The following is a 245,327-nucleotide window of genomic DNA, read 5'->3' as shown; positions in this document are numbered from 1 at the left end:
AACATTTCAGGCAAAGAATAACTGCAGAAGCCTGGAGACTGGAGAAAGAGTCCCACAGTTTAAAGGATGTAGGGGAAGGAGGTTGGTGGGAACCCCCCCCCCCCCCCCCAAAAAAAAAGAAGAAACACAAGACAAAAATAGAGAGAAAAGAAATCCTTTCCGTTTGGGCTGGAGAGAGATGAGGGCCAGACTTTGCAGGGCTTGTGGCCATAGCATAGATTTTTTTATTTCTGTGAGATGGGGGATCATCCAAAGGCTGTGAGCAGGTAAAATTAAAACACACACACACACACACACACACACACAAATGAAACATAAAGCCCCCCACGGTGACTCTGGAATAGAAACCAAATTCACTATGAACAGAAGAGTTTCAGTATCACCTCAAACTCAAAGCAAGGTGATCAGAATCAGTCCAAGAGCAATTGTAATTTGACAACCTGAAAATAAACTGGTTTGTATCCTTGTGCTTATATATTTTTTTTTACCTTTTTGAGACAATAAAAGGGAGCTCGGATAGACTGGCCAGGGAGGCCACCTAGGATTATTTCTAAAGAACAATAATAGCAGTTCTTGGGTGGATTTGGCATTTCCATGTGTGGGTGAGGTGCCCTTAACCGAACCCTTCATTCCTAACTTCCAAAAGGACCCCTTTAATTTGCAGTTTCCAGAAATATGAGGAAGAGTCCTGCCTTTTATCTTTCAGGATTTATTCTCTTGAGCATAAACCATAGGCTTTCAAACCTCGGTATTTGGCTCACAACGTTAAAAAGCATCTTTACATCCACAGTTCTCCTTGTTTGCGTTCTGACCCGGCCCTGAGGACTCCTCTTCTTTGTCACCAGGATAGCTGCCTTTTCTGAACTGAGCGCGGGGAGGACTGGAAGCAGGATAGGGGGATGGGCTCCGAAGATCGAGGTGACCGGACGGACTGGAGAGATTGTTAAGAGACAGGTTTCATAGTATGTGGCCGCACCAGTGAGAAGACTGAGTAGGCTGAACACAGAATTCTGTGAACTTTGCAAGTCTAGTTTGTAAAACGAGTCAGGAGATTGGGATGATTGTATTCTTAAAAAAAAAAAATCTAATGACGAAAGCCTCTTTAAAATCCAGGAGGAAGAGAAAATTAAAAAAAAGATAACTATTGTTCCCTTACTGGAGAGTTGCCGCCACCAAACATGTAAAGAATCTTAGATAAAACTAGAAAGCCCTAGGCAAAGGGCTAGGGGTAGGCGAGAGGGAGTAAAAGGAATTAGTAGGAGTAGTGAAAGTCAGTCGTGTCCGACTCTTGCGACCCTATGGGCTGTAGCCCGCAAGGTTCCTCCGTCCATGGGATTCTCCATGCAAGAATATTGGAGTGGGTTGCTATTTCCTTCTCCAGGGGATCTTCCCGATCCAGGAATCGAACCAATGTCTTCTGCATTGCAGGCAGATTCTTTACCGACTGAACTAGGAGGGAAGCTCTGGATCCACACAAAAGAACCTGGGTGGAGACCCGCAACGTCATACTTACGAAGTTCCGGTTTTAGAGAGCGGGATTTTCAAACCTAAATGTTGCCTGTAGAATTCGGCAGGGTGACGGTTTAGATATAACCAAGATCAGAGATTCATAAAGTGCCTGTAGTAGCCAACGGATCACCCTATACAAATTTCATTAAGATAACCTGGAGCTCCAAGAATTGGGGGTCAGATTATTTCAGCCGACGTTCAGTTAGGCTGCTGGGGACCTTTGTAAGCGGAACCATTGGTAGAAAGTAGTGCTTTGGTAAATACGTGTTATCCTAAACACTGATTGAACGGCTCGTATTCACAGCAGTACGCAGCTCTGATGGTGAAAACATGAGATGGCTCTGAAAAGAGCCTTTGGGTTTTATAGTTACTACAAATATATCTACTTGGAGCTGGTGTACTTGGTGACAGCCTTGGTGCCCTCGGATACGGCGTGCTTGGCCAGCTCCCCGGGCAACAGCAGGCGAACTGCGGTCTGGATCTCCCTGGATGTGATGGTTGAACGCTTGTTGTAATGGGCCAGGCGCGATGCCTCGCCAGCGATGCGCTCGAAAATATCATTCACGAACGAATTCATGATTCCCATGGCCTTGGACGAGATGCCCGTGTCGGGGTGGACCTGCTTCAGCACCTTGTACACGTACACGGAGTAGCTCTCCTTGCGGCTGCGCTTGCGCTTCTTGCCATCCTTCTTCTGAGCCTTGGTAACCGCCTTTTTAGAGCCCTTCTTAGGGGCCGGTGCGGACTTTGCTGGTTCTGGCATTAGGGCTTCACTGTCTTATGAGAGAAAATAAAATGGCGGCGGCGCCAACATATTTGTAGGCAACGTTATGCAAATGAAGGCCTACTTTCACAATTGCTCATTGGTTCACTTGCATGCAAATAAATAATTCCAGATCTACTTTCTCATACCTGTGACAGTTTTCCAGCAATCAGGCCAATTTTTAAAAATCTAGTTAACCTTTTAAAAATAAATTCTGTTTCGTTTATAACAATTCAGCCTAGTTTGTTTTAAAAACTAGAAGTCACTCTCGGCAGTGCTTTGAAATTACCAAAGAAGCAAAGCTCGAGGCACAGTTCTGTCTCCTATTTGCTAGGCTTGTTTATACCTCCTTGAAAGCAGTATCATTACATCTGAATCTAGATTTTAGACCAGGGAGAGGAAACGAACTGTGGTCATCCAGACAATTCCAAGTACAATGTTTCCTGTTGTACACAAGATGCAGAAATAGAGTGTGAAAATAAAGAGTAGGGGGAAAAAGTACATCACTTGAAGGGAGATAAGGAATTTCGTAGCCCATATGGATATGATCCTTCGAACTGGAAAGGATTAAATCACATCTAGCCACAAAGGAAGGTCAGAAATAGGTTCTTCAGTCTAACCAGTGAAAAGATTAAACACACACAGAAATGGAAGAACCCGTTGTTTAACGCCTATATTTTAAAGTTTTTATTACCATCATCATCATCTTCGACTGAAACTAGTTCTTAGCTAATTCTTCCAATAGCCTCTATCTTTTCTGCAGAGAGGTGTGCTCCCTGAATTTGCCTTTTTCCCCTAACATTCCCCAGGCTCCTTGACCTTCCGCAGACAACCCCTAACCCTTAAAGTTTTAAATTTGTGACCTAGGTTCGTAGCGCCCCCTAGTGCCCTATGAAGGCAAACACAAACACCTTCAAGCGGGAAGCCTCTTCACCACCCACTTTCCTAGATATAATGTGAACAGGTTGATTGTGATTTATTTATTCAACAATTATTTATTTAGCATCTATCACGTTAGGAACATTCTACTAGGAATTTATAATGTCCAAATATAAGATTATAACAAATAGTATCAAATCGAAGAGGAAAAGAGACACTATATAGTTTGGGCTTCCAAAGAAACAACAGCCTTAGATTCCCTCTTTCCCTCAGACAATGATTTGCAGATACTGAAATTATCAGATACTATAACATAACAATTTACTGAAAGTTTAAAGAAATAAAAATCTATTAATGCAATGAGGGAACAAGGGACAATCAAAATCAACCTAATTTTAAAAATTAAAAAAACATAGAAACTCTAGAAATCAAAAAGACCTATATTCCATAAAGATAAAATTAAAATCTACTGATAAGATGAAACATTCGGGACCTCATATGTTCATGATTAAGGTAACAGCTGACAGAATTAGCAGGAGAAGTTCAAATTTAGAGCTGTTTGTCAAGTTTTCATTATATTAAGCTTAAAAATTCTCTTAGCTAGCAAACAAACAAACAAAAAATATGTATGCTTATAGAAAATTTGGGCAACACAGTCAACGAACTTGATCTATCTGTGTGTGATTCCTGTATTTCACACATAGACAATGTCCAACTTTTAAAGCACACATTTAATAATCTCAAAAATTCAACACTGGCTTCAGAAAATGTCACAGTGGATACAAAAGAATCAGTTTCATATATATGACACTTTTTAATCATAATCTAATTAAAGAGCAATAGAAAAGACTTTTTTTAGGATAATGAAAATAAACGATGTATGATTGGAAACTAAAAGCACACTTCTAAATACAATGAATTAGAATATTATATGGGAAACTATGAAATATTATAAGATAAATAGAAATGGAAATAATACACATGAACATTGTTGGATGTATCTAAAGGTGTACTAAAAGGGACATAGTGTTAGTGTTAGTTGCTCAGTCGTACCCGACTCTTTGCAACCCCCTGGACCACAGCCTATCAGGTTCCTGTGTCCATGAGATTTTCCAGGCAAAGATACTGGAGTGGGTTGCCATACATAATATTAAAAGCATACTTTAAGGAACAAAAATCACTAAAGATATACAAAATAGGTGTTCAACAAGAACAACAAAAAGCTAGAAAAAGAACAAGAAAGTAAATCAAAATTAAGTTGAAAGAATTGGTCTTAAAATTCTTAGAATGTGTTGTACTGTGGTGAATTATGCTCTGTTTCAATTCCACATAGGCCATTGCTAATGTATAGAAAGGCCATATATTTTCACATGGTGCATATATTTACCAACCCTACTGAGTTCTTATTTGATTTCATTGTGTGTTTATACGTTCTCATGGATTTTCACGTTGACATATTATTTTAAGTATGTCAACCTTAAAATTTAAAAAAAAATTTTTTTTAATGGAGATAATCCATAGACAACAACCTTGTTCTTTGAAAAGTCTTACAACAAGAGACAAACATCTTTAAAAATTAATGAGGTAAAAAATATTGTGTGTGTGAAAAAATTATACAAATAGAAAAAAAAGACAGTTGCTACCAAAAGAGAGATATTAAGCTTAACAGAAAACAATAATTTTCAAGAAAAACTTAAGTAATGGGCTGAATAAACAAGTTATGATTATGGAAATAGGACAGGCAGTTAAAAAAAATTTCTTGTACTCTTCAGTCTAAATGATACCACACTTGGCTGGGTTTTACAGGTACTAGTGAAATTTAAGTAATTGATAATCCCTATTTTGCAGATGTTTCAATAGAAAAATAGCTATCTTTTTTTTTTTTTGGCAAATTGTTTACCCTTATCTAAATTGGACAGGAACAACACAGAATGAAATAGAGAAAGAGATGAGAAAAAATTACAGTCTCATTCTATGAAATTCCTTTTCTTTTTTTTAAAGCTATATTTAGGAAGCAAGCAAATGGAAACCAAGAGATAACATTATTTAAAAAACAATAGTATATTGAAGTGAAGTGAAGTGAAGTGAGGTCACTTAGTCGTGCCCGACTCTTTGCGACCCATGGACAGTAGCCTGCACTAGGCTGCTCCGTCCATGGGATTTTTCTAGGCAAGAGTACTGGAGTGGGTTGCCATTTCCTTCTCCAAATAGTATAGTATGTTTGGTTTATTATAAGAATGGAAGAAAAGTTTAAAATTCAAAATCTGCCACGTAATAAATTAATAGAGAAAAGCTGTTATCATTTGCATAGATACTAGGAAAGTATTTGTTAGATATCACATGCCTTCATTATCAATATTTTCAACGAACTAGAAGGATAAGGAGTAGCGACTCACTTCATAAGAAGTAGCTACAGTGAGCACAATATTTAATAGTGTAATTTTAGAAGGATTCCAAAATGGTAAAAAGACAAAAGCTTTGTGGTACTACTCTTATGCAACATAACACCGAGGGCCTGGCTAATATCATAAGTACAAGAAACAAGAAGGATAAGTATTCAACAAGAAAAGACATTATCCTTATTGTTTGAAAATAATATGTCATTGTAAAAATTAACAAGATTCTATAAACAATTAGATCTTCCTGAGCATAAGAGGGCTGCTGAATATATGAGTACCACATAAAAATTCATGGCCTTTCTGGATTTGAAATAGAAAATTCAGACATTATTTACAAGAGTATAATACATTCTAAGGATTCTAAATCCAAGAAAAAATGTTCCAGATCTGTATATATAAAACCGTGAAATCCTGAAATAAAAAACAAGATTCACTCAAATTGAGAGACAGATATACATTAGACTTCCTTCCTCAGTGATCAATGCAAAGAAATAGAAGAAAACAATAGAATGGGAAAGACTAGAGATCTCTTCAAGAAAATTAGAGATACCAAGGGATCATTTCATGTAAAGATGGGCACAATAAAGGTCAGAAATGGTATGGACCTAACAGAAGCAGAAGATATTAAGAAGAAGTGGCAAGAATACACAGAACTATACAAAAAAGATCTTCATGACCCAGATAACCACGATGGTGTGATTACTCACCTAGAGCCAGACATCCTGGAATTTGAAGTCAAGTGGGCCTTAGAAAGCATCACTACGAACAAAGCTAGTGAAGGTGATGGAACTCCAGTGGAGATATTTCAAATCTTAAAAGATGATGCTGTGGAAGTGCTGCACTCAGCCAGCAAATTTGGAAAATTCGGCAGTGGCCACAGGAATGGAAAAGGTCAGTAATACTAATCCCAAAGAAAGACAATGCTAAGCTATGTTCAAACAACCACAGAATTGCACTCATCTCACACACTAGTAAAGTAGTGCTCAAAATTCTCCAAGCCAGGCTTCAGCAATATGTGAACTGTGAACTTCCAGATGTTCAAGCTGGATTTAGAAAAGGCAGAGAAACCAGAGATCAAATTGCTAACATCCTCTGGATCATCAAAAAACCAACAGAGTTCCAGAAAAACATCTACTTCTGCTTTATTAACTATGCCAAAGCCTTTGACTGTGTGGATCATATCAAACTGGAAAATTCTTAAAGAGATGGAAATGCCAGACCACCTGACCTGCTTCCTGAGAAATCTGTATGCAAGTCAAGAAGCAACAGTTAGAACTGTACATGGAACAACAGACTGGTTCCAAATATTGAAAGGAGCATGTCAAGGCTGTATATTGTTACCCTGCTTATTTAACTTATATGCAGTGTACATCATGAGAAATGGTGGATGGGATGAAGCACAAAATGGAATCAAGATTGCTGGAAGACATATCAACAACCTCAGATATGCAGATAACACAACCCTTATGGCAGAAAGTGAAGAGGACCACCCTCATGGCATCTGGTCCCATCACTTCATGGCAAATAAATGGGGAAACAATGGAAACAGTGACAGACTTTAATTTTGGGAGCTCCAAAATAGTTGCAGATGGTGACTGCAGCCATGAAATTAAAAGACGCTTGCTCCTTGGAAGAAAAGTTATGACCAACCTAGACAGCATGTTAAAAAGCAGAGACATTACTTTGCCAACAAAGGTCCATCTGTCTAGTCAAAGCTTTGGTTTTTCCAGGAGTCGTGTATGGATGTGAGAGTTGGACTATGAAGAAAGCTGAGCGACTAAGAACTGATGCTTTTGAACTGTGGTGTTGGAGAAGACTCTTGAGAGTCCCTTGGACTGCAAGGAGATCCAACCAGTCCATCCTAAAGGAGATCAGTCCTGAATATTCATTGGAAGGACTGATGCTGAAGCTGAAACGCCAATACTTTGGCCACCTGATGGGAAGAACTGACTCATTGGCAAAGACCCTGATGCTGGGAATTATTGAAGGCAGGAGGAGAAGAGATTGTCAGAGGATGAGATGGTTGGATGGTATCACTGGCTCAATGGACATGAGTTTGAGCAAGGTCTGTGATTTGGTGATGGACAGGGAGGCCTGGTATGCTGCAGTCCATGGGGTCACAAAGAGTTGGACACAAGTGAGTGACTGAACTGAACTGATGCACTAGACTATGTTTAATTTTTTTATGACTCAATATGGTAAAATGTTCTTAAACTCCAAAATAACCTAAAAATTCAATGTTATGTGACAAAACTTCACTATGGTATAGCACTGTAAAATTAACATTAAGTAGCAAAAATAGGATGATTCTCCAAAACAAAAACAGAGTGAAATGGAAGAAAAACAATGGATTTTTATTTAGGACAGGCAACCTAAGGCTAGCTAGGGTTATCCTAGGCCTTGAGCTGTCAGAAACTACATTAATCATTTGTTTTAGTCTTTGTAGGCCAAGTCAAAAAGAAAGCTCAAGAGTAGCTGGGTTCAGTGTAAGTCGATGAAGCTGTGTGTCTCTTTGACCCTATGGACTGTAGCCTGCCAGGCTTCTCTCTCCATGGGATTTTCCAGGCAAGAATACTGGAATGAGTTGCCATTTCCTTCTCTAGGTAGCCTGGTTCGTTCGTTCTAAAGTGACAATGTCTCATGCAATGGTTTAGAACGTGGTGATACAGAGGCTATGACTCCCGGCTTCCACTGCAGTTGGTGCCAGTTTAATCCCTGGTGGGGATGGGTTTCCATTTCCTTCTCCAGGCAGATTGGTTAGTTTGTTCTAAAGAGAGAGTGTCTCTATGCAATGGTTTAGAGCAAGGACTCTGGATCTAAACTTCTTAGGTCAGAATGCCTTTTGCCATTTATTAATAAGATGATATTGGACACATTATTTTAAGCTCTGAGCAACTCAATCAGTTCAGTTCAGTTGCTCGGTTGTGTCCGACTCTTTGCGGCCCCATGGACTACAGCGTGTGAAGCCTCCCTGTCCGTCACCAACCTCCGGAGCTTATTTAAACTCATGTCCATTGAGTTGGTGATGCTATCCAACCATCTCATCCTCTGTCATCCCCTTCTCCTCCTGCCCTCAATCTTTCCCAGCATCAGTGTCTTTTCAAATGAGTCAACTCTTCACATCAGGTGGCCAAAGTATTGGCGTTTCAGCTTCAGCATCAGTCCTTCCAATGAATATTCAGGACTGATCTCCTTTAGGATGGACTGGTTGGATCTCCTTGCAGTCCAAGGGACTCTCAAGAGTCTTCTCCAACACCACAGTTCAAAAGCATCAGTTCTTAGTCGCTCAGCTTTCTTCATAGTCCAACTCTCACATCCATACACGACTCCTGGAAAAACCAAAGCTTTGACTAGACAGATGGACCTTTGTTGGCAAAGTAATGTCTCTGCTTTTTAACATGCTGTCTAGGTTGGTCATAACTTTTCTTCCAAGGAGCAAGCGTCTTTTAATTTCATGGCTGCAGTCACCATCTGCAACTATTTTGGAGCTCCCAAAAATAAGGTCTGTCATTGTTTCCACTATTTCCCCATCTATATGCCATGAAGTGATGGGACCAGATGTCATGATCTTGGTTTTCTGAATGTTAAGCTTTAAGCCAACTTTCCTCTTTCACTTTCATCGAGTGAAACAACTCTCCTCTTTCACTTTCATCAAGAGGCTCTTTAGTTCTTCTTAGCCTTATGCCGTAAGTGTGGTGTCATCTGCATTTCTGAGGTTATTGATATTTCTGCTGGCAATCAATACATATGGCTAAAATAGCGATAATATTAGTTCACAGGTGTGTTAAGAAGATTAAAGGTGTTAACATCTGGAAAGCACTAGGAAATGTGTACACCAAAAAAACCAAAAGCAATTAAAAAAAAGTAAATAAAGTAACTGGAGATGGTTGGGTGTTACCTGCACCCAAGGTTGCACTGCGTTTTGCCGGCCCCACTCTCTTTTACCTCTCTTTTCCCTGGGCCCTCTCCTCCATAAAACCAACAAAAACAGTAACATTATTAAAATTACATAAAGTATTAGAACCTTTAGTAGAACGGTTTCTTCGTTCTAGTTATATGGTATATTAGAACGTTTTCGTCGACCTAAAAATTCATTTTTAATTCTGATTGAAGGGTTAATAGCGTAGCAGAGATGTGCCTGCAAACGGGTCTCTCTGCTCAGGCTGAGCGTCCTTGCATATGAGGCGTTCTACCAAAGAGTCTGGATACAGCCTTGAGTTTAATGGTCCCTTGCAAACGAGGGAGCATTCCCTTCTTGAGATAAGAGGGAGATGAGGGCTTTGTGCAGACTCTGCAGTAGACAGAGATTTCACTCCCCTTTGCTGTACGATAACATGTATGCACCTGCACTGTACTGAAAAGGCTTAATCTTACAGTCTGGAATTCTGCCTAAGGAGGGCTTTATAATAATAAACGGCAATTAGTTTGCCCAGTTCTGTTCCTCTGGCCAGAGTGGTGTCCTGTCTGTCTCTTGTGTGTCTTGTATGTTCTGTGTCATTTCACTCGTAGTAACCAACACTGATTTTAGAAGAAATTAAAATACATTCGTGAGCCTCTAAAAACACTGTGGGCTGTATGCTCCATGTCTACTCTAGCCTAATGGATGTAGGTCCTTCATGCATCTGAAGATGAAACTTAAAATACATAGTTATTCAAGTAGGAAATAATAATAATCCACACATACATACACATACACCCACTTAATCCTCAAGGTGCCCTAGAAATATGAGAGCGAATAAACGGGTGGCGCAAGGAAAGTGTTTTGGGGGACTAGTTATGAGGGAAAGTGCCTCTTCAGAACAGGTTTTGAGAGGAGGAAAAAAAAAATTTAACAGAGGGTGATGTCTTGTTTCTCGGTCTTCAAACAACTCGGTTCTCCGCTTCAATAAGTGAATGCCCCCTTAAACTGTTAGGGTCTTTCGTTTCCACTGGCAGATGCGAGAGAGGCTGGGGGTCGGCTGCGCCTGCGCACCAGTAGCGGGTGGTCACGAGAATCCTCGCGGGGCGAGAGTGGTGGGCGGAAGCCTATAACTTACTGGCGACTTCCTAGGGGAGCCGAAGGTGATGTACGCATAACGTGGGGCTCCAGGAAAAACAGCGGAGCGTGAAGTGGGTTGGGAAGACCCAGGGAGATGGTGTGGCTGGCCGTGGCTATGGGAGGTGGGGCAGACAGAGGTGAGGAATGGAAGGCCCACGCTATTTTGTATGGCCACACCGGAAGCGGGTGCTAATTTTCAGGACTTGACACTTAGTTGAAACTCAAGGTGATTTTCCAGTTTTGTGTGACTGGGAGAAGGCAATGGCACCCCACTCCAGTACTCTTGCCTGGAGAATCCCATGGATGGAGGAGCCTGGTGGGCTGCAGTCCTTGGGGTCGCGAAGAGTCGGACACGACTGAGCGACTTCCCTTTTCACTTTTCACTTTCATGCATTGGAGAAGGAAATGGCAGCGCACTCCAGTGTTCTTGCCTGGAGAATCCCAGGGACGGGGGAGCCTGGTGGGCTGCCGTCTATGGGGTCGCACAGAGTCGGACGCGACTGAAGCGACTTAGCAGCAGCAGCAGTATCATCCCGGGTTGCGCAGTGGTAAAGAATTCACCTGCAATGCAGGTAGACCCCGGTTAGATCCCTGCGTTGGGATCCCAGGAGAAACTGGATGGCTGCTGTTGGGTTGCAGAGTCCGACACAACTGAGGGGGGTTTCCACTTTTTTTCTTTTTCCCTTCAAGTGTGATCCCCGGATGCGTTAGCATCACTTTGATAATTTAGAAATGCAAATTATTGGCCCCTAATCCAGGTCTAGTCAATCTAGTGAAACTGAGGTGGGGCCTAGCAATCTGTTAAAAGTCCTTCAAGTAGCCCACACTTAACTCTGAGAGTGCTTCAAAGTAATGTCTTCCTGTTAATTCAGGTGTTGAAGGTGACTTACCATTTGTCAGCTTAGATAAACTAAGTTGTTTACCTTCGAGATTGTTACCAAAGCCAAAACAGTTCTTAGGCCTTACCCACTCAAAACTTAATGGCAGAAAATAAACTGAAAAATGAATAAATTGTTTGTATAGAAAAGGGATATCTAAGAAGAAGGATTTGAATTAATAAAAGGTGAATTCCAGTTATCCACAGGTTTTATTAAATGTGGAATCTCACAGATGTTTTGCCATTCTCTCCTTTTGACTCCCCCCACCTAAGTGAGTAAATAATAAATTTCTAGTAATTAGGCCTAAGATAGAAATAAATTCTATCTTCATGATTTAAATAAAATGAGAAAGCTAAAACACCTTGTTTAGGCTTTTCCACCCAGGTAATGATCTCCTTCCCCTTTGCAGGTACATCAATGTGCAATAAATCAGGATGGGTAGGATTTTATTGGGATATACACACTAATCAATTATTTCAGGCAGATCAGACATCATACTTCATAACTTCTATGGCCAGATTTTCATTTTCAGTTACTGTTTGCATTCATTTCTTTTCCATACTCTTATCTCACCCCTGATTGAAGAAACAAAAATAGTTTATATGTTAGGTGCCATTTTACCATCAGTATTAATATTTGCTATACAAAAAAGAGGGTTCTGTTTACATATGCTTCTATAATGTGCTATGAGGAATCTCTACTCCAATGTTACCTATACTTTATTAGCATTAATAGATAATAGTCATTATTAGCATTAATAGATAATGACTCAAAACATAGGGCTTTCCAGGTGGCTCTGCAGTAAACAATCTGCCTGTCAATGCAGGAGAAGCAGGAGATAAGTGTTCGATCCCTGGGTTGGGAAGATCTTCTGGAGGAGAAAATGGCAACCCACTCCATTATTCTTGCTGGAAGTGTTTGGAGAGCAGTTGGTATAAGTCAACTGCTTATAGTTGGGGAAGACAGCTGAAGTTGCTCATCTGAATAAACTACAAAAAATAGTATTCCATGAGACATAATTTCTGGATTCATAGTTGATTTAAACATGCAAAAGTATGTGACAGAACAGACATAAGAAGCAAATAGTTGTAGAACTCAAGTTATAGTCAGTGGTAGATGAAGTGAAGGGAAAGTCGCTCAGTTGTGTCCACCTCTTTGAGACCCCATTCTCTAGGCCAGAATACTGCAGTTGGTAGCCTTTCCCTTCTCCAGGGGATCCTTCCCAACACAGGGATTGAACCCAGGTCTCTGGAATTGTGGGTGGATTCTTTACCAACTGAGCCACAAGGGAAGCCCAAGTATACAGGAGTGGGTAGCCTATCCCTTTCTCCGGGGGATCTTCCTGACCCAGGAATTGAACTGGTGTTTCCTGCATTGCAGGTGGTCTTTACCAACTGAGTTATCAATTCAAAATTGTAAAAATGTAATTTTTCTTGTGACTATGTGCAGAATTAGCCTTATTTGAAGAGATATGGCCTTTTGCCTTTGCTGAAATGTGATCTGTAGGCTTTTGGAATGTATTGCTTATGTCTGTGCTGGATAAAAGATAAGAATATCTTTGTGTACCACGAGGCCTTGAGCTACACTGGGTAGTCTAATAGAATACCCAGTGTGTTGGGTTCTTTGGGTCATGCTATATCTATACTAGATCCAGAGGGACTGGGTAAAGATCCAGTCTGGACACCAAGGCTTGACTGAGTTTCCCTAGTTAGCAATACATATTGTGTTTCACACATCATTGCAGGAAGGTATTGTTAACAGTTGGTGACTCCGCTGGAAGAGTACTATTGAAAGCTCTCAGTTTGGAACGCCCTTAGACTCTGATCCATGTGTCTCTTCACTATATATATATATATATATAATGAACCCTAATTATATACGTAATATATTATATATAATATATATAATATTATATATATAATGAACCCTAGTCTTGTTTATAATAACTTTCAGTGAGTTCTGTGAGTCATTCTAATAAATTATATCATCTGAGGGTAGTTTTGGTGAGAACTCTGAACCTTGCAGTTGGTGTCAGATGGACCATCCCTTAGCTTTGCCACTATATTACAGTGGTATTAATATTACTTACCACTAAAAAATTGGGATAGTCTTTTTTTGCCTTAATTTAATGAGTTTGGTAGTTCTCATGTGAATCTAAGTCTATTCACCTGCACATTTCCAAAGAGTGATAAACACTTGTTCAGGCTTTGGTAAAACATACAGGGAGATGAAAGCAGTTAACTGTAAGCATTCTTGACAGTCTTACAAAACTAAGAACTCCTTTAAGTCAAGGACCACCTTATTTCTCTTTGTATCTCCAGTACCCATGTCAATGACTAGCCTAGAGACATTCAATGACTATCTCTTAAATAAGTTGATGTATAAATAACTTTTACAATTTACTAGGATATTTTGACATACATCAAAATCTCCTTATAAACCTTCAGAACTTAATTCTTCTTTAGTTTCTTCTTTTACCGAGCTTCTGCTAACCCTTAGTTTGTTACCTTACATTTTTTAAACATTGTATTTTCTTTCAGTCAGTCATCAGTCTTCACTCCTGTATTTTAAATAAATTTTTAACTTCTTAAACTTCTTATCAATTTTAAATTTCATTAATTTTTTTAGTGTTATTTTTTTCTCTTTTCAAATGCCAAAGTATTTCCTGGGATTATAATTTTTTATTATATTTATTTTCTTTAATTTCTTTTGTTTCAAAAAGATCAAACCTATCATCCATTCCAAAACAATCGTGCATCAGAGGTTTGCTTTACTGGTTGCAGTTGAGGATGTCTCAGCTGAATTAATTCAATTCATTCAATATTTTTTTAAAGTATAGACTACTATCTGAGATAATGTTTTATTTAACATAAAAGGCTACTATTTTGTCCTTTACGACTTCAGAAAAAGGAACTGTCAGCATATCGTGGGAGTTTTATTGACTTTGTAGAAAATGGTCTATTATAGTCTATGTTGCTGGAATTCCTAAAAATCTACCAAGTGGAAAGGTATTAAGTTTGGGTGATTTTAGAGTTTATTTCTTTGGAAGGAATGATGCTAAAGCTGAAACTCCAGTACTTTGGCCACCTCATGCAAAGAGTTGACTCATTGGAAAAGACTGATGCTGGGAGGGATTGGGGGCAGGAGGAGAAGGGGACGACAGAGGATGAGATGGCTGGATGGCATCACTGACTCGATGGACGTGAGTCTGAGTGAACTCTGGGAGTTGGTGATGGACAGGGAGGCCTGGCGTGCTGCGATTCATGGGGTCACAAAGAGTCAGACACGACTGAGCGACTGAACTGAACTGACCTGAACTGAGAGCTTATTTCTATGTAATCTTTAAAGCACAGATACTTTTACATTCAAGATTTAAAGCATAAAAAGAATCATGTGGTGGTTTTAAAATACATACACAAATTCTTTTAATATCCTTACCTCAAAAGATGGATCCTAATTCCCCTTCTAAATAAATGCCAAATTTAAGTGACTTGCTTCTATTGAATAGAAAGTAGCAGAAGTGTCAGTGTGTCAAAATTAGGTCACAGAGGCATTCTTGCTGTTCTGTCTCTGATTTCTCTTTCTATGGGATAACAGCTACTGTGCTTTGAAGCAGTCTCTTCCATCCTCTGGAGGAACTGAGTTCTTGCCAGCAGACACTTGTCTGGGGAATCCTCCAGCTACAGTCAAGCTTTCAGTTGACTGCAGCGTTCGCTTACTTCTTGACTTCAAACTCCCCAGAGACCCTGAGTCATAACTACCTGATTAAGTCATTTAAGTGAAGGACAGGAAAGCCTAGCATGCTGCAGTCCATGGGGTAGCAAAAAGTAGGACACAACTGAGAGAATGAACAACAACAAAGTCATTTCTGGATTCCTGATCTCAGAAGTTGAATGAGATAATAAATATTCATTGACTTAGGCTGCTCAGTTTGGAGATAATTTATTATACAGCAGTAAGTAATAAAAGAGAACCCCCACAATGAAGTTTATGAAGCTACCATAACTTTAAGGACAAAATCTGATGAAGGCAAACCCAAAAGAGAAAAATCATAGAATGATTTCATGTATGAATAGTAGAGGATTTTAAATATCCATGTAAAATATTAAAATTTATCCAGGCACTATTTAAGATAAAGATATAACATGACCAAATAAGGGACTTCCCTGGTGGTCCAGTGGTTAAGAGTCTGCTTGCCACTGTGGGCAAGGCGGGTTGCATCCCTGGTCCAGGAAGATCCCACATGCCGAGATACAACTAAGCCCATGTGCCGCGACTACTGAAGCTCGTGAGCCTAGACCCTATACTCTGCAACAACAGAAGCCACTGCGATGAGAAGCCAACCTGCCACAATGAAGAATGGCCTCCACTTGCTGCAACTAGAGAAAGCCTTTGAGCAGCAATAAAGACCCAGCACAGCCAAAAGAAAAAAAGAAAAGAAATGACCAAATAAGATTTGGCCTAGAACTAGAAATATGGATTAACATTAGAATATCTATGTGTCCTTCATTGCAACAGCTTTAAGGAGAAAAAGCACATTATTTCATCAGATGCCAAAAATCCATAAATCACTCCTAATAACTCAGAATTAAAAGGAAATTACATCAATACGATAAAGACTACTCACACACACATGCACATGTATTATTATAAATCACACACTACCAAAGTTAGTTCCGTGAAAAGGAGGAAGAAATGGTGACATCTGTTAGCATGTCTAATATGGGATAGTTTGTGATTTTAGCTAACACAATAATTTGATAAAAGATAAAGAGAAATTGTTATTGGAAAGGATATCAAACTTTTTTTTCTGTGCTAATGATAGTATTATATGAAATGAAAGTCAAGATAATCCATTAGATATTAACATTAACAGAAGTTAGTAATTAGCAAGATACAAAATGCATGTAAATAATCACTCCCCTCCACCCCATGTTAGAATTTCAAACAGTGCTTTTTGATCTGATGCCATATGTCCACCCAGAAAATCAGCATTAAATTTGTAAGAATGTATAGGGTTTAGTTCAGTGTCACACAGTAACCCTTTTTTGTTATATCATTTCACTACATTTTATGAGTAATCCATCAATTCTAAAAAATTACGGCCCTGATCATTTAAATCTCACATCTGCATCATTTTCTGTTTGTCCTGCCACTATGGTTAGATGCATGCCACACAATTTTATTACCCATTCCAGATCTCCTAAACTCATTTTTACATCCCTCTCTCTGCATTTTGGATAATTCCTTGAGATCTGGCTTGCTATTCATGAAAATTCTTCAATTGGGTCTAATTTACTATTAAGCTCATCCAGTAAGCTTTTCATTCTATTCTCTATATAGAAAACAAATAGTTCTAGAAATATTTGTTTTCTTCAAAACCATGTGATCGTTTTTTGTATTCTCTTAATCCTTCACATAGTTCAGGTTTTGTTTGGAAATATATTAGTCACTTGAAGTTTGTATCTGTTAATGTGTGCTTTGGTTTCCATTGTCTGTTGTTCTTGGTCATGGCGTCTTTGGCTAATTTTGGTTGTGAAGCTGCTCTTTCATTTTCTTGGCTATGTATCTGTGGGATTTATTAAGGCCTAAAATGAAGCTTACCCTTTCAGAGAGGATTTGTATTTGCTTTTACCAGGTGCCCAAGGGGCACCAAAACAGTTTGGGATATTTCTAAATTAAATTCTCAGCCTAGGTGTTTTGAATCCCTATTTTATTCTATTCACGCTGAAACAAAAAAAGTGTGAAGCCTGGCTTGTATTCCAGATTCTCAGCAGTGGAGTTTACTTGCTCAGCACCAAGTTTCAGGACAGATTCTTTGCCCTCCATTATCCACTGTGAATGAATGTGTGTATTTATCTCTAGTTCCTTTTGGTCTGGTGTCTCAGCTTCACTGGGAAAGTTCTTATCATGCTCCCCACCATGGCCAGGCTTCACATAACACCCTAAAAAACAAAGCTCAGGTTTGGGTAAAAATCAGCAGAGGTGCTTGGGGTTTCACATGGGCCAAGCCCCTCGGACTGAGTGTTCCTTACTTTCATACTGGGTCTTCATTGCTTCATCCTCAGCCCATGCTCATCTACCTGGCAATTTTCTTGGTTACCTCTACTGATTCCTTTCCTCCCGGCCACTCCCTCCTAGCGTGCCCCTCCCCCGTCACCCCCCCCCCCCCCCCACCCCGCCTCGTCCCAGCCTCTTCAGATTTATCTTCTTGACAAAATGTTATTTCCCACAAGGGAAAGCGCTTATTTCTATCCTACCTAGTACACATTCTATCAGGAAGGGTTTTCCTTTCCTTTCTACTTCCTCCCTGCCCTTGATGCTTGGGGACACCCGGGAAAGCAGGAGTGCTCAAAATGGGGCCTGAGCGGAGTAGACAGACTCCTTTACCGATGGAGAGAATGATAACCGGACATCTGAGACCCAGAATACTTTAAAGCTGAATGCTGCCCCCAGAGGACTACAAATTAAATAGGACTTTCTGGGAAAGAAATTATAGCAGCTGACAGGATTTGAAGGCTTCGTTTTGCTTTTCTTTTCCGCCTTTAGGATAGAGCGTAGGCTCCTCCTCACCGCAGAAACTGCACCAATTCCAAAGCAAGGAAACCAGAAAAAAACATTTGTAACATTTTTGTGAAAATTCAGTCCCCACCCCCCGAAATATATGTATCTGTGGTTTAAAAATGAAAAAAAAAAAAAAAGAAAAATGCAAAGCTCTGAGCAGAATGAAGTTGATAAGAGCATGCTCTTTCGTATTCTGGGTAAGGGTTCATCGCCAAAGTCCGGCTCACCGTCAGGATCAACTTGAAGACCTAAGTACGGAAAAGAAAGCTGTACCTTAAAGGGCATTTTCAGGGCAAATTAATAAATGGTTTCGTGGTATCATGGTTCTATGTAACTACTTACCTGTAGTGGGCATGCAATGAGTAGTAGCACGTATTGTCTAGCTTGCCCATAGTAATTCTTACGCAGATGCAATAGAACCGTAAAGAATGCTAGTGAAGATTTAAATTTGGTAGAAATAGGAATATAGTATAGCCTTTGTAATGAAAGGATTACAACTCATTTGCTGAAAACATGCGTGGCTCTTAAAAGAGCCTTTGGGGTTAGGTGTAAAGACGCTTACTTGGCAAGTTTACTTGGAGCTGGTGTACTTGGTGACGGCCTTGGTGCCCTCGGACACGGCGTGTTTGGCCAACTCCCCGGGCAACAGCAGGCGTACGGCCGTCTGGATCTCCCTGGATGTGATAGTCGAGCGCTTGTTGTAATGCGCCAGACGCGACGCCTCACCCGCGATGCGCTCAAAGATGTCGTTGACAAATGAATTCATGATGCCCATGGCCTTGGACGAGATGCCGGTGTCCGGGTGGACCTGCTTCAGCACCTTGTACACGTACACAGAGTAGCTCTCCTTCCGGCTGCGCTTGCGCTTCTTGCCATCTTTCTTCTGCGCCTTGGTCACCGCCTTCTTCGAGCCTTTCTTTGGGGCAGGAGCTGACTTGGTGGGTTCAGGCATCTTAGCGATATAAATCGGAATAGTTACAGTAACAGCAGGGAAAATAGTTGCCTCGAGTGAGGCCACATTTATTTATAGACGCGGTATTCAAATGAGGTTCGTAAGATCTCGCTCAGGATTGGATTAATTTTATTGTGGCGTCATAAATACGAATGTAAATGAGTCTAACAGATCTACCTTTTCATTGGCTGCTTTGTTACTTTGCTTTGACCCAATCACAGGGCCTAGACTAGACTCACCCATAGCTAGTATAAATAGCCTCTTCAGAAACCTGTATTGTGTATTTCACAGCAAGCAGATGCAAGTAGTTGGGAACATGCTAGTTTTAGGTTTGTAACTAAAGGCAACTTCTCTGTTCCCTTGTGTAACGCTGATTCTGGCTCGGGCCCCGCACCTAGTGGCCATCTTAATGTCCTCGGGGCTGGTGGGCAAGCTCGATAAAAACATTATCCTGCGCCTCGGGGCAGGTAACTAATGGACAGCTAACTACCCATCGTAGCCACCACCATGCGGACTGGGTCACCCTGTAATAAAATTCACAACCCCTTTTCTTCGTCCCCTACCAGAAGCCCTGAATTATTACAAAATCCATGGTGGTTAAGATACTGAGGCTAATATACCTGCAAATGTCCAATATGTCCTCGTTAAAGAAAATGTGCAAGTAACCCATTCAATGACTAACCATCTCTTGTAAAACCCTATAGAACATAGCGCCTGTTAAATATGGAAAATTACTTTCCCCCCAAACTTGGGCTCTATTTTATCGTGCCATTTGAGGCAGTGTTGGGAACTTACGTCCATCCAGCCCACTGTTCTGTGAACCTTCTACATGCTCAACTAGGTTAGGCGCAAACCGATTACCTGTGCAATTCCAGGGTTCCCTAGAACTCCCACGTTTTACGAAACTCCGCTAAGACCCACCTCCCACCCCAGCGAGGCCCGCCCTCCACTTGCTGCCTCTTCCGCCCGACCACGCCCCCTTAAGTGCAACAGCTCTTTTCCCGAGATCTTTGGGTGGCTCTGAAAAGAGCCTTTGGGTTGTGTCGAGCTTCGAAGCCGGAGGCCAAAGGAACTTCCTATTTTTTCTTGGCCGCCGCCTTCTTTGGCTTGGCTGCCTTGGGCTTGGCGGTCTTTGGTTTAGCCGCCTTGGGCTTCACCGCTTTGGCCTTCGCTGGACTCTTGGGCGCCTTCTTCGGCTTGGCTGCTTTCGCTTTTTTCGGACTCTTTGCCTTTTTGGCTCCTGCAGCCGCAGCAGGCTTCTTCGCCTTCTTTGGGGTCTTCTTGGCGCTCTTCTTGGGGGTTGCCGCCCCAGTGGCCTTCTTCGGCTTCTTTGCTGCTCCTGCGGGCTTCTTGGGCTTGGCCGCGCCCGCCTTCTTGGCTTTGGGCTTGGCTTCTCCGGTGGCCGCTTTCTTGTTGAGCTTGAAAGAGCCGGAAGCCCCGGTGCCCTTGGTCTGCACTAGGGTGCCCTTGCTCACCAAGCTCTTGAGACCCAGCTTGATGCGGCTGTTGTTTTTTTCCACATCGTAGCCAGCGGCCGCCAGTGCCTTTTTGAGCGCAGCCAAAGACACGCCGCTGCGCTCCTTGGAGGCGGCGACAGCCTTGGTGATGAGCTCGGACACCGGGGGACCAGACGCCTTGCGCTTCGTGGCACCTGCGGCCTTGCGAGCCTTCTTTTTCACAGGCGTCTTTTCGGCGGGGGCCGGAGCAGCGGGCGCGGCGGGCGCAGTCTCGGACATGTTGAAGGCGGGCGTGGGTAGAGCAATTCGAGCCGGAAGCAGAGGTACTGGCCGGGACTCGGGCCGCGCCGCTGCGCCCGCCCGTTTATATAGGGCGGAGCTGCGCCGTGATTGGTGCGCTGTCCAGCCCGCCTCGCTGGCAGCCGCAGAGTGTCCTCTCGGATCCCGAGTTGTGTTTGTTACACCTCAAAAAATGCCAAAAATATCAAAATTCTGTGCATCGAATTGCCCGATTTTTCTCAGAAAGTGATCCCCGAAGCCTCAGGCTTCACGTAGGTCTCAAATTATGAGTAAAGCACAAAACCTTATGCCAAAAACCTGCAATATTTCCCGCCGTGCTCGTCAAATTTCGACTCAGAGAAACAAAACTTTCTATTTTCTTAGTAAATTATACACCGATCTGTAACTCTGGAGTTTTCTGACCTCTCAAATATGATTCTCCAAGTGCTTAGGTTCTTATGTGTCCAAAAACCATGTCACTGGCATTAAGATTTTTATTATAAATCTGCGCTTAAGTGAGGGAAGTAACACAGGCTCCTCGGAGAGTCCTGCCTATTGAGCCGAGGGCATTTGAGTTCATCAAACTGGTTTAGTTTAATGCTAAACAAATTATTGCACATGTGACGTTAAATTTTGGACCCCTGGGACATCAACCTATGCAGCCATGGTTTTATTTGTGTCTGCCGCGTCTGGATTTTTAAATAATTCCTTAGGATAATTCTCTTCCTTTCTGCTCCCAAGGGTTGGGGGCGGGGCTGTTGCTTCTCTTCCTCCGGACAACTGCTCCAGGACTTTAGATACCTTGAATTCAGGATATTTGTGAAGGAAAGGGAATCCAAAACATACTCAGGGTACACAGATGGAAAAGGATTAATTTTCAAATAACACACAGATGTCGTCCATAAAGTCACTGGAAGTGGCAGTGCACTTGGACGATATGTCTGCAGTCCTGCTGGATTATTTTGGCATGTGCTTCAGAATCAAATAGTAATATACTCTTAGGATTGAAATTCAGGCATTGATCATAAGGGGAACTAAATGGAAAGTATAGATTGTAACATATCTATTCCCATTACTAGAGAAACTCAGATCCTGTTGTCACTGTGTAACTGATGAGTGACTAGTCCACACACCAAATATGGCTTCAGTCATGAAGATTAAGGCCCTTCTGCTTCACAGCGCTCCATAAAAAAGAAAATAAGTTACATATAGAATTGAATGGTCTTGGAGGAGGGCATGCAACCCATTCTAGTATCCTTGCCTGGAGAATCTCATGGACAAAGAAGCCTGGCAGGCTACCGTCCATAGGGTTGCACAGAGTTGGACATGACTGAAGCGACTAATCATGTAAGCAGAATTGAATGACAAGTTCAGATTTCCAGCTCAGACACAGAGCTTTGAGGAATCATCCAAGGTAAGTCTTTGTCCTCTGAAGACATTCTTTGCAAGGTCTTCAAAAAAGTGGTTTTGTTTAGGTAGCACATGTTGGCAATCCCTAAAGCAGTACATGTTGGCAATGAAAAACTCAACTAAAGGAATTATTCCTGGAAAATGGTCTGCCTGGAATTGTCTTCAAAATCTGCGGGTCATGTACTTGAAAGACATGAAATTTTGTCCAGTGCTATAAGGGGATATGATACAATTCTGTGGGTGTGGCTGGTTGTAACATAGCACTAGACATCAAATTAATTTTTAGTTCCATTGCCCCCAATTTCCTCCACACACAACAGATTCTACCACTGTAATAAGAGGATACAGATATTTGATACATTAATGAAATATCTCAAAACAGTCTAGTTTAATTTTTAATGCTGAATCTGATATAAAAGACATATAAATTATCGATATTTTGAATGACTTACCGTATAAAAATTTTCAATGTAATTGGTGCATGGTAGTGAAAAATAAATTTATGATTTCTTATATATTAAAATGGAATGAATAAGGTTCTAAAATAGATCAATTGATGGTTACTACAGAAACTGATTCTATGGACATTTTATCTCAGAACAGTGGGGTTCTACTCATTTTCAATGACAAACAAAAACACTCCCCTAAATAGTTGAAATCAGCAAAACCGACTAAAATTAAAATTCTCTCAAATGCCTCACTTTATTATATGTATCCCTAACTAAATCAGACTTTGAGGCACTTAAATCCTTCATATTCTGTGATCTTTTAAGTCACCTGTACTCATATCCTGTGGTGCAGTTTGTTTTCTAAAAAACATAAAACTATTTGACAGAGTTAAGGAAGACATCAAGGATCTGCCACTATCACATCCAACGTTTATTTGAAATAAAAGTAACACCAAAATGTTCCATTTTCCAATTGATCTATCAGTTAAATCAGAATTACATAGGGTGTTGGTATAAGTGTGTGCGTGTGTGTGTGTTGTAAATGTGTTTTAAATATAGATTCCAGAGTCTTGCCCCAGATAATTCTGGATTCTCCTGAGAAGACTCCTGTTAAGAAGTTCATCCAGTATTCCAGCTTACAGCTATCTGACTTCAAAGCATTTGCTCTCAACACATGTGTTTTTCAGGCTACAGGTCTGAATAATCATTAAAGGTTGTGAAATCAAGTTATCAAGTTTGTAGCTCAAGGTCAAAATGTTTCCCTTTTAATGAGCTAGAATAGAATACAAAATATAAGAGCCCAGTGCATGTAGTTTCACTTGTCTACACAGCTGTTTTTTTTTTTTTTTTTTCCCCTGCACTTCAAGGCATGCAGGTTTTTATCTTCCTGACCAAGGATCAAACCATCACCCCTGCAGGGGAAGCACAGAGTCTTAACCACTGGACTACCAATGAAGTGCCATCTACACAGCTTTTTGACTGTGTGCTGGGTGCCCCCATGTAAAATGTATTTTCTACAGTACAAGTTCACATGGTTGGATTTGGAGAAGTCTTCCTGAAGCAATTTCTTAAAACTTTATAGCGATTAAATATTCTCAAGTGTACTAATCTCTGACGAACTAAAAAAAGTAACTTCCTATTATTGGCTTTTTAAAGTCTAAGAAACCCCGAGTCATAAAAAATGGGAGCACTCTACACATTTCCATTTTGAACAAGACAGTGTGCTAAGAGGAACTTTGTGATTTGTAGAAAAGCTGAAAGGAAAGGGAGGCTTATACTTGGTTCCTTTACTCCAAAATTCTGGGCTTTTCTACATCAGTAGTTTACCGTGATTGTATTATTGAAGACAGGGTTTGGGGAAGAAGTGGTTTTTTTGGATAAACAAATTTTCCCTTCTCCAGCTTCCTCATAGGAGTGTTGTTGTATGAGCACAACCAAGATAACTGTGTGAAGACCACCTGTAAATCACTGTCTGATGGAGAAGACTCCCCTTTGTGGACTCTTGCCTCTTGAGAAATCTGTATGCAGGTCAGGAAGCAACAGTTAGAACTGGACATGGAACAACAGACTTGTTCCAAATAGGAAAAGGAGTACGTAAAGGCTGTATATTGTCACCCTGCTTATTTAACTTCTATGCAGAGTACATCATGAGAAACGCTGGACTGGAAGAAACACAAGCTGGAATCAAGATTGCTGGGGGAAATATCAGGAACCTCAGATATGCAGATGACACCACCCTTATGGCAGAAAGTAAAGAGGAACTAAAAAGCCTCTCGATGAAAGTGCAAGGGGAGAGTGAAAAAGTTGGCTTAAAGCTCAACATTCAGAAAACGAAGATCATGGCATCTGGTCCCATCACTTCATGGGAATTAGATGGGGAAACAGTGGAAACAGTGTCAGACTTTTGGGGGGGGGCTCCAAAATCACCACAGATGGTGACTGCAGCCATGAAATTAAAAGATGCTTACTCCTTGGAAGAAAAGTTATGACTAACCTAGGTAGCATATTCAAAAGCAGAGACATTACTTTGCCAACTAAGGTCCGTCTAGTCAAGGCTATGGTTTCTCCTGTGGTCATGTATGGATGTGAGAGTTGGACTGTGAAGAAGGCTGAATGGCGAAGAATTGATGCTTTTGAACTGTGGTGTTGGAGAAGACTCTTGAGAGTCCCTTGGACTGCAAGGAGATCCAACCAGTCCATTCTGAAGGAGATCAGCCCTGGGATTTCTTTGGAAGGAATGATGCTAAAGCTGAAACTCTAGTACTTTGGCCACCTCATGCGAAGAGTTGACTCATTGGAAAAGACTCTGATGCTGGGAGGGATTAGGGGCAGGAGGAGAAGGGGACGACGGAGGATGAGATGGCTGGATGGCATCACTGACTCGATGGATGTGAGTCTGAGTGAACTCTGGGAGTTGGTGATGGACAGGGAGGCCTGGTGTGCTGCGATTCATGGGGTCGCAAAGAGTCGGACAGGACTGAGCGACTGAACTGAACTGAACTGAAGAGTCACATTATCTTGGCTTTTGCTACAGAGCTTTTCTGGAAAACTTTTCTTAAAGTGGGCTATATATTATAAATTGTTATTCTTTTTATTTAATTCAACAAAATACGGGGAGAGGGCATACCCAAGTTTGCGGCATTGTTTGGAACTGTAAAATATTGGAATTAATATTCACATAAAAATGTGAATAAATTAGGACACATATGCACAGTTGGGTAATATGCACCTACAAAAATGAATGACAATCTCTGTGAGCTATTAAGGAATGAATTCCAGGATAGATGGTTAAGTGAAAAGTCAAATGCAAGAGTATCCATAGTATGATTCCCTCTGTAAGGGAATGATGAAGGCACAAGAAAATACATTTTTTTGTTCGTTTGTACAAAAGATATACAGGAAGAAAAAACAAAAAATAAAAGAGAATTGTTATCTCTGGGAGTGGGGATTAGAAGGGAATGGGGAAAAGGGAGGAATGGGAGCAGAGTCATAGTGATGAAGAGGCAGTGACAGTTTGCTGAGTATGTCTTTTTGTATAACAGTGAGTCTTACAACAATAGTAATATTTCATATACCAGCAAAACAATCACATTATTAAAAGTAATAGGAATGGGGGAACTCAGAATGGAATATAAGCACTAACAAATGAACCAAAATGTATTAATAACACTAAAGGGATTTGGAAGGATTAAAATTAACTTAAGTAACTATAGAAAACAGAATCTTGATTGGATACTACAAGGATAAGACAAAAGTAGGTAGATATAAAGGTTGCAATGCAATAGTGTTAGCACAAAGATAGGGATTAGCAATTCTGAAATTACTATGTGTCTACTAGAATTGAATAAAGAAGTAAATACAATATAGAAAGTGAGATCCAGTGTTCTCACTAGTGGAAAAAGACATATTTGGCTAAAATGACACTTGTACTAGACTAAGATCAGAAGTAGTAGTATAAAGTTATATTTTAAAATACATCTACAGTTTTATAGATACAGAAACCTAGAAGAATGTGTATGTGCATGGGTTAACATACACATATACTTCCTTGCTCTGTCAGTGGAGAGGACCTAAAAGCAGTTATAGCCTAGTAGGAATTAGCACACTTGGCACATGATCTTTGGTTTTTAAGCATCATTCTTCAATTAAAGAACCCAGGGGCCCCTGGAGAAGGGATTGGCTCCAAGACTGGAGTATGAAAAATACAGGGTGGACTAGGAATATTTTGTGGTGCCAGAAAATAGGAAGTTGCTTAAAATAAAATGAAAAATTGTTGAAAAACGTTGCAAGCCAGTCTAAAGCTGGTATGATTTGAGAAATAAAATACAAATAGATTATATTGGATTTTAACTCACAGGTTAAAATATATATGCATAGATAACATACATACATAAGTAAAACAGACAACTTTTCCTTGTTGCAGTTAAGTTAAAATCAAGAGGTGGAAGCTAAAGTTGAATGAAATTTGAAGGAGAAATCAGGATTTGTATAGTCTCAAAGTATCTTCCTCAAGATGTCTCTCTAGTACAAGAGAGAGGAAATAAATTTATAGTAGAGAAACCTGGATGCCACCTTAATTGAGTAAGGTAAACCTCACAAGTAGTAGACACATCAACACCATGAACTCCTTGCATTGAAAAGGATACTTCATTGTTTTTGTGATATTTCCTGGCAAAATGCAGGATGAGAAAAGCAGACAAATTCGAACCAAGGAACGTTTTAAGAAATAACTGATCAGGGCTTCCTTGGTGGTTTATTAGCTGGCCAGTTACTTATTTTTTAAGAACTCTTTTTGACTATAACCTACATTAAAAACCACATTTTTCATTATACAGTCACACTCATGTGTACTCATGCTTGCCCTAACTGAGCTTTTGAGGAAGTAATAGATATTCCTTTTAAATGAAATTTGCTCTGCTGTTTATTCTTCTCATCTATTCCCTCTCCTCTCTTCTCTATTTAAGTTCAGTAAAGATGATCACAACCAAAGAAGTTGATTTCATAAATAATAGGTCTCAGTCAGCAGATTGAAGGTGTAGTGTAAAAGGTGATCTTAATCTCTTTCTATCTTGTAGAATATGTATATGTTTCAATTCTTATATATATTTTACATTATACAACAACCCACACACATTTTACACTTTAAACTCAGTTAAATTGTTCTACACTGGCCTAAGGCTGATTAAATCAATAAAACCAAAACAAAAAATATGGAAAGAGTCAATCTAATAAATGCTTCTAAACTTAATTTGGATGTTGAAGCATATGGAAACTCCAGGAACCCATCATTGTTTCAAAATGAAAGCCTGAGAGAGGTTAGTGACTCATCCCTGGACTGCCAGAAAGGGAATTCTATGATAACCTGGAGAGAAAATGTCCCTGCAGAAGGTGCAGGTGAAGAGTAGTTTGGATTTGGGGATGGGATGGAGGATTTGTATCCTTTCTTGGCCCAGAGGAGCTTAAGAATATTAAACAGAAGTGTCTACATATATACTCTTGAATCAAAACACAGATCTCTTAATCCTGGCAAGCTCTTCGTGTCTAGAAACTGGACCCTTTGAGAAAGAATGACTTCAGTGATATTAACTACCTTTCCATTAACCTTAATAGTGGACTCAAAATCACTTTCCTAATTAATCCCTTCACTATCTGTTTATTCAAAGATGCTGCTGATGTTTTCAAAAGAGATGGTTCAATGAACAAGAACAGATTGCATTTAGGCTGGTGTATGTTTTCTCCGTTCTTTAGTTTTCTGTCTTTATCTGTACTACTTCCTATTATTTCCTCACCATCCTTTTACATTTCCCTCCCCATTCTCCCTAAACTTCATGCACTTGCTGGCTTGTAAATGTAAGGTTTATCCATTTACAGAGGATTGTTGATTCATAAATAGCTGCAGTTTGGCATGACAATTAGACACACTCTTGTATAGTTCTCTATTGCTGCATGATATGCTATCCCAGAATTTAATAGTTTAAAATAATAACAAGCATGTATTATCTCACACAGTTTCCATGGGTCAAGAATTTGGGGGTGACTTAACCGGTTGGTTTTGATGTGAGATCTCTGATAAGACTGGAGTCATATTTACTTTGGAGGAGTCACCTGAAAACTTGGTTGAGAATAAGAGAGCCAGTTCTCACATGGCTTACATGGCGAGCAAGTCAGTTTTGGCTGTTGGCTAAAGGCCTCAGTTCCTGGGCACATGTACCTGTTTACTGAGCTGCTGCAGGGCTCAATCCATCACAGCTGGCTTCCACAGGAATGAGTGATCCAAGAGAGGGCAAAATTGAAGTCATAGTATCTTTTGTGACAGAAGTTCAGGAATCACAATATTCTCTTAGTTCCATAGTTCAGTCCTATTTAATTTAGTTGTATGCACAAGTGGTTGCATATCAGATGAGAATTTCCAGGGCCACATTGGACTCTCTGGCTATCACTGTCCTGGAGACAAACAACTTCATTTCAGACCCCAATTCTAGCACTTACTCGGCTTGCAACTTTAAGACATTTACTAAATTCTGTTTCTTATGTTTAAAATCTGGATGAGGATAGATTTCAATAGATTTCACTTTTACTCCCGATATTTTGCTACCCTTTGGGGAGGATGTGATGGCACCACCACCACCACCACCCTGCCCCCAACTCCAGTACTCTTGCCTAGAAAATCCCATGGACGGAGGAACCTGGTAGGCTGCAGTCCATGGGGTCACGAAGAGTCAGACACAACTGAGCGACTTCACTTTCACTTCACTTTGGGGAGGATTATACATCCTTGCTCATTGATATGGATTTATAATATGCCTGCCCCTATCAGTCATCACCATGGGAGTTGCTTTGGTTGATAAAATGTGAGTAGAAGTGAGGTGATAAAATGTGAGTAGAAGTGAGGTGGATACCAGCAGAATCTTTACAAGCAGTGAGATCTCTTTATGTCATCTTCCTTAAGTCTGGGTCCCTCCATGAAGAAAAAGTGGAGCAGAGCCACAGCTGATCTATTAAAAAAAATACAATGTGAACCTGAAATAACCCTTGCTGTTGTTATCCACCATGTTTTGCGGGTTGTTTGTTATCTAATCTAGCAGAATCTAACTGACACAACAATTATCTAATCAGTAGGAGTACCTTAAGATTTGATAAAGTGTTTTTAAAGTGTTTATAACACTGAGACATAGTAAACAACCCTATGTATTACCTTTTATCTATTAACCAACCTAAGTTCCTGTGAACTGAGTTTGTAAGCCATGACGTTAATTAGTTTATCAGAGGTGTATTTACTTTCTGGTCTGTGCTGTGTGCTGTCCTTAGTCATTCAGTCATGTCCGACTCTTTGCGACCCCATGGACTGTAGCTCACCAGGCTCCTCTATCCATGGGGATTCTTCAGGCAAGAATACTGAGTGAGTTGCCATGCCCTCCTTCAGGGGATATTGCTAACCCTGGGATTGAACCCAGGTCTCCCGCATCACAGGCAGATTCTTTACCACAGATCAGAGGATGTTTTTTGAGTATAGAGTTAGAGTAAGGGATATTTTCATCCAGCAGTAGTCTCCCAGTCAGGTCCACCACCCTGAGGACACTTGTGTACAGTGTTCTGTGGAAAAGAAACACTGAACAAGTTACCCTTCTACAAACTCTTCTTTTTCTAGGGAATCACCAATCTTCTTTTTCTCATACTTGCTTTTATGTAAATTTTCCAGACTTACAGTAATCATGATATTCCAGTATAATTTATAACAGTTATAATATCAGTATAGTCAGTTACAATTTAGAATATTGCAATATACTTATAAAGTTTACCGTAGAGTAAATACAACGTGGTAGGCACTGTTCTAAGCACTTTACAAATGCTTAGTCACTTAATTCTTATGATAACCTTATGTGCTTTTATTATCACCATTTTCCAAAAGACAAAATTGCATCCAAAGACATTAAGCAACTTGCCCAGGAACTTAAACTAAGAAATGATACCTGTGCTGTCTCTTCTCTTGATAAGATAATTCCGTTGACTAATTCCACCATCCTTTAGAAATTGTTTTTATAGCACATACAGTGAAATTTTATTTTTATATTTTAAAGCTTTATTTCTAAGCACTATTCTTTAGTGCTTCAGGTTTGGGGTGGGATAGAAAGAAACATGAGAAATAGAATTTGGTAAATTTCTTAAAGTTGCAGACCGAGTATTCTTGAGGTTTGGGGTAGGGTAGAAAGAAAGGGGGATGCAGTAGGAAACGGAACAATTTGTAGGACAACATAATTTATGAAGTCCTAGCATAATCCACAGTAGCTTTGAGAGTCAATTCCTAGGCAGGTTGACAAGAAGTCCAGGGTCCCCGAGGAGGAACAAGTGGTCTGGGGCTCTCGAGGAGGAGTAAGGGGTCTGGAGTTCTCAAGGAGGAGAGAAGGACAAAGTTTTTTTTTCTTTAAGCCGGGAGCTGATGATTACCCAACAAAACAACTCAGTTTAAACTCTGTACTAAGGATTATATAGGGCTTCCCTTCTAGCTCAGTCGGTAAAGAATCTGCCTGCAATGCAGAAGACATGGGTTTGATTCCTGGATCGGGAAGATCCCCATGGAGAAGGAAATGGCAACCCACTCCAGTATTCTTGCCTGGAGAATCCCATGGACAGAGGAACCTTGCGGGCTACAGTCCATTGGATCCATGGGGTCACAAGAGTCAGACACAACTGAGTGACTTTCACTAAGGATTATGTAACAACAATGTATCCTGCTTGAGGACATGTTTCTCTTTGAGAACCTTCTGACTAATCCTGTTAAAATGTATATTATGGGAGTGGGTCTGGTGAAAGTGAAAATGAAGTTGCTCAGTGGTGTCTGACTCTGTGACACTATGGGCTGTAGCCTACCAGGCTCTTCCATCCATGGAATTTTCCAGGCAAGAGTACTGAAGTGGGTTGCCATTTCCTTCTCCAGGTGATTTTCCTGACCCAGGGATTGAACCCGGGTCTCTGGCATTGCAGGCAGTCACTTTACCATCTGAGCCACCTGGGAAGCCCAATCTTTCTATTAGTTCTAATCCTGTCATCTTAAAATGTAAATTATGGGAGTGTGTCCTAGTAAGATCTTTACAACCTTGAGACTTTTTCTGGTTTATTGTAATAACCAATTTAAAAAGTATGTAACTCCCTTGCCAAGACTAGTGAGGGGGCACTCTCTGTCCCCCTTCTGATGTCTATGTCAGAAGCTTTCTCTGTCCCTTTTTATACTTTAATAAAACTCTGCTATACAAAAGCTCTTGAGTGATTAAGCCTGGTCCCTGGTCCTGAAGCTAAATCTTCTTCGGAGATCGTGAATCCAACATCATTCACCATAAGCCATCAGCTTTCCCTTTATTTCATCAATTACCCACTTTTTCTGTGATGTGGACAATTCACGCTTTTAGATTTTTTTCCTTTTCTACTTCTAGCACCCAATACTGGTCTCACATAAAGTGTCTCCATACACTTCTCACCCAAAATGTGGTTCCTAAACTTTCCCTGTGGAGAAATTCTGGAGCTCTTAATATTCAGGGGTTTAAGAGACCACAGATGTCATAAAGGTTCTTCCTTTGTAAAACATGAATCTTGAACCTACAGTGGTGAAGCTGCATCCTGAAAAAAACCACCCTCCATACAGCCAGTAGTGTGAGTGCTAGGGCAGATAATTTTTGTTCTTGTCTGGTTACTCAGTCATGTTCAACTCTTTCCAACCACATGGACTATAGCACATCAGGCTTTCTTGTCAACCATCTCCTGGAGTTTGCTCAAACTCATGTCCATTGAGTCGGTGATGCCATCCAACCATCTCGTCCTCTGTTGTCCCCTTCTCCTCCTGCTTTCTATCTTTCCCAGATAGATATCCCAGGGCAGATACTGGGTACCACAAACATTTTAGAAAAGGCTGCAAACACAGCTCTGTATATGAGTTGCTCAGGAAAGACCAATGTTTATCAGTTGGGTTCAGCCCCACTGTCTGTCACTCTATTAGTACAGTCTAGTTAAAAAATTGTTCTAGGGGTTCACATAGGAGGAATCTAATAGCAGTAATTAGATAAACAGATCATGGAAGAGTTAAGAAACCAAAAGAAAGATGCTGCTGCTGCTGCTGCTGCTAAGTCGCTTCAGTCGTGTCCGACTCTGTGCGACCCCCATAGACGACAGCCCACCAGGCTCCCCTGTCCCTGAAATTCTCCAGGCAAGAACACTGGAGTGGGTTGCCATTTCCTTCTCCAATGCATGAAAGTGAAAAGTGAAAGTGAAGTTGCCCAGTCGTGTCCGACTCTTTGCGACCCCATGGACTGCAGCCTACCAGGCTCCTCCATCCATGGAATTTTCCAGGCAAGAGTACTGGAGTGGGTTGCCATTGCCTTCTCTGAAAGAAAGATGAAGAGTAACCAAAAATAAGCAGCAGCAAGAAGTTGCCACTTCTCCAAGAGCTAGAGGGACAAAGAGAAGGAGGTGCCACCATCATCCAGAGGTTGGGATGGGCTCCCCAGTGAAGCTGAAATGACACAGGCTGGTGAGATAGGAGCTGAGACCACCAAGAGATCAGCTCTCTAGTGGAGAGCTATACACTCTAGCAGCCATACAGGATCAGGAGGCTGGATCTCAGGAAGGAGAAATTCCAGGGTTTTCCCAGGAACCAAAACAAGAAGGGGAGAAATATCTTGGTCTCACCAACATGTTCTAGCGCTTCCCATTGGTCAAGTCTACTGGAAACCAGTGAGCAATAAAGAAAGTGAAGTCACTCACTCGTGTCTGAGTCTTTGTGACCCCATGAACTGTATAACCTACCAGGCTCCTCTGTCCATGGGATTTTCCAGACACAGGTACTGGAGTGGATTGCCATTTCCTTCTCCAAGAGATTTTCCCAACCCAGGGACTGAACCGGGGTCCTCCGCATTGCAAGCAGACGCTCTACCGTCTGAGCCACCAGGGAAACCAATAATGTCACCTGTGGGCTCTTCACATATGGCCATTGTGCTTGTGTGTGTTAGTTGCTCAGTCGTGTCCAACTCTTTGTGATCCCACAGACTGTGGCCCGCCAGACTTCTCTGTCTATGGGAGTCTCCAGGCAAGAATAGTGGGGTGGATTACCATTCCGTTTGCCAGAGGAACTTTCCAACTCAGGGATTGAACCCTGGTCTTCTGCATCGCAGGCAGGTTCTTAATCGTTTGAGCCACAGGGAAGTTCTAAAAATTTTGGCAGTGGTGGGATTTGAACCCACGCCCCCGCAGAGACTGGAGCCTTAATCCAGCGCCTTAGACCGCTCGGCCACACTACCACTTTTGAGTGAGTGTGGGAGCCTGGGCAATGTAGTTTCCCGTGACATACAGCCGACTTGGAGGGAAAACAGGCAAATGATGGAAAACAGTCCGAAATTCAAACCAGTATTTCTGCAAATCTGATGTCTGAGCAAGAGACACTGCATCTGCGCTCAACCACAGGTACACTTCCATTTTTAAACACTCTGGATCAAGAAGACAGTTTCACCTTCTTTTAATTAGGTGTGATACCCAGATCTTCTGACAGAATCCCAATGATCCTTGCTTTGGAGGATTCATACTCCTGGGTTATCCCCTGTTCGTGAGTGTGTGCTGATCTGGTGACTTGCTTCTGACAAATAGAACATGTCAAAAGCTATGATGTGTCATTTTTGAGATTAGTTTCCAAAGGGTTGTGGCTTCTATCTTGGGCTCCCACTTGCACTCTCTCACTTGCACATTTCCTCGGAGGAAAGTCAGTTGCCAAGTAATGAGCTGCCACACGACAAGAAACAACCAACAAAGGACTTGAGGACTTCTAAGAGCCCTTGAGGAACTGAGTCCAGCCAACACCCATGTGCATGGGTTTGCAAGTGTATCAATACCACACTGAGCTTTGAGATGACTGTAGGCCTGGCCACATCCTAAATGAGAGATGTGAGAGATCCAGAGAACCCAGCTTAGCTGAGCTCACGTCCTGAAGCTGCTAAATCTGGATGCAGCAATAGGTAACAGATAATCCAGATGAAACAGATGGGTGTCTTTTCAGGGGCTCCAAAGAGCTCCAGTACTACAGTCCTTTCTGTATTCGTGCAGAAAAGAATTCAGTGAGAGGCAAAGTGATAGGTAAGAATTGATTTACTTGCGAGGCTGGTGGCCCAAGCGGGTGGGCAAGGAAGTGCTGTGCCTCAAAGCCTTCCTAGGCTACAGTATTATAATCAAAGGAGACATGGGACAGAGAGGGAGGGAGAAGAACTTCTTTGTCTTTCTTGAGTAGATGTCACGATTCCATCATCAGCTCTTGCTCCAGGTTGAGCAGGGGAGTTTGTTGGGTTTTTTCCCCTTTGTCCATACATGGTCAAACTCTGTCTAAAAATTATTATTATTTTTTAATGTGTTCAGAGGGCATGTCCTAGGGGTCATTAACTTACTGAGCTCACTGGGCAGGATGTGGGTCTCATGGCACCATTGTTTTATTGTTTGGGACATATCCCATGCTTCTGTTGCCTGGTTTTGTTCCTAAGCAAGCCTGCTTGGTTTTGTGGTTAAGAAAACCTGCTTTGCTGAGTAATCATTAAGTTGCAGGGGTCTCCTATATTTCCTCTATTTATAGTCCAATAGTGAGAAGGCAATGGCACCCCACTCCAGTACTCTTGCCTGGAGAATCCCTTGAATGGAAGAGCCTGGTAGGCTGCAGTCCATGGGGTCGCGAAAAGTCGGGCACGAATGAGCAACTTCACTTTCACTTTTCACCATCATGCATTGGAGAAGGAAATGGCAACCCACTCCAGTGTTCTTGCCTGGAGAATCCCAGGGATGGGGGAGCCTTGTGGGCTGCCATCTATGGGGTCGCACAGAGTTGGACATGACTGAAGCGACTTACCAGCAGCAGCAGCAGTGGGATCAACTATTTAATCACCTACTTTGTCCATTTAGTCTGCCCCCATCACAGGGATAAACCAAAGACATAAAAGGGGACATAAAGGAAAGAGAAGGCATCATTTTTAGTGTCTGTTATATACCAGGAAGATCCCCTGGAGTAGGAAATAGAAACTCGCTCCAGTATTCTTGCCTGGAAAATTTCATGGATAAAGAAGTCCATGGGGTCACAAGGAGTCAGGCACGACTGAGTGACTGAGCATGCATAGCACCAACATATGTACCAAGCCCATTGTTCCCACTTAACCTTCACTTCTGTCCTCTGAGTTGGGTGATCATCATTGGTTCTCTTTTCCAAACAAGGAAGCTGAAGATGAAAAGGGACAATAATTTGCTCAAGGTTGCACAGTGTTGAAAAGCTGAGACTTTATGGATAGCCAAATCGATGTTTTTATTCTTATTATTTCACACTGTTCTGGAACTCAAAACAACCAGTCTTCAAAGTTGCAGTCATTTCATTTGTGTTGAGTACAAAAAAAAGAGAAAATTGTTTAAAATCAAATGCTTTCTTGCTTTCTTAAAGTTGTATCCCCCACTTCTTTCTTTCCCAGAATATCATAACTCACCTAAAATGTTTAAAATAAAATTTTAAATAAAATTTTTTATATTTCTGATCCTTTCTGCACTTAAAGATGGAAGTGGGCCTATGGTTGAGTACAGATACAAAGTCTCATGTACAGGCATCAGATTTGCAGAAATATTTGTTTGAATTTCTTCTTGTCTCTGTCATTCTCCTGTTTAACCTCTGAAGCTGCTGTATGTCACTAGAAACTACATTTCCTAGGCTCCGTTGCTCTTTAGGCTTCCTCTAAATGTGACCAATGGGAGACACTAAATGTTGGTGAGACAAGGGCATTTTTTAGTTAAAGACCAAAGGACAATATAAAATTGGAGTAATAAGTAACCAAATGAAATCAGAGCCTTCAAAAGACAGTTTTTAGCTCTTTGGGCTACTAGAGCACTGGTTTCATTGCGTAATTAGATAATTGTTGTTATGACAATAGCAGCAAACAACAACTATCTCTTTTAGCGATGTCTTTGTGTTGGGCACTCTTCTGAGGTCTTTACCTGTATTCTCTCATTTGCCTTCTCAGTAACACTATGAAGCTGATTCAGCTCTGTGTGTCTTATTCTCATTGGCACACGTCCCCCATCCGTGCATTTTACCAGATACATGTATGTACTGAGCAAGTTAGGTAATCTGAATTAAATACAGTTAGTGCCTATTTTATTTATAGAGTGAGCATTATAATCTAATGAAATGAGGTAGAAACCACATTCCAACCAATCCAACTCTAGTATAGATAGCTAGCAGTAAATTTGGATAACAATGAATAGCTGTCTGATTCTGAGGCGTAGCTTCTGTGTCACAGGTGCCATCTAAGCAGGATGGTTCCTACTGATGGAGCCAGAGAACTGCTCTGAGACAACAAAACACAGATGCCACGACTGGAAACCCCAGATGAGCTTGTATTTCCTTCGTGACTGGGTCCCACTGGGGCATTCGTGGAGAGTGGCCGTGGGAGAGTCTCTACATATTTCAGCACAGACCACTTAGTGTGAAAACAAGGTACTTTAAAAAAGTGCTCCTTAGAAAGTCATTAATGCTATATAGAGAGGAAAGAGACAGGGAAAAGATCAGACAAAAGAAAGGATGTGGGGAAATACAAAGGGTTAAATGAAAAATTTCAGAAAGAGCTGATGGTGTGTAGTTTTCATGGAGAGCGTTTGGGAAGATGAGACTCAAGTGGTTAGAATAGTGAATAAAAAGTGCAACCTTAGCTGTTAATGTAAGCTGTGCAGATACACTCCTTTCCACTGACCCCCACCCCTAGAGGTCATTAACTCCTCCTAACAGGTCTTCCTACTTCTGGTCGGTAGGCACAGTGTGGCTTGTGTCTGCTGGAACTCATGGACAGAAGTCAGCCGATGTATGGTGCCTGCTTCCCTGCAGCTCTGAGTCACACGTCAGGGAAGGGAACAGCCTGATGCACAGAGCGGCTGTGCTCCAGAAGGGGCCCCAGTGTCTGTGCTGTTCCTGTTCATAGAGGGAGCATGAGAACAGACTTACATGAGGAGAAGAAACATTTTCTGTGTGGGTGTCAGCTGGGAACGCCAGCCTCCTAGCACCTGGGAACACTGGCTGATTCTCCCACGGGGAGAGAAGCAACCATTGTTCCCAATTCATTGCCAGGCAACCAGAGGCAGCCCCTGGGGTCATTGGTTAAACAGCCCTGCCTTTGCTCACGGTATTCCTAGCTAGGCTGTACTGACAGTCCACCCTCCCAGCATCACCATCTGCCAGAAGATAGTTGCCCTCCCAGCAGGCATCTCTCCCATCTGAGAGTAGGAGGAAACTTAAGGAGGGTCTCACTGAGAAGGTGACATTTGAGCAAAAGCCTGAAGGAAGTGAGGGGTGAGGCTGGGGGAAAAGAGTTTTCCAGGCTTTCCCATAAAACTTGGAAAGTCAATATATGAAGTCAACAGATGGGAAGCAGTGCAGGAATATTCATGGTAGCTGTGGATCATATGACTGAGGGAATTAAATCAGCCTGAGGACATGGGGCTCATTTGGGAGGTGACACAGAACTCTGGGGGTTTCCCAGGTGGCTCAGTGGTAAAGAACTCACCTGCCAATGCAGGAGATGTGGGTTCGATCCCTGGGTTGGGAAGATCACCTGGAGAAGGAAATGGCAACCCACTCCAGTGTTCTTACCTGGAAAATCCCATGGACAGAGAAGCCTGGCGGGTTGGACATGACCTAATGACTGAACAACAGCAACAACAAACAGAACCCTTTTAGGTAGGAAAACAGAACAGTGTGAGCCAATGTGTGTGGATGAGACAGAGACATAGACAAAGAGAGGGGTGAGAAGTATGAAAGTACACTTACTGGGTAGAAATGAAGGATGTTTAAGGCAGTGATGTGCTGGTAAATGTTTAACAACTGGTACTCCAGGAAAACTCCCCCAATATTTATTTGTTCAGTTCAGTTCAGTTCAGTTGCTCAGTCCTGTCCGACTCTTTGCGACCCCATGAATCGCAGCACGCCAGGCCTCCCTGTCCATCACCAACTCCCAGAGTTTACTCAGACTCACGTCCATCGAGTCAGTGATGCCATCCAGCCATCTCATCCTCTGTCGTCCCCTTCTCCTCCTGCCCCCAATCCCTCCCGGCATCAGTCTTTTCCAATGAGTCAACTCTTCACATGAGGTAGCCAAAGTACTGGAGTTTCAGCTTTAGCATCCTTCCTTCCAAAGAAACCCCAGGGCTGATCTCCTTCAGAATGGACTGGTTGGATCTCCTTGCAGTCCAAGGGACTCTCAAGAGTCTTCTCCAGCACTACAGTTCAAAAGCATCAATTCTTCAGCACTCAGCTTTCTTCACAGTCCAACTCTCACATCCATACATGACCACTGGAAAAACCATAGCCTTGACTAGAAGCTAAATGTTGGTATATAAATACTCCCACTAGGGCCAATTCCAGGTTACCGAGGTTACACTGAACACTGAATAGAAAGCAAGGAAAGTTCAAAATGACTTGTAGATTTTCCACTGGAGACCTGAGAGTTGAAGATGTTGAGGGCAGTGAGTGGATGTCGACAAACCACTGATATGTTTTGTGGCTGCACAGAGACCAAGGGCCCCAATCTCTAAATTCACAGCCTGAAGGACTGAATTAAGGGAAACTTGAAGTTTCCTTTTGTGCTCTTCTCAACCTCAGGTATGCAGATGACACCACCCTTATGGCAGAAAGTGAAGAAGAACTAAAGAGCCTCTTGATGAAGGTGAAAGAGGAGAGTTAAGAAGTTGGCTTAAAGCTCAACATTCAGAAAACTAAGATCATGGCATCTGGTCCCATCACTTCATGGCAAATAGATGGGGAAACAATGGAAACAGTGGCTGACTTTATTTTTCTGGGCTCCAAAATCACTGCAGATGGTGATTGCAACCATGAAATTAAAAGACGCTTACTCCTTGGAAGGAAAGTTATGACCAACCTAGACAGCATATTGAAAAGCAGAGACATTACTTTGTCAACAAAGGTCCATCTAGTCAAGGCTATGGTTTTTCCAGTGGTCATGTATGGATGTGAGAGTTGGACTGTAAAGAAAGCTGAGCGCGGAAGCATTGATGCTTTTGAACTGTGGTGTTGGAGAAGACTCTTGAGAGTCCCTTGGACTGCAAGGACATCCAACCAGTCCATCCAAAAGAGATCAGTCCTGGGTGTTCATTGGAAGGACTAATACTTTGGCCACCTGATGCGAAGAGCTGACTCATTGGAAAAGACCCTAATGCTGGGAAAGATTAAGGGCAGGAGGAAAAGGGGACCACAGAGGATGAGATGGTTGGATGGCATCACTGACTCAATGGACATGGGTTTGGGTGGACTCCGGGATTTGGTGATGGACAGGGAGGCCTGGAGTGCTGTGGTTCACGGGGTCGCAAAGTGTTGGACACGAATGAGCGACTGAACTGAACTGAACTTCATTTATTTTTTCCTTTCACAGAGCCAGTGTGTCAAGGGCCCCTTTTCCTTAATGGATTTCCACATGTTCTTTTCTCTGCCAAAGTTTCTCAGGTACCCATAAGGGGTGATTCTCCATATCCAGGGAGTTAAGTTGAGCCAAAAAATGGAGCAAGCAGTTTGAAGCATCCTTGTTTTAGGAGTCTCTACTCTTGCAAAGGTGGCTCAGCTGAGTTTGAAATGCCCACCCAATCCACTGGGGCTGCTTCTGCACCTGAAATAGACCTGGTGGGAGGTGAGAAGGTGCATTTACCACCATTTCAAAACCATGTCTGCCAGGTCCACTCCTCTGGAAGCTTCCTCCGACCATGGGACCATGGGGTAGTGGCTGCCAGAACCAAGTAGCACTCTAGTTTATCACAACCGCAGTCACTTTAATCTCTGCAGGTGGAAGCCAGCATATGCAGACTTGGAAATCCCGACATCCTCTCTGACTTCCCACCCTGTGAATAGATCAACAGGTGAAGGTGGTAGATTATTTCTATACGTACTTCTATCTTTACGTAAGTTTTCACGTTTATATGAGGTTTTACAAGGAACAAAGTGATTTCTCATGTGCGCTCCTTTTGATTGGCTTTTCAAAACCCTGGGAGGTGCTATTATCCCACTGTACAGATGAAAAGCCTGATTTTTCAGGGATGGCAGATGACACACCCCCCAGTCAGACACTTGAGAAACAATGGAGCTACAATACAGACAGAGATATTTTTTCTTCCAAACTCCCATTTCTTTTCAGAATATCTCACTGCAGGTCTGTGTTATGTGTACATACATGTGGTTACGTATGTATGCACAGACATACCACTTTGTACAGGCTTATTATATAGGATTTTTTAAAAGATGAAGGCTGTGGTCTTCTATTAATCCAGCCTTATGAATTCATCAGCTATTTCTTGAGTGACTAGAACATGCTAGGCAATGTCAGACTACAGCTTGCAATACAGCATGGACCATCCAGGCCTCCAGCCCCAAATGCACAGACTTTAGAGTAGCAGAGATATGGTTAAAACCAGACCTTGACTGCAGAGGAAAGAGAAGAAGGGGCAAAGGAGAAGGCAGATTGGGAAGGTGTGCCTTCTAACTCCTGTGTAAGGAAATGGCCATTGAACCAGGTAGTTAATGAAACTCTTCTTCCATCTTGGTATCATATTTCATTTCTTCATGCCAGGTTGGAATTTGGGGAGACTGTTCCTATTCCAATATTTTACATACAGCTCTCACAAAATAAGTGGTGTTGAAAAATTAAATAATTTTATTTGTGCTCTTCTTTAGAGTTCCAAACAATTTTTTCATTCTCATAGTTACTTAAGGTACATATTACCTCCATTTTACAGATGAAGAAACTGGGGTTCAAAATGAACTTGACAAGGCCACAGTTTTTAAAGATAAGAACCTTAAGTCCTTGAATTTATGTTCACTTTCCACCATCCCAGCAGAATATTAGAACAATTTCCATTTTGCTGGAAAGCAGGGTTTGTTATTCCAGTATTGTTTCGTGTGCCTACCAACAGAGGACAGGTTACATAAATGGTGAGGCATCCCCACAGTACAAAAACATTAGACAATGCACAGTACCCGCTGTGTTCACATTTGGAAAGCTTTCCAAGATAGACTGTTAAAGAGCAACTGTATACAGTCAGCTATGTTTTAAGAACGAAAGTTGGAGATGGGGGAAAGAAAAAAATACATTCACGCTTGACTCACATTGGCATGAATTAACAACAGGCAAATATACAAGGAAAATAACGTTACTTAGGGGGCAGTGGGACAATCCAGTAAAATTCTCAACATATGCCTGGTTATTTCGATTCCTTTGAACCCTCTCAATGTATCCTTGGTGATCCATTGGCTAAGACTGTGGGCTCACATTGCAGGGGCCGTGGGTTTAATCCCTGATAAGGGAACAAGATCCCACATGAAAGAAAGAATGAAAATGAAGTCGCTAAGTTGTGTCCCATTCTTTGCTACCCTACAGACTGTAGCCTGTCAGGTTCCTCCATCCATGGGATTTTCCAGGCAAGAATACTAGAGTGCATTGCTATTTCCTTCTCCAGAGGATCTTCCTGATCCAGGGATCAAACCCTGGTCTCCTGCATTGCAGGCAGATTCTTTCTCATCTGAGCCACTTTAAAGAGCCCAGTTCCCACATGCTGCAACTAAATATCCTGTGTTCTGCAACTAAGAGCTGGAAAAGCCAAATAAATAGATATTTTAAAAAATGTATTACTTATTCAAGAAATTAGACACATTTTTACCAATGAAAGCTTCACAATAATAGTTCCCATCCCTCCCCTTTCACTCTCCTTATCCCCAAGACACACAGTACACACAATGAAAGAAACCCAGAGTAAGTTTTTAATAGAAAAAATTTTGCACATGCAGGATCAATCAGTGATATCAGAACACTGACACCAATCCATTTATTTCTGAGCATTGATGAGTTTGACAGACACTCTGGATCCAGGCATCTCTTTGTAATGAGAAGCTTTTGAAACCTAAGGGAAGAGAAGAAACCAAAGTAAATGTATTGGGGAACTTCTTTCTTATCCTTCCTCAACATATGCAGAAAAATATACCAACCCGTTTGCTCGTAACTGGTTTGCTTCTTTCTGAGTATTGTGCATGCCAAGTCACCTCTGTCTTATTCCACTTTTTGTGACCCTATGGACTGTAGCCCTCCAGTCTCCTCTGTCCATGGGATTCTCCAGGCAAGAATACTGGAGTTGGTTGTCAAGCCATCCACCAGGGGATCTTCCGAAACCAGGGATCAAACCCATGTCTCTTATGTCTCATGCATTGGCAGGCGGGTTCTTTACAACTAGCGCCACCTCATTTCCTCACAAACACATTCCCTGTGGTAAGAGGACACAACATCCCTGGAAAGATGCTCTAATTTTGCTCTTCAGATAGAGTTGCCAGATTTGGCTAATCAGTTCAGTTCAGTTGAGTTCAGTCGCTCAGTCGTGTCCGACTCTTTGCAACCCCATGAGCTGCAGCACGCCAGGTCTCCTTGTCTATTACGAACTCCCAGAGCCTGCCCAAACTCATGTCCATTGAGTTGGTGATGCCATCCAATCATCTCATCCTCTGTCTTCCCCTTTTCCTCCTGCCCTCAATCTTTCCCGGCATCAGGGTCTTTTCAAATGAGTCAGCTTTTCACATCATGTGGCCAAAGTATTGGAGTTTCAGCTTTAACATCAGTCCTTCCACCCAGGCCTGATCTCCTTTCGGATGGACTGGTTGGATCTCCTTGCAGTCCAAGGGACTCTCAAGAGTCTTCTCCAACACCACAGTTCAAAAGCATCAATTCTTTGGTGCTCAGCTTTCTTTATAGTCCAACTCTCACATCCATACGTGACTACTGGAAAAACCATAGCTTTGACTAGATGGACCTTTGTTGGCAAAGTGATGTCTCTGCTTTTTAATATGCTGTCTAGATTGGCTAATAAAAATACAGTATGCCCAGTGAAATCTGAATTGAAGATAAACAGTTTTTGTTGTACTATAATATGTGTGGTGGTTGTTGTTTAGTCTGTAAGTGGTGTCTAACTCTTTGTGACCCCAAGGACTGTAAGCCTCTAGATGATTCTGTCCATGGGATTTTCCAAGGAAGAATACTTCAGTGGGTTGCCATTTCCTTCTCCAGGGGATATTCCTGACCTAGGGATTGAACCCGCACCTCCTGCATTGGCAAGTAGATTCTTTACCACTGAACCACCCAGGAATCCAGCATAGTGTGTCCCATACAATATTTGGGGGCATACTTATATTAAAACAATTATTTGTTGATTAACTGATATTCAAATTTAACTGAATATCCTATATTTTATCTGGTAACCATATCCCTAGATGCTACTAGGAGGAAACTGGTTAAGTGCACTTGAGCACATCAGCCCAGAGGGACAAGAAGTCCCTAGCCTGGTGTTACAAACAGAACTTTCTGCACTGACAGACATGTTCTATATCTTTGCTATCCAAAGCAGAAACCACCAGCAACTTGAAATATGCTTAGTGCAATTGAGGACCTGAATTTTTTAAAATTTCATTTAATTTAAATTTAAAATGTCACATGTGGCCTGTGGCCTATAATGGACAGAGTAGCTCAAGAATCAGTCATGTATCTCCCTCCAAATGTAGCAAATGGGATTTAAAACCGTTGGTGGTTAAAAAGTTTCATCACTTAGGAATAAACTCACAAATCCCTGCATATTAATGATCTGTTTTTGTGCAGATAGAAGTTCTGTTGCCAACACATTAATCTGGAGTATTCACTCCGAGTATTTCCTGAGTATCTATTATATGGGATGATGTGCTAGGATATGGAGATATATGACAGAATTTTTCAACCAACTCTCTCCATAGAAAATCATGTTAACTGCATAATCCCAGTATTAGAATGTAAAAGGCTCTGAGGTGCCCCATGTGCTGAGCAGGCATCGTAAGGAATGAAACAGCACTGACTTGGTCACATACGCCAGCTGGGTGCTCCTTTTCTTTCCATTATTGTAAACAAACATTTAGTAACCACAGACCCAATAAGGCATTAGAGAAGATTCTTTTATAAATCATATCAGCCAGCAGAGAAAACGAACCAGTGGCTCAGACAATAAAGCATCTGCCTGCAATGGGGGAGACTTGGGTTGGGTCCCTGGGTTGGGAAGATCCCCTGGAGGAGGGCATGGCAACCCACTCCAGTGTTCTTGCCTGGAGAATCCCATGGACAGGGAAGCCTGGCAGGCTACAGTCCATGGCGTCGCAAAGAGTCGGACACAACAGAGCAACTAAGCACAGGGCCACTGAGAGTTATCAGAAGACACTGTCTGATGAGGTTAGTGCAGAAACCTTTTGGCAGAAGGTAGAGTGTGGAAAACAAATGCAGTATACGGTGATTCCAAGTTTCACTGCAGCCCTAGTAGCTGTGTAGGGCAGTGGGAAATGTATCAACAATGGTTCATTTCAGTTCAGTTGCTCAGTCATGTCTGACTCAGTCATGTCTGCGAGCTCGTGGACTGTAGCACACCAGGCCTCCCTTTCTGTCACCAACTCCCGGAGCTTACTCAAACTCTCGTCCATTGAGTCAGTGATGCCACCCAGCCATCTGATCCTGTCGTCCCCTTCTCCTCCCACCTTCAATCTTTCCCAGCATCAGGGACTTTTCAAATGAGTCAGTTCTATGCATCAGGTGGCCAAAGGATTTGGAGTTTCAGCTTCTGCATCAGTCCTTCTAATGAATATTCAGGACTAGTTTCCTTTAGGATGGACTGGTTGGATCTCGTTGCAGTCCAAGGGACTCTCAACAGTCTTCTCCAACACCACAGTTCAAAAGCATCAATTGTTCAGCTCTCAGCTGGCTTCCCTGGTAGCTTGAATGGTAAAGCGTCTGCCTATAATGTGGGAGACTCGGGTTCGATCCCTGGGTCGGGAAGATCCCCTGGAGAAGGAAATGGCGACCCACTCCAGTGTTCATGCCTGGAAAATCCCATGGGCCGAAGAGCCTGGTGGGCTACAGTCCATTAGTCCAACTCTGACATCCATACATGACTACTGGAGAAACCATATCTTTGGCTAGACGAACCTTTATTGGCAAAGTAAGGTCTCTGCTTTTTAATATGCTATCTAGGTTGGTCATAACTTTTCTTCCAAGGAGTAAGCGTCTTTTAATTTCATGGCTGCAGTCACCATCTGCAGTGATTTTGGAGCCCAGAAAAATAAAGTCAGCCACTGTTTCCACTGTTTCCCCATCTATTTGCCATGAAGTGATGGGACCAGATGCCATGATCTTAGTTTTATGAATGTTTTAAGCCAACTTTTTCACTCTCACGTTCATCAAGTATCTCTTTAGTTCTTCTTCACTTTTTGCCATAAGGGTGGTGTCGCCCTTATATAACAATGGTTACTGGGCAGATATTTTTATATAGAAACAGAAATAACCATGTCCTTTCTGGGCTCTAAGTGTGCTTTCTGGGCTGCAGCATCCATTCCCTGGTTCACTCACCAGAATGTTGAGTCCCAGCCCCTCTGTGGGAAGCTGGGATGTCTACATACCATGCTCCCCTTCATGGAACTGTCTAATGGGGAAAGGCAAACAACATGGGATCTGATAAAGACAATCTTAGACTATATTTTAAAGGCTCTCAACAGGATAATTCAAAGAAAGTAGCTTGGAGTGAGAAATAAACAGAGAGAGGTTACTTTGTTTATTTTACTTTTTATATTTGAGGTTACTCTACACATGCTTCTTTTAACACTTGACACACAGATGTTTACAGAAGGTAACAGTCTCTCATATAAGCTCACATAATGGGGCTTTTATTTCTAAATGGTAGACACCCTCTCTTCCGTAGTTTCTCTCTCTCTTTTTTTTTTCTTATTTATTTACTTATCTATCTAGTACTGTTTTGCTTTGCAAAGGGTTGAGTGTCTCTTAATAAATTTTAATGTATATTGCCAGGAAATTTTCTCGAGAGATTATACAACTGTGGCAATCCTTTCTCATCCTTATCATCCTAAGTCTTACTAGTTTTAGGGCTTGTCTATCCATAGGTGAAGGGCTTCCCTCATCGTTTCAGCAGTGAAGAATCCACTTGCAAATATAGGAGACTCATGTTCAGTCCCTGAGTCAGAAAGATCCTCTGGAGAAGGAAATAGCAACCCATTCCAATATTCTTGCCTGGGAAATCCCATGGACTGAGAAGCTTGGCAGGGTACAGTCCACAGAGTCACAAAGAGCTGGACACAGCTTAACAACTAAAGAATAACAACAACATCCATAGGTGAGAAATGCTATTCCTTTGTTGCTGTGATATGCATAACCTAACTTCTAGGAAAGTGAACACTTGTATATATTTTGGTTTGTTTTTTCTCATATGCATTTTCTATTTGAATTTGATAAAATGTATACAATATCCTGTTTAATATTTTTTCTATTATTGTTTGCCCTTTTCTTAGCAGTTTGCAGCTGTTCCTTGTAAATTAAGGTCATTAACCTTTTGTGTATAATGTTTTGCAAATCCTTTATTTTGATGTACTGCTTGTTTCCTACTCTCTTCATGGTATATTGCATCTTTATTTTTATCCTGTGTGGTCTGTGTACCTTCCTATATGGTATTTGTGTTTCCTGGATGGCTTAATAATGACACCTCCCCCTCAAAATATGCACATACAAACTGAGGTTATAAAAAATCTTCCCTAAAATTTCATTTAGCATTTCTATTTTACATTAGATCGTTAATCCATCTGGCTAGATCAATTTTAGATAGGTCTGTCTGGAGAAGAGCTGAGAACGAGCTCACCAAAAAAAGTCAGAGGATGGGTATTGCAGAGAATGAGATCAACAGTGCAAATGTTTTGAAGTACAAAGGAACCTGGCAGGTGGAAGAGAGACCAGTGTACCTGGACAAAGAGATGTAATGACGTCAGGTAGGTAGACTGAGGCTAGAGGTGGTCACGGATGACTCTTCAGGACATGGAAAGGAGTATGGTGAATAAATTAAGATATGTATTAAAGGTATGAGTAATGTGACTTACCAATTTCTTTTGGTGCTATACTGATATTGCTTATTAAGTTTTTTCATAAATTTGTCTACTTATTAATGATACAGTTTTCTGGGTGTAAATATAGACTGTATCTGCCTTTTGGTAGATCTCCTGATGATGCTAATGTTGGTTTGTTACAAGATCAAGGTGCTGAAATAAAAAAGAGAGGGAAGAATTCTGGAGCTACATATATGAGCCCGGATTCTTAATTTTAGTATGTATGGGAAACCCTCAATTAAATTTCTAATGTCTTCTAATAGCACACATGCATTATGCTTAACAGGAATATTTATAATTGAGTTCAACAAATGACAAACCCTTAAAAGATAACCTGCTTCTAATTTTAAAATACATACAATTATTTTTTACAACTGATTATAAGATGTACCACACTTGTAAAAAAAAGAACTCACATGATACATTTAAAAAATAGGAAGTGAATGGCTGACAGATGGATTAAAGGGAGGATATTGCGGTACAGATTATTTGGAAATTTTAAATGAGATTTTGTAACTGATTGTGTTGTGTTAAACTGATCTGTAGTGTTCAGAATATCCTATATAACTGAATGATGATTCTATCTCAGTCTCACGTCTCAATAAATCTCTGAGATAAACTTTTGTCCCTAGTTCCCAGATGTCTTCAGTCATTGGAAGGCCTAGGTTTACCATTCTCATCAACTTGCCCCATTTTAAATGGTCCTCTCCAGGACCCTTGAGGCATGGTGGATGGAAACCTACTCAAGGGCTGGAAACCAAAGAAAGCTACTGAGAGTTTATTGCCCACTAGAGAATTTTCCCAAGTGGTAACTAGGGCTTTTGGATATAAACAGTGACATTTCAAAGTAGGAGGCAAAAAACTATGTTGGAGAGGACAAGCTAGCCCTGAGCAGTGTGGAATGTTCTCTGGTTGGGGAGTGGTCTCTTAGCAGTGTCTTGTAGGTAACAGCTTGTCAAACGACACCTTCTCTGTTTCTTTGAAGCTCTCAAAATAAGTTGCCAATGCAAACTGAATTTTTCAGAATGGATTTTCTACTGGTAAAAGAAGATGTTATTACCAGCCGTTAGTCTGTGTGTGATTAATGTCACCTCTGGTAATAAACTGACCCTCTAGTATTCTAGCACTTTATTAAGTGCTTGCTAATGGCTCAGCCACTGATCCAGCTCAACATTTTCTGAGCATCATTATCAAGTGTTTTTGTATGCTGGGATCTATCCTATCAACAATTTAACAAGATGGGATCCTTGACCTAAAGGATGTTTTGATGAAATACAGAAAATTAATACACTGTATCATTCACTCTTTAATAGTCCAATAAAAATTTTGTTATTGGAACCCAGAGGGGAGAATTCAAGTCTTCTCTAATTCCTTTCTTCATTTACCACAATAAATTACCTTATCAAGTCCTATGGTTCTTTACCAAACCATCTTTCCACTTATCCCCTTTTTTCACTTGTCACATACTAAATGTGTATTGGCTAACACAGAAATGTGTGGCTTTGTAAAGCAATCATCCTCCAATTAAAAATAAATTTGAAAAAATGTAGGAAAAAATAAAATTAAAGTGCTGTGTGAAAAATAACATGTGTGGGTCACACATTCTGAAGATTAACCTCACTTCCTGAATGTATATTCCAGGATGATCACCTCTCCTCTTTCTCTTAAAATTCTCAAGAAATTAGGATGAAATTAGTAATACTCGGTATGTGGGCAAAGTTAAATCCTTTATGTATTATTGAGTTTTACTCTTTTCATAATTCTGATAATCTCCTAGAGAACCGTTGGTTATAAAATAGCCAGTGATTACAAGTACTGGCTTCCTGACTTTGGGGCTTAGACAAGTTGTTTACGCCGTCTTCCGTTTCCTTTATCTTTAAAATTGGGATAGGAATAGTACTTATCTCTAGGATTGTTGGTTAAATTAATATGCTGGACCAACATTGACACACATAAGTGCTTAGTAAGTTTTGGGTATTACTCTTGAGCCACCTGCATACTCATACTGCTGAGCCCATCTTTTCATCACAAGAAAAGCCATCCAGGAAAAAATGGACGCAGGAAGTTGAGGTCACACACCTAGTTAAGTGTTGGAGCTGGCAAGCTGGCAAGTCAATGAAAAGTATCGCAAGTCTTATATAAAGCAGTTCCAACCTAAGAATCCAAGTTCTCCAACATAAAGATATTGTTAGGCAGAAAGAACATGGTCCTCTTAGGGTACCCCTACCTGAGATTGGACTTTCCCCAAACGGATTTTCAGTCTGGCTATCATTAAAAACCTGGGAGATTCTAATGTGTGGCCGTCAAGATGCTCATTTCTTTTTCCGCCACTTTGCCTTCACCAAACACCCATACACTAGCCAGGTTCTTTGGCTAGTGGTTTCAAGGCCAGGCTGGAGGTGGGGCTGAGAGGCAGGCGAGTAGCTCAGGAGGAGGGGAAGAGTGGGATTGAGGCTCCAAGACTGCAGGATGTCTGTCAAAGTTAAGAGGAAGGTGTGTCCAGGGGACCAGCTACTGTTTAGATGATCTCTTCCTGCACATCTGGATTTGAATGCTCCAAACCAACTGATTTCCGTGCAAAAAGCCCCAGCAGTGTTTGTGGGTGCGTTTCCCTGGGCTGCCTAGGTCCCACACTCTGGCTTACTCAGCCTCCTTGTCTACTCCTTTAAGTACAAACTGAGTCATCCAAAATACTCGATGAGACTCAATCCTGGAAAACAGGATCCTAGGGATTTTTGTACAGAGCTAGGTCCCCTGGTGGCTCAGACAGTAAAGCGTCTATCAATGTGGGACCTGGGTTCGAGTCCTGGGTCGGTAAGATTCCCTGGAAAAAGAAATGGCAACCCACTCTTGCCTAGCAAGTCCTATGGACAGAGGATCCTGGTGCAGGCTACTGTCCATGGGGTCGCAAAGAGTCAGACATGACTGAGCAATTTCACTTCAGGTCCTCTTTTGGGTTGGAGCAGCTGATTTACTAGATCTCCAGTAGTAAACTACTTTGGGGAGAACTACAGTCCTGCTCTAACCCTTTAAGGGCTGCGTTGGGAAGCTAGAAACTTGAACCTTTTCATTCAGGCACTAATCTAGGGTTCCTGGAGAAGGCAATGGCAAACCCACTCCAGGGTTGCCTGGAGAATCCCTTGGACAGAGGAGCCTGGCACACAAGTCCATGGGGTCGCAAGAGTCGGACACGACTGAAGAATAGCACACAACCCACCTTACATACAAAACTACTAGGTTAGAAATTAGCCCCAAATATCAATCTGTAAATGGGGGAGAAGACACAATTCTAGTCTAGATTGTTCTGAGCTGCTGCTGCTGCTAAGTCGCTTCAGTCGTGTCCGACTCTGCGACCCCATAGACGGCAGCCCACTAGGCTCCCCCGTCCCTGGGACTCTCCAGGCAAGAATACTGAAGTGGGTTGCCATTTCCTTCTATGCATGAAAGTGGAAAGTGAAAATGAAGTTACTCAGTAGTGCGGAACTCTTAACGACCCCATGGATTGTAGCCAACCAGGCTCCTCCGTCCATGCGATTTTCCAGGCAAGAGTACTGGAGTGGGGTGCCATTGCCTTCTCCTACCACATGTTAACTCCAGGCAGCTTTTCAGAAGCCCCTTTCTAAACACGTGCTGTTTCAAACAGCACTTCGAAAGTTAACTGGAGACCCTGATTTCCTTACCTAAAGAAATGAGGGTTCATTGCAGAGCAAGGCGTCTGAGAGGGTCTCGCCGTCTTGCTCAACATGTTTGCTCTCATCATCCAAGTAATATGTCAAAACAAGTTTATTGAGGCGAGTTAAACCCTTAGGTCTTACCTTCCAAGGCCACATCACCTTACTATAAGAAATACATAACCACTTTGTGAATCAATCCTTAATCGATTTCACTTTATACTTCGAACCTTTTGTTAAGAGTCGAAGGGAGTTTTCCTGCAATGCTTTAGTTTTCGTAAAAATTTAACTTACCTTTTGTTGTTTTACAAATACAGTGATACTAGCTCTTCTTTTGAAAGAGTGGGGGCTCTGAAAAGAGCCTTTGGGTTTAAAAGCACTTCCGGAAACTCAAGTCTCAGTCCAATTACTTGCCCTTGGCCTTGTGGTGGCTCTCGGTTTTCTTGGGCAGCAGCACCGCCTGGATGTTGGGCAGAACACCACCCTGAGCGATGGTCACACGGCCCAGCAGCTTGTTGAGCTCTTCGTCGTTGCGGATGGCCAGCTGCAAGTGACGCGGGATGATACGAGTCTTCTTGTTGTCGCGCGCCGCGTTACCCGCCAGCTCCAAAATCTCGGCCGTCAGATACTCCAGCACCGCCGCCAGGTACACCGGGGCCCCAGCGCCTACCCGCTCGGCGTAATTGCCTTTGCGTAGTAGACGATGGACTCGCCCAACGGGGAACTGGAGCCCCGCCCGCGAAGAACGAGACTTGGCCTTTGCTCGCGCCTTACCGCCTTGCTTGCCACGTCCAGACATAGCAAATACAAAAAAACAGCAAAAAAAAAAAAGACTGCCTGTCAAAACACACCAAGTCTAAAACTAAGTAGAACACTGCTGCTTTTATAGGCATTTCCTGGGGAGTAAATCCGGTTGTTTGATTGGTTATTAGCGAGACTCAGCGAAATAGCCAATAGAATAGCTAAATTTCCATACCTCATTTGCATAGTTCTGCCCATAGATGACAACCTTGCTGTTTATCTTCCAATTAACTAAGACGCGCTCTGCATCCCTCATTAGCATAAAGGCCCTATAAGTAGCAGAAATCCGCTTCCTATTTTTCATTTATCTTTCGTGTTTTCAGGTTTTAAAATGCCTGAGCCAGCCAAGTCCGCTCCTGCTCCGAAGAAGGGCTCCAAGAAGGCGGTGACCAAAGCCCAGAAGAAAGATGGGAAGAAGCGCAAGCGCAGCCGGAAGGAGAGCTACTCTGTGTATGTGTACAAGGTGCTGAAGCAGGTCCACCCGGACACCGGCATCTCGTCCAAGGCCATGGGCATCATGAACTCCTTCGTCAACGACATCTTCGAGCGTATTGCGGGCGAGGCATCGCGCCTTGCGCATTACAACAAGCGCTCGACCATCACATCCAGGGAGATCCAGACGGCCGTGCGCCTGCTGTTGCCCGGGGAGTTGGCCAAACATGCCGTGTCCGAGGGTACCAAGGCCGTCACCAAGTATACCAGCTCCAAGTAAACTTGCCAAGTAAGCGTCTTTACACCTAACCCCAAAGGCTCTTTTAAGAGCCACCCACGTGTGCACAGAGAGAGCTGTAATCTATGTACGTTGGACTTTCATTAATGGGCCTAAGGACTGACGGAACTAGTAGGCTAATCTGGATGAGAAATTATAAAAAAAAAAAACAAAACAAAACATAAAAAGCTGAATAAGAGGCTTGTGTCTTGTAATATTTGTTTAAGAGGCTTGCAACTAGACAAGTCTCCATCACGGCTGAACTGTGGGCTAGTAACGGAAGGCAGGGATACTAGGCGGGCGGAGGAAAAGTGTCGCAATTGTATTTAGCATACAGTGTGTAGCACACAAAATTCCCAAACCGGGGAGTCGCTGGGCGGGATGGGTTAAGGGAGGGGAAAAGCGCACCTAGGAGTAACGTTTCCTTCCTCTAAAAAAGGTGAGTAGATTAAAGGCATAAAATCTGTGCTACAAGGGAAACAAAGAATTTAACGATTTGGGGTAAGATGCAATGTTATTTGATTACTTAACGTTAAAACCCTGTGATCTTCAGTGTTCAGTTTTCTTTGACACCTGCGAAAAATGCAGAGGCCTGTCTGGCGCTCGCTAGTCAGGGCTCCATTGGAACAGCTCCACAATCACCGGCTGCCTAACCTGGAAGTTATGCTAAAAAATGATGTGCAGCCCCGGCCTAAGTAAGGTAGAAGTGTAAATATAGGTCAATGGCATATGCTTTTCACATCAGCTCTTCAAACTGTTTCCAAGTCCCTTAACAGCTGTCATAGGATTTTCCTATACCTCTAATGAGCCTGCCCCATGCTTGAGGATCCAAATCAGACGAACTTCTCCTCTGCCTAATCTGTTTACCCAAAATAGGTTCAAACAAGGGTTTGAAAATTAGGTTCAAACATAGGTTTAAAAAACCCAGGCTGCCTACAAGGTTTTTATTTCGTTCTTTTCCTGTTTTCCTCACATATAAATTCTGGTTTGTCTTTATTGGATGAAGTAATTCTTGCTTGATTTCTCTTCAGTACAGGAGCAGGCTGACTAATCATTGACACTTGACAGTTTATTTCTGAAGAGTCCACCGAGATATTGTTTACCTGAGTCTTACCTTAATCAGTAGAAATGTGACCTGAATATACAGTTCGTCTAGCCCTGGGCACTTTTGAGTTTTCTGTTTCTCTTCCCTCGGCTCATGCATGCTAAAATTTTTGCCCAATTTGCTTCTTGATTTGGTGTTTGGATACACATTAGTGGTTTTACGATTAGATCATTAAGTGATTGGCGCAGTGGTAAAGAATTCAACCCACCTGCCTGTGGAGGAGATGCAACCATCCCTGGATCAAGAAAATCCCCTCGATCTTGTAGACCTTCTTGGAGTAGGAAATGGCAACCTACTCCAGTATTCTTGCCTGGAAAATTGACTGAACGACTGAGCGCCCACGCACAGTAAGAGATTTTGTTTCTGTTGGGTCGCCAAGTTGTGTCCGACTCTTCTGTGACCTCATGGGCTGTAGACTGCCAGAGTCCTTTCTCCATGGGATTTCCAGGCAAGAATACTGGAGTGGGTTGCCATCTGCTTTTCCAAGGAATCTTCCAGACCCAGATATTGAACCTGAGGCTCCCGCCAAGTCTCTTGCATTACAGGTGGACTCTTCACCCCTGAGTCACCTAATTGGTGGCAAAGGACAGGGTCGAATTTGGTTCACTTCTTAATCTTTTGGGGGTTGTTTGAGGATTCTGATATTCTCTGGCAATTGAGAACACAGGATCGGGAAGCTGGTGTTTATCTTTCTAGCCTTTGATGGGATCAACTGTATTTGGTGTTTTGTGTCTATATACTGTGTGTTCTTTTAACTAAAAATCAGAGTTTCTTTCAAAATTGTTTCTGTGATTACTCAGTATGAGTCCAAATAATTGTTACTATCAGCAAAAGCAATATTCCTGCCTCAAAAATAATGTGAATATAAAATGGCCACCTAAAACTTTTTACCTTAATAAAATTGTAGACTTAACAGTAAACTGAAGGAAAAAAACAAGGAAATAGAATCTTCTTCATGGAATTGGCCTGTCTTGGTATCCCGAAGCCTCAAAAGTTTATGATTCAGTAATTCAAAAAAAAAAAAAAATTGTCTCTTCTTTAAGTAAAGTCAGGAGAGAGAAGAAATATGCCATTATAAATAGAGCTATTGAATCACATTAAAAAAAAGAGAGAGAGCACTTCCAATACCTGTATTAAAACAAACATTTAATAGTTTACAATACTTAAAGAGTTCATTGTGAGGGATATGGCACTGGAAACTAGAACTTCCTACCAACCTTTGAAGGATATGAAAGACTTAACTCATATTCTCAGCGATGGTGTTCCTCAAGGCATCTCTAATCATAATCACATTTGTTTGTTTAACCGATTACCATACTTAAATCTCTGTGCTGTTTTTAAATTAAACCTTTAATTTTTGTTACATTTCACAATTAGCTCCTCTAAAAATTGTACGGTGATTGAGAATCTTAAAGCTTTATGAATACAAATAATTTTAATTACTTCAGCAGGAAATTTTAAAAATTATAATGTAAACTCAAATTTTAAATAGCTTATATAAAGGCTAAATACATCAATTTAAAATAAGAGGAAAATCAAATTCTCCTGATTCTTTAAATGTGGCTACGTCTTAAGTGGTAACTCAGGCAAAAAAAGAGAAAGTTTCACGGAATTTAATTAGTAGTGATTGTTAACAAGTTATGAGATAAGAAACAGAACTTCTCCACTATCTTCAAACAACTTAAATATTTTAATACATGGCATGTAATTCTATAGGAAAAAAATCAAACATTTCTAATATAACTTTTTGGATAAATTTACTGGCTTTAAAAATGGATCTATGTCTTTTTATTTATTATTGACATAATGTAAAAGTAATGTTACCATAATATTCTAGTTTACCCAAGCTTAGGGATTATTTTCTTTCAAAAAAAAAGAGCTAATTTGAATTTGCTAAGTTACTTCAACTTGGTTTAGTGATTAGATGAGTTAACATCTATTTATTTAAAATTCTACATTGTGTTAACTATGCATTGAACTAAATTATCACAAAATAGTGATAAAGTGGATAGGTAATGTCACTTTTAAAATGCTATTAATTTTTATAAGATTACAAATCATATTGACTCTGTGTCAACTTAAATCGTGAATTCAAAGTTTATAGATACTACAAAATTTAGGTGGTATTAAGTTGAGTAAATGAATGTGTAATCTTTGGATACCTGAGCAATTTCTAAATTGGAGAATACAAAATACACATCACTAAAAACAATTAGAACTGTGCAAGCCTTTTATTTTTACACAGTTGTGAATGATCATAGATTAATAGGTTAGAGAGCATATAGATGCCTTCGGAGAATGGGAATAGGTATGCTTGTTTTTGCCACTTTAAATCTGTAAAGGGTGTAAGTAAAGGATACATGTGAGCCCAGAGAACAAGGAAGGTTTTGGACGGCCTCCCAGTTTCTTTATGCCTGTGAAGGAATACAGTTGCCTGCTTCCTAAAAGGGCTATTGTTAATACAAACAGCTCTGACTCTACCAAGTACTATAGCTACAGAGAAACACAAATCTATACACAGACAATGGCTATGTTTCGTTTGTTCATTTAATGGGAAGTTGTTCATTAATGCGACATGTGTGTGTAAGTCAGTCAGTTGTGTCTGACTCCTTATGACCCCATGGCTCCTCTGTCCATGGAATTCCCTAGGCAAGAATACTGGAATGGGTTGCCATTCCCTTCTCCAGGGTATCATCCTTACCCAGGGATCAAACCTGGGTCTCCTGCATTGCAGGCATATTTTTACCATCTGAACCACTGGGGAAGCATGCATTAACGCAGCAATTTCAATTTAATATGTGCTGTCTTATTTATGCTGATAAAGTAAATGCACTTTAGAGCTGCTGTTAAAACTTTGAATTTATAATTATATTTATCAACCATCCCCTCAATAAAAATTGACTATCCAAATCTCTCATACTGTTGGTAAAACCACCCACAGACTTTATAGTCATGTAACCAAAAATAACTCCGACAGCAAGCACAAACTAGTTCAGATTTTACAAAAATGTTGATTAGCTCAAAGACGTAACAGGTGATTGAATCTTGCCTTATCTCCAATTAGTATAACTTGAAAAACCATAAAGGTGGGACAGTGAACATTAACAAGTCAATTTCATGTTATTGTTTCAAAATATATGGATTTTTTTTTACAACCTGGGAATATATGTAATCCTTTTAAATAATAAAAAAGGAGATCATAGATAAAATATTCTTATTAGAACATATCAATCTATATCACTCACTAACTGCTAAGAGGATAATACAAATAATTTAAAGTATAAGTACCTAAAAGATTTTAATTTTTACTATAAAAATAAAACTTTATTTTTACTATACCAAAATTTTATTTCTAACCATAATAATAATGATATAATCTACATCTGAGTAGTCTCAAACTCTTATCATTTGAAATTGTACTGAAAAATCCATGTGACTTGTCTTTTCTTCACTTGTGGCATGTTTCAATTATCAGATGTTTCCTGAAACTAATGTTAGCTACACTTATCATATATAAAATAAATGCAATCTACATGTCAAACAAAGACTTTAACAGACACACCTCTAACTAATATAAAATTAAAAGTTGTATTAAAAGAGACATTTTTAAAAATGTCAACTTTTAACAATGCTGTGCTGTGCTTAGTCATGTCTGACTCTTTGCACCCCCATGGACTATAGCCCACCAGGCTCCTCTGTTCATGGCGATTCTCGAGGCAAGAATACTGGCGTGGGTTGCCATGCCCTCCTCCAAGGGATTTTCCCAACCCAGGTATCCCGAGTTGCAGGCAGATTCTTTTTACCACCTGAGCCACCACGGAAAGTGAAAGTGAAAGTGAAGTTGCTCAGTCCTGTCCGACTCTTTGTGACCCCATAGACTGTAGCCTACCAGGCTCCTCTGTCCATGGAATTTTCCAGGCAATAGTACTGGAATGGATTGCCATTTCCTTCTCCAGGGGATCTTCCCAACCCAGGGCTGGAACCCAGGTCTCCCACATTGTAGACAGAGGCTTTAGCATCTGAGCCACCAGGGGAAGCCCTTAATAATGCTAAAGTGAAGTCACTCAGTCGTGCCCGACTCTTTGCGACCCCATGGGCAGTAGCCTGCACCAAGCTCCTCCATCCATGAGATTTTCAAGGCAAGAGTACTGGAGTGGGTTGCCATTTCCTTCTCCAGGGAATCTTCCCAACCCAGGGATCGAACCCAGGTCTCCCACATTGTAGACAGACACTTCACCGTCTGTGCCACCAGGGAAGTCGTAACAATGCTAGGAAAGGCCATTTCCAGTATTTTAAACTATGAGTGTTTTTAAAGCTTCAGGACTAATGGATTATTTTTTTCACATAGTAAACACATTTAGAATTCTACCACTTGGATATACACTCTCATTGAAAAGTGAATCTGGATACTTACCAAAAGATTTTCAGAATTTGGGAAGTAGGAAGTCTTCCTCTTAAGATTCTACAGATCCAGATGAGATCTAGAACAGATCGCTTTTTCCTTCTTCTTCCTTTTGTGTTACTCTTTGACCTTTTCTCCATTATCTGTTTTTCCAATGATTAGATTTCAGATTTATTCTTCCCAAGTATTAGAAGACTCTCTGTGTTTGGCTTTCCCAGGTGGTGCAGTGCCTGCCAATGTGGGAGTCACATGAGACATGGATTTGAGTCATGAATTGGGAAGATCTCTTGAAGGAGGAAATGGTAACTCAAGTATTCCTGCCTGGAAAATTCCATGGACAGAGGAGCCTGGCCAGCTACAGTACACAGGATCATTACTGAGAGAAGGAGGACTCACGAGTATTTAAAAATAATTTAAAATCCTTGGAATGTAGTCCTCTGTACCTTGACTAAAAGTTTTTGAACAAAAGACTGTGTACTTCATAATGTATTTCTGAGTATGGCTCAAGTAGTTAAAACTGCAATTAGAAAAAATGACACTTATTTAATTTAATTCCATGAAGATGATCTTTGAGAACTGTTCTATTTTCAGTTCAGTTCAGTTCAGTCGGTCAGTTGTGTCCAACTCTCTGTGACCCCATGGACTGCAGCACACCAGGCCTCCCTGTCCATCACCAACTCCCGGAGCTTACTCAAACTGATGTCCATTGAGTCAGTGATGCCACCCAACCATCTCATCCTCGTCATCCCCTTCTCCTCCTGCCTTCAATCTTTCCCAGCATCAGGGTCTTTTCAAATGAGTCAGTTCTTTGCATCAGGTGGCCAAAGTACTGGAGTTTCAGCTTCAGCATCAGTCCTTCCAGTGAATATTCAGGACTGCTTCCCTTTAGAATGGACTGGCTGGATCTCCTTGTAGAGTCCAAGGGACTCTCAAGAGTCTTCAGCACCACAGTTCAAAAGCATCAATTCTTCGGTGCTCAGCTTTCTTTATAGTCCAACTCTTACATCCATACATGACTACTGGAAAAACCATAGCTTTGACCAGATGGACCTTTGTTGGCAAAGTAATATCTCTGCTTTTTAATATGCTGTCTAGGTTGGTCATAACTTTTCTTCCAAGGAGCAAATATCTTTCAGTTTCATGGCTGCAGTCACCATCTGCCGTGATTTTGGAGCTCAAAAAATAAAGTCTGTCACTGTTTCCATTGTTTCCCCATCTATTTGCCATGAAGTGATGGGAGTGGATGCCACGATCTTAGTTTTTTGAATGCTGAGTTTTAAGCCTACTTATTCACTCTCCTCTTTCATCAAGAGGCTCTTTAGTTCTTCTTCACTTTCTACCATAAGGGTAGTATCATCTGCATATCTGAGGTTACTGATATTTCTCCTGGCAATCTTGATTCCAGCTTGTGCTTCTTCCAGCCCAGCGTTTCTCATGATGTACTCTGCATAGAAGTTAAATAAGCAGGGTGACAATATACAGCCTTGATGTACACCTTTTTCTATTTGGAACAAGTCTGTTGTTCCATGTCCAGTTCTAACTGTTGCTTCCTGATCTGCATACAGATTTCTCAAGAGGCAGGTCAGGTGGTTTGGTATTTCCATCTCTCAGAATTTTCCACAGTTTATTGTGATCCACACAGTCAAAGGCTTTGGCATAGTCAATAAAGCAGAAGTAGATGTTTTTCTGGAACTCTCTTGCTTTTTTGATGAACCAGCAGTGTTGGCAATTTGATCTCTGGTTCCTCTGCCTTTTCTAAATCCAACTTGAACATCTGGAAGTTCATGGTTGACGTACTGTTGAAGCCTGGCTTCAGAATTTTGAGCATTACTTTGCTAGCATGTGAGATGAGTGCAATTGTGCAGTAGTTTGAGCATTCTTTGGTATTGCCTTTCTTTGGGATTGGAATGAAAACTGACCTTTCCCAGTCCTGTGGCCTCTGCTGAGTTTTCCAAATTTGCTGGCATATTGAATGCAGCACTTTCACAGCATCATCTTTTAGGATTTGAAATAGCTCAACTGGAATTCCATTACCTCCACTAGCTTTGTTTGAAATAGCTCAACTGGAATTCTATCACCTCCACTAGCTTTGTTCAAAGAGTTCTCTAGTCTTTCCCATTCTATTGTTTATCTGTATTTCTATTTCTTCTATTTAAGACATATCAATTAAGTACTTGAAGATAAAGGAGATTTCAAATATTTTTTTATTATATATGTGATTGCCCTCATGAACTTTTTGTTCTCCTTCTTTGTTTAATATGCAGATAACAAAATGTTCCAAAGAGGAGACTAAAACCCACTACAGCTTTGTAAGAGTCTTGATCAAAGTGGGGAAGTTGAGAGACTTTGATGCTGGAAATGGTGAAGATATAGCCTAAATGAAAATGAAAATACTGATTGAGAGTTGGTGGAATATATTACACAGAGGCAGCCTGTCACATTATCCTTCACAGCCAATCGTGAGAGTTTATAGAGAATCATCATCGTTATTATTTTTAAATCCTCTTTGGTCTATGTAAGAACAGATTGTCCACAGTGAACTCTTTCCTACTGAAAATAATGTACAAACATGATATCCTGTTCATGGACAGTCTACAGGCATTTTCTCCCTTCTTTATATTATATAGACATCTTTTTTGACCTTTTTGGATGAAACAGTCTATTGCTTGACATACCTTATACACAAATAAACAGTGTGCTAATAATTAGAACAACTTTGAGTTACTGTTTGACAGACCTACTATTCTGAGCCTGTGGTGTGATAATAATTACCTACTTATGAAGATGGGCTGAGGATTAAATGAAATGACAAATATAAAATATTTGTCCTAGAAATGATATGATGCCAGTAAACTGACGGCACAGCATTGCTCCCTGATGACTAAAGTGTAGCCCCTGGAGACAGAACCTCCAAATTTAACTCCAGCTTGCCAATTATTAGCTGTGAGACTGATGCAAGCCATAAATCTCTCTGTGCTTCTTCTCTATCTTGAGGATGATAGTAATAGCACATACCTTCTAGATGTTTGTGATGATCAAAGACCTTTAATGAAAAAAAAAATAAAGATCTTTAATGCATAGAACACATTTTGAAGAGTGCCTGGCCCATAGTAGGTACTCACTTTTTGTGTGATGTTTGACAAGTTTCACTTATATCCTTTACATCCTAAAGGGTACTAAGGCAGCTTATGATTGAAGACCTTGATAGGAATTTCAAAAGCAATATGAAAAGATTGCCAGTGGATTCCAGTGAATTTACATTGGCCCAACAAGTCAAACGAACATGCATTTTCTTTCTCCATTTATACTTGATTAGGTCCCTAAGCATATACCTAAGGACATAAAGAATGATAGCTATAATTTGTCTTGAAACTTCCAGATTTGTAAAGATGTATAGATTCAGTACTTTGCAGTCCAACAGACCTAAATTCAAAAGCATTAAAAATGAGTAGGCTTTTCCAAACTTTCACCTTGTGCAATCCTGGATGACTAAGCATGAAAATAAATTGGGCCAAATACACAGTTGCCTGTGAAATTGTCAGCAAATCTAGACTCTGATTAAACTTTTTGGACTCTGAAAATTAGCTTGACATATCCTCAAGTACTATATGTTTATTATAAATTAGGAAAAAGAAAGTAAATTTGGAGAATCAGCCACTTTCTTATTGTCTCACATCAGTTCTGAGAGAGGAAAATGAGGCTTTGATTTGCTTATTTAAAAACTCACATAACCTTATCATCTAATAAGCAATTTGTATTATAATTAATAGAAAGAGCTAGTTTTGTCTTTCTATGGGTATTCATGGTGTTAGATGTCCCAGCTGCAGGCTCAGAGGGATGAAGGAACAAAAATGCCAAGGCTTGTCTCATTCTGTGAGGAAACTGACATAGATAGAGGAGGAGATACTGGGGTAAAACCTTGATCTTATCACTTTCAGCCCAAGTTCTCGAACAGTAAAAGAATTGGCTTCAAAAGCAATAAAGATAAAACCTTATTCCCATTTTCTTTTTTCTCTCCTCTACTTCTCTTCTTCTTTGTTTTTATTTTCTTTTCACTTTTTTCCCTAATATAATTGACCTTATCTCTGTTGTAGGACAGGATATAAAAATAACAACGATTTAAATGTGCCCTTTTCATTGCTGGATTTGCATGAACAATTCAGATGATAGATGTTACTCACTAGATTTTTAAACACATGCATTTTGGCTTTAGTGCACTGAAATACATATATTTTTTTAATTGAAATGAATAAATACATATTTAAGAATTCTACAGAGATGATGCAAGTTCTGAGATCTTGAAAGGAAGAATGCCTGCTAGCTTCCAAGGTGGGTCAAGGATACCAGCAAGCATCAGGGTGAAAGTTTTTTGGAGGTTCTGGAAAATGCTCAGCATGCTTGACTCTAAGCATCTGAGTCTGAGCCTGACTCCATCAATTCTAGACATAAATAGTGTGAGTGGATTGGATTTTTTTTTTCCCTACATATATATTTTTAAAGATATTTTTAGATCAGTTTTGGTTTACAACAAAATTGAGAGGGAGGTACAGAGATTTCTAAAATATCCCTAACCTCCCCCACCACACACACGCACAAACACGTGTAGCCTTTTCCATTATCAACATCACTCATCAGAATGGTATATATATATATATATATATTTTTTTTTTTTTAGCCGACCAAGGATGAACTTATATTGACACAACAGCATGATCACCCACAGTCTGTAGTTGACCTTACGATTCATTCTTGATGTTGTATGTTCTATGGGTTTGGTCAAATGTCTAATGACTTACATTTACTGACATGAAACACAATTTGATGGGCTCTTCCCCCTGCCCTCTGTCTCGTGTTCTACACTGCAGTCAGAGTTGCACATGCTTTGCTTTTCTTAGTTTTTAGCCTCCCACATATGCTAGAACTCCATCTTTGTTATTTCTACCACAGAAGGAATGTAGACAGAGTTGCAGAATGGTCTAAGGAAGGGTTTCTTCCCTTTCTCCTTTGGCCCTATGGACCATCCTCTGGTTCTTGTTTGTTTAAAGGCCAAGGAGCCATCTTCAGTTGCCGGGGTCCAGCCCCGGTGGATCCAGGGAATTCGAAGGGTGGACGGCGTTGGCATGGAAAGACTTGTTTATTTATTAATATAAGATTAGATTAAGAAACTATAGTGTAGTAAGAAGATTAAGTGGAGGAAGAGGGCTGAATAGCTTGGTTTACGCGGAAGACCAATAAAATTCCAGACAAGGAATTTGCACCATCTACGTTGGGCCACCGGCGCTCGCTTGAATATCTAAGGGTGCCTCACCTTAGGCTCCCTTTCGCGAGGGTCTTAACAGCCAGGGCAAAGTAAGTAGACCTGGCGAGCCTCCGCGCCCCAGATGGAAATTCAGCCTGAAATTAAAGTAAAGAGCAGAGAGAGGGAAGGGGAGAGAAGAAGAGAGAGAGAGACACGGGGGGAGCCAGATTCTCAAGAAACCAGGCCGAGAGACTAGTTCGAGAAACTGGTCCGAGAAGCTGGTCCCCTCCTTTATTGTTCAGGAGGCCTTTTATACTTTTGATAAAACATGGAGATCAATGGGTAACACAAAATTATGTAGCGTTCGCAGCCCAGACTCTTTCTGTATATCATTTTGTATACAAAAGGTCTCAGGTGATTTACATTATCTCCTGGCAAAGAGGCTTGTTAACACCTTTTGGCTCTCTTCCTTAATGAATGTAAATTTTGTTTCTCCTGAAGTGTTTTTCTTTAATCTACATCTCCTTAAAGCGCTAAAGTTACATCTCTATAGAACAAAGGCGCAGTGGGTTATAACAAAGAAGGTATTTAACTCAAAGATCTAATGTTGCTAATACAAGGTCTACTACTTGTTTTTCTATATACCAACTAATCTAAAAATAAAGGATATGAAAATTTGGCAGCAAGCATTGACTCAACAAATGAAACTTTTAATCAGTCCTATTCTAAAGATTTTGACTCCTCCGAAGCTCCTACATTCCTAGGATGTTTTAAGCTTCCTGTGCCTCCTGCGGTCAGGAGGCCTCAAACAATCACATGCGCAGCTGTACGAGTCCTGCAGGCAGGCTAGAAAGCCATCAGAGGGGTATTTGGATTGGAACACTCTTTCAAATGCAGAAGACTAAAGCCCTAAATTGACTTTTTCCAGAAAATGTCAGAAGAGTGGAAAAGCAGAGCATAAAAGCTGGCAGATTTTTGTTGGGGTACATGCTTAGGAATTTCCAGAGGGGCCCCTGAAGTCTGAGCACGCCTTGCGTATGTCAGCTTCCTTCCTCATGACCTTGTCACGGGCGGGATTCCTCACACTGGCTCCCGGCATTCAGTGATGATCTCTTGGAAAAAGACAAAGTCACTGTCCTCTTGGAGCTTACATCTCAGCCAGGGAAGATAGGCAACAAGCAATAGTTAAAATAAGTAATTATATAGAATATGAGAAAGGAATTAGTGCTATGGAAAGGGAAAATATAAAACAGGGGAATCAAGAGGATCGGTAGATATAATTTGCACAGTAGCACTCATTAAAATGTTCAATATAACAAGAGTAGCTAATACTAGTGTAGCACTTAGTATGAGCCAGCTACTAGTCTTAAGTGCTTTCCTCTGTTAACTCAGTTTATTCTCAAACAGTAAAATGTTGGTTGCAAAGTGCTTACCCAGCTCTTGGAGGAAGACCCAGGAATGAGAAAAAGAAGAGAAACCAAAGCCCTATACATTCTACTTTTGAAGTGTCTTGAGTACTTGTCTCTTCTTCTAGCACCCAAAGAGGGGTTGGAAAATACACTTTGTAACAACCCAAGAAAGAGACTAAGCATTTGGGTATATTTCCATTAGATGTGTGATTTGGCTTATTTAAAAGTGGGGAATGACTGCATCTGCCAGCAGCCCAGAGGGATGAGCATCTGAGAGAAGGGAGGCTTCTGGGAACTGTTAAAACTGCTTAATGTGGGAATAACAAGCTAGAACTCATCAACATGTCGTCATGCAAGCGCCTTCCTCATTCCTCACAAGCGGTTCCACAAGGCTCACCACAAAGCACCTCACCCTAGAAAATCCCCATCACCTGGCCTTTGTCACTATGTCTCCTTTGTGAAAGCCCTAACACTCTTTCCTCACCTGATAAATGACTACCCGCCCTTCAAGACTTAACTCAAACCTGACTTGCTGGACACTAACTAGTTCATGCTCATCTTTTATTTACAAGTGCACACAGACTCAAGCACTGGAGGGTTTGGGTTTACTGTAGAGGGTGGCACACCATCCAACCGCTGCCCCACCTGGGAAACTCAATCTCTCCAAGCCTTAATTTCCTCAACTATAAACCACGGAGTACCATTATAGGTACCTCAGAAGCTTGTGCAAGAATAAATGAATTGGTACCTATAAAGAGGTTAGAGCACTGCCCAGCACAGAACAAACATCCAAAGAACATTAGCCATTGTGATTATTGTTGTTCTGAGTCAGTATCAGATATTTGATGAATTATAGAAGTGAATTAATCAATCAATCTCTCTTTTTACAGGAGGAGCAAATGGGCTTTAGAAAAGTATTTTCCCACTACTGGTCACCGCTGAACTTTATTATATCTCAAAAATAAGTCAATGAAAATGACTGATACCAGAAGCAGATAAAAAATATTTTCAACCATCATGGAAAAATCAATGAGAACCTGGCTAAAGCATTTATTTTGAGTATAAAAATATTAAATGGTCATTTGAGAAATTTGCAAGAAGAAAAATACATAACAGAAAATTAAAACAAATCTTAGTATCTCTTTTCTATATGTATATAAGACCTATGAATATATGAATATGAACATATATGAGATTCACCTATAAAAATATATGTCATTTAAAAACCAAATTTAAGTATCATGCTATATATGTACACATATTGAGTTTTCTAAGTAATATGCCTAGAAACATTATTTAATGGGTATATTATTACTGATACAAGTAGTCCTCTGTTACTGGCTATTTAGATTGAGTTCCATTTTTATGCATTATAAGTCATATAGGTCACACTTCTTTGTATGTAAATCTTTGTTTAAATATTTATTTCCTTAGAATAGACTTCTAGAAGTAGAATACTAAATCCCAAGGTAAAATCATTTTTTAATATTCTTAATATATACATTGTCAAATTACCTTTCAGAAGGACTATGCCAGTTTATAATCCCAGTATAATTTAAAAATTCTTGTTTTCATAGCTGTCATTTTTACTGAGAACACTTTTAAAGCATTGTTAAACAGATAGATTAAAAAAAAATTGAACTGTAATTTCCTTTATTATGAGTAGAGGTAGTATTTTTCCCCATACTTTTATTTGCCATGAACCCATAAAAAATAAACTGCTGTAAAATAGTGGACGTAACTGCAATCATTCCATGGGAAAGCACCATGTAAAGAATAAGTAGGTAGGATCTTAGGTTAAGATCAAGAAACAACTATTTATCAGGTGCCTCCTCTGCCCAGGACAATGCTGGAATAGTGAACCATGTGTGGCCCTGTGTAACTAAAACTACTTTTACCTACATTGTCTCATACAAGCCTCCTAACCAGTACATGAGAAAAGTGTCGCTATGGATTGACTTATGCACTGCCCCTCTCCAAATTCATTTGCTGAGACCCTAATCCCCTTTGTAACTATATTTGGAGACAGAGCTTTTAGGAGGTAATTTAGGTTAAAGAGGTCATAAAGATGGGTCCCTAATCCAATAGGATTCCAGGTCTCACAAGAAAAGAAAGAGGGAGCCATCATGCTTCTGGTGCCCATGAACTAAAGAAAGACGATATAAGGACACAGCAAGAAGGCAGCCCTCTATAGGACAGGAAAAGAGGTGTCACCGGTACCTGACCATGCTGGCACCCTGGCCTTTTGTAGCCTCCAAAGTTGTGAAGAAATAAATTTTTATTGTTTAAGCCACCAGTCTATTTTGTTTGAGAAGACTAAGAGTGAGATGGGAGAAGCAGAGCCTTTTGAAGATAGACTTCTTGAAATAAAGTCCCAGCTTTCCTGCTCACTAGCTTTAAGACTAGTGACTAGCAAGTTATGTGACTTTTCTGTGACTCAGGTTCCTCATATATAAAATAAATTCCTACCTTTTTTTTATTTTTTCAAGGAAAAATACTTGGGACAACGATTCTCACATATATACTGTATATATGTGTGAGCTTATTTTTATGGTGCATTTTAGATTTATAATGCAAAATATGAATCTTTTTTCTATGAATATTAAATTATGGAATCTAAGAATTTTTTTAAATTCCATTCTTTGTTATTTTTACAGCAATGATATATTCTGTCCATTCCATAATCCAACCCTAAATCACTGACATTTAATGGCACAACCTCTAAGGGATCACCAAAGTTCAGGGAAACCAAATACACGTTAAAAGAGAGTCCTCAGTAAAATGTAACCTAAGGGGAAAAAATTTTCAAAGGGTCAGAATGTATTAGTAGGCTGTGAAATCAATCTCATGATTTACAACCAGCATTTTTTTTAAATAAAATAAACTAGATTAAAATATATCAGAGAGCCCTTAAGGTAGCATTGTTTTCAGAGTTTTTGTTTCAGATGTTTGTCTGTAGGTGCACATGTGAGCACATGGATGTGAAGCAAAGAGAGTGAAAGAGATTTTTCTATTTTAAAAAATAGAAAAAAATTTTCTATTTCTTGCAATCAGAAGTTTGCAAGTCTCATCATCTGATTTCCTCTGAAGTATTTCAGAAGAAGAAGTATTACATTATCGTAATCATTCTTTCCCCACAGCTCTATAGACACACCTGCCAGGCCAGTCCTTTTAGAGATCTGGGTCTGTGGTTTCCAATGAGCTCTTCATATCAGGGTTCCTGCCTCACATTTTATATTAAGAGGAGGGATTGTATCTGTTTCGTTGAGGTTTTTTTTTTTTTTTTACAGTGAAGTGTCAAGGAGATGGGGGTGGGCATAGGGGGTGAGGTTTCAACTAATGAAACCAGAAACAAAACCCAGTTTAGGACACTCACCACAAGAGAACCTGATTTTGGCCAAGCAGATATCATGTGTGAGACCTGTATTATTTACTTCATGCTTGAGGGTCTGCTATCAAGCTGTAGAGACTGAGAAGTTGTTTTAGTCACAAACAATCCATATGCCTGTAGATCATGGTTTATTAGATTGTGTTTGCCCAAATAAGGTGGAACCCTGAAGTTTTTTCAACAATTCTAAAAGCATCTTTCAAGTCTGCAGTGAGACTTCTAAGATATGTTACTTCCTTCATGTACATAAATAATTTTCAACTAGAATAAAGGTGTGAGTAATTTATTTTTTCCACCAACTGGAAGCCAACCATTTGGAAGACCACTCAGGAAACATGAGATAAGTCTTTCCTTTAAAGTTACTTTTATATTTACAAGGAAAAGATGAGGTTTTGTTCTTCACTTTAAGTTTTGGTGACAATTGAGAGCTTTATTGAATAGCTTTGGCATGCAGAGTGATTTTTCATTAAAAATTGAAAAGGCATCTGAAATCTGTCTCTCTATGGATTATTCGACAGTAGAATCTGGGCAATTCCATGCAAGAGATTTTTGAGGTATTCAATTTTTGGAAGTGAAACAAACACAAATGCTCCTCCTCCAAGGGGCGGGGCGGTGCCTGAGCGATGAACCAATCACAGCGCGTCCTGCCCTATATAAAGCTCTGAGGGCCTCCTCCCGTCCCCCAACCCGCGACACTTTAGCGTAGTTGCTGAATGATATGTTCTGTTTTTCTTTGGTGTTATGTCTGAGACGGCGCCTGCCGCTCCAGCCGACCAGGTTCTGGCTTCTATGGACAAACCTCAAGTGAGAAAGCGGGTAAAGAAGCCAGTTGGCTTGACGGGTGTGAATCGGAAAACAGCAAGCGCATCAGTGTCCAAGTTGATTACTGAGGCACTTTCGGTCTCCCAGGAGAGAGCTGGCATGTCCTTGGCTGTGCTGAAAAAAGCACTATCAGTTGCAGGTTACGACGTGGAGAGAAACAATAGTCGCATCAAGCTGGGTCTCAAAGGCTTGGTGAGCAAGGGAATCCTGGTACAGACTAGGGGTACCGGTGCGTCCGGCTCTTTCAAGCTCAGCAAGAAGGCTGCTCCTGAACTTAGTAAGGGAAAAGTCAAAAAACCTTCTGCGAAGAGTAGGAAGCTGGTCTTATCCAGAGATTCAAAGTCTCCGAAGAATGGTAAAGCCAACAAAAGAGCTAAGAAGCCGAGGACCACGGCGGCTCAGATAGCTGCTAGGAACGGGGGGAAAACCAAAAGAACCAAATGCAAACAACGGAAGAGTCCAGCGCAGGCCAGGGCAGGAAACCCCAAAACTGGGAAGCCTAAGCTGACCCAGCAGGAAATTAATACTAGGAAAGCAACAGCCAAGAAGTAATACTTCTTCACCAGTTTTCATAGAACCCAAAGGCTCTTTTCAGAGCCACCCAAGTGATTTTAGGAGGGTGTAACATCGTTTCCAGAAGTCTCTGGAAGATTACTGGTTCTAAGTATTTGATAAATGAACGTGTGACGCGGTGAAATTTATCTTGTTGGACATAGAGTACAGATACTTTAGCGTGGGTAGTGTCCAATTCCAGAGAATTGTCCATCCTAACAAAATCAAGGCACATTCCTTAAGTTTTTAAATGCTCTTAGAATACTGGAAGGGGCAGCCATTCTCTTCTCTAGGAGCATCTTCCCGATCCAGGGATCAAACCCAGGTATCTTGCATTAGCAGGCATATTCTTTACCATCTGCACCACTAGAGAATCCCTCTTCGAGAGCTACTACGTTTAGTTTAGGCCTAGTTTCTGAGTGGAGATCTGTCCCATGCCTCAACTATGTTTTACCATGTTTTGTTTCTTTTCTTCACCTAATTCTACTCCAGTATGTACTTTTATGTATCATTCTGTACAAAGGTTCTGAACTCCATATCCATGGACTTAACAGGGGTTAATGTAGGGAAACCAAGGTCTCAATTTGGGTTAGTGGGAAGTTTTTTTTTTTACTTATTTAAACATCTTTCCACTGTGATTTTTTTGTAAATCAAACGTTTTCGTTTTACAATTTGCAAGAATATTGAAAATTTTGTCTTCGTTACTATGAGAGCAATTATTTTCTATATGTTAAGCACATGTATTAAAATTTGATTTTGTAATATAGTCAATATAATTGTGGTTGTCAGTGAAGAGAGTGAGTGTTGTTCATACTGCCCTACACAGGCTGAAAAATGTTAAACGATGTATAGAGATGTTGGAGGCTCAGTGTAACCTTTATGCTTGTATTAGGAAAAGCATCTTTTTCACTTTGAACAATTTAGTTTGTTTTTACTTAATTTGTAATTTAGCCTTATTTAAAGATCCTCGTAAATAACACATTTATAGTGTTCATCTTGTTTTGGGCCTTGGTATTTGGGGCGACTTCGAACAAAGTCAATTTAAAACTATGTAATTTTAGCAGTTTCGCACACAGCCATGTTCTACAGATGATTCACTAGGACATATACTGTCTGAATTCATTTGTATAATCGGACCTCTTAAGAATTATTTCCTGTATGGAAAGTAACTAAACACAATAGTTTCGATTTGTATTCAATCAGCCACAGCTCAGAACTTTGGGTAAATTGGCCACTGTTTTACGGAGTTGGGATAGTGAAGGAAAATTCTTCACTTGCCAAAAAAGGCAGTTGCGCCCATTTTCTGTACCCGAGACAAAGGAGGCTGGCTTCATCCCACCCAGCAGTGGGCCGGCTGCCAAGCACTACACAAACCTGTGCAGAACCGGTTAGACCAGTCTGTGCCTTTGTTCCAGCGCCCTTCAGAGCCGGGCATAAATCGGATTGTTCCAGATACCCTTATGAAGCTCTATGCCTTAGCTAACAGGAAACCAGTTTTGTAACGCAGCGGATTTTTTTTCCACCACAGTGATAATCGGCCAATGAAAGCTTGTCCGCAAAGAGCCCTCATTTACATAGCTATGTGTTGTGTGGGCGATAATGCGAAGCTTTGTGCTATTAAAACCGCTAGCCGACCAGTTTGAAGGCTGGATATCGAAAAGCACAAAACTTAAGGGCAAGTATTTTTATTGCTGTTTTAACGCGCCTAAAATCCTATTTCCATTATGGGGAGGGAGGTGGGAGGGGGGTTCATGTTTGGGAACACATATAAGAATTAAAGATCTTAAAACTAAAAAAAATTTCCTATTTCCATTATGAAAAAGTCATACTTCCCAACCCCTAGAAGTATGATATGAAACTGCATTAACCCTTTCACACTTAAAATACTTCCTTACTCACATCTCAGTAACGTCCAACAGCTCTTTAGCGAACATTTGGGCGGCCCTGAAAAGGGCCTTTTAGTTTTTCTAAACGTTCCAAGTAGATGCTTTGCTCAACCACCAAAACCGTAAAGGGTACGGCCCTGACGTTTGAGCGCGTAGACCACGTCCATGGCGGTAACAGTCTTGCGCTTGGCGTGCTCTGTGTAGGTGACCGCGTCCCGGATCACGTTTTCCAGAAACACTTTCAGCACCCCACGAGTCTCTTCATAGATAAGACCGGAGATACGTTTGACGCCTCCACGACGAGCCAGACGTCGGATAGCTGGCTTAGTAATACCCTGGATATTGTCCCGCAAGACTTTCCGATGGCGCTTAGCGCCCCCCTTACCAAGGCCTTTACCGCCCTTCCCACGCCCAGACATGACTGCTGTCGCAATAACTGCGGCTTTGACACTGCCCTTTAAATAGGATTCTAGCGGACCTGATTGAAAACAACATGCTCAGGCGGCTTTTCCAAATTAGTCATCAGGGGGTGGGGCAAGGAGGGGGTCATTAACATTTCAGTGTTTTCATTGGTCAGGAAACCTCGGTCTTCAGTGAGCTCCTGGCAGGGGAGGTGGCCTTCAATCGAATGAAAGCTTTAGTTTCTCTTTTGTCTTGCACTTTTTTCCTGTGCCTATTTGCAAGTTGAGTGTTTTCTTATCAGCTCAAGGACATGGAGCAAAGAGCTCCACTTCAAATTTCTTTTTCATAACGTTTTGTTGCTGTTGTTCATTCACTCAGTCGTATCCGACTCTGCGACCTTCACCATCTCCCTGAACTTGCTGGAATTCATGTCCATTGAATATGTGATCCCATCCAGCCATCTCGTCCTCCCCTTCTGCCTTCAATCATAGCTCGGTAACTAACAAATTAGGGCTTCCCAGGTGGCTCGGTGGTAAAGAATCCGTCTGCCAATGCAGGAGACGCGGGTTCCATCCCTGAATGGAGAAGATCCCCTGGAGGAGCAAGTGGCAACGCACTCCAGCATTCTTGCCTGGGAAATCCCATGGACATAGGAACCTGGCAGACTACAGTCCATGAGGTCGCAGAGTCGGACACGACTGAGCATGAGCAAGCAAAACTAATAAATTAGATAATGGCCCCTTTGGGAACGTGAAAGTAATATGTAAAGGAACATAGAATTATAGGTGACGGGACTTTCCCTTTCAATTCTTTTAATGTTTCAATTTTAAAGGCCGCATTTTAATAAGACAAACTATAAGCCTGGCCATGAAGAGGCTCTGGTACTAAAACGCCTGTGTATGAAAAGACTAAAAAAATAGAAAAACAATTGCAAATTTCTCCATTCAAATATGTACTGCGTGACTCGTTTTTCGGCAAATACATGGGAGAGAAGGAACTTAAAGGTAAGCTTCAGTAATAGTTGCCCCTGGACCCTCTTCCTGGCCTTCTGCACCTGTCTAATTGGGCTTCAATTCTTAAAAGTTCCTTTCTCTTTTCCATTAATCCTTTCTCAATCTTCTTCAGTTTTAGAGACAAGAACACACGTTCTGTAGCTACTGCTACTGCTAAGTCGCTTCAGTCGTGTCCGACTCTGTGCGACCCCATTGACGGCAGCCTACCAGGCTCCGCCGTCCTTGGGATTCTCCAGGCAAGAACACTGGAGTGGGTTGCCATTTCCTTCTCCAATGCATGAAAGTGAAAAGTGAAGTGAAGTCGCTCAGTCATGTCCGACTCTTAGCGACCCCCTGGACTGCAGCCTACCAGGCTCCTCCGTCCATGGGATTTTCCAGGCAAGAGTACTGGAGTGGGGTGCCTTCTCCCGATGTTTTGTAGAGTTGGGGATTAATAGGAGGATGGGGCTAATACTTGATTAAGGTCATTTCTAAGCCTACAGGGCCCTCACCTGGGAGGCTTTTGACTAGATTACAGAGGGTTATGGACAGGCTAGTCCCTGGGTGTTGTTTTTGTTTTTAAGCAAAATAGAACAGAATTGGATCTGAGTATGGTTTGAGAAGGACTTCTCAATCAAAAAGTTTCTCTTTAGTTTCCAGTTGCAGCTTTTGAAAATTTTCACAGTAAGAGTCACTCTATTTAAATTGAAAAAGACTTCTCTCCCCCATCCCCACCCCAATCCTGGTTAATAGATAAATGTCTATTGGTGAGACTTAGAATGAGAATATGGCCTTACACTATAACATCAGACTTAGGCAAAAAGGGAGAAGAGACCCAGTAATGGAGAGGAAAGACTCAGGAGAGGGCAGGAAAGCTCTGCATGGTACAGGGTTTATATCACTTCTAAAATAATTAGATGAGGTTGCATTTTTTGCCCCAAATTGAGAGTTTTTGGACTCCTGCCTTTCAACACCTTCTCCCACTATGAACCTGCACCTTATAAAGGAGACTTAGCTAGGAAGAAATGTCAAACATTACAGAGGAAAAGTATGAGGTCAGAGTTCATATGTAAACATGAAATCTGCACATGCTTTTTAATTCATGAAGGTACAATATAGTTCCTTTTTTCTTATTTTCTTTTCCCAATTTCTTCTTTTCTAAACTTTTCTCAATGAACATTGACTCAAAAAGCCATGACTGTCAGAACAGAAATATTTATGTTGTAGCCACTCATTCCAGAAAACAAACTCACTGAGAAGGACAATGCAGATAGTGAAGTGCAGTTTGTTACACCAGCGGGCCGAAGGCAGAGTCTCCCCTTAGCCAAGGACCCCAACCAGCATTTGTGAAAATCTTTTATACCCCACGTGTATGTGTCTGAACCCACCACTCCAAATTCCTTGAGACTTACGTAAACCAAGGAAAATACAATCCCAATAACCCCATCATTCACGTGCTATGTGCTCATGTGCTCAAACAGTCAAACAGTTAGCCAATAATCAATAAACCTGAGGTTACACTTCGATAGATACAGAAAAATTTATGGCCTGTCTGGAGGAAGGGGTGATTAGTGTATGTTTTCTCTTAGCCGATGAGTAACCTAGATATGATCTTCAAGGTTCCGCTGTCTGGAGGGGGTCTTATCCTTCTGATGTTGTTTTCATAGGTACTAAATACAGAGTTCAGAGTCATTGGAAAGGTGGCTGAGCATGATCAGCATGAACAGGCCTAAGATGGAGTCCAGGCCTATGAATTCCTTCTTCATTTAAAAGGTATACACATATAGATTTATGTTAAAAATGTATCCTGCTCTAGGAGCCAAGTGTTACTTGGTCCTGTGGCTTGGAAGAGAGTGGGTCACCTGGAACTCATCCTCCAAGTGAACCTAGCATCACAGAACCCCATTTATGTGACCAAGACCCTACAAATCAAAACCTTGCAAGCAAGTTGTGGCTAAGTGGATACATTAAATATTTCAACAAACAAAAGTGATGTTAATCAAACATCTTCTGAAAAGGTAAAATGCTCAGAACCACCTATCACAAACTCAGTCAAAATACTAGAGTTCAGGAATATATATATTTATATTTATGCATATCATTCCATAATGATAATGGACTTCCATGGTGGCTCAGATGGTAAAATGTCTGCCTACCATGCAGGAGACCCAGGTTCAACCCCCGGGTCCAGAAGATCTCCTGGAGAAGGAAATGGCAACCCACTACAGTATTCTTGCCTGGAAAATCCCATGGACGGAAGAGCCTGGTTGGTTACAGTCCACGGGGTCCCAAAGAGTCGGACACGACTGAGCGACTTTCTTTCACTTTCACTGCTCATATCATTCCATGGAATATATAAATTCAACAGACAATTCTGATACTTGGCCAGGGTTGAAAACTACCAGCATATATCAACACTTTTCGGGGTATAATTGCACTTTAGTAAAAAGGAATCCCTTGTTAGAGATAGTTTTGAGCAATGTTATAGTTCAGGAAATGTGTAAGTACAATCTCACCTCATTTCGCCTGCCTGCCAGGGATTTATAACTTGACAGTAGTGAGATGCAGGCATTTGGGAACACCACTCCTGGTCTGGGGCTTCTCTCGCCGCTGGCTGATTTATCTCCTTCCCATTTAAGTCTTCAATGGATTTCTCTTTTTCAGTCAACTAATTTTTACTTTGGTATGACCTATTTTCTAATTATTCACTTTTCCTGTCATTCCCATTGGTGTGTTTTTGGTTCCATAATATACATCTACTGTGTCTCTCCCTATATTCCTCATTTCCTCTCCTTACCATTTTAAGAAAATGTTCTTACCTTTCCCTCTTTATTTGATTTTATTTTTTCCATTTTGGCTGCACCGCATGTCTTGCAGGATCTCAGTTTCCCATCTAGGGATTCAACCTGGGTGATGGCAGTCAAAGCCCCAAGTCCTAACCACCCTGCATTTTCTCTTTAGTTCAAACTCTTTTTTAAAAGTTGTTGCCCTTTGCACTTTTTAGGCCTGCTGTCCTGTGTGGGCTTTCTCCTCTAAATATTCTTAACACGTTTTGACCTACTGAAGAAAATGCTATTTGGACAAGCAAGTTTCTAATATTATCCTGTCTTAAACAATTGTTTCAAAATTTTTATAAACACATTTGTAGTTAAATTTGATTTTTAAAATTCCATGGAATACTTTCTTAATCACACACGCAAAGCACAAAGAAAGGATTTTGCATTTGTTTAGCAGTGGAAACTGTGAACCCAAAAGTACACAAAGGAAAGATCTTTGTTACACCTATGTTTAAAATAGATGTTTTCCTACACACAGAGTGAAACTCCATTGGCATTATCCAAGTTTCTTGCTGACTGTTTTACGAAAATGTCATGTGGTCACTCTGTTTATAGAATAAAATCTGGGCTAGTTCATGCACTTGCAGAGTAAGGTTAGCTGACAAGACTTTCATTGAAGTTTATACAAGTATTGGTATTATGCTCAGCGCCCCACCAAATGCACTGAAAACAGCAAAATTCTATTTTAGAATCTTTGGGTCAAAAGCCAGAATTTGATTTTTTTTTAAAAAATAACAATACTTTCTACCCAAATCTGGTGAAGAAATGATTCACATGTGCTTCAGGGCTACCCAAACTGTGATACTCCCTGAATGATAAAGAGAATAAACAGAAATGTGAATTGATAGTTAGAATTTTGTATGTGAAAAGAAAATAAAGGTCCCAAATATTTATGAAAAATTATATAAAATTGAGATTTTATAAGTGGTTATTTAAAAAATTAACAGGCCAGAGTTAATAAATATGTTAATGTGAAGAGTAGAATATTTCTTGAAATTTTGGCCTGTGTGAAAAAAAACATTCTGAAATGTTAAAACTGGTCCTCTTCTCATTCAGGAAATATCCAAAGTATGGTCTCTAGGCATTAGAATGGTTACTTAAAGGAGTATCATAAAAAGATGCAGTGGCATCAACCACATGTTTTCTTGACTCAGAGAGAGATATTGTGTATTGGTTAGGAATTTGACTCTGAGCCAGGCTAGCTGGAAAAAAAAAATCAGCATGATCATTTTCCAGCTGTGTAACCTTCAGCAAGTTAACTAACCTCTCTGTGCCTTGGTTTCTACACAACAAAATAAGGGTAACAGAATAACAAGAGCATACATGTCACAGGATTCTTCAGAGGAATTAAATTAACATTTAGAATAAGGCCTGGCATCTAGTAAGAACTCAATAACTATTAGCTAAAAAAAAAAAAAAAAAAATTACTTTCAGGAAATATTCATGCTAAAGAAGACTTTACTGAGAATACAATTTCATCCAGCCAAGAAATAGAAGCTACAGAAGCATCTGCTTAAGGCAGACTATATGTACCCCTCATATATATGAGTAAACAGCTTAGAAAATTATTCAGAAACCGAATATGTGAGATACAAGTATGCATTCTAGGCCAAGTAATAAATGCATGCATGATGTCAGGGCAACCAAAGATTTTTAGTAAAATAGTCAATGAGATAATTTAATACTGTATTAAAATCTACATATTAATCACTTATTCAAAAATGGGGAAGAAACAAATGACTCAAAGTCCATAGAAATTAAAATTAGAGATATCTGTAAATATCTTCAATGCTTAAAGTCATGCATTTTAAAATTCTAGTCATGATTAGAGTGTGTGGCTTATAAGAACTCTGCAGCATTTGAGAGAAAGGTTTTTGTTTTTAAGTATGGGTGTGTACATGAAGAATGAATCAAGTATACAGCACACTAAGGCTATATTATTATAACACAAGACCAAGTTTTGCCTGTACGTCCCAGCAGGCCTTAACCAACTGCTGGCAGGTGGCCTCACCAGATTTGTTTGTTTTCCTTCTGTTCTTTTCCCAGTTAAGGCAGCTCAACAGTGCCCTGTGATTGCAGCAATTCAAATACCTGGTGAATAGTTTCATCTTTGTCCTCTCACAATTTCAGGGGCTTTTCTCCAAAGGTGATCCTAAGCGGCCCACTCTTGTCTTTTGTGTTTTCCTTTCCTTCTTTCCCCTGAGGACTTTGCCCTACCCCCTCCCCCTCCCCACCCCCACTCACTATTGTCATAAAACCACTGTGACATTTTTGGCGTTGGCCACCAGATGACGCCCTTCTCCTTACTACCAAACTTGTAAGTGGTTTTTGCCAGAGGTAAAATAAAATAGGTAATTTAAATGTTGATATCTGATTTAGAAAGGCAGAGGAACCAGAAGTCAAATTGCCAACGTCTGCTGGATCATAGAAAAAGCAAGAGAATTCCAGAAAAACATCCACTTCTGCATCATTGACTATGCTAAAGCCTTTGACTATGTGAATCACAACAAACTGGAAAATTTTTAAAGAGATGGGATACTAGACCACCACACCTGCCTCTTGAGAAAACTGTATGCAGGTCAAGAAGCAACAGTTAGAACCAGACATGGAACAGCAGACTGGTTCCAAGTTGGGAAAGGAGTATGTCAAGGCTGTATATTGTCACCCTGCTTCTAACTTATATGCAGAGTACATCATGCTAAAGGCCGGGCTGGATGAAGCACAAGCTGCAATCAAGATTGCCATTGCCAGGAAACACATCAATAACCTCAGATATGCAGATGACACCACCCTTCTGGGGAAACCGAAGAGGAACTAAAGAGCCTTTTGATGAAAGTGAAAGAGGAGAGTGAAAAAGCTGGCTTAAAACTCAATATTAAAAAAACTAAGATCATGGCATCCAGTCCCATCACTTCATGGCAAATAGATGGGGAAACAATGGAAACAGTGACACTTTCATCTCTTGGATTCCAAAAGCACTGCAGATAGTGACTACAGTTATGAAATAAAAGACGATTGCTGCCTGAAAGAAAAGCTATAACCAACCAAGACAGCAAAATAAAAAGCAGAGACATTACTTTGCAGACCAAAGCCCATCTAGTCAAACATATGGTTTTCCAGTAGTCATGTATGGATGTGAGAGTTGGACCATAAAGAAAGCTGAGCGCCGAAGAATTGATGTCTTTGAACTGTGGTGTTGGAGAAGACTCTTCAGAGTCCCTTGGACTGCAAGGAGATCCAAACAGGCAATCCTAAAGGAAATCAGTTCTGAATATTCATTGGAAGTGCTGATGCTGAAGCTGAAACTCCAATACTTTGGTCACGGGATGTGAAGAACTGACTCATTGGACAAGACCCTGATGCTGGGAAAGATTAAAGGCAGGAGAAGGGGACGACAGAGGATGAGATGGTTGTATGGCATCACCGACTCAGTGGACACGAATCTGAGCAAGCTTGCAGAGTTGGTGATGGACAGGAAAACCTGGTGTGCTGCAGTCCATAGGGTCAAAAAGAGTCGGACACAATTGAGCAACTGAGCTGAACTGAACTGATCTGACTTTTCAAATGTAGCTGATCTTAAGAACTGATGAACAAGGCCAGAAAAATTAAGCTAAAAAACACTGAGAGAAAATGGAAATTTTATAATTGTGGTTATTTTTAAAAAATTAACAGGCTACAGTTAATAAATGTGTTACTGTGAAGAGTAGAATGTTTCTTGAAATTTTGTCCTATGTGAAACAAAAAGAACATAAAATAAACTGCTGCCTAATTAATTTTAGTATATCCTTAGTGAGGTAGGAAACAGTATGAGCAAGGAAGAGTTTTGGCAGTGTGCTTTGAGTATGGGAGGATATTTAAGGAGAAACAATTTGTGCTTCCACCGTGGTCTGGAGGCAAAATGACCAATGTGTTACACTTTAGGTGATAATGTCTCTAGGGTAAAGAAAAATAATTAATTCAGCTACTATAGTTTAATGAAAATAAAATGCTAAAAAAATTAGAAGCAGTACAGTGATGGTGGTGGTTTAGTTGCTAAGTCTAAAGTTGCTAAGTCTAAGTCTGCTAAGTTGCAGACTCTTTTGACCCCATGGACTCGAGCCTCCCAAGCTCCTCTGTCCATGGGGTTCTCCAGGCAAGAATACTGGAGTAGGTTGCCATTTCCTTCTCCAGAGGATCTTCCCAACCCAGGAATCAAACCCAGGTCTCCTGCCTTGCAGGCAGATTCTTTACCTACTGAGCTATGAGGGAAGATACATGACCCCTTAGAAGCAGTATGCTGCTGCTAAGTCGCTTCAGTCGTGTCTGACTCTGTGCAACCCCATAGACAGCAGCCCACCAGGCTCCTCTGTCTGTGGGATTCTCCAGACAAGAATACTGGAGTGGGTTGCCATTTCCTTCTCCAATGCATGAAAGTGAAAAGCAAAAGTGAAGTCGCTCAGTTGTGCCCTACTCTTAGCAACCCCCTGGACTGCACCCTACCAGGCTCCTCCGTCCATGGGATTTTCCAGGCAAGGGTACTGGAGTGGGGTGCCATTGCCTACTCCGTAGAAGCAGTATAAATGTCCCCAAAATAATGTAATGATGAAGTTGATTAAGTACATACATAAGATGGACAAATGCATCAGGAAAATCATGTACAATGAATTATGTATTTATTAAAATCTATGCATGTGATAAATTTATGTATTTTAATATAGCAGTAATACTGAGAAGAAATACACTGTTAATAGAGTTAGTTCTGGCTAATGGAAGGATAGTTTCAATTCAACTTATTTTAAACTTTTCTGTAGTAAGCACAAATTATATGTACTTTTATCCACTTAACTTTCATAACCAGAAAAAAAGAAAAGTTTAAAATAGTTGAGATATTTGTGCTCAAATTTAGTACCTACCAAACAAACTTTTGTGCTGTATTTGGTCTGAGGCACTTGCCCTCCAACCTCCAAGACAGAGTCTTGAACATAGGTATGCCACCAGTTGTACATAGCAGCATGAAATAAACATGAGTTATTCAGTGTGTATATATACATGTATATATACATGTGTATATATATTTTCTATTTTTCCAGCTTTAATATGAGAGTAGTTGCTCCAGTTTATGGAGGGAAATGCCTATGCCCTAGTGGCCCTGATTGGAGCAGGACTCTGTGAGGTCCAACACAGTAACTAACTGATCCTCCCAATCTCAGTCCCTTGAGTGCTGCCAGATAGAGCTGGCCAGTGTGGCAATGGAGACGTTAGTGGTCACATTCCAGGGTTCTTCCCTCAGGAACTTTGAAAGGAAACATGGCCGAGATTGTTTTCTGCTGTTTCTCCCTTCATTTGAATCAAAGTCACTAAGCATACAGACAATGAGACAAGAGAAGAGCCATCTCCACAGCTATCTCCTTCTTTCCCTAGTTAGTCCAAGTATCTAATCATCTGAATGTAGGAGCAAGGAGCTGGATCAAAGAGCCAGCCTGACTGAGTTTGACACCTATCTCTGTCCCTGGCAAGCTGTGAGATACTCTATATTAAACTTCACTTTCTTCATCTTTAAAAAAAAAGGGGGGGGGATAATAGTACTGATGTCAAAGAACTATTGTAAAAACTATGTGAGATAATGCATGTAAATGGGCACTCAGAGAACTAAGTCTGGCACCACATAAGAGCTTTTAAAATGTCAGCCACCTTATCCTTATCATCATCATCTTAATTATCATTTTCATTATCAGAACAAGGAGATGGTGTGAGCAGAGATCAAATCCTGTGCTACTTCAAGTCTGGCATACAGAAGAGGTATTGCAAAAGTACAGGTGTCATTAATCTAAGGAATTTGCTCAAATTAGAAAAAGATATCCTTCCCCAAGACACTTTCCACCCATTTTAGAGAAGACTGTCCTAACAGGCACAAACATCCAGGAAAGGATGCCTCTTCTAGAAAAGGGGTCTCCTCGGGTTGTGCAGGGCACAGCCTTCACAGCTGTACAACAGTCCAGATCTCCTTCTGATGGAAGAGACCACAGGGCTTGATGACAAATGAGTTCTCAATAACAGAGGAAGGGTTAAAAGGAAACTTGAATGGGTCTAGGAATTTCCTGGATGTGTGTGCCAAATTCTGATGGGGCATTAGAGTGTATGACCTAAGGAGAAGGTTCAAAGCTATTCTCAGAGGTTTAAAGGAATCACAAGCAACCACCACCCCCTCCGCCCCCAGATTTAAGGAACCTTGTTCCACAGTTAGGAGATGAGATGATGTAGGTGTATGAGGTCTGAGGTGATGCAAGAAATCTACGTAGGTTCTAAATGTAACCTGGGATTCAGGAAAGCCGCTTCTGGGGCAGAAGTCACAGCTGGGGCCCTTTAACAAGCAGGAACTCAGAAACCTAGATGGTGAACTTTTCGAGAGTAAACAAGGAAGGCTAAGAGCAGATAGTTCCTGAGACAGTTCCCATTTCTTAGTTCCAATTGTCCTGAGCATGAAGAATGCCATAAGGGCACGTGCTCCCTGAGTCTTGAGTTCTGTCTCCGCCCCACAAGGGTCTGCAGGCTGCCCTTCATTCACATTCGGCTAAGGCATAGTTGACAGCGGCTCCTCCTGCAAAGACATGTCCAGGAAACAGGCGTCACAGACTTTGGATCCTCCCCTGCCCCCTGATCCACTCATTTCAATTCTGACCATCCTCTTTCCAAGGAACCCCTGGATTTCAGGCACCATAATCTCTCATCTGCAAATGCTGAGTCTCCTTGCCTAACTGGTCTCCTTGCCTCCCATCTCACTTCCTAACAACTCACTCTCCAGTTAGGTCTAACTCCTAACTGGTCTCCGTGCCTCCCATCTCACTTCCTAAGAACTCACTCTCCATACCGTGGAGATTAGGTCCCCCTTTGCTGATTTAAGGCCCTGCATTGACCCTGTCCGCCCCCATCCCCATAACAACCCAAAGGCCCCCAAGGCTCTGCAGGAGCTGGCTTCTGTCTACCCTTTTTCCCCCTGCATCACAGATGTTCAGGACGTAGAAATGCAGACTGATAAGTATGTAAAGTCAAGGGTCAAATTGATGATAATTTCTCACTCCCCAGCATGTGTCACTCTCTCCCACGTGCACAGGTGCTTCACCTGCACAGAGCTCCCCTCAGCCTCAACATTACCTAAAGAAATCTTACTTCTTCAAGATCCAGAAGCTGTGGTTGATCCCCAGATGAATGGGGTCCTCCCTTCCCTTGACCCCACCAAGAACATTTGCTTCATAGGACCTTCAGGGGTCTTTAACTGCATTTACCTGTTTCATGGATTTCATTTCCTACTAGACTTCGGCTCTGAGAATAGCAGTGGTGACTTAACCTCAGAGAACCTGCACTGCCTTACACAGCCCCTTGCCAAATAATAGGCGCTCAACAGATATCTGTCGAATTAGGAGCTTTCATTCTGAGGGAAATCAGATTGGGAAATCAGCAAGAAATTCCTGCTCCCAGGGAGGTGCCAGGGTTCCCAAAGAAAAAAGAAGAGAGGGCTTCTCATGGATGCCAAATCCTCTTTGCCTCCACCTGCCACACTTCCTGCAAGAAGATGAGAGTGTCCTGGGTGCCGTGGTGCTAAGAGGCTTCCTCCTTCTTTCTACTCACTCGAAGACTGCCGTCTCTTTAAGATTCTGAACAAAATTCCAATAAGGAAGATGATGACGCAAACAGCAATCCCACTGAGGATTCCAGTGACCAGGGTGCCAGACAGTGAGGGCTCTAAAACAGCAAAAGCAAATGAAAGCCCATGACGCTGCCCCCAGCGCAGAGCAGATGCTCCCCTGGCTGCCCTATTGACCAACTCCAGCCTGCCCACACCAGGATTTTTCAGCCCCTGCTTCTTATCCTTACCCCAGGTGGCAGTGAGGGGCTGATCCAGGCCTGGGTGCTCCACGTGGCAGCTGTATCTCTGCTCTTCCCCAGGGAGCACGGCCAAGGCCACCCAGGCCTGGTAGGTCCCGTCCCCATTGGGCAACACATCCGTTGGCTTAACGTCCTTGGCATCCAGGAACTGATTGTCCTTCAGCCACTTTATGGTGATGTTCTGGGGGTAGAAGTTCAGAGCCCGACACCGAAGAGTGGTCAGTGAAGAGGTCACGTGATGAGTCACCTTCACCAAAGGAGGCACTGGACAGGAAGAAGGGAGGATCTGGAGAGGGACCCTTCCTACCCATGCCAGGAAGACCAGAACGTCCACTTCCTTTCTTTACCACTTTCACTTCCCTTTCTTTACAACTTTCACTTCCCTTTCCCTACAGATTGGAGGAAGGAGTCACCCTGTGCAGGCAGAGCAAGCTGTAGGAAAGACACACCACCATTTTGTGCCCTAAAATACGTTACATGATTCAGTTCTGATGTGGGTCAGTCAGTCAGAGCAGCCTGTTCTCCAGCCCCACTTGGAAATATGCATACCTGTTGCCCATGTGCTATGTTCTTTATTAATACTTTAAGTTGAATCAAATGAAACTGCCCCTTGTGTGTGTGCATGTTAAGTCACTTCAGTCTTGTCTGACTCTTTGGACCCTATGGACTGTAGCCCACCAGGCTCCTCTGTCCATGGGATTCTCCAGGCAAGAATACTGGAGTGTGTAGCCATGCCCTCCTTCAGGGGATCTTCCCAACCCAGGGATTGAACCCGTGTCTCTTATATCTCCTGCACTGGCAAGTGGATTCTTTACCACCAGCACCATTTGGGAAGCCTGAAATTGCCCCTTATGAGGATCAAAAATGATTGAATATGTACTCTCGGTAATTTCACCTGGTTCAACCTGATAAATATTCTTGTAGGAAGGGGTCTTGTCAGATAGTCAGCCTTCATGACTACTAGAATGTTCTGTGAAAGTAGCTTTGACCCCTCCAGATTATGCTACTCTGACCGGTTGCCTCATTAGGTAATTTCTTGCCTTGGTATTCATTCATATGAAAACTGGCATCTCTGAATCACTAAAGGTTATAGGACATAGGGTTCTTGGTTAAATCGAGAGAAAAATCACAGTTACTTCTTCAGCTAGGTACATGGAAAAAACTTAAAATCGTGACTCACAGCTAGATGATACATCTCAACTGTAAGGGGGAAACCTCAGAGCTGGAGACCTCGAGGTGGAAAACTCAGACCTCAGTTCCTTCCCAGGGAGTCACACAACATCAGCCATCTCTGAAACCCCAGCGGGGGATCCTGTACCCTGTACCCCTCCTCCACTCCATCATGAGAAGGCCAGAGAGTGCTCCCGCCGTACCTTGCTGCTCCAGAGGCCCTCTCCCCAGCTCCAGCAAATGCAGCAGTTGCTCGGGGCAATCCCGATCCAGGTAGGCCCTGTTCTGCTTGGCCCGAATCTTGTTCACTTCCCACTCCAGCTTGGTGACCTGGGCCCTGGGCTCTGCTGCTCTCCAATCCAGTGTCTCAGGCCGGAATTCTAGATGGTCCTGCCCATCGTACCCGTACTTCCAGAACCCTCTGGTGCTGTTGTCCTCTTGCAACTCACAGCCCAGGATCACCTGCAGGGTGTGGGACTCTGGCAACGCCCCCAGCTTCGTTACTGAAACCAAAGGAGCAGGTCCCTGTTTCCGCCATTGTGTCTGACTCTTCGAGACGACCCTATGGGCTGTAGCCTGCCAGGCTCCTGTGTCCGTGGGATTCTCCAGGCAAGAATACTGGAGTGGGTTGCCATTTCCTTCTCCAGGAGATCTTCCCAGCCCAGGAATCAAACCCAGGTCTTCCACATTGTAGGTGGATTCTTTACCATCTGGGCCACTAGGGAAGCCCTTACAGGATTACAGGAACCATTAGAGGGACTGAACAACCTCAGGAAGCAAACACTCGCCCTTTTCTCTGCCCCCCAGGACCTCAAATAGCCAGGATCTCAAACCTCCCTCAAGATGCATCTGTGAAGCAGGGACACACCCTGCCCACCTTGGGAAGGTGAGGCCCGCTCTTCACGCACCCTTGCTCTGGTTGTGGTTGTCCATGATCGTCCAGAAGTCCACGATGAACATGTGGTCCCAGCCTTTCAGGTTCTGACTCAGCTGCAGCCACAGCTGGCTGGTGGCCCTGCCCCAGAGCCATGGGGCGCGCCGCTCTGCACGGCGACTCTCATGATCATAGGACACAAACAGCTGGTCATCCACGTAGCCCAAAGCCTCAAACAGGGGCAGCCCAAGGTCTGGCTTGGAGGCGCCCATGAAGAGGAAGCGCAGGGAGTGTGACCCTGGGGAGAGAGAGCAACAAGCCGCGTAGGAGACTGGGAGTCCACACACGGTCTGAATCTACTCGAACCAGCTGTATCTGGTCCTACCCTGTGAAAGTGGGTGGTACCCTCCCTCCCCATGAACCTTTTTCCCCTAGACTCTCCTTGTGCCATGTGGGCTGCCACCCACTTGCAGCCCCCAGCCTCTGATCCAGAACTCACAATTCCAGCAGCCTCCCCTTGGGGACAACAGATTTTAGAAAATCCCAAGATGTGTCTAACTAGAGCAGTTGAGCTCAGGAGTTGATGCTCAGACCCAATCATATCCAAGTCCAGAGGAATTATTGTCCAGTTTTTATCACTACTTCCATCTCTAAACCCTTTCCTGTGTACAGACAGACTTCTTTTTTTTTTTTTTTTGCCCTTTGAAGCTAAAGTGTCTTTTTTACAAATTGGTTTTTGGCAACCCCACATCAAGCAGGTCTATCGGTAACACTTTTCCAACAGCCTGTGCTCACTTTTATATCTCTGTGTCACATTTTGGTAATTCTCACAAGATTTCCCACATTTTCATTATTGTTCTATTCGTTACGTGATCTGTGATCAGTGATCTTTGGCGTTACTATTATAAAAAGATTTTGACTCTCTGAAGGTTCAGGTGATGGATAACACTTTTTAGCAATACCTTTTTTAAAGTTAAGGTACGTATGTTTTTTAAGACAATACAGTTGTACACTTAACAGCATACAGTGTAGTAAACACAACTTGGGCATGTACTGGGAAACCAAAAACTTTGTCTGAGTTGTTTTCTTATGATATTCCCTTTTATTGTGGTTGTCTGAAACTGAACCTACAATATCTCTGAGGTCTGCCTATAAATGTTTGCTGTTAAATGCTGGAAGATGCGCTGATAAATAGCTCAGGGTATCTTTCAGCATCAAAACAGTTCCAAATCAAATGCAAATGTGAAAAAACACCCAGAAAGCCCAAGGGGACAGGCCTCAGGCAGGTGTGAGTTTTCTTATGCATTCCCTTAATTCTAGATGTGGGAGTTCAGTGTGTATCTGCGATGCCTAGAACAGTGTCTGGCATGTAGTCGATGCTTAATACATACTTGTTGGATGACTAAATGCTGACTTCTAGATTTCGATCTCTGACCCTGAACTCTGGATTCTTACTCTCCAACTCTGCCTATATGATACCACCAGTTGGATGACTCACTGGAATTTCAAACTTGAACAAGTCTGAAATCAGGCTCTTGGTTGCCTCCAAACTACCTTCACCACCTTGGAAATGACACCACCGATCCCCCTGTTGCTGAGGCTGATAAAATAAAGATAAAATAGTAATAGAGCCACCTTGACTTTTCTCTATCATATGAACCTTCATAGATCCCTCAGCAACTTCCTTTAAAAGAAATCCAGAACAGAATTATTTCTCACCACCACCTCTGCTCCCACCTGGCCCAGTCCATCATCTCTTGCCTATCTGCTTCGCCCTGTTTTTTTTTTTTTTTAATCACTGCCCCCTTCATTCTGCTTTCCATAGAGCAGCCAGAGCGATCTTTTCAACAGGTATTCTTGATTACGTCACTCCTGGTTTGGAGTCCACACTGCAACCTGTGAGGCCCTACGGGACTCGCCCATGGCTCCTTTGCTGAACCCATCACCTGTTCTGGGCCTCCGGAGCCCTTGCTCTTTCTTCAATCAGGACATTTATTTTCTTAGGGACATCTGGCAATGCCTGGGGACGTTTTTGGTTGTCACGACTGGGGAGTGTGCTAACATCCAGTGAGTAAAGGACAGTGACCTGCTAAATGTCCTACAGTACACATGACAGTCCCCACAGCAAAAAATGTCAATGAGTGCTGACGTTGCAAATCCTTGCCAGGTCCCCCTAGCCTATCCGGGAAGCGCTGTTCCCAGTGAGCATCACCCTTACTTACTTCAGGTCTCTGCTCAAACCCAGCTGGGGACAGTGGCCTACCCTGACCTCCTTGCTTCACAGGTTACCCTGATGCTCTCTATCCCTTTGTGTATTGTCATCCCCATCAACTCGAAGGCAAAGCATCAGAGGACTCGGCTCCCTGCTCTTGATATACTTGTAGTCAGTGAAGACTTTCCTTCATCAGACTTTATGATTTAACCTCTAATGCAGAGTAACTTTTTAAGAATCAACTATGAAGAGCCCTGGGTAACACTGACAAAGTTACTGGTGAGCAGGTCTTATTTTGTTCTCATCATCTATAAAGTGTGGATACATATACGACCTACCCTCCAAGTGTGGTTCTGTCAATGTATAAAGCATCCAGAGCTGTGCCAGACAACAGTGAGGTCAAACACTGTCAGCCAAGATTACAACCAGTGGTACTTCATGTCAGAAAACCAGACTGTCTAAATTCTTTGTAACCTGGGGAAAGGATTTAACCTGAAGTTGTTAACCACTAGTAAAATCAAAACACCTACCGCCCAAAGGCTGAGTAGAGTCAAACCAGATCACAGATAGGAAGGTGATTTAAAACTTACATGCTAACTATCATCTCTTTGGCATCCTTTATAACAATACTATTAACATTGCAAATTAACAATCCCGGGCTGAAAAGAACTGTGAGATTCAGTTCAAAAGTTCAAAAATATCAGGCAGGTTATTTTTTCAAGCAAAAGAACAATCCCCAAGAGTAAGGCCTCTGGCCGAACTCTCAAGAACCTCCTATCCTCAGTCTGTGCCAGTGGTTCGGAAATGGAAACTGGAGGCCTTCACTGTGTGTTTACTCAGCCCTGTCTCCCAGCCCTTAGAGCCCCCGGGTGTGGATACACCGGAGGGGGCACTCCGGCCAAGGTTGCCCTTAGTGAGAAGAACTTCCTGTTTGGGGCGTGATCTGGGGTGAAAGGACACAGTCGACAGTGCGTGCGTGCTAAGTCTCTTCGGTTAACAGCAGCAGAAACAAGAAAACCGAGATCGGAGGCCAAGGACCCCTAATCCTAGCTCGACCTCAATGAGAGATTTCTATTCTAAAAGCGTCCAAGCTGGGAGGAAGTAGGTGGTTCCGAGCGCCACACCGTGGCAGCAAGGACGGGGAGTGGGAAGTGAGGGGTCAAGGTCCTGGGACGGGAGGTCCCCTAACCCCATCTGCAGCCGCTGTGGCCCCCATGCCCCCCGGGAAAAACTGGGGGAGGGCACCGCACACAGGGCTGAGCAGTCGTTCGGAGCTTAGCGAACTCCCAAGCGCTAAGAAAAGCTAGTTTCGATTTTGCCTCCCCCGCCGCGCCCCTCTCCAGCCCGCAGCCCCCGGACTCACGCGGCGGTCGGCCCTGCGTGGCCGCCGTCCGCAGGAGGATCAAGAGGAGAAGCGCCGGCCGGGCTCGCGGGCCCATTTTCCCGACTCGGACCGCGCGTCCCGGCGCTTTTCAGCCGCTTGGGTAGGGCGGGGAAACGGGGATGATCCAAGAAGTCACCCTGGAGCCATTGCCGAGGCTCCGGGGATCCCAGATGAAACTTCCTGGCCAGTGGGAACCTTTTCCGGGGCTGCTGCTGAAAAGAAATGGGTCTCCTGCGCTTGAACTCTCTCTCCTGAAACCCAGAGTACCTGCTTGGGAAACACTCGGTCACACAACTGTCTCTTTGGTTTTTTAAATCCCGAGAGGATGCTGATTGAGGAAAATATATTTAATGATTTTATGATCTAAATATTTACAATTTAAATATTGAATAACTTGAATATTCAGGTGCACATTTTCAAAATTTTTAAGTTCAACTTGCCAATCTTGATATTCAGCTTACGAATATTTTTTGCATAAAAACTTCATTTTATTCTTTGATCAGAATTTAGTTAAATCATAAGCTTAACAGATTAGATCCTATCTATTGCCGTATCTTTCATAGCTTTTATAGTTACATTTCATGAACTACTGCTCATTGAAATCATCTGGAGAATCGTAAAACCTGTAGATGTTCTCCTATAGCCCCCGGACACCCATTTAATTACTGTGCAATGCCACCAGGGCACTGGGATTTTAATCAACCCTCTCCCCCACCCCGACACAACAAAGTTTGAGAACTACTTAGACTTCTCAAAAGGATATTAAAAAATATTTAGGAAAAAGGATTTTCCTAAAACCTTTAAATACCTAGTAAATACAGTGATACCTTTAAAAGCACATATGCACATTTTTGCCATCCAAGAAAAAATTCAAACTTGGAAATTTTAGAAAGTATGGGAATATGAAATAGGGTGGAGAAAATGTTGAACATTGATGATGAGTACATGGGGGTTGACTGTACAATTACTTTTTTTTCCTAAGTGACAGCTTTACAGACATAAAATTCACTAACATACAATTCATTCTGTTAAGTTTAAAATTCCAAGGCTTTGGTATATTCATAAAGTTGAGCAACCATACCACAATCAATTTAGGACATTTTTCATCCCCTCCACAAAGAAACCTTTCAGTACCTTTTAGTCATCATCTCCAAATTCCACCCCACCCCCTCCCCCCCACCAACCAGTCCCTAATCTACTGTTAAACAAAATTCAGCACAGTAAATTTTAAAAATTGAATTGACTTTATTGAATGATTCATGAGTCAGGCAGTATACCATTTAGTAAATTGAGGAGAGCTCCAAAGAGCTACAGAAAAGGAAAAATGTGTCTTTACTATGGCCTTATTCTGGCTTCTCTGAACCTCAAACTGCTCATCTGTGAAATGGGGATAATAGACTCTGATCACCAAATACTCTACATGAATGAAACTTTACAGCTTTTAATAGATAATGACACTCCTAGTGGGTAATAATAACAGACCTGACAGATTAGGAACAAACTATTCTGGTTTAGAGTGCCATCAGAACGAATGACATAGCATAATGAAGTGTCTCATTTGCAGAGAGTTTGAGGTCAATGCAATGCCTATTTTTGTCAATTGTTATCTTTCAGCTCTTCCAAGAGACTTAGATACTTCAAGGGAGAAAATGTCTTCTATATTTAATATCTACCAATGAAAACTGTCCATATATATTGTTTTCATTACCGATGAGAAAAACAGCAAAGTCTACTCTTGCTCACTTTAGTACAGTTTTTGTAAACTACCCTATTATATCTTATTTCTGATGAGTATATGTGTGTGCCTTAGGGGCACATAACTTATAATCAATCTGTAAGGCAAAGTTATATTGCAAGCCACTTAAACTCTCTATCTCAATTTTCTTGTTTTGTAAAGAGGTGATAATAATAGCTACTTCACAAAATGATACTTAGAATTAAGTTTAAGAAACCCCCAAGTTGATAAATGAAGCCCTCAACAAAGTTCCTGGCAAATAATCAGGGCTAAATTATATTTATTATTATTACCTGTCCAAATATAATATTAATATCATCAATGACATTTTTTTTAACCTGACGATGCTGCTCCCTACCAGGTGACAGATCAGTATCCTCTTGCAGATTGTCTATATTGTGGTTAATGGTTATTTCACAATTAATAATAATTTTAGAAGATAAAACATATGCAGTCTCTTTTGATCTCTGGATTCTAGGGACTTTTCTTAGGCCATGCTACACAGCATGTGGAATCTTAAGTCCCCGACCTGGGATGCAACTCATGCCACTTGCATTGCAAGTGTGGAGTCTTAACCACTGGACAGACTGGAAGACCCTGGGGTTCTTATGCCTAGTTTGCTGCTCACATTTAAGACACAATTAAAGTGACTTCTCCCCAAGGTTTTTACTCCCATGATAGGGTAAAATGGCCATTTCCTCCATTTGTCTCTACACTATACCAACAGATGTAAAACATTTCTGTCCATTCTCTTCTCCTATATTTTCCCCTTTATTCTAAACTGTATGCACTATGGGGGTAGTTATGGGGAACTTCCCTGGTGGCTCAGATGGTAAAGCGTCTGCCTGCAATGCGGGAGACCTGGGTTCAATCCCTGGGTCAGGAAGATCCCCTGGAGAAGGAAATGGCAACCCACTACAGTACTCTTGCCTGGAAAATTCCATGGATGGAGAAGCCTGGTAGGCTACAATCCATGGGGTCTCAAAGGGTCGGACACCACTGGGCGACTTCACTTCACTTATGTGTGCTTTTCCTCCTTATTGTTGGAAAAGTGAATGAATCAAGCACTTGTTTCTAGTCCATTTGATAATGTATTCCTCTTTATAGAGTATTGACTCCAAAGGTCCTATTGGCCAACCTAGTGCTTGACTACTCTGGGCACTTAGTCCACTCTCACCACCTCTCAATACTGTCACATCATTTGTAGGTAATAATAATTTCTGTCCATCAAAAGACTGTATAAGAATGAGTTTGAAATTTTCTAAGTAATATGTCAACCCAAAATTAGTGATTCATGGCTTAGCCAGGCAGCCGGGAGCATCAGCTGTCCATCAAGGGCAGTGTGAATTTGGAGCGTCATCTAGTGTCTATTGGAGTCAATGACATCCTACATTGTAAGTGCCTTTGGGCAAAGAAGGGTTGAGGAGAGCAAATTCATTTATTAAAGTTTTAATTGGACTTTTATACAACTTACACTTTAGTGCAGTCCACTTCTTGAGGCTTTGTTTGGGGCATGTGTGTTACACTGAAGGTGCTGGATTTTTCTTAAGCACGTTGCTAAGTCACAAGCCCTCTACATCATTTTATCCTTTAGTACATAGTATAATAAATTTGTTACTACAATTATTATTATAACCATCATTGTCATAATTGATACACTTTAACCGGGAGAGTTCCAGTGTTAATGTCTTTGCACAATAGTATTTTTTTTTTCTGTCATCCTCCCCACTGGTCATTTTTACTTTAAAAAGAGAGAGGAAAGTAATTTAGCATTTTAAAAATTGCATTTATAAGAGTCTATGTTTAACTTCCAGCCTCAAGTAAAATTGACTGTTTCCTCCTTTTCATGTTCACTCTGACCTTTACCACATTTAACATATTCTATATCATTTCTTGGGTCTCCAGCATCCAAATTCCAATCTAAAGGTAGAGCCTGTCTTGTTTATTTTCTTATTCCCAAAATCCACATGGGATTATTGATTCCTTCCTTATTCTTGCCTGCCTGTAGACCTGCTGAAGTCTTGGGACTAACCAGTGGTATCAGGATGATCATTTGTCAAGAAAAAGAGGAATAAAAATTTCTGTTCACTGAAAGAGACAGAAAGCTGTTATCACTGACTGATTGACTTCTCTTGCTCAATCTTGTCTGATTTTTTGTGACCCCCATGGACTAGCCCACCTTCCATGGACGGAGAATTTTCCAGGCAAGAATACTGGAGTGGGTTGCCATTTCCATCTCCAAGGGTTCTTTCCTACCTAGGGATTGAACCTTGGTCTCCTGACAGGTGTATTCTTTACTACTGTCATCTGGAAAACCCAAATTTATCAGGAGAAGTTAATAATTACATAAGGGACTGGGGGAAGTATAACATACCAGTAACCAAATTAAGCTTTGATTGGTTTGGATTGCCATCTAGTGTCCATCAGAACAGACAGCATGATGTATCGTAAACACTTGATTCTGCCCAAAAGGTATGATATTCACACAGAATTAGTTGCAGGGTGAAAATGTTTTCTACCTAAAACTCATTAAACAGACTAGTAAGTAATTAATAGTTGTGAGTGTATTTTAATTTTATGCACTTTGTAATAGAAAAGCAAAGGTCTTTGACTTTAGTTCAATCGATATTTGTTTGTGTGAGTGTGTGTGTGTGTGTGTTCAGGGTACATGAGTTATAATCAGTCTGCAGGGCTGTCCTAGGAGAAATCTGAATTCTCAATTTCTATCTCCTTATTGGTAAAGCAATAGCAATTGTAATGGTAGTCATAGGATGGTGGTGAAGACAGAATGAAAATAGTGCATATAATGCTTGATGCATAGAAAGTGTTCAGTTAACTGTTATCTTTATTAGTATTATTGACACTTTTGAACAAACAGTGAAGAATGGTGCTATGCTGGATTTATAAGAAAGTATGTATAAATTTTAAAAGAATTTTAAAATATATATATATATAAATTTTTGTACTCATAAGGCAGCACTCTTCTTATAACTATATAAACATTAACTCATCAATTCTCATAGCAATTCTCATAAAACAGGTACTATTATTGCCACTTTATAGATGAAAACTGAGAAAACTGAAGGATAGAGGAGTTAATAAACTTATCGAATGGCAATATTGAATTTGAACTCTGGCATTCCCGTATTGAGCTAGTACTTTTGATAAATATATTATGCTACCTCTGTATTTTTCCTGAAATATTTTATAAAATTAAAAGGAAAATATAAAAGTGCTACTACGTTAACCATGAGAACCATAAGAAATTTATGTCTTAACTGAAACATTCGCTCAGTCGTGTCTGACGCGTTGTGACCCCATGGACAGTAACCCACCAGGCTCCTCTGTCCATGGGATTCTCCAGGCAAGAATACTGGAGTGGGTAGCCATTCCCTTCTCCAGGGAATCTTCCTGACATAGGAATCAAACCTGGATCTTCTGCATCCCAGGCAGATTTTTTACTCTCTGAGCCATCAGGGAAGCCCAACAAATTATTTGATAACGTAATTCTGTAAGAATTTGGTTCCATCCAGAAGTCTTAAGAAGGTTTAGGTGAGTTCGGTAGTAAAAACTGAAGGGTGTTGATACCTTGGTCCCTCTTCAGTACTGACAATATGCAGTTCTCCCTGACAGCTCTGCCTGCCTGCTTGACCTTGAAAGTGTGCACACAATTAAGATGGGAAATGCAGGGAGGAGTGACTGTGTGTGTCATCATAACTTTTCCTCTTGAGTTCTGGGCAAGGAATGAGCTCCAAGAACAGCAACTCAGTGGGGTAGATTCTGAGTGGCTGTGTTGATCCTGCTTTATGTTCTTCCCTATCACTCCCCAACACACATCTCCCTTCTCTGATGGGCAAGCTAGCTTCTCTTCTTATTACAGTTTCTTCTTGAGGTATTCTTTGGGCAAGTTCCTAGGTCCAGTGACCTTTCAGAAGCTACCCGGGAAGTTTACATAACTGGAAAGACAGAACCAACTTGTTGGACTTGATCTACTCTTATCCACTCGTCCAAATTAAGGTGCATTATCAACTATCTTAAGGTCAATTCAAAACAGGAGGCTCCCATGTGATAAGGATGTAATGGAAATAAAGATCAAGTAAGAGGCTACTATGTGCTCAGCCCAGGCCCAGGAGTTGTATGTGCATTATCTCACTACATTCCTGGGACAAGGGGGTGGTGGAGGGGTGTTACAGAGGACGAAATGAAAGTGGGGAAAACCTGAGGACTTGGCAGGATCACCAAGTTCGTGAATGGGGGAACTAGTATTGAAAAGAAGTGTGTGGGCCCCAAAGCTGCTGTCTTTCCCTCTGCTCTCTTGCATTAACTGACTGTGTTCTCCACCTTCAGGCAGCCTTACAAGTCTCAGGTTAGCCTGGGGCTGCCAGGATTTTGAATGAAGTAGAGAATGAGGAACTCTTTTTGAGTTGACCTACTACACATATTACATATACGTTTATAACACATTTATATTTACAACATACTATATATATATATATAGCAATACATATTATAACACATAACATATACATTTATAATACAATGTTATATATATATATAGCATTACATATTATAAATTTCATATACAAACCCGTATATATGAATTATATGTACTATATAGAGATTTATATACGAAATACATAGTAGTATATATTTAGTGGGCTTCCCTGGTGGCTCAAATGGGAAACCCACTAAATACATATCATTTATATATACTATATATGGATTTGTATATGAAATTTATAATGTGCAATGCTATATATATGTAACATTGTGTTGTAAATGTATATTTTTGTTGTCGTTTGGTCACTAAGTTGTGTCCAGCTCTTTGCAATGCCATGGACTACAGCACACTTCCCTGTGCTTCACTATTTCCCGGAGTTTGCTCAAACTCATACCCATCGAGTCAGTAATGCTATCCAGCCATCTTATTCTTTGTCACCCCCTTCTCATTCTGCCCTCAATCTTTCCTGAGTCTTTCCCAATGAGTTGGCTCTTTGCATCAGGTGGTCAAAGTATAGGAATGTCAGCTTCAGCATCAGTCCTTCCAGTGAATATTCAGTTAATTTTCTTTAGAATTAACTGGTTTGATCTCCTTGAAGTCCAAGGGACTCTCAAGAGTCTTCTCCAACACCACAGTTCAAAAGCATCAATCCTTTGGCTCTCAGCCTTCTTTGTAGTCCAACTTTCTATTATGTATTTAGTATTATATATTTATACTATTATGTATTTTGTATATAAATCTCTATTATGTATTTTGTATATAAATCTCTATATATGTGAGCGAGTGAGTGAAAGTTGCTCAGTTGGGTCTGACTCTTTGCGACTCCCTGGACAGTAAGTAGCCTGCTAGGCTCCTCTGTCCATGGAATTCTCCAGGCAAAAATACTGGAGTAGGTTAACATTTCCTTCTCCAGGGGGTCTTCCTGACCCAGAGATCAAACCCAGGTCTCCTGCATTGCAAGTAGACTTTTTACCATCTGAGCCACGAGGGTCTCCTCTCATAATATTATGTAAATGAAAAGATTATATGATGTTTGCTAATTATATATAATTTTTCATACATATAATTAATTTTATAGGTAGTAAACATCATATAAATGTGAATTATTAAGTTTAATACTCAGTTTTAATTTTTAAGTAGCAAATATCTACATATATATATGTAACTTACATTAACAAAACATGGGAGGTGGGTTACTAATTTTTAGGAATGTGAAGCGGTCCTGAATTCTAAATGTTTGAGAACCATTGTTCTAACCTGTTCTCTGATGTCTTAATTTCCCAGTTGGATTGGTAAGTACTTTAAGGCAAAGGTATAACTGGCACAAGAACACTTTTTGGTTTTATTCTTTTTTCTCACAGTGGTTTGTGTCTTTTATCAGACTTATCAAACTGTATGATAATATGCTTGTCTGTGTCAGTCTCACCACATATAATTCCTTAAGACAGACACTTTGCTTGGCTGATCTCTGCCTTTATCATCTCTTCTTGTGTCCTTTGCTTAACAAGTGCTTAGTAAGTATATGAGAAAAGCTCATACATGGCATAGTGATGAGCTGGGAAATAAAAACCAAAAGTATGTCCTAATAAACCTATCAAAATTTGTATGTCCTTGTGTCCTCCAAAATAGTCATTGTATAAGGCCCTATGTTTATTCTGATTAAGGCTACTTCCCCATATGTATTTTCATCTTGGGCTTTATAACTGCCTTCATTAGAGGCCTAAACTGAGGTATATCTGCTATTGATAAATCATTTTGAGTGTAGTTCTGACTTTTTGAAATCATTAAAAGTTATTTGAAAACAAGCTTGAAGAATAAGGTGCCTATTAATGCCCTAGTTTCTTGTGTCACTTTATGTGATTCTAACAGCATTTCTAAAATGTTAGGTAAATATATTTTCCCATGCAGTGTTCCTTTTATAATAATCTCCATTTATTTATTGAGCTTCCACTATGTGCTTTACTATTATGGTTCTCTGTGGAGTGTATTTTGACAATGTGCCAGGGAAAAAGATACAGAATCTTTAGTCTCAGCCCAAAGTTTCCTTGGTGAGTTAGGAAAAAGCACGTTTAATCACTCCCAGTTGGGGCTTACAACAAGCAGTCAGAACTCTATTCTGACAAAGTAGAAGGAGGAAGTGAAAGAAAAATCGATTGTCAGTCCCTGACCCATACACCTGTCCCAACCACTCCTTTCACTCTCCTTTGAATGCATCTTGCTGTTTGAGCCTCTCTCTCCAGCTCCATTTGCACTTGACAGTCTGTTTTGCATCTTTAACTTTGTCCATCAGCTTTCCAGATCTGAAGAAGATGAAACAAAATTAGCCAACTCATAATATTCAGGATGTGTGTAAATACAATTTATTGCAAGGCAGATATTTAACTCTGTCCTCAGTTTATGGCTGGCTATTTTGAAACCATCAATTTTGAGTGGAATGACCACACCCTTAATCTGAATTTTCCCTAGAGCTAATTTTAGTAGGACTTCTTTTTGCTCACGGGCTTGTTCAATCTTATTTCAAAGCCTGAAACTTCCTGGAACATCTATAGGCTCTAAGGTCACTTTAAAGCAAATGGTCAAAAAATTTTGTATATTCCCATCTTTTAGAATAGTTTCTAAAGATTCTGATTCAGAGCCTGTAGGACAAACTAACCAAATGTCAAAGTATAATTTTCAAAACATGACTCTCATACAAAGACTGTGCATAGTGAGCTTGTACATGGGTCAAAGAATGATTTAAGTATTAATGACAGAACTAGCAGAATGACAAAGGTAGGTCAAAGCAGGATACAGGAGAATGAAATATGTTCAGGGCAAGAAAGAATGCTGGAAAGCTGAAAGATCAGATACAAAATTGGTTAAGGTCCTATTAGGCAATACAATCATAACTTTGGGGGTTATCTTTTCTACTAGAAAGAACTCATTTGCATCTCCACTGTACAAAACCCTTATTAGTGTATCAATCTTCTGCAAGGAAAGGTCTAATTTTATATAGTTTGAGCCTAGTCAAAAAGTAAATATTAAGTTAATGTTACCTTTTCTAAAGCCATGCTGTTCCATATGAAAGTTGTCAGTCATATGTGGTCATTGAGCACTTGTAATGTGGCTAGTCTGCAAATTTACAAATGTAAAATACACACCAGAGTTTGAAGATTTGCCCTATAAAAAAATAGAAATGGTCATATTTGTTGAAATATCAATTACATATTGAAGTGATACTAGTTTGGATACACTGAGTTAAGTAATATACATTATTAAAGTTAAATCTACCTGTTTCTTCTTACTTTTTTCATTGTGACTGTTAGAAGGTTTAAAATTATGTGTGTGACTTACATATCCACATTTTATTTTATCATATAACATGGCCTTGGAACCAGAAGTGGACTTGTGGAGAATTCTCTAATACAGCTTGAAAAGACAAGAAGAAATATCTTGTTTTTTTACTTTTCTCAGTACTAGTTGCAGGGATCTAGAGAAAGTCTATGTGTTTTTCTGCCTCTGATCTGCTCTATATGGCTAGGAGGTTAGGAGCAAGAATTTGAGTGGCTGGTGTCTGATTCTGGACTTTAGATTTGCATACAGAGATGTGATTTGATTGATTAAACCTGAGTAGTCATATCAGAAAACTGAATCACAGTAATCAAATTTACAGGTTGCTGATTTGCAAAAGCGAAGTGAAAGTAGCTCAATCCTGTCCAACTCTTTGCGATCCCATGGACTATACAGTCCATGGAATTCTCTAGGCCAGAATACTGGAGTGGGTAGACAGTCCCTTCTCCAGGGGATTTTCCCAGCCCAGGGATCAAACTCAGGTTTCTGGCAGTGCAGGTGGATTATTTACCAGCTGAGCCACCAGGGAAGCCCGATTTGCAAAAAGGGACACCAATTTCTACTGAAGGGAAGTTCAGTGACATGGTAATGAAGACTACATAGCTCTTTTCCTGCTGGTTATGCACCCTTAGCTGAGTTTCAGATGAACAGGCGGTTCACTGCACATAGAATCAGAACAAATTGCATGTTCTTGTTTTATTTTTTTGCCAAAATATATTTGTATGATGAAGGTGCTTTAGTTGGTCATACACTTTCAGTGAGTTCTTACAATTCCTATGCCCAAAGTCACACTGATGGATGGCAGGTCTAAAGTGATTTTCTATGGCTGCTAATTCACCCATCACTAATCTTATTAGGTTGCTAATTCCCAGAGGACATGACCAGTAGTAGACATAGTTTCCAAATGTTGAAAGAATGTTATCCAGTGAAATCATGGGGTTATCCTTAGTCTAAAAGAAGATGCCTCATGTTTCATTTATCATTGAACTTAATTTATCACATTTTTTGATTATCACATCTAAGACTGATGTCTTTAGTACATACTTCCTTCTAGATGTAGTAGTATAGTGAACTTCAGAATAGAATACATACAGTCAGTTTTAGAGGGGATAAAAGGTGAGCTTATCAGCAAAAAGTGGCATAATAATTTATTCGTTCTAATTACTTTTCCTCTATGTCTGTTTAAAATTTTGTCATTTCACGATTTCTATTTAAAATCTCTAGTTTATCTTAAAAGTCAAAAGTGTGTCTTGTCAGTTGCTTTATTTCCATCTATATCTTTGAGTTCCCAGTTAGAAAGTGTCCTGTGCCATGGCATATGTTTAGATATTGTTACTGGAAGTAATCTAGAATTTTCATGTGCTGAAATTCATTTCTTTATTACAGCATACAAAACTAAATAAATGCTTGCTTTCTTTGAAAACCGATCATCTAAATGTCCCTCACTGTTAAGTCTATTGAGGGTTATTTGTAGGCTTAAGAGGGTCTTCTTTCTTCCCTCATTATCCCTATTCTTGCGGGCCAGACCCCCCGCCTTGCACAACCCAGAGGGGAACCTGAAAGCTTTTAAAAAACAGCCCAATTTCTCGCCTTTGGAGAAGTGAAAAGAGTGCCCCGCCCCCATCTATGAAAAGAGGGATTTGATAGAGTTTCAACGTCTTCAAATCAAAGATTTAAGTCTCTAACCCCCCATCACTCAGGACCCCCCAAGGCTTACGAACCCCCTCCCATCCCGCTTTAACTGCTTTGGACTGGCCCCAGAATCCTGGTCCCAGTCCACAGTTCCTGTGGGTCTGTACGCAGAATTCACAGAGGACCTGTGTTACTTCCCTTGCGAAGAAATAGAATTATGGTGAAAATTTTGGTGGAAACCATTTCGTTTTTGGTCCCAAAAGAAGAGAAGCATGTGCCCAGCCACCCCTGAGAAAAAGAACTTTCAGGGGCAAAGGAGCGAACAGGTAATTTAGAAGAAAAACAGAAAGTGGTCTCCGACTGCCCAGGACTTCCCTAGGAGTTGGGGGAGTTGGGGACGCCTGGACGCGTAGTATTTGTAATTGTGAACAAAATAAATGGAGAGCACGAAGCCTGAGGCTTCTCGGATCCTTTCCTGACCAAATTCAGGTGATTTGGTATAGGGTATTTTAATATTTTCCCCCTTTTGTGAAGTAGAACAAACACAACTTGGGCGCATCGCGGCGGCTCAGAGCCTGCCAGCCAGGCGGGCGACCGGAGCACCAATCAGCGCGCGCCTGCGCTCTATATATACGGCGGCCCGGCCCAAGCGTAGCTTCATCGGCGCTTTGCCACTTGTACCCGAGTCCTAGATCTTCACCATGTCGGAGACTGCTCCTGTTGCTCCCGCTGTCGCACCTCCTGCGGAGAAGACCCCAGTTAAGAAGAAGGCTGCCAAAAAGCCGGCTGGGGCGCGCCGCAAGGCCTCCGGGCCCCCGGTGTCCGAGCTCATCACCAAGGCTGTCGCCGCCTCCAAGGAGCGAAGCGGCGTGTCTCTAGCTGCGCTCAAAAAGGCACTGGCGGCTGCCGGCTATGATGTGGAGAAGAACAACAGCCGCATCAAGCTGGGTCTTAAGAGCCTGGTGAGCAAGGGTACCCTGGTGCAGACCAAGGGCACCGGGGCTTCCGGCTCTTTCAAGCTCAACAAGAAGGCGGCCACCGGGGAGGCCAAGCCCAAGGCAAAGAAGGCGGGTGCGGCCAAACCTAAGAAGGCTGCTGGGGCGGCTAAGAAGCCCAAGAAAGCTACGGGCGCGGCCACCCCAAAGAAAACTGCTAAGAAGACCCCGAAGAAAGCGAAGAAGCCGGCCGCAGCTGCTGTGACCAAGAAAGTGGCCAAGAGCCCCAAGAAAGCTAAGGCTGCCAAGCCTAAGAAGGCCGCTAAAAGCGCAGCGAAAGCGGTTAAGCCAAAGGCCGCCAAGCCCAAGGTTGCCAAGCCCAAGAAGGCTGCACCCAAGAAGAAGTAGGTTGTTAAATCATCTGCTTCTAAAACCCAAAAAGGCTCTTTTCAGAGCCACCACTGATCTCAAAAAAAAGAGCTGTATACTCGTTCTTGTGCTGTGTATTCTATGCTCTCTAGACTTTATTCAAGGGTAGGTTTGCGCGGGAGTTGTTGCAGATGGCTGGCACTTCCCAAGGGAGCACGGCAGAGTGGTTGCTGTGAGTTTGCAGAGTTTGAACCCATTCCTCTGGGTTGCCCCTTGCCCTGCGGTGTTTTCTGTCAGCCTCCTGGGCAGCAATTGCAAGCGCTTTCCGCAGGCTTGCGTACTTGGGATTTCCGCCGGCCCCGCCCCACTCCTGTGAAGAGCAAAAACAACCACCACTAAACCCAGCCAGTTTCAGTCTTACGGGATATTCCGATTGGGCTAAAAACTCATTCAAAAGTCCCGCCTTGCTCGCCGGTTGGCTCATTCCTCCAGCCTGTGATTTTTCATCCTGTTTTTAATTGGACGGTGACTGTCTTCCATCTGTGGTCTCCTAATGTTTTTTTTTTCGGTTGGGTTAGCCCTACTTGCTTGATTGATAGAGAAATGTGTCGTATTTCGGACGTTTTCCACTTTCTCAAAAGTCAACTTGCTCTCGTGGGGGCGTTGGTATTCAACCCAGGGCAAGAGAGTGGGTCCTGACGCCGTCGCCTCGCATTCTTAATTCCTGTTTACTCTGGCAGCAAAGAAACGTTTGAAAAATGCTATAGCGGTGGCAGTGATTCTTTCACCAGAAGCAAAGCTGGACCAGGGATCTTTCTGTTCCTTGCACCTTTTAACTTTATAAGCAAATGTGTGATGATTTGACAGCATAAAAAACAGCTTTTAGTCGGCCATTTTGTCCTGGCCGGCCAGTCAAGGACCCTCCTTTTCGGGAACCTCGACATCTGAAAATCGTAGATGCTTTAAACGCTTTTTTGTGCAATCCAAATGCTTCTACGCTAAGTAGAAAAAAAAATGTAGACTGGTAAAGTTTTGAAACGTGTGTATATGGGACTGGGTGGCCTTTTTAATAAAGGGCTTTTTTTTTTTTTTTTTTAGTAACAACGTTGTAAGTGGATTCTTTCATTTTCATGGCATTTCCCCTGGGTAGAGAATTTCTCAAGACCGTTTACCAGGGAAGGGGCTTCTGCAGACCTGCAGCTCCAGTTTTTCAACCACAAGGACGAATCTGTGAGTTAATGTTAATTCCTACATTAGTGGTAGGGGCCACGGAGTTCATTCCTAGTCTTAGTCACTGTATGGAGGAACCGAAAGGTCTAGTGGATAAAATGCGTAGAATGGTAACCAAAGTGCAAAGAAAAGCAGAGATGAGAGATGTATAGAAAAGGTTGCAATGTCTGTATTAAAGACACCTCCTGAGTTCCTGGTTCTTTGAGCTGCCTGAACTCCTGCCACAGGGGACCTTTCCACTGAGCTCAGGTTGGGTCAAGTTGCAATAGCAGAAGACCTAATAAAGACACTCCAAATCAAATCACAGTTATGGCTTGTAGTAATAGCACCATGTTCTTTTATGTTCCTATTTTCTGTCAAATAATTTCATTTTCACATCCACTCTAAGAGACAGGGGGTGAACCAACCTAAGCGAAAGTTGATTCTCTTTTCTCTAAACCTCTTGTGAATGCCCTTTTGTGGTGTAAATTTATTGGGTTTATATAGTTGATCCTAACACCGAAGGTTTCCTGCAACTGTATTTGCATAAATGAAAGATGTTCTTTACTTTCAAATAAAACATATTCATCAAAAACAAATACAACTATTCTCTAATAAGGCTGGAGGGAAAGTTCATTCACAGAGAGCTCCTTTCAGTTCAGTTCAGTTCAGTCGCTCAGTGGTGTCCAACTGTTTTCGACCCCATGAATCACAGCACACCAGGCCTCCCTGTCCATCACCAACTCCCGGAGTTCACTCAGACTCACGACCATCGAGTCAGTGATGCCATACAGCCATCTCATCCTCTGTTGTCCCCTTCTCCTCCTGCCCCCAATCCCTCCCAGCATCAGAGTCTTTTCCAATGAGTCAACTCTTCGCATGAAGTGGCCAAAGTACTGGAGTTTCAGCTTCAGCATCATTCCCTCCAAAGAAATCCCAGGGCTGATCTTCAGAATGGACTGGTTGGATCTCCTTGCAGTCCAACGGACTCTCAAATCTCTCATTTCACCTAGTCTTTAGATAATCTTCAACAGTTTCCTCAGTTTTATCCAAGTTCTTAAATTATGTTCCCTTCCCTCACTGTGAGGGAAGTTTACATAGTTGACTGACTGGGGTCTAATAACCCATTCATTTGAATCTAAAAATTAGCTAGTTTAACAAAAAGTCCCTTGTCACAATTTGGTTTATAAAACCTAAACTTTAACATTATTAATATCATTTTCAATATTCACTTATTATAAAATATTGAGAACAGCATTAATATACTTTAATTGGCCAAAATGGCTGACTAGCCAGAAATGGCAATGAATACTGCATAAACTGCTGACTGATAATGAAAATTCATGAAATTTTCATGTATGATAGAAACGTAACAGAAATTAAAGTCTCCTTGTAAATCATTATTCTACTTCTTTCTGTACATACTCAGTGCTTTCATGCTGAAAAAGTAAATATCTTATTACTTCCCCTAGGCAATGCTCTAGGTATCATATTTTCTGTGCTTGAGGGAGATATAAAAGGTAACTTTGTGTTTCAAATCCATGCCAAAGAGAAACAGGCCCAGTACTAGATATGATTACATCATTAAAGAATTTCAGAAGGGAACAGGGATTTAGAGCACAGTGGTAACAGCAATAGTGTTTTGAAGTAGCTTTTTTTTTTTTTTCTCTTTTGGACGTGTCATAAGGCAAGTGGAATCTTATTTCGCTAACCCGGAATCAAACCCATGCCACCCTGTAGAGAGTACAGAGTCTTAACCACAAGACTGCCAGGGAAGTATCAACATCTGGCATGTCTTGAGCACTAATTTACAAGGTGTCAAGCACTGTTGCTGAGCACTCTTCATTTATTTTCAAACACATTCTTGTCACAGTGCTTTGAGGTAGGTCCCATTATTACTGAGGCTTGGTCACATTAAGGACATAACTATTTACTTTCTGATCAGTAAACCAGTATAATAACCCTCCATGAGGAGTGCTATTCCTCCAAAACATGGTAAAGAACCACATATGTCTTAAAATTTTTTCTAGTAGCCACATTTTTAAAAAGTAAAGCAAGTAAAATCATTTCAATAATATTTAACCCACTAAAATAAAAATATTATTTCAATATGTTAGGTAAAAATATTAGATTTTTAAATTCTATTTTTCATACTCTTTGAAATGTGGCATGTATTTTACACTTCAGCTCATCTCAATTTAGACTAGCCAGTTTCATGTGCTTAATAGACACAAATGGGTAGTGGTTACTGTTTTGAACAATATAGTTCTATAGTGGGAGAAAGCAATGGCACCCCACTCCAGTACTCTTGCCTGGAAAATCCCATGGATGGAGGAGCCTGGTAGGCTGCAGTCCATGAGGTTGCTAAGAGTGGGACAGGACTCAGTGACTTCACTTTCACTTTTCACTTTCATGCATTGGAGAAGGAAATGGCAACCCACTCCAGTGTTCTTGCCTGGAGAATCCTAGAGGTGGGGGAGCCTGGTGGGCTGCCATCTATGGGGTCGTACAGAGTCGGACACGACTGAAGCGACTTAGCAGCAGCAGCTCTATAGTAAATACTGAAAGGAAGACACAGGAAAATATTTACCCTGAAGTAGAATTTAGACGTTTCCAAGGAAATAACTATGATGACCTGGTCCTGAAGTCTAAGACTAAAGATCATAAAGTACACTTGGTTATCCCTAGCATCTGACGTTTCTTCTGGCCACCCTGCCCACCTCACCTCATACCAGGCTTCTGACCACAGGAATCTGATAACAGATTTTAGCAAAAGCCAGGCCACTGCAGGCCCTCCCTGTTCATCCGGAGGCAGCCCATTCTCCAAGAGAGAGTTTCTGTTGAGGAAGAAACTAGGTCTGATCATCCATTTCTGGATAACCTATTTTATTGATCAAAAATATTTAGTTTGGGTTTGGCGTGAGACTTGCTGGCAACGATAACTTCCTCCTCTATTCAATAGAGACAGTGAGAGAACTTGCCTTTCAGGGTTGTAGCAAGTGTTATATACAATAATTTAGATCAATTAGATCATGCAGTACTTGATCCATGGAAAACTCAGTGTTAGTTATTAGACTGACTCTTCCAAGGAATCCATGGTTTTATTTTCTTCCTTGCATAAGGACCTCTCTAAAGGTGGTGATATTCAGTACAGAGTGGATCAGTAACACCTGTAAAGTTGTCCCAGAGAATTTACCTGGACTGAAAGTGTTCCCATTGCTCGGAGTTGACTTTATGTCCTCTCAATGAAGTTTCTTCTCCTGGTATATCTTTTTGAAAATGGTGCCATCATCCAAAGCATCATGCAAAGCAGTGCTCTATCCCAGATTACTGAGAGTCATCCAAGACCAGTGATTCTCAACAGGGTACTCTGCTGAAGTATGGTAGAACCGAGAAGTAGGAGGGCAGGGAAGGCCATATGTAATTTGGAAAAGCATAGCCAGTGCTGAGACGCAGATTTACCCTGAAGATATGAAACTCAAGTGTCAGACTCTGTACTTCCAAGGCCCTGGAAGGGGCCCCTGGGAGTATAGTCTGTTCATGTGCTCTTATTTAAAAGAAATTCTTTTAAAAGTTGGCATGTTTTAATTAAGGCTGGTTAAAACCTTTATTTCCACTCAATGTTCTCTTCTGTTACAATTCACCTTTGTCTGATTATGTTGGGATATTGATGCGAATATTTAGGACTTGAGAACATTTACTGAATCTAAATTTTGTTTGGGGTTAATGAAATATATAAAGTGATGTGTAGATTTGTTCATATATAGTTCACTTGTTGCTAGCCAGTCTGATCTAAGAATGTCTTCAGGGAATACTACTTATCACTGACAAAAAGTGAAATTGAAAAGTCTTGTCTGACTGTTTGCAACCCATGGACTTTAGTCCCCCAGTTTCCTCTGTCCTTGGAGATTCTCCAGAAAAAGCGTACTGGAGTGGGTTGCCATGCCCTTCTCCAGGGGAATCTTCCTGACCCAAGGATAGAACCCGGGTCTCCTGCATTATAGGTAGATTCATATATCCGTGTGCCCAGTCATCGGAGTAAGTACATAGTGGAGAACTGAGATGTGAAATGTATAAAGCAGAAGCTAGTCTTTGAAGAATTCTTCCAAATTTTAAAACTCACATATGAAAATTTGACAGGGGATTTTCCAAATTTGAAAGCAAGCCTTAAAGCGTTACTTGACATTACTTGTAGTGCTTTAAAGCTGACATTCTTCTCTTAAGTTATCAAGAGGATAAAACAAATTCTGATCGATCATCTTAAGTGAATACTGAATTCTCTCCCCACTGTTGACCTAATATACTCTAAGGAAAATATTACTGAACATTTTCCTTTAAAGATGGAACCAGAGTATGCCATCAAAAATATAGGCAAATAAAGCATTATAGTTTTGTATTCAAGTTAGTAACTGTGGCATTGTCCTGAGTTATGTCAGATACGGTTCTTTAAGAAAACGTAATGTTCTCTCACCTACCTGGTAACTTTGTAGTTATAGTTACCACGTCTTATCACCTGTAGGCCTCAGGAATCGGCCTATTCCATCGGGTACGTTATACCTCTAGACGTGAATATTTAAGACCCTCTCTAGATTATTCAATAGCTTTTATGAACTACCTGTGCTTTCCACCTTTCCGTAATTTGTAATGTCTCACTGACAGTGTTACAGTTACTTTAGATGAAATTGTAGGTGGCTCTAAAAAGAGCCTTTTTTAAGTACAGAGGAAACAAGTTTATGCCCTCTCCCCGCGGATGCGGCGGGCAAGCTGGATGTCCTTGGGCATGATGGTGACGCGCTTGGCGTGGATGGCACACAGATTGGTGTCCTCGAAGAGCCCCACAAGGTAGGCCTCGCACGCCTCTTGCAGCGCCATCACAGCCGAACTCTGGAAGCGCAGGTCGGTCTTGAAATCCTGCGCGATCTCGCGCACCAGCCGCTGAAATGGCAGCTTACGGATCAACAGCTCCGTGGACTTCTGGTAGCGGCGGATCTCTCGCAGAGCTACCGTGCCGGGCCGGTAGCGGTGCGGCTTCTTCACGCCGCCGGTGGCTGGCGCGCTCTTGCGGGCCGCTTTAGTGGCCAGCTGTTTGCGCGGCGCCTTGCCGCCGGTGGACTTGCGGGCGGTCTGCTTAGTACGAGCCATCACAAATGGGTGATCACAAACCAGAGGTCTGGTACAAGTGCAGGTAGTTGCCTTTAAATATAGTTGGAAACATTCTGATTGGTTTCGGAATTTTTCAAAAGTACCGCGCGATAAAACCATTGGCTAAAAAGTGACCGGGAGAGACCGGTTAATTAAGAGAGAATCTGATTGGATGAATTACTTCTACACCTATTTTCAGAAGCCTTTTTTTAAATCTAGGCGACCTGAAGGAATTTTCCTAAATTGTTTCATCTTATTGCCAACTTCAATGTACATAACGAGCCATTTACCCACCATGTTAACTTTTGACTCAGTATACGGGTGGGACCTGATATTCTTAATTCTTGACACGTTCTCAAGATTGTCAGTATTTCTGCTCCAATCCTAAATTGAGTACAATTGTTCTTTCTCCCCTACAGTTGGGTCAGCTTTAAGTAAATCTCGAACTACCAGGACTACCACTTTCTAACTTTGGTCATCAGATCTCCCCTAATTCTGAGTTTATCTTCTGTAAAACTACATGCCAGGGTCCCTGGGTGGATGATTTTAAAAAATCACATGCATGCAAAGGTGGAATTGATGACATATATACACTGGATCCTGATAAACTTCCATCGGGGGCGGGGGGGGGGGGGGGCGGGGGGAATTGTTTTAAAATTTTGAAAGCAAAGGCAAGAGAAAACTAATCTTGGCAAGAGTAACTGGTTCTTATTATCCTCAAGACTAAGTACTGCTCTAGTTTCCCTTTCTCTTTATAAAGGCCCTTGTGGATTACAAAGGTTTCGCCAGCTATGCACTAAAACAATGCTTGTGAGAACATTTCCAGAGTCTTTATTTTAATGTCATTAGTCTTTTTACAAACAATTAACCACCTACGCAGCATAACCTGGCTACCAGCTTTTTTTTTTTTTTATGAAAATGTGGATGGCTGTGAAAAGAGTCTTTAAATAGTAAAGTTTCTTCTTTTGTCTAGGCTTTACTTCCCCTTCGCCTTGTGGTGACTCTCGGTCTTCTTGGGCAGCAGCACCGCCTGGATGTTGGGCAGGACGCCGCCCTGAGCGATGGTGACTTTGCCCAGCAGCTTGTTCAGCTCCTCGTCGTTGCGGTTAGCCAACTGCAGGTGACGCGGGATGATGCGGGTCTTCTTGTCCCGGGCCGCGTTGCCGCCAGCTTCAGAATATCAGGCGTCAGGTACTCCAGCACCGCCGCCAAGTACACCGGAGCGCCGGCTCCAACCCGCTCGGTATAGTTGCCCTTGCGAAGCAGGCGGTGCACTCGCCCTACTAGAAATTGTAAACCAGCCCGGGAAGACCGAGTTTTGGCTTTAGCTCGAGTTTTACCTCCTTGTTTACCACGTCCAGACATAGTTACTTTGTAAAACTCAACAGCAAAACTTGTGAGCAGGAAAAAAACCCTGGATGACCAAGGCGGGAAAAAAATATTTTTTTAATAGACAGTAGAGGGATGCGCCAGTTAGGTCTCCTACTGGTCAAAAGTATGATGGTTTTCTATCCAATAGAAAGAGAAAATTGTGTATCCCTTATTTGCATAAACCCCTCCCTCCAGGCCTTAGTGAACCTGTACTGATCCTACCCAATCAAAAGTGAGAATTCTTCATTCCTCATTTACATCGAAGCGCTATAAATACCTGGTTTTTTGAACTCATACTGCTAATCTTAATCGCCGAGGCTACTGTCTAACGTTTCTACGGCAAAACAATGCCTGAGCCGTCTAAATCTGCTCCGGCTCCTAAAAAAGGCTCTAAGAAAGCCATCACTAAGGCACAGAAAAAAGATGGCAAAAAACGCAAGCGCAGTCGTAAAGAGAGCTATTCTATTTATGTGTACAAAGTTCTGAAGCAGGTCCATCCAGATACTGGTATCTCATCTAAGGCCATGGGTATCATGAACTCCTTTGTGAACGACATTTTCGAGCGCATCGCGGGCGAGGCGTCACGCCTGGCGCATTACAACAAGCGCTCGACCATCACATCCAGGGAGATCCAGACGGCCGTGCGTCTGTTGCTGCCCGGGGAGCTGGCCAAGCATGCTGTGTCTGAGGGTACCAAGGCCGTCACTAAATACACCAGCTCCAAATGAGTGCCTGCATAGGCAGTTAATCCAAAGGCTCTTTTCAGAGCCACCCACTTTATCGAAGAAAGACTATGACTGCCTTTTTCTCGCGCGGTAAATGCAATTCTGTCCTATTGATTTAAGCATCTACATCTACTCTAGTGGGGTTAATAGTTGAAGCAATTTTGGAGCCAGAACCTCTAACTACTTGAAAAGTATCTTGGCATTAAAGAGACATTCCCCAAAAGACACATCTTCCCGTATCCCATGGACTAAGCATCCAGATGCTTGGAAATGCTCACTCTTCAAGAGGCCTGTTAAAATTTTTGATGGTGATTACAATTTTCCTCCCGGGTAAGGAAGTGGTTGGGGGGATTTCAGCGTCTCGATCCTCAGGGCATCTTTATGCAGGTTGTCTTTTCAGGGTAGGTTGCGGGGAAGGCAAATCAGTGGGGTTTTCTCCCTGTTATTGGGGAAACTAAGCAAAATCACCTGTCGTTCCTTTAGCAAACCGCGGACACTTTTATAAGTATTAACTCAAACTCTGCACATGGTTGAAAGAGATTTTCTAATTTCTCATTATAATTGCATAGTGATGGAAACAGCCCATGTAAAGCCGTTTCCATTTTTCTTGCATTCCTGATATCTGGGTTCCAGTTTCCTGGGTCATTTACCTTCCTGGGATGGCACTAGAAGGGGTTGAAAGTGTGGCACTCCCAATTCGAGGAGGGGAAATGGTTTGAATTTTCTGACCTCTCCATCTGGTGTCACCTCATTTGCAGACTAGGAGGGCCCCAGGTGGAGAGGAAGGTGTGCTAATTTTTCTTGGGAAATTTTTTTAAAAGAACATACTACTCCCAAAATAATCCTGATAGGAAGGGCCTTGGTTGTGGAAAAGGAGTCAGTGGGGCTGGATGAGGGGAAGAGCCATGAAAAGTCAGCGGTTGACTGCATATTAAAAAGGTAGGGGAAAGTCTTTGGTTTATGAGCACCATATTTAGGTGACATACATGAATGTGTTTGGATAAGGAAATAAAAACTCGAAGTAGAATTTCTCAAAAAGACCACTTTTAAATTTTGAAGTTAAATGAACTTTTCCCAGATCCCAGACAAATTAGGTGACTGCTATATGAGAAGACTTCCCTGTCTCAGCATACATAAAACATAGTTGTGAAAGAGAAGCTTGTCTTAGAAGTTAAAATTCTTGGTTTTTAGATTGTAACCCCCTCCACTCATCTCTGGGGGAAAAAGAAAGAAAAATTGAACTCAAGCTGCAGTTTCAGAATTGCTCTCTGGAGGGATGAGATCTTGGTGGTAATATAATCTCAGCCTCTTCAAAATTATCTCCTGGGATAGAACTTATTATTTGCCTGCTTGCTTGCTTCTATCTTCCTTCTCCTTGCCCGTTCCTTTCTTCCTAATAGTTGATATTTTACAGAACTATATACAGTCAGCAAAAACAAGACCAGGAGCTGATTGTGGCTCAGATCATGAACTTCTTATTGCCAAATTCAGACTTAAATTTAAGAAAGTAGGGAAAACCACTAGACCATTCAGGTATGACCTAAATCAAATCTTTTATGATTATGCAGTGGAAGTAAGAAATAGATTTAAGGGACTAGATCTGATAGAGTGCCTGATGAACTATGGATGCAGGTTCATGACACTGTAGGAGCAAGACCATCCCAAAGAAAAAGAAATGCAAAAAAGCAAAATGGCTGTCTGAGGAGGGCTTACAAATAGCTGTGAAAAGAAGAGAAGTGAAAAGCAAAGGAGAAAAGAAAAGATATACCCATTTGAATGCAGAGTTCCAAAGAATAGCAAGGAGAGATAAGAAAGCCTTCCTCAGTGATCAGTGCAAAGAAATAGAGGAATATAATAGAATGGGAAAGACTAAAGAGCTCTTCAAGATCATTAGAGATATTAAGGAAACATTTCATGCAAAGATGGGCTCAATAAAGGACAGAAATGGTATGGACCTAACAGAAGCAGAAGATATTAAGAAGAGGTGGCAAGAATACACAGAAGAACTGTACAAAAAAGATCTTCACGACCCAGATAATCACGATGGTGTGATCACTCACCTAGAGCCAGACATCCTGGAATGTGAAGTCAAATGGGCCTTAGGAAGCATCACTATGAACAATGCTAGTGGAGGTGATGGAATTTCAGATGAACTATTTCAAATCCGAAAAGATGATGCTGTGAAAGTGCCACACTCAATAGGCCAGTAAATTTGGAAGACTCAGCAGTGGCCACAGGACTGGAAAGGTCAGTTTTCATTCCAAGCCCAAAAAAAGGCAATGTCAAAGAATGCTCAAACTACTGCACAATTGCACTCATCTCACACACTAGCAAAGTAATGCTCAGCATTCTCCAAGCCAGGCTTCAGAAATACGTGAACCGTGAACTTGCAGATATTCAAGCTGGATTCAGAAAAGGCAGAGAACCAGAGATCAAATTGCCAACACCCGCTGGATCATGGAAAAAGCAAGAGAGTTCCAGAAAAACATCTATTTCTGCTTTATTGACTATGCCAAAGCCTTTGACTGTGTGGATCACAGTAAACTGTGGAAAATTCTGAGAGAGAGGGGAGTACCAGACCACCTGACCTGCCTCTTGAGAAACCTGTATGCAGATCAGGAAGCAACAGTTAGAACTGGACATGGAACAACAGATTGGTTCCCAATAGGAAAAGGAGTACATCAAGGCTGTATATTGTCACCCTGCTTATTTAACTTCTATGCAGAGTACATCATGAGAAACGCTGGGCTGGAAGAAGCACAAGCTGGAATCAAGATTGCCGGGAGAAATATCAATAACCTCAGATATGCAGATGACACCACCCTTATGGCAGAAAGTCAAGAAAAACTAAAAAGCATCTTGATGAATGTGAAAGAGGAGAGTGAAAAAGTTGGCTTAAAATTCAACATTCAGAAAACTAAGATCATGGCATCCATTCCCATCACTTCATGGCAAATAGATGGGGAAACAGTGGAACAATGGCTGACTTTATTTTTGGGGGCTTCAAAATCACTGCAGATGGTGACTGCCACCAGGAAATTAAAAGACTCTTAGTCCTTGGAAGGAAAGTTATAACCAACCTAGACAGCATATTGAAAAGCAGAGATATTACTTTGCCAACCAAGGTCCGTCTAGTCAAGGCTATGGTTTTTCCAGCAGTCATGTATGGATGTGAGACTTGGACTGTAAAGAAAGCTGAGCACCAAAGAACTGATGCTTTTGAACTGTGGTGTTGGAGAAGACTCTTGAGAGTCCCTTGGACTGCAAGGAGAACCAACCAGTCCATCCTAAAGGAGATTGGTCCTGGGTGTTCACTGGAAGGACTGATGTTGAAGCTGAAACTCCAATACATTGGCCACATGTTGCGAAGAGCTAACTCATTTGAAAAAACCCTGATGCTGGGAAAGATTGAGGGCAGGAGGAGAAGGGGATGACAGAGGATGAGATGGTTGAGTGCGTCACTGACTCAATGGACATGAGTTTGTGTAAACTCTGGGAGTTAGTGATGGACAGGGAGGCCTGGTGTGCTTTTGTCCATTGGGTCACAAAGAGTCAGACACAACTGAGCCACTGAACTGAACTGATACCCTTAAATGCAAGCCCAAACCAAAACCTGGGCCTCCTAATCTCAAAGGTAGGCCCTTCTGACTTCTGTACAAATAAATACATGGCTGATCTTTAACAAGCCAAAAAAAAAAAAAAAAGTTATATGACTAGACTTCAGGCTAGCCTTCAAAACTATAGTAGAGGAATGATGAGAAGCCTAAAGTAAAATTCATACATCTCCCCAGTTAATTCTAATGAGCTACCAACTTTACTCATTAAAATGTGACAGGGAAGAGGCAAAGTCTTCCACCATGTTGGAACTGTGACTTTAACCTTTGCTTTTGTGGCTTTTGTTATCATAATCACTAAAAGCATGCTGTCTATAGCTGTAAGCAGACCTGTTTGAGGAAAGTAGCTATCACCCTAGGTAACTACAGTATAATTTGAACTAGGACTGTAGACATGGCAGTTTATAATTAAGATTCTTTTCTGAGTCTCACTCTTTCTATTTGGCCCAGCAAACATTTGTTTACAAAACATTTGTCTTTTTTCATTTTACAGTGAATTGCCTGTGGACTGCCCTTTGAAGTCCCAAGCCCCTAACCCCTAATCTGAGATGGCATAACAAGTGTCAACTGTGTAACTTGTCCTTGGGTCTAATTTTTATTTCATCCAACCCCCAAATGAAACTAAATTTGACTTTTCCCTGTAAATCAGTCTCATACCAGTTTAATTCTTAGATCAGGTTGAAGAACCTAGAAGGGTAGAGGATTCTTTTTTCCTCTCCAAGACCACAAGGGCACAAGATGTCATCATCTAGAACAAAGGCACTTAACACTGCTCACCAAATATATGTGAATAAATGCTGAAGGTACACTTCTCTTAAGTTCTCTTCATCCTTCTGATTCACAGTGATTTTTCTTCTCCCTGGGCTCTTATATTTATTGTTTGAAACCTTCCGTTTCTGATGCCGACTATGCTCTACTACTTAAAACTTCAGGTATACAACCCCCTGCCTCCTCTCCCCCGTCCTTTTCAAAACAGTATGAAGTCTTTGAGGTAGCATCTATCTTTTTACAACTCCCTTATGGGTTTTGAAACATTTCAGACACCGGGCCAGTGTTACGAATGTGTATTGCTGTTGTCCATGGTGAAGATAATAATAAAAAGGAACTGAATATTGCTAAGAAAAAGTCATAGTAGTCATAAGACTTGAGAGAAGGTAAAAAAGAAACTCTTCTTGGTTGCCTGAATCAAAACATAGTTCTCTGACAGAATTGGTTTAAGGGCAATTTTTTCCTAACCAGGTTCCTGTTCCTTTTACCATCTTGCTTAGGAGTTAGTAGACTTAGAGGCTCGAGTCCTCAAAAATTCCTGAAATGATAGTCCACATCCTTCTGGGCCCCATCTATTTCTATTTCATGGACCATTATAAGAAAAAAATGTCAAGATTTCACTTGGCAACTTCTCAATTTTAGGTTCTTCGACATGAGAGCTTAAGACCAAACACTCTGTACTAATATTAATATAGTGTATTACAGTATATACTGTAATCTCATTTTGAGTATTTATATGCTATGGGGGTGGTTTGTTCTCTCATTTCTTAGGAACCCGGAGACTTATGTGCTGCAGTTTTCAGTTCTCTAACAGCAAGAAGTCCAGTACGATATGCATGATGATGGGGTTTTCTGAAGTAATTAGTGTCATGCGGGTGGGAGCCAAGTGAGAAAAAAAGGGAAGGTGGGAAGGTTGGGAGTGGGACTGGAAAATGATGACCGTTTTCCAGTGAGGAGTTTGGAATCCTTGGTCCCATTCAACTCAGTGTTATTTAGCCAAGGCAAATAAACTGCGTCTGTTTCGCGTTCTCTAAAATGAGGACAGGTCTCTACATGCCTCCCCAGGTGATCCTGGAAGGCCTCATAGGTAAGTTGAATGAAATGGAACTTTTTACTGTTCAGACAGGTTAAGTCTTGGGCCAAGAAAAAAAACTATTATTTCTTCTCTTCGTTTTCCCTGTTAAAGAATTAGAAGAGATAAACACTGAGCATACTAATATTTACCTCTTAAATATTATCTTTACGAGTTATTTTGAATTTATTCCTTTCTAAAAATTGAGTCACAATTCCAATAGCTAAAAATTCAGAACAATAAAAATAGCCACTCCTGCTTCTTTTAAGAACAGTCGTTTTCAGAAAACCAAATCACTCCATTATTAATAGTATTAAAAGTCCATCGGACTGGATGAGAAAGCCTTGTATGCAAATAAGGGATGCAGGTTGCGACTTCCCATAGGTTCAAATAGCAACCAATGGGAAGAATGTACAACTACCTTCTATTTACTACAGACTTTTATTAGTACTTTTTTCAGAAAGTTTTTGTTATAGACAGAAGTCTTGTATGCAAATTAAGGATGCAGGTTCTAGTCTCCCATTGGTTTATTAATGTTAGCCAATGGGAGAATAGCACAAGCCTACCTTCAGTTAGTATAAATACTTCTCTCGCTTTCATTTTACTTATCCTCTGTTTGCTTTTTCTTGTGAGACTGTTTTTTTCGTGATTTAGGGGATATGTCAGGCCGTGGTAAACAGGGTGGCAAGGCTCGCGCTAAAGCCAAGACTCGCTCCTCGCGGGCGGGGCTCCAGTTTCCCGTGGGCCGCGTGCACCGCCTGCTCCGGAAGGGCAACTACTCCGAGCGAGTCGGGGCCGGCGCGCCTGTGTACCTGGCGGCGGTGCTGGAGTACCTAACGGCCGAGATTCTGGAGCTGGCGGGAAACGCGGCCCGGGATAACAAGAAGACGCGCATCATCCCGCGCCACTTGCAGCTGGCTATCCGCAACGACGAAGAGCTCAACAAGCTGCTGGGCCGTGTGACCATCGCTCAGGGTGGTGTGCTGCCCAACATCCAGGCTGTGCTGCTGCCTAAGAAGACTGAGAGCCACCACAAGGCCAAGGGCAAGTAAAGTGTTCACGTTCCCACGGCACTTTTACTTTCAGTTACCCAGAAAAGTCGATATATATATACAAAGGCTCTTTTCAGAGCCACCTACGTCCTCCATTTACAGAGCTGTTATGCTTTTTAATTGTGTCCATATGAAGGTTGTAACATAAGGCCAAAAATAACAAGTAGGAAGTGAGTTTTCCTCATTACCCGAGGAAAACTTAACTCCAGTCAAAATGTTTGCGAGGAATTTTTAACAGAAAAATGACATGAGTTTAAATTGGCCGGTTAAACAGTTGAGTCTAGTCAAGCTGTATTTCCTTAATTACAGCGGTGACGTAGGACATGTTTTCCCCACTGGCGAGTGAGTTTACTAGTGAAAGGTGCTGAACTCTTAATTAAACATTTTTTGTTAATGCAATGGAACACCCAAACACTCTGCATCTAGATTCCACTTTATGAAAACATGTTATGCTGAAACAGTTGAGAGTAAGTTACAGATCATTGACACGTCAAAAACATCTTGATTGTCCACAATGTTCGTGTTGCACCCGAGAAAACAGTGTCATTTTAGATGTAGCCCACCTACTCTTTCTAAGCACTTCCAAGATAATTTTTGGTGACTGTACTTAAATATATAATCCATCGGTAGTGTCCGTGTTGCTTTGTAATTACTTACCAGTATATTTTAGAAGTGAAAGGGTAAGTAAACTGTCGTCAGGCCATTGGAGTTGGTATAGTAAAAGGGCAGGTTCATTCACCAACCGGAAAGCAGCTCTTGATTCTTCCGGGCAGCCAGGCAGAGAAATGGACCAATCAGGGAAAGGCGCGGGTATTTTTGAATGTTCTCGGGTCCAATAGATGTTCGCCTGGCTGTATAAAAGGAGGGCGTGCTGCCTGCCTCTTGCTGGCGTTTGGAGAAAGAGTAGTTACCCGTTCGTCGTTTGTCATGGCTCGCACTAAGCAGACTGCTCGTAAGTCCACTGGCGGCAAGGCGCCGCGCAAGCAGCTGGCCACTAAAGCGGCCCGCAAGAGCGCTCCCGCCACAGGCGGCGTGAAGAAGCCGCACCGCTACCGGCCCGGCACCGTGGCCCTGCGCGAGATCCGCCGCTATCAGAAGTCCACGGAGCTGCTGATCCGCAAGCTGCCGTTCCAGCGGCTGGTGCGCGAGATCGCGCAAGATTTCAAGACCGACCTGCGCTTCCAGAGTTCGGCCGTGATGGCGCTGCAGGAAGCGTGCGAGGCCTACCTTGTGGGGCTCTTCGAGGACACCAATCTGTGCGCCATCCACGCCAAGCGCGTCACCATCATGCCCAAGGACATCCAGCTTGCCCGCCGCATCCGCGGGGAGAGGGCGTAAATTTGTTTTCCATTTGAGTGCCAACTTTAAACCCAAAGGCTCTTTTCAGAGCCACCCACATCATCAAATAAGGGTTGTACCACAAAGGATTAGGATTACCCCTACTCTCAACAAAGCTGGAGCAGAGCGGAAGTCCATCCCACCGTCCTCTGCCTACTCCCGCAGCCAAGTAAACCCTGGCCTTGTGTGAGAGATGAGGTTCTAACTGTATTCGCCTTCCAGTTAGCACTCCATGCCTAGTTTTATGTAATTTTATGAATCTGAAAAGCAATTAGCAAATCCCCCATGTAATGCTCGGTTTAGCACCTTGGCTGCTGTAACCCAGCTTGTTTGTGCGTTAACCAACTGCCAGAGATGGCGCTGAAAGAAGATAGCTTAAGCTGCAGACATGACTGAGAACACGACACATGACGCATGTTCTTCCTTGCCTAGCTCCCCTTAAGAAACACCTCATTTATATGAAAGCTCTGCGCCGAACCCCCGCCCCCACCCCGCCCCTGGCACAGCTTGTATAGAAGACGGGCAAACATTGAGTCCTGAGTTGGGTGCTCTGCATTTGGATATGACTCCGCTAGGTCCTCACTGCTGTGAAATAAACAGTCTTTTCTGATCCTTTGGGGTTTCCCTGGTAGCTCAGTTGGTAAAGAATCCGCGTGTAATGCAGGCGACCCCGGTTCGATTCCTGGGTCCGGAAGGTCTCTGGAGCAGGTGTAGGCTACCCCCTCCAGTATTCTTGGGCTTCCCTGGTGGTTCAGCTGGTAAAGAATCCACCTGCAATGCAGGTAGACCTGGGTTGGAAAGATTCTCCTGGAAAAGTGAACGATGACCTAATTCCAATATTCTGGCCTGGAGAATTCTGGCCCTGATCCTACACAGTCCATGGGGCCGCAAATAATCGGACATGACTTGGGTGATTTTCACTTTTCTTGGGCTTCCCTTGTGGCTCAGCTGGTAATGCGGGCGACCTGGGTTCGATCCCTGGGCTGGAAAGATACCCCAGAGAAGGGAAAGGCTACTCACTCCAGTATTCTGGCCTAGAGAATTCCATAGACTGTATAGTCTGTGGGGTCGCAAAGAGTCCGACACGACTGAGCGGCTTACACTTTGATTCTCCGAGTGCGTGTTGCTTGTCTTCCTGTGAGCCAAATATCTGCTATAACACTGCTGTAGCATTTTGGTGCATTGGCCGGGAAACCGACAGCCGCGCTGGCCCCTTGTGCCACCGTTGTCGAGAACTGACAGAAGCTCGGCTATCTCGGGCCCCCGCGACGGGAAGGATGGCGTGCCACCAGTGATGTCACTGCACCCTGACCCTCGTCGGGCCGGTGGTAGCAGGCCGCTGCCGCGTTTAAGCAGACTCTTGGGGAGGATTCAGAAAATTTTTGCCAGGACCAGGGCCAGACGTCTGATGTGGTGAGTGTCTCCGGGGACCCAGGACTGAGTTCGGGCCCACCTTGAAGGCGGAAGGGGAGACTGATCGCCTGCCGCAGCATGGAGTGCTGCCCAGGATAGGGAAGTCTCCGTATCAGGTGTCTGGTGTCCTTGCACTGTGTGTCTATCTGTGTGAGTGTCCGTTCTCCACGGGAACAGCTACGGAGGCTGAATGGGTCCTGACCTGCGGTTTCTTGGTGACCTCACACGGCTCAGGGTAGCGTCAGGTCCTACCGGACATTGTACCTCAGTGCGGGCCTGTGAGGGGTTTATTATACTGACAAGAGGAGGAGGATAAACAGGGGTTTATATAGTGACCTGCTACAGCTAAGAGGCACCCAATGTCCCCATAAAGGGAGCCACCAGCTTGGCGAAAGCATTTTTGTTTGTTGTGGGACACCATTCCAGGGTGGGAACTCACATAATGGGTAGTTCCAATTCAAACTAGAGTGTATGGTTAAAAATAGTAAGGAAGGATTCTCTGGGGATTATGGTGTAATATTGAGTTCTGTAAAATTGTGCATTTTGTGCACCCTAGAGTAGCCCTCCTTTGGGGTCGGATGGCCCTCAGAGGGCACCTTAGATATGCCCACTGACCAAGCAGTGTATTGAGTCATAACTGGAGACCCTGGCCAGCCAGACCAGTTCCCATATATTGACCAATGGTTGGTTGAAAATTGCTCACTTGAGGCCTCCTTGGGTTTGGTTCTGCGCCACAAGTAAGGGAAAGTGTAAGGTCCTAGTAGCCCAACCAGAAGAAAGGCCCCACGCCAGAAGAAAGAGCCACCCATTTTCCAAGGAGAGGCTGAAGACTCACCACCAATAGTGCCACCACCCTATGTATGTGCCAACAGCTCCCCCTCAAGTGGCCGAAGGTCCACATTTGCCAGATAGCCCACCACCATCTGTTTCACCTCCTTCTGATGATCCTGAGGTTATCATGTCCCCATGACCAGGCACCCCGGAACTGATGAGCAGGCACCTCCAATCAGCTCAGGGACCAGCTACCCCAGTGCTAGAAATGCACTTAGGAGAGACTTGGGCACCACAGCACCTTGCTGCTGATGGAACCCTCAAAGAGGGGGGACCTGTCTTCTACTACCAGCCTTTCTGCATGACTGATCTTCTTAACTGGAAGCTTTTCACCCCCTCATACTCTGAAAAGCCTCAAGTGCTGATCAATCTCCTAGAGTCCATTTTACAGACCCACCACCCCACTTGGGTAGACTGCCGGCAGCTGCTCCTCACCTTGTTCAATACGGAGGAGCGCCGACATATCATAACAGAGGCTAGAAAATGGTTCCAGGCCAATGTCCCAGGGGGCCAAGTGGACGAAGAAACCTTCCCGGAAGACAAGCTCTGCTGGGACACTGAAGGAGAAAGAAATAGACTGGAGAGGTATCAACTGGCCATCTTACAGGAAGTAAAAGCAGGGGCTAAAAAGCCCACCAACATGGCTTAAGCCACAGAGGTAATACAAAAGCCAGATGAAAGCCCAGCAGACTTCTATGAGAGACTATGTGAGGCCTTCTGGATTTTCATCCCTTTCGATGCTGAGGCCCCAGAAAACCAATGGATGGTAAACCCCACTTTCATGGGACAGGCCCAGTTAGACATCTGGAGAAAATTACAAAGCTTTGAAGGGTTCATGGACAAAAACGCCACAAAATCGCTGGAGATCGCCAATAAAGTCTTTGTTAACCACGACCAAGCAGGCTGTCATGAAGCAGAAAAGAGGATGGAATGGAAAGCTGCATTCCTGGCAGCTGCTCTGTCAAAGCTCGCACCCCTGACAGGACCACCTCATAGAGCAAGGGGCCCAGATCTGAAGAGGAGAAGCCCTCTCAGCTGTGATCAGTGGGCCTATTGTAAAGAAAAAGGACACTGGAAGAATGAATATCCTGACTGCCCTAAAAAGAGAACCAAAGCGGCAGCCCCACCGAGCTGATACCAACCTGAGCCACCCAGCACTAATCTGATCACCCTAGCAGGAGCAGAATCCCATTAGAGGGAACCAGGCTCTCTTCAATTGGGCCCCTGAGAGTCCATGGTCAGAGTTCAACTAGTGGGCCATCCAGTGGACTTTATGGTAGACACAGGTGCTGAGCATTCACTGGTCATTCGTTGAGCAGATAGCCCCCTTCTCAGGAAGAGAAGTCACTATCATCAGGGCTACAGGCACTCAGACCTGCAGGCCCTTCTGTGGTCCTCAGAGATGCTGATTAGGGGGCCATGAGATGATCCATGAATTCCTCTACCTGCCAGACTGCTCCGTTCCTTTGATGGGAAGGGATGTCCTTGCATAAATGGGAGCCCAAGTTTCCATTTCTGCCACAGGTCAGCCCAGCTAAAGTTACCAGAGTGACTCTCCTCTTGGGCTCTCACTGAAAAGAAGGAAGAGGAATGGTGCCTGTACTCTTTGCTTTCAAAGGAGCAGACCATTCCTCCTGAATTAGAGACTGAGTACCCACTGGTCTGGGCCAAAAAGAATCCTCCGGGTCTGGGAAGACATCATGCCCCCATCCTGATTGATCTGAAACCAGGAATCCAGCCTGTAAAACTGCAACAGTACCCGATTCCTCAAGAGGCTCGTCTAGGAATCCAGGTCCATTTGGACAGGCTGCTCCATCACTCCAGGGTGAAGGCAGCACAGCTACCAAAGAGCAACCATGTTGGGAGGTGACCCCCGATAAAACAACCCACTGCTTGTCACCCTCAGGAGGAGAAAGGACAAGCACTGTTCTTTTGAGTCCTGCTAATCCACCCAAGGATTGGAAGAGTCACTCGCTGGAAAAGATAATTATGCTGTTCCTATCCCCTATATTAGTTCTTTCACTGTGATGCTCCGGCACAGTCACCCTCTGCTCCTCTCTGGCTGTGCGCTCTTAGCTTTCATTTTCACCATAGGGTTAACGGCAGTGGTTCCAGTCAATTGGCATTGGGATAAAGGGCTTTTACTGGCAGTTTTCTTTCTCTTTTTGGTAAGCTGCTTCATCAACATCGACTGCATATAGACCCTAAATAAGTGGTAAATCCTAATACGAATTTTTGCAACTCACCAGAGTGATGGAAAACTCTTTACCCTTGGGTCCCAGTGGTGACCCAGATGGAGCTCTTAGCAAATTGCACCTAATGTCGGGCTTGTTTACTAGAGGACATACAATACAAACAGCCGACAGTTGCCCTCCTGGCATATCCAGCCTCCATGGAAGACATCATTAATCTGTCTCCTTCCCTAAGCAGATTTCCCCTCCATTTTGTGTAACAAGAGGACGAGGGTAGGAGGTGAGCCTCGCCCTCATTGGAAACAAGGAGAGACTAGGAGAGCTTTCCACCCACGGGGCTGTACTGAAGGGGAACTTATCTCTATGTTTTCAAAACAAATACTTAAAAGAAGTTGAAGAAGTAGGTTTTCTGAACCCAATAAAAATAACACCTTATCCTTCGACCAAACAGATTTACAATGGGAACCCTTTGGTGATGAAGATTACGAGGTATATTTATTATACACCTGACTTTAGGGGACATAATTTTACATAGGGAGGCTTAGCCAAAAATGCAACTAAATGGTACAATGAGACTTTTGTACTTGTTAACAGTTCTGTACCAGGATCAGGAGAATGTATTGCTATTGGCCAAGACCCAGGATCCTTACTATTACCAACAGGACCTTAGTCGAGGGCCCCCTTCACTGATTCAATTGATATTTCAAAACATAGCGTGTCAAAGCCCATCCCATACCCATGATAGCTCTGAGACCAAATATAATGCACTCTGTGCAGATGAATTTTTCTCCAGCAACAGACCAAAGGGCCATAGTGCATATGACAGTTGGGACCCATTCATAAAATCCCGAGACCTGTTTATACAAATTACCTATACTAAGGCCTGGATCCAAGGGCCCACTACCGGTGTCTTGCTAGTAGGAACTGGGTTTAATTTGCTTTGTGGAAACTGGTTGTGGGGAATCCTTCCCTGCCGATGGAAAGGTATTTGCCATCCCAAGTTTACAGTTCTAAAATTCGCAAGAAATGGCAGTCTCTGGAAACATTATGAACCTAGGATCCTTTCTAGAGCAAGCATTATCACCTGCAAACCCTCAGCCCAGGGTAAAACAGAATGACTGGGAAGGGTGTGCCCATGATAACCCCATCCTGGAAAGACCTGGTGTTGGACCTTGTATTTCGAGGATTTTTCTGGTTTGCAGGAATACCCCTGCTAGAAAGATCAGCACTCCAGCTAGCCATGCTAATACAAGAATCTTGGAAGTCTACAGTGGCAGCGATAGAAGAACAAAAAAGCCTAGATTCCTTAGCTCAGGTAGTACTACAAAACTGCTGGCTACTAGATATGATTACAGCACAACAAGGGGGATTGTGCCCCATGCTCAACGAGTCCTGTGGCTTTTATGTAAATACCTCAGCTAAGGAAGAAAGCCTGTGGGTCCTCAAAAGAAATATTAAGTTGATTGATGACCTAAAGGCTCAGGTAGGGAAAGGAAGTTGGTTATCCAACTTGCTGTCCTCAACCTTCAGTTCACTCTGGACTTAGATATGCCTCTTAATGGGTCCCAGTTCTGATGCTCCTTTTAGCCCTCTTGCTATGTCCTTGTATTCTCAATGTAATAACCCATTTTATTTCTTCTCACTTAGAAACCATAAAGCTCCAAATGATGATGAGGACTTACCACTATACAACAGTAGAGGATTCCAGCGGAGAACTTTGAGGAGAGTCTACATCCCTGTTCCAACAGGAAGTAGCCAGAGCGGTTCACCCCTGTTCACCCCTGTTCCCTTAAGGTTCCCTGTTGAGTAGTTAAGGCAGATGATCCCTAAGTCGGCTAAAGCAGCTTGAGGATCAACAGGAGGGAATGAGAAGGAAAATTCAGCAAATCTTCCATGTAACACTCTGTTTAGCATTTTAATGCTTTTGTAACTGGGCCTGTTTATTGCATCAATCAACCGCCAGAGATGGCACCAAAAGAAGATAAACTGCAGACCTGCCTGAGAACACAAGACACCTTATGCATTCTCATCCTTGATTGGCACCCCTTAAGAAACACCTCAGTTTCATGGAAGTTCTGTCCTGCCCCATAGCTTGTGTGTATAGAAGACAAGCAAACCCTGAGTCGGATGCTCAGCCTTTGGAGGTGACTCCGCTGGGCCTTGTCTGCCTGTTAATTGCTCAGTCTTGTCCGACTCTTTGCGACCCCATGGACTGTAGCCCACCAGGCTCCTCAGTCCACAGAATTTTCTAGGCAAGAATACTGGAGTGGGTTGCCATTTCCTTCAAAGGTAGATCTTCCCGACCTAGGGGTTGAACCTGGGCCTCCTGTACTGCAGGCAGATTCTTTACCATCTGAGCCACCAGGGAAGCCCCAGGTCAGTGTAAAATAAAGTCTTTTCTGATACTCCAGGTGCACGTTGCTTTCTCTTGCCGTGAGCCAAATATCTACTGTAACGCTGCTGTAACAAACCTACTTGTAAGTATTCCACGTAATTGCACTTTTTCCTGCCCCATTGCTTTTGTGTCTTCTAGCAATTACTTGCTGTAGTTGTTCAGGATTTTAACCACTTGACCTAAGGATTTTAAATGTGTCCATTACTGTCTTAGTATCTGATAGAGAGTGGACAATGGCTGTTCTTTCTCCTCCCCAGCCAAGGAACACGAATTTGGCTTTAAGTCTTTAATTTACTTGAGCCCCTCAAGAAAACAACTGCAGTATCTAGGAAAAAAAGGTTAGTGCCATTTTAGAATTCATAACCTTGTTAATCTTTTTAGGGTATACTCTGCAAGTCGGCAGCATTTCAATGCTAGTTTACCTGAGTTCAAATGCTAGGTTTACTACTTTTTCATTTGGCATTACTTGCACAGATTCTGCTCATTTTAGAAGTTAAAATTCAGCAGACATTTAAAAATTAAAGAAGAAAATCAAATATGTGGAAGAAAATTTACTGAACACTTTGGACGGGGGTGTGTGGTGGTGCCAGCATTTTAATATCATTGCTTTAAGCATCTTTTATATTAGGGGAGTGACTAAGGTGGGGCTGGAGACAAATGGGGATATTTAATGTATAGATTGTATCTTTTGAATGACTGTTGCAAGGTCTTCAGTCAAAAAGAGTTTTTCTTTCCCAGGTGCACAGAGTGATGTTACACCATAAGCTGAAGTTTAAGCTAATGCTGTTGGAGTCTAAAATTTGGGTTTGTTATAAAGACTATCAAAGAAGAGGAAGAGTAAGTCAAGGTCAGGGTGAATTTTTCAGACTTCAAATTTAGTGGTAGCCTTTTCAGTTGTCCTAGTAGATGTGAGTCACTGCTTAATGAGTGTTTTCAGGAGATTTAACACAACAGTGGGAAGCTGGTATGGAGATTTGAAAGGCACCCCAGGCTTGGCTGCAGGAAAGCTAGAAGCCTAAGACTGTCCATGTACCTTAGGAGAGGGCACAAATGAACATATTTGGACCATCATATTTAACATGTCACATATGCCAAAACAGAATGAGCTGATGTCTTGTATTTTGTTAGATGCCATCAGTCAGTTCAGTTCACTCAGTCGTGTCTGACTTTTTGCAACCCCATGGACTGCAGCAGGCCTGCTTCCCTGTCCATAACCAATTCCTGGAGCTTTTGTGCTTTTTTAAAAAAAAAGTCCTCACTAATAAATACATATGGTTGTGGCTGATACTGTGTTGGAAGGAAAAATGAGACTTCAGGGCAATATTTCAAGTCTCAGTTCAGCTCAGTGGCTCAGTTGTGTCTGACTCTTTGCAACCCCATGGACTGGAGCACACCAGGCTTCCCTGTCCATCACCAGTTCCCGGACCCTACTCAAACTCATGTCCATTGCGTCAGTGATGCCATCCAACCATCTAACCCTCTGTTGTCCCCTTCTCCTCCTGCCTTCAATCTTTCCCAGCATCATGGTCTTTTCCAATGAGTCAGTTCTTTCCATCAGCTGGCCAAGTCTAGATAGGTTCTTTAAGAAGTAATACCAATTGAAAACAATCACATACACAACTTCTCTCAGCCTATCTCTAACACTTTGTTTACAATGGCTAAATTAAATTCTTATTAGAGTTCCATCATTACTATCATTACCCAGTTTTACAGATATAGAAAACAAAGGTAAGGTTATATGGTCACACAGCTCATAACCTGTAGGGAAAGTTAAATAATTTTCCCTCTACCCTTCTGAGTTCTTACCTGAGAACCCCTGAAATAAAAGATTAACAAGAGAAAAACAAGCAGAAGTAACATGTAGCCCTTATGTATACATGGGAGTTATCTGGGGAAAAATGAGTAACTCCTAAAGATAGCTTAGAATTCCAACTTAAATACCATCTTAATAGGAAAAATGAGTGAGAGGTGGTGTGTAAGCCTAATAGGGGTGAGTAAATGATTTTTAGGAAAGATGAATGGATCCTTAAGAGAATAGATGGGGAGAAACAATAGTGATAAAATAAATTATGTTTAAAGCAGGATAATAAAATTGATAGACATAAAATTATCTCTGTTCATTGGGGCCACACCCCTCTTTAGTGTACGTTGTGCACATTATAGCAGTACACTGAACAAATCTCCTTACAAGACATATGAATACCTGCTTGACTGAAAAGAGCAATTTTCTCCTGGTGCCAGCAAGGTACCTTCTTAGAAGATAACACTCCTTTCTCAATCCTGGAAGGGACGGCAATGCCCCACTACTCACCTTATACATTCGGGTCTGGACTATGTAGTCTGTCAATAGTAACTTTAAGATATAACTCTTTGTCTTAAGAATATACTATGTTTTGAACGCTAACAAGCAGAACAGTCCTCAGAGCTTTCTGAAAGACTGTCTCCCAGGTGATATTCCTCAGGTTGGCTCTAATGAAGTCCTAGTTTCTTTCTCAGATTGATCGTTTTCATGGACAATAGTTTGTGACAAGGTTTGTGTGGGCGTGGTAAAAGTGTCCTTTTCTCTAATAAGTGTCACTCTTCCCTAGTTAGTGAAACTCTTTGGGGAAGGATTTATTGAGTTCTTTTTGTCTGTCTTTAGGTAGATAATGGGAGTTCAGAGAAATCCTCTATGCATTTGCTGTTTTTCTGCTACAGCTCAAAATAATCAACATACTTATAGGAGAGGGACAGTAACTTTCCTTCTACCCTTCTAAATTCTTGGCTGAAAGGGTAGGTTAACATGAGAAAAACAATTTAACAACATTTAAACCTCACATATGCATAAGAGATACCTAGAAAAACTGAGTAAAATTCTGCAAGTTTGTCCAAGATCCCACTTTAAATATCTTCAACTAAAAAGAAGTAGGAGGGAGCTAGTTATGAGAGGTTACCAGGAAAGCAAAGAAGAGTAAGGTTATTACACAGAATTAAGTCCAGGGTCTTCTCATTGATGAGATTCTCTGGTGATCCAGTTATCCTATCTTCCTGGTACAGAGAGAAAGACATTCAATGAAATTCCCTTTATAAATGTAAGTGTCCCTCACAAAAGAATAAATTCTCACACACACAAAAAGTAAATTCTACTCTATGTCTGGTATAAAAAAAAAAAGAAAGAAACCCAGCTCAAAAGTAGCATATGAAGGGTGAGAGTCATATTCTGCTACCATTCACAACTAACAGTCACCTTCTCGTGAATGAGAAAGTACAGTACTTGCCAAATAATAATAATAAGCCCTTACTAAAGTTCTCAGTCGAAAATATAAATAGACTCAGATTCAAAGACCAAAGGGAGCAAAACAATCCAGAGTAAAATTTAACATATGCATTATACTAGGTTCTCTCCCTTTCACAGTCACTGGATCCAGAGAGGGGCGGAGCCAAGGGAGTGGTTTCAGAGCGTCTTTTCCCGCCCGCGCGTTCAGTTCTCAATGAGGTCCGACTACAGATTATAATTACTCTCAACCAAGCGGTAATACCACTGCTGTGTCGCACACGCTTGCAACAGTTCAGGTAGCATGTCTGGACGTGGTAAAGGCGGCAAGGGCCTTGGGAAAGGAGGCGCTAAGCGCCACCGCAAGGTTTTGCGCGACAATATCCAGGGTATCACCAAGCCCGCCATCCGTCGCCTGGCTCGTCGTGGTGGTGTGAAGCGCATCTCCGGGCTCATCTACGAGGAGACCCGTGGGGTGCTGAAGGTATTTCTGGAAAATGTAATCCGGGACGCGGTCACCTACACCGAGCACGCCAAACGCAAGACTGTCACCGCCATGGACGTGGTCTACGCGCTCAAACGCCAGGGCCGCACCCTCTATGGTTTCGGCGGCTAAAGCTTCATCCAGTACTTTTATTTTAAAGGCCCTTTTCAGGGCCGCCCACTCCCTCTCGGAAAGGGCTGTGCTCAGTGTCTATTTGGATTAGAAATGTATTCTCCAATGCTAAAGTAGTTTTTCTGTGCGGTTCTCTACCATAACACTTAAGTTCATCCAATCCTTGTTCATATGCGAAGAGTAGCGGTGCCTTAGGTCAAGAGGGCAGTAAAATTGTTTGGCTTAGTATGCGGCGGAAGTCCCGGTGCCCTGTTTGAGAACTTCAAGGCCCAGCGTCACCCGCTCTCGTGGGAGGGATCCTGTCTACCCCCAAATCGTCTGTAAAAGGACTATCAACTACAGGCCAAAATTTTCGTCGAAGAGGCAAAACTGGGTGTACGTGTGTGTGTTAAGTCGCGGCCGACTCAGAGCTCGCCAGGCTCCTCTGTCTTTGAATTTTCCAGGCAAGAAAACTGGAGTGGGTTGCCATTTCCTACTCCAGGGGATCTTCTCGACTCAGGGATCGAACCCGCGTCTTTTGCGTCTCCGGCATTGGCAGGCGGCTTCTTTCCCACTGCGCCACCTGGGAAGCCCAAAGTATTTAATAAATGTTTGTGCAAATTGCCGGAAACTGCCGGGGTGCTGCTGGTAGCTGACAAGCCAGATGAATTAAATACATTGCCGGAAAGAGCCTGGGTGTTACTTCTTAGTGTTTGCAGTGAGCGACGCCAGGATCTGCGCTCTGATCTCTGCAGCCCCACCACCTCCTTGTCCTCCGGGTCGCGCCCCAAACCTCCGCCTCCGGTACTTCTAGAGCCATCCATCAAGCTGAGTGCCGTGACCCCTCGTAAACCCAGTGGTCTTCGTTTTTGAAGTGCCTTGGCATTGCTGATTTTCATCGTCAGGCTGGAGGCGTCTGGCTAAGCAGTTTGTAAATTTCCATTTACTATATTAAGCGATTCTGTTCTGAACCCTTAGGCCTCTAGCAGGGCCTTTGAGATTGTAGGCAGACCCTCCCTCCTTTGTGGTAAAGTAACTCTTAAGTGGCCCTCTTGCACTTTCAGCTTCATTCCAGTTCGTCTCTCGCTGTACTCTGCTGTAAATTATACTTTAAAATGAAACTTTCAAAAATGACAGTATGGTCACAAAAATTTTTTTGACGTGTGTCTTCAAATTGATAAACCAGTCGACTGACTGAATAATCAGCCTCCTTGATTTTTTGTTTGAGACATGCGTATTGATGACTGCTCTAGGAAACACTGCTGCCTCGTTATTCTGTCTCCTGACCCCTAGAGTAGATACTGACTAGGCAGTTGAGAGAGTGAGATTCTTAATTTCAGGTGAGACTTCTGGACTAGAGAAAAAAATTGGAGACTCATCAACATATAAATGGTCAAACTGGATGACAGTACTAAGAAGTTAAATGTTTTATAGCAGCACGTTGTTTGTAAATGAGTGGAAGCAATATAAATTGTCACCTAAATGGACCAGATAAAATATCTATATCCATAAAATGGTGTCTTGGTTCAGGCTGATACAATGAAAATACTGTGGACCGTGTGCTTTAACAACAAATATTTCTCAGAGTTCTGGAGACTGAAGTCCAGCATCAAGGTGTTAGGCAGATTCAGGCAGATCGGGTGTGTGATGAGGACCTACTTCATAGTCTGCTGTCTTCCTACTGTCTTCACGTGGCAGAGTTCGGTGAAAGCAGGCATGAATGTTCTACACAAGGACACAGGCCCTCTCCCAACCTCAGGCCCACCATAGTGCTGCCATGATTGATTTCCTATCTATAATTCTTTGACTTGTCACTGCCTGAATCAATCAGCATGACAGGTTTTCTCTGGCTCTTAGGAATGATGCAGGAGTGGTATATCAGGCAGCATTATCTTTGTTCTGAACAAGGACTTCAGGAGTGTTAGGTCTGAGAAAGGTTCATACCTTTTTACCCAGGTAGTGGATATGACTAAAATGAGTATAATACAATCTACAAGTCTTATGAACTAAAAAAACATAAAAGAAGGTGTTCTATGGAGCAGCCACACTTCCCTTCAGTGAAGGAAATCTGTATCCACATATTTTATTACATATCTGAATGGAGGACAGGAAATTCTAATTTGCTTGCTGGTGTACCCCAATGCCTAAACAATATCTGGCACATTACACAAAATCAACACATATGTCCTGAAGGGCACCAGGATTATATTACTCTCCCAACCAGGCCCATTTTAGCTCCTCAGATATGCTTATGGCACCACCCTTATGGCAGAAAATGAAGAGGAGCTAAAAAGCCTCTTGATGAAAGTGAAAGAGGAGAGGGAAAAAGTTGGCTTAAAGCTCAACATTCAGAAAATGAAGATCATGGCATCCGGTCCCATCACTTCATGGGAAATAGATGGGGAAACAGTAGAAACAGTGTCAGACTTTATTTTTGGGGGCTCCAAAATCACTGCAGATGGTGACTGCCGCCATGAAATTAAAAGACGCTTACTCCTTGGAAGAAAAGTTATGACCAACCTAGATAGTATATTCAAAAGCAGAGACATTACTTTGCCAACTAAGGTCCGTCTAGTCAAGGCTATGGTTTTTCCAGTGGTCATGTATGGATGTGAGAGTTGGACTGTGAAGAAGGCTGAGCGCCAAAGAATTGATGCTTTTGAACTGTGGTGTTGGAGAAGACTCTTGAGAGTCCCTTGAACTGCAAGGAGATCCAACCAGTCCATTCTGAAGGAGATCAGCCCTGGGATTTCTTTGGAACGAAGGATGCTAAAGCTGAACTTTGGCCACCTCATGCGAAGAGTTGACTCATTGGAAAAGACTGATGCTGGGAAGGATTGGGGGCAGAAGGGGACGACAGAGGATGAGATGGCTGGATGGTATCACAGACTCGATGGACGTGAGTCTGAGTGAACTCTGGGAGATGGTGATGGACAGGGAGGCCTGGCGTGCTGCTATTCATGGGGTCACAAAGAGTCGGACACGACTGAGCGACTGAACTGAACTGAACTGAGTCATCCAAAAGGCAGCTGTGAACCCTCCCCACTGTCAGTTTAAATTAAGGCAGGTTAGGTAATTATATCATTCCCCTCCAAGTCTTGAAGGACAGTTATCAGGTGGGAAACAGACTGAAAAAGACTAGGAGAAACACTAGAACATACTGAGGCTGAAATCAGCCAACCCTCTAAAAAAATGATACAAAAAAGAACCCAGTGATAGAGGCATTTGTGAATACCTTTTAGATGGGAATACTTCTCCCTACTAGCCAACCTTGAGTGAATTCACGTTCCTTCAGCTGATATGCTACTGGAACATATAATTGTAGGAGAGATTTTCTTGCTTAAAAACTTTCTGTGACTACAACTACAGACCAAGCATAGACCAAGGAGGCCAAACTTTAGCAAGAGAACATCTTCACGGACCAACAGGCCTACCCTACAAACTTCATCTCCTGTTACCCTGCCTGGAGATTATATATATATAAGCTTTTCTGATATAAACTACATACCATAAAATTTCATCCACTTTTTTTGTGTATAAACAATAAATTTTAGTATATTTACTTAGTTGTACTACCATCAATAGTCTATTTGAGACTATTTCAATTACCCTAATTTCCATTTCTCTGTGATGGGAGGCAAAAAAGTATGGTTTACTGCTGAGCGCTGTGTTGACACCTAGAGGGAAGGGCGTTTTCTTCTTAACTTCTGAACTAAATGCCTGGGTTTCCCGGCGGTCTGAATCAGGCTTCTTTTGCACGCCATTTCAGATTATTTTTTTAATCGAGACAAATCACCCTATTAGTGGTGGTAATTTCAGTACTGTTCTCAGGACATGACAGGCTGATGTCTCCGTCTCATAACCCGTAAAAAAAATTTACCAAACCCGGGCTTTGCCTTTTCTCGCCCGTTTTCCCACCCCCTATTTAGGTCGCCGCGGGAAAGCACAGATCACCAGTTGTGACAGGTTGACACTCATGGATGGGTGAGGCTTAGCGACATAAGTTTTTCTTAGTTCAAAAGTTTTTCTTAGTTCTTTTCCACTTTTAATAATTAAATCTTCGCCGCTGTCCAGTGCATGACAGCAAGTGATTCCGTACATATATACAGAGTACTAAACCCCGCAATGTCTTCTGGTTCAGGGCTAGTGTTCAACTGTAGCACTTGCCTGTTTCTCGGCTAATAGTTACAGCTCTTTTAAGAGTAGTTGGGTGGCCCTGAAAAGGGCCTTTGGTTGAAGTCGAACTCCTGAGAGCTAATTGGAAAGCTTAACCACCAAAACCGTAGAGGGTACGGCCCTGGCGCTTGAGAGCGTAGACCACGTCCATAGCGGTGACAGTCTTCCGCTTGGCGTGCTCGGTGTAGGTGACCGCGTCCCGGATCACGTTCTCCAGAAACACTTTCAGGACCCCGCGGGTCTCTTCGTAGATGAGCCCGGAGATGCGCTTCACACCGCCACGACGAGCCAGGCGGCGGATAGCAGGTTTGGTGATACCCTGGATATTATCGCGCAGAACCTTGCGATGGCGCTTAGCGCCGCCTTTCCCCAGACCTTTGCCGCCTTTGCCGCGTCCAGACATGGCTTTGCAAGAAGTAAACCAACCGCAACTGACGAATACGCCGAGAACCGAGTCTTATATACCTACTCCCTCCGCCCCTCCCCCCACAGAGGGCACGGAAAGCGTGCAAGCCGGAAGCGTGACGCCATCAATCCCCGCCCTTAATCCCTCCTCCAAGCCCCGGGAACTGGCGCCAAAGGAACTGAAGGACCGGAAGGGAGAGGCGGATCGGGTTGACTAGGCGGGCTGAGCTCAGTTTGACCAATAGTCTTTGGTTGCTTGGCTGGGGGGCTACACTGTTTTAACTAAAGTACTTAGAGGAAGCAGGCTTAGAGCAGACATATTCCAAATATCCTAGGTAGAACAAATACTATAAAAGGCGAAAATTTGTTATCAGTAATTTTTCATAATCGTAAAAATGTCAAGATCAGAGATAGAAATGTAAAAATGGTTATACTATTCTGACGTTCAAAAGGCCCTATTATAAAAACGTTCTGCAAATGTCAATCACTCTGCGTGCCTCCGAAACCCTGGCTGTTAATTAAGATATGAGATAACAGTACCAAACACAAAGGGTCAGTTTGTTCGCATATGCAGGAAATATTGAAAAAAAAAAAAAAAAGCACCCATGACCCTAGTGTTACTGATGCATGTTCTTCCATCCCAAAGCAGTATGTTCAGTTACTGTAGTTGGTTCGTCTTACAGCCGTTTTACTTGAAAACGTGGGTGGCTCTGAAAAGAGCCTTTGCTTGAAATCTCAGTGGAATTTATGCTCTCTCCCCGCGGATCCGACGGGCTAGCTGGATGTCCTTGGGCATGATGGTAACGCGCTTGGCGTGAATAGCGCACAAATTGGTGTCCTCGAAAAGACCCACCAGGTAGGCTTCACATGCCTCCTGCAGTGCCATCACCGCCGAACTCTGAAAGCGCAAGTCGGTCTTGAAGTCCTGGGCAATCTCACGCACAAGGCGTTGAAAAGGCAATTTACGGATAAGAAGCTCTGTGGACTTTTGGTAGCGGCGGATCTCGCGCAGGGCTACCGTGCCAGGACGGTAGCGGTGAGGCTTTTTTACGCCGCCGGTGGCTGGTGCACTCTTGCGAGCCGCTTTGGTGGCTAGCTGCTTGCGTGGCGCCTTGCCGCCAGTGGATTTACGGGCAGTTTGCTTTGTACGGGCCATGATAAGTAATTACGAAGCAGATATGCCTAACACTAGCTCAAATTAGTCGTCCAGCGGTTTTCCTGGTATTTATAGTACCTAAGGGGCAGTGATTGGGCAGGAGAAAAGTTTGAATATTACCTTACAGGTTCTGATTAGTCTAGCTTTAAACTTTCCAAAAAGCGTGCAGTTTAATTGGCCGCTTCCTTCTATCTTCGGCTCTTTTCAAATTTTTTTAACTTTTGTTCTTTTCCACACACGATTTTCCTGTAAATGCAATGCTTTGGTCGTTATCTTTTCGGAAAAATAGACATTCACTTCATTGATATTGTAGTAATGTAGGTTTTCTTAGTCCCCTGAGTGGTGTGGGAATTGAGAGATGTACGTTCCCTTGTCCGTAACCCGATATCGGGTTAGAAATTTCTAAAGCCATTTTACAAAAAAAGAGAGATCCCTCTGTAAAGCTTAAACTGACCGAGGAACTTCTTTGAAACCTACAAGATGTAACCACAAAAACAGTTAAAAAAAAAAAAAAGAACAATCACACTAGCTTTTCCAGAAGTATTTTCTGTAATAAGGCACTTTTTTCTTATACTCTGACTTTACATTTGGAGCTTTCTGAAACTAGTATTTTCTAAAGTCTAGAATACACTAAGCCTGGTGCAATGCCGGGTAGACAACGGCAGGACAGCCACAAGGGATCAGAGGAATTTCCCCATGGAAGCAGGCGATGGACTAAACTAAGTAAATAGATTATGGACCAAAACGAAGACAATTTACTACTGCCAGTGACTGATTTTATTTTTTAAAAAGCCAAATGTGAACCGTTTATGAAAGCGGTAATCCAGATTCTACCTTTTGATTGGTAGAGTCCATTTTACTTGTTAGCCAGTAACAATGCATATATAGCATCCCTCATTTGCATGGAGCATTTCCCTTTCGGTAGACACAGGCGGCACAAATCATTCTTTAAATAAGAAATTGTTGCGTGCAGCAGTTCCCTTTTAAAAACTTTTGATTAGATGCCACATTTATTACTATAGGAAAAGCCTGTTTATGTCTTTCCAGAAATGCTTACTTATGAAACCTTCCTCTTGGAGGAAGATTGTATACCTGTGTTATAATTGTCCTTTAAGACGCCTAGCTCCAATTGTTATCTCTTGCAAGTTATTAGAAATTACATAATGGGTTTTGTAAATACAGACTCAAGAAAACGACAATTAAGAAAGGGTAAAGATGGGCGACTCTCATGTCTGGACGAACCAATGAGCGCTCAGTCGTGTTCGACTATGCGACCCCACGGACTGTAGCCTGCCAGGGTCCTCTGTGCCAGGGATTCTCCAGACAAGATTACTGGAGTGGGTTGCCATTCCCTGTGTCTGGAACCATTTTATTATTGGCCACAAGGCGGAAACGAGCTCTTAGATTTTTTGAGGGTTACTGGGGAAAATTCGGGTTAGTGAGACCAGTGCGGACTTGTTTGAAAACCGCAGGCGCTGGCGCGGGAATGACTTGACACTGCACTGCTTCATTCTCCCTACTGCTAGGAGATTGCCCAGAACAGTATTGTGAAAGGGGAGTTTTATTCTCTCAGCAGTTAGTCTGATTCGCATTATGAAGTCGTTTTACCATTGTTGCTGCTTTTACAGCCACAAACAAGTTAAAGGGAGAGTGCCCTAAAATATTATCTTGGGGTTGTGTTCTCTCATTTTCATACTAAAGCAACTTTTCCCCCTGCTCCCACATCCTCCCTGTGTGCAATGCCAATTTAGTCCACCCAGAGCTCACTTGATGTCTTTCGTGTGCTAGGTTTGCGGCTTGGTAGATGTTATGAGGATGAAAGCTGATCCAAAATTTGTTACGTGCATTGGGCTGTGGATATAAGTCGCAGTTACAGAAATTGCGGGCTAAGCTTCCCACAGGTGCAGCTTGTCAATTGCAGTGTTAACCAATTCTTTTGTGTTCTACAATTCTTTGTCCCAAATAAACGCACCCTGGTTCAGACCAAGGCACCCGGGTCTCAGGTCTTTGCCACACATACTCAGCGTTGCCAGGAAAGGAAGTGGCATTAATGAGAACTTTTCCCAAACCTGCAGACCAGGCCTACATACTCTCGCTTTCCTCTCTCCCTTTCATTCATTCAAGATATAACCTTTTGAATTGACTGCAGATTAGAAACTGATATCCCTTGGCAGTGCTTCCTAGAGGCGAGGTTTCAGGTGAAACTCCTTGGATTCTTACGCAATTGCCTTATTTGCAGCTCTTCCTTCCACTCCCAAAAGAAAAAAATACCAAACCAAAAAAAACCCCCTGCTTTAAAAAAAAAAAGTCGTACCCTCTGGTGCACCCTCATTTAAAAATGGCCCGGACCCTTCCCTGCGGAGTGGATTATTTCCGTCTCCACTGGGCGTGAGGGGTGAGGGGTGGAAAAGGATGCTGTCTGGGTGCCTCGGTGTGAGCGGTAGGAAAGCTGGACCATAGGGCCCAGCCGCTGGAGGCTGCGTTGCGAGACCCACTCGTGAGTGCAGGGGTGGCTAGGGTGCCGAGGGCGGGCGCCAGCGCTCACCAATCACAGCGCGGCCCCGCCCTATAAATATCGCGCGCTGGCGCAACCCGCGTCTTACTGCCTAGTTGGGTCTAGCGGTTTAGTTATTTTTTCCTTACTTCCGCCATGTCCGAAGTCGCGCTCCCTGCTCCAGCTGCTTCCACTGCCCCCGAGAAACCTTTAGCTGGTAAGAAGGCGAAGAAGCCTGCGAAGGCTGCAGCGGCCGCCAAGAAAAAACCAGCAGGCCCTTCAGTTTCGGAGCTGATTGTGCAAGCCGTTTCCTCCTCCAAGGAGCGCAGCGGTGTATCCCTGGCCGCGCTGAAGAAGGCGCTGGCGGCCGCTGGCTACGATGTAGAAAAGAAGAACAGCCGCATCAAGCTGGGTCTTAAGAGCCTAGTGAGCAAAGGCACCCTGGTACAGACCAAGGGCACGGGCGCTTCGGGTTCTTTCAAGCTCAACAAGAAAGTAGCCTCCGTGGATGCCAAGCCCAGCGCCACAAAGGTGGCAACGAAGACCAAGATAACAAGCGCTTCTAAGAAGCCCAAGAAGGCCACTGGGGCGGCTGCTGCCAAGAAAGGTGTCAAGACTCCAAAAAAGGCTAAAAAGCCTGTGTTGACAAAGAAGTCCTCAAAGAGTCCTAAGAAGCCTAAGGCTGTGAAGCCTAAAAAAGTAGCCAAGAGCCCTGCCAAAGCCAAGGCTGTGAAATCCAAAGGGGCCAAAGTGAAGGTAACCAAGCCAAAGACCGCTGCCAAGCCCAAGAAGGCAGCACCCAAGAAGAAGTAAGAGTTCTGGTTGGAAGCTGCTTCCAATAAACCAACGGCTCTTTTAAGAGCCACCAACTTATTTCAGGGAAAGAGCTTTATTACCACACAACTTTTTTTTTTTCTTGCCCTCATGCAAATACAATGTGTGCAAGGCACTCTTAGCTCTACATCAGAATCTTTTTGAGGCTAAGTTAAACTCACGCTGTGGGGTTAGAAGCTGGTGTTTTGGGCCTCAAACTATCTCCCTTAGTCCCGTTTTAACCTGAAGCTTCCATTTGTAGTTGTATGTCAGAAACAAGCTGGGACATAGGTTCTTGGGCCATACTGCTCTCGCTAAGTTGGCTTTGGCTCTGAAATGCTTTTAAGGTGACCTTGGGAACGACGGTGATCTGCCGGCTGACCGGCGCTCAGATTGGTGTCTTCGAGTTCACCGGGTAGGCCTCGCAAGCCTCAAGCTGCGCCATCGAGGCTCAGCCGACTTACCCGGGGACCATTTGTAGGTTGTCAGCTAGTTTCCCGCCAGGCTCAGGAGAACTTCGCTGACCTGGAATTTGAGAGCTAAAGCCCAAAAGCTCTTAGGGATTTCTCTGTTCCTGGAGTCGGAACTGCCCAGATTGGATAATATTTGAAATTTCCACTCTGTGCCTGCTGCTGCTAAATCGCTTCAGTCGTGTCCGATTCTGCGACCCCATAGACGGCAGCCCACCAGGCTCTCCAGTCCCTGGGATTCTCCAGGCAAGAACACTGGAGTAGGTTGTCATTTCCTTCTCCAATGCATGAAGGTGAAGTTAAAGTGAAGACGCTCAGTCATGTCTGATTCTTCATGACCCTGGTGGCTCAGAGGTTAAAGCGTCTGCCTGGAATGCGGGAAACCCGGGTTCGATCCCTGGATCGGGAAGATCCCCTGGAGAAGGAAATGGCACCCCACTCCAGTACTCTTGCCTGGAGAATCCCACGGAGGGAGGAGCCTGGTAGGCTACAGTCCATGGGGTTGCAAAGAGTCGGACACGACTGAGCGACTTCACTTCACTTTAGAAAGAGATTTGCAGCTAAAGGGGGCCTTCCTAAAGACAACAAGCTGATACTTCTAGAATTCAAGTGAAACAAAGGTGATATTAAAATGTCAGGGTGCAGGACTTCAAGAGCACCTTCAAGAGGACGCCCAAAGGAATGGATTCACCTAGAACAAGGAGAGAAGAAATTATGGAATGAGGATCTTGTGTGTTCCCAGAGTTGTCCAGCAGAGGGAGGCCTCTGGCTGATGGCAGGCTGACAACAGAGAAGGTGGAAATTGGAGGCCTTTAATAACCATCATGTTCCCTACTTCTAAGTGACTAGAAACAGGGTTACCCATTAAAAAAAATTTTTTTTACTAGGACAAAAAGAACTATATTTACTTTTTTATCAAATTTATTTAACATTTTCTATCAAATCCTAATTTTAAAAAACTTTAAATGTGTTATTACATTTGTTATCAGATAGGACACATTTAAGTTTCAACTGATTTGAAGGTTTGTAACTTAGCATATTAAAAAGCAGAGACATCACTTTGCCTAGAATGGTCCATCTAGTCAAGGCTATGGTTTTTCCAGTAGTCATTTATGGATGTGAAAGTTGGACTATAAAGAAAGCTGAGCACCGAAGAATTGATGCTTTTGAACTGCGGTGTTGGAGAAGACTCTTGAGAGTTCCTTGGAATGCAAGGAGATACGACCAGTCCATCCTAAAGGAAATCAGTCCTGAATATACATTGGAAGGACTGATGTTGAAGCTGAAACTCCAATACTTTGGCCACCTGATGCGAAGAGTTGACTCATTTGAAAAGCCCCTGATGCTGGGAAAGATTGAAGGCAGAAGGAGAAAGGGACGACAGAGGATGAGACAGTTGTATGACATTACCAACTCAATGGACATGAGTGTGAGTAAACTCCAGGAGTTGGTGATGGACAGGGAGGCCTGGCGTGCTGCAGTCCATGGGGTCACAGAGGTGGACATGACTAAGCAACTGAACTGAACATATAGTTTGGATTATTGCATGAATTACAAAGGTGATGGCTAGTAGAAAGCTTACTAATCATGTTTCTCTGTCTTCCAGCTATAAAACAAAACCCAGTTAAGGCCAAAACTTCATTATTTTATCTCCCATATTTCAGCAAGACATAATACATAAATCTCACTGCATGTTGGAGGAGTTCCTACCCATGGCTTTGGTTTTCTCTATAAAAAGGGCAAAAGTCCTGGGTAAAAGCAAGGTCTGATATGGTGGCAAAACAGAAATGAGGAGGGAGGAGAAATCTGTTTGCCAAGGCGGAGCATGGGGAGGGGATTGGCTCCCAAACCCAGCAGAAATTCCAGGAGAGACCTCCTCAAAAAGCAACCTTCATCGGAGAAGGCCTGAGCCCTGCAGGAAGGGATGCAGACAGAATTTCCTTCCCACACCTCATGGACCCACAGGCACATGTGTATGTACTGTGACGTATGTATCAGGGATGTCATCCTTTGACCCTGGGGTCCCAGTGGAGAGGATAACAAGCAGACTGTGGGGAGGATCATAACCACGAGGTGACAATTTGGAAAGTAACCAGAAAGGAATAGGATGGGGATGTAAAGCTTCATCCAATTATCTGGTCTCAAGATTTCCAGAGAAATGGGTCTCAGTGGTCCCAGATGTTTCTGGGAGAACTCTGCCCAGTCATCACGCAACTTTCACCCTGCAACTGTATCACTCCCTACTTCCCTTGCTTTAGCTTTTATCTGTCCAAATAGTAATCATACAGTCACAGAGCTTTGGATATGGACGTTTAAAGCTCCTTAAAGACAATGCCTTCCAACCCTTCCTGCAGGAGATAAAAAAATACAATAAAATTAACTCATACAAGATGCCCAGATAGTTAATAGCAGCTAGTAAACACAGAATAACTATAAAATTTGACATGTTTATAAGGTTTACATTATAATTTTTAAGCACTGCTTATTGTGTTTGCCTAATAACCACAGGGTACAATAATATTTGATGTGATCTGTTGCTCGCTCAATCATGTCCAACTCTTTGCAATCCCATGAATTGTAGCCCACCAGGCTCCTCTGTCCATTGGTATTCTCCAGGCAATAATACTGGAGTAGGTTGCAATTCCCTTCTCTGGGGGATCTTCTCGATCCAGGGATTGAACCTGAGTCTCCTGTACTTCAGGTAGATTCTTTACCATCTGAGCCACAGGGGCCCTTACAATATTTATATATCTTATTATGTGTAACATAGACTTGTAGAAGGTGTATCTGTCACAACTCCGTTCTTTGCTTAGGGCTCCAGGTGCATCATATTATGCACAGCTGCCTAAGGATTTATGCTTATAACATTAAAAAAAAAATACAGAAGACATATGTGGATAGATATGGCAGGATGGGAGGGAGAGGTGGGAAAGGCAATGGGAAGGAGATGGGAGAGGGCAAACTGATAGGGGTGGGGACAACTCCAGAAGTATAGGAAGAGATTCCACACAACTAAAGCCCATGGGAGTCTGATGACAATGTGTAAATGGAATGAGTCCTAAGGCAATGGGGAGTGGTAGGGCCAAGGGGACACCAGAGAGCACATACATTCTGTACCCAACTACAAGGTATCTGTCCTCCTTCCCAGTCCCCTACCCCTCTATATACCACCAACTAGGCAAGTTCTCAATTCTTGGTAGAAGGCATAACCATTAAAGGTCTTAGACTAGAGAATCATTCACTCATTCAACAAATATTTATCTATTTATTTACCTATTTATTTATTGGCTTGCTGGATCTTAGTTCTCTGACCAGGGATCTAACCCAGGCCCAAGGTAGTGAAAGCATAGAGTCCTAACCACTGGATCACTAGGGAATTCCCTCAACAAATATTTACTGTATATCTACTATGAACTAAGTACTGGAACAGGTACAAAAACAAACACTCTTATTCTCTATAAAACTTAATTTCTTCATTAGTAAAATGTAGATGTTAATGCCTGATTTACCCATCATTCTAAGCCCAACCCTTTGCGACAGGAATAAGTAACCTAAAGTTTTTTTTTATCAATTTCTCTAAATAGTCCCTCCGGTCTCTGGCGGATGCTGGTATGCCCCAAAGACCCATCCTGATGCCAATGCTCACCTCTGCACCACTGCTCTGCATTTCTACAAGGTCTCCCTTACCCTGTGGAGTCTTACAGCTCTCAGCCTGCTCTCCTGGTCCTGATCTGCTTTGCCTTGCATATACATAAAGACCTTTTCCCTGGTGGCTCAGGCAATAAAGAATCTGCCTGCAATGCAGGAGACCCAGGTTTGATCCCTGGATCAGGAAGATCCACCAGAGAAGAGAATGGCTATCCACTCCAGTATTCTTGCCTGGAGAATTCCAATGGACAGAGGAGCCTGGCTGGCTACACTCCACGGGGTCACAAAGAGTCAGACATGACAGAGTAACTTTCATTTCACTTTCATGACCAAGATATTATGGGAAATCTAGAATTTTTCCTCAACTACACTGAGTGCTGGGAGAATAAAAGAAGATACAACTGGGACTTAAAAGTGGGTATTAGAGAAGACTTCTCTCCAGATCCCTTGGGGGGGGACTGTTCTCCAGTGGTGATGCAAAGGTAGCTCCTTCCAGTCTGTGGCTTGTCTCTCTTCAGGTCATGGCTCCAAGGATGCGCTGGGGATAGTCTCTGACCCATGGACTCTAAAGAGAAAAAAGATGGAGAACCGTAACTGGCAGTTCTGAAGGCGTACACACCACTTTTGCCTACCTTCTACAAACTAGTATTCAGTCATTTGACGAGAAGGGCCTAGCAGGAGTCTAACTTTAAATCCAGGAAGAAGAGGAGAGGGACTGTGCTTAACAAAAATTTAAAAAATCTCTGACACAGGTGCTTTGCTGATTCTCATTGTCTGGCTGTGACCCTTCTCCTCATCCTGCCACATCACAGAGACAAGCATCAATTGGTTGGTTTTGAGATATTAAGAAAGTAATGAACCAGTGCAGCACCTCAAACACAGAGTCTACTGATAAAAAGATGTACAAGCCAAATGATTCTGATGATTATGAATCAGGTCAATAATAAGAGGTAGTAGCTGAGGTAGTTTTTATTTTGATCTTTATTTTTGATTTCATTGAAATCCTTTTTATACAGTAAACTACACAGAATTTAAATGTACAGCTTGATGAGTTTTGACAAATGTACATTTGCATTTACCACCACCCTAATCAAGGCTTAAAATCGTCAAGATGTTAATTCTTTCCAAGTTGATATATAGCCCAGGGAATTGCCTACAAAGAGGCACAGGGGAACTATCTAAGTTGATGGAAATGTTCTGTGTCTTGATTAAGGTGGTAACTACACATACTGGTCTATAAAACTCATTGACATATAATTAATACAGGTGCATTTTATTGTGTATAAGTTATCCTTCAATAAAGTTGATTTTTTATATTATTGGCTGGAATGGGGGTGACAATTATTTTTAGGATAATTAAGCACAATACAACATTAAGAATTGTATAATCAACTCATTATTATATATTTAAAAAGGGGATAAACAGTGGCATGATCAATTAAAATTAAAAACAACCTCTAAATTTTATTTTAGCCTATGGTTTTAAAAGCTGCCCTCCTTGAATGGCATTGAAACATGTATACTATCATGTAAGAATCGAATCACCAGTCTATGTCTGATGCAGGATACAGCATGCTTGGGGCTGGTGCATGGGGATGACCCAGAGGGATGTTGTGGGGAGGGAGGTGGGAGGGGGGTTCATGTTGGGATTGCATGTACACCCGTGGTGGATTCAGGTCAATGTATGTCGAAACCAATACAGTATTGTAAAGTAAAATAAAGTAAAAATTAAAATAAATAAATAAATAAATAAAAGCTGCCCTCCTTAACAAAAGCTACCCTTCAACTTTCCAAGTTCCATTATTCTGGTTGTTTCACATTGTCCTCATTTATCAGCTTATCTATCAAGGAAAAGCTATCAGATAAACTCATTCATGACTATGGGGATATAAACATGTTAAACTTTAGTGAACACTTTAATTTCAAAAGAAAATACTGGCTAGACAAAACTAAAAAGATCAATACTTAATGGTAAGACTACACTTACTGAAACAAGTAAATCGGAAGAGCTAGAGAACAGGCCCTTTCTAGATTCTCCCTTCTCTCCCTCCCCACCCCAGCACATACCCTGGGCCTTCATACAAATAGGATCTCCAACTCGAACCACCTGGTCTAAATTAGGGTTCCTGATGAGCAGCTAGAGTTAGCTCTCTCTAGAGTTAGTTGATCATTGTATCTGATTCTTTGCAACCCCACGGACTGTAGCCCACCAGGCTCCTCTATCCATGGGATACTCCAGGCAAGAATACTGGAGTGGAGTGGGTTGACATTCCCTTCTCCAGAGGATCTTCCTGACTCAGGGATTAAACCCAGGTCTCCTGTATTGCAGGCAGATTCTTTACCATCTGAGTCACCAGGGAAACCCTGAGGTTAAGGACTATGCTACTTGAATCCTAGGTGACATCATATTGATATATCCTATATATATCAATAGTACCTGGCAGAGTACCTGGCAGCACTTATTAAGAGTAACTGTTGGAATCTGAAAGTCTACCACTGGGCGTACTTTGGCCACCTCATGCGAAGAGTTGACTCATTGGAAAAGACTTTGATGCTGGGAGGGATTGGGGGCAGGAGAAGAAGGGGACTACCGAGGATGAGATGGCTGGATAGCATCACTGACTCGATGAACGCGAGCCTGAGTGAACTCCGGGAGTTGGTGATGGACAGGGAGGCTTGGCGTGCTGCGATTCATGGGGTCGCAAAGAGTCGGACACGACTGAGCGACTGAACTGAACTGAAGTGAACCACTGGGAGGGTGAAAAGGTAAACTGGATGGGAGGGAGGAGAGGAAGAGATGCACACACCTGAGGGAGGAGCACTAGGATTAGATAGGATTTAGAAAAATTAGACATACAGCAACAAGAAAAGGTCTTACTACACATATGTTGAAAGGTCTTTGGGAAACATCTTAGAAATAGCATGAGATCACTGTAGCAGAGTCTGCCAGTTCTCCACACTGTGGAAGTATACAACCTAAATGTTCTTCAACAGAGGGACACGGGAGCACATTATGATTTATTCTTTCAATGGGGTGGACTACACTGTGTGCGTCTACATAGATAAAATCAATACCACGTGGGGAAAAAAAGCAAGGGACAGAATTTAAGGTCAGTGCAGCAAGACAGCATTTAATATTGCTTTAGTGAAAGTGAAAGTCACTCAATCGTGTGACTCTTTGCGACCCCATGGACTTCCGTGGAATTCTCCAGGCCAGAATACTGGAGTGGGCAGCCTTGTCCTTCTCGAGAGGATCTTCACAACCCAGGGATCGAACCCAGGTCTCCCGAATTGTAGGCAGATTCTTTACCAGCTGAGTCACAAGGGAACACCCAAGGACACCAGGGAGTGCTGGATATTGCTTTGCTTGACCTTAAAAATTCATGGAAATTATGTCATATCCATCTAATCTTAGGGAAAATACTTTTTGATATTTTTAACAAAAGCAGTTACTGGGAGAATAGAACCTATCTTCAGAAACATGGATACCCCTAAGAGAGATAGGTGGTGTTCTTCCCTCAGCGTGTCACCTTTTTATTTCTCTAAAAACAATCTGAAGCAGTAAGTCAAATGATAGCTTTTAAAAATCTGGGGGTTGGATACTCAGATTTCCACTACTTATTTTTTGTACTTTTCTATTTGAAGTCTTTCACAGGAAAACAAAACAAAACAGTAACTACAAAGCGCGGCTAGAAGGAACTGCAGGTTCATGGACTCCACACCAGCCTCACCCTCGCCCTCCTGCCACCCCACCCTAGGACTGTCTTTACTCACCCTGCCTCTTTTCTTGCTGGCAGACCTGGGGTTTCCATCTTCGTCACCTGAAGAGTCCACCTGGATCAGCTCCTTTCCTAGAGTTCTCGCTCTCAGAGAGAAATGAAAAAAGAATCAGCAGAGATCCCCAAGATGCTTGCTGCATTCCAGCCTCAGACCCTCACTTGGACCAGGGACGCGGAGTGAACTCTCAGGTGAAAGGATACTGGGTCTGCGCCAAGAATGCTGGCCAATCAGAGAAGCCGAGAAACAAGTTATGCATGGGGTACACGTAGGGCTTGTAAAGGCAGTAGCAGGGGGAGCGGGGGCGGTAACGGTACTCGCGGCGGCAGGGGCGGGGCCAGCTTTGTGGGCGGGGCTTCTGCGGTGAGCGAAGGTCGGGACCCCACGCGGCGCGCGGGCCCTGGCTCTGAGCTGCGTTGCTTACAGCTGGTGACGCTGGAATCCGGCCTCGCGAGATTTCCTCGCCTTAGGTCTGTGGCGGACGCGACTCGATGGATTTGTCTTCACAGCGGCGGCTTACTTGCTGCTCTCTGCGCGCGCGTCTCGTGAACAACCGAATTTCGGGTGTAAGAATCACAAATGAGGAAAGACGAGTCTCGTCCTTACCAACAAACAAAACATGAAAAACAGCTTTTTAAGAAATAAACTCGTGACCTGTCCTTTCAGAACTTACCTGAAATACGTCACGGACAATGGCAGGGAAAGGATATGCAACTTAAACCCCCCTCCTCTCCTCATCCTCATAGAACAGCCCCCACCAGTTCGCGGAATTCGCGGAGTCCTGGACTCCATACAGCGCCGGCCACCAGAAAATGAAACGGAGGCCGCAGCGAAAGGGCAACCCCCACGGGTCCTGCTGCCCGCCCTGCTTTAGCTGTGGGGGGAGGACACACATGGCCCGAGTTGGGGGCGAGACCTTGAACCCCTCCTTCCTCCCAGGACCCGCATCTGGAGAGAAATGACAGTGATCCGTGGATTTGGGGGATGTGGTGAAGTCATCTGTGGCTCATCTGGGGGTATGGTGGGCCTGCGTAAGGCCAAAGAAGTGATGCCTGACCACACCCCCAGGGGAGAAGACTCTTCCGTGTTACCCGCAGAATCTCAAGAATGTCAGACCTCTGCCTGAGCTCCCCTCCGTTATATCTACATCCCTTTTTAATTTGGGGCACACCAGGCTTCCCTAAATTATTTAAAATATCTCTAGGAATTTGCTTCAATGGTTGAGAACCACATAAGTGGGCTGAGTCCCACACAGTAGTGAATGTTCTTTGTCGATCTCTCGAGTTAATATTTTTGAAGCAGCGGAAGGCCCAGAGAAATAATTGAATTACCCAGGATGCCACAAAGATTAAGTGATGGTGGCCCAAGAATTCCTCTTCAGCAAGTCTTAAAAGTATGAAAGGGCTTTGCAATCATTATATAAAAAACAAAAACGCCTGTCTATTTTGTTGTATAGCTAGTGCTTTGTGCCTGAGCATTTCTCACTACAACCTGGGATTATTGCCCACTATTACACTTGAGGAGGTGGAGACCCAGAGAGGTAGTGTCACTTGTTCATTAAAATCAGAAATTGGACTGGACCTTAGGAAACTGGATCATTTTATTTTTAAACTTTACCTAATATCTTTAATGGATCCAGGATGTCCAGCAAACTAAAGCAGAGATTCAGGAGTGGCATCAAGATTGAAAAAAAAAAGAAAAAATTCAGTCCCATCCTCAGAGAATTTAGGTCTTGGAGAAAAGGGACAGATGGCTAAAATAAAAGACATGGGAAGGAGAGGGAGCTTTGAAGATTGGAGGCCCTGCCTGTGGACTACAGTGTTGAGGCAACACCTAGTTCTTGGAACATCACAGATTGGATCGTTTTTACTTGGAAAAAAATGGGGAAATCAGGATAAACTCAAAGAGAGGAGATTAGCATAGTCTATGGTCCACAAGCTCATTAATATTCTAATCAAGCACCTTCTTGAACAACAATCACTTCGTCTCCCTTATTCCTGGTGAAGAAGGGACGATTGGGGTGAAGTGCCTAGGTGTGGAGCTTCCTGCGTTTTCAATCCCTGCTGCTGCATAAACACTTGTTCCCTGCCTGCAGCTGCTGCTGCTGCTAAGTCGCTTCAGTCGTGTCCGACTCTGTGTGACCCCATAGACGGCAGCCTCCCAGGCTCCCCTGTCCCTGGGATTCTTCAGGCAAGAACACTGGAGTGGGTTGCCATTTCCTTCTCCAATGCATGAAAGTGAAAAGTGAAAGTGAAGTCGCTCAGTCGTGTCTGACTCTTTGCGACCCCATGGACTGCAGCCTACCAGGCTCCTCCATCCATGGGATTTTCCAGGCAAGAGTACTGGAGTGGGGTGCCATCGCCTTCTCCGTGTTCCCTCCCTGAGAGTCCCAAAAAACTAGTGCAGAGATTCCACTTCAGGCTGGTAGTGTGCATGTGCAAGTTTGAGAGAGAAGGATGTGAGGATCAGTTCTCACAGAATCCGAGGCACTGAGGCTGTTTGTGTGGATGAAGAAAGTGTAATTACTGACAGCACTGAGAGCTCTAATAAATCTTGTTTGTGGAAAGAAACAGGCACTGGGTCTGTTGAGGGTTAGGGACTCAGAATGTCTCTGTATCTCTGTCCATCCTTAATTTAGATTTTGAGACTATGCATCAAGTTTCTTAGGATAAATTGCAAAAATTTCCTAAATTTATCTTATCCGCTTGCTCTTTGCAATGTGACTTTGTAGCTTCTCCTTCCATCAAGAACTGGAGTTTAACTTTTTCTCTGTCTCTTGAATCTGGGTTTGACCAAGTGATTTAACAAATGTGACCCAAGCAGATGGTTGAAAATAGCCTGGCATAGTGCAGCTTGTACACATCTTGATTCTCTCACAACCCTGAAACTCCCACGTTATGAAAGACATTGAGCTCATTGTTGGAGGTTAAAGCACCCAAGTCAATAGCCTTCCAATTGCCAGACTTGCAGGTGAGGCTATCCCATATCAACCGATACCAGTCAACATTCCAGCTGATGGAAACACCTGAGAAGGCCCAGCAGAATTTAACCCTGACTACGAGAACCACTGGCTGAGCTACAGAATTGTAAGTGAACAAATGGTAGTGGTTTGTTCAGGTGGTTTGATACTCATCAAAAATTGGCACATGCTTAGTGAATGGCCATGAATTAGTCTTCTAGAACAGTGTCAATTCTGCCTGTCCTTCAAGAGAAGCAACCCATGCTCTATACCAAATCCTAGATATATCCAGATCCTTGTTCTCTCCCCCTCTCCCCTCCATTTTGTCCATTTTTATATCCTTCCCTTTCCTACATTAGGAAACAGAAATGAGGATTAATGAAGCGGTCTAGGCTCCAGTGATGTTTTCACTTAGCAGTCTCGATTCCCATCTCCTCAGAAAGATTCTCCAGTCTGATTCCCCAGCCCATGGTTTTCCACATTATCAAAGTCCCTCCAGGTTCCCAGCTCTTAGAGGGTTTGACTGATGACAGTGAGAGTTGTGGAAACATAGAGGCAGGTCCGGGAAGAGGAAGAAAGGGAAGGAGGGAGATAAGAATATATCAGTAGTATTTTAAACAAATGTTCATATACTGTGACTCGGAAATTCTTTTTCAAAAACTCACCCGAGAAAAACAAGATAAGTGAAAACCTACTTACATACATTGACGTTCATTTCAATATTAGTTAAATTGAAACAGACAACTGAGTGTATGTGCGATTATAAGATCACTAGTCATTTAAAACCACATCTTAACATAATGTTTAATGCCATGGGGAAAAGCTGAGGGAAAAAAAAATCAAGATCAAACATACATATGGGGAAGGTGATTTGGAGTGTGCATTGCTTAGAACTTAGAGTATTATTACTGTATTTTACAGTATTCCATAAAATATATGTTAATTTAATCATTTCATATCTAAAGCTATTTCCATATTTATATATTGAAAAAGGAAAAGAGAGGGGGAGATAGCAGTAGTTGCTGTCTCTGAAAATTTATTTTTTAAAATATTTATTTATTTATTTGGCCGCACCAGGTCTTAATTGTGGCACATGGGATCTTTGTTGTAGCATGTGGAATCTTTAGTTGCAGCATTCTTCATTGTCGCATATGGGATCTGGTTCCCTAAACAGGGATCAATTCTGGGTTCCCTGAATGGTAAGCATGGAGTCTTAGCCACTGGACCACAGGGAAGTCCCATGTCACTGAAACGTTGAGCTGAGACCTGGATGTAAGAGAAGGTGGTAACTAGGATGCAGGGTGCTGGAATAGAGGGGCTCTATCACAAAAGGTGGAAAAGGCAGTCTCAAGTGCATTACTGACCTGTTTCCCACTTTGAGCACTTGCTGCCATTTCCTGGATGTCCATGGAGTCTCAGAATTGTTTGTCTGAAGCTCATTTGGTGAAGTTTTATCCACCCACACCATTCCCTCTTCAGTTGAAGTTTTCCTCCTGGGATGTTAATTCCCTAATACTTCCTATCTGCCAAGCTGGTGATTGAAATGAGCTCACCCAGCTTCAGAAAAGGCAGATATGGAAAAGACTACTCTGATCCTAGAACATATGCTCAAAGGCTCTTGGGTCAGAATGACCTTCGCATTATCTAAGACCAAAGAGAAGGCTACTGTATATGAAAGGTGAGAAGCGGAAGAGCAGACTATTACTCCAGGAAGGCAAGGTCTGTGGGCCAGAATCTGCCTTCTAGGCCACTGTGAGGAATTTGAACTTTACATGAGAACAGACACTGCGTCATCTGGACTGTTTCTGTGTCTCTGCTTCTCTCAGTTGCTGTCCTGTTACTCCTCTCTTTCCTGTGTCTCTGGTCTGCTGCTGTAGCACCACATACCCTTCACATACCTAACACCTCATGCAATCACAGGGCATGGGGTATCAAAAAGGTATGAGGAAGGGGCACCAGAGGACATTTCTTCTTTTGTTTCTTGGCTAAATATGTACCAAATGCTGCCCAGATTCTGCCTGCTATGAGAGGGTTTTCCAGACTGACGTGAGACATTGGGTTGGGTGGGTGTGGGAGTCACATTCCCTGTAGCTCTCTGATGAATCTTGCTCAGAATTCTAACAAGGTGGAGCTAAGCTGCCCAAGTTCATTACTGCCTCATCAAGGTGGACAAGGAGGAATGTGGCTTTGGACAAGTTCTGGCTAATCACATTAAAGCAGAAGGTTGTAGGGTAGGTAGTAAAAGATAGCTCTTGAATGCATGCCCTTTCCTCTAGTTCCGTGTCTCTCTTTCCATCTTAAAGCTTGGAATGCAGGTGTAATGGCTGGAGCTTTAAAAACTGCCTTGGATCCTAGGGATAGTGCGAGGGTTGCTGGAAGGCTTGGCAATTTCATGGAGTTGCCATACCAGCCCTAGACCGGATTTCCTGTACTTCGACATCTGGACTGCTTCTTCATGAGAGAGAGAACTTGTTTCAGTCACTGTCCATTTGGGTTTTCTATTCTACAGAACTTAACTGAATCTTCAGGGGCACAGTGAGTTGCTGTCTTTAGAAAAAATGCAACCATAAAACCATCTGCTCTTTGTTTTCCTTGTTTCCCTAAATATTAATAGGCATTCTGTAACTTTCTGAATTACATTTTTATGTATTAGTCTGTTTAGCTTTTCTTTCTGCTTCTTGAGTCAGTTAGGTCATTTAGTTTCTTTTGAAAAAGGCATTTAATTAAGATTTTCAATTTTATTTGCACATAATTCTTTAAATTGCTCTCAAAATTATTATTCCAGTTTGTGCTCTTTCATGTTTCTATTTTTTTATGTGTTCTCCTTTTTATTAGAGCAGCCAGTGGTTTATCTAATATAGTATCATTCTTAACCTGAAAGGACTAGTAGGACTTATTTTTCTTTCTATAACTTGCCAGCATCAAAATCAACTTCTAATTTTATCTTTATTATCCTTACAGTTTCCAAATATTTATTTTGTTAATTAAATTTATTTACTTGAATTTTTATTTTCATCATCATTTTTTCTTGTTTAGCAATATAAGTGTTTAAGGATATAGAATTTTCTCTGAAAAAAACCACTCTACTCTAGAAATCAAAGCTCTAAATCCATTGAAGAGGGATGGAGAGGACCAAGCAAAATCATTGCTATTATCTTGCTTTCCCCTAGTTCAGTGTGACCCTTTGGGGTATTTTTATAGTCATTATAGCCATTTATTCAATGCAAAGTTATTAACTATGCACTAAAAGCCCAGCACTGTTCTAGGTACAAGGAAATAGCAGTGAAGAAAAGAGACCACATTTCTGTGCTCATGAGATTTAGATTATACTTGTATACTAGTTAAACCAAGGAGGAGACTTTGGTCTGTCCCTTACTCATCTGGGGGAGGCAGGAACAAAGGAGAATACAGATAGACCTGGAAATAGGGCCGGAGAGTGTCAGAGAAGGAGGCCTTCGGGAAGGTGAAGATGTGAGAGCCAGTGGTCATATTATAAAAGGACACAACTCCAGCCTCAAAGTCCAGAAAAATCCCCACAACCAGGGGCTTCTCTGTCAGTTGAATGGAAGTTAGGGGAGAGGTAAGCGCTACATAGCCTTCCTTGCACCGTCTGATGGCCCAGAATCCAGACTGAGGCGTCTGCGGCATGACAGTGTCCCTCTGGACATTTTCCATACAGACTCCTAAATCCCACCCAGTTCCTTCTCCCACATCTACTTCAAAGTAATGTTTCCCTGAAGTGAAGGCTTCACAGCCCAGGATACAGGGCAAGGCACTAAATCTCCTAGAAGAATTATCAAGCTTCTCCTGAGGGCATCCACGAATCACTTGTCTCCGATCCTCAGACAGAATTAGTTCATAATGAGCTGTATCTGGATCCAGAGTCACGCTGACTGCAAACAAAAATAAGGACATGATTTTTGTAGCTGAGAGCACAGTTTATTTTAAATAATACCAGTCTGTGTTCAGATCCAAGCATTGTTTCTTACTAGGTGTCATGAGCTTAGCCTTAGTTCATTCTCTAAGCCTCAGTTTTGTTAAATATAAAGTGGAAATCATCGTATCTGTCACCAAGATAAGTGCCCAATAATAATGATAACATCATCATCTACAACATCATCACCATCTTAGTCACTCAGAGAAGCCAAGGGGCAGGACTAACCATAGTTAACATGATTAACTGTCCTCTCCAAAGTCCCTCCTCTCTCTTGGAGGACTTCTAGGAATCATGGAATATTGAAGCGTAAATGAGCCCTTCCTCATCTCTACTTAATTACCATTTATACTGAGGATCAGACAAGGAAAATGATACAACTGATGTCATAGCTTGTTATTGGAAATCCCAGAATTTTACCCAGGCTTCAGGACATACGCCTCAGCTCTTCTTTCTTGTTTCAGGTAATATCCTATAGGGATTATACAGAATAATATACCTGACTAGAGTCAAGTAAGACAGAAAAAGGTATGATAAACTAAATTGTGATACTGACCAGCAGTGCAATTTTAAAAATGAAAAGTGGTAGTAGGGTGTTCCAGCAAGAGAGTTAAGAAACTACTCTGTTACTGGGTTAAACACTGATCAGTTGGATTGTGGTAATAAGGGAAATCAAGTGTTAGGAAACACTTCCTGTGCTGGATGTTCTCCCTTTGCTCCTCCAGATCACTCTCTACCCTTCTCCAGCCTGCTCCATGTCCAGGAAGGGTAACCCCTCTGGACCTCAACAAGGCTCCCTTCCCTCTGACTGCTGTTTGGTTAAGCCAATGGGAAGGACTAGAGGAGACCGTAGGGCAAAAAGAAGCAGAATTAGAAGTATTTAGTGCCCCAAGTCCCTCCCCACTGGCTGTGATTTGGAGAGTCTGTGTTTGCTCACACTCTCCTTTAGCTACAGCTCCCTCCATCTGCTACTGAAACCCTGGGAAGGTGATGACTTCCTACCTATTCCTAGCCTTGGGTTGCTTCACGGTTTCTTGTTAGCAGTAAAATCCTCATCTTTGTAAATATCCCTTTATTAACTCTGTTCAGTGAGTCTTTATTATGAGCCAGACTCACAAAGTTTAGGGCTTCAGTTAATATTCCCGGGATGATCCAGGAAAATCAAGCCGAGAAAATCGAATTTCTACAGGTTAGTAATATCACCTGAAAGATGGTTGACTACTGAGCTCTTTGGAAATCAGTCACAGACCTTGGTAGTGGTTGTTACTGTTATTTGTCATGGATAAATTGAGGGGGAACTGAATAAGGGTTCATTATCCTTATCGGAAACCCCTGGGGCCAAATGGGTTTTGAAATTCAGAATATTTTTGATGTTATAAAGGCAAGAAATATAAATGTTCTAATTAGACCCCTGGTAGACTCTAAGGTGGGCTTCCCTCATAGCTCAGTTGGTAAAGAATCCGCCTGCACTGCAGGAGACTCCGGTGCGGTTTCTGGGTTGGGAAGATCTCCTGGAGAAGGGATAGGCTATCCACTCCAGTATTCTTGGGCTTTCCTATGGCTCAGCTGGTACAGAATGCTCCTGCAATGCAGGAGACCTTGGTTCGATCCCCAGGTTGGGAAGATCCTCTGAAGAAGGGAAAGGCTACCCACTCCAGTATTCTGGCCTGAAGAATTCCATGGACTGTATAGTCTACGGGGTCTCCAGAGTCGGACATGACTGAGTGAACTTCACTTTCACTTTCACTTTTCAAAGTCTAAGGCAGTGTCTTGTAATCTAATGCATCAATATATCTGCGGTAAAGCAGAAATTCAAACTAAGCAGGACAAATAAAGAGTTTAAATTGCCCCATTTCAGTTCAGTTCAGGTTTCGTCATGATGTCACTCAGACAAAAAGGTAGCCTTCCATGATTCTGCCTCTTGGTGTTCATCTGTTCAGTTCAGTTCAATTGCTCAGTTGTGTCCAACTCTTTTTGACCCCATGGACTGCAGCATGCCAGGCCTCCCTGTCCATTACCAACTCATGTCCATTGAGTCGGTGATGCTATCCAACTATCTCATCCTCTTTCGTGCTCTTCTCCTCCTGCCTTCGATTTTTCCTAGCATCGGGGTTTTTTCCAAGGAGTCAGTTCTTTGCATCAGGTGGCCAAAGTATTGGAGTTTCAGCTTCAGCATCAGTCCTTCCAATGAATTTTCAGGACTAATTTCCTTTAGGATGGACTGGCTGGACCTCCTTGCAGTCTAAGGGACTCTCAATATTCTCTAACACCACAGTTTAAAAGCATCAATTCTTCGGCGCTCAGCTTTCTTTATAGTTGAACTCTCACATCCATAAATGACTACTGGAAAAACCATAGCTTTGACTAGACAGACCTTTGTTGGCAAAGTAATATCTCTGCTTTTTAATATGCTGTCTAACTTTTCTGCCAAGGAGCAAGTGTCTTTCAATTTCATGGTTGTAGTCACCATCTGCAGTGATTTTGGTGCCCCAAAAATAGTCTGTCACTATTTCCACTGTTTCCCCATCTATTTGCCATGAAGTGATGGGACCAGATGCCATGATCTTAGTTTTCTGAATGTTGAGTTTTAAGCCAACTTTTTCACTCTCATCTTTCACTTTCATCAAGAGGCTCCTTAGTTCTTCACTTTCTGCCATAAGGGTTATGTTATCTGCATATCTGAGGTTACTGATATTTTTCCCAGCAATCTTGATTCCAGCTTGTGCTTCATCCAGTCCAGCATTTCTCATGATGTACTCTGCATATAAGTTAAATAAACAGGGTGACAATATAGAGCCTTGAAATACCCCTTTCCTGATTTGGAACCAGTCTGTTGTTCAATGTCCAGTTCTAACTGTTCTTCTTGACCTGCATACAGATTTCTCAGGAGGCAGGTAATGAGGTCTAGTATTCTCATCTCTATTTTCCACAGTTTGTTGTGACCCACACAAAGTCTTTGGCATAGTCAATAAAGCAGAAGTAGATGCTTTTCTGGAACTCTCTTGCTTTTTCAATGATCCAGAGGATGTTGGCAATTTGACCTCTGGTTCCTCTGCCTTTGCTAAATCCAGCTTGAATATCTGGAAGTCCACAGTTCATGTATTGTTGAAGCCTGGCTTGGAGAATTTTGAGCATTATTTTGCTAGTGTGTGAGATGAGTGCAGTTGTGCAGTAGTTTGAACATTCTTTGGCATTGCCTTTCTTTGGGCTTGGAATGAAAACTGACCTTTTCTGGCCCTGTGGCCACTGCTGAGTTTTCCAAATTTGCTGGCATATTGAGTGCAGCACTTTCACAGTATCATCTTTTAGGATTTGAAATAGCTCTACTGGAATTCCATCACCTCCACTAGCTTTGTTCGTAGTGATGCTTCCTAAGGCCCACTTGACTTCACATTCTAGGATGTCTGGCTCTAGGTGAGTGATCACACCATCTTGATTATCTGGGTCATGAAGATCTTTTTTGTATAGTTCTTCTGTGTATTCTTGCCACCTCCTCTTAATATCTTCTGTTTCTGTTAGGTCCATGTCATGTCTGTCCTTTATTATGCCCATCTTTGCATGAAATGTTCCCTTGGTATTTCTAGTTTTCTTGAAGAGTCTGGTCTTTCCTGTTCTGTTGTTTTCCTGTATTGCTTTGCATTGATCACTGAGGAAGGCTTTCTTATCTCTCCTGCTATTCTTTGGAACTCTGCATTCAGACTGGTATATTTTTCCTATTCTCCTTTGCCTTTCCCTTCTCTTCTTTTCACAACTATTTGTAAGGCCTCCTGAGACAACCATTTTGCCTTTTTACCTTTCCTTTTCATGGGGATGGCCTTGATCAATGCCTCCTATACAATATCATGAAACTCCATCCATAGTTCTTCAGGCACTCTGTCTATCAGATCTAATCCCTTGAATCTATTTGTCACTTCCACTGTATAATCATTAGGGATTTGATTTAGGTCATAGCTAAATTGTCTAGTGGTTTTCCCTACTTTCTTCAATTTAAGTCTGAATTTGGCAATAAGGAGTTCATGATTTTTGCCACAGCCAGCTCCCGGTCTTATTTTCGCTGACTGTATAGAGCTTCTCCATCTTTGGCTGCAAAGAATATAATCAATCTGATTTCTATATTCATCCATGTGTAGAGTCTTCTGTTGTGTTGTTGGAAGAGGATATTTGCCATGACCAGTGTATTCTTTCGGCAGAACTCTATTAGCCTTTGCCCTGCTTCATTCTGTACTCCAAGGCCAAATTTGCCTGTTACTCCAGGTATTTATTGACTTCCTACTCTTGCATTCCAATCCCCTGTAATGAAAAGGACATCTTTTTTGGGTTTTAGTTCTAGACGGTCTTGTAGGTCTTCATAGAACCATTCAACTTCAGTTTCTTCAGCATTACTGGTCGGGGTATAGATTTGGATTACTGTGATATTGAATGGTTTGCCTTGGAAACGAACAGAGATCATTCTGTCGTTTTTGAGATTGCATCCAAGTACTGCAATTCAGACTCTTTTGTTAACTATGATGGCTACTCCATTTCTTCTAAGAGATTCTTGCCCATGGTAGTAGATATAATGGTCATCTGAGTTAAATTCACCCATTCCAGTCCATTTTAGTTTGCTGATTCCTAAAATGTCAGTGTTCACTCTTGCCATCTCCTGTTTGACCACTTCCAATTTGCCTTGATTCACGGACCTAACATTCCAGGTTCCTATGCCATATTGCTCTTTACAGCATCGGACTTTACTTCCATCACCAGTCACATCCACAGCTGGGTGTTGTTTTTGCTTTGACTCCATCTCTTCATTCTTTCTGGAGTTTTTTTCTCCACTGATCTGCAGTAGCATATTGGGCACCTACCAACCTGGGGAGTTCATCTTTCAGTGTCCTACCTTTTTGCTTTTTCATACTGTCCATGAGGTTCTCAAGGCAAGAATACTGAAGTGGTTTGCCATTCTCTTCTCCAGTGGACCACGTTTTGTCAGAACTCTCCACCATGACCCATCCATCTTCGGTGGCCCTAGATGACATGGCTCATAGTTTCATTACCCTCATTAGTGTTCATACTCTTATGGAATTCCTTCCCTTTGATTGTGGGCAGGACCTGTGAATTGTTTCCAACCTGTAGGCTGTGGCAATAATCATGAGATGTGACTATATTTCACTCTATAAGCCTCTCTCTTTCTGGCAGACTTGCTCTAGGGACTCTCTCTCTCTGTAGCTTACTTTGCAGAAATAACTGGCCGAGGTGGGAGGCCCAAGTGCAAGCAGCTGAAGGGTGGCTTCTAGAATCCAAGGCAGCCTCCAGCCAGCAGTCAGCAACAAGCCAGGGCCCTAAATGCCAAACCCAAAAGAAATAAATTCTGCCAACAACCTGAGTGAGCTTATAAGAGGATTCTTTCCCAGTCTCGCTTCCAGATAAGAACACAGCCAGGCCAACACCTTAGCTGCAGCCTTGTGAGACCCTAAGCAAAGGACCCAACTGGGTCTGCACAGATAACCAGTATCCCATGTCCCTGTCTAAGCACTGGAGAAAACTAACAAGGGAGAATGACAGCTACACTAAAGATACCTGAATAACCTCTCTGGCTGTGAGCCTGCCTGGGGACAGGTGATGAACTTCGTTACCACTTAAGGGCCCGTCTATCTGTAGCATTTAGGGCTTCTTCACATACCTTGATGTTTCCTTAACATTTTCTTTACATCAAAGTAAAGCTCAGAAACATTGCACACAGTATGAAGGTCCAAAGAGAGGGCCTCTGGTTGTTCTAGCTTCACAGCCCAACTCCTAGAATAAGCAGAAACCAAGACTTCTTCAGTGTAAATTCCATTTAGCTCTGTATACCCACACCTCTTTCCCTCCTGAACTCATATAGGACTCACCTGCTCAAAGTATCTTTCACATCCTATGAAGAGACAAAGACAAAAGATAAGTGTGGGAACATCAATATTTCATGGGACTTGGCATGTGAGGCTGTTCTCTCTAATACTCCTTCCAAAGAAGTAAAAAAGACTAATCCTGGACTTAGATATTGATGAATACCTAGAGATGATGATTTCCATCCTGGCCCCATGGAATAGTCAGCGTATCAGGGTGTTTACTTTCCTTGCTATGTGGAAGAAGGCCAGGAGCTTTGTCCCATGCTCCCTCTGGAAAGACTTGCTTTCAGTGACCTCATTTCCTTCAGAGTGAGCCCATATTAGAGACACTTATTGCAAAGGTCCAAAGTGGTGAACCCAGGCTTAAGCCCTGAGACTGGGCCACTATGGTTGTAGCAGCAGGTTATCACATGGTGGTGGGGCATCAAACTACATTCTCCTCCTTACAGGGTGACCCCTAGTTCTAATAGTAAGAACAGGAAAAAACAGCTACAGTCATAGTTTAGTTTATTGTAATGGGCTGGATCCAAAAGAGCTCTGGAGGGCTCTACAAGCAAATCAAGGAAAAAATAATCACTCACTTTGACTGTCCCACTTTGTCACCCATCAGTCATCTGAAGGGGTATTTCAGAAGACACTTTCACAGTCAGAGTTTTGTAAACATGATACAGAAATAAATGGTAGCCAAAGTTGTCCCATGGTTCCATTTAGCCAAGGAGCCCACCATAGCCGTATTATTTCTAATTCACCTAAAGGCACTCTATAGACTGGTGGGGTCCACCTTGCAAACACTGATGTGTATCTAAAAGGAACATTAAATTTAAATTCCCTACACTAATGTGCCATTTTTGAGTGAAACAGGCAAGCCTCACCAAGCTTCCCATGGTTCCTCACCATTCTCCTGCTGAAAGGTCAAGAACAAATACCTTCCCTCCTTACTCCAAGTGCATGGTCTTACCTGAAGCAATTTCTGGGCTGAGCACTGACATTTATTCTCTAGCTCCAGGATGTGGCTCTGGAGTTCATGGTTCTTCTGTTCAAGATTGGCCTCATTGTCCCTCAGTCTCCTCAGAGTTTGCTCTTTTTCTTTCTCCAGTTTCCATAGATAAGACTTCTCTTCCTCATGAAGGAAGCTCTGGAGAGTCTTAAAGTCAGACTGGATTTTTTGTTTCCGAACTTCTATCTTCTCCTTGAGTCAGGAAAAGTGGAAACAAACCAAATGCCCATTGATGGATGAACTGATATGCAATCTATAGATACAGTGGAATACTATTCAGTGTTAAAAAGGAATGGCATTCTGATACATGCTACAATATGGATGAATCTTAAAGATATTATACTAAGTGAAATAAACCAGAAAAAAAGAGCAAATATTTTATGATTCCAGTTATATGAGGTACCTAAAATTGTCAAATTCATAGAGACAGAAAGTAGAGGTTACCAGGAGCTGGGAGGAGGAAGGAATGGAACTGTACACATACAAATAGTTAAACAGGACATTTTGGTATGTATATTTTAATACATACACACACAAAAGTAAGTTTGCTCAGCTACCATAAGATTATTTTCCCATGACTCATTCAAGCTGGAAAATTGTCCCACTGTAGAGTCATGCCTGGAAGGCAGATATTCAGATGTGGGAGAGGTTATCACAATTCTCTAGAGTCACTCGGTTTCCTTATTCAGCCAACATGCAAAAGAGATGGGCAGGAGTGATAAACAATTTAATCATGGGACTAGAACCAAGGTCAAAAATTTTATCAGTTAAAAGGATAAAAATGAGTTTTTATTTGAGATGTAAGAAGGTAGCTCTGAGTCTGAGAGGATTTCTTGAAACAAAAGCTTATAGTGAACATCACCAAGGCTGGACTTTAAGGCACCCAAGCTAACAGGAGAGTCCATTATTCTCAGCAGCAGGAGGTCTGGGTAGCACACTTTTGTCATAGTTAACTATGAAATAGTCATCCACCAACCCGGGTCCATGTACTCAACCTTACGTGTAAGAGTAACAGAAACCACATGATACAGCTTGTCAGACTCAGCTTTCATTTGGGGTGAGAGAAGAATTGCAATCTCCGTGGATGATTTCTCAGTTCATACAGTGTTTCAATGGCTGTGATGTGGTTGAAGGGTCACTGATGGTCAAGATCCTTCCCACTGCCTAAGATCCCAGAAATGAGAGAGGTAAGAGTGTCCTCTGAGAGCTTAAGTTTAACAACCATACCTAAAGGATCGGAGCAGAGAGGTTGGAAGTTTGGAAGAGGCCTCTGAAAGAGGCAAAATGCCTAACTGGCCTATGGGATTTGTCTGCAAGTTGATGAATTACATAAATATTCTGTAAAGAAATGCATCTCTGATCAGGGGGAGGCTGGTCAGCCGTGAAAATAGTCTTATAGACCTGAGAGTCTGCGGTACTAAGTGTGTAGGTTCTTGAAGCACTTGGATCTTCCTTATAATCCAAGTAGCTTTCCTTCATCAGCTTCATGAGCTTCAGTAATATGAATCTCAACCTGGAGTGATTCTATTTTCTTAGCAGTCACAAGGGTTGATTTCTGAACTCGTGAGGCGTGAGCCACACGCTGTACTGTGGTACATGTGCCCTGTACTGCAGTACGCATGCCACAGCAATAAGGTTAATAAGGCCTTCAAATCAGGAAGGTACTTTGAGATATTAAGAACTGAAACTCAGTGAAGAATGACTCTAGGTAAAGGAGCATACCAGTTCTGCTTCGCCTGACTGAGGTTTCAGAATCCTAGCCAACTACTACTGAAAGGTTGAAGGGGTTGGAGATAAATTCTCATAGATTTTAGACAACGAGGGGCATAAAAACAGTAGTTTCTTCTTTGGATTTTGTCTATTTGGTCTGATTTAGTGACAATAAGCTTTCACTATGCTTTGCCCAATCACCCCCTATATCTAAGCTCTAGGATGGAAAATAGCCTGAGATCAATAAGCCCAAATTCTTACATTCCATTTGGTTATTTGCTCTGCTGTGAACACCTTCAGGTTCATACATTCCTCTTCCAGTTGCCTCAAATTTGTCACAGCTTGCTGGAGCTTTTCCTGAAGGAAAAATTGAGTGAATAAAGTCTATTCAACAGTTCTTCATTAGCCACCTAAGGGGCAGCCCAGCCCTCCAAGACTGTTAGAATAAAACTGAATATGCATTGAGTCCTCACACTTTGCCAGGAAGCATGCCAAGGACTGTGTTTTGCTGTTGTTGTTCAGTCACTAAGTCGTGTCCCACTCTTTGCGACCCCATGGACTATAGGCTGCCAGGCTCCTCTGGAAATCCAAGGGGTTTCCCAGGTGAGATTACTGGAGTTGGTTACCATTTGCTTCTCCAGGGGAACTTCCCAGCCCAAAGATCGAACTGCATCTCCTGCATTGGCACTTTACCACTTTACCACTTTACCACTGAGCCATCAGGGAAGCCCAAGGGCTGTATATGCAGTAACATATTTGATTCCCTTGGCAACCCTGAGCAGTTAGTAGGATTTTTAACATCATTTCTGTGCTGCAGAAACAGGCTTAGAAAGGGAATAAATAACTTGCCCAAAGGGCTGTAACTGGTGGGTGGTTGGACTGTGATTCCATTTCATCTGCTGACCCAGAGTCTGAGCTACATCCACCACCACTAACAGTCTTGCCAAGGAAATGCTGCACATAAAACAAGATAATAATCACCTAAAAATATTTTATTTAATAATGTACTGATCCAAACAGAACCAATGCCAAAGTGTTTGGCACACAGGGAAATTTGTACGTATTATGGTGAGTCAAGAAGGAAAGATTAGGCTGCCAGCCAGAGTTATTAGAAACAGTTAATGGAGGAGGGCGGCTCTGAGGCCTTTTGAAAAATGGTATCATGAAACTAAATGGTTTCAAGTGACTTAGTATCCATATCAAGCTTTTAGGTTATTTTTCAAGACAGTGTCTCACATTTTTATGGAAAGCAAGTTTAAGCTAAATCAAATTGCTAGCTGTGATCAATACTAAAAGAATCAGCTCCTGTCCTAAACCCAGTAAGTATACTCATTAATTCTTGCATGCTGTCAAGAAAGGGCTCTGCAGAACTTGTTAGCAAGTCAGTACTGCAGTTGCTATGTGCTAAATGCAATTCTAAGCTTTACATGTATTATGTCCTTAAGCCTTATAACAACCTGCTGAGCATATATGTTGGGGAGGAAGGGAACTACTCTTATCCCCATTCACAGTTAGGGAAACCAGGGCATGAAGACATTAAATAACTTGCTCAAAGCCACCCATCTAATGGGTAGCTGAATTAAGATTTCAAACTAAGCAGTCTAATTCTCTAGGCTTAGAATCATCACCCCAAGGTGCTTCTTTTACTACTTGGTGGGAAAATAATTCCAATGGGAATATCCCCATTACAGCAATTAACTGCTCCATGGAGTTTAAGGAAGAGCTGCCATGTGCTGAGTGGTGGTCAGTATTGGCATACACTGATGGAGGACTCAACCTTAATAGAAGATCACCTCCAGTTCATGGAATGGGGGGACAAGGAGCTCACACTGGGGACAACAATTTTCTCAAATCTAGAAAGAGAAGGAATAGGTAGCAAGACTATGCCCACTAGGTTCCATGATTGCAAAGGTCAGTCTTCCCTTACATGATTTTTAAAAAATGGTTTTGTCTTTTTATTGGAATATAATTGCTTTACAATGTTGTCAGTTTCTGCTGTACAAAACCATGAATCAGCCATTTGTATATATATATATATCCCCTCCTTCTCGGGCATCCCTTCCACCGCCACCGCCCCCTCCATTCCATCTGTCTAGGTCATCATCACAGAGCACAGAGCTGAGCTCCCTGTGCTATATAGCACCTTCTCACTAGCTTTCTGTTTTACACATTAGTACTGTACTCACTCAAAATGTGAGTACATGCTTTGAGTGAGAAACTCAGGAGTTGCTCAAAACCTCACTCTCTGCTTTATCCTTGACGACCAATCACTTCCAAATCCTTCCACTCACACTCTTTCCTGAATCTGGCTTAGAACTGATCTCTTTCCACTTCTCATAGGAATAATCTGAATTTTACTACTTAGTATTCCTTTCATTGTATCAGTACCAGAATGTTCTTTTCATTGTTAGCCCGATCTTTCACTCTGCAAATGAAAATCCCCCCATGGCCAGGACTACTCTGGGCTAGGATGCAGACCTGATTTTCATTCCCGTAACATCACCTGCCTCCCTTGCCTACCCCCCGGCCTAGTCATAGCAAGTCAGGTATGCTCCCATGGCTGTGCTTTTGCACATGTGGTCCCCTCTGTCTGGAATGTCCTCTCCCTTCTCCATACTTCTATTAATATATTTGGTTAATTTTTATATATTCTTCAAGAGTCATTCTTGGAAAGATTCCTTAGTTACTACTCCACACCCCTTAGTGCTCTGCTCCACCATCCAAATCAGGGGACTCCAGGCAGCCTGTTTGCTGATTGTCTTTCCTATTAGACTGTAAGACATCTAAGGTGGTGTGTCTTTGACGCCTGTGTTTTCAGATTCTTTCCCGTGGTCTTGCATATTGTTGTTTCTCAAATTACACACACGGTATGAAGCAATAAAACATGCAGGTGTGCACATGGCATTCTAAAGCAGGGAGGAGTTCATCAGAGCCAGAAAGGATAGGGACAAAAGTAACCTTTGGGACTTGATTTAGTGAGGACCCATCATTCTACTTTTCAGATGAATGACAGGATATAGGATTTCAGGATCCTAATCTTGGGTTTCAGGCCAAAGAATCTCAGGTCTCAGGGGCAATATGAGGCCAAGTACTCGCCGAAGCCCTGTGGGCCACCACTCACCTTGTAGCCTTGGCATGCTTCTTCCACCAGAGCTGTGGCATGCCCTTTGTGCTGGGCTCCACGATCACAGAGCCAGCAGATAAGCTGGCCCTCGTCTTCACAGAACAGGTGGAGCTTCTCTCCATGTTCCTCACATGACATTTCCTGGTCCATCTCCTTGATGACTTCGATGAGATTTCCCAGCTGCTTGTTGGGCCGGAGGCTCTCCATGTTAAATGGTGCTCGACACTGGGGACAGGAGAATGTCTTCAGCCATGGTTGCATCCGGTAGAGGTTCTCAAAGAAGCTCACTATGCACGCATGGCAGTAGCTGTGTCCACAGCTGATGCTCACTGCGTTAGTCATCAGGTGCAGGCAGATGGAGCAGGTGGCTTCCTCCCTCATCTTCTTTGAGGCCATGGTTTCTCCTGTAAAGCTCCAATATTGAATCTAGACACAGAGATGAAGTAATCAGAATTTTCCCACAGTGATGGAACTTTACCTCTCCTGAGTCTCTGTGCAATGCACTGGTTGCCACTGGTTTCAACAGGTCATGGAGTCTGCTCTAGAGAGAGAAGAAATAGGTTGGAATTTAGACGATGCATTGAATGTAGCTGTGTTGTGGAATATGATCGTGACTATTACATGTGGCCACTTTAATTACAATTAAATAGAATTTAAAATTCTGTTTCTTGCACCTCTTAGCCATATTTAAATTGCTTAATAGCTGCAGATGATTGGTAGCTATATGAAAGCCCAGATAGAGAACATTCCATCATTGTGAAAAGTTTTCACTGAGAGAGGGAGAGAAACCAAGCTGACTTCCTCAACCAAAGCTGCAGCAAGAGAGAGAACTCAGTGAGGGACTGTTAAAGTCTTTCTCCCTCTAATGAACATCAAGAATAATTAGTACCAGAATTGTTTCTTTGTAAGTGGTAGTAACACTTAGGTAAAGGGGTGGTCTATTAAGGATTTGATTGAGACAATCAAATTTGACTCTAATTAAACCCTCACTCCTGCCCCACAAACAACAAAAGACACCATAATAAAGTCCCTTGTGGAAACCTAACTGGATGGTAATGAAAGCAAAAAAGACAACCTGAAGAACAAGTAAAGAAATCAAGTTCTTTTCCCCGCTCCCTGACCTGAGGAAAAAAGAGCTGGGAAGAGAAGGGGAGCAGAACTCCTTGACAGCTAGGGAAGTGACTGTCTCTTCTCCAAGCAGGACCTGTGTCTCAGGAGAAGTTCAGAGTGACTGGAACACAGTGAGTTTGCAGAATCCAGGATAGGGGAAGGTGAGAAGCAGATGGGAAAGCAGGGCCTCTCAATCCTGAGGGCTTAACCCCTAGGGACCTGACAACCAATAGACAAAGGAGTCAACCCTCTCACCCACAGCTTAGACTGCTTTGGGAACCTGGCTCAGTTCCCTGCTTCCCCATTCCTGGGAGTTTGTCAGGGAGGGCAGCAGAGGATGAAGGAAGTTGAGAGTGGCCTTTCCTTTGAACTGACAGGGCCAGAATCAAAAGCAAGGATTCAACTAAAGTTACTGGATAGGCTATGTCCCTCTAATAACCAGGACCAGTCTCTTGGATCCAAAGAGAATTTCTTCTGGAGATTTCTGTTCTTTGGCAGGTTTTCTCCCCCAAGCGATACACTAGGCTCCTCTCTGCCACTGGTGCTATGCTCCTAGGGAAGAAGGACCTCCCCTCCTCTGAGCCCCCAGGGTGCCTGTCCTGGACCTTCACTCACCTCACCTTCTGTACTTCAGAGATTTAACATGGAGTCTGGCGAAAAAGAAAGCAGACCCTGTGTGAGAGCCATGAAACAAAGACCCGGCTACCCCATCCCCTCCTCCAACACACATCTCCTGTCCCTCCATGGAGAAAACAAGAGAAAACATGGGTCTGACCTTTTCCACTCCCTTCTCCACACAGCAGACAGTCACATACTCGCGCTAGTTCCCTCCGTAGCTGCTGGTTCCTGAGGTCTGGGTGAGGAAGTTAACTACAAACAAAAGTGAAACTACTTCAGAAGGCGGGGCCCTATAAGATCCGGGGAGGAAACTGGTGAAATGGCCCGTATCTTTGGCACTCAGCTTGTGCTGAAAGGGAGGGGAGATGGTAGGAAAAATATTTTTCTTTTACAGCAATAAAAAGAAGGAACAAACTAATAATTTTGTTTTGATAACCCAAGTGATATGAAATTTCACCCCAAATATGTATAAAAATTGGCCTCTGGTTACAACTTACCAGGGTCTATTTCTCTCTTTTTCTTTTCTTTGCACCCTCCTCAGCACCCGAGTTCTCAGAGCTCTTTCAGATTCCAGGAGGTGAAATGGGTTTACTTCTAGTTCACCTTTATCACCCTTTGGGATCTCAGTTTTATTGGTGGTAGTGGAGGTGTCTTCTTTTAGACATATCACCTTTGCAGGATCTGGGCTTTGATTTTAGACTATCTTTATTTTCTAATGTAAACAGTTTAAGCTATACATTTCCCTGTAGGCACTGTTTAGTTGCCTCTCACAAAGTTATATATGCCTTATTCTATAGTTCAAATATATTATAATTTTTATTATGATTTTTACATGGCAGATTAGTTTAGAAGTATTTTGCTTAATTTCCACAAATTGGGGGCTTATGTGATCTTAGTTTCCTGACCAGGGTTGGAACCCAGGCCCTGGCAGTGAAAGCACTGGAATCCTAACTGCTGGACTGCCAGGGAATTCCCAAGGCAACATATGCTATCTGATTTAAGTTCCTCTAACTTTATTGACTTGTATAGTGGCCTAGAATATGTCTATCATTATGACTATAACCATATGTACTTGAAAAGAATGTGGATGCAGATATTCAGTATAATTCAGTATAATGTTCTTTAAATACCAATTTGTTCAAGGTGATAGATAGGGTTTCTCAGTGTTATGTGACTTTTTAGATGTTTTATCTAGTTATTATATCACTACTGAAAGAAAGGTATTAAAATCTCCAACTGGGATTATAGAATTGCTTATTTTTTCCCTTTAATTCTTTCCATTTTTGCATCATGTATTTTGAGGGCTTGTCATTAAGCGCATACACATTTATGATTATGTTTTCTTGATGAAAAAACGGACCCTTTTATCAGTACAGAATGGTACTCTTTATCTCTGGAAATGCTCTCTGTCTTAAACTCTATTTTTTATTAATATAGACACTCCAATCTTTTTATGCTTACTGTTTGCATAAGTGTGACGTGTTAGTCGTTCGTCAGTCGTGTCCTACTCTTTGAGAACCTGTGGACTGTAGCCCATCAGGCTCCTCTGTCCATGGAATTCTCCAGGCCAAGAATACTGGAGTGGGCAGCCATTCCCTTCTCCAGGGAATCTTTCCAACCCAAGGATTGAACCCTGGTCTCTGCATTGCAAGCAGATTCTTTACCATCTGAGCCACCAGTGATGCCCTTACTGCTTGCATAATACCTGTTTTTCTATACATTTATTTAAGACTTATTTGTGTTTTTGTATTTCAGGTGTTTTTCTTCTAGCTAATATATGTTCAGTTCTGGCATTTTTTAAATCCATTCTACTAATCTTTGCCTTTTAATTGGAGTATTTAAACAATTAACATTTAACATTAACCTTTATTCTTCTTCCCTTACTGTACTGGCTAGGACCTCCCAATAGTGAATATAAACTGAAATAGTTGGCATCCTAGTTTTATTTCTAATCTGGGGGGAAGGACAGAGGTGGAAAAAACTTTTGATAATTTGTCATTTCATATATTTATTGTTATTACTGTTTTCTTTTACATTTAAAAATATCATTACATTTTGCATGTATTAATAGGATAAGAATAGTTTCCAGGAAAATATCACACAGCATCTGTCAATTTTGCTTCTATCTTTCTTTCACATTTTATATAAGCTACATAAGGAAGACATTATTTAAAGTAGACATTGGTTCAATTCCTGAGTCAGGAAGATCTCCTGTAAAAGGACATGCCAACCCACTCCAGTATTCTTGCCTGGAGAATCCCATGGACAGAGGAGCCTGGTGGGCTACGGTCCATGGGATCACAAAGAGTCAGACACAACTGAAGTGACTTAGCACACACACTCCTTAAATATTTTACCAGTCTTATTAGTGCCTTACCTGTTTATATGTTTACCAGTAGATGGCACTCTCACATTTATGTCCCCATGGCTTTGCCTTTATGAAAGCATAACTACTCCTTTGATGTTACATTTAAAAAAATGTAAATTTAATTTGGCCCTTATAAATGATTTTAAATGATTCATGCTAACAATGACAATTAAATCCTGTCATTTAAAATGTAAGCATTTGTTAACATAATGAGCATTTATTGAACAGCTTTTTTAGTACTCTTGCCTGGAAAATCCCACGGATGGAGGAGCATGGTAGGCTACAGTCCATGGGGTTGCAAAGAGTCACACACGACTGAGCAACTTCACTTTCATTTTCTTTTTTATGGCAGACACTAGCCTGAATCCTAGGAATATATCAACTAAAAAAAATTTATTTCCTTTAAAAATTTCCAGAAAGTCAAAATATTTTTTTTAATTAATTATGTTCTAAATGTTATACAAGGTGAAAAAAAGTATTGAGGCTGAGGAAGAAAAACAAAGAAGCAAAAACTCCTGGTAGAACCTGGATACTTCTGCAGAGGTGCTAACCTTTGAGCTATGTTCTGAAGAAGAAGTGAAAGTTCACCAAGAGAAGGGAGTTCAGGATTACAGAATGACTCTTCTAGAAAGATCAGGGTCATTAAAAATATTCCTTATTATGTAAATACAGTGAAGTTCCAGGACTGAGAGCATGGGCTTCATCAGGAGGGTTGGTTTCAAAGAAATCTGGGGATCTAGCAGAACTCATATCTGCTTCCTCCTCTCTCCTGTGCATATTTCCCTTAGGCAGTGATTATATGGCTGGAAAAATTCAATACCTCCATTGATCCAGAGTGCTGGGGGAAGGTGAAGAATGAACCTGTTTGTTTGTTTTTTTCTGAGCTAGGCTCTTCCTCTTTTTCACCCAATCCCCTTCCCTTGAAGGGGCCCAGACAACCTAAGTCCAGATCCCAAGGACCTCTTAACTGCAGACAGAACCTGATTCCTTCCAGAGATGAACTAAAACCCTTCGCTAACTCTTAGCCACAGTCAAACTCAATCTCAGCGTCCCTTCCTGTAAGTCTCCACCCCTGGGAAAACGCCTCTACATTCTAACACCTTTCAGGGTCACAGAGGTGCCTAAAACAGTACAAGAGATAAAGGACAGAGATAAAGAGTGGTCTCCATAAGGACATGAGACCAGAGACAGGCTCACTGCTGGACATCTGGAGCTGATATTAGACTATATGGCTCATGGGTATTTAGTTATTGCTGCAAAATGAATTGCTAGCAACTTAGTGGCTTCAAACAATGCATATTTATTCTTATCCAGTGTCTGTAAGTGAGTTCAGGCATGGCTTAGCTGGGTTCTCTGCTTCAGGGTCTCACCTGGCTACAGTTCAGGTGTTGGATAAACCTAAACTCTCATCAGAAGTATAATGGGGGAGATATCTACTTCCAAGCTCCCTTGAGTTGTTGGCAAAAATCCAACAAAAATCCTTGTAGATGAAGAATTGAAGGTTTAAATTTCTTTGTGGAGGCTGCCTCAGCTCCAATAGTCTCCTAGTTTCTGCCTTTGTAGGGGTTTCCTAATACAACCACCTGCTTCCTCTAAGCCGACAAAAGAGAAAGAGAGCAAACATGTTACAAGATGGAGGATAATATAGCATATAACATAATACACTCATGGAAATGACATCCCGTCACCTATGCCATATTCTGTTGGAAGCAAATCCCAGGTCACTCACACTCACACTCAAGGAACACGAGGAGACAGGGATCACCGAGGTCATCTTAGAATCTAACACATGATGAAATAGGCGGCAGATCAATCTTTGACTGATGACATTCAGGGCTATAGCCCTTAGAAAGATAGAGTCCTGAGGGGGCAGGGGTGCAAACACAGACTAAGGCTGATGACTGGGACCTCAGTCAAGCTGCCCACAGGATCAGAGACCAGATTTGAGATAATCAGAATACTGTCATAGGGCAGGAAACTTAGAATGCTAGGGCAAGACCTGGAGTGGTTCTGGAACAGGAACCTTAAAATGCAGATGAAGGCAACATAGCTTAAGCTTAGCCCTGAGGGAGACGCAGGAGGGAAGAGAGAGATTGAGAAGGAGACATAAATAAAAACACTGTCTTTTGATTTGCACACCAAAATTTCAAAATTTAAGATTATAGACCTAAAAGAGAGGAGTCAGACTCAACAAATGGAACATGAATTTACTTTAAGAGAAAATAATTTCAAAGTCAGACAACGGTAACTATGTTTGGACTGCTTAAGGAAATAAATGAAATATTAACTTTTAATTAAAATCACCAGGAAATTATGAAACTGAAATACATAGAAATTAAATAAGAAAGGTTGACTATTTTAAAAATTTAGGATTCCTAGGGAAACTATGGGTATTGAAAAAAGAAACTTTACTGCTAATAAATTTTTGACTATTATTCTTGCAATGAATTATAGATGAAATACAGTGGAAGAGTATAAGAGCATTTCTTTCTACATAAAGAAGTCTAGTGGGCAACAGTCCATGAGCTCACAAAGAATCAGACATGACTGAGCGACTGACAAAGTAGCAATGGGCCAGCATGGGAACTGGTATCATCTGGAAGCCTGATGTAAATGCTAAACCTCAGGCCCACTCCAGACTCACTGAGGTATTTAACAGTTTAGTAAGTTCCCTGTGTAATTCATATGCATGTTAAATTTAAGAAGTGCTATTTTAGGACAGTGGAAGAAAATTTTTTAAGAGATTTGTTCAGAACACAGAACAGAAAGAGAAAGAAAACCATACATATTGAACACATATATGTGTGTACATGTACATACACACAGACAAATGTGTGCATATATATATTCACACACACACAGTTCTATATGCATCGACTATAACTGTTGCTTTTTTTTTTAGTCACCTTTTTGTTTAGTGTTACAGGTTTCTTTTAGCATCTCACTAGTTACCCAAACCAGATAACCGAAGTTAACAGTCTGGTCTGGCTCATAGAATCTCATACAAAAATACTCAGAGTTTTCTTGGGTAAATAAATTAGAAATTGGATAAATAAAAAATTTAGAAAAAGTGAATCCCTTTCTATGTATTCTACATTTGCTTTACTCATTTAAAATTGCATGACATTGTTCAAAAGCTTCCAGGTCAAATGATACAGATGCAACTCATTCTTTTAAGCTGTTGCTTAATTTTCTATAAGGCTGCATCACAGTGTATTCTGTTAGTCCCACTGATATGCATTTAGGCTATTTCCAGTTTGTCCTTCCATCTTTTCTTCTTCTAGTTGGATTTTTACTGAAATCTGTCTATTAATTCACGGAGGATTAATATATTTATGATATTAAGTTCTCCTACCCAATCATATAGTATATAGTGCCATTTAGCCAGATCTTGTTTTATGTCTTTTAGTACAATTTTATTGTTTTCCTCCTTTGAATCATACTGTCCTTGTTCAAATAATTCCTTAAAAATTTAGAGTTTTTATTACTGTGGAATATTAAAAGTCTCTTTCAATTTCTGTTCTTGGCTAGTTATTTCTGCTGCTGCTGCTGCTACAGAGAAGGCAATGGCACCCCACTCCAGTACTCTTGCCTGGAAAATCCCATGGACGGAGGAGCCTAGTAGGCTGCAGTCCGTGGGGTCGAAAGCAATTGATTTTTTTTTAATGTTTGTCATGTTTCCAGTTAGTTGACCAAATTTCCTTCATGCCTGTGTACTTTAATCCCCAGTGATGTTAAACAATTCTAATTCAGCTCACCACATCTCTATGACCTTGTTCTTTCTGGAAGATCCTTCCTCTATATTATTCCTGGATCTTTCACACCACTCATGAGGACGAACCACAGACTGCCTCCTCCAGGAGGCCTCCCTCTGACACCCTTGTGTTGACAGGGGTCCTTATTTGTTGTCTTCTAGTGCTTTGTGCACACTTTTTAAAAAAATAATTTTATTTATTTATTTTTATTTTGGGCTGTGCTGGGTCTTCGGGGCCACTTGGGTTTTCTCTGGTTGTAGAGAGTGGGGGCTACTCTCTAGTTGTGGCGCGCAGGCTTACTGTGGTGGCTTCCCTTGTTGCGGAGCATGAGCTCTAGAGCAAGAGGGCTCCAGTAGTTTCCGCATACGGGCTTCAGTGGTTGCGGTTTCCCAGCCCTGCAGCACAGGCTCAGTAGTTGTGCTCGGGCTTATTTGTTCCACGGCCTGTAGGATCTTCTCTGGTCAGGGATCAAACCTGTGTCTCTTGCATTCCCTAAGTCACCAGGGAAGCCCTTTGTGGACGCATGTATTGGTTTTTATTACTTTTCATCCCGGTTGTCTGTCTTTGTGTGTAGTCTGATTCTGGATCCCAAACTCTGTGGAGTCATGGGTCAAGTCTTAAACAAACTGATATTCTTGGAAGCTAGCATCCTGTCCGGAACATATAAATTCTCAAAAAACAGTGTGGAATTGAACTTCTCTGACTAGAAACAGTCGGTAATGCCAGGCCAAAGAGACTTAACTTTTTAAGATTCTGATATTTTCTGCTACGCTACTCTTGATATTTATAAATAAGTTGTAGGTACTTATTATGGTGCTCACTGAGCTGATTTACACTTTGTTATGTAAAAATCAAGATGGGGGCTAAGGAGTTTGAACCAGCTGCAGAAGTCTTGATTTTTAATGGCAAATGTGACTCAAGAATTCATCTGTTCAGTGAATTCAGTTCAGTTCAGTTCAGTCGCTCAGTCGTGTCCAACTCTTTGCGACCCCATGAATTGCAGCATACCAGGCCTCCCTGTCCATCACCAACTCCCGGAGTTCACTCAAACTCACGTCCATCAAGTTGGTGATGCCATCCAGCCATCTCATCCTCTGTCATCCCCTTTTCCTCCTCCCCATAATCCCTCCCAGCATCAGAGTCTTTTCGAATGAGTCAACTCTTCGCATGAGGTGAAGAGTACTGGAGGCCAAAGTACTAGAGTTTCATTCAGCTTTAGCATCATTCCTTCCAAAGAACACCCAGGGATGATCTCCTTTAGAATGGACTGGTTGGATCTCCTTGCAGTCCAAGGGACTCTCAAGAGTCTTTTCCAACACTACAGCTCAATAGCATCAATTCTTGGGCACTCAGCTTTCCTCACAGTCCAACTCTCACATCCATACATGACCACTGGAAAAACCATAGCCTTGACTAGACGGACCTTTGTTGGCAAAGTAATGTCTCTGCTTTTCAATTAATGTCTATTAAACATATACTGTAGACCAGATACTGTACCAAGAGCTATGGATATACCAGTTCTCAAAATATACAAGATTCCTTCAGGGAGCTTTCAAAATCCAACTATAGGATTAAATTTAAACAAAATATGAAGCTTGAAAAATATATTTTGAATCTTACTGTGGCACTGGACATTGTTGAACACTCCTTCCTTACCACATTTAGTCCTTTTTTGGCAGATCCAGTCTCAAATACTTTTTCCACAAGGGCTGCTACCAGGTCATGCTTTTCAACTGCAGGAAAGAAGGTACTGTTGTTTTAATTCTTCACGGGCTTCCGTCTATGGGGTTGCACAGAGTCGAACACGACTGAAGTGACTTAGCAGCAGCAGCAGCTACTTATATACTTTTGAAATGTAAACTGTGGTAGGCTGAGTAATGGCATCTGAAGATTTTCACATCCTAATCCCTGGAAACTGTGAATACGTTAACTTGTGTGGTAAAGGGGACTCTGCATATGTGATTAAGGGTTTTGAGACCTGAAGATAATCCAGTATTTTTCAAGTGAGCCCAATAGAATTATCGATACAAGTTTCCTTATAAAGAGGGAGGTAGGAGGTCAGAAGTAGAAAGATTTGAAGATGTTATGCTGCTGCCTTTAAAGATGGAGGAAGCAGCCATGAGCCAAGGAAGCCAGATGACATGAAAAGCCACAAAAGGTTAAAAAAAAAAGAAAAAAAGATTCTCCCCTAAAGCCTCCAAGAAGAATGTGGCCCTGGTGATATCTTGAGTTTTGGCCCAGTGAAACCCATTTTGCACTTCTGACCTCTAGAATTGTAAGAATAAATCTGTGTTGTGTAATTAATAAGTCAGTAAGTTTGTGGTAATTGACTACAGCAACAATAGAACACTAATACAGAGGAACCAAGTAGCTAAGCTAAAGTGCTAGCCCCAGTTGGCTCCTTGGGGGAGTATGGAGAGATTAACTGGGACAAGTAAACTCAGTAAGGCAGTCCGAAGCTAATAAAGGCAGGAACAGCAGGACTTCACCTCATTTTATAAGGGCTGAGAGTCTAACTGGAAATACCCAGTAGCAACTACAGTCCAAAATTTAAGAACCTCAAATAAAACACAAGTGCAGGGACTTCCCTGATGGTCCAGTTGTTAAGACTCCATGCTTCCAGTGTAAGGGGCACAGGTTTGGCCCCTGGTTGGGGAAATAAGATCTCACATGCCTTGTGGTCAATAAATAAATAAAAACCCAAGTATAAGTACTAGGAGTCAAGCAGAGACTGGAGTAGAAAGAGCACAGATAAGAAGCAGGAAGGATGGATGCAGGGTAACTTTGTAGTGAGATGTCAGAGTAGCCAAAGTTCACATTTATTAAGCTGTGGACACCAAATGCTTAAGGAAAGCCTAGCTGATTTGTGTGCGTATGTGCTCAGTTGTGTCTGACTCTTTGCAACTGTGTGGACTGTAGCCTCCTCTGTTTAGAGTTCTCCAGACAATAATACTGGAGTGGGTTGCCATTTCCTTCTCCAGGGGATCTACCCAACTGAGGGATCGAACCCGTGTCTCCTGAATTGGCTATTAGATTATTTTCCACTGAACCACCTTTAATGGGAAAATATCTCATTTATTGAGGGCCTACTGCGTGCATGCCTGCATGCTAAGTCACTTCATTCATGTCCACTCTGTGTGACTCTATGGACTGTAGCCCTCCGGGCTTGTCCATCCATGGGGATTCTCCAGGCAAAAATACTGGTGTGAGTTGCCATGTGAGGACCTACTACTGGTTAGCATATGTATTTAATTTTATTTGCCCAGTAACCCCATGAATTGAACATTATAACCCTTGCTTTACTGAGATTGTTGTCATTTAGTCACTAAGTCATGTCTGACTCTTGGCAACCCCTTGGACTCTAGCCTGCCAGGCTCCTCTGTCCATAGGATTTCCCAGGCAAGACTACTTGAGTGGGTTGCCATTTCCTTCTCCAGGGGATCTTCCCAACCCAGGGATCGAACCTGAGTCTCATGCATTGGCAAGCGGATTCTTTGCCACTGAACCACCAGGGAAGCTTTTACTAAAGCAGAAACGAATACAGAAAAGTTAAATTACTTGTCCAAGGCCACAGAATATACTAGGAAGTGAAGAAGGGGTTAATCTCATCTCGCCAGTTCTAGGAGCCCTGCTTTTTCTTCCATGCCATGCTGCCTTCCTTTCAGGAAAAAAGGCTTGTTGACTTTGTCGGCTGTCTGAAGAGTTCAAAGCAGAAAAACATGGTGTCGTCTTTTGAGATACTCATTTTATCAGTGAGAACTTGAAAATGAAGTTAAAAATTAAGCGGCAAAGCCAACCTCAGGCTCTCTGCTCTGAGAATGTACGGCTAAACCTGATTCAGTCTGCCTGCCATGTGACACATATTTATCCTTGTGAAATTGTGGAATTATTTGAAAAGGAAGAAGGGATGAAAATGCCTTCTTTCTTAAAGGTAGCCTTATAGTCTAGGGCTTACAATACTGGTTTAATGGTGAAGGTAAGTGCATTTCTTCTTTTTGGGTTGGAAGATAATTACTAATCAGAGATCTGTTAAAGCGAGGGAACAGTTTGAGGGGAAGTCAGAGCACTGTCAGCAGCATAAGGATCTCCCTCTGGGAATGGTTCCTGGTTTCAAAATGAAGAAGAGACTTTCTAAAAAAAATGCAATCGATTCAATCAAGATCCTAGAGCAAGACTTGAGAGGCCACCAGTGCCAATGGACTCTGTGGACAATGGTCACTTCTCCAAGGATTCCGTGAGTATTTACTGCAACACCTTGATGAGTCAGACAGGCCTTGGCTGCAGAATAACATACTGGATCAGAACTAACAAGGTTTGGGGTTGGGGACTGTGACTCATGGAGAAGACAATGGCAACCCACTCCAGTACTCTTGCCTGGAAAACGCCATGGACAGAGGAGCCTGTTAGGCTGCAGTCCATGGGGTTGCTAGGAGTCAGAATGACTTAGCGACTTCACTTTCACTTTTCACTTTCATGTATTGGAGAAGGAAATGACAACCCATTCCAGTATTCTTGCCTGGAGAATCCCAGGGACAGGGGAGCCTGGTGGGCTGCCATCTATGGGATCGCACAGAGTCGGTCAGACATGACTGAAGCGACTTAGCAGCAGCAGCAACTGTGACTCATTAGCCTTTTCAGATTTCTGTATATAGTTGAAATTGTCTCTCAGAAACAGGAGAATATGAACAAAGTTGTGAATAAGGTTGAGGCAAGAAAACTTGTATACTTGTGGAGATTACCTGGTTTGTGGCCCTCATTGTGCAACTGAGGAAAGATGTCCACAGAGATTGTGGTTGGTACCTATCAGTGCTATGATGGGAAGCCAGGGGCAAAGACCCACGGAAGGTGCCCTCTCCCAACCTGCCCAGGGAAATTCCCGATTCCATAGCATAGATGGACTCATACAGGCATAGCCTGTGGTCATTGCTTGGAGGAAAGGTACTCAGGCACTCCTGTGTCATCTTTTACAAGTGGAGCTGAGTTCCCTGTGGGCAGGGCCCCAGTTGCACCTTAATTTTTATATAATCCTGCCTTCTAAGATTACCTACTATTAGTGCTTGGTACACATTTTTTTCTTCATGATTACACACATATGAATTAACAGCATGATGTAAATGATCTACTGAAATAAATAATTTTATTCTCGAACTGCCAATCTTTCAGAAAGGTAAATAAGTGATAAAAAGAGGTCTCAGTTTTACTAACATGGGAGAAATTGCTTCTCTGCATGTTATCTGATGTTTGTAGCAGGATACATCCCTTCCTCCTCCACCTTCTAGATTCTAGTCCAGAAGAACCCAGCTCTAAAGGGAAGCATTTAAGACCAATCTAGCAATCAATCAAAAGCATTTTTATAGAAGGATATTTCATTTACTATAAACCTGTATTTACTAATCTGAGAGGGCACAAGTGCCAATCTTGTGACTGCTATTATTCCTGTTGTTAATATCAATAACATTTTGCAGTGTATTATATTTTACATTGAGAAGGCATGTCGCATTGTTTTGTTTTCATTCTCAACAGTTCAATGAAATAACATTATCCCCATTTTCCTATGAAACAGTGAAAATTCTGGGATCTTATAAAATCTACTCTGGTTTGTTTACTCAAGACTGAATGATAGAGGAAAACTTGGTCCTTGGATACCCTTTGAACTGCAGGTTCCTGCTCTTTCAACCACATGTAACATTTACTCTGAGTAAACTAGGGGACTCGGCTAATAGAGATGATGCAAGACAGGCTCAGTATTAAGGGAAATCTAATGGCAATAGAAACAAAATGATAACAAAATAGTGAGTTCTAGACTACCAATAAAAGAAGAAAAAAATCTTATCTTTTGCTGATGCCTAAATCATCTGTCTATATTACTAACTGTATACTAGATACAACTCTGTTTTGTGTTATGAAGTTATTTTTAAAGTATAGAATTTTCCTTTAACTTAATTTTAATTCAATTGTTCTATGTCTATTTGCTACTTTTAACAGTAGGAGTCACTATTTCTTAGAAATGTCACTCGTAAGTAGGAACACCTTTGACAATGTTTATGATTAGGCTAAAAATCATTCCACTGTCTTTCAGTGATATCAGTTACGCCAATTCACAGATCCCATACTTTTATATGCTTCTGTGATTATTTTAGAAAAATAGGTTCCATTACTATGTCACAGAAGGATCCTCGTTTAAAATGGTTTGGGATGTCTGCCTGATTTCTGTATTTGTCTCATACCAGGAAGCAGGGAAATTAACAACAGAAGTTAACTGTTGAGGCAAAATTTAGAATAGCATTTGAAACCCTGACAGCTAAGGTAGGGATGGCAGCAGATGGAAGGGAAGGATAACTGAAGTCATAGGTTTGTGTTATAATTTCACTAACCAAAAAAGCAAGAAAGAGTAGTCTTCTTTATTTCTTTAAATATTTGAAGCTCAACCTTAAAGTATTTCCATCAGCAAATTTCCTTCTGGAATAAATGATTAAAACTTAATTTAAAATCATAGGCAAGCAAGAAGGATATACTGTAGAGCACAGGGAATTACAGCCATTACCTTGTACTAACCTAGAATGGAGGATAATCTGCAAAAGTACTGAATCCTTATGTTATACACCTGAAACTATTATAATATTGTAAATCAACTATATTTCAATTTTAAAAACAACTTAAAATTATATAAAGTTCTGTCTAGAATACCTTATAATGAAACTACCCTATTGCATTTTATTTTTTTTTAGGTGAACTTTCTTTTTTATTTTATTTTATTTTTATTTTTACTTAATTTTACTTTACAATACTGTATTGGTTTTGCCATACATTGACATGAATAAACTTGTGCTTAAAATGTGAACATAAAGAGGAAGTTGTATTAACAGGTATAAAAAAAGCAGCAGTCTGAGCATCAGGAGACCTGGTACTGACTCAGTAAACTCTGTGACTTGAAGCAATTTTTCAAACTTTCTATACATCAGTGTTCTTATTAAAAATAAATAAAACAAACATTTGGGTTAGAGACTCTTTGAATCTCTTTCAGCTCTAGAGTTCTATGTTTGTAAGACTGATTGGAGTGGTTGATGAGAAAACTTTGAGTATAAGTACTTGTAGCTGCACATACAGTTAAAAAGTTGCCTTCAACCTAGTCTTGGACTCTTACATAACAACAGAGATCAAACAGAAAAGAGTCCAAACTCCAGGTCAATCAGGTGGCCACTCCAGTTTCTTCAGCTGGGATCTAAGTGTTGAGTCCTGAACTCAATTCCTGATGTCATCCAGATGTCAGTAGAACTGGAAAGCCTTCCAAAACAGAGCAAAAGCCAACATATTTCCTGGTGCCGATGTTCTCTTGTTAGCAACTGGCCATCTACTTTGTCTCTTATAATAGAAAAAGAAAATTTTAAAACTTAAATGGAGTGATCTCGTTCTCAGAACTTTAGAGACATTTGGCAAGCAGAAAAGTATCTTGACTATGCTGTATGAAGCCTCATCATTGTTCTTTCAAAGACACCTTAGCTTTTTCTGGGTGTAAAATAAGTAACTACTAATTGTTTATAATGAGATCCCTTACGATTATACAGTGGAAAAGATAAATAGATTCAAGGAATTAAATGTGATAGACAGAGTACCTGAAAAACTACGGACAGAAGTTCATGACATTGTACAGGAGGCAGTGATCAAGACCATCTCCAAGAAAAAGAAATTCAAAAAGGCAAAAATGGTTGTCTGAGGAGGCCTTAAAAATAGCTGTGAAAAGGAGAGAAGTGAAAGGCAAAGGAGAAAAGGAAAACTATACCAGTCTGAATGCAGAGTTCCAAAGAATAGCAACGAGAGATAAAAAAGCCTTCCTCAGTGATCAATTCAAAGAAATAGAGGAAAACAATAGAATGGGAAAGCCTAGAGACTCTACAAGAAAATTAGAGATACCAAGGGAATATTTCATGCAAAGATGGGCACAATAAAGGACAGAAACAGTACAGGCCTAACAGAAGCAAAAGATATTAAGAAGAGGTGACAAGAATACACAGAAGAACTATACAAAAAAGATCTTCATGATCCAGATAACCATGATTGTGTGATCACTCACCTAGAGCCAGACATCCTGGAATGCGAAGTCAAGTGGCCTTAGGAAGCATCACTACGAACAAAGATAGTGGAGGTGATGGAATTCCAGTTGAGCTATTTCAAGTCCTAAAAGATGATGCTGTGAAAGTGCTGCACTCAATATGCCAGCAAATTTGGAAAACTCAGCAGTGGCCACAGGACTGGAAAAGGTCAGTTTTCATTCCAATCCCAGAGACAGGCAATGCCAAAGAATCCTCAAACTACCACACAATTGTATTTATCTCACACGCTAGTAAAATAATGCTCAAAATTCTCCAAGCTAGGCTTCAACAATACGTGAACTATGAACTTCCAGATGTTCAAGCTGATTTTAGAAAAGGCAGAGGAACCAGAGATCAAATTGCCAACACACATTGGATCATTGAAAAAGCAAGAGAGTTCCATTAAAACATCTACTTCTGCTTTATTGACTACGCCAAAGTTCTTGACTATGTGGATCACAACAAACTGGAACATTCTTAAAGAGATGGGAATACCAGACCACTTTACCTGCCTCCTGAGAAATCTGTATGCAAGTCAAGAAGCAACAGTTAGAGCCAGATATGGAGCAATGGACTGATTCCAAATTGGGAAAGGAGTACATCAAGGCTGTATATTGTCACCCTGTTTATTTAACTTATATAGAGAGTACATCGTGCGAAATGCTGGGGTGGGTGAAGCACAAGCTGCAATCAGAATTGCCAGAAGAAATATCAGTAGCCTCAGATATGCAGATGACACCACCCTTATGGCAGAAAACAAAGAGGAATTAAAGAGCCTCTTGATAAAAGTGAAAGAGGAGAGTGAAAAGGCTGGCTTTAAACTCAACATTCAAAAAACTAAGATCATGGCATCCAGTCCCATCACTTCATGGGAAATAGATGGGGAAACAGTGGAAACAGTGACAGACTTTATTTTTTAGGGCTCCAAAATCACTGCAGATGGTGACTGCAGCCATAAAATTAAAAGATGCTTGCTCCTTGGAAGAAAGGCTATGACCAACCTAGACAGCATATTAAAAAGCAGAGATATTACTTGGCTGACAAATGTCCTTCTAGTCAAAGCTATGGTTTTTCCAGTAGTCATGTATGGATGTGAGAGTTGCACTATAAACAAAGCTGAGTGCTGAAGAATTGCTGCTTTTGAACTATGATGTTGGAGAAGACTCTTGAGAGTCCCTTGAACTGCAAGCAGGTCCAACGAGTTCATTCTAAAGAAAATCAGTCCTGAATATTCATTGGAAGGACTGATGCTGAGGCTGAAACTCCAGTACTTTGGCCACGTGATTCAAAGATCTGACTCCTTGGAAAAAACCCTGATGCTGGGAAAGCTTGAAGGCAGGAGGAGAAGGGGACAACAGAGGATGAGATGGTTGGATGGCCTCACTGACTCAATGGACATGAGTTTGAGCAAGCTCCAGGAGGTGGTGATGAACAGGGAGGCCTGGCGTGCTGCAGTCCATGGGGTCACAAAGAGTCAGACACAACTGAACTGAATTGAATTGTTTGAAAAACCACTTGGTAAATATGGAAAATCATAACGTGACCATGGTGTGTTCTGTTTCTCTCTCTTTGGGTGCGCATATATCAACACAGGCATAGTGCCTGCTTTGTACACTAGAGTACAGGCATTTCCTTAATGTTATGCAATATGTTCAAAGACATTTTTTAAGTAAAGTCCAGTGCAAGAATCTATTAAAGTTGATTCATTAAACTCTTATGCTTAGGTTAATTTGTCTCCAATATTATGCTGTAATAACTAATACTACAAACAATGTTTTTGGACAAAATTATTCATCTGTCTCTTTTATTATCATTTTTTCATCCTATGGGCATAGATTATGAATATTCTTAAGGATGCAGATAAGTCTTTTTAAATTTATGTTCAGAAAGAATGCAAAGCTTTGAATGATGCAATGTAAGTATGATACATGTGTTTGGGAGGTCATGGATGCTTCAGTTTAGGAAAGGCTGCAAAACTGATAATGTTCTTAGAATAAGGATTGTTTGGAAAAGAGAAAAATGTATGAATCCCCTGAAGATCAGTGTATAAGTATCAAATTAAATGGGTCCAATTTGAAGTCATGAATTCTCTTTGCCTGTCAAATAGCTGAATTTATTTGTAATTGTAGTAGAAAGCCCTCATTCAATATGATTTTACAGGTGATTTGAAGAACTTTTCAGCCCAGCAAAGTGTCCCAACTATGTTAGCAAAGATAAGAATAAGCATTTTAAGGTGTTACATATTACAGTAATATATATCTGTTATACAATGTCATTCTTCATGTTCAAAGAAGACACCGTTGAGTGAATGTTATTCTGTTTTCACAGAAAGAACAGAAACATGGTAGCTGGAGCTTTCCTCCTCCAGCTCTTGAGCTTAAATTAGCTTTCATGTCTTCTGACCTGCCTCAAGCCATACTTCTTACCTTTGCATGGTTCTCTGTGGTTTGCAATTTTCTCATTCAATTCTTGCAGCACCACTCAGAAATGAGACTTATTTTTATTGGACAGGAAGTGGCTAGTTAGGTAATTTAAATGACTAGCTCTAAATCATTTAGCTGGAACTCACAGTCAGATTTTCTTATAAAAATCAAGTCCTCTGTAAGCATGACAATAAGGAAGTGTACTGCAAAATGTAAATCATACAGCTGTGTTGGGTCACAGTTTTCATTGATGCTGGGAAAAGGCAGCATTAACATGAAAAAATTGTTTGTGTGTCTTGTTTTGGATTGTTGTTCTTCCCCATAGATAAAAGCCTGTCGTGGTAAAAGAGATTCAGGGCAGAGGGAATCTCCACCACAAAGTGTGGTACCATTTCCCAGAGGAGCCAAATGGATGAGAAGCCTTCCACCAGGAAAAGTAAAGCCACATCTCTTATTCTCAGCCTACTTATGGAAAAGTAGAAGCTTATTTCCAGTGTTCTTTACACAACCTTGCTCTCCTTTCTCCTCCTTTTTCCATCAAGCCTCCTCACTGTGAAGACTGTCTCAGTGTAATATTGGACCAGCTCCAGCCTCTCATCCTGTTACCTATTGCTTTTTCCTTAGGGAGCACTGAGTTATCTATGATAAATTAGGTCAAATGATCAATAAATCCTTGAACATAAGGAATGAAATGAGTCCTGAAAAGGTCATTTTAAACAAACCCCCTCACCTGTGTATGAATTCCTGCTGTAACATCCTTGCCCAGGAGCTATTTCCTCTGAGTGTGGAAACCTCCATTAATAGGGAAATAATTCTTTTGCAGGCAACCCATTTTTAATGGCCAAAAAAAAAAAAAAAAAAATACTTTCTTCCAGTATATTTTATCTGTTTCTTCACCAAGTTTTCTTTATATTTCTCTTTAGTCCCAGTTCCCCAAGTATGCAGAGAAAACTTTTAATCTTTCTTTCTTTTTTAAAAATTTTTTTATTTTTATTTATTTATTTTTTATTTTTATTTATTTATTTTATTTTACTTTATTTTACTTTACAATACTGTATTGGTTTTGCCATACATCAACATGAATCCTCCACGGGTATACACGTGTTCCCAATCCTGAACCCCCCTCCCTCCTCCCTCCCCATACCATCTCTCTGGGTCATCCCAGTGCACCAGCCCCAAGTATCTTGCATCCTGCATCGAACCTAGACTGGCAATTAATTTCTTATATGATATTATACATGTTTCAATGCCATGCTCCCAAATCATCCCACCCTCTCCCTCTCCCACAGAGTCCAAAAGATTGTTCTATACATCTGTGTCTCTTTTGCTGTCTCTCATACAGGGTTATCATTACCGTCTTTCTAAATTCCATATATATGTGTTAGTATACTGTATTGGTGTTTTTCTTTCTGGCTTACTTCACTCTGTATAATCGGCTCCAGTTTCATCTACCTCATTAGAACTGACTCAAATGTATTCTTTTTAATGTCTCAGTAATACTCCATTGTGTATATGTACCACAGCTTTCTTATCCATTCATCTGCTGATAGACATCTAGGTTGCTTCCATGTCCTGGCTATTATAAACAGTGCTGCAATGAACATTGGGGTTCACATGGAATATTGGTCCATTGTTCCACTATGTGGAGACTTTAAAAATGTGTTGCTCTTCTAATAGGACAACTTGTCTGGTGCCATATCACCTACAAACAGTAAAAATGGTTCCTCATATTAGCTTTTTTAAAGCTGAGTATATGTGAAGGCAGAGTTTAGTGACACACCTCAAAAATATTTCCAAGTGAAAATTACACTGAGGAATTAGTGGATGTGCTCGTTTATGCACTATCTCTCAGGTATTTTAAAAGAGAACCCTTGGGTATATGATTTGCTTAATTCAAAGCAGCTCTCTATGTATAAACTTTCAAGCTTTATGGTAAATGAATATACAAAATGGATGAAATCCCAGACTTGAGGCTGGGAGACTCAGGTTCTGTGACTGACTCTTCCTTATCTTCCCCATTCACTTTATTTTGGAACACTGTGACATAAATACCTTCATTTAGTTTGTCCTATATTTTCATGTGCTACCCACGCCTCTGAAGAAGGCCTTACTTAATTGTAAGAATCCTCTGAAAAAGGATCTTACTTGATTGTAAGATCTCTGATTTATTATCTTGAAATCAACTAAAGATTATGTCAAAAGAGGGTTATAGTCATGGTTATTTGAGTGAGAAAAAATGGTGAGACTGCATAATACCATCTGAAGTTTTCTCAAATTTAGCAGTGGGAGAAGTGGAAAAAGGCACTCACTGCAGGTATCTGTTATTCTCTAGGTCCTGAATTCTGTTCATTGCGCTATGGACTGGCTTTCATCATGCACTTCTCAAACTTCACCATGATAACCCAGCGTGTGAGTCTGAGCATTGCAATCATTGCCATGGTGAATAGCACTCAGCAGCCTGGTTTACTCAATACCTCCACAGAAAGACCTCTTGCATTCACCTTCAATCACTCCAACAGATCCATCAGGGAATTTAAGACAGCAGAAGTAAGTATAGTAAAGAACAAGGCTCTTTATTGAGAGGGAAAATCCAGTTTGAAAAGAGGACTTGAATCTTGATTCTGTGGCGTACAGAACATGAATTATCAATAACAAACTAAAAATGTCTGGAATTATTTTTCTCTAAGATATTGCTTACCTCTGTGATTAGTCTTTCACTGAGATTATTATGATTACAAGGTTGGGGGTGTGACTATTGGAAAAAGTTGTGGATGCTTCTAGAAAGGAACAGATTACTGGATATCTTCAGTGAAAAACTAGGCACTGTCTCAGTACATCTTTCTGCCGGATTCTAAGCAGTTCTCTGTACCTTTTATTATCCTTGAGCCATTTTACAACTCTAAGTTCTATATATTAACAGTAATAAAATGATTCTTGCCCATAGCTCTGAAAATAAATTTTGTCTTGTGGAAAATCAATTGATACTCTCCTCCACTTGCCTTTCAGTTGAATAAGTCAGTTTTGCTATATATTTAACATCTATTTCAGCATTACTTCCTGCTTATAAGTATGTGGTTCCTTGAATTCTCCTTTGGACCAGTTGTATCATCTTACCAATTCCTCATTAGCCAATTAGTTAAATAAAATATCACCTGTTCATCTTATATTTCTATGAGAATAATCATTATACCCCATTTAAATGTTTTCCTTTAAACTATCATTTACTGTACATTTCTAAATGTACAGTAAAATCATCCTCTAATTTTATGATTTTGTTACCTTGGAGCCAGCTTATTTATAATGACCTCTCTGCCTCGAATCTTTCTTCCATTATTCATTCTACACATTCGCACTCCTGTGCATAAGAATCCAGGATACCTTCAAGTTGCCAACTCCTCTCTTGAAATGCTGCACTTCTCCAGAAACTGGCCCGCTTCTCAGCACACTCATATCTGCTGTCAGTGGCTCAGGAACAGTCTTTGCTCTGAGCACATCAGAGTCCCAGTTAGTTTCTAATCATTGTGTATCATTCCAAATGCTACAAGTCCACTTCTGCTGTATTTCTTCAATGACAATGAGTTTTCCTATTTCTCTTTATACAAATCATAGTTATTCTACAAAGAATGGTTCAAGTACTTCTTCCTTACTGGGACCTTCCCAAATTGTTCTTCCCTCTTCTCAAAGTCCCTATTTTACTGCTGTTCATCCTCAGGCTTGAATTTGGACATGAATCATGTATCTTGCTTTATTTATAGTTATTTTATATTTTGTATTTTATGTTTTGGGGCTCTTCAATTTATACCATGGTGCCATGTATCTATCTAGTGGCTACCAAAAATTATTTATTGGGTTATATCAGAAGAGAAATGTGGTCTTATTAATGTGTAATATGTGTTTTAGGAAGTCAGTTCTGCTAGGATAGACCATGATTCTTAAATTTGATTTTAGGGACTGATTTTGATAAGCGTTCAGTAAAGATGTATTTTGAAATTTTTTGAAATGAGAATCAGCGTGTCGCCTAAATCATTTACTAGAACCAAAATAGTTAAAAGGAGATCTTTCACTATATTTCATTTATATCTTCCTATCAACTACCTATATAATCATTTCTTTATCACTTTTCCTCTTCATTTACTCTATTTTGTCTCCATCTAAGAGAATCAATTTAGGAATATAATGGGTTGTTTGGAAAAGTTGGAATATTTAAGTTTAGTAAAAAATGGAGAAAAAACAAAATTAATATTATATACGTCGGCCAGAATCCAGGTGGCACAGTGGTAAAAAATCTGCCTGCCAATGCAGAAGGCACAGGAGACACAAATTTGATCCCTGGGTCGGGAAGATCCCCTGGAGTAGAAAATGGCAACTGCTCCAGTATTCTTGCCTGGGAAATCCCATGGACAAAGGAGACTGGCAGGCTACAGTCCATGAAGTCACGAAGAGTCAGACACAACTGAGCACAAGCAGCTCTGGCTATAAATTAGACTTTTTATAAAATAAATTCTTAGTAAAGAATTTTCCTTCCCCCCCACCCCAACCCCAGGTCTCTGTATATGAATGGAGTCCAGAAACTCAGGGTATCATCTTTAGCTCCATCAACTACGGGATAATACTAACTCTGATCCCAAGCGGCTATTTAGCAGGGATATTTGGAGCAAAACAGATGCTTGGTGCTGGTTTGCTGATCTCCTCGCTTCTCACCCTCTTTACACCACTGACTGCTGACTTTGGAGTGATTCTGGTTATTGTGATTCGGACAGTCCAGGGCATGGCTCAGGTAACCAGTTACTTTCTCATTCTGTGTGGGACACAGGTTCCTGAATTCTCCTGGAGATTGAGTCTTACTAATTGTCATTTCAGGGTATGGCATGGACAGGTCAGTTTACAATCTGGGCAAAATGGGCTCCTCCACTTGAACGAAGCAAGCTCACCAGCATTGCGGGATCAGGTAAGGATGCATGTATGGATCACAACTTTGTAATCTGCTTCACCATACCACATCTTTCCTTCTATGCCTAGGTTGGTTTGGGGGACAGGGAGAAAAGTGCTTTTAAAAAAAATTAAACAATGCAAGACAGTCACACAACAAATTAGATAAATATACCTGTGCTATAAAGTCACAAAGACTTCAGACAGAAAAGACCACTGTGAGCATTGTGAGGGCAGTCAGAAAAGCATTGTAGGGAAAAGTTGAGAACTTTAAGATTTTGCGTCAGTGGAAAAAATCAAGTAACTGTATAAACGCCATGTTAGCAAAGATATAAAATGAGAATTAAGACTACCAGTGGTAAAGACATAAATCACGCTTGAAAGTAGAGTTTAAAGAGTGCAGTTTTCTGAGCTCTTTACTCTTCTAAGCTGATGGTCACAACAACCCTGTGATGACTATTTTAAACTCTCATTTTACACAGCAGGGAATTAAAGTATGCAAAGATGAGCTAAATTGCCCAGAGGCAAATAGCCAGCAGGTGGTAGAATTGAGGTTTAAGCCCTAGCAGTTTGGTCCCAGAGTGCACACTCTGGATCACCACACTACAGTGCCCTTCTGAGTGTGTAATCATACTAAGGACTAACTTCATCATTGCTGTTTGCTTTATACTTGAAGAACAGAACTGACGGTCATAAAGCCTCTCACTCCCGGTCCAATGCGTGGCTCCCTCCTGCAGATTTTTACTACAAAAACAACCCTCCTGTATTCTGGCTCCTTCCAGTGTAGTTATCATGTCTTCTAACTGTGAATATTCCCAGTTGGTCTTTCTCCTCTTTGCTTCCTTCAAACCTCCCTTTCCATCAAGCCAAGTTATCTCCTTAAAGCATAGGTGGGGCATTTTTGCTAATTTGCCTGGGAATCTTCAATGTATTTCCTCCATCTTACAGATAAAGATGTTATAACATAGGTATAAAATGCTGCGGTTCATGGGGTCGCAAAGAGTTGGACACGACTGAGCGACTGAACTGAACTGAAAGATGCTTTACCATATGGTCTCCTCCTGCCTTCCCAGTCAGTATTCCTCTATAAGCAAGGCTCAGGTCACACTACATACTAAGTGCACTTAAAGTCTCTCTTTTTCTACAAAAATTCCATCCACCCTACTGCTTACAGTGTGTAAACAATTTGTTGATTTTATCATCAATTTTAATTTTCTCCCCATGTCTCCTCATTTCTCCTTATACTTTCATAGAAAATTATAGTTTTACTATCATATTTATATTTCACATTTTTCCCCAAAATTTCATATTGGGACCCATTAAAGGGGTCATAAAATCAATTTAGTAGGTCAAAACCAGTGTTTTAAAATAAAATTGAATAGAATAAAGTAGGAAATTTTGGAGTGAATTTCACACAGTAAGGCCAAGTATTGATTCATAAAATTTCTGTTTGAAGTGTGTGTGTTTGTATTTGTGTATATACTGTGTTGCCATGCAAAATACATTTCTTATTGTGAGTCTCTGAAAAATATGTTCAGACTCGAAGGTCTACAGTGTATTACACTTTAATAGTGAATTTTGTTCATATTCACTGGGCTGAAATCTCCTTGAGGTCATTAGTTTTTGTAAGACTTTCCTTTTCTGTTGTCAATCTCATATTGCCCCTGCCAGAATGTAACTCTAGTTATAAATAAATATTGCGGGCTATGTTTACAGAGAGTTTCTATGACAAGTGGGATTTGTATTTGGTCACATTGGTGTTAAAGGAGCCACTGAAGCTTCAGTTGGCATATCACTATGATTTATTAATTCTAATTATTTTCCATGACTTTACTGGGGGAGATCTGTGAGCTGGAATAAAGTCTTTCATTATCCAGTAATTCTAAATCTGCCACCTCACTGTTGGGATAACATCTAGGGAAGTCATTCAACCATTGCTATTTTCCTCAGTTTTTTTTTTTTTTAATCCCTCTTCTCTTCAGGGGCATCATTTGGGTCCTTCATCATTCTCTGTGTTGGGGGACTAATCTCCCAGGCCTTGGGCTGGCCTTTTATCTTCTACATTTTTGGTGAGTCACTTTCTCTTAAATCCTAGCATCTCCACTTCCCAGGCATTTGTTTTCATGCTTACATCACCCATGACCCATATTCTTCCCATTTGAGAGAAAATGCATCTTTATGGTTCTGACTTCTGAGAAATCAAGAGTACAGCCTTAACACACTCACCCCAGGCTTCTTAGAATCTCTGCCACCACATCTGAAATGCCACGTTTAATTGCCGTATGTGGTTAAAATGTCAAAGCTGGTAAAGCACATTTTCAGTTTGTCTTCATATTTTGCTATAATTATTTCTGCCAAGGTACCCTTAACCTATTCTCTACCAGGTGAATCTTGCAAAGTTCAAATTAAGTGTCCCCTTCCATATGAGGATTTCCAAGTCTTATCCCATCAGATTAAGTCTTTCTGTCCTCTGTGATGGTTACTGATAATTTCTTTTCTAGGCTGTGTTGGCATGTAATTATTTATTTCCCCTTTTCCTCTCCACTAGTCTGTGAGATGATTGAGGCAAGAAATCTATTCCATACTTTTTTCATCACTTTGGTACTATCACAGTGCCTAACCTATAGCTTTATAAATAAAATACTGGATAAATCCAGTAATTGGGGGAATTTAAAGAACATTAACCCACAGAGTCTTTAAAATAGAATCCTTTCAAATGACAAATCTCAGCAATGAGACCAAGTTTCTATTTTTTTGTTTTAACTAATTGGTATCGTTCAATAGGGTTCTCGGAGAAGGCAATGGCAACCCACTCCAGTCCTCTTGCCTGGAAAATCCCACGAATGGAGGAGCCTGGTAGGCTGCAGTCCATGGGGTCGCTAAGAGTCGGACACAACTGAGCGACTTCCCTTTCACTTTTCACTTTCATGAATTGGAGAAGGAAAAGGCAACCCACTCCAGTGTTCTTGCCTGGAGAATCCCAGGGGCAGGAGATCCTGGTGTGCTGCCGTCTATGGGGTCACACAGAGTCGGACACGACTGAAGTGACTTAGCAGCAGTAGCAGCAGCAATATGGTTCTGGCTAGGATGACTTTCTCATTAATGATGTTACTCCCAAGTCATGTTGGTCCACGTATGTTAATCAGGTACTGTTAAGAAATTTTTTTTCTCTCAAAATCCATAATGGATATATCATTTGAATGTGATAACACTATCTTTTGCAAATGTGTTGGAAACTTTTCCTTGCCACATCAATTTTATGCATCCATTGGAGTCTGAAGAGTAATTAATCAGCTATGCAAAGGTATGTCATGCTCCTGCTTTCTCCAGAGGGCTCTGACATTGTCAAATGGCATTCTAAAGGAGATTTGTAGATGGGTTGAAATGGAAAATGGTAAAATTTAGATCCTTATGGTGAAATAACCATGAATTAACAAGTGTGTTTTGGGGGGAGATATGCTACTTCAGAGGAAACTCCCTTCCCCCAGCTCACAAATCTACCTGAAAACTAACTGGGTCCCGGCTTCCCAGGTAGCATTGGCTGTGTCTGCTGTCTCCTGTGGTTCACAGTGATTTACGATGACCCTTTGCATCACCCATGCATAAGCATCAGGGAAAAGGAACACATCGTGTCTTCACTGGCTCAACAGGTACCGTGCAACCCTCTACTTGTGGACCATGCAGAGACCTCCAGGGTAGGGTGTGGGGCTCTCAGGAAAGGCACTCTCTGACCTGTTCTAATACCCATGTTGATTAGATGTTTCCTTTCAGTCCAGTTCTCCTAGACGATCTGTCCCCATAAAGTCTATGGTCAGATGCCTACCACTTTGGGCCATTTTCACGGGATTTTTCAGCCATTTCTGGTTATGCACTATAATCATAACATACCTACCAACGTATATCAGTTCTGTGCTCCGTGTCAACATCAGAGACGTGAGTATGCTTCCTGTACTTTTATGAACATATTAATGGTAAGAGGAGAAATAGTTCTTTGCCGCCTACTACATTTTGGCTTTGCATATAATCACTCTTTTAACCCTCACAATGATTGAGAGGTTTTGTAATGATATTGCACAGGTGTATAAATGAGGACACAGAGACAGAGAAGACTTCCCTGGATTACACAGTTACTCAGTGATTGAGCTACTGCAGTATCTGTGTTCTTAACCACCATGCAACGTTGCCATGCTAGCTGATGCTTCAGTTTCCTTTAGAAATGAATTGTGCTCTTCTCTGGAGACCAGTATAATGCAAGTGCTGGCCGTCTTACCTGAGACAGTGTTCTTCTTATAGAAAATGATGCTAATTTCTTTAAAACAACTCAGAGTGTCAGGAGGGTGGACTAATGGTTGGTCTGTGTCACTAATAAAATCTGGTGTCATATGTACCCTTATAACTACTCACTCTATACATTTCCTTCCTTCAGAGTGGGGTTCTGTCCTCCCTGCCTTTTATTGCTGCTGCAAGTTGTACAATTCTTGGAGGTCAGTTGGCAGATTTCCTCCTGTCCAGGAATCTTCTTAGATTAATCACTGTCCGGAAACTCTTTTCATCCTTAGGTAAGTCTAGGCAAAACTCAGTTAACAAATCCCTTTTCCACACATGGTCAGAGGTTCCTGACAGTGTGTCCCCATTGCTCAGGGCTCCTCCTTCCATCACTATGTGCTGTGGCCCTCCCTTTTGTGGCTTCCAGTTACACAACAACCATTATTTTGCTGATACTTATTCCTGGGACCAGTAACCTGTGTGATTCTGGATTCATCATCAACACCTTAGATGTTGCCCCCCGGTAAGATCATTACCTGTTTGTCCCCTTCCCCAGGCTTTTCTGGAGGTTTAGACTTGGTCTTTTTGTAACTCTTTGTTGTTGTTGACATGCACAAATTGATGGCAGAGTACTAACAGATAGCCAGAAATGTCAGTATGTGGCCATGACTTAAGGCATTTTTAGAACAATGGTGCCCAATCTTGGCTGATAACATTTAGGTGAAAAACTTCCCTAGGTTCCCCACTTGAGACTGTGTGTTCTAGGAAAGGACCCATGCATATGTGTTTTGGAAAAGCTTCCATAGTGTTTGATGATATTACCTACTATATATATATATATATATATATATGCTTGCCATGAGCCAAACCCTTCTCACACATCAACCCCCTTGATAGCTCAGTTGGTAAAGAATCTGCCTGCAATGCAGGAGACCCCTGTTCAATTCCTGGGTTGAGAAGATCTGCTGGAGAAGGGATAGGCGACCCACTCCAGTATTCTTGGACTTCCGTTGTGGCTCAGCTGGTAAAGAATCCATCCGCAATGTGGGAGACCTGCATTCTATCCCTGGGTTGGGAAGATACCCTGGAGAAGGGAAAGGCTACCCACTCCAGTATTCTGGCCTGGAGAATTCCATGGACTGTATAGTCCATGGGGTTATGAAGACTCTGACACGACTGAGTGACTTTCACTTTCACTCTCATATATCAACATATCTGATCTGCACAACTACATGCCTTATTGGTATCTTCACTTTATAAGAGAGATAGATGATAGAGGCACAAGAAAGTTAAGTGACATGCCTGAGGTCATGCAAAGGCAAAGTCAGGATTTGGACCCAAGCCATCTCTCCAGAATCTGTTGTCTTGACCACTGCTCTATCTGTCTGCCATACTAAGATACTGGGGTGGGAACCTGGGCTTCTGGGAGATAAAATTGCTTCCTAGTTGTTGAGCTGGTGTTGTGGCTTCCCAGGTGGTACAGTGGTAAAGAATTCACGTGCCAATGCAGGAGACAAGGAGACTCAGGTTCAATCCCTGGGTTGGGAAGATCCCCTGGAGTAGGAAATGGCAACCCACTGTAGTATTCTTGCCTGGGAAATCCCATGGACAGAGGAGCCTGATGGGCTACAGTCCATGAGGTCCCAAAAAGTTGGATGTTGAGTTGGTAAAGACAAGTGATTTCAGGATTTGCCAGCTGATATTGCCTGAGCTGTGTTGAAGTGAACTAAAAATCTGCAGTAGTCTAAATGACTTTGCTATTAGAGCTAAACTGCATTAGTGTTGAGTTACTGAAAAGACATAGGCAGTTTTCTATATAAAATCATCTATAAAATCATCTCTCCACAGATATGCAAGTTTCCTCATGGGAATCTCAAGGGGATTTGGGCTCATTGCAGGAATCATCTCTTCCACTGCCACTGGATTCCTTATCAGTCAGGTGGGGCCAGTTTATTGAACGTCTGCAAGTGGCAGATATTGTTTTAGGCACTGGGGATTCACAACTGGGCCCCAGTTCTCAAGGACTATGTGATCTGATGGGGAAAATCAACATCGATATCAGCACAATTATTCTGTTTGTAGGGGACTCTAAGTCAGACCCTAGTAAGTCAGATTTCCCAGGGAAAGAGAAGTATAAGCTGAATTTCTAAAAAATGAATAGCTGTTAGATTGATAAAAATGAGCAGTTTGGACAGAGAAAATAGCACATGTGACTTCCTAGAGGAAAAAAAGAATGAAACAGCTCTTATGACTAGAGTGAATGATACATGTCAAGGATAAGAGATGAAGTCACAGGAGCAAAAGGGGAAAGTTATAAAGAGTCTGTTCATATTAATCCAAATTTCTAAAAAAATTATGAAACAGAAACACCAAGGGTCCCAAGACCAGCTTAAAGAGAGTTTAAATCATGGGTTAAATGAATGGCTGTGAGACAAGGCAGGGAGGATGGCCCATGAGGCTTGCTCAGTACCAAGTATGGGCTGGTAGGGAAGATGGAAAGGCAGAACCAGGCTGGGATGGCAGGACAGGCATGAGTCAGCTTACCAAAAACAAAAACAAAAAAGTCATTTTAATACATCTCTAGGTGACCTATTTTCAGGTTACTTTTTTGCCAAATTGCTAGGAATCCACTGTGACTATAATACCAGAAATAAACTATGACTTACAAGGGTTTCAAGAGGAGACTCATACAGTCAGACCAAATATGACTCACATCATATTGAGGTATCCATTCAGGGGGTTATTGCGATTGATGTCAACAGCCAAAAACAAAAGAGTGACGATCTTCAAGCTGTTATTTTAGGCATAATTTAAATGAGTGATACAATATTTTCAAGACTGTAGATCCAGATTTCTAGAAAAATATTAGTATAGGTTGATTTGGGGGCGCTTAAAGAAAAATTCATTCCAAGTCAGAACCCAGTGTGCTTTTTAGCATCCTCTTGTTTCCAACAGTTTCACCAAACTTTCTTTGAGAATTCAAGGTGTTAAGTGGTTATTGCATATCATTCCCTAGATTCTTATGATCAGTGTTGCAATATACAAAATGGAGGCTTTCTAGAACTGATGGAGAAGCAACTCTGAGGCGATAATTCTGATTTTTGGTGTTTTTGGTTTTTTTTTTGCCTCCAGGATTCTGTGTCTGGTTGGAGGAATGTATTTTTCCTAGCTGCTGCTGTCAACATGTTTGGCCTGGTTTTTTACCTCACATTTGGACAAGCAGAAATCCAGCACTGGGCCAAAGAAAGGACTCTCACCCGTCTCTGAGGATATAGTTGCAAACTTAAATGTAGTACTTTGCATTAACTTTTCAACATTTTTTTACTTATTGTTTTTCTTGGCCACAGACTTGGCAGGTCTCAATTTTGGTTGCATGTTCGATTTCCCTGGGGAATTTCTAAAACATCCAGGTGAATGGGATCTACTCCAGAGATTCTGAATGAATTGGTCTGGGGTAGAACCCAGATATCACTAGTTTTTAGACACTCCCCAGTATTTGTAACACACACCCAGGGTTTACAACTGCTGGGAAAACCTGAAACATCAATCCTGTTGCCTTTGAATTTTCCTTTTTGGAAAGAACTAGAAAAATAAAAATCTGTGAGAAAACAATCACTGATAAGTACCTTCATGGGGGTTATTATAGGTGCAGAAAATATCTACTATATCCATAGTCATATGTTATATAGCTCAGCACAGCATATAATTTTAAAGCTGTAATCCACAGAATTAACATTTTTATTGTTTTTATACCTTGAGAAATATGGATGTTTATTTATGTGGTTACATTTATTAAAATTCACATGCTAAAATTAAATGGGTCATTTTAAAATTATTTACACTAGGATTATTTCCATCAGGCAAAATAGATATTTACTTATCTAACTATTTCCAGGAGATTAATAATCAGGAAATGACAAGGAGATTAAATTAGATTAGCTAAATATCATAGGAGAGAGCAGATAGAATTGGAAAACCTGTAATGTAAATAGAATGAATGTGAAGGGAGGCAATGTGGTAACTTTTAGAGGAGACAATGAGATAGTTTGGACCATAGAGTGAAAATTGGAGGAAGGCAACAAAGACATTTTCAAATGAAATGAAGGTTTAAATGGAAGAGAAGAAACCTAAAGACATAAGATGTAAGAAATCATAGAACAATATCACACACCAGAAAAATTCTTTTCAAGATTAAAAAGATCATTTGACCTTTTTTAGAGTTTCCTTATTTTCTCAAGAGTCTCAGATAGTCATCATCTACCCCAAGAGGAATTAATTCTGACTCCTAGTATTTAAAATACACCCTCTAGGCCGTCTCTACACAAAGAGCTGATATCGGTTTTGCTACAGCCATCCTAGAGGAGAAATTCTTAGCATGTTTAGAAGCCAAGTAGAACCACGGGGACTAGAACCTTGGGCTAATTTAGAAGACAATGAGAATCTCCTAATATAAATCAATGGATATTTTTGAGCTAGTGCTTTAAAGGAACCTGATTGCCAGGCTCTGAAGGTGATGCTGAGATGAGAACATTCTGACTCTGTCTTCTGGGTATTTACAGTTTAGAGAGGAAGGAGAGTCTGTAGTAAACCAAAAGAAGAATAAAAGAGAGGAGTAGTATAGTGGATGGGCAAATTGAACACAGGAAAAAAAGAGAAAAAACCTAGACTACCCAATAGGCAAATGTTTTGAACAAAGACTTTATAAAAGAAAAATTCAAGTGGTCTATATGTATAAATTGGCCCTCAACTTTCTTAGACTTTTGAGAAATGAACATCAAAACCACAGTAAGATACCACTACATGCTTAACAGGAAAGGAAAAATAAAAGAAAATGGAAAACAGAAAACACTGGCAAGATATGAGGCAACTGGAACTCTCACACCCTATGACTGTGAGTATAAAAGAAATCGGGAAAAGTTTCTTGGTGATATCTCCTAAAGCTAAATTTAGACATTCCAATGATTTAGACATTTCACTTAGAAATGTACACAGATATTTGGGAAAAGATGTACAACGATGTTCATAGGAGCACTATTTATAAAAGCCCAACAGCAAACAACTTAATTGTCAAGAGAAAGATGATTTAAAAATTATGGTCTATTCCCACAACAATGAGAATAAATAGACCACAATATGCAACACCATGGACAGATCTCATAAACACTTTTTAAGTGAAACGAGACAAAAGTTACCTTCTTTTAGGAGTTTAAATAGAGTTTGGGGGAGAATAAATATACATATATGTATGGCTGAGTCCCTTTGCTGTTCACCTAAAACTATCACAACATTGTTAATCAGCTACAACCCAATATAAAATAATAAGTTAGTGAGAAGGGAGGAGTACTCAGTAGGGAGTAATAAGAATCTAAAACAAAGTTTAAATAGAGGTTTTTTTTTTAAAAAACAGACAAAACTAATTATTAAAAATTAAGGTAAGGATTCCCCTTGGGTAGGAGAGGGAAGAGGGCACTTAAAGGAGGCTCCTGAGGTACTGGTAATAATCCATTACTTGGATGCTAGTCACCTGGGTGTTTTTACTTTGTGAAAAGTATACATTTATGATTTGTACATTTTTATGTGTATAAAAAGTAAAACATTTACTTAAACTCGATGTTTCATCCAGTTCAAAGTTTCTCTTCTCTCTTCAGCTTAGGTCTGACAAACAGACACCTGGGAAGGAGCCCTGGTCTCTACTTTCCCATTCTCCCTGATCCTCTGCGTCCCCCTTCTTTGCCTGATCCACCAGCATCAGAGCAGGAGGCAGCAGGGCAGTCTCTGTTGTCAGATTCTGGGTTAAAGTCTAAGTTCTTAAACAGCAAAATGAGTGAGCTCAGGCTTCCCAAGAAACCCTATCCCTGGAAGCATCAGTTGTCTTTGGAAGTAAAGGTAAGAACAATGGCTCAGCATTTCTAGTCTTTCTGAGCACCTGCTTTGATTACTCCTGAAAAATAACATCTGCATGTCAAAGACACTTCAGTTATCTTTCTCAATTTGATGGTCTTAAATAGTTACCCTCCACATTTCCTAAGGTCTTCAGAATAGATGCATTGTGGTAGATAGGAAGCATCTCTAATCCATCTCCCCCATCCCAAAGAGTTGTTTCTAACATTAACGATTCTTTTCTAATATTCATTTCTAACATTTAATGTAAATTAATTTGCTTTTCTCAAAAATCATGTTGATATCTATTGAATGAGATGATCTGCTTCTCTTTGATTATTAAATATTGTACATAATTATAGTTATTAATGTTGAGCAAACTGTTTCTAGAATATTCTTTTGATAGACCACAGACTCTGATTCACTGATGGCTTCTTCAGGACTTCTGCTTCTTTATTGGTATATGACATTGGCTCTGGATGCATGAGTGTCATGTCTGGATATGGGGCTTATGCTGATTTCAAAACAAGAAAGGAGAACTTTGCTTATTCCCCAATACTCTGAAAAAATTAGCTAGGATGGAAATTTTATTATTGTTATTATTATCTGAAGGCTTGAAAGCATTGGTTTATAATTATGTAGGCTTAAATCCCATGGACAGAGGAGCCTGGCAGGCTACAGTCCATGGGGTTACAAGAGTCAGGCACAACAGTGACTAAACCACCACCAAAGCTACTTAGAGAAGAGCCTTTATTTCCTTCGTGTTATGGGCCTGTTAAAGGGCTCTATATTTCCTTCCATCCGTTTTGACAACTTAAGATATCTTGGAAGATCATCTATTTTATACATAATTTAAATTATATTTGTAAAATATTCCAGTGTGTTGTCAATTATCTTTTTATAATATATTCATGTTTTTCTATAGCTGAGGTTTGAGCTTTTTCTGTACCTCTGACATGATGCCTGTGTGCTTGCTTTCTGCTTCTTCATTAGATCACTTAGTGATTTATTTATTTCAAAGAGAGTTTGTCTCTTATTTTTTAATATGTTAGCCTTATCTTTTGTCATTCTTGCTTCCTGTTTTACTTAAAAATTTTGTTTTGACTATTTTTATTTAAATGAAACAATAAGGCATAGAGGAAGACTTTAAGTCCTCTTGTGTGGGAAGATTACATTTTGCTGTGTTGTGCCCCCAGATTTATTGTTATCTTACTGCTTTATTTCTCAAGTTAATAACCTATGGAGTAAAAGGTGAATAATGTCTCAGTGCTACTCACTGGTCCATCTGAAGGTCTCACCTAAGTACAGCGCCTTGGCTTCATTGCTGTTCTCTGAAATTTTGTTCTAACCTGTTGCAGTTAATGTACTAGTGTCGCATTAAGTACTTTGCATATGAGAACTGCATTCCATTGACTATCATAATTGTCACCATTATTTGAACTTAATTCAAGGGTCACTAGAGTGAGGCAAGCCAGGTGCCAGGGAGGCACTCTTTATCAGGCTCATTTTGTGCAAGCACAGAATTGGCATATGAGAGTATCTCCTTAATTCTGTACCATGGGCACCTCTTGCTTACCTTAGCCTAGCCCTAGCCACTAACTATTTTTTTTTCATGAACCCGCTCCCTGCATCTACTTCTTCTGAATATATTTCAGTGGAGATATTTTAAAACAGTACTTCAATATTCCTGAGTCCCATAATAGTGAATAATTTCTTTTTTCATAGGAATACTATCATTATGGAACCTCAATACATTAAAATATTAACTTGGACAGTATTGACTTCCTTCGAGTCTTTTCTTGTATCTAATATAATAATGAAGTCTGATCAGCCAGCTAACTTTTTTAAGAGAGGTATATTTAGACTCAGTGATATAAGATTCTATCTTTAACCTAAATTCCATACTTTGACCAAGATGTTCCAAGATGTTAATCACTTCCAACTGATGTTCCCTTGAACAATATCAGTGATTTGCTTTTCATCTAGTGGTCTTAGAGTTTCCTTCAATTTTGCTTTAATTATTGATTCTTCTCTGTTTGTTGAAAATCCTTCATCTATTTATCAATATGCTAGAACCTTATATCGGTCTTCTAATTTCTGCTGACTTTTATCCTTGGATCTTTTATTTTATTTTCTCCATGGAATTCTCAGTGCCAAAAGCACATGAACACATTTCCCAAGGTCTTCATCAAGCTCCCTAAGTTCCAATTTATTTCCTAAATTTCCTGAAAATATGCCTGTGTTCACACTATCCCTCTTTCTATTAAAAAAAAAAAAATGGCATCCACACCTTTTTTTGAGGAACGATACTTAGAGTGTAAACAAAGAGTTTCCAAATATTGGTTTGGGAATTACCTGTTAATGATTAATATTCATCTGGTTTTTGGTTCTCCTGCCTTTTCTTGTCTGCTTTGTGTGGCTCTTATAATAGGAGAAGATTGGTCAGAGTTGGAATGTTCTGAGTTCAGAGCAACTGAAGCAAGGCAGGTTAGGTAACTAGTTCTTCCAAATGAAGCTGGACTATATTCCTGGACCAAGTTTCAAGATGTATTTGATAAAATCCTCCAACAAAAAAACTTAGATGGTTACTTTTTATTAAAATCAAATCATGTCATGAAATATTCTAATTGAAGTCATTCCTCATTTTATTTTATCTGGTGTGTGCTTAGTCGCTCAGTCATGTCCAACTCTTTGTGACCCCATAGACTATAGCCCATCAGGCTCCTCTGTCCATGGGGATTCTCCAGCCAAGAATACTGGAGTGGGTTGCCATGCCCTCCTCCAGGGGAACTTCCCCACCCAGGGATCAGACCCAGGTCTCCTGAATTGCAGGTGGACTCTACCATCTGAATGACATGGGAAGCCTTTTTTTTTTTTTTTTTTTTTTGGATACTGCTTAAAAATAGACAATTTGTGTAGAGAAGTGGTTTTCAAACTGTTTTGATTGTGTATCACATAAAAAGTTTTTACAACTTCAGGTACTCTGCTGAATATTTTAAACTTGACATCTAAAACTTGTCATCAAAAATAGAAATGACTTACTTTGTAAATAAAAGAAAATATTTTATCTTATGCTTAATATTTTAGGCCATGCAGCCTTTTTGAGCTTAAGCAGTAGCAGGCAGAGATACAGTTCCTGTTCATGTGATATAGAGGAAAACAATAAGTAAACTACATATTGTGTGGAAGCAATCAATGCTAAGGAGAAAAATTAAACAGGGAAGAAGGACTCATTGAAAAGTTGACATTTGGTTAAAGTCCTACAGAGGGGAGGGAAAGGGGGAAAGTAGATTCTAAATCAATCATATACTACGATTAGGATGAGAACTAAGGGAATGTAATGTAGAAGAATTTGAATGATTGGAAGAAGGACAGGGTGGCCAAGGAAGACCTCACTGATTCTACTTATTTGCTGTGCTGGGTCTTCATTGCTGCACAGGCTTTTCTCTAGTTGCAGGGAGCAGGAGTCACTCTCTAGTTGTGGTGTGCGGGTTTCTCATTGCTGTGGCTTCTCTTGTTGTGAAGCACAGGGCCTTCAGACTTCTGTAGTTGTGGTTCCAGGGCTCTACAGCATAGGCTCAATAGTTGTGGTGCACGGGCTTAGTTGCTCCACACATGAGTGTCTCCTGCTTTGACAGGTGGATTCTTTATCACTGAGCCACCAGGGAAGCCCAGGAAAGCCTCACTGAGAAAGTGACCATTGAGTTGAACTGAGCACTGAAAGTTGGTAAGAATTACTAGATAAAGAAAAATGAGACAAAATAAGCAGCATGAATAAGAAGAAAAAATAATAAAAACAGTAACATAATAGCCAACATTTCAGTTCAGTTCAGTTCAGTTGAGTTGCTCAGTCATGTCTGACTCCTTGCGACCCCATGAATTAGCCAACATTTGCGGAGTGTTTCTTATGTGCCAGCTAATTCTTACAACAACCCAACAAGTAGGTAGTATTTTTGACCCTAATTTTACAATGAAGCAACAGGGGCAAAAAAAAGATATTCATAACAGGATTTAGAATCCTGGCGGTCTCGTTGGATCTTAACGATCAAGAAAATTTGGAAGACATGAAATGCTTCTTTTCAGAAACTGAAGATAACAATGATTTTGAGAAAGGATATAAGTTGACACCATTGTAGAAGTTAATGGCTTTTGGTTTATGATGCTATGCAGGGTGCTGAGAATCTTCTTAGTGTGTAACCAGTGTTTTAAGAGAACTTGTAGAGAAATAGCTAACAGTTGGGAGAAAATTTAATCCAAACAAATCTTACTTTAGCTAAAATGGCTCTACTTACAAGATAGGTTTGGCATTTGACTTTAAATGAAGGCTGCTGCTGCTGCTGGTGCTAAGTCTCTTCAGTTGTGTCCGACTCTGTGCGACCCCATAGACGGTAGCCCAGCAGGCTCCCCCATCCCTGGGATTCTCCAAGCAAGAACACTGGAGTGGGTTGCCATTTCCTTCTCCAATGCATGAAAGTGAAAAGTGAAAGTGAAGTCCCTCAGTCGTGTCTGACCCTTAAGGAGAGGCTAATTAACAAAAAGCTTTCAGAACACACTGGGAGCACAAAGTAACCAGAATTTATGTGCTCTCCAAGTGTGCATGAGTAGTGTGCGTGGGAGAAAGCTGGAGGTTAATGCCTACTTATCTTGCAGGTTGGCCTGTTTCTGTCCTAAAATCAATTTTCCCAACTGACGAGGTTATCAAGAGCCCAGCTAAACACGGCAGCAACATTTGGAAAGGGTGGCTTTTGGTGGGTGGTTGCCTGACTAAGCTGTTGGGTGATCAGGCTCTGTACCTGGATCCATCATGTTCAGGTCTCCTGGTTCTCCAGGGTGCCTGAAAGGGACCCCCGGTTTCCTTATCAACTGAGCAGGTTCTCTTGTATGCTTTGCTACTGAAAACTCTTATGTGGTCTGGTCTTTTCTCCACTTCTGTTTAATTTGTTTTCCAGCACATAATTTGGCATTGAATATGTCACTACTGCTGGCTCAGCAATTCCAAGGTCACTGCCCTTTTGCTGCATAAAAGGATTTCATAGCATCTGCCAGCCTCCTCCCTATTTTATACTTGGATTTCAGCATTGCTATTTCTCCCCTCAGGTGTTACAACCTCTCTTTTCCCCTTCCTCATGTGTTATTGGCTTTCTACAAACTCTTCCTTTCCATAGACTTGTGTTTTCCTGGATTGTAATCATCCCACTTATCCAGAAGCACCTGCAAACCTTAATTCTTTGCAGTCATCAAACCCTAGGACTCTCCACTAGTCATAATATATATTCCCAACTCCCAAACCAGCACAGTCTTCCATATATTTCCTCCATTGTACATGCTTTCCCACCTGGAAACTCTTATACAAACATTCCTTTCCCTAGGAAGCCTTATAAAATAATCCCAAGCTGAGGCAGTCATATGTTGGTAATTTGACTTCTGGTTCCTCTGCCTTTTCTAAATCCAGCTTGTACATCTGGAAGTTCTTGGTACACGTACTGCTGAAGCCTAGCTTGAAGGATTTTGAGCATAATCTTGCTGGTGTGTGCAATGAGTGCAATTGCATGGTAATCTGAACATTCTTTGGCATTGCCTTTCTTTAGGACGAGAATGAAAACTGACCTTTTCCAGTCCTGTGACCACTGCTGCATTTTCCAAATTTGTTGGCATAATGAGTGCAACACTTTAACACCATCATTTTTTAAGATTTGAAATAGCTCACATTTATTGTAAAGTTCTACACCTTTATTTGTCCTATTTGAATGTAATCTCCTAGAGGGTGGTAACCATCTTTTCCTTTTCAGCTTTTAACAAATAGCCTGAAACAAAATGGATGTATGATAATATTTTGAACACTACATAACTGAATGAATATTTCAGGATTCCCTGATGCTCTTAAAGTTTTGTAATATAAAGAGAAAAAGAAATATCTTAAAGTACTTGCCTTAAATTTTATCTACACTGTGATTCCCAACACAATGGAAAAGCAAGTAGGGGTAAAAAAAAAAAATAAGGAAAATAAATAATATTGAAATTTGGGGGGTGGGCAGATGTGAGGATGATGAATCTGGGGCATATTTTCCAAGTTTATTTGAAATAATATTCAACTTTTTTTTTAATGTATTCTAGTATATTTAAGAGGCTGAGGCTGAGCCAAAGTGGAAACAATGCCCAGTGTGGTTGCATCCAGTGGTAAAAGTGAAGTCCGATGCTGTAAAGAATAGCATAGGAACCTGGAATGTTACACTGATGAATCAAGGTAAATTGATTGTGGTCAAGCAGGAGATGGCAAGAGTTAACATTGACATTTTAGGAATCTGTGAACTAAAATGGATGGGAATGGGAGAATTTAATTCATATGACCATTTTATCTACTACTTTGGACAAGAATCCCTTAGAAGGAATGGAGTAGTCCTCATAGTCAATAAAAAAGCCTAAAATGCAATACTTGGTTGCAGTCTCAAAAATGACAGAATGATCTTGGTTTGTTTCCAAGGCAAACCATTCAATATCACAGTAATCCAAGTTGATGCCCTAACCTCTAATGCTGAAGAAGCTGAAGTTGAAAGACTGGAAAAGGTTAGTTTCCATTCCAATCCCAAAGAAAGGCAATGCCAAAGAATGCTCAAACTACCGCACAATTGCACTCATCTCACATGCTAGTAAAGTAATGCTCAAAATTCTCCAAGCCAGGCTTCAGCAATATGTGAACCGTGAACTCCCTGATGTTCAAGCTGGTTTTAGAAAAGGCAGAGGAACCAGAGATCAAATTGCCAACATCCGCTGGATCATGGAAAAAGCAAGAGAGTTCCAGAAAAACATGTATTTCTGCTTTATTGACTATGCCAAAGCCTTTGACTGTGTGGATCACAATAAACTGTGGAAAATTCTGAGAGAGATGGGAATACCAGACCACCTGACCTGCCTCTTGAGAAATCTGTATGCAGGTCAGGAAGCAACAGTTAGAACTGGACATGGAACAACAGACTGATTCCAAATAGGAAAAGGAGTACATTAAGGCTGTATATTGTCACCCTGCTTATTTAACTTCTATGCAGAGTACATCATGAGAAATGCTGGGCTGGAAGAAGCACAAGCTGGAATCAAGATTGCCGGGAGAAATATCAATAACCTCAGATATGCAGATGACACCACCCTTACGGCAGAAAATGAAGAAAAACTAAAAAGCCTCTTGATGAAGGTGAAAGAGGAGAGTGAAAAAGTTGGCTTAAAGCTCAACTTTCAGAAAACGAACATCATGGCATCTGGTCCCATCACTTCATGGGAAATAGATGGGGAAACAGTGGAAACAGTTGCAGACTTTATTTTGGGGGGCTCCAAAATCACCGCAGATGGTGACTGCAGCCATGAAATTAAAGACATTTACTCCTTAGAAGAAAGAAAGCCACATCTAAGGACAAAAGAAAGAGTATTTGTAGTATGGCAATCTAGCACATGAGCTTCCTGGATGGTTCAGTGGTAAAGAATCTGCCTGCAATGCAGGAGATGCAAGAGATGCAGGTTCAATCCCTGGTTCAGGAAGATCCTCTGGAGGAGGAAATGGAAACCTGCTCCAGTGTTCTTGCTGAGAAAGTCCCATGGACAGAGCAACCTGGTGGGCTACAGTCCATGGGGTTTTAAACAGTTGCACACAACTGAGCACACACACACACACACACAATCTAGCACATAATTGAATGTGTTGTGTAGATAACAAAAGATATACCATTCTATTCAGCTGATAGAATTCAGAATAATAAAGATGGTTTTCCAATATGAGTTCAATGACCAGATTGACTGCATTTGTTATAGAGGTGATGAGGCCAAACAGGAGTTTGACCTGAACTTGGAGAAAAAAGGATTTGCCAGTACCATGGTAGGAGCTTAAGTTTCTGAGCAGACATGAGACATCATTGGGTTCATGGTTTAGAATGTATATGAAAAAGCGTCAAGCTCCAGATCCAGAGAATGACCATTATCATTTAGTCAAGACTTTCATTTCAGGATTCAGATTCATCTGATGTGATTGCTTGACAGCTGCCCTAGAATCTCCTGAATCACTACTGGGCGTTGTGAGGTTTGGAGCAGAGTGTGCACAAGAGAGGTGCTTCCTCTGCTAGGACCCATCCTGGCTTTCCGGACTAGAACAATAGGCTTTCTATGATCACAGTAGGATTGTACACTGGAGCAGTTGCCCAGAAACTTTACCCTGAATGAAAGCCAACGTCTTGTTGAGTTGTCATGTGTCTAATTATCAATGACAGCTGTTGACAGTCCTATGAAAACAGCTCAGAGGATAATTTTAAAAGTTACTAAAGGAGAAATGTGTGCCCTATCCTCTCTAATAATTCTAAGTGACTAAAAGAAAGCAATTTGAAAACTAACCATTTTCAAAATAAAAACATATAAAAATTTTAATAGGTGGATATCACAGTATAAGCCAAAGAAATATTTCAATCTATATTCAAGTGTTTAAAAATTGCTTATAGAAAGGAAGCTAAGTTGGATTTTTTTTTTTTTCCCCAGAGACAATGTTCATCTATTTCTACCAAGTCAAATTCAGGACAAAGAACTCATGAGCATTTGAAGATGCAGTTAAAAATTAAGTTGCAAAACCAAGTCACATTTTCTGACTTGGATAATAATTCAGGGTTAGACATATTTGAATTCTAAAGTTGTTGATCATTTATCTCATGGTCCAGAGTCCTTCAAAAAATGACTCAGGGAAAAATCTTTTACACAGGAAGGTGAAATTTATATCCCTTCCTTCAACATAATGGACTTAGATTTCCATGCTTAAATTCCCAAAGTGCAGATGGAACAAATCTGTTTTTCTTTCCTCTTATTATCTCATAATGAATATAATAAAATTTACCTGAAAGAATTGTGAGGGGGACATACAATAAATGATTGGAAGTAGTAGCTTGGACTCCCCAAGACCCAGGCACCTCCTTCAGAATCCTTGATCTTAGTGATAGACTTTGACAGGATCTCACTTCTCCACCACAATGCTGGGAGATGGTTTACTCTCCCACTATATAGTCCGAATAGGTATAAATGGTCAAATTTAAAATAAAAAAAAAGATCTCCTCAGTGGCCATAAACTAAGAACTAAGAAGAAACTTAAAATCAAAGTGACAAGTGGGAACTTAAGCCAGAAGAACTCATAGGAGTAGAACTAGGGTTAAAATTCCATGGCTGGAGATTGAGTCTATGTCACATAGAAAAAGGTGTCTGGGCTGCAAGCACAGAGCATGCAAGGAATTGCAAATGAACCATCTACATAAAGCTGGGGATCTGAAGGCATTGGTTCATCTCTGAGATGAAGACAAGCAGAACCGCATGAACACTGGGAAAGCAGTGAGAATGTTTTCAACTGTGTAGGGATGTAGATAAAAACAAATACACCTAAAGAAATTGGGAGAGGTTGGCTTTCACTATGCCTATATAGGTGTTCCACATGAAAGTGAAAGTTGCTCAGTCATGTCTGACTCTTTGCAACCCCATGGGCTATACAGTCCATGGAATTCGCAGGCCAGAATACTGGAGTGGGTAGCTTTTCCCTTCTCCAGGGGATGTTCCCAACCCAGGGTTCTAACCCAGGTCTCCCACATTGCAGGCGGATTCTTTACCAGCTGAGCCACAAGGGAAGCCCAGTTCCATATGCATGTTGTTTATTCCCTAAAGTGACTTATAGCATGGCTCATAGCATATAATAGCATGTACACAAATTTAGAAATAATACAAAGCCTTAATTTATAGTTTGTGAATGTACTTATAGGTAGCAAAAATAGAAAAATATGGAGAAATGTCACTAAATTTATGTGAGATGTTTTTGCTCCTGTTCCTATGGGTGTGTGTTTGTGTGTGTAAAGGAGAAAGGACCCAGGGAAAGCTACAGAGTGAAGTTCACTCTGTAATGTTATAGTTCAGTATTTCAAAGGGTAAAAATTAACAAAATTTCAAAGGAAAAAAAACACAAATACAACAAGGAAGGAAAAAATACTAAACTATTTAATTATAACATTGTCTTTCTTTTTTAAATCTTTTCAAAAGCAAACTAAAATCATTGAAGATACAACAAAGCAAAGCAATAACCACACAGTGATGTCTGAACTAGAGAAGGCATCAGAGGTTTTGAGGAGATATACCCAAGGAGTATGTAGTACTTGGATGCAATCTCAAAAACGACAGAATGATCTCTGTTCGTTTCCAAGGCAAACCATTCAATATCATGGTAATCCGAGTCTATGCCCTGACCAGTAATGCCGAAGAAGCTGAAGTTGAATGGTTCTGTGAAGACCTACAAGATCTTCTAGAACTAACACCCAAAAAAGATGTCCCTTTCATTATAGGGGACTTGAATGCAAAAGTAGGAAGTTAAGAAACACCTGGAGTAATGGCAAATTTGGCCTTGGAGTACAAAATGAAGCAGGGCAAAGGCTAATAGAGTTTTGCCAAGAGAACACACTAGTCATAGAAAACACCCTCTTCCAACAACACAAGAGAAGACTCTACACATGGACATCAGCAGATGGTCAACAACGAAATCAGAATGATTATATTCTTTGCAGCCAAAGGTGGAGAAGGTCTATACAGTCAGCAAAAATAAGACCAGGAGCTGACTGTGGCTCAGATCATGAAATCCTTATTGCCAAATTCAGACTTATATTGAAGAAAGTAGGGAAAACCACTAGACCATTCAGGTATGACCTAAATCAAATTCCTAACAATTATACAGTGGAAATGACAAATAGATTCAAGGGACTAGATCTGATAGAGTGCCTGGTGAACTATGGACAGAGGTTCATGACACTGTATAGGAGACAGGGAGTAAGACCATCCCCAAGAAAAAGATATGCAAAAAAGCAAAATGGCTGTCTGAGGAGGCCTTGCAAATAGCTGTAAAAAGAAGAAAGGTGAAAGGCAAAGGAGAAAGGGAAAGATATACCCATTTGAATGCGGAGTTCCAAAGAATAGCAAGGAGAGATAAGAAAGCCTTCCTCAGTGATCAATGCAAAGAAATAGAGGAAAACAATAGAATGGGAACGACTAGAGATCTCTTCAAGAAAATTAGAGATAGCAAGGGAACATTTCATTCAAAAATGGACTCAATAAAGGACAGAAATGCTATGGACCTAACAGAAGCAGAAGATATTAAGAAGTGGCAAGAATACACAGAAGAACTGTACAAACATGTATAATATCATATATGAAACGAATTGCCAGTCCAGGTTCGATGCATGATACTGGATGCCTGGGGCTGGTGCACTGAGATGACCCAGAGGGATGGTATGGGGAGGGAGGAGGAAGGGGGGTTCAGGATAGGGAACATGTGTATACCTTTGGAGGATTCATGTTGATGTATGGCAAAACCAATACAATATTGTAAAGTAATTAACCTCCAATTAAAATAATAAATTTATATTTAAAAAAAAAAAAAAGATCTTCACGACCCAGATAATCACAATGGTGTGATCACTCACCTAGAGCCAGACATCCTGGAATGTGAAGTCAAATGGGCCTTAGGAAGCATCACTATGAACAAAACTAGTAGAGGTGATGGAATTCCAGTTGAGCTATTTCAAGTCCTAAAAGATGATGCTGTGAAAGTGCTGCACTCAATATGCCAGCAAATTTGGAAAACTCAGCAATGGCCACAGGACTGGAAAAGGTTAGTTATCATTCCAATCTCAAAGAAAGGTAATGCCAAAGAATGCTCAAACTACTGCACAATTGTATTCATTTCACATGCTAGTAAAGTAATGTTCAAAATTCTCCAAGCCAGGCTTCAACAATACATGAACCGTAAACTTCCAAATGTTCAACCTGGTTTTAGAAAAGGCAGAGGAACCAGAGGTCAAATTGCCAACATCCACTGGATCATTGAAAAAGCAAGAGAGTTCCAGAAAAACATCTATTTCTCCTTTATTGACTATGCCAAAGCCTTTGACTGTGTGGATCACAATAAACTATGGAAAATTCTGAAAGAGATGGGAATACCAGACCACCTGACCTGCCTCCTAAGAAATCTGTATGCAGGTCAGGAAGCAATAGTTAGACCTCGACATGAAACAACAGATTGTTTCCAAATAGGAAAAGGAGTATGTCAAGGCTGTATATTGTCACCTTGCTTATTTATCTTCTATGCAGAGTACATCATGAGAAACACTGGACTGGATGAAGCACAAGCTGGAATCAAGATTGCTGGGAGAAATATCAATAACCTCAGATATGCAGATGACACCACCCTTATGGCAGAAAGTGAAGAACTAAACAGCCTCTTGATGAAAGGGAAAGACAAGTGTGAAAAAGTTGGCTTAAAGATCAACTTTCGGAAACCAAAGATCATGGCATCTGGTCCCATCACTTCATAGCAAATAGATGGGGAAACAGTGGAAACAGTGGCAGACTTTATTTTGGGGGACTCCAAAATCACTGCAGATGGTGACTGCAAACCATGAAATTAAAAGACGTTTACTCTTTGGAAGAAAAGTTATGACCAACCTAGAGAGAATATTAAAGAACAGATATTACTTTGCCAACAAACATCTGTCTAATCAAGGCTATGGTTTTTCCAGTAGTCATGTATGAATGTGAGAGTTGGATGATAAAAAAAAGCTGACCACCAAAGAAATGATGCTTTTGAACTGTGGTGTTGGAGAAGACTCTTGAGAGTCCCTTGGACTGAAAGGAGATCCAACCAGTCCATTCTAAAAAAAATCAGTCCTGAATATTCATTGGAAGGACTGATGTTGAAGCTGGAACTCCAATACTTTGGCCACCTGATGTGAAGAGCTGACTCATTTGAAAAGACCCTGATGCTGGGAAAGATTGAAGGCGGGGGAGAAGGGGATGACAGAGGATGAGATGGCTGGATGGCATCACCAACTCAATGAACATGAGTTTGAGTAAACTCCAGGAGTTGATGATGGACAGGAAGGCCTGGCAGGCTTTTGTCCATGGGGTCGCAAAGAGTCAGACATGACTGAGCAACTTAACTGAACTGAACTGAACCCAAGGAGAAAGGTCAAGAATCTCGCATCAGTGGATAAGCAGGTGAAAGTGCAGAGGAGGTTCAGATTCCGAATATTCAAGACACATTTCCCCAACGGCCACTTGGCAAGACGCCTTCTCATTTAGCTTCTAGTTTGATGAATATTATTAATGATTACCAAGTCAAGCTCCAAGGTGGCAAAGCATCTGCAGCTGCTTGCAGGCAAAGTTGTAGAGGGTGAGAGCTTGAAGGGAGAGCAGGTTCTAAATCGAAGTCGTTCCTCAGACACTAAATCGGTAAGTCACTTATCTTGGTGTTGCTGTGAAAGACCTCAAAGGGTCCTTTCTGTGTAACAGTTGTATATTTTTGACAATTTTTGTATACCCCGAAGTCTCAGGTTTTCTCATATTGATTAAAAAAAAAAGTGAGTGAAGATGTAAAAGCCCCATCTCCTTAATAACATGGATAGAAGAGAGGTAGAAACAGAAAGCTGAAGTTTTGTGCCTGATAACCCAAAACTTTGAGAAAATGCCAACTGTGGAAGACCTTTCCAAGAAACAGGTGCTCTAGTGAAATGTTTAAAGGCTGAGATTTGGGAATTCAATTTGGGGGCTTGTGAACAAACATCAGCGCTTTCATTTACCGATGGGATGAGCTGGATGAAGAGGGTCAATAATATCTCCATCTGGTATTGATGTGAACTGCCTGGGTTAATAGTTAATAACTGTGGTTATCATAATTTCTGTTGTCGCAACAGCTGGTGGCACACACAGGAAGAGCTATAGAGTGGTTGTGAAAGAACAGTCCACGTAAGAAAGCATTAGCAACCGCATCACCATCTCTTACATGAAGAGTCATTCCCTCCCACCCCCATTAAGGTTGCGCAGGATTTTTCTCTTGGGCAGATTCACAGCAGCAACAGGGCTATTCCCAGTGTCCTGAAGGACTCCAGCATTTTGTAATCAAGTTCATTGCCTTAGTTTCCTACCCAGATCAATTAGGGTCCAGGACTTTGACACAAGACAGAGCTGGGGCTGACTGTGGTCTAAGACAGCATCTAGAGGAATGCTGAGTCAGAACCAGTGAATTGGTGTGAAATTTAACCAAACAAAAATGGTTGGGGATAGAAGAGGCAATGGAATGGTCACCAGGGCCACCAGAAAATGGTAGGTGGGTTGAGAATAGTTGGAAGGAGGTGATCAGGGAGAATCCTCAAGGCAGGGATATAGAAGTTACAAGTTTTTGGTGGTCGTTGTGGCCTCTCAGATGTGTAGACAGGGTGCTATTGCTAGAACACCCCAGAGCCCAGGGGGCTCTGCAGGAAGATAAACCTCAGAATGATTCCCTGTGAACATGACTTCAAACCAGAAACATCTCATGATGCCATATTTTCTCTGATTCAGGCAACCAACAGGGTTTTCTCGACCAATAGTGGGAAATAAGGTAGCTGTTAAAAAATATGTGTGAGTGTACATGTGGGTGTAAACACATATATAAATAGAAAACACATATGATATATATGTACTTTCTTTTGCATACCCCTAGGCCTTGGAGGCTAATGGGAGTGAAATTATCCTGGCAACTTCACTGCCAGGGCATCCAGCCAGAAAACTTGCTTGAGGTCACTAAGCTTTCCTGAAATTCAGATACTCCCTTGATAGTCAAATGTTCTCGGAGCTTTCCTGTATGTGGCTCTCTACTTGCTATCTATGCTTAGCCACCTGTTTAGCTGTGTGAGTGAATGCTTATAAAATCTCCTGGGAGAATTATCTCCATGTATATGGTCACATTTGCTGGGACTGGACACTCTGGTTTCCAAGACAAGGCATGCCTTGTTGTCTGGAATAGAGATAGTAGAAAACTGGAAGTAATCTGACATTCAGAATGTTCCAGTCCAAATAGTCTTAGAGTGGGGGGATGGTAAAGTCTCATAACCACAGAGTTACATTGACATCACAGCAGAACATGGAAGTAAGAATAAATATCACACATGGGGAAAAGTTGTTAATAAAAACAACATATGCTTGTTAATCATTGCCAGGTTGTACAAGACAATGCATCTGGCCACATATTTATTATTTAGTCAAGAATTTCCCAAACAATATTTGTGCTTAAAATCAGGGCAGTTAACCTATGTGTATAAGGCCTATTTTGTAAAATTGAAGTATAGTTGGTTTACAATATTGTTAGTTTCAGGTGTAAAAGGTCTATTTTTTAAAAAAGTCCTGGCAACACCAGGGAATTAGAATGCCTCATGCCAAGATTTGAAGAGATACGTCTCTAAAGAAGATATATGGATAGCAAATGAACACATAGAAAGATGCTCCACCTCATTAGAGAAATAAAAATTAAACCATGATGAGATATTACTACACATCTTTCAGAATGTCTAAAATTAAAAAGACTGACCACACCAAACTGTTCAGTATGTAGAGGATCTGGAACTCTCTCATACACTGTTAGTGAGGATGTAAAATGGTACAACCACTTTGAAAAGCAATCTATCATTTTCTTTAAATCTTAAACATATATTTGTCATATGACCCAGCCATTCTACTTACAGGTATTTAAGAGAAATGAAAGCACATGTCTAAACAAAGACCTGTGCTTGAATGTTCATGGCAGCTTTATTTTTAATGGCCACAAACTGCAAATAATGCAATTTTTCATCAAAAGGTGAGTGGATAAACAAATTGTGGTATAACCATGCCATGAAGTATTGCTCAGCAATAAAAAGGAATGAAGTATTAATATGGGCAGCATAGATGAAACTCAAAATAATTATGCTGAGTGAAATAAACTCCAGCAATGATGGCAATAAACCATGTAGCAACCATGTGCAGTCCATTGAATCTATATAAACCTTTGATGAAGGTGCTGCAGCTGCACTGTTGTTGTTGTCATTGTTATTAACAACAGATGGGAAACTGATATACACAAATTTGCTCCTGGTAACACTTGGCGCATTAGGTAACTCACAAACCTGGATATGAACTAAGGAATGCCAAGCTCCAAATCTACCACTCTGAAATTGGCACATGGTGAGTACTCCAGATCTTAAATAATAAACAGTTCCAAACCCTATGTATACCCATTGTATTGAGCCAAGAATAGGTGATCCGCTTCTACCCAACCCAGGTGGAATGGCCCAACTTGTTTTTTTGGTAGTCAGTAATATTCAATGAAATTCATCATAGTAGTTTGACAGATAAAGGAACAGAGGCAGATAAAGGAACAGTCTCTATTAATTCGTGTGTTACTGCAAAGTTAAGAAGTATCAGAGGTCCTCTGATTCTAGAGCTTGAGATTCTTCCTGAAACAAAGCTGCTTCTGATCACAGGTTAAACAATGTAAATAAATGTTGGACAAGACTCAGCCAGATGTGAATTAGAGTTAGGTTACTTTGGCCTGCCCTACCTTGCCGAAGGGGTAGCTAGGTAGGAGAGTGGCTCCTGGTCAGGTGGACTACTTGACTCCAAGTGACTCCCACCAGCTTTTGTTTGCCTGTTGCCCACTTTTTATTTTTATTTAATTTTTTTTGTTGCCCACTTTTTAAGTGTTTTAAAGGAGTCTCTTTTCTCATGCCTGATATACTGGATCACACTCCATCACCGTGAGAGGTGAAAAACAGACATCAGAAGAGAAGAACACAGTTACCACTATGACAGAGTTGAGTCCCACAGCAGGGAAGAACTCTCAAGATATGCAAGGGGATGAGAAGCTCAGTCCTAGGAAAGGTAAACTCAGTCTCAACTAGGTGGTTTTAGGATTTTATGGTGGATTTTTACAATGTTGTAATGCAAAGAAATGAATTTGTATCTTTTAAGTTGTATAATTCTTTTTTTGAAATCAAGTATTCAATACTATTATTGTACCTTTGCAAAATGAAAGAAATAAATACCACTATTCTAAAAAAGTATTTTACTTTTGATGATTACCTTCTAATCTTAATCCATATGCATTTACATTCTTGATAATTGCTACTAAATTGTCTATACATTGTACATTGCAGTATTGTGTACTCTGCTTGTTACTGAATGTAATATTATAAGCATATTCATTGCTTAATTAGGAAAATTTTAAAAATTACAGAAACCTTAAAAAATCAAGAAATGAAAAAATTTATCAGCTTAATTTAACCACTGTGATTTTTTATTGTCTCTCTTTATATGTATATTTTACATAATTCTGTGATGTATATATTATTTTGTGTATTTTGGACCACACATGTTTCTGTTTGTCTTATAATCATTATTCTTAAAGGATACATATTATTTTCCCTGTATATCGAATAGAGAAAGTATTTTTTACCTGAAAATTCTTCCTAGGGTTATATATTTAAGTTGTGTAGCTGCTTTTTTTTTCTCTTACCTATCCCAGTGACTCAGCGGTAAAGAATCCTCCTGCAATGCAGAAGCCGCAGGAGCTGTGGGTTCAGTCCCTGGGTTGGGAAGATTCCCTGGACAAGGGCATAGCAACCCATTCCAATATTCTTGCCTGGAGAATCCTGTGGACAGAGGAGCCTGGTGGGCTATGGTCCATGGGGTCGCAAAGAGTCAGACACAACTGAAGCGACTTAGCACATCATATACACAGATTAACTGATAGATGTAGTTACATAGATATAACATTGTATATATTATATATAACATATCTGTATGTATGTGTGTGTGTACACACATACACACATATATGTTGTTGTTGTTTAGTCACTAAGTCACGTCTGACTCTTTTGTGACACCACGGACTGTAGCCCACCAGGCTTCTCTGTCCATGGGATTTCCCAGGCAAGAATACTGGAGGGGGTTGCCATTTTCCTTTCCAGTACATGTATATATACATCTCATGATATCCTTTAACATGACACTTGTCTACAGTTGGAATTAGTACTTCCTCAGGCCTTTTCCCTAAGAAAAATACAAATCTGAAGTAATGGTTACAAATATTTCATTTCCATTGGCCATTATAGAGACCTTAGTTTTTAATCTGAACAAAATGAGGCCACATAGAGAATTCTGAGCAGGAAAGGGTGTGACCAAATTTATGGTATAACTAGAGCACTGCAAATGCTGTAGAATTCTACATACATTTTGAATGTAAAGACAACACTCTGTTCTAGGTAGATGAGATGTAGGCTATGGAAGAAAAATCAAGGATAAATTGTAAAGTATTTGGAAGAATGGTATTTCTGTCAGCTGAGTTGGAAAGCAATTTGGGTGGAGCAGGATTGGGAGGGGAAACATAGGAATTTAGTTTTGGATCTATTAAGTGTGATTTGTTGATTAGTTGATCAGTTGATTCTTAGTGGAGCAAAAATGATGTACCTTAAGTAAATTTGACCAAATGCAGTATTTTTGTATTATATACTGACTTTTAAAAATTTAACACATGAGATGTTGCACCAACATTATTTTTCATATATTTTCACTAGACACAGGAAACCATTTTTAAGGACACATATAGTGGGAATTCCCTGGCAGTCCAGAGGTTAAGACTCTGAACTTCTACTGTAGGGGACCTGGGTTTGATCCTTGACCAGGGAACTAAGATTCTGAAAACTGCTCAGGGCAGTCAAAAAGACACAGAGATTTGGGACACATATAGTAGCCTGTGAAGTGAAGTGAAGTGGCTCAGTCGTGTCCGACTCTTTACGACCCCATGAACGCACCAGGCTACTCCATCCATGTGATTTTCTAGGCAAAAGAACTGGAGTGGGTTGCCATTTCTTTCTCCAGGGAATCTTCCTGACCCAGGGATCAAACCCAGGTCTCCTGCATTGTAGACAGATGCTTTACCGTCTGAGCCACTAGGGAAGCCTGTAGTAACCTGTAGGGAACACTTAAACTTAGGAGGGAGTCAGAAGGTATGTCAGATGTTTCTGGTAGGTTATGTAACATGATGACTGAGAATTAACTCATTTAACCCTCACACAATCCTATGAGGCAGCTGCTGCTATTGTTTTACGGGTGCAGAGAGGTCAGCTAACAGAATAGCTCAGGTGTCTATGATCTTATCCACTGTGCTTCCTGTAACTTAATATGCAGCAAGCAGCAGACTAAGCCTTTTAAATATACTCTCTAGTGGATCTTTCAGCAATCACATGAGGTGGGTCTTCACTCCACCCATTTGTGAAGCATTAGTCACCTGGTTTGCTGATAATCCCTTTTTATAGCCTTTGGCCTCTATGATCCCAAAGTACATTGGAGAAATCAGAGGCCACAAGAACTGATAAATTATTAGCTGATCTGATTGACATTGGAAATCATCATCCATTCCTGAAAAAGGATGACTTTACAAAGATATTATTTTTGAACTCCTCATTCTAATTACAGTGTGTTTTCCAGTTTCTTCCAAATTCTTCCTCCTTCCCTCCATTCAGTACAAAGATTAGTACTCCACTTAAGAGAGTATAGCCTTGAGGGAAAGGCTCTTTTGTAAACCTCAAGGCACTTATTTTCTTGAAGTTTTGAAGACTGCTTGATGATGCATAGTATTATCCTCCTCTCCTACACCTACAAACCGCATAGGGCACTGGGGCTGTGGCAAAGGTATTCTCATGGAACCATCTGGGACAGAATAGGAGCCACCATATACAGGCAGCACAGTGGATAAGAGCGTAGACACCTGAGCTATTCTGTTAACTGACATCTCTGCACCCGTAAAACAATAGCAGTAGCTGCCTCATAGGATTGTGTGAGGGCTAAATGAGTTAATTCTCAGTCATCATGTTACATAACCTACCAGAGACATCTGACATACCTTCTGACTCCCTCCTAGCTGTAGCCGCTTATGCCTTGGCTTTGAGTCACCACATTCTTTCTGGTTTTCTCCTATCCCACCTACCCTTCTTTTTCAGTTTCTATTGCCAGTTTCTCCCCATTTATCCAACCTCCAAGTGTTGGAGAACCCTAGAGTCAGTCCTTGGTTATCTTCTCTATTTATTCTCATTTTCTGAATATCATGGCTTCAAGTACTATCTGTAGATTATTAAATCCCAGTGTCATGCCTCAGCCTCTACATCTCTCCTAAACTCTTGAGTTTTATATCCAACAACGTTCTCAGCATCTTCTGAGTGCTTAAAAGGCATCCTTGTCTTAACTGTCCAATAATAAGTTCTTTATCACTCCACTGCCTCAAACCTTTTTCCACAGATCTCTTCCTCAGTGAACAGCCAACTCCATTCTTCCTGCTGTTTAGAATAAGAATCGCTCCAATGCTCCTCCCCCAATCTGTAAACTTGAAACCAAGATTCAGTTACTCACCTACTGGAATCTGTCTGGGATCTTATCATATCTCAGTTCTTCTACAGTTGCCAACCTAGTCCACGCTTCTTCACTTCTCTTCTGGATTGTTGCAATACTTTCTTCCTGGCAATAGCCATCTTTCCTGAAAGTACAAAAACAGATTATTTTAATTTTGTGCTCATTTCTTTTTCTGTTATTTTTTACTATTTTTTTCATAGTTTGTGGGTGTCAATTTTTTTCTAATGAGAAAACTTACAGGTTTAATTTCAAAATTTAAGTGAAAGTTTTCCCTCACTAAGACATATGAGAAGAATAATAAATCTACACCAGTGAACAACTTGTTCAGTATTTTAAAATTTACATTATCTATGTATGCTGCTGCTGCTGCTAAGTCACTTCAGTCGTGTCCGACTCTGTGCGACCCCGTAGACGGCAGCCCACCAGGCTTCCCTGTCCCTGGGATTCTCCAGGCAAGAACCCTGGAGTGGGTTGCCATTTCCTTCTCCAGTGCATGAAAGTGAAAAGTGAAAGTGAAGTCGCTCAGTCATGTCTGACCCCCAGCAACCCCATGGACTGCAGCCTACCAGGCTCCTCCATCCATGGGATTTTCCAGGCAAGAGGACTGGAGTGGGTTGCCATTGCCTTCTCCATTATCTATGTATATATGTATAAAATTTAGTACTTATAAATTATATAATTTAAATATATATACATATACATATTTTATTTTTATGTATATATTTTTGATATATATCATATCTTTATATATTTAACTATGAGTAATTTCATCAGCCATAGACTACAATAACCTAAGAATTGGAAAGACAAAATTGCAAGAAGAACAGAACTCCCCAGAACAAGTCAGGGTCTATAAAACTGGTATAAAACATCCTTTGACTCAACTCAATGGTTTCCTCCTTTTGTAATCTTTCTTTCCCAAAGCCAATAGAATTGCATCTGAATCATCAGGAGATACCTTTCTGTATTTTAACTTGTGAAAAGTAAATAAAGGTTCAATAAGGAAAGTGCTAATACACTGTCTTAATATTTCTAGCTCCTAGCATTTGTTCCACTCGCTATGGAATAGCCTTCATCGTACATCTCTGCAATTTCATAATAATGGCACAAAATATTATCATGAATATCACCATGGTTGCTATGGTCAACAACACAAGCCATCAGCCCTCATTTAATGGTTCTACTGAGGGGTTGCCTGTTGATTCCTTTGGTGATCCAAATAATTCCCCGAAGAGCCTTCCTGCAAGGGTAAGCAATGAAAGATTCAAGTTATGTTTTTGTTTTTGCTATTCATTTCAATGTTTATTTTTCTAGAATTTTTAAAAAGTTTATTTATTTTAATTGGAAGCTAATTACTTTACAATATTGTAGTGGGTTTTGCCATACATTGACATGAATCAGCCATGGGTGTACATGTGTTCCCCTCCTGAACCCCCTCCCACCTCCCTCCCTATATTTTTCTAGAATTTATATGTTAAAAAGTTTTAATTGAGGAAACTGTGATTTGTAAGTAAGTGAAAAATCTAAAGAAGCTTCTTAATTATGAAAGGGCCTTCCTATGCATGGCTTACCAAAGCATTGTCTTTTTCTTTAAGGCCCCTGTGTATGATTGGAACCCTCAAATCCAGGGCATCATCTTTAGTGCTATCAACTATGGCATGATTCTGACACTGGCTCCCAGTGGATACCTGGCTGGAAGAGTAGGAACAAAGCGAGTGGTTGGTGCTGCTCTGCTTGGATCCTCACTTCTTGTTCTTTTCACCCCTCTGGCAGCTGACTTTGGACTAGTTTTCCTCATTGCAACTCGAATACTTCAGGGCATAAGCCTGGTACCCAGATATTTTATAAATATGACTGAATATGAATTTCTCTGTAGGACCATGTATCAACAACTCTATTTTTATTTCAGGGGTTAGGATATGGGGGTCAGTTTGCAATCTGGGAAAGATGGAGTCCTCCACATGAACGAAGTCGACTCTGTGGCATTGCCGTATCAGGTAAAAACATATAACTGAAACGAGTCCACTACAATCCAACATTCTTTCACTGAGTTCTTTGACAGTTTGGCTTTTTTGTTTTTTGACCACTTTTTTTTTCATTACAAGATTCTTTGTTTTCTGCTTAATGTTGATCAATTATTTATAAATTAGGGGGATGGGTCCTTTGTCTCTGACATGACTTTCAGTTATTTTCCCCAGGCTGTCATTTGTGATTTGATATTGCTTATAATGATTTTTGCCATTTTTCAAAAATGCATTTTGATGTAGTCAAATTGATCATTCTTTTATTTTATGGTTTTGAGACTTTGACTCATAGTTGGAAATGTTGCAAAAGCATCCAACCATGGTTTTTATTGACTATGCATGGTTTCATTTTTTTTTTAATATTTAAATTTCTGACATACTGGGTTGAGTGTAAGGCATGGATCCAACTTAATTTTCTTTGGAATTGCTCTCAGTTGTCCTGAGAACAACTTTCTGATAATGATCTACCTGGACAGTGTGCCTGGAATGAAAACTCCAGAGGAAGAAATTTCAGTTACACTGAGGAGTAATGGAAAATGGAAACAGTATGGCTAACACATTCAGTTCAGTTCAGTCACTCAGTTGTGTCTGACTCTTTGAAACCTTATGAACTACAGCATGCCAGGCTTCTCTGTCCATCACCAGTTCCCAGAGCTTGCTCAAACTCATGTCCATCGAGTCAGTGATGCCATCCAACCAGTTTCATCCTCTATTGTCCCCTTCTCCTCCTGCCTTCAGTCTCTCCCAGCATCAGGTGTTTTCAAATGAGTCAGTTCTTCGCAACAGGTGGCCAAAGTATTGGAGTTTCAGCTTCAGCATCAGTCCTTCCAATGAATATTCAGGACTGATTTCCTTTAGGATTGACTGGTTGGATCTCCTTTCAGTCCAAGGGAGTCCTCCAACACCACAGTTCAAAAGCATAAATTCTTTGGTGCTCAGCTTTCTTTATGGTACAACTCTCACATCCGTACATGACTACTGGAAAAACCATAACTTTGACTACACAGACCTTTGTCAGCAAAGAAATGTCTCTGCTATTTAATATGCTAGGTTAGTCATAACTTTTCTTCCAAGGAGTAAGCATCTTCTAATTTCATGGCTGCAGTCACCATCTGCAGTGATTTTAGAGTGTGAGAAAAGAAAGTCTGTCACTGTTTCCACTGTTTCTCCATCTATTTGCCATGAAATGATCGGACCAGATTCCATGATCTTAGTTTTTTGAATGTTGAGTTTAAAGCCAGCTTTTTCACTCTCCTCTTTTACTTTCATCAAGAGGCTGTTTAGTTCTTCTTCACTTTCTGCCATAAGGGTGGTGTCATCTGCATATCTGAAGTTGTTGATATCTCTCCCAGCAATCTTGATTGCAGCTTGTGCTTCATCCAGCCTGGCCTTTCACATGATGTACTCTGCATATAAGTTAAATAAGCAGGGTGACAATATACAACCTTTGGTGATGGACATCTCTAACACATTGTAGATGGCCAAAGTATGAGTGCTGAGTTAGAGAGCCAAGGACTCTTCAAGTACAGACAATAAGCCATGTACACACACATACACACCCGCCTGACCTTATGCCTTTCAAGAGCCCTTCACAACTCCAGAGGTTTAATCTTTGTCATCAGAGCTCACATCCACTGGTAGGGGAGTGGAGGCTCCAGTTTAGACTAAGGAGATTCACTTTGGTTATCATAGCTGACTAAGTGATGTCCTCAAATGTAAATAAGGAATGGTCTTCCTAAATCCAAAAACTTGGAGAAAATCAAGAGAGTGAAAGAGAGAAACCAAACTCAAAAACTGCAATTAATCCAAATGAAAAAGAGATTTTAAATAATTAATGAATAATATCAGAGAGACCCAGGTGGATATGTGTACATGACATTCACTTAAAAAGAATAGTTGTTCATTAAAAATATTACTGCTAGTATTTTTTAATTGAAATGAGAGATCTGAATACCTATATGAGGATAAGGCCATCTTATCAGTTAACTGGACAAATATTGAGATATTGTTCCAGAATACAGTACAAGAAATTCAGGAGTTGGAAAGCATGAAAGAAATTTTTAAAAACTGGAATGAAGGCAGTGACCTTATAAAAGTGGCAACTCCTTTTCTTCTCATTTCCTGTTAAATAGGGACAGAGCACCTGGAATAGGTCAGCTGAGTGTCTAGAGGAATCTTGAAAACGTACAAGACTGCAAGTTCTAGAGTCTCCCTTGTCTTTGGCTTTGGCGAATCTTAGCAGCCCCAGGTAGATGGCCTCCAGAACCTGGTTCTGGGAACACAGAACTTATGGTTGTCTGGGAGGCCCAGACTACAAGTCCCTGGAGGAACCCATCATCAGGTGGGGTGAACTGAACCTACCTGGCTACTTCAGTGATTCTCAGAGAAACTACCATTTCCACTCATGCTAGGGCTCCCTAGTAGGCTGCACTAAGGACAGCATCACTCAGCTCTTGAGATTGGAAGAGGACTTTCAGAAAAGTACCTGTCCTTAGCAGAAAGTGAAAGTGGAAGTTAATCACTCAGTTGTGTCCAATTCTTTGGGATCCCACAAACTGTAGCCTGCCTGGCTCCTCTGTCCATGGAATTCTCCAGGCAAGAATACTGGAGTAGGTTGCCATTTCCTTCTCCAGGGGATCTTCCCTACCCAGGGATCGAACCTGGATCTCCTGCATTGCAGACAGATTCTTTACCAACTGAGCCACTGGGGAAGTCCTTAGCAGAAGAGCCCAGCCACTGCTAGCCTCTAGGACAAAATATACTGTATTTTATTTTCTTCTAATGGGCCCACAAAGGTATACCTATAGGTAGGAAGCTTTGTAACCACTTGAGGAGCTCAATAAATTAATGAAGAAGAGTAAGCAGACTAAACAGATTTGGTAGCTCATATTTGAGGCAGGTCTCATAGGTAATGGAAACACACACACATATACCTTTAATCTAAGGATCATATATCATACAGCAATGAAAATGAATAGCTGAATGCAACAACATGGATAAGTCTTAGAAACATAAATGTTGAATAAATAAAGCATATCTATCCTGGGGAAATTGCCTCAATGCAGTGGTAGTCCCAGGTACACAACCAAGCCAGGAGACATGGAACAGTTAGGCTCACAGACAAAAAAAACGGGTGTTATAATTGCAGTTTGTTAAGCCAATTTAAAACACAGAGTGAGATGTAAGAAGGAAAATGGGGTGATTTAATACATTTAAGATAGGGTGCAAACAGGTGGGAAGAACGAGAGGGGCCCAGGTCTTGGACTGATGCAGTGACCTGTCCCCCATTATAACTGGCATAAAGGCAGAGAGTTTAGAGAAAAGAATGCAGCTTTGATGGATGCAGTGGTGGAAAAAGGTATTGATTTCCATCTTCATTGATTTGTGTCCTGAAGTCAGGCAGTCTCATTTCAAATGCTGCCTTCCCTTCTTATTAATTATATGACCTTGGGCTGGTTAACTTTTCCATGTTTCTGTTTCCTCAATTGTAAATTTGGATATTGGTGCTTAAGGAGATTGGAGAAGGCACTGGCTACCCACTCCAGTACTCTTGCCTGGAAAATCCCATTGACGGAGGAGCCTGGTAGGCTGCAGTCCATGGAGTCGGACACGACTGAGCGACTTCACTTTCACTTTTCACTTTCATGCATTGGAGAAGGAAATGGCAACCCACTCCAGTACTCTTGCCTGGAGAATCCCAGCGATGGGGAACCTGCACAGAGTTCACGACTTCACAGAGTTCACACGACTGACGCGACTTAGCAACAGCAGCAGCAGCTTAAGGAGTTAACACAGATAAGATGCTTCAATAAACTGCATGGCCAAATGAGAAGAAAAACATAAGTGATCTTTTTTTTAACTGTAGGATCAGGGAAGCCCTTTTAAGCAAATGAGTGTCTAGAAGTCATTACAAAGGAACCTCATAGATCTGAACCCCATGAAAACTTACAACTGCTGGACTACAAAACACACCATAAACAAAGTGAAAAGTGGGAGAATAGAATTGCAGCCAGCATGACAGAGAGTTATTTATAACACAGAAAGATTCTATAAATTGAGGCAAAGTTAAGTGAAAGAAACAAATAAAAAGGTTATGAAGAGACTTTTCACAGAAATAAAAAAATGACAAACATAGGAAAAGTAATTCAACTTCACTATAAAAGGAAAAAAGGTATACTGTTTTATATTCACATTTGGAAAACTATATTATAATTTTGAGAATGTCCAGTGTTGTCAAGAGATGAAGAATAAGTATTTGTTGGCAACTTAATTTGGTATGGCCTTTTAGCAGGATACTTCAGCACTATCTGTCAAAATAAAAAATGTATAATCTTTGATTTAGCAAGTCTACTTCTGATAATTTACTGTTTGGAAATAAATTATGTTTATGTTCAGAAGTGATAGTTAAGCTTATGTTCAGCAATTACAATGGCTGTAGAATCTAGAGTGACATGGAAATATTTACAAGACTGGTTGCAACTAAAAAATAAATGTCACAGGACAATAGGTACATTATTGTACCTATGTCCTACTTAAAGTTAATTATAACTCATATACATATATATAAAATTTGACCAGTTGATGTTAATGTTCATATGGGAAATTTTAAAAACCTAATAATCTAGCTTTAAAAAAGTTGTAAAAGGGAAATGTGCCCACTATATATGTGAATACTCTGTAAAGTCATGTAAATAAAAAAGTGTTGTTAGCATATTAATAGGCAAATGTATCTAACTTGCTGTCTACATATTCCATAAATGCATTTACAAAGCAACATGTACATATCAATATATATTATATATGTGTACAGAGAAGAAAAGTATGCAATTATATATCATGTAATAAATTGTAGCTCCTGGTTAACATCAGAGAAAAGAGTAGAAACGGATTGGAGGAGCATTTGGTTCTTTGTGGTAATTTACTTTTACAATAAGCATATATGTTATATGAATTGTGCAATTAAAAATTAAAATAGCATAAAAGGAAGCATGGTTGTCATCCACAGTGATACTAGGGAACTGCCAGAAAAATGGGTCTTTAGGAGAACCTATGGACTCAATCAAAATTTGAAGTTCATATATATATTCTACCATGCTCATCTCTTTATGGTGATAGTGCTCTCAAGTATGTCACCTGTCCTGTAGGCACCTAGCGGGTGGCAGCCCAGCCCCCATGGCCTTATTCTCTCTTTACAGGACTGCTGCTGGGTACCTGCATCGCTATCCTGCTGGGTGGCATCATCAGTCAAACCCTTGGGTGGCCTTCCGTCTTCTATATATTTGGTAAGCTACTATCTCCCCACGCCCAGGTTTTCATATCTAGAGTGACTCTTCTGATATCTAACTGTGTGTACTTTTCTGGAAGAAATGAGTCAAGACAGAAAGATCCTAGTAAAACAAAATGTCTTAATATAATAGCTGGGAAGAATGAACCTACGCCATCAAAGAATTTGGAAGTCCTCCTGCCTATGATGCTGTTAAACTGCCATGATGCATTTTTTTAAACCTTTAATTAATTAATTTTGGCTGTGCTGGATCTTCATTGCTGCATGTGGGCTTGCTCTGGTCGTGGTGAGCAGGGACTGCTCTCTATCCACTTGCAGTGCATGAACTTCTCACTGCAGTGGCTTCTCGTGGAAGAGCACAGGTTCTAGGGTGCACAGGCTTCAGTAGTTGTGGCACACAAGCTTAGGTGCCCCGTGGCACATGGAATCTTCCCCCAAAAGAGATCAAACCTGAGTCCCCTGCATTGGCAGGTGGATTCCCAACCACTGGACCACCAAGGACGTCCATCATGATGCATTATTAATGCAGAGTGATTAAAATCTGCTGCCCTAGCAGAAAGTAGGGGACAAACCTGAAAAGCAGTGGTTTGTGAGAGACAGAAAAATCAGAGTTGAGGAGATGGAGCTAAGCGACCTGAGAGAGTAAGGCGGGTGTAGCCAAATGGAAAGAGTACCTAATAGGAGATGCCTGCACACAGAGAAAACCCTGGTTATCTGCAGAGTCCTCCTTGATACTCTGCAGAGCACTGATCTGGGTATATGTGTGAGGACAATATCTGAGGCCCGGGGAGGATGGAAATCACTGGAAAAGATTAAAGAATAGTGTCCCAGTACTTATAGAGCATCATGGATAGTGCCTGTTTCCACAAAGCAGACTAAAAAAAAAGTTTAATTCTTGGCTCATTGGGCAGGATACTCATAAATGTCTTTCCTCAGTAGTGAGAAATAATTAGCTTCAGGGAACACACTATTGTGGGTCTCTCTAACAAATGATGATGATAGACCTAACAGGATCAGTGTTTCCATGTAATTAACTGTATCCCAAAACAAAGCTGAAAAATATTTATAGAAATACAAAAATATTTAGCACCCAAAAAAATATAGTTCATAATGTCTCCATAATGGCTCCAACCATAGGTTACCAGGCATGGACAACAGCAGGGAAACATAATCTATAACAAGGAGAATAATCAATCGAAACCAACCCAGAATTGACACAAATGTTAGAATTAGCACACAAGAATAGTTATTATAACTATATTATAACATAACTCTATTTGTTCAGGAGTTAAGACAAGCAAAATATATTTTTAAAAAACCCTAAACCAAACTTCTAGAGATAAAACTACATTATAAGGATTGAATTAATGACAGATGATACAACAGAAGAAATGATTAATGAACTTAAAAGTAACAGTAGAAACCATCCAGAATGAACTATAGAGTTAGAGGAGCATCTTTCGTCTAATGAGGTGACTTTTGGTGGCCTCCTGGATAGCTTCAGCATGGAGGCCACCAGAAGGACCAAGCCATGATTAGAGACTTGGAAATTTAGCCCCACCCTCCATCTTCCTGGGAGGAGAGGTTGCTTCAGATTGTATTAATAATAAGTTATGGCTCAGATGGTAAAGAATCCACCTGCAATGCAGGAGACCTGGGTTTGATCCCTGGGTTGGGAAGATCCCCTGGAGAAGGGCATGGCAACCCACTCCATTATTCTGGCCTGGAGAATCCTCATGGGCAGAGGAACCTCGTGGGCCACAATCCATGGAATAGCAAAGAGTCAGACATGACTGAGCAACTAAGCACAGCATTGTATGCCTACATGATTTAGCCTCCTTAAAATCCCTAAGCTATAGGATTCTGGGAGCTTCCCGGTTGATGAACACACCCACATGCTAGGAGGGTAGAATGTGCTCAACTCCACAGGGTCAGAAGCTTCTACAATCAGGATCCTTCCAGACCTCACCCTATTCATGCCATCCAGCTGTTCATTTATCATGAACCTTTATCATGTCCTTTATAATAAAGTGGAAGTGAAGTCAAGTCACTCAGTCATGTCCTACTCTTTGTGACCCCATGGACTGTAGCCTACCAGGTTCCTCCATCCATGGGATTTCCCAGGCAAGAATACTGGAGTGGGTTGCCATTTCCTTCTCCAGGAGATCTTCCCAACCCAGAAATTGAACCCAGGTCTCCCCCATTTTAGGCAGACGCTTTACCTTCTGAGCCACCAGGGAAGTCCCTTTATAGTAAACCAGTAAATAAAAATGAATATTTCCCTGAGTTTTGTGAGTTATTTCACCAAATTATCAAACTGAGAGAGAGTTGCAGGAACCTCAGAATTTGTAGTAAAGTTAATATGGGGACTCATTAGTTGCAATTAGTGTCTGAAGTAGGGGGCAGTCTATGTGACTGAGTCCTTACTCTGTAGGGTCTGTGCTAATGCCAGATACTGTCAGAATTGGGCTAAATTGTAGGACATTAGCTTCGTGTATGAAGAGAATTAGAGACTTTCTTAGTGTGAAAAACCAACACAGATAGTATCGGAAGTGTTGTGAGTAGATAAATAGTTTTCCTTTGTTGTTGTTGTTTTTCAATTGCTAAGTCATGTCTGATTCTTTGTGACCCCATGGACTGCAGCACACCAGGTTTCTCTGTCCTCCACTATCTCATGGAGTTTGCTCAAGTTCGTGTCCATTGAGTCAGTGATGCTATCTGATCATCTCATACTCTGCCAATCTCTTCTACTTTTGCTTTCAATCTTTCCTAGCATCAGGGTCTTTTCCAGTGAGTCAGCTGTGCACATCAAGTGGTCAAAGTATTACAACTTCAGTTTTAGCATCAGTCCTTTCAATTAATATTGAAAGTTGGTTTATTTTAGGATTGACCAGTTTAATCCCCTTGCAGCCCAAGAGACCCTCAAGAGTCTTCTCCAGCACCACAATTTGAAAGCATCGATTCTTTGGTATACAGCCTTCTTTATGATCCAGCTCTCACATCTGTACCTGACTACTGGAAAAGCTTATAGCTTTTGACTATACAGACCTTTGTGAGCAAAGTGATGTCTCTGCTTTATAATATGCTGTCTAGGTTTGTCATAGCTTTCCTTCCAAGAAGCAAGCATCTTCCAGTTTCATGACTGTAGTCACCATCTGCAGTGATCTCAGAGCCCAAGAAAAAAAAATCTGTTACTGCTTCTACTTTCACTAAAGTCTTCCTTAGCTAATATTTAAAAAGTTGAGATACCAAGTTTAATGCCATTTCTAGGGTCTGTGATTTTCATGCACACAAATAATCAAGGAATATAAAATAATAGATTCTAGACCTATTAAAAAAGCTGTGATATTCATGTAAATTTTTTGAGAAGTAGAAAGAAGATATTATGAGCAAGAGCTTTTCCCAGGACCCATGCCAGAAAATGTCCCAATTGAAAAGAAATTCACACAGAAGTTTACCAATTTAATCTCTGCTTGCAGGAGGTTTTGGCTGTATCTGCTTTCTTCTCTGGTGTGTTTTGGTTTATGATGACCCTGTCACTCATCCATGGATAAACATTACAGAGAAAGAATATATCATATCCTCCTTGGCCCAACAGGTACACATAAAACTCCAGCCTTCTCCAGAGATCTTGTATCAGTATCTGAATTTATCAGAGTGACTACGAATGTGTGAGCATGTCTCAGATCTTACTATTCTGATCAGTAAATTTGTTTTCAGGTCAACTCTACTAAGCAGCCTCTTCCTATCAAAGCTATGGTCAGATCTCTACCCCTCTGGTCCATGTGTGTTTGCTGTTTCAGCCATCAGTGGTTAATTAATATAATAATTATATATGCACCAACTTACATTAGCTCTGTGTTCAACATTGATATTAAAAACGTGAGTATATTTCCCTCCAACCAATTTTCCTCTTTGCATGACTCTCAAATTACTCTGTCTTCACAAATCATCCATATAGAAAAATTTACCTTTAATTACCAAGAAATAATTTAACAGTCATGTCAGTAGCTTTTCTGAAGGTATGATGGAAGGGACCACTGATTTTCTTTTTCTTTTTTTTTTAAATTATTTTATTTTATTTTACTTTACAATACTGTATTGGTTTTGCCATACATTGACTTAGGAAAGTATGATTTCAGAGTTGTCAGTATGATTATTAGTGATTTATCTGTATAAGGTGTGGTCTCACGGCCTTTGTTATGATGGTTTACTCAGTGTTTTCCCTTCAGAGTGGTTTCCTGTCTGCCCTTCCTTTCATTATTGCCTGGGTCATTTGCCTCCTGGGAAGTTACCTGGCAGATTTCCTTCTGACCAAGAATTTTAGGCTTGTTACAGTGAGGAAAATTGCCACAGTTCTAGGTAAGAACAGGGCCAAAATGTCTGATAATTCACAAGGCATACAACATCCAAAAATGTTTGTCGTTTAACTTGTCTGTTCCTCATTCTTTAGGAAATGTCCCCTCTTCAACATTCCTTTTGGTTCTGCCATTCGTTGCCTCCAACTATATCATAGCAGTGAGCCTTCTGACGCTCTCCTGTGGACTAGGCCTGTTATGTCAGCCAGGGGTTTATATCAATGCTTTAGATATTGCTCCAAGGTAGGACTATAATCTCCACTCTCATTTCCATACTTTCTGAAAAAAATTTAGCCTGCAGACTTCTGGAAGCCTCAAACTTTGCAAAATTATAAATCATGGGCAATGATGATTGTGGCCATTTTCAGGTATGTGGAGGGAAAGGCTTTATTGATTTGCCTCAATGCCTTTCATTGAACATATACAGAGCAAGTCTTTTTGACAGAATTGCTATTGATATATGATGTATTCCGGGGCTGAAGCATGCTGCTAAACAAATGTGGATCTAGCCTGAAACATTCCTGTCACCCACAGGCATTCTAGTTTTCTCATGGGAGCTTCAAGGGCGTTTGCACAGATATCTGCTGTCCTGGCACCCACTGTCAGTGGGTTTCTTCTCAGTCAGGTAAGGTTTTCTTGTCAGGGTTTCTTAAAATGCTCTGCCAAATCCACTCATAATGACAATAGCATAAGAAACGTTTTCACATTTTGGAGAATAAAATTAAATCATGAGTAACTTCGTCATGAAGATCAACAAAGCAAAGGAAAATACAGAACAGTTTCTTTTGTGACCTCATTCTGAAACCAAAGCACTCCCTGGTGATCCACTGGTAATTTCCAGTCTTTGAAATCACACAGTGACTTACATGTCCTATGAGAAGATGATGAATCCATGCATATATGCAACTTGTCATGTCTAATGCAACATTTTGAAATTTTTATTTGCATAACCATACGAAAGCAAAGAGATAATGAAAGCAAATATGTTTAAGTGTCTGATACATGCAAGGAGTATTAGAGGTATTTCATATACAGTAAGGGTGTTCTTTGGAAGAAATGATGCTAAAGCTGAAACTCCAGTACTTTGGCCACCTCATGCGAAGAGTTGACTCATTGGAAAAGACTCTGATGCTGGGAGGGATTGGGGGCAGGAGGAGAAGGGGACAACAGAGGATGAGATGGCTGGATGACATCGCTGACTTGATGGACATGAGTTTGAGTGAACTCCGGGAGTTGGTGATGGACAGGGAGGCCTGGCGTGCTGCAATTCATGGGGTCACAAAGAGTCACACATGACTGAGCAACTGAACTGAACTGAACTGAATCTAATTTACTGATTTTCATACTAATTATGAAAATAAAGTATTAAAATCCTCATTTCCTGATGATTAAAATCTGATAGGATATGTCTTTCCACTGAGAGGATGTAGAATCAGAATTCTTCTTAGACCTATCTAGCTTCAAAACCCATAGCTGTCTTCTTGCAAGATTCTTCTTGCACTGGAGAAGACATTTTATTAGTGTATATATATGTAAATATGTATATAGAGAGTCATGATTCGCACAAAAGAGAAAGTGTTTGGCACTTTGATAAATAATGACAAATGCAATTCTGGAGGTTAAATGTAAAAATCCCTCAGTCCATTTTTTTAAATTAATTAATTTAAATTGGAGGGTAATTACTTTACAATATTGTAGTGGTTTATAAAGAACATTCTGAATCCATTTTGAAATTCTTTCCATCAAATTATTAAGCTGTGTTTAGGAAATGAATTTCTATGTGAAGACCTACTAGTGAACATTGTCTTCTAAACTATTAATGTGAGTTTCATAGGAAAAGGGAATAAAAGGGGTAATACTTGAACTTTTGTTTCCTCAGGACCCTGAATTTGGGTGGAGGAATGTCTTTTCCTTGTCATTTGTCATTAACACATTAGGACTGATCTTCTATCTTATCTTTGGAAAAGCAGATGTCCAAGACTGGGCTAAAGAAAGAAAACTTACTCATTTATGAAGGTAAAGAGTAATGATTTCATCTATAGTTAAAACCACAGAGGCACTATTTAAACTTTTTAATTTTTATTTTATGTTGGAGTATTACATTTTTAACTCTATGTTATTTTTCTTTCTTAGTTACCCCACTTTGGATGGAAAGTCATTAGGTACTTTATTTCATAAATGAGAAGCCTTCAGTGGTGGACAAACAGAAAAAATTTTCTTTGCTGTAGCTCTTTTCAAATCTGAGATCATTTCTTTATTTTACTCAGATTTCTTTTTGAGGAAAATACCAGATGAATGAAAATCCAAATAAAATGATAGCCAAGAAAAAAGTTGTCATCTTCACAGAATTAACAGTGGATTCAAAGGAGCTGCTGTACGGGACCCAGTATGCTAGATTCATAGATTTTGGATCTCTAAACAGGAAACAGTGTTTTGAAACTCTTAATGCAGGACAATAACCTCACTAACACAATGGTTCCTCCCATTTGCAAAAACAAATACTGATTCACATTTGTTGGGCTCAATATTGTCCATGTGTTCCTTCCTTTGTGTGCTCCACTCCCCTCCATCCTGCTCAGGCCCCAGGAGGCTGACCTGTGTGGTTTGCACCCCACACTTTCTCTCCTGCCTTCTGCTGGACTTTCAGTGGAGGCAGGAGAGTGAGGATAGGAGTATTTATCTCTACTGTTCCTCCCCATGGAGAGTACAGGTGGCTGATCCTTCCTCTGCAGTTCACAGCTCCTAGCAAACAACCCTCTCCATACTTTCTTGTAATACCTCTCTCCCCTTGTCCTTTCAAACCTTTTTTGGCCTTTATGTTGCAAGCCCTGGAATATCTTATGGTTTTCTTCCCACCGTCTCAGCCCTATGTAATAGTCTCATTTAATACTGTCCTCAAATTACCCACTATGAGTCTGCAACATTTCTTCTTCTAGGATCCAACGATTTCAGTAAAGTCATATATAAAGCTCAAGACATGAAATAGATCAGTATTTCTTTAATTATAATTTGTGGGTGTCAGTAGGTCATAGCATGTTCAGAGGGACCAGAACCACATTCTAGGTTGCTCCCCGTAATGATCTTTACCATGTAGAATAGATTATAGCCATTAAGTTATTTTATGTAGAATTGATGTTATAGACACTAGTTCTGGGTGAAAAATTAGGGCAAGGATAAAGAAGGTCACATTTGAATAAGCAAGAGCAATTACTGAGATTTTCCATAGTCTAGAATCTAAACCCTTAGAACACTTGAGTAAATTAGACACAGTCCCTATTCAAATGTGGAAGATAGACATGGCAGTGCATTATCTTAGGTACAATAGCAGGGGAACATACAGGTCATTAGAGGAGACATATGAGGGGTTCTAATCCTAAACTGAAGAACAAAGGGGAGATCTTCTGCGAGTAATTCCTGATCTATATGTTAAATGAGGAGGGTTATGGTAAAATTTCCCATGTTGGAAAACAACTTATGCAAAAGCATGAAAGCAAGAAAAAGGATGGATTCTTAAGGGAGTCACTTGCCTACATGGTCAGTTAGTGAAGGACAGAAGATTAAGGTAGGGAGGTGAGTGTGACAGAGCACGGAGGTCTTGTTTGCCATGTTAAAAAGCTTGAAGAGTATCCTAGCATTGATAGTGACATGGGCAGATTTTCTCTCTAGGTAGAACATGCTGGCTCAATTCCAGAATCAGGGAGACTAGTTAGTGGTCCACACAGCAGCAGTGAGGACTGACCTAGGGCTAGAAGACCTGGCATGGAAAGAAGAAAGACATGAATAATGTTCAGGAGATAGAATTGAAAGATCATGGCATTGGGTTAGATGGATGCAGGAGAAGAGAGGAGATAGGAGTCCTAACCTCAGATATGGGATAGAGAATGGTCTGAATAACTAAGCCAGAGAATTCAGGAAGAGTCCTTTTCAGGGGGAAGATAATGGTTTGAGTTTGAGACATGAATTAGTAGTAAAAGTGGGATAAACAAGCAGGTGTGTGTATATCTTTCCTGGGCTGCCATAACAAAATACCTCAGGCTTGTGGCTTAAACAGTAGTAATTTGTTGTCTCAAAATTCTAGAAGTCCAAAAGCAAAATGTCAGCAGAGTTGGTTCCTTCTGAGATTTGTGAGAGAGAATCTGTCCCATGCCTCTCTTCCAGTAGCTCCAGGCATGCTTTGGCATGTAGATAGCTTTCTCTGTGTGTCTTCATCTCATCTCCCTTCTCTACACATCTGTCTCTGTGTCAGAATTTCCCTGTTTGGGGAATTCTCTGGTGGCCCAGTGGTTAGGAGTCAGCACTTTCACTGCTCTTGCCGGGGCTTGATCTCTGGTCAGGGAACTAAGAACCCACAAGTCACAGACACAGCCAAAAAATAAATCCCCTAATTTATAAAGATACAAGTCGTATTTAATTAGGGCCCACCTGAATGACTTCATCTTAACTTGGTTATCTGCAAAGACCTTACTTCCAAATGAGGTGACATTTGGTTCTGGGGGATTTCAACATCTTTGGGGGAGACAGTTCAATGCATAACAGCAAGTCCAACAAAAAGCCTGACTGTGTATCTGAAACTTGCAAAAAAGACTGGGATAGAGACAAAGATATAAAAGTATGTATACTCAGTACTAAAGACCTAAATGTGTAGTGCTCAGGAAGAGCCTATGGATGAAAAAATACCAAACCAAAGACAGAATGCCAACATTCAAGGAATAAGCAATGCCTGCACACAACAGAGATTAAATGGGCAGGCTTGTACATGTGAGGAACAATAGGACGATACAGCTATCATGGGAACTCATGGCCTTCAAGAAATATGGCAGATCAACAACAAGTACACTGCAGTTCAGTTAGGGGAGGTCAGGAAAGGAACACAATCACCTTGTGATTAGTAGTTCACTGGGGGCTTTTTCATGGCATATTCAGCAGAGACATGGGTATGCAGGTCATTTTGCAGTTTGATGGTGGGTGAAGAGGCATGAGAGAGCAGAGGAAACAACAAAATTATTTTCAGAAAGTTTAGATGGGAAGAGGAAGGGATGGGAATATAGCCAGAGGAGAACAGAGGGAAAGGAAGAGTGACCTAGTGGGGAAAGGAACCTGGCCCAGGGAAGCTTTAGGGAAGAAACGCTGGAATGGGAATGAAGTTATGGAAGGACAGGGCAAAGAGATGCAGCAAGGTCTTTGAAAACACAATAAGGATTCAAATATAGGAGTCTGCCTTGAACATATAGAAAGAAAAATGTAAAATCTGAAATAATCTGTAAGAATGGGATTCCAGGAAAAAATCCATCAACAAATGAAAAAACAGCCTACTTAATAGAAGAGAATATTTGCAAATGATATTTTTCCATGCATGCTAAGTCACTTCAGTCATGTGCAACTCTCTGTGAACCCATGGAACCCATAGCCCACCACGGAATTTCTCTGTCCATGGGATTCTCCAGGCAAGAATACTGGAGTGGGTTGCTGTGTCCTCCTCCAGAGGATCATCCCGACCCAGGGATTAAACCTGTATCTCCTTCGGCTCCTGAATTGCAGGCAGATTCTTTACTGTTGAGCCACCAGGGAAGCCCATCATGTTTGATAAGGGGATAATATCCAAAATATAAAGAACTCATACAACTCAATAACGAAAAAAATCCGACTTAAAAGTGGGTAGAAGAACTGAATAGACATTTTTCAAAAGAAGGCATAAAAGTGGCCAACAGTTACATGAAAAGTGCTCAACATCATTAATCATCAGTTCAGTTCAGTTCAGTTACTCAGTCGTGTCCAACTCTTTGTGACCCCATGAATCGCAGCACACCAGGCCTCCCTGTCCATCACCAACTCCCGGAGTTCACTCAGACTCATGTCCATTCGAGTCAGTGATGCCATCCAGCCATCTCATCCTCCATCGTCCCCTTCTCCTCCTGCCCTCAATCCCTCCCAGCATCAGAGTCTTTTCCAGTGAGTCAACTCTTCGCATGAGGCAGCCAAAGTACTGGAGTTTCAGCTTTAGCATCAGTCCTTCCAAAGAAATCCCAGGGCTGATCTCCTTCAGAATGGACTGGTTGGATCTCCTTGCAGTCCAAGGGACTCTCAAGAGTCTTCTCCAACACCACAGTTCAAAAGCATCAGTTCTTTGGTGCTCAGCCTTCTTCATAGTCCAACTCTCACATCCATACATGACTACTGGAAAAACCATAGCCTTTACTAGACGGACCTTAGTCGGCAAAGTGATGTCTCTGCTTTTCAATATGCTATCTAGGTTGGTCATAACTTTTCTTCCAAGGAGTAAGCATCTTTTAATTTCATGGCTGCAGTCACCATCTGCAGTGATTCTGGAGCCCAAAAAAATAAAGTCTGACACTGTTTCCACTGTTTCCCCATCTATTTCCCATGAAGTGATGGGACCGGATGCCATGATCTTCATTAATCATCAGTGAAATGCAATTCAAAACTACAATGAGATATCATCTCATACATATTAGAATGTCCATTATCAAAAAAATAATAGATAACAAGTGTTGGTGAGGATGTGGAGAAAAGGGAACCCTGTACAATGTTGATGGGAAGGTAGTGGTGCACCCACTAAAGAAAACAGTATGGTGATTCCTCAAAAAATTAAAAACAGAATTATTGCATGATCCAGCAGCCCCAGTACCATGTATGCAAAGGAAATGAAAACAGTATCTCAGATATCTGCACTCCTATGTTTATTGCAGCATTATTCACAATAGCCAATGGAAAATGAAGATGTTTATTTAAGCCATGAAAATGAAAGACATTCTGCACAACATGAATGGATTTTGAAGGCATTATGCTAAGTAAAATAAGTCAGATAAACACAAATACTTTGATATCACTTATAGGGAAAATCTGGCTTCCCTGGTGGCTCAGATGGTAAAGCGTCTGTCTACAATGCAGGAGACCTGGGTTTGAGCCCTGGGTTGAGAAGATCCCCTGAAGAAAGAAATGGCAATCCACTCCAGTACTATTGCCTGGAAAATCCCATGGACAGAGAAGCCTGGTAGGCTACAGTCTACGGGGCTGCAAAGAGTCGAACACGACTGAGCGACTTCACTTTCCCTTTCACTTTCACAGGGGAAATCTAAAAAAGCCAAATTCATAGAAACAAGATTACAATGGTAGAGATTAGAATGGGAGTTACCAGGGGCTGGGGGATAGGGAAAAAGGGGAGAAGTTGGTCAAAGAGTACAAACTTCCAGTTATAAGAGCAAGTTTGGAAATCTCATGTACAGCATAGTGATTATAGTGAATAATATATTTTACACTTGACTGTTGCTAAGAGTAAATCTTAAACATTCTCAACACAAAAAAGAAATGGTAATAATGGTAATAATGTGACATGATGGAGGTGTTAGCTAACACTATGGTGGTCATCATTTTGCAAATGTAAGTGTTTCAAGTCAACATGCTGTAAACTTATACAATGTCACATGTGAATTATATCCCAATAAAGCTGGGGGAGGGGAAGGCGGGTGGAAAGTAAGGGCATCCTTTTTTTTTTTTTCTCAGCAAAATGCCTCCTGACTACATTTGGTGAACTAAATTAAGAAGTTCCAAAGCAGATACATTTTTGTTTGGTGAACCCTCTTTTTTCCCTATATTAATGTGACAAAAGAAAAAAAATTTACTAATGAAACCTGTAAGTTTTTCCTGGTGGACCATATAACCTAAAGCCTCCATATGCTGTATCAGAAGAAAAATCTTGATTATTTAATCTATTATTAAAATGCCTACATTGAAAATGAAAGATGACTTAAAATTGAACCAGTTGATTAACATGATCCTAACTTTAGGTGTATTATATTTTTTAAGTTATATACTATACAATGAAAGCTCCTAAAGGCAGAAATTTGATTCTTCTCTTCCTATTGCAATCAAGTTTTTAAAAGTGATCTCTGTTGTCTTTTCTGAAATTCAAAACAAATACAAAAGTGTTTTCCCCACACCATAGTTGTTTTGTTTTTTGACTATGTGTGTTTGCGTGCTTCAGTCATGTCCTACTCTCTGTGACCCTGTGGACTGTAGTCTACCAGGCTCCTCTGCCCATGGGATTCTCTAGGCAAGAATACTGGAGTGGGTTGCCATGCCCTTCTCCAGGGGATCCTCCCCACCCAGGGGTTGAACCTGTGTCTCTTAGGTCTCCTGCATTGGCAGGTAGGTTCTTTACCACTAGCTCCACCTGGGAAACCCCATGTTCATTCGATTCACTCCTTTTCATTGTATTTATTTGTTTATTTATTTTTTAATCATTATTTAATTATTTATTTATTTTTTTTAAATTTTAAAATCTTTAATTCTTACATGTGTTCCCAAACATGAACCCCCCTCCCACCTCCCTCCCCATAACATCTCTGTGGGTCATCCCCATGCACCAGCCCCAAGCATGCTGTATCCTGCGTCAGACATAGACTAGCGATTCAATTCTTACATGATAGTATACATGATAGAATGCCATTCTCCCATATCATCCCACCCTCTCCCTCTCCCTCTGAGTCCAAAAGTCTGTTATAGACAGCTGCGTCTTTTTTCCTGTCTTGCATACAGGGTCGTCATTGCCATCTTTCTAAATTCCATATATATGTGTTAGTATACTGTATTGGTGTTTTTCTTTCTGGCTTACTTCACTCTGTATAATCGCATTACACACATGAGTAGACATTATGGATGATATAATAAGTATCCCAGGAAGCTGTGGAGAAGGCAATGGCAACCCACTCCAGTGTTCTTGCCTGGAAAATCCCATGGACAGAGGAGCCCGGTAGGCTGCAGTCCATGAGGTCGCTAGGAGTTGGATATGACTGAGCAACTTCACTTTCACTTTTCCCTTTCATGCCTTGGAGAAGGAAATGGCAACCCACTCCACTATTCTTGCCTGAAGGATCCCAGGGACAGGGGAGCCTGGCGGGCTGCTGTCTATGGGGTTGCACAGAGTCGGACATGACTGAAGCAACTTAGCAGCAGGAAGCTGTTCTTGTACAAGGTTAGCTAACAGTAATTTAATTCTACCCATTATTGACCTAAACCACACAAACATACCCTAATTTCTAGCCCAAATTAAACACGTTCCCACTTAAGCTTTGCCTTATCAATATTAAACAGTTGCATCCATCACTTCATCACCCAGCACTCACGGAGTCCAACAGAATGGAGACAAATAGTGGTCTTACACAACTGTGATTAAAAGCTGGTCAAAATGTTCAAACACTTAAGACTATATGAACATATTTCTAGTGCCCTGCCTTCCTCCAGTGGAAGCTTGGAAAGGGCCCACACAAATGACAGGTTCTTGCTGAAGCTGAAGCTCCAATGCTTTCGCCACCTGATGTGAAGAGCCAACTCATTGGAAAAGACCCTCACACCAGGAAAGATTGAAGGCGAAAAGAGAAGAGGGTGGCAGAGCATGAGAGGGTTAGATGGCATCACTGACTCAATGAACATAAATTTGAACAAATTCTGGGAGATAGTGGACAGGGAAGCCTGGTGTGCTGTAGTCCGTGGTGTCACAAAGAGTCAGACACGACTTAGTGACTGAACAACAACAGTCTTGTCACTCAGAGCACTAAATGGATGTAACTGACATGCTGAAGGCCCCGACATTCCAAGGCTGTGCCATGCTCCTTTGAGTCTTCAAAAGAAGCATTTTTAATGAATATCTGGTGAACTGAGTTAAAGCACTAGCGTACGGTCAGGCTTCTCAAGGTAGCTTATCTCTTACTCTCTGTACATCTCCTGCTTGACCTACACATGCTTCACTTATACTCTATTCACAGGAATGTGCTTTCCACCTGCTCCTTAGGCCAGAACGGCTCCACCTGCTAGTTTATTTAAGGGAAAGCTGTGCTTATGATGGTCGTTAACCTGAGGGGCTGGGAGGGAAGTGCCCTGGCTGTTGGTTTCCCTGGTAACTGATGAGCCAACCTCCTTGATATCATTCCCCCTATAAATGGTAACCTCCCCAGGCCCGGACCTTGCATGTTTTGCTCCTTGGTTGCCGTATGTTGTGGAGGTGCAGCTTCAGGACCTGGCTTCAGACATATACAGTCTCCTGTCCAATAAGCCACTGCTGTCTTCGTCACTGTCTCTAGGTTATCTCTTTGGTCTCAAGGCTGGGCAAGTACAAGGCTTGCAGGGTGCAGAATGGTGAGTCAGCCAGAAGATGGAGGAAACTCTTGTGAGTGTGAGATGTTAGGAAATAAGGACAAGGAACAGAAAGTTGCAGTGGTGACTCTGAACATGCAGGCTGTTCACTAGCATATGGGGCCTTGTGGCAGCTGTCTACTATGAGAAGCATCTTTCTCTTTCCATTATGTTGACGATATCCTGTTAACCACAGAGCCTCTTTCCAGTTTAAAAGTAGCAGCCCCATGCTCGTGGCTCATTAGATTCCCAAGAGATAGCTGGTGAATAAGCCACTGTTTGGGGTCTAGAACAGCTGTGTGTGAGATTCAGGACCCCTGTGGACATCAATAGTGATGAGAGAATCCACTTTTCCAGCCATGAAGTTCAGGAATGGGTCCATAAGAATGACACACAGTGGCATCTTCCTCTCCTCACAACTCCATTGCTGCTGGAGCTGTGAATGAGATGCTTCAACGTTTGAGACAGGAAACCCACTCCCTCAGCAGTGGACACATCCCAGGAGCAGTGGTCCCAGCACTGACACCATCTTAACTCAGAGGCAACTAGTCAGTGCCATCGAGTTCACTAATTGACCACTGAAGGACTGTTGCCAACTGTTGGTCAGGACAATAATTCACTTTTGCCCTCATCATAGGATCTTCCCCAGTGAACCACATTATAACAACATGGCCCTGAGACTGGCAGGTAAGTCCCCATGGTTTGGATTTGCAGCCTTATGGGGAAGAAAATTAGAAAGGGACTTAAAGGTTTCACCTGTCTCCTCCTCCTGGGCCCCACCTAAAAGGACTAAGGTAACTAATCTAGGCCCCCTACTGGAGAAGGATGCCATTCTACTTAACTCTGAGGTCTCGCTATATGATCTCTCCAGTATTCAGCCCTCTGCTATGGGGTCTGCAGGTAGATGGGTAGTGAGGTCCTCAGGCCGGGACAGAAACCACAGACAGGGGTGGTATTATCTCAGAATGCAGGTACTGCTTGTATTTTGCTTAATAGTCATGCTCTCCCCTGTACTGCACCTGTTAAAAAACTTATGTTTCATCACTAGTCTGAGCAGAGGAAATCTGTTCACAGACTGGGTGACAACAGTGGCCTCCCTATGAAATGAGTTGGATTTCTGGGTCTACAGGGAGATGCCAATGTGGTCCTCCTCTGGACCTTCCATGAACAATTGACCCAATAAGGGCCTGACTCAAGTTTGCCCACCTCTTGGACTCCTAACACTCTTTAGTTGCTGTCGTCTATATTGCATTTGTGGCATTTAGTTGCAGTTCACCTCTGCATACCTGACCCCAGGGATAATGTGGAAGGATCGTGCAGGGTGTATAGGAGACGGGTGTTTTGTCAGGCCGCTCAAGGTGGCTGTTCTTTTGCTCTCTATACATCTGCTCATCCTGTGCCTGTTTCAGCTACTCCCTACCTACACTACTGACCATCCTTCAAACCTGCTGCAGCCCCAGTTAATGATTGTTCTAACTTTAGATCAGAACATTTCTATTATAATTACTTATCAAAGGGGCCATGAGGGGCATGCCCCTCTGCTGGTTTCCCTGGTAACCAATGGGCCAACTTGACTCAGTCCCCGACATGAGCATGCTTTCCCCCTGCCCCTTAGGCCAGAATGGTTCCACCTGCTAGTTTATTAAAGCAAAACATCGGCCTTCTGATGGTTGTTAACCTAAGGGGCTATGAGGGATGTGCCCTCGTTGCTGGTTTCCCTGGTAACTGATGAGCCAACCTGATATCAATTCACCTATAAATGGTAGCCTCCTGGCCCCGCCACCCCAACCCAATTAAGACTGCTGCTACGTCCTGCCTGCCTTCCTCCCCACATGGGGTCTGTCACTCCAGGACCTGGCTTCAAACATGTAGTATTCTCTCTCTGTTACACCACTGATGTTTCTGTGAATGACTCTAGGCTCGTTCTTCAGTTTCGAGGATGGGGAAGTACAGGGCTTGCAGGCCTGTGGGGTGCAGCCCAGCAACCAATATCTTCCAAGTGTCCCTTCCCACTTCATTACATGAGTTTCAAGCAGAACTATCTTGAGCATTGTGTCTTAAAGAGATTCTGGTAAAACTGCTCCTTTAGTTTTTAACTGCAGACTCCTCTCTCCTCATGAGGTCTGAAGGGCTGAACCACACTCACTTTTACTCTCTCAATAATTGCCTCTATTTACTATGCCATTGTTACTGAATCAGCATTATTGAGATTGTGTGCCTGCCTCCATCATTCCTTTTCTTTTTTTTCTGATTTTCCTCATTCCCAGGGTATCTTTAGCCACTTATGAAGAGATTCCTGGTGAGAATTACTCCATTGGATTTCGCCATAAACCAAGCATACTTTGATTTTACTATTACTAATAGAAACAGCTTAGGTTCATCCTGAGACAATCCCTACCTTAGCTATATGTGTGCTAAAAAAATCAATGCAGAGGCTCTTTCCAATCAAAAAGAAATCTTCAACTACATGCAGTAACTGCAATACACATCCTCCATTTGCCTTAACCAGAATGCATACTAATTTAAGGTGAGCTTTCATTTCCAGTACCTGGCACCTTACTACAGAGCTGCCCTAAGGTTATTGGAGACTGTTTTGTCTACCAACAGGAACATGCCTGAGAATTTATGCCCTCCAGGAACAAGAGGCCAATAATTCATTGCCACAGAGATATAAATATTCCAGCTTCCTTGCTCCTACTCTGAGACAAAATCTACACTGTCTCTCAAACTCCCTAAGAATTGATCTGAAACTTACTTGATATCCCTTCTAGATCTTCTCTGACAGTTTTTCTTGAGAATGTGTCCTAATAGATCATTTTCATAGGAATTATTTCAAGAACTGATTCTAGAGAATTTGATCCAAGACAACTGTTTCTACAAGGGAACCTAGGAGACAGAGTCTCAGGATAGACTTCTGGAGTTGAGTCACTCAAGTCAGATGACACAAGGACACATTTGATGTTAGTAAGGTAGCAGTAGTAGTCTTGGCCTACTGTAACAGAGCAGAACATTGGGATGGGAAGTGAGATGCAGGTGAAAGGGCAAGCACTAGCTTAGTCAATACTTCTAGTCTTGAGAGATATGGAGAAATAGCAATTATAACAACTTCGAGGTGGGCTGTGTGTTGGTGAGAACCACTGAGGGACTCAAACAGGAGAATTATATCAGAATATGATATGGAAGATCCCCTGGAGGAAACCTTGGCAACCACGCTAGTATCCTTGCCTGGAGAATCCCCATGGACAGAGGAGCATGGTGGGCTATAGTCCATGAGGTTGCAAAGAGTTGGACATGACTGAGCGACTAAGAACCTGATATGAAAGTCAGAAAACCTCCCTGGCAGCACATAGATATCACAGTCTCCAATAGAGAGAAGATACGCTCTAAAGACTAGATTGAAGATTTGATTGTTAGATTAGCAAAAACACAAGACTATTTAAAGGCAAAAAATATCTCTTATGCTAATATCACATTTTAAATAAGCCTGAAACTTATTTGCTCTGCTACTGGCAAATAGCAGCCTCTCTGAAGACTGTTCAAGTTCTATTCTCTTTTCCTTTAATACCTAACAAATAATAAACCTAATATGAGACAAATAACTAGGTTAGATCCTGCTGCTGCTGCTAAGTCGCTTCAGTCATGTCCAACTCTGTGCGATCCCATAGTCGGCAGCCCACCAGGCTCCCCTGTCCCTGGGATTCTCCAGGCAAGAACACTGGAGTGGGTTGCCATTTCCTTCTCCACTGCATGAAAGTGAAAAGTGAAAGTGAAGTCACTCAGTCGTGTCTGACTCTTAGCGACCCCACGGACTGCAGCCTACCAGGCTCCTCCGTCCGTGGGATTTTCCAGGCAAGAGTACTGGAGTGGGTTGCCACCACCTTCTCTGAGGTTAGATCCTAGTGTGTCTTAACTGAAATAGTTCTGGTCCCACTAAGGGAGGGAAGGGACTATTCACCAACAAAGTATCAGGGATCCGGAGAGTGTGCCTGAAATGTGGGACCAGGGTTTTGGGGCAAAATGTAAGGCTGGATAATGGAGACTTTGACAATATGGGGATACAATACTGTGATTCAAGACTTGTTATATAAGCCTAAATGGAACACCTGAAATGGTCCACTACTGGCAAATTAGCAATTCAAAAGCAATACTGCATGGCAGGTGGAATAGCAGAGAGTAATGCCATTTTAAAAGATTTACAGGATACTAGGATGATGGCTCTATCATGTTCCCATACAACTCACCATTTTGTGGCCGCAGCAAAAATGGATTGTAACAGAAGATGAAGAATTACCATAGACTTAATCTAAACAGTGGGTGCTAAATCGCTTCAGTCGTATCCAACTGTTTGTGACCCTATGGACTGTAGCCTGACAGACTCCTCTGTCCATGGGAATTCCCAGGCAAAAATACTGGAGTGGGTTGTCATTTCCTTCTCCAGGGGATCTTCCTGGCCCAGGGATCAGACCTGCATCTCCTGCACTGACAGGCGGGCTCTTTACCACTAGTGCCACCTGAGAAGTCCACTTAATCCAGTGGTAGTCTTAATTGCATATGTTTTGCCAGATGGCATATCGTTAATAGAACTTTATTTTCAGCATGTATAGAAGTCCTAGTTCCCAGAAAAGAGGAATACTTCCAGGAATGGGCTCAGTAAGTGTTCCAAAATGCCTAAAACTATGAGTGCTGACTTGTCATGTTGGGATCCTCTTGCTGGTAGCCCCAAGAGCAAAAGAAAGGAGTCACCAGACTGGCCAGAGTAATTAGCCCTGATCATTATGAGATGGTTGGTTACTACTACATAATAGGGACAGGGACAAGTATGTCCAGAGCTTGGGAAATCCCATGCCCTTTTTAACTATGAATAGGTAATTACAGCAACTACATTAGACAGAGTTGTGACATCAAACCTCCAGAAATGAATTATTGGGTCACCATACTCTGCAAGCAACCCAAAGCAACAAAAGGACTGGCCACGAGAGGAGACCTGTAAGGGGTGGATGAGGGAAGATCGTGAATATCAGTTAAGCCTTTGGGACTGATTGCAGCTGCGGGCATGTAAATGTTTCATTAATCTTTCCTTCCTAAAGAATCAGTGCTATGAACTTAATTGAAAAGAGAATGGAACTGGACAGTGTGACGAATAGGAAGCTGTCAGTGTTCTGCCTGTATCTTCTGGGGTCTTTTACATTTTGGGGCGTGAATACCAATACCCCTTGTGCTTTCATTGACAATAGCCAGCACACCCATCACTTGGTTTGAGGGCTGACCTTGGGCTGCTGGAACCTACTTGACCTGTAGTCACTGAAAGAAGTGCTTGGGGACTCAGGACCTCCCGGAGGCAGCCCTTGGCCAGTGATAGATAGATACTGGCATATAAATACTCCAACTTCTTTAGCTTTGGTTAGAAAAACTCTGAGGTATGGCCTAGGCTATGCCCATTGCTCCCTTGCAGAATTAACCCCAAATTACCTTCCTCCAGATTTAGGTTGTTACCACACCCTTGTTTGCTTGCCTTTCTTTTTCTCCTTACTTCCCTACTGTCTTTATTGTTTTTCTGAAAATACTACCTATTAAATCACTTTTACAGGAATCTTGATCTCAAGGTCTGGTTCTAAGAGAGGCAAAAAATTTATCCAATTAATAATGTTAGTGTTATTTTGATGTTAATATGATTATATTACAATAAAGCAAGAAAGGTAATTAAGAACCAAGGTGTTCAACATAAGGGGAAAATGCAAGAGTATAAAATTTAACTTTTTAAAAAATTGCTCTAATATTCAGTTTGATTTGGAAATATTAGAATTTATTTATTTTTTCTAAAAAATACTTTTCTGAGTTCTTCCACTGAAATAGCTAGATGCACCCCAATGCCCAGCATGTGGTCTCTTAATATTGTTTCCTTCTGAAAGGAACCAGCACTCCTTCAGAAAGTCCAGGTCTGGGAACAGAAAATATATGAGGACCCTAGAATATATTGTGTGCTAGAAAACAAGCTATCCAAGATCACTAGGGTCATGTCATCATGACATAGGAGCCAGCTTGAAGGGACTC

The 245,327-nt window shown here is 41.4% G+C and overlaps 16 protein-coding genes, 1 non-coding gene and 3 pseudogenes across 19 annotated transcripts; 10 read left to right on the top strand and 10 right to left on the bottom strand.

The window, feature by feature from the left end:
- Positions 1-1,891: 1,891 nt before the first annotated feature.
- On the bottom strand, positions 1,892-2,323 carry LOC128055188 (histone H2B type 1-C/E/F/G/I-like; annotated as a pseudogene).
- A 9,659-nt stretch (positions 2,324-11,982) lies between these two features.
- Positions 11,983-19,001, bottom strand: LOC128055204 (histone H2B type 1-M). Of its 2 annotated transcripts, XM_052647618.1 has the most exons (3): positions 18,593-19,001; positions 18,258-18,278; positions 11,983-12,041 (listed from the first exon to the last, which is right to left on the bottom strand). In XM_052647618.1, the coding sequence occupies exon 1, from the start codon at positions 18,980-18,982 to the stop codon at positions 18,602-18,604; it is 381 nt and encodes a 126-aa protein (XP_052503578.1). In that variant the 5' UTR covers positions 18,983-19,001; the 3' UTR covers positions 11,983-12,041; positions 18,258-18,278; positions 18,593-18,601. The 2 variants fall into 2 exon arrangements, with proteins under 2 accessions (XP_052503578.1, XP_052503577.1); XM_052647617.1 differs by lacking the exon at positions 11,983-12,041 and having other exon boundaries at positions 17,841-18,278.
- Positions 19,002-20,058: 1,057 nt separating this feature from the next.
- Positions 20,059-20,736, bottom strand: H1-4 (H1.4 linker histone, cluster member). The gene has a single exon (XM_052647597.1). The coding sequence runs from the start codon at positions 20,716-20,718 to the stop codon at positions 20,059-20,061; it is 660 nt and encodes a 219-aa protein (XP_052503557.1). The 5' UTR covers positions 20,719-20,736.
- Positions 20,737-33,279: 12,543 nt separating this feature from the next.
- Positions 33,280-33,361, bottom strand: TRNAL-AAG (transfer RNA leucine (anticodon AAG)). The gene has a single exon. It is a non-coding gene; the product is annotated as a tRNA-Leu (tRNA).
- Positions 33,362-41,900: 8,539 nt separating this feature from the next.
- LOC128055192 (histone H2A type 1-C) lies at positions 41,901-51,557 on the bottom strand. The gene is made up of 2 exons (XM_052647603.1): positions 51,027-51,557; positions 41,901-42,023 (listed from the first exon to the last, which is right to left on the bottom strand). Exon 1 carries the CDS (start codon positions 51,529-51,531, stop codon positions 51,139-51,141), a length of 393 nt encoding a protein of 130 aa, XP_052503563.1. The 5' UTR covers positions 51,532-51,557; the 3' UTR covers positions 41,901-42,023; positions 51,027-51,138.
- A 302-nt stretch (positions 51,558-51,859) lies between these two features.
- LOC128055203 (histone H2B type 1-C/E/F/G/I) lies at positions 51,860-65,410 on the top strand. Of its 2 annotated transcripts, none has more exons than XM_052647615.1 (2): positions 51,860-52,254; positions 65,288-65,410. In XM_052647615.1, the coding sequence occupies exon 1, from the start codon at positions 51,865-51,867 to the stop codon at positions 52,243-52,245; it is 381 nt and encodes a 126-aa protein (XP_052503575.1). In that variant the 5' UTR covers positions 51,860-51,864; the 3' UTR covers positions 52,246-52,254; positions 65,288-65,410. The 2 variants fall into 2 exon arrangements, with proteins under 2 accessions (XP_052503575.1, XP_052503576.1); XM_052647616.1 differs by lacking the exon at positions 65,288-65,410 and adding an exon at positions 57,968-58,095.
- A 3,116-nt stretch (positions 65,411-68,526) lies between these two features.
- On the top strand, positions 68,527-69,159 carry H1-6 (H1.6 linker histone, cluster member). Its single transcript, XM_052647600.1, has one exon. It carries the CDS (start codon positions 68,527-68,529, stop codon positions 69,157-69,159), a length of 633 nt encoding a protein of 210 aa, XP_052503560.1.
- A 1,993-nt stretch (positions 69,160-71,152) lies between these two features.
- On the bottom strand, positions 71,153-132,830 carry LOC128055176 (uncharacterized). Its single transcript, XM_052647589.1, has 4 exons — positions 132,545-132,830; positions 127,764-127,788; positions 107,302-107,660; positions 71,153-71,487 (listed from the first exon to the last, which is right to left on the bottom strand). The coding sequence occupies exons 1-4, from the start codon at positions 132,828-132,830 to the stop codon at positions 71,153-71,155; spliced, it is 1,005 nt and encodes a 334-aa protein (XP_052503549.1).
- HFE (homeostatic iron regulator) lies at positions 81,813-88,834 on the bottom strand. The gene is made up of 6 exons (XM_052647584.1): positions 88,759-88,834; positions 85,218-85,481; positions 84,513-84,812; positions 83,128-83,403; positions 82,882-82,995; positions 81,813-81,853 (listed from the first exon to the last, which is right to left on the bottom strand). The coding sequence occupies exons 1-6, from the start codon at positions 88,832-88,834 to the stop codon at positions 81,813-81,815; spliced, it is 1,071 nt and encodes a 356-aa protein (XP_052503544.1).
- Positions 100,658-103,037, top strand: H1-2 (H1.2 linker histone, cluster member). Its single transcript, XM_052647594.1, has 2 exons — positions 100,658-101,316; positions 102,380-103,037. Exons 1-2 carry the CDS (start codon positions 100,679-100,681, stop codon positions 102,429-102,431), a joined length of 690 nt encoding a protein of 229 aa, XP_052503554.1. The 5' UTR covers positions 100,658-100,678; the 3' UTR covers positions 102,432-103,037.
- Positions 108,609-108,997, bottom strand: LOC128055199 (histone H2A type 1-D-like; annotated as a pseudogene).
- On the top strand, positions 109,351-109,731 carry LOC128055208 (histone H2B type 1-B). Its single transcript, XM_052647621.1, has one exon. The coding sequence runs from the start codon at positions 109,351-109,353 to the stop codon at positions 109,729-109,731; it is 381 nt and encodes a 126-aa protein (XP_052503581.1).
- LOC128055194 (histone H2A type 1-B) lies at positions 115,842-116,234 on the top strand. Its single transcript, XM_052647605.1, has one exon. The coding sequence runs from the start codon at positions 115,842-115,844 to the stop codon at positions 116,232-116,234; it is 393 nt and encodes a 130-aa protein (XP_052503565.1).
- On the top strand, positions 117,074-117,572 carry LOC128055187 (histone H3.1-like; annotated as a pseudogene).
- Positions 127,952-129,297, top strand: LOC128055216 (histone H4). The gene has a single exon (XM_052647630.1). The coding sequence runs from the start codon at positions 127,961-127,963 to the stop codon at positions 128,270-128,272; it is 312 nt and encodes a 103-aa protein (XP_052503590.1). The 5' UTR covers positions 127,952-127,960; the 3' UTR covers positions 128,273-129,297.
- Positions 132,831-133,577: 747 nt separating the features above from the next.
- LOC128055214 (histone H3.1) lies at positions 133,578-133,991 on the bottom strand. Its single transcript, XM_052647628.1, has one exon. It carries the CDS (start codon positions 133,986-133,988, stop codon positions 133,578-133,580), a length of 411 nt encoding a protein of 136 aa, XP_052503588.1. The 5' UTR covers positions 133,989-133,991.
- A 2,647-nt stretch (positions 133,992-136,638) lies between these two features.
- H1-1 (H1.1 linker histone, cluster member) lies at positions 136,639-137,295 on the top strand. Its single transcript, XM_052649255.1, has one exon. It carries the CDS (start codon positions 136,639-136,641, stop codon positions 137,293-137,295), a length of 657 nt encoding a protein of 218 aa, XP_052505215.1.
- A 14,110-nt stretch (positions 137,296-151,405) lies between these two features.
- TRIM38 (tripartite motif containing 38) lies at positions 151,406-165,759 on the bottom strand. The gene is made up of 7 exons (XM_052649265.1): positions 165,664-165,759; positions 163,776-164,204; positions 160,916-161,011; positions 158,906-159,136; positions 157,951-157,973; positions 157,743-157,855; positions 151,406-152,042 (listed from the first exon to the last, which is right to left on the bottom strand). The coding sequence occupies exons 2-7, from the start codon at positions 164,172-164,174 to the stop codon at positions 151,522-151,524; spliced, it is 1,383 nt and encodes a 460-aa protein (XP_052505225.1). The 5' UTR covers positions 164,175-164,204; positions 165,664-165,759; the 3' UTR covers positions 151,406-151,521.
- A 16,791-nt stretch (positions 165,760-182,550) lies between these two features.
- SLC17A2 (solute carrier family 17 member 2) lies at positions 182,551-194,604 on the top strand. The gene is made up of 11 exons (XM_052649213.1): positions 182,551-182,578; positions 184,475-184,689; positions 186,686-186,919; positions 187,003-187,090; positions 189,054-189,140; positions 190,603-190,721; positions 190,843-191,004; positions 191,498-191,630; positions 191,713-191,860; positions 193,186-193,276; positions 194,470-194,604. The coding sequence occupies exons 1-11, from the start codon at positions 182,551-182,553 to the stop codon at positions 194,602-194,604; spliced, it is 1,440 nt and encodes a 479-aa protein (XP_052505173.1).
- Positions 194,605-213,818: 19,214 nt separating this feature from the next.
- SLC17A3 (solute carrier family 17 member 3) lies at positions 213,819-231,141 on the top strand. Its single transcript, XM_052649409.1, has 11 exons — positions 213,819-213,936; positions 218,498-218,709; positions 219,057-219,290; positions 219,371-219,458; positions 224,681-224,767; positions 228,249-228,367; positions 228,490-228,651; positions 229,002-229,131; positions 229,223-229,370; positions 229,662-229,752; positions 231,007-231,141. The coding sequence occupies exons 1-11, from the start codon at positions 213,861-213,863 to the stop codon at positions 231,139-231,141; spliced, it is 1,482 nt and encodes a 493-aa protein (XP_052505369.1). The 5' UTR covers positions 213,819-213,860.
- The last annotated feature ends 14,186 nt before the right edge of the window (positions 231,142-245,327 follow it).

This window comes from Budorcas taxicolor, chromosome 11, assembly GCF_023091745.1.
Source record: "Budorcas taxicolor isolate Tak-1 chromosome 11, Takin1.1, whole genome shotgun sequence".
Classification (NCBI taxonomy): domain Eukaryota; kingdom Metazoa; phylum Chordata; class Mammalia; order Artiodactyla; family Bovidae; genus Budorcas; species Budorcas taxicolor.
Note: the sequence above shows the minus strand (reverse complement) of the source record. Positions and strands in the feature narration are given on the sequence as shown.

What these genes read in the sequence shown, in the direction of transcription:
- LOC128055204 (XM_052647618.1), bottom strand. Translation starts at nt 18,982, where the DNA reads ATGCCTGAACCCACCAAGTCAGCTCCTGCCCCAAAGAAAGGCTCGAAG.
- H1-4 (XM_052647597.1), bottom strand. Translation starts at nt 20,718, where the DNA reads ATGTCCGAGACTGCGCCCGCCGCGCCCGCTGCTCCGGCCCCCGCCGAA.
- LOC128055192 (XM_052647603.1), bottom strand. Translation starts at nt 51,531, where the DNA reads ATGTCTGGACGTGGCAAGCAAGGCGGTAAGGCGCGAGCAAAGGCCAAG.
- LOC128055203 (XM_052647615.1), top strand. Translation starts at nt 51,865, where the DNA reads ATGCCTGAGCCAGCCAAGTCCGCTCCTGCTCCGAAGAAGGGCTCCAAG.
- H1-6 (XM_052647600.1), top strand. Translation starts at nt 68,527, where the DNA reads ATGTCTGAGACGGCGCCTGCCGCTCCAGCCGACCAGGTTCTGGCTTCT.
- HFE (XM_052647584.1), bottom strand. Translation starts at nt 88,834, where the DNA reads ATGGGCCCGCGAGCCCGGCCGGCGCTTCTCCTCTTGATCCTCCTGCGG. An exon ending in AGGGCCTCTGGAGCAGCAAG is followed by an intron (nt 83,404 to 84,512) that starts GTACGGCGGGAG and finishes CTTCCTGTCCAG; the next exon opens with TGCCTCCTTTGGTGAAGGTG. An exon ending in AAAGAGACGGCAGTCTTCGA is followed by an intron (nt 81,854 to 82,881) that starts GTGAGTAGAAAG and finishes ATGTCTTTGCAG; the next exon opens with GAGGAGCCGCTGTCAACTAT.
- H1-2 (XM_052647594.1), top strand. Translation starts at nt 100,679, where the DNA reads ATGTCGGAGACTGCTCCTGTTGCTCCCGCTGTCGCACCTCCTGCGGAG. An exon ending in AAGGCTGCACCCAAGAAGAA is followed by an intron (nt 101,317 to 102,379) that starts GTAGGTTGTTAA and finishes TTTTTTTTTTAG; the next exon opens with TAACAACGTTGTAAGTGGAT.
- LOC128055208 (XM_052647621.1), top strand. Translation starts at nt 109,351, where the DNA reads ATGCCTGAGCCGTCTAAATCTGCTCCGGCTCCTAAAAAAGGCTCTAAG.
- LOC128055194 (XM_052647605.1), top strand. Translation starts at nt 115,842, where the DNA reads ATGTCAGGCCGTGGTAAACAGGGTGGCAAGGCTCGCGCTAAAGCCAAG.
- LOC128055216 (XM_052647630.1), top strand. Translation starts at nt 127,961, where the DNA reads ATGTCTGGACGTGGTAAAGGCGGCAAGGGCCTTGGGAAAGGAGGCGCT.
- LOC128055176 (XM_052647589.1), bottom strand. Translation starts at nt 132,830, where the DNA reads ATGTCTGGACGCGGCAAAGGCGGCAAAGGTCTGGGGAAAGGCGGCGCT. An exon ending in CGCTCTCAAGCGCCAGGGCC is followed by an intron (nt 127,789 to 132,544) that starts GTACCCTCTACG and finishes TGACTGTGAAAG; the next exon opens with GGAGAGAACCTAGTATAATG. An exon ending in GAACCTAGTATAATGCATAT is followed by an intron (nt 107,661 to 127,763) that starts GTTAAATTTTAC and finishes CACTTGTACCAG; the next exon opens with ACCTCTGGTTTGTGATCACC.
- LOC128055214 (XM_052647628.1), bottom strand. Translation starts at nt 133,988, where the DNA reads ATGGCCCGTACAAAGCAAACTGCCCGTAAATCCACTGGCGGCAAGGCG.
- H1-1 (XM_052649255.1), top strand. Translation starts at nt 136,639, where the DNA reads ATGTCCGAAGTCGCGCTCCCTGCTCCAGCTGCTTCCACTGCCCCCGAG.
- TRIM38 (XM_052649265.1), bottom strand. Translation starts at nt 164,174, where the DNA reads ATGGCCTCAAAGAAGATGAGGGAGGAAGCCACCTGCTCCATCTGCCTG. An exon ending in AAGCATGCCAAGGCTACAAG is followed by an intron (nt 161,012 to 163,775) that starts GTGAGTGGTGGC and finishes TTTTTCCTTCAG; the next exon opens with GAAAAGCTCCAGCAAGCTGT. An exon ending in GTGAAAGATACTTTGAGCAG is followed by an intron (nt 157,856 to 157,950) that starts GTGAGTCCTATA and finishes TGCTTATTCTAG; the next exon opens with GAGTTGGGCTGTGAAGCTAG.
- SLC17A2 (XM_052649213.1), top strand. Translation starts at nt 182,551, where the DNA reads ATGGATGAGAAGCCTTCCACCAGGAAAA. An exon ending in TGTCTTCACTGGCTCAACAG is followed by an intron (nt 190,722 to 190,842) that starts GTACCGTGCAAC and finishes GTTTCCTTTCAG; the next exon opens with TCCAGTTCTCCTAGACGATC. An exon ending in ACCTTAGATGTTGCCCCCCG is followed by an intron (nt 191,861 to 193,185) that starts GTAAGATCATTA and finishes ATCTCTCCACAG; the next exon opens with ATATGCAAGTTTCCTCATGG.
- SLC17A3 (XM_052649409.1), top strand. Translation starts at nt 213,861, where the DNA reads ATGACAGAGTTGAGTCCCACAGCAGGGAAGAACTCTCAAGATATGCAA. An exon ending in CGAAGAGCCTTCCTGCAAGG is followed by an intron (nt 218,710 to 219,056) that starts GTAAGCAATGAA and finishes TTTTTCTTTAAG; the next exon opens with GCCCCTGTGTATGATTGGAA. An exon ending in TTCCGTCTTCTATATATTTG is followed by an intron (nt 224,768 to 228,248) that starts GTAAGCTACTAT and finishes CTCTGCTTGCAG; the next exon opens with GAGGTTTTGGCTGTATCTGC.